Here is a 256,585-nt window from a genome sequence, read left to right as displayed (position 1 = left end):
AGATATTAATAAAAGCAAATATATACATACTGAAGTTTATAATATTTAAAAGTTTAAATATATTTTCCTTTGCTTATTTTTTTACATTTTTGAAAACTTTATTGAATCATAAATTATAAATTAATAATTCAAAATTCATTAATTTTATAACATTAAAAAATTGATAAAAAGAACAAAATAATTTTTTTAATTTTATAAAAATACATGATAAGATATAATAATAAATTAAACAAAAAATAATAATACTTTATGTACGTTTTAATATTAATTAGTTAATATATATAAATTAAGAAGATAGATGTATAATAAACTTATTAATATAATATATTTAAAATATATTAGTTTATTATATCTATGTATACAAATTAGAATCATGGCTATAGAATATATATATATATAAACATGCATTATTCACAAAAAAAATATAACCTATTGTATTAATATGAATCTACAAGTTATATTCTTTAATTGATATAACTTTATAAGTTAATATATATATGTATGTATATGAGATATTAAAATATCTTACATATATATATTAATATGTTTTATATGTAAGCTTATAGTAAATTTTATTTATATGATTACAGTTATTAATTTTATTAGCTATTATCATACTTTTTATAAAATTATATTGATAAGTAATTATACAAATTTTGTAATATATATCAAACTATAACATATAATTTGTGTCATTAATATATATAATAAATTTAATAATATACCATTATGTTTTATATTGAGTAATATAAAAAATTTTAATTTATTAATAAAATTTAAAATATTTAAATTTGTGTTACAAGAAAGACTTGAACTTGTGTTCAAATAAAAAATGAATTAATTTTAACCAAGTCTACCACCCATCCAAATTGAATTTAAAACTCTCCAACTTAATTTCAAAAGAAACAAAAACCATATAACTCAAATACAAATCCCTAACATGTACCTCACTCACTTTTCCCAAATTCTCTACTTTGCTTCCCCTTCTTGTGCCGAGAGTAGAGGCTTGTGGCTGCCAATCTCCGTGCGTCACTCACTTTCCCCAAAACTCTCTACTTTGCTTCCCCTTCTTGTGCTGAGAGCAAAGGTTTGTTGCTGCCAATCTCCGTGCGTCGCTCACTTTCCGCAAATCTCTCTACTTTGCTTCCCCTTCTTATGCCGAGAGCAGAGGCTTGTCGCTGCCAATCTCCGTGCATCGCTCACTTTCCCCAAATCTCTCTACTTTGCTTCCCCTTCTTGTGCCGAGACCAGAGGCTTTTTATTGCGAATCTTGACTTTAGTCTTTGCTGAGTTCTTGCTTCATTTTTTTTGGGATTTTTTGTAGCACTTGAAGCTTGGTAACTGCCTCATTTTGAGTGCTTAAGGCTGCTACTGGTCATTTGTTTTTGTACAGTTTATTGTGAGTTGGTTACGGTGGGATGAGTCTTTTGACTTCTTGTCCTTTTTGTTTCCATTGTGAGTCGTTGTAATGTTTTAGGAGGTTGATCCCATTTGCAACCTGGGGTTTATTGCTCTGGCTTCTTTTGTATATCACAGGTAACAGGCTTTATAGGGGGTTCTTGTCCCCTGTTTTGTGTTTCTTGCTCACTACCACTATAATAGAATAGACATGGCAACAATGATAAGATTACTCATTCAGATATTTATTGGCACCTGATAATCTGTTACCAGACCAAAATTCTCAGCTTGCTTTTTTCCATCAATTTGTTTGCAATTTGGTCCGGTAACTGATATCTGACAACCTGTAGAATTATAGAAGATAGAGTTACTGGCATTTCTCCACATCAATAATGCTACATGCATAACATTAGTTGTTTGCTATCTAGTGAAATTTTATATAACATATCCAGCTTGTAGAGATCAGTGACCAAATACTAAAAATTGAAACCCAAATGAGAGAGCACAGAGTTTTAGCTTGGTGAAGCTTGATGAGTAAACATGCCTTACACCATCGTTAAACATGCTTAAGCATGAGATTTTACTTTGATACCAAGAATACAGCCGGAAGCTCCAGCACAACCACATTAACTTTACCAATCATCATTTGGAGGCATAGTTGGATATAGCCCATAAACAAAACAAAAAAAAAACTTCAGGTTAAATTGATCAACCATACTTGCATTAACTTAGCTTCTGAGTCTGGATGTAGGTACTGACTGGCTTTTTGCTTCTCTCGATTCAAGCACCAGAACACCTTGAAAGTTAAATCGTTAACCAGTTATTTATTGTCCATAACATTTAAATAAATATAAGAAAGTTACTTAATTTGACAACAAAACACCTTGTGAACATATTCAGCCGATGAATCAAACAGAAGCCATTCTAAAGCTAATCGAGAATAGTAACCAGAGATTTCTATAAGCATGATCTGCTCAAAATCTTTATAATAGTTAACTCCGCTACTTCATAGCACATGTTGTTGCTTCCTTTAGCATCTCTTTCCTTCTTTCTTGCCTAAGAGTTATTATTATTGTTATTGTTCCTTCGCTTTCTTGCATTTATTATATTAGTTTTTTTTTAATATCAGTGAATAAAATTTGATAATTTTATTAACTGTACTACAAGAAGAACATGAAATTTAATCTTTTAAATCACTTAATGTATCAGATGAGAGAATTTTGTTTGCCAAAATGTAATGAATCTTGTCTCAAGGTCGAAATTTACCCCTCTACTTGGGGTGATGGATCAAAGTTGCTGTCCAGCTTTGAAGGTTCAATTTATCACTGTGCATTGTAATTTGATTAAAAAATGCTCAACAGTTAGAATATTCCATGGAATGCTTTTTCATATTCTCATATAATATCTTCTTACTGTTAACTTTTCACTTGTTGTGAATCAAATTAAAAAAAAATATAGTGGTAGAATTGCACCCATTCAAAAATAAATGATAAATGATAAATTTGATCTATTACCTAAGTAGAGTGGTAAATATGGATCTTCTACCATGAATCTTTGATTAAAGAAACTAAAAAAAGTCTGAAATGTTTAAAATTAAAATTTGTTAAATTTTTACTTCCATTGTATTGGGTGTGTTAGTTGGTTTGAGTTAAAAGAGCAATGAAGAGCTGAGGACTAGTCCACAGCTTTAAGAAAACTAAAAATGCAAGCAAGAACCCTGAGAAGCAGAATAGTGGAGGTCCTCCTGTTTCTTGGAAACCGAATCAATTTATGTTCTTATGTAGCAATTGGATTTTGTTCCTTTATGTGTTATATTGTTGCAATATGTTCACGTTTGTAACAGATCATAAATTGATTTTTTTTTTCAATTTTGTTTTGTTCAGTTGTTTAGTATATCGTTATATTTCGTAGTTTGGAGTGTATTCTTTCCTCTAGTTCTGGGTTTCAGCTCTTTCAGAGTTTTGGAGTCTAACTCTTATATTCTCTTCTGATAAAATTAACACGATTTATATTGTAGAATCTTCATTTAGTTTGCCTGCATCTACTTATTTTTCTTCTTATTGGAGCTGTTTTTTAATGCAATTTCGGCCCTCAAGTGCCTTTAATTCTCCATTCTGAACTACAAATTTTGGGGCTCCAGTTTATAACAACAACTCATCACTCACTGTCGGGCCAAAAGGTAATCATATAATTCTCAGTTTAGTGCAACTTTGTTATTGAGCAAGGGGAAAGCTTAAAGCATCATAATTTAGAGCAACTTTGCTTTTTCAGCTTTAATTTCTCCAAAATCCATACTAGCATCCAAATTCTCATTTGGCTTTTCTAATCATAACAATATTTTAAAAAAGCAAAACAATGACCTATATTTTGTCTTCTAATATATATTCATTGATATATACATATGAATTGGGAGTTTTCTAGGATTAATTACTATGTAATTAGTCAGCAAGACTGCAATTAATGGATCAAGTTTCTGATTTAGGTAAAATATAAAAACGTTTTTAATAAGAAAAATTTTTGTTGATGCTACAATAAAATAAGCCCATATAGCTAACAATCGCTTAACCCAAAAGCTCTTTTCTTTTTCTTTTCAAGAAGTATCATCCTACTGTAACAAGCTGTCAAGCCCTACTCTATTATATACTTGTCATGTCATTCATGTACTTGATAGCATATCTACATACTGGGATGCCTCGAAAAATCGTTAAAAGTCGGTATAATATCTAGTGGTACAATTAAGTCGATTAAAATCTTGAACTAGTTTGAATAGAGATTTTAGAATGTATTTGAGAGTTATTGAACCTTAGAATGTCTTAATATGGTGATTCGGAGTTCGAGGATTAATTTGGAGTCAAATTAGGAATTTTCATAACGTAGGGGCAAAATGGTCATTTTGCCACCCGATGGCAAAATGGGAATGTTGGATGAAATTTTTGACCAAGTTTGACTAATTGGAGCATGATTTGAATTTGAGAAATGAAAATTTTTAATTTCGATATTTTTTCAAACATAAGGGCAAAACAGTCATTTTACGTGTCCACGAGGACATAATTGAAATTTTTGAAATTTTACACCACCATAACACTTGTCAAGCCCATGAATTTCACCTATTATTATTTTATACTTTGGATAATTAAGAGATTACATGTGGTGGTGAGAAAATACTTAATTGTTAAGTTTTAACCATGGACCAATCACATGGTGACACATGTCAAGCTTTAATATTTTTATAATTTCCTTTATAAACTCAACATAAACTCTCCCATTTCACTCTTCATGGCCGGCCAAAGCAAAGAACAAAGAGAAAAGAATAGAAACAAACCCTAGAGAGGAAAATTCAAGAGAAATTTGTTGAATTTCAAAGAACAAAACAATCAAAGGTAAGATTTTTCAATTTCAGCTTAAGATCTACCTTTCCCATACTTTTTTTTTTCATTTTCTATGGATGAAACACAAGTTTTCATGAGGGAATACTTGCTTGCCGAACATAGGGAGAGAGATTTTGATGATGGATTTTGCTAGATTTCATGATATCTTAGTGTTTTTAGTTGTTTGATGATGTTTGGCATGAAAAACAAGAAAGAAAATCACATGCCTTTCAACAACCTTCTTTGGCTGAATTTTATAGATGACATGTTGATGATGGATTTTGTTGTATTTCATGTTATTTAGCTTGTAATTGATGATTTATGGTATCGGATATCGAAAACAGTTATCGAAAAGTATAGTTCCTTTAGTAAACGACTTGAACAATAATAAGAAAATCATAGTGAATGGACTTGGATTTGATTCTTAATGATATAGATGGATTTATTGGACTTTGTTAACACTGATTAGCACGTTAGTTCGGAATCGGAATGAATTCGGTTATGATGAATTAAGTCACAATCAAGCTCATTGAGGTACTTTGGTGTATTTGGATTATTGAAAGTGTAATGAATATATTTGAAGTTGAATCGGATGTTTTGGTTAATTCAATAGTGTATAGTTCGAGTTAGGTCGAATACAAATTCAGTCCAATCATAATTGAACCCACGTAGAACACCGTCTTTAAGTGATTATTCGAACAATTCTCATTCAATTTCATGCATTCATATAGAGCCTGAAATAGTTTTATAACAGTTTGGCACAAATATATTGAATTACATGTCGTGTATTATGTATAGGTGGTGAGCCCTTTGATAAGGGTAAAGATATCGTACCTGAGGACCAAGAATAGGAGTACTCTAAACTCCCGCTATTTTGAGTAATCAAATGTTCACCTTAACTATCTAAAGTAGTTTATATTCGTTTTTATGATTTTAAAGAATAATGAACTTAAACCGTAGATTTTTTTGTTTTATAGGTTAAGTGTTGGTTAAATGAATGAGATTTATAAATTGTTTTGCAATTCAATGATGATTTTGGAAATTGAGTAGGTGGAGACTATATACTCGTGTTTGATATATGGTTTGAATTGATGGCTTATGACAATGTGATGGCATGAATGGCTGGATTTGTGGTTTGTGAATTATACGAACTGTTTTTTTTTACCTTGACAGGCTGGGTAATATCATATTAGCCACGTCATGCTGTCGAAATTTTTATTGATTTGGTGGGTTATTTGATTAGCTTACTGCAGTGGGTGGGTTTTCGTGGACTAGTCTATTAGAGGGGCACGGTAAATCTCGTTATATTTTACCTTAGTACGAAAGGCGCGAAAGGGTATCTCCTAAGGTAAGTTTGGAGTTCACTTCACGCCGAACCACCACATGAGGATAAAACTCAGCCAACGTCAAGGAATGACTATATTTTAAAAGTAAAAACATGGTTTATGGGTATATGTCATTTTACATCCTTGACGGACTCGGTTGGATGCCCGGGCCAAGGTGTCACTAAGTATGAGTTTTGGCACAAGCCAAGTTTTTAAGAGAATCATAAGCCTTGTTGGTTATTTCAATGAAATGTAATTGTTTTATATGAATTGAAATGAGTTTTAAATGTTATGAATCATATTGTCATGGGATGATTTAACTGTCTCCATTTACTTGGCTTTAGATGTTGTAGATGAACTTTGTTTACTCATTGGGTTTATAAAAGTCACCCCTTCTTTTTACCCATTTCAGGCTCAGGACAGTTTGTAGACAGTCGATTTTGTCGAGGGTTGCTTTTAGATTTGCATCCTTAGAAATCGAAGGTCTACAGTCTTGTATATTTTCGGTTATATTGGGGCCCACATGTCATTGTAGAATATTTTTGTATACCTGGTTTAGTGTGTTATTATATATATTAATTTATTTTGCTCTTACGCTACAAAAATTGTTTATGCAGGATTCTATAAATATTGTTTTATAAGAAAATAGAATATTTTATTTAATATTTTTATTTAGTTTGATTAGTCATAATTTCATTTAAAATGGATGATTTAGATTACTAAAATTATTTTTAGATAAGAGATGTATATTTTTCGATCATATGCTGTATTTTCACCAGGTTTCAAAATTTTTGAAAAAAAATAACCAAAATACCCCTGTGTGGCAGAAATTACTTTTTGTTTATTTTTTATTTTAAAATAGTTTATATTCCCTTAAAACATGATATTTAGTAACTGTTGCTCATAGGGGGAATGTAAAATTGATGCAAGACCCTTGTGAGGTTTCGGTTGACATTCCGGGTAATGATTGTTTATCGAGACATCGCGACAGTTGTCACGGGCTCGAAGGGAGTACTGGATCGTGACACAAGCTATTTTCTTCTTCTTTTCATTTTCCTAAACTGTGAGTACTTTGTTGACTTGATTCCTTATTGTCTAGCTAACTTTTATACATAACAAGATTGTAGTGAAGCAATTAGCAATTTCCATGAAACTATTAAGTCTAAGCTTGAATATTGCTTTCTTTCCTCATGTAAATCTCTTTTAGTAGAAAGCTAGAAAAGTTTGTGGGTTAAATCACTTTTTGGGCTTTTGTTCTTTCATCTCTGCATCTTTTACTGTTATTGTCAACATTTTCCAACACTCTCTGTCATTGTCACTCAGCACAGGTACTTTTTACCCCCCCCCCCCAAAATTATTTTCGATTCCCATAAATAGTAAGAATTGATTGCTTATTTACCTTCTTAATTTGCTGGAGTTTGTTATTATTATTATTATTAATTCTTTTGCTTCTGATTGTGGTGTATATTGAATAATAATACTGTCATTCCTTCTTTATTGCACTTTTCACACATAAGAAAAGAACAGCATTACAGTCAAATCTAAAATCCGTAACCAAACCTAACTGATCACAACCACTTGAATTAACTTTAGCATAATCGGTTTAAGGCTTAATTGGGTTTCATATGAAATTAACTACTTTATATCGTTTCCAACCAATTCATGCTCCTTTTAGCCATGATCGAAGAGATGTAGTAGAGCCAAACGTGTTGTCTCGATGATAAGTAAAGAAGACTTGAGACTTTTAAGTTTCATATTCATTAATTGGTCAAGTCATGACATTAATTGGTCACTTCCAACGGAAAGTTGCTTTATACTGAAGAAGATATAAATCAAATAAAATATAAAAAAATTAAAAATTATATATATAATTTTTAAAAAATTTACTATTTACTTTTGTAACTAAATTTTTTTTTAAGAATAAATAATAAAAACATCAAAAGTCCTTACTTTAAAAAAATAGTAATTCCTTTCCTATGTTGGAATTTAATTTTTTTTATCATAAAAAACTAATCATGACTTGGGGTCCAATTCATAGTACTTAATTTTTATCCAAATGGAAAAGCAAAAGAGTTTTGGCCATTTCTCAGTCACTTGGTTTTATAGGATTTTGTACTCATTAATACATAGAAAAGCTTGTGAATATGAATTTATCTACTCATTTATAAAGTTAGACTTATATAACGTCCTGTTTTTTTTGTTTTTATTCTTGTATGGAATCATTTTTACTATCCCAACATGTTATTATTTTCTAAAATTTATATTTAAAATGTTTAACTTAATTTTTCATATTGGAATATAGTTGTTAACAAATTTTATTTTAAACAACAATGGAAATTACTCTTGACTATTATATTCTACGACACTTAAGATTACAAAATGACGGGTGATCAATCTTGGATGTACCGTTGCTTAACTTCTGATGGATTCATTAGAGACGAATTTGTAAATGGAGTTAATGAATTCATTCATTTTGCACGTTCTAACTCTACATTTATGTGGGAGAACAAAATCAGATGCCCTTGCTCCCGATGTAGTAACAACAAGTTTCTAAATTCCGATAAAGTGACAGAGCACATCCTTAAAAAGGGTTTTACTAGTGCTTACATAATTTAGAGTTTACATAGGGAACATGATGTTGGACAATCATCAAAAAGTAGAGATAGAGTTGAACCATATACTAGTAATGAGGAACATGGGGAATATGGAGAACCTACATATGAAGAGGAAATAGAAAATCCATATACTAGAATGGTTAGTGATGCTATGGGTCCGGAAGTTGCTTTCAATTATAGTCATGATAATGAGTCAAGGTTTGTGGAAGAAGATCCAAATCCAAATGCAGCTAGCTTTTACTCGTTGTTAAGTAATGCAAAGGAATCTTTGTGGTCAAGTTGCACAAAACACACAACGCTTTCAGCTGTGTCGAAACTTTTAAATGTTAAGTCAGAGTTTAATTTGAGTGAATCATATTTTGATCGGCTGTTGGAGATAATAAAGAATATGTTGCCATCAGATGAAACTTTACCTACTGACTTTTATAGAATGAAAAAAAAAGTAATAAAACTTGGACTGGGATATACCAAAATTCATGCTTGCGAAAATAATTACATGTTATTTTATGAGGAAACTGTTAATTTTGAGCATTGTATGATATGTGGGCATCCTCGGTATAAACTGAGAAAATCAAGTGTGAAAAGGCAGAAGAAAATACCTTACAAAATTTTGCGTTACTTGCCACTTATACCAAGGCTTCAAAGGCTTTATATGTCAGGCAAAACTACTAAACATATGACGTGCCATGCGCAAAACCAAAGTGATGATGGAGTCGTCAGACACCCTATTGATGGTGAGGCTTGGCAACACTTCAACCGCATACATGAGTTATTTGCAATAGAACCTCAAAATGTCAAACTAGGGTTATGTGCTTACACTTTCAATCCTTTTGGACCGACTGTGAAACCTTATTCTATTTGACCAGTAATGCTCTGTGTGTACAATTTACCCCCATGGACGTATATGAAATAACAATATATATTTCTTAATATGGTCATTCCGGGGAAGAAAAATCCAAGTCAAAACATAGATGTTTTCTTGAGGCCTTTGATAGATGAGTTGAAAGTATTGTGGACCCAAGGTGTTGTCACGTATGATGCATATAGGAAACAAAATTTTCATATGAGGGTAGCATTATTATGGACAATTAATGATTTTTCTTCTTACAGTATGTTGTTAGGGTGAAGTACTCGTGGACGATTATCATGTCCCTATTGCATGGAACATTCTAAGTCTTTCATATTAGATCATGGTAGGAAACCTTGTTTTTTTTATTGTCATCGGCAATTCTTACGACCTAATCATCCTTTTAAGAGGTAGAGAGACAAATTTATTAAAAAAAGAGTTGAGCATGACTTACCATTTCCTCCATTATCAAGTGAGAAAATATTGTCACGTTTGAATTCGCTTCCTAATATCCCATTCGAAACAAAATGTGGTGAGCAGAAGATTTCGGGTTATGGTGTAAGTCATAATTAGGTGAAAAAGAGTATATTTTGGGATCTGCCTTATTGGCATATGCTTCTTATTTGTCACAATCTAGATGTGATGCATATTGAACGTAATGTCTTTGAGAATATAGTCAACATAATTATGGATGTTAAGGGAAAGATGAAAGACAACTTAAAGGCACGACAAGATTGAAGGTGTATTGCAAGCATCCAGAATTGGAATTGGTGGAAAATAATGGAAAAATTTACAAGCCTAAGGCTTCGTACACCTTAAATAAGGAAGAAATAAAAAATTTTTGTGCTTGGGTAAAACAATTGAGATTACCTAATGGCTTTGTGTCGAACATATCTCGGTGTGTTAATGAGATTAATTGTAAATTTTATGGGATGAAAAGTCATGATTGTTATTTTTTTGCAACGATTGCTCCCAATTGTCTTTCGTGATATGGTGTTTCACTCAATTTGGGATGCAACTACTGAGATATCTCACTTTTTTAAAGATTTACGCGTAACTGAAATACCTGTAGATCATATGGAAGCTTTGCAAGGAAAAATATGTGAAACTATATGCAAACTAGAAAAGATCTTTCCACACAGTTTCTTTGACTTTATGGAGCATTTGCCGATTCATTTACCTTACGAGGCAAAGGTTGGTGCACCCCTGCAATATCAATGGATGTATCCATTTGAGAGGTACTATAATTGTTATTTGTTTTCAAATAGTTTGTTATTTGTTTTCAAATAGTTTATTACAAGAGTTTAAGGTACTTGTTAAGTTTGATGAATATTGTGATTTTTAGGTTTTTGCAACATTTGAAGAAGAAAGTAAAAAATCGAGCCCTTATTGAAGGATCTATATGTGAAGCTTATATTATCAAGGAAATCACCTCATTTTGCTCATGGTATTTTGAACCTACTGTGCGAATAAGATTAAATCGAGTGCCATGTAATGATGATGGGGGAGACATGGACTCTCTTGGTTGTCTTTCAATTGTCACTCATTCTGGGTGAGTTTTTGGTCTATTAGATAAATCTCGATTTTTATATGAAGATAAGTTTTATGCTGCTAAACTATATGTTTTAATGAATTGTGAAGAGATGCTTTCATATATTAAGTAAGTATCATTATAGCATAAACTCAAATGATTGATCATAAGAATGAACTTAATCTGTAAATTAGGGATATGATGATAGGATATTTGATGAAATAATGAAGACAGATATTGTGTATATATCGAAAGATGAATTGGAGAAAGTACGTGATGCAAGCTTCATGAAATAGTTTAAAAATTATGTAAGTTTATGTAAATTAGAAGTGAACTTCTAATAACATTAAGGCATTAATTACGTAATTAATAATTTTTTATCTTGTATGTCATGTTCGCAGGTTGCAAAACATAAGTATGAAATTGACCCATGTATACTTGAAATCTCTCATGGTTCAGGATGTATGATAAGGTGTTACAACGGATACTTTGTAAATGGTTTCAAGTTTCACACCCTAGATTACGAGAAAAATCGTAGGATAATGAATAGTGATGTCTGCATAAAAGCGAGTTTTTACAATGATTATGAGTGTGACTTTTATGGTATTTTAGTGGATATAATCAAGTTGGAGTATTTTGGTATCAGAAACAAAGTTGTGTTATTTAAGTGTCATTGGTTTGACACTGAAAAAGATATTAAGGTAGATCTTTTGCATAGTCTTGTTGAAATTAAATATAACTTAATACTTGCCATTAATGAACCATTTGTTTTAGCTGCACAAGTTTACCAAGTTTATTATAGTAGTTATCCATCAACCAAAAGAGATCGACATGATTAGTAGGCAGTATTTAAAACAAAATTTAGCAATAGATTTCACATTCGTAGTAGTGGAGATAGAGAAAATGAAATTGATTTGAATGAAGAAGTATACCAAGAAGATGTGTCTATTTCAATTAATGGTACTCCATCGGAAGAACTAGATAACTTTACAGTTTTAGCAAGTGGTGATTATGAAGAGCTTAATCTCTTTATTGAGGATGAAGAAGATGACATGCAAAGAGATGAAGATGAAGAAGATGACATGGAATGAGATGACAATGAAAATAAAGATGAAGATGAACTTGAAGACAACTATTGCAAAACTTTTAGTGATGATAATGATAATAATGAAGAACATGAGTCTGCTTATTCTGAAAGTGATTGATGATGGTAGACATATATGATATTGGTTTTATATTTTTTGTTACATAGTTGTTTAATTTTAATTTTATAATATTAAAAGATCTTGACATGTTAAAAAATTATTATAGTTTATATTTATAAATGTTGAAATGAATACTATATAATGACTTCTTTTATTGTACAAATGATTAGGAATTACTTGTGATTGTTGTAAATTGATGATTTTTATACTTTGTTTCAATTTTTTGAAAAAAAAATTGTGTATGAATTTTAACAAACATATATTATAGGAACAGTGGTTAAAGGGAAGCATTTAAAACCAAGACCTAGATCAACAAATGCCTTTGGAAGTATGTCATTGCCTATAAATGCTAGTGCATTTGCTGATCTATCCGTTCAACCACAAATGCAGTAGGTCAATAATGATGTGCCCTTTGAGCCACCTTCTTTGTTAGGTGCATCTGCAGTGCAAGTAGAAAATGAGATATCTATTCATGATTCTCGTAGATCCCAATCTATTGATTTAGGTGCAAGTGTAGATGATACATCCTCAAGGTCAAGGGGTAGGGGGCTTGGTGGAGGATTACAGACTCCTGTAGATCCATCTAACAGATTGCGTATAACTCATATTGGAGAGAGGTATGTTATCATGTATTATAATGAAATTATTATATTTGTTATAAATTTTAATATGTAAAAATTTTCTTTTATATTCGACAAGTACTTTTTTCGAGCGAGGGGTCACAACTATAATAACAAGGATCATAAAAAATCTCTTCCATGGTCCATGGACGACATGGAGGAAAGTCCCTAATGATATAAAACAGTTAATGTTTTAAAAATTCCAGGTACTATGTTTGTTATTCAATTAAATTATAACTTTTTGCTTTCAATTAATTTGTATCAATTTTTTTACTTACTCTATTATTTTGATGTAGGAAAAATGTGTTTGGTTTGCAAATCAAGATGTTTTGGTTCGACGAATATGGGATAAAAATTTTTTCAGTCGGTTAAGAGACATGCTTTCAAAAGAAAGGAATAAAGCAATGACAGAAGCCAGAACAAACAACATTAGGGATTGCAAAGGCATGTCAAGGGAATGGATCACAAATGAAATCTAGGATGCCCTTATCGATACAGCATGGGGTACAGAAGAATGGCAAAACAAATCAATAAAAGCAAGGTAAAATCGTTTAACGCCAAAAGAAGGAAGCATTCCAAAGCACACTAACGATTCAATTCCATTTGTTGTTCATGCAAATGTGATGGTATGAAGTAATTTTACTTCACTTTTATTTGTATGGTTTTCTTTCAAACTAAATTTAAATTGTATATTTAGTAGTTTGACTTTGGTTTTTCCTTACATGTTGTTTATATATATCAATTATGATTGAGTATATATAGTTGTAAATAAATGCAAGCAATTGAGATAAAACAAGATGTTAGCTTCTTGGAAGTGTTCAACCGCACTCATAAGTGTTGAGGGGGACATGGTGATTTTATAGATAACAAGTCTAAGTCCATGAGTGTACGTACAAAATTGATTAATTTTTACTTCAAAGTTAACAATCTAGTTGAATAATAATCTTATTTAATTTTTTGTGTAGAAATGTATAATTCTGTATTATCACAGAAGTATGATGAAGATTCATCTTCTCAGCCAGAATTCGATCCATATGCTTGGACTGGATAAATTAGAGGGATGGAGACTACACGCACTCACGTGTATGGGTTTGGTACTCGGGTGCCTATTACAGCTTTACTTACTAGAACACATAGCAATGTAGCAACATCTGAGTCTGCGTGTGGCCCTATTAACTCAAACGTTACCAGTCCTACAATTGCATTAGAAGAAAAAGTGAAAAATCTTTCAGAAAACTTGGGTAAGATACGTGAGGAAATATGTGGGGAAATACGTGAAGAAATTAAGAATGCAATGGTGGAAAGCATGAGTGAATTTATGGCACATATGAAAACCATGATCATGAGTAATGTGCTTTCAAAACAAGGAAATGCGGGACCTTCAAGCTCAAATCTTGACAAGTAAGAACAATACATTTCATGATGTGATGTCTCTTTTTCACTACTACACTTGGATACTTTTTAGTATAGCTGTTTAATAACACATTTACTTTATATTCATATGTGTTTAACATTTTTAGATATTGTGTGTTTATGACAATTTTTAATTGTATGAATTTGACTTTGAATCTTGGTTTTTAATGTGTGTTTTTTTTTATATATTTGAAAGTCAATTGTGGATGGCAATTGATAATTTATTATCGAAATTTTAATTGGTAATTTTTGTGGAAAAAGCATTACTAACATGATATGCAATTGAAAATTAGTAAAAGAATTTTCGTTGGAAACGCATTTCCAACGAAAAATTCCGCTGGAAATGCATTTTCAACAAAAACTTTGTTGGAAATTTCAAACGGAATTCTCCGTTGGGAATGGTTTTCCAACGAAAAATTCCGTTGCAAATTTTCAATGGAATTGTGAGACCCCAACCTCTATAGGCTTGTAACTAAGCATAGATGTAATAATACGAGCTAGGGGTAGTTTCATCATTTTCTCTAATAAGCTCCCAGAAGAAAGTTTTATGATATTTTAAGGTCTAAATAAGTATAAGATTGCATAAATGATGGGTACTAATGAAAACACGAAGAAAACTAGAAGTTTCAATAATTTTCATAATAGGGGCAAAATGGTCATTTTTTAACTCGGGTTAAAATTTTAAGTTTTTATGAACCCGAGTATGTTTAGACCATTATGGACGTTGTCCCAGTGTTAAAAGAGCAAAAAGATTGCATAAAAGATTGGAGGAGAATATGTAAATTGGTGAAGGGGCAAATTAGTAATTTTAAGAGAATGGATAAATTTGGCCTATAAATATCTTGAATTTCCAGCAGCTTGTTGAAATTTCCAGCAACTGTCTTCTTCTTCCCTTCTCCTCTCTCACGTTTCTTCAATTCTTCCATGGGAGTTTTCTTCAAGCTTCCATAACTTTTTCTCTCTAGCTCCAATTTACATGTTTTTGGTGCACCCTTCCATAAACCCTTGTGCTATTTCATTCTCTCACTTCAAAACCCTTGATAAATCTCATTTCTGTACTTTCTCTCACTAGTTGGATGTTTTAGAGAGAGAAAAAAAATTTTACCATTTATTTGGAAGCAATTGGAAGAGAATTTGACTACAAATGAGCCCTAGGGTAAGTGATGAATTAAGCTTGGTTTTTAGCTGCAGAAAATGGCTAGTAATTGGGATTTATGAGCTGTTTTATTGTTGATTATGTTCATTACTTTTAGTGATTTAGATAGTGAACATAGATGGCCATTTAATGTGGCAATTGAAAGCTAGCTAAAAGATAGCTTTTAGGGTTCATAGTGTGTAAATTGACCTATTGCTTATGCTAATGTGATCCTAGGTTCTAAGGAAGCCCCATCATCTCATTTGGACAATTAGGGGAATTGGAGTCATCTAAAGGCTCTACAATCAATTGGTGAGTGGACTGCCTTCAAAATTCGTTTTGGGAAATATAATGTATTTGCCACCCATTTGAATGAATTATCAAGTTTTTCATAAAGACAAGTGCCTTGGGAACAAGCTTTTGCAAAATGGTTTTATATTGTGATATGTGATTGCTATAGATTCATGCACTATTGTAGTATGATGATATATAAATGTGTGTGTGTTGTGCATGATGAATGATATTGTGTATAATGGTTGTAACCGTGTGTGTGCACGATGTGGGGGGATGCACATACCGGTGATGATGGTGGCGTGAGAGATGGATGATGATAGTACCCGTGTGCACGATGTGGGGGGATGTACACGATGGCACTGATTGTGCACGATGTGGGGGGATGTACATGAGCCGGGTGTGTTTATGATGATGTTTATCTATGTAATTATGCATATCTAGACTTATGAAATGAAAACTTATGAATGTGATATATGATTGACATATATGAGAAATTTGATACATTGTACTTTGGGAATTTTCATGTGCTGTATGTTGATTTTGTTGGTTTAGTAGGATGGCCTTTTTTGTTGAGTGAGGAGAAACTTTTCTCTTGTTGCTCTGTTTTCACTGCAGCGAAATTCATTCTCGCTGCAGCGAGAAACTCTCGGGTTTGAGAACCTTCACCAGAACTGGTTCTCGCTGCAGCGAGAATGTATTTCGCTACAGCGAGATAGTCACCGTAACCTCTCGCTGTAACGAAAAAGAAATCTCGCTGCAGCAAAAAACTCTCTGTTTCATCAGCGAAATTTTGCTGCAGTGAGAAACCTTTTGTTTCTGGGTTACAATTTCACCGCAGCGATAAAGAATCTCGCTGCAGTGAAAAATCTTCTATTTTGGTCTCCTATCTTGTCCAATTGCTGCCCTATCTTTCACTTATTTACTACCATATCAGAGCATGGACTTCCTACATTAAGGATTAAATGAGTTTAGTTTAAAATGAGGAGGTTTAGTGAGAAACCCTCGACCAGTTGAGAAACCCTCGGTCGGCTAATAACCAAATCCCAACGTCGCTACAGCGGAAAGGCATTCTCACTAATAACCAAAGATTCGTTGTCATATTTGACTTGCTTACGTATCATTGAAGCTTTCATTCTTCAACTGGTTCGTTGTGTATGGATTCATGACTTTCAAATGATCAATCAATTAAGGGTTTGGTGAGGGGTTTTTAGTAAGAATCGAAACAAATTACATTGTTTTGAAAAAGAATGCATCATGATTTCATTAAAGATTCCTTATGGTATGCTTGTTCCCTTCCTTGTTCACTCACTGGGTTTATACTCACCATTTTCAACTTCATGTTTCAGATCACGAGGCAGCCGATAACTAGGATAAGGTGTCCTTATAGACTTGTACACATCTTTTGGTAGGTTTCTCGGTATTCAGTAGCTGTACATTCGTCTAAGTCCCTCCGTTGGAAATCGAGTCTTCTTTTTGAGATGTATAGACAAACTTGATGTAAATTATTAAGAAACATGCTATAGACGATGTATGTATATTTTAAATGAGTAATGCCAATACGAGTTGGAAATGTCTATTACTATTTTAATTTAAAGTTATAATTCGTGACTTAGCAATATTTGATGGAATGAGGAGTAGGATAAATTGATAGGCTTGCTTGGACTTAGTGGACTATGTCCATTGGGCCCATGCGCCAGTCATGGCTCGAAATTTGGGTCGTGACAGGAATTTTCCATTGGAAAACCATTTCCAACACGAAATTTCTTTGGAAATTTCCAATGAAATTTCGTTGAAAAATCATTTTCGATGGAATTTTCAGTCAGAATTTATTTTCCAATGAAATTCCGTTTGAAAAGAATTTCCAAAGGAATTTCGTTGGAAATTTCCAAAGGAATTTCGTTGGAAATTTCCAACGGAATCACAATGGGATACCCAACAGATTATGCATTTTTTCCAACGAAATTTTTCGTTGAAAATTTTCAACGGATTTCCAACGAAAAGCATTACCGATGAGGCTTTTATCGACAAAATTTTCAACGTATTTTTTTGTTGAAAATCTGTTGAAAAAGGTATTTCCAATGGAATTTTACCTTTTTTCAACAAAAAATTCCATTGGAAAAAGCCTGTTTTTTGGTAATGTACAACCTTTTCTCGATCAGTTTGTGGTTGTATACTTGGACGACATTGTCATTTACAGCAAAACACTATAGAAGCATATGGTACATCTTAAACAAGTGATGAAGGCATTAAGGGAGAATGAATTGTTCATGAAGAAAGAGAAGTGTACCTTTACCCTTCAAGAGTTACCTTTTCTTAGGACATATTATTATTGGTGGATGGATTTGAATGGACCCAAACAAAGTGAAGGCCATACTTCATTTGGAACCTCCCACTAAGGTAACGAACTTCAATCATTTTTAAGCCTTGCTAATTATTATCAAAGATTTGTTAGAGGCTACTCTTCTATCACTGCACCATTAATTGACATGTTAAGGCAGAGAAAGGCATGAGAGTGGAATACAATGAACCAGCAACCCTTCTAGAAAGTGAAAGAGGCAATGTGTGAGGAGCCAGTGCAACGAGGGCATTACACAATTGGATGAAGTAGAATGTCACAGATCCCATATCAGTAAGAGATAGGATGGATCTTGGATATATAAACATGAGCCTTCCACCACCTATCAAGCATGTTTTTTGAGTTGGGAAATAGGTCCATGATTTATAGGTTATTTAATCTCTATTTCAAAGCTTAAAGTCGCATGGGGTTAGGCTTAAGTTGCTGCCTGTGACAAGTTGTGGCTCCCCAAAATTTTTAAAATTTTTTCTGTATCATATAAAATTTTTAAAATTTTTTATATATATTCTTGATGACCTCCTCAAAATAATTTTTTTTAATAATTAATACAAATAAAGATTAACAAAATATCCCACATGCCTAACTCAACTTTAAAGTTTTTTCTTTCAATTTATATTATTATTTTTATTTATATTTGTTTTTTTTTTCATTTCTATTCTATCTAATTTTTATTTTTATTTGTTTATTTTTTTTCATTTCTATTCTATTTGTTTATATGTTCTAAGTTTCTATTAATTTTCTTCTCTAAATTTCTACGAACTATAAACTATATTATTTTTCTTTCTTTTTTGTTATATCATATATAGGTTCTATCTTTTACTTGTTATGTTCTTTTTTTTATTACATGGATTTTATTTTCTATGATTTTAATCTTTAAAAATTAATAAATTATCATTTAGTTCTCAAATATACGTTGTAACGTTGCACTGTTGTTTAAAATTTTATCAATGTATCATTTTTTTATTAATCCAAATTATGTAAGAGGAAACTATCTTGAGTATATCTTTTTTATATGCTTTACATCTTCTATTTAGTTGAAAGGAAATTATCATAGATATATAGTCTTTAAACAATCCTGATTATATAAGAGAAACTGATTAATCTTGTATATCATATTTAACTATTTATATATTATACATTATAGTTTTATATTTAGTATTATAAGTTAAATAGGAATATTGGATGTTGACTGCATTCATTTTTTTTTTTTTGGGTTTGATTAAGTGTAAGTAAGTTAAAAACAATTGGCAAATTCTTTAAAAACAGTATGCAAATCATCTAAATGATTCTCCTCAATGCTTCAACTCATGAATAAGAGTAATGTAAATCAAAACATCCAAGACTCAATCTTAAAGAAATGGATGTTTTTCAATGCATAATCAATAATTGATGAATTTGAATCCAAGAAGCATGGTCGAGTACAATTTTCCTAGAAGACTATTATAAGTCCTTTTTTTCTTGATTTACATGTTATATAAAATTATTTCTATTATCAATCATTTAATTGTTGGTTAAGTCTAACATATTAATGTTTAAAATTTTTAACCCTTATTCCTTTGTCTTGGCCCCCCCGAACAAAAGTTGGCTAGCTCTGCCCATTTATAAAATTGTTTACAACTCTAAGAATTATGGGATGTAAATTAAGTGAGGTTATGTGAATCATCTAGACGAATACTTGAATTGAACCTATTTTGTATTATCATGCAGTTAAGCTCAATCTCTAATCTTTTCAGTAGCAAGTGTAGCCGAATTAGAGTATTTATGATAAATTTTATGAATAAATAATTTTATACTAATTTAAAATCTAACATAGTAGGAATTTAGAACACAAAGTATACTTGATATCTGATTCATAATTTAACAGCGAAAATAATATTGATCAGATTTACTGTTGATACTTAATGCGCTAGTATCTTTTTCTTTTTTTTCTTATGACTCTCCAATGGTTGAGATCTTTATGTTATTGTAGACAAGAGAGGAGACCTAGCCTTTCCTTTATATAGTGAATCATTAATCCCACCCATCATAGGATTCAAGATTTCCTATATCATGGATCCTACATTAATAAGGGATGGGATGAGTCTTGGGTATATAAACATGGGTCTTTCACCACTTATTAGACATGTCTTTTGGGTTGAAAATATGAGCCCATCACAAATGGTATCAGAGCAAATCTGAATCTTCACTGATGTGGGGCCTCATGAGATATACAAAGATCGAGATAGACTCGAACTAGTGTAAGAGTCCTTATCCTCTATGGGTAAAGAGCTAATGTAACGAGAGCAACGAGGGCGTTGGACAATTGGGTGGGATAAAATGTCATAGATCTCACATTAATAAGAAATGGGGTAGGTCTTAGGTATATAAACATGGGCCTTCCACCACATATCAACATGTCTTTTTGGTTGAAAATGTGGCCTCGTGACATCCTACATAGGCCTACACTTTTAAGCCCACAAATAACATTCGAGTCTAGCCGACTTTATTAAATCATAGTATGGACTATAATATTATCCTTTTTTCAAGATCAAATTATCTTAGCCTTATTTTGATAAAATGAAAAAAATAAATAATGTAAGTCCACACATTGAATTTAATAGAAAATCTAACAATATTCCCACTAGACTACATTATTTAATTTTAAATTTTAAAAAGCAAATTTCTTGAAATTGGCTCATAGGCTAAGACAACCAAAAACTTTATAGGCCCAATTTTACAAAAAAAATTGATCTTGAGATTATTCTAAGTACCATTCTGTCCAATAACATTTTTTGATATAGAAAAATAGCAATAACTACATCTACATAGATATAACACCAACTATAATCACATTACTACTCAATTTTATCAACATGAACTCAATGTGGTAGTATTGTAGACACCATATTTGTTCAGGATTTAACTTAGTTTATTTATTTATTTTTTTTTTTCTTTTTTTCTTTTTATTTTATTTTTGGTCTATTTTTCATTTTTATTTTGATTAATTTTTGGACCTTAGGAATGATGGGTTTATAATCCAAATGGATCAAAATTCAATAAGGAAATGGTATTGGGTTGGTAAGCCCACAAACAATAAAAGTAAGGTAAAAACACATAAACAAAAATCAAAAAAATAAAAAAGGAAAGCAAATCAAAATCAGAAAATTTGACAAAAAAAAAACAACAAAAAAGAAGGGGAAATTAAAAGAAAAAAAGATTAATTAAAAAAAGAAATGATCAATGGAATCCCTAAAATCATCCTACAAATCAGAAGATGTTATACAAAAAAATCCTTGCACGAAATAAAATCAAATCAGGAAAAATAAAATCAAAGATTTACAATTAAATCAAGATTTAAGAAAATAAACATTAATTTAAAAAAAAAAGTAAAAAACGCTCTCAACCTTTTACAATTCCCCTCCCTCCCTCCCTCCCTAACCCTCACGGGATGGCTGCTGGTCAGTCGCCAAATCCGTTGCCAATTGGTTCTTTCCCCTCTTTGCAGTCGAGACCCATGCATCTCACTGCTGAAGCCAAAAGTCATGTGCAGCCAATCAACAATGATGGCCCACAAGCTTTTGACCTTCAGAGCCAGCCGCCAACCTCTCCTAGGTTTCAACGAAAATCCTTTGTGTCTATTGCCAAAGGAGAAAAACCCCCTATGATTCCCTTGGACCGAGATCCCATGGTATATAAGGATCGGCCTGCTAATGCGTTTTTTGAGGATGAAATCAGGACTTTAGCACAGCCTTTTAGTCTTTGTCTGCTGGGTAAGTTCTCAGGTACGTCGAAACTCCAAGATATCAGAACTGCATTCAAAGGATCGACCTTGCTGGTGCCTATGAGATCAAATGGTTGGACTATAAACATGTCATTATTCAATTGTCAAATGACCAAGATTTTAACCGCATCTAGACAAGACAGCATTGGTTCATTGCTAACCAGAAAATGCGGATCTTCAAATGGTCTCTGAAGTTTGAAGCGGAAAAGGAATCCCCTATAGTACCAGTATGGATCTCGTTTTCGAATCTGAAGGCACACCTGTACGAGAAATCGACTCTGCTTTCGATTGCCAAGACAGTTGAGAAGCCTCTATTTGTAGATAAGGCCACAGCAAAAGGGGTCTCGATCGAGTGTGGCTCGTGTATGTGTCGAGAATGATTGTAAGAAGCCTCCAGTGGATCACGTTTGGATCGTAATACATAATAGAAATATAGGCATGGTGACTAGCGGCTATTCGCAAAGGCTGGAATTTTCAACAATGTCGAACTACTATTTACATTGCTGTCATGTGGGACATGAAGAAGCAGAATGTATTGTGTTGAGGAATAAGCCAAGGCAATCGGGATCGAGTAAACCGCAGCCTAAGGGTAATGAAAAGTCTTCTATTGCGCCACCAACAGGATCCGAAGATGTGGAGAAGGTTGCGGGGTTTGAAGGAGGTAATGGAAGAATTCTGGAAAAAGAAGAAAATCAGCGCCGAGAAGAACCAGCGAAATAGTCTCTGCGATGGCAAGTAGTGGGTAAAGTAGGTATAAGTGGAGTTAAGGATCTGCAAGGCAAGGAAATCAGATCAAATCAGGGTTCCAAGGATGCCAATGTTCCTATTTTTAACAGATTTAATACGATCTCGGGGGAGGAAGATGGAGTACAAAATCGGTTTGAAAAACAGGGGCAAACAGAGTATATGAACAATGATTCAGCGGGAAAGAAAACTTGTTTGAATGAGCCGCTTGGTGAAGATTCAGGGTGAAAAGGTGAGGAAGTTGAGATTGATGAGGAGGCAGATGGTCAAGGAATGGGCAATAAGGTCTTCAATGATAATGAAGAGCAACCGGTTGCACTTGACAAGGTGGCTACACTCACCACAATGACTATTGAGCCGGAGAGGGTGCTACAGGAATCTGACCATGTGCATGGGGATCAGAATCTGTCTAAAGGGGTCACAGAAGACAGAGAAACAATGTTTTCTGCGACATTAGGCCCAGAAACTTTTCATGTAAGAGCTGATGACAGTAAGAGGATTGAGGGTGAAACTATGGAAAGAGTGGCGACTGCACGGAATATTGCGGATCAAAAACAGAAGAAAAAAAGGAAGCCGGTGGTGAGGTCATGGAATCGACTATATATGGTGATGATCTTGCTAGATCAGACGGTCAACGTATGGTGATGGTTCCTACATTACCGAGTGATGATTTAATGGAAGAAAGTGGGGAAAATATGTCTCTGGTGGATGACGAAATGAATCAGCTTGGAAGAAGTAAATAAGGGGAGGATGATAAGTTAGAGACTGAGTATTCAGGTGGAAATATAGTAGCTGTTTCAACAACCGCATGCATACGTGAAAACATGCAAGGCAGAGAGGCAAACCGGTCAAACTTGGATCGGGGTATGGGTAAGTATCTGTGTGATAAAGATTTGAGTAATATTCCTTTACATACAGGAATGCGTTATGGTTAGCTGGATGTTCATCTTCGGGTGAGGTACAGGAGAAATTCTAAAGGTGCAGTTCCACTTGGGAGAACGGTCAGCTCAGCCTCGGAGGATGCAGTATGCATGGGGGAAACAGATGGTGATCCGAATAATGATTCCATCTCAGTGTGCTTTCCTGCCAGACCTTATCCATGATCAGTGCACTTGTATGGAAGGTGAGAGGAATCTCAGGTAATGTTATACAACGAAGAATCAAAAAGCTACAGCTCATGCATAAAATTAAATTTCTTGCTATTCTGGAGCCCATGGTTGAGGTGACAAAGGCTGATTATTTTAGAAGAAAAATGGGGTTTGAAAAAGTTTTTACAAATTGTTTTCATAAAATTTGGTTCTTTCACTCTTTTGATGTAAACTGTGAAGTTATGCTAGATCATGTGCAATGTTTACATGTAAAACTCTCTGTGTCGTGGCTAGAACTGCCTTTCTATGCTTCTTTTGTCTATGCAAAATGCATCAGTCCGAACGTGTTTTGCTTTGGAATTGCTTAAGAAGCTTAGCCCAGGGTATCCAACTTCCCTGGATTGTGGGTGGTGACTTTAATGTCATTTTGAATAGAGACTAGAGGTTATTTAGGGCTGAGCCACATGGTGGTGCAATGGAAGACTTTGCAACAGCATTATTGGACTGTGGTTTGATAGATGGTGGCTTTAAAGGCAACCTGTTCACATGGACAAAAAACCTTATGTTTCAACGGTTGGATAGAATGGTTTATATCCATCAATGGGTGAAATTCTTCACCATAACAAGAATTCAGTACTTAAATAAAAATGGTTCGGATCATTGTCCGCTCCCAATATCGTGCTCAAGGACCCAAACCAAAGTGCCTTCTTCCTTTCGATTTTTGCACGCATGGGTGCTTCATCATGACTTTAAAAATTTTATGGAGAAGATCTGGAACCAGCTGAGCAGTGGTTCGGGTATAGTGGCCTTCTGGGTAAGCAACTATGTTTAAAAAAGAATTTGAAATGGTGGAATAAAACAGTCTTTAGAGATATATTCCACAATTTGAAGCAGGCAGAAAAAAGAGCTGAAGGCTGTGAAATGCGGTTCCAACAGGAGCAGACAGTGGAAAACCTAGCATCCATGAACAAAGCTTATGCGTAACTTAATCTTCAACTTAGTGCAGAGGAATCATTATGGAAGTAAAAATCAGGAATTAAATGGTTGGTGGAAGGGGAGCGTAACACTAAATTCTTCTATATGAGAGTTAAAAAGAAGAGAATAAAAAGCCACATATTCAAGATACAAAATTCTGATGGGAGCTGGGCGGACAATCCGGATCTTGTGAAGGCCTCTGCTGTTGAATTTTTTTCTTCTCTTATGAAGAGTGAACCGAATGAAATGGCCAGGTTTAATGATTCCTTAATTCCTTCCCTCATTTCCGAATCTGACAATGCTAATTTATGTTCAGTATCAACTATGACTGAGCTGAAGGAGACAATTTTTAATATTGACAAAGACAGCGTGGCAGGCCTTGATGGCTTTTCTTCATATTTCTACCAACAATGCTGGGATATTGTGGCAAATGATCTCTTGGATGCAGTAGTGGATTTTTTTCAAGGTGCGGCACTTCCACGGGGAATCACATCTACAACAATTGTCCTTTTGCCCAAAAATAATCAAGCCTCAAAATGGAGTGAATATCAGCCAATAAGTCTTTGTAATACGTTGAACAAAATTATTACTAAGATTTTGGCTATCCAGCTTGCAAAAGTACTCCCTTCCATTATCTCAGACAATTAAAGTGGCTTTGTTGGGGGTAGATTGATCAGTGATAATATTTTATTGGCTCAAGAATTAATAGGGAGGATTGACAAGAAGGCTCGTGGAGGTAATGTGGTTCTTAAACTTGATATGATGAAGGCTTGTGATCGACTTGATTGGAATTTTCTCTATTGAATGCTACAGTAATTTGGTTTTAGCTCTCAGTGGATTGATATGATTAAACGATGCATCTCCAATTGTTAGTTTTTTTTATTGATAAATTGCAGCACTATAGGGTATTTTAAATCAGAGAGGGGCTTGGGCAAGGGGATTCCATTTCTCCTTTATTATTCATTTTGGTAGCGGAATATTTATCTCGAGGCTTAAATGCCTTGTTTGCCCAATATCCTTCCATTCAGTATTTTTCGGGATGTTCAATGCAAGTAAGTCACAAGTAAGTCACTTGGCTTTTGTGGATGATGTGATTATATTTACTAATGGTGTGAAATCTACATTGCAGAAAATTTTAACATTTTTACAGGAATATGAGGCAATTTTTGGACAACGAATAAATCATCAAAAAAGTTGCTTCATTACGCACAAGGTTGTGGCTAATTCCAAAAGACAAATCATTACTTAGACTACTGGATTCTCTCACAAATATCTCCCGGTTACATATTTGGGGGCACCTATATATAAAGAGCCGAGAAAGGTAATTCTTTTTTATGATCTTGTGACAAAGATACAGGCACGTATAGCAGGGTGGGAAAATAAAATGCTTTCCCTAGGTGGTAGAATTACTTTGTTAAGAAGTGTTTTATCTTCTTTGCCCATTTATTTGCTTCAGGTCCTAAAGCCCCCTATTTGTGTTATTGAAAAAATTGAACGATTATTTAATAATTTTTTATGGGGGGGTTCGGCAAGCTCCAAGAAAATTCATTGGGCAGCTTGGAATAAGATTACTCTCCCATCCTTTGAAGGTGGGTTAGATATTCAAGGCTTGGGATATGTGTTTAAGGCCTTTAGTATGAAACTGTGGTGGAGATTCTAGACTTGTAACAGCATTTGGTCAAAATTCATGAGGGATAAATACTGTTGTGGTAGAATACTAAGGTACACTTAGTCGAAACGCCATGATTCGCAAAAGTGGAAATGAATGTTAGCTTGCTGTCCGATTATGGAACAACAAATGCAGTGGAAGATTGGGAAAGGTGAGCTATTCTTTTGGCATGATTGTTGGATGGGTGATGAACCATTGATTAACCATTTCCCTGCATTTTCATCATCTATAACACAAGTTTATTATTTCTTTAACAATAATGAATAGGATGTGGATAAGTTGAATACTGTGCTCCTAGAGGAAATGGTTGCCGAAATTCTGAAAATTCCACTTAACACATCTATAACAAATGTGGCATATTGGGTCCCCACTTCAGATGGTGATTTCACTACTAAGTCAGCATGGGAGATAATTCGGCAAAGAGATTCGGTAAACTCTGTATTTAATTTAATTTGGCATAAATGCATTCCTCTTACTACTTTTTGCCTATAGAGATTATTACAGAATTGAATTCCAGTTGATTTGAGGTTGAAAATTAAAGGATTCCAACTCACCTCCAAATGTCAATATTGCAACTCTGAGGAATAGCTTTTACATGTCATGTGGGAATGTCCTATAGCTACACAGGTTTGGAATTTTTTTGCAAAATTCTTCCAGATCTACATTACTCACCTTAATAATGCTTCTCAGATTATATGGGCTTGGTTGTACTCTAGTGATTATGCAAAAAAAGGGCACATTCGCACATTAATACCCCTATTTATTTTTTGGTTTCTATGGGTTGAACGTAATGATGCAAAGCATAAAAACTTAGGCATGTGCTCGAACAGAGTGGTGTGGCAAATTTTGAAACTTATTAACCAATTATTCCAAGGGAGGTAGTTCAAACAATGGCAATGGAGGGGAGATGTACAGATTGCTAAAGCGTGGGACTTTATGGTTCAGCAAACATCCCACCTCTGCCAAAAATATTCTCTTGGCATCAACCATTAACAGGTGAGTTTAAGTTAAATGTTGATGGTAGTTCCAAACATAATTGTCAAAGTGCTGCTGGTAGTGGACTTCTTCGAAATCATACAGGTGCCATGATTTTTAGGTTTTCTGAAAATTTTGGACCTTATAATTCATTACAAGCAGAGTTAATGGCGTAACATAGAAGTTTGCTTTTATGTATTGAGTACAATGTGTCTAGAATTTGGATAAAGATGGATGCGAAAGCAGTAGTACAAATGATACATGCGAAACATAAAGGGTCCTCCCAAACTAGATACTTGTTGGCATCCATCCGTAAATGCTTGAATGCTTTTACTTATCAGATTTTGCACATTCTTAGAGAAGGAAACCAGGCTGCAGATCATCTCTCAAATCAAGGGCATTTGCACCAAAACCTGCATGTAGTGTCACAAGTCGAAGGTAAGCTCAAAGGTATTCTTCAATTAGATAAAATAAATTTACCTTTTGTTCGTTTCAAATAATTATAAAGGAGTAGTACTCCTAATTTATTTTTGCTATTTTTACTTAGTAGATTATTTAGATTCTTGTAATATGGAAGTGTTTCAATATTATGATTGTGCTCATAAATATGCACGTAAAATGAGACACTCCATTTTAGGAAATTCTCTTAATTCTCCTCAAACTCATGTAATTCTGGAAGCTCGGATTATGTCCACCTCCCCTATGTACTTAATTTTTCCCATTATTAATTAAATGATTACAAGGTAGGTGGGCCTTGCGAGAATTTCCAGTATTAAAAAAAGATTTAAGAAAGACCTATAAAAACCCCAAGAAAACACAATAACAGGAGGGAAGAAAAAAAGTGAAAAAAAAATTACAAAAGAAAAATGAGCAAAAAAAGTGTTCTTGTTTTCTTTAGGTTTTGAAATTTTTAGATTTAGATCTAGGAATTTCGGGGAAGTTTTAGAAAAAAACGAGTCCGATTAAAAGATAAATCGGCTTGAAGGGGTTTTGGGGGTGAATTTCAGTGAGATTTTGGCATCGATGAAGGGCGGCCAATGATGTCTTGGTGAAAGAAAAAAAATGTTTGAGAGAAAGGAAGGAAGGAAACTCAAATATTTAGGCTTGGTTTTGGCTGTGGGCTAACTTACTTAGGTTTGCTTTGGTTTTTGGGATGGTTAGTTTATTGTCCAAGCCCGTTTCATTTGGGTCTTTGGATTACTTGATTGTGGATTGCATTGGACAAGGCACAATCCCATTCAAATTTTCTTCCATCAACTAGGTATGGCTTAAACTTTCATCTTACTTTGTTTATGTTTATTTTCTTGTTATTTATTTTGTTATTGGTATTAATAAAAATACATAAAATAATAAAAATAACATTTTGTTTTAGGCCATAATTAGGTTAAAATGAAATTTTCATCACCATAGTTGGTAAAATAAAATTATAAAAGTAAAAACTAGCAACGATTTGTAATTATTTAAAAAAAATCTTGTAAATGGAATTTTTAAGCAAAGTTGTAACGGACAATTTTTCTTAAAATTTTCAAAGTAAAAATAATTATGGAACCTTACCATAAGGGTTGGGGGTAATCCCATATATTTTTACCAAAAAGGGTTATTTATAAATAATTAATAAGAACATAAATAAATAAATACGATAGATTTTGTAAATATAATTTCATAATGAATGTTTAATATAACATAAATGGAAGTCCTCTGATGATGGAATTTTGATAATGTTATAAAGGATAACTTTCTTAAAAAATTTTGGGCGAGAAAATCTTTCTAAATTTTACCGAAAGGGTTTGAGAATTTACGAAGAATTTTCAATATTAAAGCACATTTTCTTTATAAAAGTTAATTGGAGAAATAATTAAAGGAAATAGACTAGGATATCAAAATAAATTAATTTATTAAGGCTAAAAAGAAAATACATAATTAATTAGGTACCATTTTTAATGGGTGTTGTAAGGGCGCTAATCCCTTCCTTACACATAATTGTACTTTTGAACCTAATCAGTTTCGTAGACCGGAACATATTTTTTTAATGAACTTAAGTCAAGCTTAAGACCTCATTAGAAAAAAGATTCAATTAAGTTGTCAATCACACCTAAACAAAAAAGATTGATGGCAACTTCTTTTATGTCAAAAGGTTGAGTTTTAAGACTCATACGTTATGACAAGTATAACAATGAATAACAACACTTTCTTAATGATCTATATTCATGTGTTTATTCATTTGTTAGTCACTTTATGCAGCCCATGCTTACAAGAGAAATACTTTATGGTTTATTTAGTAAACTTTTATGTCTGCCTTACTTATCTCAAGATATACTAAATGTGTTAAAGACATACTCTTAAGGTTGTAAATTTATGTCCCAACGTATGCTTAAGACTGACACATCTTAAGTCTTCATAGATGCAAATATGTATATACGTACATAAAATCTTTATGACTGAATATAATTGAATAATCATTATTCAAAAAAAAACCATACACATCATCAAGGATGTGTTCCAAACAATTATGCACAAAGCACAAAACAATCTCAAATCCTCCCACTAACCAAGTACATCAATAAACTTCACAACCCATGTCAAAATATGTTTCTTAATATTGATAAGGCGCAGTCCTTTAGTCAAAGGATCAACAATCATATCATTAGTATAAATATAGTTTCTTAAAATGTCACATTTTTCTACAAATTCTTTAATTGTCAAATATTTTATCTCTATATGCTTAACTATTGTGATACTTTTATTATTAGTAGTAATAAAACCATTGCAATGTTATCACAAAACAATTGTATGGGTCTAGCAATAGAGTCAACCACCAACAATTCTTTAATGAGATTTCTTAACTTGAAAGCCTATGTAGCTACGCCACAACATGCTAAAAAATTTTGCTTGCACAATGAATGAGGTCACAAGTGTTTCCTTTATACTTTTTTAAGATTATACACCACTTGCCAACATAAAATATATCTTGAGGTGGACTTCTTATTACCTAAATAGTTGGTTAAGTTAGAATTTCTATGACCCTTAAGTTTAAGGTCTTAAACTTTTTATAAACTAATATATAATCCTTAGTTCTATTCCAATATCTCATCACATTCTCTACAACTTCCTAATGATCTCTAATGAGATTCGATAAATATCTTCCCAAAAAAACCCACTGCATGCATGTTGAGAAAGCCCTAACAAGTGATGAGAAATATCTTTATGAATTTCAATCCTAAGGACATAAGATACTTTCCCAAGATCTTTCATGTCAAATTCCTTAAACGTAATTAGCAAGTAAGATATCATTAACATCCAAAATAAGATAAATAAACTTGCTCCCCATTGATCTTAAAATTTATGCCTTAGTCTACCTTGTTCTCAACAAAATCAAAAGAGGTTATTACTTCATCAAATTTAAGATATCACTACCGAGAAACTTGTTTAAACCCATTTATAGACTTTTAGGTCTACACACAAGATGATCTTTATCATTTTCTTTAAATTCTTTAGGTTGCAATATATAGACCTTTTTAATAAGATTCCCAATTAGAAAGGCAATCATAACATTTATATGATGTAGTTCTAAATAATAATGAGCTATTAATGCCATAAATACTCTAAACAATATCTTAGTGGGATACAACAAAAAAAAAGTTTAATTCTAATTAAAATCTTTGGCAACCAGCTTGACTTTAAGCCTCTCAATCTTTCTTTTAAAATCTTTTCTTGGTCTTGTATACTTGTTTACAACTAATGAGTTCACAACCATTACTTAGCTCAACAAGCTTACATAAACCAATGTATAACATAGAATTGTATCTTATCCCACATTGCATCTCACCACAGATCTAATTTAAGACCTAAAACAACTCATAGAAAAGCTACTAGATGTATCACATGGTCAATATCATAATTACCCTCTTAAAGATAAAATTCATAGATGTCTAAGGAAAGAGCATACTTTCTTACCTTTATGGATCTTCTTTGTGGCATCTATTATACAACATTTTAGTGTTAAGGGACCTTATCAAGAACTAGTTGAACTTATATCTTGTTTCCCAATTGGTGTATGTGTCATATTATCCTTTTATATTGGAATAGGGATATATAAATCTTTATAGACACCTTATTTTGTTCGAGCCAATTTAAGGGATTCTTTTTTCATTTTTTAATTATTTATTTTATTTTTATTTTGTTTCATTTATTAGCCTTTATTTATTTAATATTCGGTCATGTTGGATATGGATCTGACTAGTTTGGGTTTTTTTAATCCAAAGACACCTTAAGTTTAATTTCTTATTAGATCTCTAGGCTTTTAAATCTCAAAGCCTGAAGAACCCTAACCCCAAAAAAAAATTAAAATTTTCCAAAAAACAAAAAAAAATAAAGAAAAAAATAAAAATTTCAAAAGCAGCCCTTCAAATAACTACCTCCCTTCTCTGCCTAAAGCTATTCTCGGCTCTTTCTCCAACCCACCTTTAGCCTAAAACGCATGATTAGCTCCTTCCTTATTATCCAAAAGATTGGACAACCAGATTCTATAAGAATCTAAAAAGATCAAAAATAGAAGGAAGAACCTTCTTTGGCTTGAAAAAAAAAATACAATCACTCGCTTCTAAACCATGAAAGAAACCCAAAAAAGGAAAAAAAAAAACCCCTAGTCTATAGCAGTCAACAACCCACACAAACAGACAATCAGAAACCAAAGAAAAAAATGAAAAATCTTGGAAATTTTAATCAGTGAAAAGGAAAAGAAGGTGGAGAGGAAAATGAAAAATAATTTGTTTGGGTGAAAAAGGAACGATAGTTGATAATAGATCTAGACTTTTTTTAGCCTCGTTTTTTTAGATCAAGGAGAAAAGGAAAGGTTTTTTAGGGGAATTTTTCGACATCGATGAGCAACGATTAGTGGTGGTATAGATAGTGGACACTAGTCGAAATTTGAGATGGTGAGAGTGGTTGATTTTTTTTTTTCTTAGAAAGAAGAGAGAAAAAGGAAAGAAAAGATAAAGGAATGAAGAAAAGAAAGAAAAATGGAAAGTGGGCTGCCCAAAGGGTGAAGCCTAAGTAGAAATAAAACCCAAAAAAAAAAAAGGAAAAGAATGACATAGCCCAAAAGGTGAAGCCCAAGTAGAAACAAAACCAAAATAAGAGGAAAAGAATGAGATAGCCTAAAAGGTGAAGCCCAAGTGGAAAGAATATTCAAAAACAAAAAAGGGAAGAAAAGGAAAAGAATGAGATGGTCCAAAAGAAAAAGATCAGTGAAAAAAAAAAGGGAAAAAGAAGAGGATAAGGGCCCAAACTCGTGAAAGCCCAATAGTGGGTTCTTACCTAGTCCACTAAAGGTGAGTCTCTTAGACTCTTTTTTATTTTAAGTCTATTTCATTTTGTAATGCTTCATTAGTGTAGTTAGCATGAAATTATATAATTAAATATGATTAATTTGAATTAAGCCGATGATGGAACTTTTATTTGGAATGTGAAGAATCACAATTTTGAATTAATTTTCCTATGTGAGGAATTTGATTAGGACTCCACCAGAATGATGGGAGAGTCTTAATTTTATGTTCCAATATTTCTTAATTCAAGTACTTGTATTTTAAGTAAATAAAAATTTCTAAAATAAAAAAATGACTATTTAAAATAGGTTAAAAATTGTAGAGTTGTTGAAGGTAAAAGGATAATAATGAATTTTGGAAATAAAATAAATACATAAAATAAACAACTAATAATTATTTTGCTCATTATGTATCAACAATATTCATTCATGAATTGCATTCATTTTGTTTTTTTTTTTAAAAGACGAGGGAAAACCTTGATGATGGGATTTCTTCGAGAAGCTTGAGAAAGAGAGCTTTCTCGAGGAGTTCCCTAGGTGAGAAAATATTCCTAAGCCTCACTAGTATGATGGAAGGATTCAAGAAATGTTTTCAATAAAAAGTTTTCATTTGTTATTTAATGAAGTCGAAATTTATGTCATCCACTCCATGATTGCATCATATGCATAAAAAAAATACTAAAATGATATTTGAATGATAATCCTGATGATGGGAGCTTCTTAAAAATCTTGAAAAGATAAGTTTCTTGAGGAATTCTCTAACTGGGGAAAAACCTCCTAAATTCCACCAGTACGATAGGAGAGTTTAGGAGAGCTTTCCAATATAAGGATTTCATTCATGTGTCAACAAAAATAAAGATAATAATGAAAATAAATATAATAAATGAAACAATAAACAATGATTAAGGGAAATAGGATAAAATCAAGAATTTAGGCTAAGTAAGGATAACACATGATTAATTGGTATTGTTCTTTGAACGGGTGTTATGGGGGTGTTAATATCTTCCTTGTGTGTAACTGTACTCCCAAACTAGAACATTGTTTTGTTAACTAGAGTCTATTTCATTGAAATCAACTCAAGTTAAGCTAAAGACAACATTTTAAAGACATAGACTCAAATAGATGACCAATCACACCTAGACAAAAACTAATTGGTGGTGTCATGAATTACGCTCCTTAGCTTAAGTATGCGATAATCCATGCTGCACTTAAGTGGACGCTTCCATGCAAGCCAACCAATAACTCATTTCTATCTAAACAAATATCAACATTAGCCATAACTTAGATTAAGGCAATGCACATCGAAATCATAGGGCATACCGAATGCCATATACGTGACCATTAGAGCCACATAAAGAAAAATGTTTTATTGATATGACAATGAGTAATCCACACACATTAGTAATTTGACTGTTACTTTGTTCAAAGCCCGGTAATCCATGCACAACCACAAACTCCCATCTTGGTTTTTTTAAAAGAGTACGGAGGCCTCAAAAGGTGCCTTTAATGGTTGGATGAATCCGACTTGAATTAGCTCGTCTAATCGCTTGTTTAGCTTCGCTAACTCTAGGAGAGCCATCTTGTATGGCCTTTTTACAAGAAGCTTGATGCTTAAGAGTAATTCTATCTCATGATCAACAACTCGTCAAGGTGGTAGAACTTTAGGTAGCTATTCCGGCTTCATATCTTGAAATTCTTCCAAAACTAGCTTCACTCCCCTGGGTATTGGATATGTACTATCTCTACCTTTGTAGATGGGCATGGCCACATATGAGAGTTTTTCTTGCTTGAACTGGATAGTTGATATAACCCTCTTCCCACTCTTAGGTAGAATTACAGCCGATACCAGACATAGTTGTTCCCCGAAGAACATTACACAACTCGCAGCAAGGAATGGGATGGCTTGTGCTTTCATCATAAAATCGAAGCCCAGGACAAAATCAAGTCATCTATGGTGGCTAAAGTCATTTTCACCTTCCCTTCCCAAGAACCAATTTTAACCTTTACGTCTTTAGAGTTCCCCACAATAGCTGAAGCTAGCGAATTAACTGTTTTCCTCTGTTCGAAGTCTTTCTCAACCTTGAGACCATATTTCTCTACCTCTCCTAAGGTGATGAAGGTATCGGAGGCCTTTATGTTGAGCATGGCTTTGGTCTTTTTCTCATTAACCAACACATCTACATACATGAGACCTTGTTGAGGTTCTTTCTTCATCTTTTCTAATTGCACTTGTAGTGCACTGAAGAACCGAATATAACCTATACATGCTGACTCTTCTTTGACTACCTCAATTAGGATTTAGGCTCGAGGTGCTTCTACATTAGTAGTACATATCGCATTAAGAGCTGCTCGATGTGGGCATTCAACTATCCGATGAGGTTCATTGTAGAGAAAACAAGATATTAAGGCCTAAGGTTTGAAGCCTCATGACTTAGTTGTTCTTAGTTGTGGTGTGTCTTGAGCAGGTGGTCTCCTTTCTCCTCCACCACTCGAGGGTCTGCTAACTCTTGAAAATTTTGCCCCACTATTGGAGCTTAAGCTACTAGTTCTTACTAAAAGGTCCTTCCATTTATGAAAGTTATCACAATAATCAATAAGTCATTCAACAACCGCCATTGCTAAAGCCACGTCCTATACCTTTTGTCACTATAACTCTATCCACGCCCATGGCTTTAGACCCTCGAGAAAATAAAACAACATATCTTTCTCGATCATGTCCCTAATATCTAACATTAAGGTATAGAAGTTCTGCACAAATTATTGTACTGACTCGGTTTGCTTAAGCTCTCTCAACTTTCACCAAGCCATGTACTCTACATTCTCAAGAAAAAAATTGTTTCTTCAATTCTCACTTCAAGTCTACCCACGTCTATATGTGGCACTCACCATTGATAAATTTAAATTTAGAATGTCACCATAATTTGGCATCCCCTACAAGATACATTTCAGCCATCACCACCTTGTCTTCCTCTAACTCAATACGCACAACTCGAAAGTACTACTCAATATCATAAAGAAAGTTCTCTAACACTTTTGCATCTTTAACCCTTTCATATCGCTTAAGCTCTAGCATTTTAGCCATTTTCCCTCGATCTGCTAGGTTTGTACTGTTATTACCTATAGCAATAATCAAGAGGTTTACTTGAGCTTTTAATTCTCCAAACTCGCCTTGGAGAATGCTCAACCAATCCTTGGTCTCCTCACTCAAGGTATTTATCATTTCAAACAGTTCATGCTAGACTATCTCAATTTTATCTATCCGTTCTCGCGAAACTATTTAAGCTTTTATTGCGACCACTACGGCCTCTAACTCATCAATTCTCTGATGGACCTCTGGTGTACTCTGCATGGTCACCATATTTGTTCTTTCACTTAGACGTCTCTCCAGTGCTCTAATACCAACTATCACTAACTATGCTTCTTCGGTAAAGTATGCGATAATCCGTCAGCGCTTGAATGGACGCTTCCATGCAAGCTAGCCAATAACTTGTTTATATATGAATAAATATCAACAATACCCACAAATTAGATTAAGCCAACAAACTTCAAAATCGTAGCGCATACCAAATGCCATATACACAACCACTAGAGCCACATTAAGAAAAAATTTTTATTAATATGAAAATGAGTACAAAGGGACCAAGACATGCCATCGTCGAGCCATAGAGGCGGCCTTAGATGATTTGCTATAAACATATTTTTACTAGTGAAGTAGCCCAACAGTCTGTCAACTGCTCACCCCTTACAAAGAGTTTACGAAGATTTACAAGTATTTCACCAACAGCCACTACAATGTGTGAAATAGGGATATCCCTTCCTAAAAGGTCTTCCCCCTAAAGACTTAACAAATATTTCTAGAACTATCACCAAATGCAATTACAATGTTTAAAAAAGGGACATTTCCCTCATAGGTACAAAAAACTTAATCACTTATGTAATTCTACCTTGTCATAGCCCTATACAAGGTTGGCTCATGATAAGTGATGACTCTTAAAATTTTCACTTCTAGGCGGACGGGTTCTCAGACCCACACGTAACGACAGTCTCAATATGTTTTCCTTTATCTTTATTGTGAGAACAACTACTATTTAGTCATATGTAACTCTAGAAACTTAGTTGTTTTTTACTTTAACAACTTTACCACCTTTCTTGAGCAACAAAATTTATAATCCTAAGAATGATTTGGGTTCCTAATAAAATAGCAATAAGTGAAATGATATACACACTTTTGAAGGACATCCCTAAACACAAAAGTGAGTAAAACTAGATTTCCATCAAGTCCAAAACTAAAGGGATTTTAGGTATAGATTTGATAGGGATTTTATTTAAGATATGCAAATTTATTTTGACTGCTTCTTCTTACAAAAATTCTAGTGAATAGCCTTACTAATCATACTCCTCATCATATCCTTAAAGGTGTGATTCTGCATTTTAGCCACACTGTTTTGTTTAGGACTACTAGACATAGTGTCCTAATACACTATTCCACAACTGGCAAACTGACCTTTGCTGTCTACTTATGTTATGTCTACCATAATACTCACCACCATTGTCTAACTTGACAGTTTTAATGATTTTTCTTAATTGTTTCTCAACTTTAGTCTTAAAGACCTTAAACTTATCAAGAGTTTCAAACTTTTCTTTAATTAAGAACATATAACCAGAACAAGAAAAAATATTAATAAATGTCACAAAATATCTATGACTATAGATAGTAAGGGTACATGGTCTATTTATGTCAGTGTAGGTGAGTTATAATAAATCAAAACTTTCTATTTGATCTATTTCATTTATCTTGGTCATCTTATCCCTACAACAATCCGTAATTAATGCAATTATACTAAGTTAGATAGTATGATCCGAACTAAGAACACAAATACCTTGGGAGTTTTAAAATAATGCCCAGTGGGGTTAGTGAGCTAAAGTGTTATCGGGCATACAATGAATGATTAAAGTTATGAGTGGCTTTGAAGATAAGCCTTTAATTGATTAAATTCTTAATGGAACCCTATTAAAGAAAGTGGTTAATTGTTTTGGAAGTGTATGAAAAAGCATAAGAAAATATATTAGCTTGACTTGCTATAAGAGGTCGAAATTTGGATGGCCATGTGTGGCTATTGAGTAACCCAACAATATATAGGTAAATGTGCAAGGGAGCTATGATTGATAGATAAAGGTAGAACTTTAATGATGAGACTGTGTTCACTACTTTAGGCATTGAACAGTAAATTACAAACATGTATCCACCTTGTGAACACCTTGGTAAGATAAATTTGAGAGATTTTTCACAACAAGAAAACATTAAAGCTCGAGGAGCTAATAGTTTTATAGTGATGTTGATGTTCGTGACTGATATGTCACGTAGTACCAAGGTACGCTGCAAGTCTAAGAATACTTGGGAATGTTGATTTGAGGTAATGACTACCTTGCCATTATGTAGACCTGATAATAATACGGTCTTGATACGCTTATGGAGGTAGAGCATACAATAGTAAAAAAAGTGCTTCCCTCACATGTTTCAATTCATTTTGAGTAGTTATCAAGATAGCATACCAGATAAAGGTAAGTGAAGATTGAACTGTGCTTTAAATGCTTAGTGAATAATGGCGATATGCTTTAGTTAATCAATATTACCCTTGGTGAGGGAATAAAAGTACTCAATTGGATTCATAGAGATCTACTTGGGAAAAGAGATGATGATTTGAGAATTCAAATACTCATATACAAATAAAGATTTGGTAATGAGACATGACCTAGAGATGGAATACTACAATATAAATTTTGACAAAGAAAATCAACTTATAAAACACGTGGTGTTTGGAGATAGTGCCAATTAGTGGTTAACTCTTGTATGAGAATGGAATACTGGAATCAGCTTTGTGTATTCACCACAAATGAGGAGCATGATCTAACCAACCAAGAGAAGAAATGATTTCTAAACTTAATTGTTGGTTATTTTGGTTTTACAGATGGCTTATTGAGCTTGATATGCCTAAGGCTATTCAAAGTTAAAATTTTTAGAAATATATATGTATGGATATATATGTTGCATATTGGAATAAAAGCCTATGCAGAGTTAGTTATAATTTCATTCAATGATGATATTCTATCAACGGTTATAGTGCTAGACAATGATTAAGATAATTTATCGTTGATTTTGGCAGTGAACAAGTTGATTATGATGCTGTTAACTTAAAAGTAAGTGTTTATACTTTTGGTATAAGTTCATCAAATTCTATTATATTGTGATCAAACTTGGTGTTTTGATATAGCCTGAGAGGCTTGGCATATAAACTAGCTTAACTGTGAGCTAGAAATTGTTAGGTTATTATGAAGTACACAAATAGAGAAGCATGACATGAATTTAATATCCTAAGGGGCAATGGAAAATGATGTATCTGTTTTGGTACAGCTTCAATATATATAGTTTTGATATATAAAGATGTGGGGAAAAGTTTATAGCGTATGCGTGAAGGTGTGCACTTGAATTTGTGCACGTAAAAGTGTGAAATCTACCTTGATTAGCATAAAGCCCATGATTCATAATGAAGGATGATGGATTTAATTTTCTAAGGTAAAAAGGGCTAAATGAAGTTAATTTCAGAAAGATCTTAGTAAATGATTGCTTGATTTTAAACTGTACTTAAGGAAAGATTAATGTCTAATTTCATCTTCAGATTGATAAACTAATGAGGCCATGGATTTGACATTTGGAGTAAATTTGAGAAATATCAAGTTAGATATGTTGTGGGTGATTGATGACGAGCAAATTAGCTAGGACATTGGAAATATAGAAATGATTAGTAACCAAAATGAGAGTTGGAAAGAAACTTTAAAGGGAAGATTTTGAGCAACCTTAATCTTGAAAGGTTGAGTTATTGATTAAAGAGATTGGTTAAGATTATAAAGGAGTATGTGGAAGTCATGATTTATTGAAATGCCTTGTGGTATAAGTTGAGATTTATCTAGTGAGCACTGGATCATGAAAGTATTGGAGTTTGTTTTTGGGAATATGATGACTAATGGTTACTAGATTTGAATCATCTTTGATATTAAAACAGAAATGAAATGAATAAAGAGCATTTGATCCTTATGTAGTGTGAAATGCTTAAATGGAATTTGTATGGGAGAATGAAAAAAAATGAAAAATGAAATAGAGATTGATTGACAAATTAGACCCATAGTCAATGGTGGAATAGATGCTTGAATATTGGAAGGGTTGATAAAGGAGCAAGGTAGAGGAGTTACGAATGGTTAAGTAAACATGCATGATTGATTATTTAAGGATGATTTGATTGAGGTGTGACCAGAGTTAATAGCGTATTTGACTTCCCTTCATAAGATAAAGAATGATATTATTTTGATCCAACAAGAGTAGTATACATAACTATACACTATGACATTGTCGAGTTTTCTATAAGATTAGAAGTCGATATGATGCATAAACCAAGATTCTATGTTAAGAATGCCCGACGAGAGTGATGTGACAGAACTTTAGAACTTTGATTATTCACCCTACGTTGATTTGAATTCGAAGACGAATACATTTTAAGTGGGGAAGAATGTAGTACCTTGTATTTTGATACGATGGCTAATAAAGTTTACATATGCCAATTAAGGTTGATTACTAAGTTAAAAGGGCAATTCAGAAGTGAACCTGTAAAATCTCGACCTCTATAAATACGTAACTAAAAGTAAATGCGATAATGCGGACCAGGGGTAATTTCATAATTTCTCTTGGTAGGCTCCTACGAGTGGGTTTTTTTATGCTATTAAGGTCTAAATAGGCCTATGGAATGAATAAATGATGTTTATGATGGTAAATAAATGAGAAAATTAAAAATAATAATAATTTTCACGATAGGGGCAAAATGGTCATTCTACATCTCGGGTCTAAATTTTTACGTGTTCATGAACTCGAGTATTTCTAGACTATTATGGATTTTGTCTCATTGTCAAAAGAGTAAAAAGATTGCACAAAGGATAAGAAGAAGACAAAATGACCTTGTTAAGGGTATTTTGGTAATTATGTGAGAAAATGGATAAATATACGGTATAAATATCCAAGTTTCTAGCAACTTCTTCAAATTTTCAACAGATTCTTCAAGCTTCCAGCCACTTTTTCTTCTTTCTCACCTATCCAATGCCATTTTTCATTCCACCTCCATGAAAATCAATTTTTTCATGTGATTTTTCCTTGTTTTCTTTTTATTTCTTTTCTTTTCCTAATCCTTCCTTCTCCTAACTTCTTGGGCACTGAATTTGCAATTTCTAACCCCAATTTTCAGCACATCTAAACCCTAAGAGAGAGAGAGAGAAAAATCTCTCCTTGTTTCTTATATTTTCTATTTCTACTTCACTTTCAACAATACAAGGATTTTTGGCTTCAAATCTTCATTTTCAAGGTTGAAAGGTATATATTTCTAACCTTTGGAATTTTTGAATTTATGGTTATATTTTCAGATTTATTCTCTAATTTCTTCAAATTATTTTTCTTGGAAAGATTAGGTTTTTGGTTGATCTTCATGCCTCCAAGCTCATCCAGGTTTTAATGGTATTTCGGGACTACTTGGATTGGGACCTTGTTGGTACTAGTTTTGTCAGGTGAGTGAACTGCATTTCAAAATCATTTTGGGAATGTGACTATTTTGTACAAAGCATTTGAATGATTTTATACAACTTTATCTTAAAACAAGTGTCTTGAGAACAAGCTTTTGCTAAATGGTTTTATGTTGTGATATGTGGTTGTTATTGACTCATGCACCATTTTATTATGATGATATATATATATGTTGTGCATGATAATTGATATTGTGTATGATGACTATAATCGTGTGTGTGCACAATGTGGGGGGATGCACATGCCGGTGATGATGGTGGTGTGGGAGATGGAAGATGATAGTGCCCGTGTGCACAATGTGGGGGATGTACACAATGGCACTGATTGTGCACGATGTGGGGGGATGCACATGATGGCGCCGGCTACGTGCACGATGTGGGGGGATGTACATGAGCCGAGTGTGATTATGCTGATATTGGTGTTATCTATGCATTTATATATATACATCTATGTTTATGAAATCAAAGTTGATGAGTATGGTATATGGTTTTGCATATGTGAATCTTGCATGTTGAACTTTGAAAGTTGCTAAGTATTGTCAAATTGGTGTTCATTGCAACAAGGAATTTGGCTGTAGCGAAATGGATTCTCACTGCCGCTAGAAACTCTATGGTGGTGCAATATTGTCACTTTGACAGCAATTTTGACCACCTTTCGATCAGAACTGGACAAAGTGGTTAAAACTAAAGTCGTAGCCCTGCCTCTTAGCTTTCTAATGACCTAACAAGCATGTCAATTGGACCCATGTAGTGGATCATATGCTTGAAAAACTGAACCGTATGCAAACCAAGAATGCCTTTTGCTTCAGCAAGAAACGTGCTGTCACGTTGCTACCTTGCTCGGGTTCTAATATAATTTCCTTCACTCCCTTATCTTCATGATTGAGCATAGGTCTTTGCAATACTAAGAGTCCATTGATCAATGTCCAAAACAAGGGGGTTTAAGAAAGAAATTAAACCAAATTGCATTGTTTTCAAAACAAGTGCATCATGATTTCCAAATTCTTCCTATTGATTGCTTGTTCCCTTCTTATGTTCACTCACTGAGTTTTATACTCACGTTTTTAAAATTCATGTTTTCAAATTTGGAGGCAGTTGGAACCTAGTTTGAGTCGCACACATATGCTCGTCTTCTTGGTAGGTACTATGGCATCTCAGTAGCTGCACCTTCACTATGGTCACTCCGCTAGAAGTCTAGAGTCCTTTTCGTTGAACATATGTACCTTAATGTAAATTGTTAAGATATATATATCTTAAGCAATAGACGTTTATGTTGATTTATGTTGCCACTACGAGATGGCACGAATGACATTATTTTGAATCATAAATGTGAACATATGGTTTCGATGGAAAAGTATTGAAAAACTTGTTGATAAGAATTATGAAATACGGTTGTAAGAATGAGTGATGAAATCGATGAACGGAGTCACATAAATAAGCTTGCTTGGGTTTAGTGGGCTATGCCTATTGGGCCCATGCGCCAGTCATGGCCCGAAAATTTGGGCTGTGACATAATGAAACTTCTCCCATAATAGGATATTACTTTATATTACCCATATAAACTTAATGGTATGATTTTATTCACTTTATCATTAACTTAATACGTATGGGGCATTATACTCTAAAATCATACCTTCATATGTGACATATCCTTTTGAGATAATTAGTCATTATATCTCTATCCATGTCACTAAACAAACTTATTGCATTGAAAAATAGAAAAATATTACTTTATACATTTTAGTTATCAATTGTACTCTAAAACTTTATCTTGAGAGTATTTAAAATACATAAATATCTAAAAGATGACATGTTACCATTCAACTCAAACATATGCATATTATTTTTTGTTGGTCCCAATAGAGTGCTGAGTGGATGAATAGCACTTAAAAGATACCTTGAAATCAGCTCTTAAGCTTTAAAAATTTCTGAATAATTTGAAATGGAAGGTTTAAAACTTGTTGAAGCTAAAAGACACCAGGTAAAAAAAAGTGGACACAACACAAATATTTATAGTAGTTCAATCCTCTTGACCTACATCCACTATCTTGACCTCTCAATCAAGGTTTTTCGATCCAACTTCATTAAACTAATGGAATTAGCAACTTCCACTAAGTTTTTATAAGGTGAACTTCTAACCCAAGTTTTAGATGCTTACAGCAACCATTAAAGTGCCTCGCACACTCTAATTAATCAAAAAATAAAGAAGAGATGGAGTACAATTAATCACTTAACTAATCTAAGATGTACAAGTTTAAGCTCAAATACTTTACAAAAGGTAAGAGTGAAAAACAACTGTACAAGAGAAGGTTTTTGCTCTTTTTGGCTCTTTCAAACTTTTTGGAACATCTTTATATATTTTCTACCGTTGGAGATGCCTTAAATATTTGGAAGATCACATTTGGCCATTAGAGATATATTCTGCCTGTTGGAAGCGGTTCTGGCCCAATTCTAGCTATTATTTTCTCTTTTAGTGCTTAAATTCAAATGTGTTGGCAGTGTTTTGTTAACCGGTTAAAGACTAGCTTTAACCGATTAAGCCTTTTTTGTCTGTTAAACTGCTTTCCTATGTTAACCAATTAACTGTAGCTCTAACTGATTAAAACATTTTAGTTTCAAGCAGCATTCTCACTAGCCTTCTTTCAACTAATTTGACTTCCCTTTAATTGATGAAGACTTCTCTTTCTTTACCTTAACTGATTGAAAGAAGCTCCAACTGATTAAAAAAGTTTTCAACTTTGAATCTCTTGGTTTGTCGCCTTGGATAGTCATCAATATTTAGAATTTGAATTTTGGCGTTTTTTGGAACTTCAACTTTAACCTTTAACCAGTTAACTCCTTACCCTTAACTGATTAAAAAGCTTCAATTTTGTACTCATGTATAGCCATGAATTGCCTTAACTAATTAATGCCACATGCTAACCAGTTAATAGTTTTCTATTATCGCTTAGTCCTTTGTTCTTTGTTCCTTTAACTAATTAGTCATTCTTATATCATGGTAAGCTTCTTAGCATGCTTTCAAACAACATTTTCATTAAGGAATTCAATCTTAATCTTGCACACATAAATGATGTAGTTAGACATCAAAGAATGCAAAATGCTTTGTTATCATCAAAAACATAAGGAGTCAACATATTTCTATTATATGCATTGTAGAAATATCTCACCAAAAATATCTAGAATAATTAATTAAATACACATAATAATAAATAATTATTAAACATGCATTAAAAATTCATAAATACAACACAACATGCAGAGTTGGGCGAGTGGAGGTGAACTACCAAAAAAAATTTTTGAAAAACATGGGGTTAATGGGCCTCAAGCACCTTACACGCCACATCTAAGAGTAGGCTTTGCTACCCAACTGGTTTTTCTCCTTTTTCTACCATTAGTTGGGTCAAATCCAGCCCAACGGGGTTTCTTACGCCAAGTTTTCTCTGATTCTCAACTTTGCAAGTATTTTTGATGAAATTGACCCTTCCAAATCTTGATTAAGACTTTGTTTAATAATACACATGCATTAGAAGTCATCAAAACATCCTAAATCAAGATAATTAGAGTAAATTTTCGAGTTTCATACCCATTTATAACCCATTTTGATTTTTTTCCTCAATATTTAATCCCATATACCTGATTTTTATGCAATCAAAACTTATCACTACAAAAAACAGGGTATTACCAACAAAATATTCCATTGGTAATACTTTTAATTAAGTCGGTATGTCACATTACCGATGAAATTACTAATAGCAAATTCCATTTGCATAACTGTCGTTGGTAATGGTAAATTCGTCAGTAATGGAATATTCTGTCAATAAAAGTACTGATCAAACATTTTGTCAATGTTTCTATTGGCAAAGTTTAGATCCGTCAATTGATATATTCATCGACAATTGAAAAAATTCGTCAGCAATTTTCGTCGGTAATAATGTCAACAAATGCGAATCTGTCAGTATTTTTCATTGGTAAGCGACAATGGAATAAATCCATCTGCAATTCCATCAGTATTTTAGCAACGACATTACCAATAGATTGCCAACAGAACACTAATGAAGTCGATTTTGAAGCTTAAAAGCCATATCCATCGGTAATGCCTTAGAATCCACCAGTAATTCGTCAGTATTTTTGTCATGAAATCCATCGATAATGGATAAATTCCGTCGATAACTAATGAACTCCGTTGGTAATGAATGAATTAAGTCGATAATTTCATCGATAATAACTATTAAATCAATTTTTTTTCTAAAAATTCAATTTTCTACATATCTTGTTTGTAATATAATTATTATATGATGCTGTTATTGAAAAGGAAACATATATGACATTAAAAAAATATGAAAATCTAATAGAAACCAAAATCAATACAAATGAAAAAAATCAATGTAAACATCCATGAAAAGTGCGAAATACAAAAAAGCATATATAACACTTGATCATTGAAGGGGTTACTGCTCGTCTTGTTGCTGCTATGGTGGAGGCGAAAAAGCCGACTACTATGATAAGGAAGATGCGAAGGCATTTAAAGGTGGTAACCCCTCAACAATGACCTTCAACAAGTCATTAGTATTGCCCGTCGATGTCATTAAGTGATCAACATTAATAACTAATTACTAATAACCCTCAAGCTCAAGCATAGAAGGCAAAGGAGGTCATGCAGCCATAGGACCATAAGCGAACTCAGACATCATTGCCGGACTTAAAATAGTAAAAGCGGGGACTCTGGTGCTAAATCTGTAAACGTGGATTCAAGTAGTCTTCGGCCTTCCAATTGGCTCTTCCCATGCTGCAGGATCAAACTTCAGTTATGACGTTATCACATCATTGTACTTCAATGGTAAAGTCACAATGTATAATTCCTATAAAAAAGTAATTAAAATTGTTATGGTATTTAATTGGTAAGCAACATATATATCAAATATACACACATATATTATCACTTACACTGATAACCATGGACCTGTTATCTATAAATTCTCCGATACCTTTCTACCACTTGTGAGTGTGCTTGAAAAGCTCATAAAATGTCACTTGTCTCTGTACGGACTCGAACTATAATCATGAAAAGACAATAAGAACAAAAAACACATCATTGTAGTATTATAATAAAAACACATACCATTCTTTTATGTTGTAGTGCAAAAGGTAAGGAACTGCCTATATGTTTTGCTACGCTGTCATCTTTCTCTATCAAGCAAATTTGTTAGGCCTTGCATGCACATACCTGCCACTCAGGTGAGGACCATACGTTATCAACTAACTGGTCCCATACCTCTACAGTGATCTAGGGTTGCGACTTACTCTTCCCTAATAAGATGTCACCTTCGAGGTTGTCCCCATCCTTCTTGGCCTTGTCATGTTCATCTCCTAATAAATCCTTGAAACGGTCTTTGGAAATCTTTTCCCATATGTTGCGGGCCTCTGTTGCATTTGCAATAGTCCATGTAAATGATTCCTATATCCAAAAAATATATATATGTACAAAAATGATGATAAATATATAATAATAAAACATCAACACCCCAACAAAGGAAAAGAGAAAGGAAATTAAGCTGCTAATGAACTTTTACAATCTATTTCTTTCTAACCATTACTTTTGATAAGACAACTCAATCAACAATTAAATGAACAAGCCCAAGAAAAGAGTAACCCATGACCTCAAGACAGAGAGCCAACAGGCAAGTGACTCGGAGTTGGAGCACAAAAGTTCAAAAATTGTAGAACTATTGTTCATGCCTTAATTTTAATGAATTTTTGTTTTGAGGGACAAACAAAATCAACTTGTCTTGTAGATTAACTCAACTACAACCTCAAACTACAATTAGCATGCTCATAAGAGAGACAACTAATTAGGATTGGAAATTCACAGACCTTATTTCAGTTGCTTAAGATTTAACAGAAAAAGTTTGAAGTTAATAGCAAGGCAAGTTTCAACTCAACACAAATAAATAAATTGTAATCCAACTCAAGCATAAATAAATTGAAAACTATCAAACATAGATCTCATAAATTATATAAAATTTATTAGCATGATCTTGGAATTTGACAGAATTTAAACAATTGATGGAAGCTTGCCTAGGCTATTGAAAGAGATCGGAGGAGAGATGCTGTCAATAGAGGTGGGTCGAAGGTAGCTGGCGTCGAGGACTCTTCAAGAAGAGGGAATGATGGCCAGTCAACAAGAAATGGGAAAGAAGGGCTTAGAGGTGAGAAGGGAAGAGAAAGTGCAGAGTGAAAAAGAAAGAGGAGGTGGGGAGGGGGGAAAAGGAATCTCAATCGAGAAATAATTTGAAATTACTAACAAAAAAAATAAACCTACTGATGAAATTTCTATTGACAAATTTGTCACTAACTTTTTAACTAAGTGCAATGGCATTACCGACAAAGTTTCCATCGGCAATTTCATATCTTCTTCGACTAGATGTTCCATCAGTAACTTTGGTTGGTAAATTCCGTCAATAATGAAATTACCAATGAAATCTGTTGGTCGGTAATCTTGGTGCACCCTTCATTAATTTTGTCCCATGGTATTGTCAACAAAATACCGATGGATTGAGTTCCATCGGTAATACTCAGGAAATAACTCCATTGGTATTCAGTGGGTAATTACCAATGGATTTTACTGACGAAAAATTTTTGTCGATAAAGGCCAGGTTTTTTGTAATATATGATCCATCTCTATAACTTGTAACAAGTGATTTGTAGAGATAAAATCGAACTTAAACACATAAAAACTTAAGGGATTTAATCAAATGAAGAATTGAGTTTCAACTTTGAATCCAAAACTTTAAACTTTTAATTTCTCTAAATACAAGCCAAATCAAGTTACTGTCTATATACATATTTAATCCTTGTATTAAGAGAGACAAAAACCCTAAATAGATTGATAAAATTAATAACCCAAAATTAAATTTATAAACTCATGAAGATCTTAACTTAACATAATAAATTTATGTCAAATCCAAAGACCCATAACAGTCCTAATTTGATGAAATCAATAAGTTTAATCAAGCTTTATGGCCTCATTAACAATCTTAACTCATCAAGAAACAATAAATCCAAGGTAACTTAACAAAATTACATAAAATCAAGTTGTTCTTGGCTTAAAATTGTTAAAACTCACAATCCTTGAAAAACCCAATTTATCAAATACAATTTCATTCAATTGTATAGATATAATTCAACCAAACAACCATATGGCTAATAATATAATCAATTAAGCATGCTCAAGATCTTATTCCATTATACCAAGATAATTATGTACTTTAATGATATAATTACATAAATTTCAAGTACCACATAAGACCTTAACATGTAGTCATGATTTATGTAATAAATATATAATTTCTTAGGGTTCTAAATCCTAACCATGGTGGCTTTGATACCAATTGATAAACTTTATGTAGAAATAAATTTATACTAATCCAAGATTTAATATAGTAGGAATTTAGAACACAGAGCATACCTAATTTTTGATCCATAGTTTAATAGCAAAAATAATACTGACCAAATTAACTGTTGATAGTTAGTGCATTAGAATCTTCCTTTTTTCTTATAGCTCTCCAATGGGTAAGATCTTTATATCGTTGTAAACAAGAGAGCGGACCTAACCTTTCTTTTATATAGTGAGTCTCTAGTCTTGCTCATCATAAGGTTTAAGGTTTCCTACATAGACTTACTCTTTTAAGCCTACTAATAACATTAAAATCCCATTTTATTAGATCATAATATGAACTATAATATTATCTCTCAAATTATCTTAACCTAATTTTAATAAAATATAAAAATAAATAATGTAATTCCGCACATTAATTTTACTAAAAAATCTAACATCCTTGTGACTTGTGAGATTAATCAATATTGTTTACCAGCTCAGCGCAAACTTGATTACACCTCTAATAAACGTGAAAAATGTTTTCTTAACTTCAATCAATATTGTTGGTTTTCAGACTTGTATTTACAGAATTTCACTTATTTATTATTATTATAATTTCTGTATTTTATGAAATCTTTTTAAATATCACTATACCCTTACCGGCTGACACATGATTCACGAACAATACTCATGCGTGAAAATTTCAGTGGCTGTTACATCCATCCCATCCACATAAGTTCTTGTCATTATCATGCTTGTAAAAAGTAGTACCAGTAATGTATCATATGTTTTGGTTTTGTCCCCATTAATCTATGGGGAATTTCAAATTGGGACAATGGATAAAAATAATGGGAGTCTGGTACCATGCTTATAATTATTTATATACAAAGAAATGTTAGTTTTTCTTAATTATGAAAAAAGAATTTTTTTTTTAATTACCATTTGACTCTTAAATCTTTTATTTAAGAAAAGACAATCTTTTTGTATTTTTTAATTTAACACCTTATAAATATTTTTTTTCTCGATTAACATTTTGTGAAGAATTTTTCTTTCTCATAAAAGGTTAAATTACTAACTTTATATGCTCACTAAAATTATAAAAATATCTTTAAATTATGAAAAAATAGATTAATTTTTAATTTTATTAAAAAAATTAACAATTTAACTCTTGTGAGAATGAAAATTATTTATAAAATACTAATTGAGAAAAAAATATTTACAAAATATTAAATAGAAAAAATTCACAAAGTATCATGTAAAAAAAGTTAAAATTTTAATAAAGAAAGAGCTTGTCAACGGCATCCATCTATAAATATTGTAATGATCAAGCCCCATGTAAGCAATTAAGGAATGGAAATAAACTAAATTGGTTGTATTATTTCAAGAATAATTACAAGCTTGTATATATACATTTGACAGAAAGAAGAAACCATACAAGAATGAGTATTGCTAATCTTACCTTAATTAACAGAAATGGAAAATAGTTTACTTTGACCAAATTGACTAATTAACTCTAAAGGATATGACTATCACATGCTTATACATTTTTTATACTCCCTCTCTCAATATGAGCATGTATATTCAATATGCTCATCTTGCTTAACAGCAAACTAAATTGTCTTGATAACAACGATTAGGTAAACAAGTCAGCTATCTGTAGATTGGTAGAAACATACTTAGGATGAATAACCCAACCAGAATTCTGAATGTGCTTGTCCTTTCATGAAAGGTTGGATTTTTGCATACGCACAAAGCTAGTTAGTTATCACAGTAAAGATCCACAACTACTAAAAGTTTAATACCAAAGTCTTGATGCAAAAATATCAACCACATTACCTCACAACAAGTTATAGCCATAGATCTACTTCAACTTTTATTGAGCTTCTAGAAACAACATTCTATTCTTAGACCTCCAACTAATAATTGAATCTCCAAGAAACACAACGTAACCTACCACTTATCTCCTTGTAGCACAACACCCCACCTAAACACTATCTGCATGGGCCTTTAAATTCAAAGAAAATGCAGCTAAAAACATAACCCCATGTCCTAACGTTGACTTAAGATTTCTTAACACTCTAAAAAAAGCTTGTAAACGATAAAGACTTAGTGTCATGAGCCAACCTTTGTATAGGCCATGACGGCGTAGAACTAACTAGGAAATTAAGTTGCCTTAAGGGGAAATGTCCCCATTTTAAACAATGTAATGCTAATTTGCAGCATACTTATAAGAACTTGTTAAGTCTTGAGGGAGAAGGCCATTGAGGGAAGGAGTATCCCCATTTCACACATTGTAATTGTTCGTGGTGACATAAGTGTAAAAGCTCATTAGCTCGTTAGCTCTTTATAAGGGGTGAGCAATTGACGAATTGTTGGACTACCACATTGATTAAGGTATGTTTGTGGCTAACCATCTAAGGCTGCCCCTATAAGCCGAAAATGGTGCATTTATACTCTTGGTCCTTTTGTACTCCCTTTTTAATATTAATATAACATTTTTCCTTTAGTTGGAACTAGTAGTTCCATATATGGCATTCGTTACCCTATGATTTTACTATGGCTGTTCGTAAGCTAACCTATAGTTATAATTTTTGTTTACTCAAATATAATCGAGTTCTTAGCTAGCTTGTGTGGAAGCGTCCACCTAAGCTTCATATGAGCTTTGCATGAATGATGATAGTGTTTGCATAGCATATGTTATGTCTAGTCTAGGGAAAGTTATGTAGAGTAACTTACCAATCAATTGTTTATACTTGTAGGCCTTTGTCAATTGCTTATCATCAGTGACCATTTGAAAGTTTTTTATTGCATTTTATGGGGGTAAAAGGTGGTTTAGCACCCAACAAACTATACTCACTCAAAAAGTTCAAAATATATTTTCTTTGATAGACAATAATGCCCTTATTTGATCTTGCAATCTTTAAGTCTAGGAAATTCTTAAGTGCCCTTAGGTCTTTAAGTTTAATATGTGTCTGCAACTACTTTCTCATCTTAGTTGCTAATTGAGAAAATGAACTAGCAATGACTATATCATCAATATAGACTATTAATGCAATGAAACCACATTTCTCTATATTTTTGGTGAATAATGAATAGCCAGATTATAACTGATAAAACCTAAACTTAAGCAAACAAGTTATGAACTTAAACTTCCATTGCCTAAAGGCATGCTTAAGGCATATAGTGATTTGTGAAATTGAGTTCATGTAGAAGACAATGGTTACAATTGGCAATGTGATTAATTCCAACATTTAAACCACAATCAACTTGCTACATCTAGATCATTTGAAGCCTTTGGTTCTTGGTTTGTACCATCAAGAAATCCAATCTTGGTTCAAATCAACAGAGCCAATAAGAAGGATTAGCTCTAGAAAGTGTAAATACTTGAGGCAAGTTTTATATTTACAACTACAAATCCATGATGATTTGTATGGTGAAGGAAGAATGGGAATGTGGATTCTCTAAGGATAAAATGATTGATTTTTATGATAGGTTTTTCATTTTTTTTTTTTGAAAATTATAAGAATAATATCATTAAAAAGCTAGGAATTTGGTTTTCCCCTTTACAAGAACCGTGGCTAGCAACCAGGACGAACAACAAGATTATTGGTTGTTACGCTCTTAATCTGTAACGGTATACACTCCCAATACTCCTGTTCAAAAAAACAATAGCTCCTCACATCGCTTTGAACCTTTTTTTTACATATGATTGTAGCAACAAAAATCTTGAATCTTTCAACTTGAACCCACACACCTTGGGGACAAAACAAAACGAAACTCAAAACCACAAGACCAACACAATATTAGTCAACAATTTGAACAACATTCACCCTTTCCAAAGAACCATCAACATAAATCTCAACTGAAATCAACTCTTCGTCCAACATTCAATGCCCAACACATAACTTCTTGACTCATGAAATTCAGAAATACCTTTTAGTGGCACATTCGAAAGAGGACGCTAACTGTAGAAGGGGATCCTTACTGAAAGACTCGTAGGAATCCTGGTTGCATATGGACTTTTTCTTTTGCAAGATTATCTACTTTCTGATTAGCCTCTCTTTTGATATGTCTTATCTCTCAAGGGCCCAGTTTCTCCAAAAATCTCTCAATCTGTAAAAATTGTTTCTTCATTCTCCATGGTGCTTCATTCAGTGCTTTCATCCATTTAACCGTGTTACTCAAGTCACTTTCTATCACCAACTTGTATTCATCTTTCCACTTTGAAGCCAAGAAGATAACAATGGCTTCCCTTATCACCATGACCTCAGCCACATTAAAGTCAACATTGCCTATGGATTTAGTGAACATTGCTTTGACTTCCCCTTTCTCATTTCTCAAAAAACCTTTTATACCTGCTGGCCCGAGGTAACCTTTAGCTGCCCATTCACATTAAATTTTAATTCACCTCCTTTTGGTTCTTCCCATTTAACACCTCTTCATACACTCTTTTATTTTTTCCTACTACTGTGTGCAAGGGGTTTTCTGTAAGAATCGAGCACAGAAAAATATTCCCTTGGCCGTCTCACATTTACCCATGTCGCCAACATGAACTTCACCAATTCCACACATTTGTGACACTCCATTCTTTTCCTTTAAAGGTCACCTCGTTTCTTTCTTTCCAAATTGTCCAGACTACTGTGAAATATGCCATCCTCCAAATCCTCATGTCAACTGATCCTTGGTCACTTTCATTCCATATTTCAAAAAAGGATTTGGTTGTATTTGGTGAAACCCACACATATCCACATTCTTTAAACCATTTATTCCATGCTTTCCAAGTTTCTTTACACTCAGTAAACAAATGATCACTAGTCTCCTTAACCCTATTACACAGTATGCACTTCAGGGAGTTTTCTTGTACCACTCCCTTTTTAGCTAACTCATCTTTAACAGCTAGTTTCCCATGAATTAATTGAAAAACAAAACACTCAACTCTGAAAAGAGCCAAACCTGCCCTACATAATCCCAAATCTTATCAATCTTTTCACTAGGAGCAAGAGTATATTTGCAAAAGGACTTTGTGGTGTAGACACCATTAGTCTCTCTCTTCCAAGTCACTTCATTTTTCATCACTTTACTCAATTGAATGTCCTTGAGCAGGTTTTCCATAAACAGCCATTGCTTTATCTCCCAATTGAATAGCTGTCTCCTACGATCAACTTTTCACACCCAGTTTTTTTGCTCCCATATCCCAAAGTTCGCAATCTTTCCTTTCTTGTTAATGGCCAAACTGAAAATTCTTGGGAACCTTTGAGCTAGTTTTCCCCCCTCCATCCACTCATCACTCCAAAATTTTATGTTTTCACCATTCCCCACTATAAAACCAAAGTTAGAGGACACTTGCAAGAAAAATTTGTAAGCCAGGGATAAGGGATTAATAATTCTTTTCCATATGGTAGACACTCTTCTATTTTTGCTCTGGTTTGGCAAGAGGTTTGTAGGATCACTTTTGGTTTTTTCAGCAATGACCTCCATCCATAAGCTCCCGTTTTCTCACTCATACCTCCATATCCACTTGTTGAGTAAGGCTCTGTTCTTGACTTCCATGTCCGTCATCCCAATACCTTCACACTCTCTATAATTACAAGCTTTTTCCCATTTGATATAGTGAACCTTTTTTTCTGTTCAGTACAACCCCATAAGAACCCTCGTTGCAATTTTTCAAGCTTGTTTTTCACAATACTTGGAATCTGAAAAAAAGGGACATGTAGAAGTTTGGTAAGTTGCTCAAAACTGATTTCAATAAAGTAATTCTACCCTTGAAAGATAGAATTTTGACTTTCCATCCAGCTAATTTAGTCCTAACTCTCTCAATGACTAAATTCCAAAGTTTAGTGGAGTTATAATTACCCCCCAATAGCACTCCCAAATAAGTGGAGGGTAGTTTACCAACCTAGCATGAAATACAATTAGCCCATCCTTCAGTCTCTATCTGGCTAACCTCTACTCTAATTAGTTGACTTTTATAAAAATTAATTTTCAACCCTAATACACCTTGAAAACACCTTAGCAGTCTTTTCATCAACCGAAAAATCTCCAAACTTGGTCCCAAAACAAATCATATCATCTACATACTGCAAGTGTGAGACTGTCAACCCATTACTTCCTATTTTAACCCCTTAACATATTCTCGTTACTTCTGCCTTTCTTATTAAGCAACTAAAGGCTTCCGTTACCATATTGAAAAAAAAAAAGGGATATAGGGCAACCTTGCCTAAGTACCCTCCTCATATCAAATTTCGTAGTCGAAACTCCATTCCTAATACTGAAATCTTTGCTAAGGTGATACATTCTCTAATCCAACTATTCCATCTTTCCCCAAATCCCATCTTACTCATGACAAGATCCAAGAATCTTTAACTAACACTATAATATGCTTTCTCGAAACCAACTTTTAAGATCACCTCACCTTCTGCTCCTTTTCTCAACCAATTCACTATTTTATTTGCAATAAAATAGTAGTCCATTAATTGCCTTCCTTCTATGAAGGCGAATTGGTTTTTCCTGATAACTTCATTAATGACCATTCTTAGACGATTTGTTAATGTCTTTGCCACAATTTTATATAAGCTGCCCACCAAACTAATCAACCTATACTCACTCAAAGTGTTTGGATTTTGAACCTTCAGAATTAGAGTAACGAAAGATAAATTAACCTCGTATCCTAACTGTCCATTTTGGTAGAATTTATTCATGAAGTCCATAATGTCATCTTTCACCACTTCTCATTGACTCTTGAAGAAATTTAAGTTATACCTATCCGATCTCGGGCTTTATTCCCATCGCATCTTTGGAAAGTACCCCACACCTCTTCTTCCTCAAACGGCCTCTCAAGGAAGCTAGTTGATTCAAATTTCAGTTTCTCAAAGTTGCAGTTAAGATTTATCAACTCCAACACTTCTTTTTCACTATACAGCTTTTGGAAATGTCTTTCCACTTCACCTTTGATTGCTTCTAGTGTTTCCTTTATTCCATCCACCCTTTTTATTTTGTCCATTCTGTTTACTCTCGTTCTTGATGAAGCCATTGCATGGAAGTATCTTGTGTTTTGGTCTACTTCGTCCACCTACTAAGTTCTTAATTTTTACATCCATTCTCTTTCTTCTTTTCGGTATAAAGCCCATAGCTCTTTTTTTTTTGTAATTAGCTCATCTCTCAACCCCTCCCCTTCCCCTCTTTCTTAGATCTCCATACACTTAAATTTGATTTCATCCTCCAGTATTTGAATTTTATGTTGGGTACTTCCTAGTTTTTTATTTTTCCATCCTTTAATTACAGCCTTTATATCTCTCATTTTCCTCCAAACCCCTCCCCTGCTCTTTTCAGCCTCTCCCTCTTTTTTCTAATAAGTTGCCACGAGGACCTGAAAGCTCTTTTCTTCAAGCTAGACATTAAACAACTTGAAAGGTTTAGGCCCCCATTCCATTATCCTTTCTCTACAATCACTGGATTATGGTTCGATAAGGAATTTGGTAAGCATTCTTGTACCAAATCTTGCTCCATTTGAAGCCATTCAATATCAAATAAAAACCTGTCCAAACGGCCAAAAGCCCATCCTTCCCTGTATCCACACTAGGTGTACTTATCTCCCCTCAAAGGTAAATCCACCAAGGCCATGCCATTAATAAAATTCGCAAACGCAACAGCTAATCTATCCACACTTCCCCTATCGATTCTTTCATCCTTTTCCTTAATCATGTTGTAATCTCCTCCTAAACACCACACCGTTTCTCTTTCCCTAATCTTCTCCCTCAATTTTTTCTAGAAATTCCTCTTTTTAATCTCTTCATTGGGGGCGTAAACGTTCACAAACCCACACACTTTATCAAATTTTTTAACTTTCCCAACAAGCATCATAAAATATCTTCTCTCAACATACTCAGTGATTTCAAATAAATCCTCCCTCCAAATGTTGATAATGCCTCCAAACCTACCTACTGATGGCACTGCCTTCCCCACCATCTTTTCATCCCCCCATAACCTTTCAAAGACTTTTTTATCCACTTCTTGCAGCTTACTTTCCTGAATAAAAATCATGTATGGCTTGTGCCTCTGCACCACTTTTCTCATTGCCCTTTTTTTCTCATTCTTCCCCAATCCCTTTACATTCCATGTTATAATTATCATATCTAAAATCCAACCTCACTGTAAATAAAGGGAAGACAAACCTGATCAGTTCATCTTCAACATGCAGTCTTCCTTTCCCATTTCAATGAAAATGTCAATCACTTCTTTTCTTCTCTTTACGAACTCCATCAAGATTTTGTTGTTAACTTTCCATGTTTGCTCTGCTTCTTTCTCTAAAATTCCCTTACTCTATCCTCCATCATTGTTCGCTGTTCTAGGTTCCCCTTCTTCTTCCTAAAATAACTATTTTTTTTCTAGCCTCTCTCAAATTTCTTTCCTTATTGACTTTTTATGTCTCGACAATGGTCCCATTTCCCTCTCCAAGTTGTCTCCCCCCACTCTACCACCATTTGTTTGTGTTTTTACCTTATAAAGATATCTCTCAGTCTTAGTCTTCTTCGAATCTTCCTCGTCTGTCTTGTAACTCATCCATTCTCCCTATCAGACTCGTTCGCTCTTTAACTCAACCTCTTCATTAACTTGATAACCATGCCAATTTTCCCACTATCCCCTTCGTCATTTCTTTTTCTCCTGAATCCTCTGCATTGCTCTGAAATTACCTGTTCAGAATCCTTTAATCTACCTATTTCTTCCACAGCATTACTCTCTTCCTCGTACACCTTTGCTTGGAGTCTTCTGCCTTTCAATCGACCCATTTTTTTGGATTTTATCCTCGATTCTATTGTTTGAGCACCTCTATGAAACGAAGTACTCACTACCTTATTGTTTTTATTTGAATCTCGCTCCTTGTGACTAATCTTTTCTTCTACACGCTTCGCCTTCCTAAATACTGGTTCTCTTTTTTTCCCCTCTATTTTTCTCTCATTTTCTACACCATCTTCTGAAGAAGTTTTTATGACCCTTTTCTTCCCATCCAACTCAACCTTTACCCCTTTTGTAAGATGGGCTTCATGTTTCTCTTTAGGTTTCACCTCTAACCCTTTTATCTATTTGGACTCAACTTTTCTCTTTTTGTCATTCTTTGTGTTCTTCTGGATTGGGCTAAATACTCTCTTTTCACTTTCCCCTTGGTTTTCATCTTTAAGCCTTTCTGTTTTCTTTAAAATTTGAAACTCAACAATTAGCCCTTTATTATTGGGCCCACACTCTCATATTCTAACCTTACTCCCCTCTTGCCTGCCCACTCTAACTTCTTTGAGCCTTTCATTACAGTTGTTTTTGCTTTCATAACAATGCTTTGTCTCTTTCTTTTCAACGCTTGCCTTGCCTCTGTTTTCTTTTCTTATCAATTTGAAATTTAAATTTCCTTCCCTACCATCATTTGCATCGGACCTTTGAGCAATTTCTTTATCCCCTGGTTTTTCACCTTTTAGCATTTCCCCCTCTTGGTTCATCCCGTCATTGGATTCATCTACGTTCTAAACACCCAGCCATGCCCCTTCATTCTTGTTTGAAACGTCCTCACCCTCCATCGGATTAAAGCCTTGTTCCCACCTTTGTACCTCACCATCTTCTAGCCACTGCTCACTTAGATCCTCCTCCGATGTGTCTTCTCCTGCATGGTCAATCCTGATTCTAGCCTCACTTCTGACAATGTCCACTATAGAAGCCCTTACGAAGTAATCTTTCCCATTCACCACTAAACATGTGAAGGCCATTATATTTTTCAAAGATTCCACTTCAAACAGGATCATTGCTTGATCGAACGTCCATTTATCCATCGTATCCTTGTCCAATTTGATATATTTTCCCCAAGTACCGGCTATAGCTTTAAACCCATCTTCATGTCAAATATAGAGTGGAACTTCCTTCAATTTGACCCACACTAGGTACCTTCGGTCTTCCTTACCAACGCAATAAGGAGTTAAGCTTTGAAACCATGGCTCAAACAAGTCCATATAGTCATCAAGCAACATTTTCATTTCTTCTTTTTCACCAAAGGTTACAATAACGTATAAGCCCCCTATTGATTGGACTTGTGCTATGATTTTTTTCCCTGAAAAGAGAGCATTCAATAGACTCACAAATAATGGAGCTCCTTAAATAGTCCACTGCACTTCTACCTAACCATTCCAACTCTCCCTCAACAATAACAATTGTTTGCCCACCTCTCTGATTGCCTATGTGGTAACTTTGTTTACCCTCTTACTTTACACCATCAATGATATTCCTGCTATTTTTAAGACTTTCTGTACTCTTCTTTTTTTCCTCTCTAACAGTTTTTTTGTCGACCATTAATGATTCTTTATACGTTTTCCCTCCTCCTTCCCTGAGCTCATTCATCTTTCTTTCACCCTTAAAACCCATCCTGTTAACATATGTAGTCCTCTACTTGTCAGCTTCCATCACCCTAATTCGTCTCCCATTTAATCTCCTCCCATGCCCCATCCATATTGTTCTTGTCATTTCCTTTGCTTCTTTATATCTTACGAAAGCATAGCAGGAGTCATTTCGGCCTTTTTGTCTTAGGATAAACACGTCCATGACCACCTTAAATTCATCAAAAGCGTTCTTCAATGGCCTCCATTCGACCTCTTTATCCAAATTACCAATGAAAATAGTGAATAAGGATTTCCTCCATTTTACCACCACCCATGGGTCATTCTTGTCCCCACCTCCCACTTTCCTGCTCTCTTGCCAATGATAGGCTTTCCATTAATGAAGAAGAATTGATTGAATTGTGATTTCAATCTCAAAAGAAGAATAAGGCTAGAAAAAATTGAGGAAATCATAACAAGAACCGTAATCAAATTGCTCTAATACCATGTAAGCAATTAAGAAATGGAAATAAAATGAATTGGTTGTATTATTTAGTCAAGAATTATTACAAGTTTGTATATATACATTTAAAAGAAAGAAAAAACCAAAAGCTTGATTACAAGAATGATTAGTTACTAATCTTAATTTAATTAACATAAATGGAAAATAGTTGACTTTGATTTAACTAACTCAAAGCACATGACTATCACATGCTTATACATTATTGATACCCTATAATAGCGGAGCAACACTGGCCTTAACAGGTCGAACTTTTAAGCCTTTCCAACCAAACTGCTACAAGATCTAACCTCTTAAGGGCCAGATCCGATTCGGCCTTCCAAGCTCAAAATTCAACCTTCTTGGGGCTAGACCTAACTTGGTCGATGGAAGTCCAGCCACCATTGCTGACAGCAAAAATGCGGCTCATTAATGCTAGAAGAGGGAATTAGAAAAAACTGAAAAAACCATATGTATATATTGTGAATTGTGATTTCCTTGTTTTTTTTTTTTTTTTTTGAGATAGATTTCCTTGTTAATAATTAAAAAAATGTTATTCCTTTCTTGGGTCCAGATCCCATACATTGAAACTTATTTAATAATTTACCATGTGAGATTTTTGCCATCTAGATTAATTTTTTTAGTAATCTAGAATAAAACCTCGATTTCAATAAAAAATTATTTTAATAAATTATATATCACGATATTATGAATTAAACTGTAAGTGTTTTTTTTTTTTTGTTGGAGTAAATGCGACATTTTATGTATACATTAGGGAATTTCATTCTCATTTCTTCACTTATAATATTGTAATTCATTCTCATATACAACCTGTTTTTCATTGATTTCGAATTTAAACATCTTCTATCTTAATCATTCATAAATATTTTCATATGTTTGACATTGGATACTTCATATTTAACTTTATGTATTTGGCATTTGATACGTCATATTTAACTTTAGATGCAAGAGCTAAATAAATTGCACTTACTCCCGCTCCCGATTTGTCACCCTAGACTATTTCTCCTCTTCATGCAATCTCATCTTTGGCGTATTAGCATGACAATTGCAGTATTTAATTACTTTAGTGGAAACTAATTAAAACGATTTGTTGCTCAATTTTAAACTTCACTCTTGATATCTAACGTTTCAAATAACTCTAGTATCATTTTTTTAAAAAGTAAAATTAAATAAATATTGACAATAATTATATAAATATCGATTTGAATCTGTAGTCATTGATGATCTAATTGCAGACTTAGTAAGGTATTATAGTTACAACTCAGCATGGACCTTAAGTTCTAAAACACCCAACTCTGACACCACTTATTAAGAAAAATCACTAAGTTAGACACAAATTATTAAATGCGAATAAGAAAATCAAGAATAAAACTCTAATAAAAAGAATTGAAAAATTAACTAACTATTGAAATTTATAGTTAGACCATGACACTTCTTTAGGTGTTTTAATTAAGGGTTTCTGAAGGCCAATTCTTTAGGTGTTTTTTTTTCTCTTTGTACATACATAAATCTCAATAACAACACATATTTATATCCAAAAAATAATAAATAATTTACCCTGGATTAAAAGCTTCTCTATCTTTTACTACCGTGACATTGATTTATAGCCAAATACAAAGGTCATTTAATTAGTATCAGTATCAGAAGTGGTCCTCTTGTTAGATCAAACCTCCATTTAAGTCAAATTCTCAAGGATCAGGCCGGAGAAAGGTGAAAAATCATTACCATATCTGGGAGTGGACCCTTATTATATCTAGTAGGAGTAAGAAAATAATGTTGACCAGGAAGTCTGTCGTAAGTCCCAAGCCAGCCATGTTCTTCTCAGGAATTACTTAACCCCACTCCCCCTATTCCCAGCTTACATTCCCATTTTCTTACAGCATCTCTACAGTTTCAAAGAGATTGGCATCGTGCCCAAACCTAGGAGGATTTTTCTTAGTTATTACTCCCTTTCCGGACTTTTGTATATAACTGCAATTGTGAGTGGTTTGGTACACATGCTTCGGATCTCAAAATTGCATGGTTCAACATTAAAACACTGCAAGCGATAGGAGAATATAATTGCTAATTAGGCCCACTGAAGTTATTGTCTTGGCTGTCATCTTTCTGACACAAGATAAACGAATCCAAATTTGAATTTCATGAGGACATTGATTTCTCAAATTAGAACACCATTATCACGGGTAGGGATGTTTTTTTACTCTTTTCTTTATTATTATTTTTATCAAACTTCCCCGGAGTTGCTTAAGTCCAACTCCCAAACTTGACTGTATAATCCCCATTTTAGGGGCTGAGAACTGTTGGACCAAATTAAATTGGGTTCTTCACCATGGATATGGATTTGAGTTCAAGGCTTCAAGCAATAAGTAGGCAGATGGCAGATAGCAGAGGCTTATAATAATCAGATCAATGAATTAATAATGTTTTCCGTTTATGTGCAATGCCTTAATTTGTGTTTCTGTTTATTCTTTTAGCGGTCACCAGGAGGGAAAACTGTCACGGAGAGGAAATCATACTGGCATGTCAGTCGAGTAGTTGGCTCTCTAAGCTGTTCTGGCAGGGCAATAAAGGGCTAATTCTGAAGCATATGCTGGTACAACGAGGTGTCAAAGTAACTGATTTTTACGAATGCACAAGCCCCTATCACGTTTTGACTTTAGACTAGTATCCCGAATTCCTAGTTGCGTTATCAAAGTAGTACTATTTATCCATGGCCATGGGAAGAAGTGTATCGCGGGAAGCACCTACTGCATTTGCAATTAGTAATGATTCAAATTTACTGTACTGATTTACCCATCGGAATTAGCATGTACATGTTCTAGCATGTCAATCTGTTACAAACATGGAATCCTTATTATTTTACTATATAGTACTTATTTTTTTGTGCGTTAGTTTTTCTAAACATGCATGAATATTGGGTTTATCAGGGAAACCTGAATGTTGCCATGAAAGGTTTAATGAGAAAAGCTATGAGTAGTTAATAAACCAAAGACCTTCACATATTGAGAGAATAGGGCCACCACTTCTGGTTATAAAATATAAATACATCGTTTAGTCACTACACATGAAGATCCTAACAGCTGCCTACTTTCCAGTTTTAACAACTCTTAGCAAGTTCTGAGACGCACACAGGTATATAAATCTGTCCTGTCACTGAGTACTAAATTAACACGCTTTCCAGTTTCCATTTTGTATCGCCGTTAACAACAGTTCAATATTCTTGGTTTTTGTTTTTTCAAGCTTACTCTGTCAAAGGAAGTTTTTTCAAGAAAATGCATATATGTGCCAGTTTTGGTTCTCATTGTGAAGTCTTCCAGTGCATCTGTTTATGGTTCTTCAGTCGAAAGTGCAAAACCAGCTTGTTTTCTGACGTTAAAAAGCTGTGAGACACATTGAATAAAATACAGAGTTCTTGGTCAACCAGCTGAATTCCGATGCCTCGGATTTTAAAATAGTCCCCATGGACTTTACAGTAATGTTTTTGTTCTGTAATATTTGTTTTGTTTGATAGTGCATTGGTCAATATACAGAGCTGCCGCTTGACATATTTATATTTGAGCTAAGAAAAAGCAGATCTATGAGGGCCTACAGCCCAGCTCGGTTTCCATGGGGTTAGGACACATTCAACTTCAAGTAGTCTTAAATCGTTTTTTTTTTTATTTATTTAGAAAAGAGAGGATTTAAAGTTCAAACTCAGCTTTTGAACAGGAAATTCATACGCCCATTAAATGTTACTCTCTAAATACTTACAAGGAACCCTTAATAATAAATTTACAATAACTTATATATCTCTTGTGAATTCTAGTTAAGAAATGGAAATTAGCTAGCTCCTCGGATTCGCAAGTCTACTTGTCGAGAATTTATAACACCTTTTCAGCAAGCTAATAATTAAAGCAATCTTTTTTTAAAAAAAAAAAAAGTTTAAGCGAAGCTGCAGGTTGGTTTGGAGATGAGTGAAGCTACATGGTAAACAGCCACATCAAATCGATCATTGTCTACCGAACCTTTGATGACAAAGTATAATACTTGGCAACAGAAAGGGAACATTCTCGTCAATAACTTAGATCTTTCATGAAAAAGCTGAGTTAAAAATATCCCTTTGAAAAGAATCATGACAAAAAAAAGATTAATCAACCACCACTGCATGCAAACATCAAGGAGCAGCATGAATGCGACCTACATTGATTAACATTAATTCAAGGTGTTTGGGTGGTTGATATTGTGATAAATTTTTTAGCCATCCAGCTAAGTGTGCAACTTTTGTGGGACCTCCTTTCATTAGCCATGGTTTTCTATATTGGTGATAAAAATTAAAAACGGTGATAGCAATGCAAATAAGATAATTGGGTACCAGAATTTTAGGAAATGGGAAAAACCAAGGCAAGCTAGCAAGAAGAACTAGGGGGGTGGGTGGTAGCAATAAACAAGGGGTTTTATGGAAGTTGACCAAGAGAGAGAAGATGAGGTAGTTGCACTCTCATCAAGCCCTCTTTAACTCATTTAAATGCCCTCTATAATGGCCCCCAAGCAAACATTCATTTCATGGGGAATACTACTTTTTCGTTGCAGAAACTAGTAGCTTGCCTCCATATCTGCTTCTTCGCATACTCCCACAGAATCTTTTGAACTTATCAAAACCTAATACATTATAAGAAAGATCTCTCTTTTATCCAGCCACTTATAATAAGGTTGTTTTGTTTTTTTATGGGTTTAGTTGACAAAACTGATTCCAAGGAAGTTTCTATGGCTTCTTTATAGGTCTCTCCCCTTGAGAGCTTGAACTCTGCTTTGTCCACAGGTGACATATTGAAACAAAGTACTAATATTTAGTATTTAATTATTTTGTTCAGAGAGAGAGAGAGAGAGAGAGAGAGAGAGAGAGAGAGAGAGAGTTTCTTTTAATATATTGACTTGGAGTACCACAAAGGGCAATAAAGACATTCTATTAGTGCACCCCATCCCCAGGACGTGAAAATTGAGGAGCGCTCAAATGACTAGAATGCAAAAGTTTTTTTTGTATTTACTATTAAATTACACCTTATAATTTGTACCAATTAATATATGTTGGAAGGGTGCAGTGTCCTAAGTCTTGAGAAAGCGTGTTGGCCCAGCGAGACAGGCATCCTCATTGAGAAAAATGGACGCATTTAAGTCAATAAGCCAGGTGGCCGGGACTTCTAGGAATAATCAATCAAAAAGAGCCCCTCAGTCTCACTCCCCCCTGCAAACAATTAAGCCCTAGAGGGAGTCCCACTTCTCTCCTGACCTGAGTTTCTCTTACAAGCTACGTGGCCAACCTAGTAGCTGTCGGATCCTCTGGCACTCTCAGCATCATGTTGGAGAATATGCTAATTGATGATCAATAATTCAGAATCATATAAATTATATATACTTAACAAGTTAGATGACGAGGGTGATTTGTAATTAGTAGAATTCAGAATTTAAGATTATATATATGTCAATAAACCCACATGGCACACTTTATTAATTAGTACCATATATCAACTAAGATACAGTTTGGATTATCAAAACTGTAACCTACACCCTAGGCTGAAACCCCTAATTGTAGTATTTCTCAGTGTCAGAATGCCTCAGCTCCAACATGTTTCAACTTTTAGCTTAGCCTTTTTGAGGAATTAATATTGGTTTGCAGAGTGAAAAAAAATGCGTTTCGGTTGTCCCAGTTTTCATATGCACTCTTAAGATTAAATGATCCAATTAAAGCAAAAATTAGCCATTACGCGGAGCATGCATATGTTAGTTCAACTTTGGGGAGGGTTTTGCAAATTGAAGCTCTCCAATCCCATGACAGAAAGGAAGAGAAACAAGTGAAGTCGGAAGGGGGGGAACCTGCGCTATGGGCTGGCAGAACAAGGGCAAAGCAGATGACCGAAAGTAACTGCACCAATTTAATTCAAAAGACAATTGAATCTTCAGCATTAACAGAGCAGTACAGACGAAGAAAACACAACAAAAGAAACAAGAGCATTAACACTAGCCTTTCCCTGTCTTCCTTTTCTCATTCTCATAACCATTGCTAAAGCTACACTCCCCTATAACCTCATTAAACATCACTGAAAAGGCTAAAGCCAATGCTCTCATTCACAGTAATAATTCAAAAGGAAACAAAAATGAGCAACAAAAGCTGGTAACAGAAAAAAAGTTCTTCCAGTCATTTTCTTTCTTGAATTCTAGCATTAAAAACATGTAACTTACACAGTACAAAGGGCAAAAAAAAAGACCAAAAAATATCCTACCACCGGCTCCCTAGTTGTGAAGAGGATTAGGACCTGTATGAACTATCCTCTTATCATCTCCATATAGAGTGTCCGGATCACCTTCATTCCCCACAGAGCTTGATGGAGCATGAAAGGAAGCAGTGTCGAAAAACCGGGCTTTCCTTGGTGGAGACCTGAAATACTGATGGCCGGCTTCTTCATGAACAGCGAAATGCAAACCAAACTGAGAAAAAATAAAGATGATCCACAAGAAGAAAAGTGCAGCTCTAGCTACACTACATCTGCTTCTGCCCCCTCTTGTTTTGACTCCTGTAAAAATTGTCATTGCACCGAGTTCAATTGTGGTGGCGCGCAACTGGAAAAACAGCAGTGCTTTGGAGTTTTAGACTCTGAAAGAAAGGACCATAAAAGGCCAAATGGGATATCCTAACTTGCTCTATATAGTGTAAATGGGAGTGGGTTTTGAGTTAATTCCTGAATCTCAAAGCAGTAGCAGAAACTGGTTAGCTAATTGCTAAGCTAGCTCTCTTTTGAGTACGAGTTCTGTGTGAGAATTGGAGAAATTGAGAGAAAAACTTTTAAACTTTGGGTGCTTCCTTGTCTTATGGGTCTGGTCACATGATCTTGGCCCTTGATTCCTGGAACCTTCTTATATATATCTTACTTCCCTTCTGAATCTTTGGACTTTGGACCTTTTACTCTCTCACCACCACCCCCACTGCTCGCATTTTCTTTGCTATTAGGCATCAGTTTTATAGTTTTTTTTTTCTTTTTTTTTTTCATATATATATATATATATATTAATTCACTCATGCTGCTGGGAGAGGGTGTTGTGGGACTGTCCAGTATTAATAGCCGTTGTCTGCGGAATATATTCAAAATAGGTGTTAGATGAATTTATACAAAAAGCATTGGTAAAACAAAACTCGACGCTCTTGTAGTTGTACCAGTGCCACCGTTGCTTTTGTAACAGCAACTAGTTTTAATGTTCTATGGATTTCTGTTTACTTTCAAAGTTTCCTCTCTTATGATGACTGAAATACCCTTTCTGTTCATGTGCTTCCATTTCTTTATTGAGCTATATGGTTTGACTTGCCTGTGTCACCCAACTTAAGTGGCTTTCTTTTCCAATTTCACTTGCCTACACTGAGCAATGACGGCATGGTCATAGTTAAGCATAAAATCCTAGTATAAGAATTTCGGGTATGTAATTATGTAGATTCATATCTAATATAAGACAACCTAACATTAATGTCAAAGCAATCACGATCAGATAATTGGTAAGATAGATTGGCAGGTATCATTTTAAGATTCAATCATCTCGTTCCTTTTTTGGTGCAGTTGATTTAATTTTTTTTAATGGCATAAACCCCTCGATATTTGTCGGAGCTGGGAGTTACTAACCCCAAGCCCTAAAGGGAGTAGGTGAGCCAAGGGCCAGGTTCATATGCCATCCCACTCTTCTTGACCTAAAAAAATATCTGTTGAGCACAAATTTAATTTCTAAACAAGAGCTAATAAGAGTAAGTGACGTGTGCTAAACAATCACGAATATTTTTGCATGAGAATTGGGTATGGTAAAATTACGAATATATACTCTTATCCATGTTGTCTAAGCTCAGACAATACTTTTTGTTCGAATTTTATGGGATAGCTTAGGAATGGACAGCCTAGACTCATGGAATAAGTAACTGTTTTGACATGCCATAAGCTAGCTAGGTGTCCCCTTCATACAGTTATTACAAAAGCGTGTGATCATCACTCACATTCAATTCTCAAGAAAACGGCGAGATAAGGACTAGTCCCCAGCAACCTATAGCTGCCATGGCGACTGGGGAATGACAGCTAAAATCATTTTTGCTTCATCATCATCCAAAAATTCGACTGTGATGATTGCTTAATGCTGTCAAAGTTGGATCACATTTTTATGTCAACTGCTATTATATTAACATAGATAGAATGATAGATAGATGAATATGAACAGCATTTTTATCGGACTGTTCCTTCCGAGTTGGGAGTTATGACGGAGGATTCACCTTCTAGTATTTAACATCGTGTCCTTTTACTATTTAACTTTTACCCTTTCTTTGACAGTGGAATGAAACTATTTGCATGGGCAAGAATAGATATATGGGACTGTTCTCTGCAAGGTAAGTCTGTAACTATGATTAAGTTTGGTATATTGTTGAAAATGTAATTGTTAGAAATGTGATTACTGGGTATATGTTTGAAGAAAGATTCATTAAACTCGTACTCTAATTTAGGCTATGTATGACTTATAGGTATATGTCTACCCTATATGTAAATCAAATCACCTAATCAACTAAGTGCATTTGATTATACGTTATTCTATTCAAGATCTACCTAAATATCCTTCGTCAAGATTTAACTTAAGTTTTCAATTCAATCCAATTAGTAATCAAGTAATTAGACGCATTAAGAACAAAATAAAATAAACAACTTAAACTCATTAAACATGAGTAAAAGAGAGATAAACAAATCAAACTACATATTGAGTTCAGTCATAATCTTAGATAAATGAATTAGTTTTCCATCAATTTACACATCATCATCAAATTAAAGTTAATCATCAAAACAAAAACCAAGAAAATAAAATAACAACAAAAAAATAAAAGGAACCCAAGAGTTGAATTCTTGATGTCCAAATCTTTTTGAATTCTTCAATTTCTTCTTTAGCACCAATAAGACTTTTCGTTGATAATTTTGCGACTTGATTTTCAACTCTCAATCTGGTGTTTCATTCTCTACTAAAAGTACTTCGAAATGTTGTTTTTATAGGGCTTTAAAGTTAAGCCAAGTTGGGTGAAGAAAGAAATCAATTTCAATCAGGATTTCCTCATCAGATTACGCGGGCTGCGGCCTACTTCCTCCAAAGCCTCGACCTTGACCATTTAAATAGCAGATATCGTAATTGTTCTAAGACACCTGCAGTGCTCTAAATTCGATAAGATTTTTTACCACTTTCTAGGTTGAACTGGGTAAAGTGGTAAACATGAAAGTTGTATCTTTTTCTCTTAACTTTTCAATGATCAAGAATCACTTCATTTAGAACTCTGTAGAGAGAGTTATGGCCAAAATATCAAAACATATGTAGTAAAGGTATACACCTTGAAATTGCTCTTCTACTTCCATTAAAATTCTTCTTTCATCAAACATCTACAAAAGTACAAATAAATCAATAATAACCTATCTTAATCATATTAACACCAAATTAAGCATAAAATTAACTAAGATTAGATTGACTCACCTAAATTAGTTAATTTAAAATAATTAAATAAAACTTACTAATTTCTATGCATCACTACAAGAACTAAGTTAAATTACTATCAAAATTAAATCCAAATAACTTTATATCAGAGAGTTATCAAATACGCAATTATCCAATGCTTGCAATAAGTCCTCAAACTCTTAACGCTCCACGGCATGTATGTGTGCAGGATTTGTAGCGCTCACATTACCTTGAACCAAGGTATTTAAGTGTGATGTGGTCTAGTCACCAATTGATGGTTCCTCTGTCTTTGTTCTTCTTCTTTCTTTCCCAAAATTTGTGGCTTTGATTCAAAATAAATTTCTCTTTTCCTTGTGGCCTTCAAGGTTTAGGGAAACTTACCTTAAAACCTAACTTAACAAAAATTTGGGGCTTCACAATATTGTAGATTCCTTAATGTTTGTTAGCCCTAACCTACCCTTTGGATGTGCGATAGGCTTGAAATTTCCCTAAAACAATGGTAATGTCATTCTTACCTAGCTTTGAAAGGCATTGCTATGATAAGGAATGTCAAAACACAACAGGGTTTTGATTGTAGTACCTAACTTTGGGAAGCATTACTCTGATACCAACTTTTTCTTGAAAAGTTACGCAAATGTATCTAGCTTCAGGAAGCATTACTCTAATATTAACTATCACAGCCCTTAAACTTTAGCCAAGATTCGCACAGCCTTTAAGGCTTAGGGATAGAAAATCTAAGCAAACGTAACTCAAAATGTTACACAAAAATGCGGAAGCAAATATAATTGAACTTGAGGAAAAGAATTTGAGGAAAAGTAATTATATTATTCCCAAGAGAAAACAAATATCTAATATTCTAAGCAAATAACCTATGAATGCTAGAATGCTTGAATTCCTATTACCACTTGAGCAATTGACTCAGATGCCCTAGAACTTATGCTTAAGGGTCCCATTTATAATAGATTTTCCCTAATCCTAAAACAATTCTACTTCTAGTAGTCTAGTACAACTAAATTAGGTGACAAAAGATTAAAGTAAATAAATATTCTATGACTATCTAAAGTCCTAGTGCAAATAAAATAAATAATTACACAAGAACCTTACACAAATTCCCTTATATAATACTCTATTCAACCCTAGGTTCTTCATGCGAACTTCCTGTGCCGTTGGGCCCATAGTCCTGCAAGACTGGGTGGCTTGGTATGTCTATGGTCCATTGATTGTCGGTGGGGCTCCAATCGATGTTGGCCCAAGGTCGACTTCTGATCTTGGGAGGTGTGAGACATTTATTTGTGCTGCTGTCCCTACTAGTCTTGTAGGTTGTGCATGTCATGGTTTTACGGCCCATGATAAGTTGGCTAGGCTACCATGCCAAGCATGGCCGCAAGGTTAAAATTTTCTTCACTTTTTCCTTTTTTCTTTTTTTATTATTTATTGTTATTTTTTTTTTGGATTTTTGAATGGAATTGGGGGCCTTTAGCTTGACGAACTAAGAGGCCCATTTAAAAGAAAGTAAGGCTTCTTTTAGCTTTAACCCAATAAAAAGCCCAAAAGAAAATTGAACCCAATAATAACTTAATAGTGAGATAAACGAAATAAAGATAAGGTCGAACACAAAATGGTGTCTACAATGCTTTCTTTCTGTGTTTTTTCCTTTACTTACATTTCAAGTAGAATTAGAATTCTCTTAGGTTTAGGAAGGGTTATCTCTATATATAGCCCATTTATGTTTCATTGTAAGGTACCAAGTTGCAAACTAAGCTAATTAGAAAGCTATCAAGCAATTTGTTTAGGTCTAAGGAATAATATACTTATTGTTTCTCCTAATTCTTTTCTTCAATTGTCTCGCGCTTTTGTATTATTACGATTGAAGAAAGAAATTGGGAGAAATAGTAAGCATATCATTCTTCAAAGAAAACAAAATAGCTAAGACTTAGGCAAATTGTTTGATAACTTTCTAATTAGCTTGGTTGGTAACTTGATGCCTTACAATGAAATAAAAATGGACTATTTATAGTGATAACTTTTTCTAAACTTAAGAGAATTCTAATCCTACTTGAAGTGTAAGTAAAGTAAATAACAATGAAAGAAAGTATAAATAAGGTAAATGTTCTATGCCTAATAGAACACAACTAGCCAAAAATTCTAGACTAACTTAGCCACAACTTTTGTTGACAACATTGCACAAGAATTCTAACCCTAGTAAATTACTGTCCAACATTGGTGACGTGTAGTGCATTCGAAAACTCCCAATTATCGCTGGTTCAATGATGTCTGTTGTTGGTCCGATATTCCTATCGAGCTAGACAAGTCATGGATTCATGGTCCTTGAAACCAAGGGTTTAGTGGATAAACCGCACTAGGCCTTTTTCCTTTTCAATTGGTTTATTCAATAGCCACACTTTTTGACTTTCTTACCTTATTACGCTTTTTTCCATTTATTTTATAATAACCTTTTATGTTTTCTTTTTCTTTTTTGTAATAATTTTTTTAAATTATTTTATTATATTTCTTTCATATAATAAATATAATAAATTTATCACCACTTTTGACAAGAGTGTTATTATTTAGTCAAAATGCTTAGGAAGTCTTTGTACTAGGGTATTTTCTTCAATTTAGTCTATTTACTTAAAATCGTAACATTTTAGTCTTTTAATTTTAAGAATTGCTTCAATTTAATTTCTCTAACAATTTTCGTTTAAATTTATCGTTACGATGCTGACGTCAACGCTGACGTGGCGTTGACGTAGCTCCTAATGTTGACGTAGCAATGCCACGTTAGCACGTCAGGGTGAAGTGGCACTGCTACGTAACTCTTTTAAGTTCAAATGCTGACGTGGCACTACCACATCAGCATCTGGTCCCAAGGTGCCACATGGCACATCATGATATTGACACGTGGCACTATTATTATTCAAAACAAGCATGTTTTTACTATAGTTCAAACTCAAAACCTCTAGTAAGTATGTTAAAGCCTTTACCACCATACCCAAACCTTAACTTGTAATTATTATTTGCTTGTTTTTTATTTCTTCTTTTCTTTCTTTTTTTTTTCTTTCTTTCCTCAAAACTACATCGTTTTGAAGTATTTTTACACTTTCAAAAACCCTTTGAAGCCTTCTTCTCTAAAAAAGAAGACTCCAAAACGATGTAGTTTTAAGAAAAAAAAAAAGAAAAAATAAGAAAGCAAAAAAAGAAAAGAAAAGAAGAAATAAGAAACAAGCAAGTAGAATTTTGGGTATAGTGGTAAAGGCTTTAGCATACTTGATAAAGGTCATGAGTTCGAGTCACAACAAGAGCATGTTTTGTTTTGAATAATAATAATGCCACGTGTCAACCTCTTAATATGCCACATGGTAACCTTTTGTTGTGCCATGTGGCATCTTGAGGACCAAAATGTTGACGCCACGTTAACATGTCAAGTCAAAGTGTGATGTGGCAATGCCACATCATTTTTGATGATGTGGTAGTGCCACATCACCCTAACACGCTGACATGGCACTACCATGTAAGCATTAGGTGCTATGTTAGTGTTATGTCAGCACTGACGTCAGTATCGTAACGATAAATTGAAACAACAAATGTTAGAGGGACTAAATTGAAGCAATTTTCAAAATTAAAAGACTAAAATGTTACAATTTTGAGTAGAGGGACTAAATTGAAAAAAATACCTTAATTCAAGGACTTCCCAAGTATTTTAACCATTGTTTATATGCAGTTGCAATGTAGTTGATAAAATTTTTTAATTCTTATAATATTAAATTACTTCTAAATTGAAAAAAATTCAATTATTTGTATTTTAGAGTTTATGTTTTGGAAACTTTTATATTTATATATACAAATTTATTATTTAAATACATATTAAAAATAAGGGTAATATACGCTCACCTCCTTAACTTTTGATCATAATTCCAAACAAGTCCATTTGCTCTCGAAGTGAACACTCCGTTTCAAAAATATAAACATCGTTAACAGAAATAATAAAATAACTAAAATACCTTTTCTTCTTTCTCTCATTTTTTTCTCTCAAATAATGTGGCTAACCGACCACCCCACTACAGGTGCTTCCCAAGGATGGGAGTACCGATCAAGTGCTCCCCAAGGGAGGGGAGCACCCCAGAGAAAGGAGCACTGATCAGTGCTCCTTTTGTTAAATATATATATATATATATAATAGTAATTTTTAAAATTAATAAAAGATAAAATTGTCTTTCAATATTGCTACGTCATCAAATAAACGAAAATACTAATAGTTGACTAACGACTGGACGTATATGTCTAGCGAAAGATATTTTTTGGGACAGAGTATTCATTTTAAAAACTAATGAACCTACTTGAAATTATAACTAAAAGTTAGGGGGTATTCATTATGCATCGCACATAACCATAAATGTCATTATATGTAAAAGTAAATATTTCAAACATAATCAAATAAATCTGAAATAATAAATTAATTAATAACTAAACAATAAATAAACCATTCAACATATCGTCGGAGAAAATTCAAAATAAAACTAAAAAAAAACTGAATAAAATGGAACTTGAACCTGGGATCTGTTTGACTCTGTCTCACCCCTGAGGTTATTGTCATTGACAAAAGAAAAGGAAGTATCAATTGTTGGCAATGAATCAAAGGCTGAGGAAATCAGGCCCAATGGTAGGTTAAAAGTGGGCCTCATAGGCCATATATCCAGGCCAAGGAGGGTTCAGACTTTTAGGGTGTCCCCGTTTATTCAAAGCTCCAGTTTAGGCCTACCAACTTTCTTTCTCAGCCCATTTAATTATCACAAGCCCATTGCAAGATATTCTTTCACCCTTAATCTTGATACTATTTAATAAAAAAAAGTTATTCTCAACATTTATCCCTAATTAGAGAATTTGAGTAACTTATCTACTTCCAAATTTTGAAAACTATAAAAGATGATAAACCCTCATTTTTGGAATGATTGTTGAGGTGAAAGAGATAAAATTTTCACCATAATCTCATCAAATAACTATTACTGTACATTAGCATTTTTTAAAATTTCTTAATTTTTAAATTTCTTTTAAAAATTCAGATAAACCTTTCACATAAGTTAAAAAATTTAAAATTAAACACTTTATTTTTGCTTTAATTATTAAAAAAAAAACTCTTTTATAAACTACTTAGACATGTCAAGAGGTAAAATCCAAAAAGCTCTCTCAAAATACTTCAAGATAACACTTTGGTTCCTCCTATTTTAAAATGATATTTTTGATTCCTTGACTGTTAATACATTTAGTCAACAGGTAAAAATAATTAAACCTAATACAACATAAATATTTTAAGATATAAATATCTTTTATATTATTTTTATAATTTAAGGATATTTTCTTTTGAACAAAAATGCTCATTCTCCCTTTAAAAACTTTAATCAGAAAAAAAAACGTAAAACATTTTTATTTGAAGGATTGGAAATTTAAAATCGTATTTACCTTAAAACCACAAACTTTTTTCTTAGGGTAAAGCTTATTGTCATCAAATTCTTTATTTTTCCAACCGTTTAAGATTTTTTTTATTGAAAAAAATATATTACAAAAGTAAATTTTTTATTTAATGATGGATATTTCAAATTTGATGGTGTCAGGTTAAAAAATTAACTTTTTACTTGTAATTACTAATTTTATTGAAATAATTTTGCTCAAAATTGTTTTTTGGAATTAGGGTTTAAGTTGACATAAAAAATTTTGACTTACTAAGTATATAAAAGATTTTAAGTTTTTTTATTCTATATCAAATATTGAATTTTATTAAGTATCAAAATAAAATAAATTACTGTATTTAAAAATCTCGTTTTAAAATTTTGTGAAATTTTACTTTTTTTTTGTTAAATATTAAATTTTATTTATATCAAAATAAATTTTATTAAGTTTTGGAGGAGAACATAACAGTTTTTTTAATAAAGTATTTATATTTTAAAATATTTATATAATATTAATTATAGTTTTTTTTTTTATTAACTAACAATGTTAATAATTAAAAAATAAAAAATATTATTTGAAAATAAGAAGATGAAAGTGTTCTTTTTGAAATGTTTTTAGAGATTTTTTTAATTTTACCCGCACGTCAAGCGCATACAAGTTGCACACGGGAAGCGAGTATAGGTGACGTATATTGACTGGGCAAGGGGAATATGCGGACGGTCAAATGAAGAAGATTCGTGAGTCATGCGCATCTCCCCCTGCCCGATGCTGTTTTTCTTGTTGCCTTGAGGCAACTCCCCTTCTAACTGAAAATCAAACTAAACTCCTCTTCCTTCCTTCCTTCCTGCCTTGCCTCTTCTATAAATATTATTATATCCTCCCTTCACTTCTCTGCTCGCCACATCTTTCCAGGTTTATATTTGTTTATCTATATTTTACATCTATCCATCTCTCTTTCTGAAAAATGCATCTAGTTATTAAGCTTTTTGAAATATGTCTGCTGGAGTCATTGCTTTAGTCTCCAAAATGTTCTGTTAATTTCCGTTTTCTTGATGTGGAGTTGCTATTTTTGCTTGTATTTTCAGAACCCATTTTCGAGTTTGTGTCTTTTATGCTTGAAAATTCTTGGATTAAGGAGAAGATTTTTGAATGATTTGTTTTGGTTTTTAGACTTGAGCTTCCTTTCATGGGACTGTTGATGTCGAATTTGTTGGACAAAAATTTTGCTTAGGTATCTGAGTGGCTTTACTTCAGGCTCTGTGGAGTGTGGTCAATATTGAACATCTTGGGTTAATAAATAAAGATATTTTCTTTGCCATGACCTTTTATATGAGCTCAGCCTTATTTCAGTAGGAGTAATCTGCTACTAGTAATGAGTGTTTTTTTAATCAGAATATGCTTGGGTGTATATTTTAGCCATAGGGAGACATTATCATTCTTTTCTCGCTGTTTAAAAAGAAATTGGGGTAGTTGTCTTGTTTCAGTTGAAATCATTTAACTCAATAAAAGTGTGAAACTAGCCTCTAAGGTGTCATTAGTTCTAGTTGGTCAATTCCAGGACAGCCTTAATCGGTATTCATAAGCTTTCCTTTCCTTTTTTACGCATATACCCTAAAAGTTAGCTCTTGTGACCAGACACAGTTGTATTTTGATTTCTAAAATTTTATAGGTAGATAGAGCACAACCAGTGAGGTGTTCGTATTTGGATTTATGCAATGACTGAGGCTAATCATGCTTCGATTGGTTAAAGACATATATCTTAGGAGTAGATTTCCAAACCATGAAACGCAGTGCAAAATATGCAAATCAATATTTCATTTGTTGTGTTACTTTGGTGTTTTGATTGCTATTCTGGGTGGAATTCTTAATGATGCTCTAATAGGTTCATAGATTGAAGTTGTTGATCGAATGTTTGCTTTTATTTCTGAATGAAGGCCATATGACAAATAGGTGCTGCTTTTTTTTAAGGGCTATTGTATCTGGAGCTGGGATACAATATCTTCGTCATTTGTTTTAGAGGATATTTGTGTAATTAATCTTCCCTTGATGTTCAATGAACTATTTTCCATCCAACTAGATCTCCCAATAATTTATAGGACATTGTAAATTTTCCAAAATAGTGTTTGGTAGAAGCCTTATCCTATGCTTAATTTATTGCCAATGTGATTTCACCAATATTTCTGCTTAATTCTAACATTGCTGCTTTTTCATTCTACATAGATTAAGCATAGAAGTTGCTCCTTGCACTCTTCTTCCAACGGTTGCCAGCAAGTTCTTGCTGGCAGGTAAACCGTTTTGCGCACACTTTTGAAGATTATGTGTTCCCAAAGGGCATTGAAACCTAGTAAAGCCTTAGAGGATGTACATGGGGTGCAAGTAGTTTCTCATTCACCATTTGCATTGGAGGAGATTAACCAACATGGGGACTTCCAGCACACTCATGATAAATCATTTATTACAGCAAATCAACCACTACTGATTCAGTAAGTTAAAAAAAAAACTTATCCATCAAAACTTCTTGTTCAAAATATTGGTTGCTAGTGTTGATCTTTTTAAATACTATCTATCAATTATTTGTGGCTAGTCTCGTGCATATACTATTGTTGCCTGTGACCCGCCATAACATACTGCTTACACATGTTTTTCAGAGTATGGCAGCAGAGACCAGCTTGTTTAAGGCCTGTAAGATGTTGTATGCAAGGTATGGTAATAAGTAATAACGGTCTTCATTTTCTTGTGGTCTCTCTCTTGTTTTGTGTTTCTTTTTGTGTGTCTCAGCTCTCCATTCTGTTATGTAACATTCTTTGTCTATGCTTATCTTTTAAAACTTTCTTAGGGGACCAGAATCTTCTAGAGACAGTTGCCAATGTGTTAACATCACTTCCTTTTATTGCTCTTGGGATCCAGGCCCCAAGGTAACGTTCTCTTTAATTTGCTTAATAAACAAGATATCATTAACCATGTTTTGTTAATTCTTTGTTTACTTGGATGTAGGAAAAATTTGAACACTAAGCTGTATGCTAATTCACTCATTGGAGTTGGAGTTACATCTACTTTGTATCATTCTTCTAGAGGAAAGCTGAGGAAGTATTTAAGGTGGGCTGATTATACAATGATAGCCACAGCAACAGTGGTAAGTTCAAAATGATTTATAACTTTTTTAAAAATAATACTCTGGCAATGTAAATATACCACCTCAACATCTCACATTTTAGTGATGTGGCATATCACACTTACATGTGAACCTCAACAAATCTCTCCCTTTCACTTGTGAGTTGTGATCAGCTTCCCGTGCAAGCTAACCGTGCTATTTTTCTTAATTATCAATGCATTTTTGGATTAGCACTCAACCTCCATTTGCCTCCCTACATTCTGGTTGTCCACAACGCACCACTTTTTGCATTCTTTCCAAGCTGCTCATGCACCTTAGGCCCTGCATTCAACCAAAGGTTGTCCTAGTGCACCGCTTTCTTGCTTTTTTCATAAATACGTCATCACCATATTTTCCTCACCCTAGTCGAGCCTTTGGCTCTGATACAAATTTGTCGGAACAACCAACCCAAACAAGTCTATATTACATCAAGTAAATTCATCAAAAAATTAACCAAACATGCACAAGAATAATATGCTAAAATAACAACCAATGGAAACATCGGGATTTACTTGATACAGCTCAAGCCTGCATCCATGGGCAGAGACGTAAGAAATTTCCCATTGTCTCTGCCCATGAATGTAGGCTTTGTGCCAAATCACTTATATCCCAGTGTTTTTTTATTGTTACTTTTGCATATTATTTCTTGTGCATGTTTGATTATTTTTCTGATGAATTTATTTGCTGTCATATTAATTTGCTTGGGTCAGTTGTTCCTACAATTATCAACAAGCATAAATTTTGAAAATATGGCGAACTTTTATAATCCTCACACAGGTTGTGTTGGTATCTAATAACCTGAATAAGATGCTTCTGTTTAGATACTTGTTTATGTTACTGACTTTATTGATGCTTTACACAAATATATGTTTAAGCATTGTTCATATGCTCTATCTGTAGACTTGATTGAGAACACAATGCTACCTGCTGAAACTTTTCTTCTACAGTTCTACATTTTTAAATTGCTCACTTAGGTTCAAAATTTTAAAACTAAAAATCCTTTGTGCAGTGTCTATCAAGAGCCCTTAGAAATGAGAACCCAAAGTTACTGATGGCAGCATCTGCTTTACTTCTACCTGTCCAGCCTCTGATGGTTTCAGCTGTTCACACTGGAATGATGGAGGTAACTCACTGGTTATTTCCTTGGACTTTAATAAATGAACAGCAACCTAGGATTCCTATTATTTTTTCCATTGTAAACATATTGCAATTGATTAGATGGGGTCAAAAGAGCTATCAAATTTCTAATGTTTATTGCTAACTTCTCCATATTTATTCTCCTTCATGTATAAAATATATATTTGAAAGGGCAATATAAGTTATTCCTTGATGCATTGGAGTTCAAAATGCAACTGGTTGGTTGTTATCAAATAAGCTCTTTGGCATCACATAATTTACTTCCATGATGGAATTAAATTAAGCTTCGAAGTTAATTGTCAAAATTTGAATTAAGCATTTTGGGTTTTCAGTGGAAGCGTACCCAGTGTTAAAACTACATTCATGTGGATAATAATTCCAGGCACTATATGTGTGAACTTCTTGTTGTCTGAATCTTTGATTCCCCAATCATGGTGCCAGCTTGACAATATAATTGATAAAATTACATTCTAGGCTCAAACTGTTTGTATACTGAAACATTTTCCTTGCCATTCATCCATTCCAGGTAGCATTTGCAAAAAGAGCATTAAAAGATCCAGAACTAAGAATGGTTCACAATGTGCACAAGATGTCATCAATGCTGGGAGGTGTTCTTTTCATTGCAGATGATGTGTTTCCTAGTACTCCTTTCCTGCATGCTGCATGGCATCTTGCCGCAGCTGTTGGTGTTGGCACGTGTAATAAGCTTCTTGAGTAGCGTATATATCTCAGGTCAATCCCTATATCTCTGATTCATTCCTTACTATTCATTTATCCTGAGAGCTGGGAGAACAAATTTGCTTTGTTCGATCAGGCATAAAATAAGGTAGAATGTAGAATTTTTGTCTTCGATCAGCATGACATGCTGCATTATTGAACCTTGACCCAAAATGGGTCCTTTTATTTTTCTTTTTTTATTATTATTAATTATTTCCCTAAATCAGATGTAGTATGATGTATATTCATTATGTCAACCAATGTAGTAGATAGGTAAAACCAGGGATGTAATTGACTCTTGCCAAAAATCTTTATCCATTTGGATGTTCATGGACAATTATGAGAGGTATCTCCATTTCTGGTTTTTTCTTCTTTCTTTTCTTTTTTTTTCATTAAAATGAAATTTTGACATCTGGGATGCATGAGGTAATAAAAGTTGGTAAATTCGCAAAATAAATATTTTTATTCTTCTTTATAATAATATTTTAATCTCTTTTTCAATTCTTTTATACTCGCTTACTTATTAATTACTATATTTCTCATATGAACTATAATGTCACGTGGGGATAAAAAGTTTCAAATATATTGGTAACTCTTTTTAAGGCAATATACTCAAAAAGATACTTTATTCATATGCTTCCAATGTAGTAATATTAGACATAGAGAAGATAATTCCAACAAAACAAATACTAATAATCTAATAAATATATTATGTTTGAGTAAGCAACAATGATCTTAAAAGGTTTACTAAATGATATGAACCGAAAGGGAAAAAAAATTTACAAAACAATAGCAGAAAAGATGTGTTAACAAATAAAAAAAATAGGGTAATCAAATACGTAGAAGGATATAATACAAAAAGAAGATAAAGCTAAGATAAAGTTAACAAATAAAAAAACAGGAATTTAAAACCCCATCATCAGTATCTTTAAACATTTTTTTAACAAACAATGAACCTATACTTTGTTTTGATAGAGAGAAAGAGAAAGAATGGTAAATTTTGTTGTGTACATTGATACTATTAAACAATCAAGACTACAATGTTTTATCATATCATAGACAAATACTAAATTCTTTTTTTTTAGGTATAAATATCTAAATTCTTGACTAACGAAACCATTAAATATCATAATTTTTTTTATCTGCGAACTCATTATTGAATATCTTGAATCTACCTTGAAGTTGTTAGACCAATAAGTGTCGAAGAAAAATACGTTTGATGAAGAAAGTTCATACTTTTGAGTAAATTCGTATCTTTAATAATATATGTACACATAAATTTTGCATCAAATATTTAAAAATTTAGAGACATGAATTTACAATTGCTGGATTTTTTTACCAGAAAAAAATCCTCTTTATTAATTTCTTTAATCTTCGCTTCAACGAATGAACAATTTGAAACCTTTCTTCAAAGGCCTTGACTTGACGAACAATTTGGAGATTTCGTTTAAAGAATCTTATGACCTTAACTTGAACGAACAATTTGGAAACCTTTCTTTAAAGGCCTTAACTTAATCTTGAATGAAAAATTTGGATATTTCGTTTCAAGGATCTTATGACTTGAACTTGAACGAACAATTTGGAGACTTCGTTTCAATGGTCTTATGACTTGATCTTGAACGAATGATTTGAAGACTTTGCTTCGAGGATCTTGTGACTTGTTCTTAAACTTCTAACTTTCTTCAAGGGTCTTGTAACTTGTTCTTGAATGAACAATTTGGAGACTTCGATTTAGGGGTCTTGACTTGATCTTGAATGAACAATTTGGAGACTTCGCTTTAAGAGTCTTGCAACTTATTCTTGAACTTACGATTTGGAGACTGAATCGATTTGGAGACTTCACTTTAAGGGTCCTGCGATTTGTTCTTCAACCAACTTGCAACTTGTTCTTAAACGAACGATTTGGTCTTATGACTTAATCTTGAATGAACAGTTTGGAGTCTTATGACTTGATCTTGAATGAACATTTGGAGATTTCACTTCAAGGGTCTTGACTTGATCTTGAACGATTTGGAGACTTCACTTCAACTTACGACTTGTTCTTGAACTTCGAACTTGGCTTCAAGGGTCTTGAACTTTGAACTTTGCTTCAAGAATCTTGCGACTTGTTCTAAAACTTCAAACTTTGCTTCAAGCGTCTTGTGACCTGTTCTTACGAACAATTTGGAGACTCCGCTTCAAAGCTCTTATGACTTGATCTTGAATAAACAAACAATTTGAAAACTTTTCTTCAAAGGTCTTGTCTTAATCTAACAATTTGGAGATTTCATTTCAAAGGTCTTGCGACTTGTTCTTGAACTTCGAACTTTGCTTCAAGGATCTTGCAACTTGTTCTTAAACTCCGAACTTTGCCTCAAGGGTCTTGCGATATGTTCTTGAATCCACTCTGGAGAGGCTTTAATCTTCCTTCTAGAAAGGTCTTGTGATTTGTTCTTGAATCCACTTTGGAAAGGCTTTAATCTTCTTTCTAGAGGCTTTGATTTTTTCTTCCATCTAGAGGCTTTAATCTTCAGAATCTTCTGGGGCCTTGGACTTGTCGATCTTCAAAATCTCTTTCTTTCTTCCTCATTCCTTTCTCCGTGATTCATCAAATGGCTTGAAGGAGCACTGTATTTATAATGCTAGATAAGAGACTTTTATGGTGATTTAGTCTTTTTGAATTATCTCTAAATTATTTTAATTTAATTAGAGACAAATCATGATAATTCACAAATGACCTTTAAATTTGTCAAACTTTGAGTCTTTGAGTTTTGATTGGCTAAATTTGAGTATTATTTTTAACTTATCTTAATTTATTTAGAGATAAATTAGATGACCAAGTTTGGATTTTTCTCTAAATTATCTTAATTTATTTAGAGATAAATTGAATGACCAATAAGTAAATTTTATTTTGTCAAATTTACATATTATCTCTAAATTATCTTGATTTATTTAGAGATAACTTGGTGACCAATAGGTGAATTTTTAATGATCCAATTAATACATTATCTCTATATTGTCTCAAAAGATAAATGCATGACATATAGAAAAATTTTAATTGGTTCAACTATGTGTCTTTAAGAAAATAATCAATAAATTAATTATTTTATAATTAATTGTATGACTATCTTAAATAATGTCTTCAAGTTCACATGGCAGCACATGCATTGTCTTTAAAAATTTTCTTCAATTTACTAATCTTGGAGATGTGGCATTTATAATTGGATAACAATTTTTCTCTTTCTACAAATGTCCCTTAAGACTTGTTCACACATGATTTGAATGTGAGACATGGACAAGTCTTGAAATTTAATTTGCTTTGGCACCAACATTTGCTTAAATTCTTCATCTTCCCTAGTGCAAGATTAGATTAAAGAAAATTTTCAAAACTGTTTTGATTCTGACTAGCTTCTGTCTTTATTTAATTCACCAACTTATCTTGCTTATTTGATTCTCATATTTTTACGCATGATGTATAACCATGTTGGCTAGACTTAGTAAAAATTTGAGACTAATTAAAGTTGCTTTGATTGGCAAACCATGGAGTCGAAATTGAAGAGGTGAGATGAAGAAAATCATTTTTGGCATTCTGGCAAATTCTATTTTGATTTAATTCAAACAACTTATCTTCTTCAACCATGATAGCTTCATCATTGTAAAGAATTAGATCATCTTCAATTCAAGAGACTTTTTTTTTGTTTGACTAAACTTGACAATAAGACCAAATTGCTTAAGTACCTCTTAATATGAAGGATCAAGTCATATCATTGTTTAATATTTTTTTTTAGGCAATTTAAGCTCTAGCTAAGGAGCAAATGATCTTCAAGCATAATAACACTTCAAGAATGTTTCCTTTACGTTGTCTTTTGCATCAGCTTCTTGATGAGTAGCTAAGATCCGTCTTTCAAAATAAAACATCTTTTGGCATCTGATAGGAATCTTAATCTCACAAGTCCACTCTGTTGATTTGGTATTGATGTTAGTTGTTTTTGGTTTGATGGCATCCATGATGTCACTACAATGTACAGACTTCCGGTTTGTTTTGTACGGGCTTGGACCTACTGTGCTAGTCAAGATATGACTCTTGTAAATAGTATGTGAATATACCCTTGATAGATTAAATGCTAAGGGCAGTTTGTTAAAACATATTTGAACCTATGCTATGAAATGAATTAGTTGAGTTGTAAATTCCTACAAATGATTATATTTGTTTATTGGTCTATCCGATCTAATTGAGACTTGTTCGGAACAAGTGGACTTCGTCTACGGGGCTTGTGTGTCGGTCACGGTCCCAGGTTTGAGTCGTGACAGATAGCAAACAAGATAAATCGTCCCAGGCGTGGAATTTGACAACCCTGAACGTCCTGAGTGCAACAATCTTCTTCAGATAATTTCAAGCAAGACACAAGAGGAAGTTGAACAAGGATGCCAAGATATGAACCGGGGCTGATTTAAAACCCTCCTAACAGATGAATTGGTCGATCATCTGCATCCTATCCGGGCTCGGTACGTATGAGGACATTATTTCTGATCCAGCTTATTTGGATGGAGAGTCTTGGCAGAAGGGCCTGAGAAAGCTGCGGCTATAGCTGATGCTACTCTCAATAATGTCTACCAGGCAATGGGATTCTTACGTAGATGAGTGAAATGATTTGTATACAAACCATAACATGACCTTTAGATTATTCATCGTCTCCCCCACAGTTTTTTGGAGTATATACCCATTAAAATGTTCTGAATAAGTGAAAATTTATTTATTTGAAGGTCCACAAATTCTTTGATGGAGTTTGCCTCTACCTCTCCTTTCCAGACAGGTGCCATTTATATTCCTTAATCTTCATTAAAGTTGGTGATTTATTGCCTTTTTCCCTAGACAACTTTTGCTGTTTAAAATACACTGATTGCCTAATAGGAACTTGCTTCACTTTCCAAAAAAAGAAAAACATTGAATCAACCGTCCAAGTGCTAGCAAAAGCATTAAACTTGCAACAAACAAATTTTCGTTTAGCTTCTCAATGCTGTTTTAAATTTTCGTAATAAGGTACTTAAAAAAAATTAAATTCGGTAATTTCTTACTAATCAACAAATATAAATATTTTTGTCAAATTTTTAGTTATAAAAAATATTTATTTTTATCAGTAAGTATCAATACATATATACTTATTCTGAAAAAGAAAATAGGAGTGCATCGGTAAATTTGGACCAATTGAAAGATGAATATCAAAAATTAATATGGACCAAAAGTACATTATTCACTTTGAAAACCAGAATGGAAGTGAAAATGTACAAACGCACTTGGCCAAAAAGAAGGAGAAGTTGGAGATACATATGGGCGTGCAATGGTTGTGCAATAGGAACCTTAATCAGGACTGATGGGCTAAGCTTTTAATTGACTATACGCAATTATATCTTTCCATGGTGAAGTCGTTTTCTGTGCCAAGCTTTCTCATCCCACGCCTCCTCATCTCTTCATAATTTCAAGCCTCCCTTTGCTTTCTACCTGAGGTTTATATGACTTCAATTTGATAAATTGTTTTTCATTTTTAAATTATCGCAATATAACTTGATTAATAGCGGTTTTTACTTATTACAATCTATATTTCAAGATCAATATCCGGTTTACACTTATGTAAATTCGCATGTCAAGCCCACCACTGACATTCATGTTGTTTTAATTAATTATCCAATGTTAAAAGAAAATTTCATTCATAGATACCACGTGTACAAATATTATGCTCTTTATTCTACAGATTATATATTGAATTGACCAATGTTGGATGTTTTATATATTAATATGGTTGCTACTTAATCATCGTTGGAACTTAAACCGCTGCATACATGTTGATCTATTTTGTTGATGTTTAATTTCAATTCCTATGTGTCTGATTTGAGTTTCTAACGTTAATTGGAATTACCCTTTTTTTATTTTAGGAAGTACTTATCCTCTTCCTATTCTTGTTCCTTCATGTATAGCTAGTACTTCAAAGATAAAAAGACTGACTATAAATGGCAAAGACCCACTAGAAAGGAATTTTGTATTTTAGTGTATATTATATTTATATGTTTCAAATGTGACAAATAAAGTAACAAAATTGACAAAATATTTCTATTTTTGTTTTTATCAAGTTCGCGGAAATTAAAGAAGGTAGAGATCTGATCTATCTCGTTGAATAAGAACACAAATTAAGACGAAATATTCAGGCATGCATATATATTTGTGCGTAGATGTTATAGCATATTAGCAACACAGACACAGTCAACATGCCGTTTGTCTTCCTCAGTTTCCTCTCACTCTGCTTTATCTTTTCACTTTGTTGCTGCTGCCCCTTTTGAAAGTAGAAACCATATCTACTTTTTATTCACATTTTTCTTCTTCTCTGATGCGACTATGTGCGCGCGCTAGGGAAGCAAAAGAGATGATATTTGGGAAGTAGCCTTTCTATTTAAACCCAATGCTTGCTTTTTCTCTCCCACCCTTTACCAACTTTGAGTTTTAAACTCCTCTCTTTAATCTTATCGTGTGTGTATGTATATATATCATCGTATATTCTTTGCAAATAGCCTGCTTCGTTGCTTCTTCAACATGGGATATCCCCATAATACTGACCTCAACTTGTCTCATCATTCATTCAACAATGCAAAGCCTTCACCCTTGATTCCAAAGCCTAACCCTGCCTGCCCCAGAAACACTACTATTATCTCTTCTGCACCCTCTCCTTGCCATGGTGATTTGGCTACTTTTTGTTTTTTTTTTTTTTGCACTTTACTCTGCCTTACTCTTCACTCATCTTTCTTCATTTAGTTTAATAACTGATCTCTTTTCAACACTGATATTTTCTTCTTGTCGGTAGCAGCTATAAGAAAGGCAGAACTGAGTGAGCATCCCTTAGGGACTTCACGTTGGAATCCAACGCCAGAGCAGTTACTGGCCCTGGAGGAACTCTATCGACGTGGGACACGAACGCCTTCGGCTGCACAAATCCAACAAATAGCTACGCGGCTTCGGAGGTTTGGTAAGATTGAAGGGAAGAATGTCTTTTACTGGTTCCAAAACCATAAGGCAAGAGAACGTCAAAAACGCCGCCGCGAACTGGAGACTGAACAAGAACTAAAACAATGTGACACTGAGAGGTTTGAAAAGAAGGAACCAGGTAAGCTATATAGAATTTGAGTGTCAACCTCCAACACCATTTTCCTTAAATCCTTCATATTTTGAGTACAGTTACAACTTCTGCCAAGCCATGTTTTAAAAGAGAGTGATGAGAGAGAAGCTTCATTTTCTTTTCCTTTTTTTTTTCTTTGATTGTTTTAGATGCAAGACAAACAAAAAAGAAAGTTGTTTGATTTGTTTTGTCTTCATTGCCAACAGGGTCTGCAACCACGGGCTGTGAAATTGAACAGACAAAGAACAAGGGTCCTCCTTCAAACTTCAGTAAACGTTCAGAGGTCTGTATATCAGCGTTTTTTCTTTGTTCATGGAATAATGCTCTTTAACGGGGATTAGCTAAGCAGAGCCAAAGACTCAGAAGAAAATTAGAAGGCATATATAATAATAGGGGCTAATTATTATTAGATGGAAAAGGTCAAAGGTTCAAAAGAAAGTCAAGAAAAAAAGAAGCAAAAAGACAATTGAGCAAGCTACGAAAAAGCTGTTGTTAATATGTTGGGAAAAGAAGAGGTGCAAAAGCTGCATTGCCTTACTTTCTGTTGGGGCTGTTGTAATGAAAGGGCTCAGAATTTTTTCGGACTTGGTGTGAGCTTGTGTGCTCAGCTTTAATTCATTTCTATTTTACCTCAAACTAATTATAACTCTTGTCTATTTTCGTAGGAGCTCATTTTAACGCATGGAGTAGCAGCAGCAGAGAGTGGACCAAATAAGTGGATGCAAATTCAGGAGAAGGAATTGCAACAGACAAAGAGTACAGCTGGGAGAGTTTCAACGTGGCAAGCTATGGAATTGTCCTGTTCACCAATTTACCTCATAAACAGCATGACCGCAACTTCATTGGCCACTGCGAGGGCTTCCAACACTCAAAATTTATGCTCACTCAAACCCCACCAAGAAAATATTACCACTCTTGAAGATGAAAACAGAGAAGATAAGACCCTTGAGCTGTTTCCCCTTGGAAGCAACGATCGCAACGGCATTAATATCAGCAAGAAAGACACCACCCAAGTGCCCATCACAGCCTTAAATACAACCTTCACCCCAAACCAGTATTTTGAGTTTCTTCCTCTGAAGAACTGAAGAAGAAGGTAGCTTTAGCATGTGGCTACAAATTAATGCTGCAATTAGATACTAGTTTGCTATTTAAGTAAAGATAGATAAGCTGTATTAGTTTGTTTTTTTGTAGGAAACTAGGACTGTTTCATCTGTGTCTGTCACGCATGGAGCAACTGTAAGATAAGGACATGTAGTTATTTTGGGTTGCCTTAAACCGCATTTGGACCATGTTGGCTAAACCAAGGTAGAGCTCCTTCATTTTCTTTAAACGATGCAATTGCAGAATTTTCTTTGTTTTGCCCATTTCCTACAACTCATTGAACGGTACAAAAGGAAAGACAGAAGGGAAGGCAAGGGAGACATAGAACAGGAGAAGGTCGTGAAAGAGTTTGATGTTGAAGTGACCTAAAATTTGGACTGGACATATCTGGGGTTTTCAGGTATATGTCAGTAAAATTTTGTTTTTCTCATGCATGTTCAATTCCATATATTCCTAGGGAAGTAAATTTGTACTACTGGATAACGGTACAGTAGTGCAATATGATTATCTCCTTTCCTCTGGAGACAAAATGCATTGGAACTAATTAATAAAATGAAGAAGATCAAAAGCACATCAAAGGTTCCAAGTGCGAATATATACATTGTGCCAAAACATCCAGCAAATCCTGCTTGGATTCAACGAAATGGTAAATGAGAAACCCAGTACTCCATTTATCGAAAATGCAATGCATGGTACAAACAGAAAAATGCATATATTTAATCATTCGTTTCAGGATTAAAAAGAATAAATAAAAAGAAACATCTTTCAATGACGTTTTGTACTTTGGTTAATAATTCATATGGTTTAAACGTCGAGGAATTCACATGATTTCAGGGAAATCTGGGGCATTTAGGCCTATGTCCATAAAGCATGATTGGATTTCTAGCTGCCAAACTCAAAAGAATACTCTTCCATGAGTGTTTCCTGAATCCCTGTCAAACAACAAGAACCAGATAAACAAAGGGTACAGAAATGTCATAGCTAGGGAACTCGGGGTTGGAAGAAGACTTGCATTCATGTATCAAATTCAAAGGAAAAAACTTAGTACGTTAATTAAATTCGAAGGAAATTCTTGTCAGCTTTTCAACATTAAGCTCTTGAATATTCCCACCAGTTGTTAACTTTAATCAGAAGAAAAGGACATTGCTCGATTGTCAATGGTTGCTCAACAACATTGATAATTTTCACTGAACGACAGAATGATCTATAAGATTGAATAAGTAAATGTTCTTCTCATGTGTGCAATGTTATATCCATTGGATGTTACTAGACGGTAATTATGTTCTCTTCTCAACTATATATATTCTGGCAATGTTACCTTAATGCATACACATATATATTAGAACAATGCTTATTAACTATACGCTTTCCACAAATATTTAGTCTTTCATACATATGGCAGTGTGGTAGAGTTGTAGAGGATTTAATTAACCCTATGGTCTAAGTTTCTTGCATAATCTAACTTGGCAGTGGTTGTACATGTGCAACATCTGTAATTATAGCTCATTACTGTTCTTTTACCCATAAAAGGTCAAAAACAGCTAAAAGCCTTAAACCCCTTTCACCCAGGGTTGACGCCACCTGTTTGAATCTTGTCCTTTCACCTCTTCAAAAAAGCCAGACATCCACCATAAAAAAAGCATTTATAATTAGCGCATGAAAAATGTAAAACATTTGCCTGTGATAATAAATATAATGCATAAAAACCAAAGCCATGCAATATTACCAGAACTTTCACAATGAGGGGAAGAGAGAGAGAGATGAGGAAGATGCCTCTCAGTTGTCACTGAAACTTTTGCAGGGCTTTCATCACTGAATGTCTGGTGCATAATGAAAAAGCAGGCAGCAGAGAGAGAAAGGGCGAGAAACAGTGTTGGAATTAAAAGTGATGAAGAAATGAACAAAATACAAAGAAAGCGCGTATTGCCAAGAAAACCGACCGTGATCTAGTGAAAATCCAACTCCTAGTCTGGAAGCAGCCAGCATTAATTGCCTTTGGCCAAAAATAGAGAGGCTGGGGATTGTCCTTGCTTTCCTTTTACCCTGTATCCTGCTCTGCCTCAATAAAGACAAATATGGTCTCACAGCTGAAACCACAAATAACGTAGTAACAGTTGGTTCCTTCAAATCTCTTTGCTGTACGACATGCGACACTGTAGCCCCATCCTTCAATAAAGAAACACACCTCCCTCCAATGTTTCAAAAATTCAAGCCAATAGCTCAAACCATAGCCTGTGTTCTTTGTTATCGTAAAGTCCATACACTCTTCACAATTATTAGTCTTGTTGCGTCTAACATTCAAAAGAAATTATGCCATGTTCACGTGCAGTTATATTACTTTTCCATAACACTGAAATCAAGTTTCTGTCATATTGCACCTGCACACCACGCTTTCAATTTCACTTCCCTCCCTTTTGCATTCTTCATGGCTCCTTTCCTTCCCTTTCACCTTCCCAACCACACAACAGGGAACAAGAGTCGACTAACAGAAGAAATGATTATTCCCACAAATCTTGGTTGCCGGGTATCTCATCCATATCCACGCGTCATATGGCAGGAAAAAGTCTTAGTAAATTTTCTATGCAGAAGATCACACATCCCATAAGTGAATTCTATCTTTTGATACATGTGAAATGCCATTGATGTTTTATTTTAACTTGGTAACACGATAAGATCGTTTGCTGGAAATGATTTGTAAATGGCCAATCAACTCTTCACAGCAAGAAAAAGCCTTTCATCTAATAAAGAATACATAAGGCCTATAGCATCATGCAAAACCAAACACCAAAAAGCATTCAAGCTAGGCTTCTGGCTATTTAATTTTTGTGAAGTGTATTATTATTTTGTCGAGATGTCAATAAACATCGAAATGTAGCTGAAGGAACATTAAAAGGGCCCGGCCATTTTGGTTTTTCAGTAGCAAGTGTGTGGCGAGCACGATCTTATAATACACAAACTGGAACTTAGTATAAACAATTTTGCTTAGAGACATGCATTAACGCCCCACGCAACAACCAGAGATAAAAACTCTCGAGTCTGATCAAGATGCGTAGAGGGGCTCTGGCTCCACTTTTCTTTTGATCCTGCAAAGGAGGAAATATCAAATTCAAAAATGATCTCTATATAGACCAAAGCCAGATAGAGGGCTCAAAGCCCAGGAATTAAGTCAATCAGAGAAACAATCTACCCGTTGATATCTACAGCAGATTTCTACTGCAACAGTAACAGATCAACTCATGCCTATCTCCTTTCAATAACTGAAGATTACCGATTAGATCTTCACTTAACTATGTTAAAGAATAAATTAAGGGCATTTCCATCATTATGCATCAATGGCATCACAATTATTGCCAATATAACAAAAATAGTGCAAAATTTCAACGATTACTAGAAATTACGGGTTTCTTAACCATTAGACCAAAACATTAATGAATCCTTTCTGCATCTCCCCCATGCATGTCAGATGGTAACAAGTGTATTTTTATAGACTTTTTTGGAAAGGAAAATCATAGATTCTCCACCAACAGGAGGTGACTAATTCAATTTCCATTTGTAAATCGAAATATTGATTCCATGTGAGGTTATAAACTCTATATAAATACCAAGCAAAAGGTCTTTATAGGTTCCCATAGCATGTCAATATGACAAGGGAAATATTGTTGCTGATGGTAGCAGAAGAATTCAGGTAACAATGAGACATTAGAATTGCCTGTTGACCACACATCATACATATAAAATGGGATTCATAAACAAAAAAAAAAAAAGTCCATTATCAACAAGTTCAAGATAATATAGTACTAATATGTTGTCCTATGAAGAATAAAAGAAGGAAATTGTGTAGCACAAAAAGATGTACCATCTCATCATTAAGGAGAAGATACACGTAAATGCTCATGTACTTACCAATTATCTTCTGCCCACTTGCAGCCATCAGTATCTACCACATGCAAGCTGTATGCATGCCTTGATTTTGGAGATTGATTTTCAAAACTACAGTACCAGCATAAGAAATGAAACAAATAAATAGTTGGTTATCAGACCATTGAACTAAATGAGCTCTGAATAAAATTCTTTAAACTAACCTTTGATGAATAAGATCACCATGAATTACAACCAAAGACCCAGCTTTCACTTCAATAGGCACAAAATCCTTCTGGTCATAGGAAGGGGAAGGCTGATCAAAGTACACTCCATCTTCACCCCTAATGAACCTTCTAACAAGGCCATCTGGATAAAAACAGAGCAACATCAAATTAAGCCATCATCTATCTATTTTAAAAGTTCACAGATGGGAAAAAAGTACAAAAGCTACTTTTTTGAGATTCAGGAATGGCCCAAAGGCAGCCGTTTACAATTGTTGCATCTTCTAGAGCAAGCCACAGCCCGGTGCAACTTTTAGGTTCAGTATAAAGAAAAGAGTTATCCTGGTGTGGAGTTACTTCACCTCCTATACCTGGTTGCTGTCAAAATGACTCACATTTTAGCAGAACGAAGAGAAGTTAAATATTCAACAAAATCCAAATCAGCTTCTTTCTAATTTCCTCTTTCCCTCTTCTCTTGTCTAAGGCAATGTGAGGGGGAATACATCTCCCATACCGCACAAATTATCAAAAAGATAGAAAGAAAGAAAGCAAGTCCTTCTAAAGGCAGGACAAAGGATTTGAACTCCACTACAAATTACATTGGGTTCAAATCTTCATTTGTGAACAGGATTCATAATGTGTGTGTTTCTGTTTTGGAGGAGAAACAAAGTGTTTGCTCCCTTTTTAGAGAAAAAACAGAAGTATTGAAACAATTTGCCATCACATCCTATGAAGTAGGGTATAATTCAGACCAACTGTTAATAATTCAGACTAACTATTATAATCCCAGAACCTCATTACTCTAAATTTCAGATAAATAAATCATTCACATGAAATAGAAAATTTTCATACCATCCTAAATGTTACCAAAAGTGCAGCAATAGCAAGGTCTAGTAGGGTACACACTCAGGGTAGCAGGAGAAACGAAAAACCTGAATACTTAAGCATGAACATAGCATGTAACTAGAAACAAATCAAGAGACACTAGAGAAAAAATCAAGAAACTCCAGGGTTATAAAAAGGTGCAATTCAATCAGCATTCATCTCACTCTTAATGCTTTGTATGTACAATCTTCCACACCTTGAAAGGGCCAGTTAGTTGTATGGTGAGATATGAGCTAATATTACAAGCCAAATGAAATTTCCTTTACAAGGAAACATTAATGCAAAATGTCCACAGGCTTAAAAAAAAGATATAACCCAAACACCAAGCAATAACATTGCAAATCTTACACAATCACTCTCACAACACCACAACCAACCCCCCGCTCCCCCCCAAGAAAAAAAAAAAAAGAGTATCAACCTTAGCACATATTACAAAATGCACCATTTCCTTCTACTGTAACATGTTCAAGTTACTGAAATCAGAATCTCTCAAAAACTTGGACTGGAAATTCTCAGAATTTGTAGCAAAGGATGCTGTACTAGAGAAACAAAGCCTACAATATAAGGGGCAAAAAAAAAAGTTTAATACCTTAAAAATATACATTGACTGAATGATCACTGGCCTCTTGTAACCTAAGGAGAATAGCAAACTAGAAACTTTTTGTGAGCAAGAGATTTCTTTGAACACTGGGTCAATCTCATGTAATGCTGCACCAACAAATTCATTGAAGGATTAGCTTCGGTAAATTGTAAACTTAGAAATTTTTATCATAGTATTCACAAACCTATTTCTAACCTATTTACAAGAGCATGTTGAAATAATAAGAAAACAATAAACCATGCAATGCCTTTGAAATTGCATACCATGCCCAACTTTATTAATAGAAAGTTCCTTGGATTGCTTTAAGTTTCCATCATCATCAAATGCTTTTTCTGCCAAAAGAAAAAACAGAAAGAAAGTACCTACATTAGCAAAGAAAACTAACACCATCCTCTAGAAGGCACCTAAGTGATCAAAAGCAAACAGAAAAGTTAAATACAAAAAGAAAATAGTTGACTCTCCTGCGTAATCCGCATTAATAAACATTTTTAGCAAAATGCTAGTTTTTTTTATACAATAGCCAACATATAAAAGCAAGGAAAAAAAATCAAGCTTTAAAATGTAAAAAGGTAGATAAATTTAACTTATTCAACAACTTTAGTAAACAGTTCATTAACATTCAAACCTTTCAATTTCAATCGTAACAAGAAGTTCATATACACAAAAGGCCCAATTCTCGATATTTTCTCAAAGAAAATTAAGGGCAAAGAAAAAAGTAATCGAAGAAACAATGAAAAAGTGAAGAAAAGCAGAAAGCACAAATAATTATAAATATACCTTCAAAGAAAAAGGAAATCTTTTCAGCACTTTCGTAGAAGTATTCACTGGTCAACTTTAGCTGCAAAATAAACAAATTGAGAAATTATCAAAATCTAAGCTTTACAATCAAATAAAGGCAAATTATTTACAATTATGCTAGGAAAGAAAAAAGAACCTGATTTTTGGTGGAGAAAATAGAAGCGGTGGTGGAGGGGTCGAAGTCTTGAAGCAATTCGTCCATTCTCTTTCTCATAGCTCCAATTTCTTCAGGGCTCGCAAATGATTCCATCACAAAAAAACCTGCAAAAAAAAAAAAAAAGACAGTTTTGAACTTGATCTGCTAGAAGAACGGAGTAAAAAAGAACCAGCTCTATTGCTTTTGTAGAAGAAAATAGTTATGGTTAAAGCGGCGGTGGCGGTGACCTTGAGAGTTGAAAGAGTGGAGCTGCTCTGGAGAGAGATTTCCGACGATTCCCATGGCGGTTGCTTTTGGCTATGCTACTGAGACAGAAAGGATTCTAAAATGCCTGTTTTTTTTTTTTTTTTTTTGGAATATTTATGTCTAATAAATAAAATTTAAGAGTCAGTCCAAGAAATCAATCTTGGTCACTGGTGAAAAATGTTTTATTTTCTTCTTATATACTTGCTCAACTTAGAAAGCAGATTGGGTCGATTTCTAAGTGTCAAAAAAAGGAGGAGGTTGGTAAATTATTTAAATATATATCAAAATTATAATATTTAACTATAATATTTAAATAAATTTTTATATTTTTATTAAATTTACCTTTATATTTTTATTTTAAATTAAATAAATTTTTATATTTTTATTTTAAATCAAATAAATTTTTATAACCAATAATTGATTAACTAAAATATCATTTATCGTTTTACATCTAGTGCTAATAAGATTTATTAATACATTATAACTGATGGTGATATGACATATTAATATATTAAAATTAATAATAATATGATATATTAATTTATCATGATAACATAATCATATAATATTTTTTTTTCTTCACTTATATTATTATCATATAAATATAAAATATAATAAATATTTTAATTAATAAAAATTAATTAACTATTAATTAGAACATTTTATTTATTTTAAAATAAAAATAAAAAAATTAATTAAATGTAATAAAAAAATTTAAATTTTTTAAAATAATTTAAAAACATTTTTAAAGATTATTCTTAACTTTTATGAGCATCCCCGTCTGTTTACGTCCCCAATGTGAAATGAGTTCTGGTTGGGGTTTGCTTTGGGTTATCCGTCCTTCATGGTCCTCGTGAGTTGCCACCTATGGAGGATACCCAATATGTCATGTCATGTGTTTGGTCGCTGAGAAGAAAACTTAAACAGGCAAGTGGGTGATTAGATGCCGCATCATTGGCAAACAAGACTAAGCAAAACCCATTCCGAAACAGCCATGAACAAAGAACAGTACCAATCCCCGTAGTTCGGGGCCGCGCTCTCCGACTACCGTCTTGAATTTTATCAAGTCGAAGAGCTGTCACGTCCCAAAGTTTTGTTGCTGCGAAGGAGAAATGCTCCTTGTTTCTGCAATGATATGCATAATGCAAAACAAACAGAGAAACGCAGAGATAGGACAATGTCTGTGTAACTAGCATGCATGCCCAAAACTAAAATGATTAAAAGGAATATACAATCCAGCAAGAGTTGCTAACAAAGAAATTCCTGAAATTGGAAAACGTAAAGAGCGTGAACAAAAATTGTACAGTAAAAATCAATACCCTGATTTCTGCGAAATGTACACCAACTTTCTTCCTGCCTTACAATTCCAACTGCAACTAATTTACAAAAATCATAAAACCAGGGTGCAAAAGAATCCGACGTGTTATATCCACAGCTTGTTAGGTACAGCAGCAGCTGCAGCAATCGTGAAACAATCTCCCGTTAATGTTGGGGTAATCCCTCCAATGGCAAAATTGTCAAATTCCGTGTTCTCTGGCGTCATATACAAAGAGATGCAACTCCTCATCAACTCAATCCCGGTGAAATAATTAGATCAATAGATCAATGTGACCTCTGAAATAATCCTCAAAGCTCCCAAAATTGAGGAGGATAAAAAAAATGAAAGAATTAGACACACAAATAAAACAGGGGTCAGCAGCAAGATTTGCTCCCTACATTACAGGAACAAGAAACACCCATCAAAATCCCTCTCCAAGCAGATCACGTAGCTGATGATGATCTTGAATCTTCTGATTTGTTTGTACGACACATGCAATCGGGGCATGGGAAGGTATATATTGAATCATTTGGCCTTTTCAGTTCAAATCCCTTCGAGTCACTATGAGACCGCATATTCAGCATTTGACGCTTGAAACTTTTCCATCTGGAATAAAAAGGAAGGTAAATTGAATCCAGCAGTTCTTCTTTCCAATTATCACAAACAAGAGCATTCTAAAACAACACACAAAGATATGTGTTTCATTGTAGAACATAGCAACTCTCCCTAGATTTTCCCCAAGGACACTTCCAAAATGAAAAATTGCAAACCACCCCATAAAGTATGTACTTCACAAAAGAAGAAAACTAAAATATAAAATCTGAAGTAAAGTGTTTAGTTTAGCTGTTTCAAGATGTATTTCTTCATGTTTATCACCACCAATGTGTCTTTCTACCTACTACAGCCAATAAACAAGGGGAGGAACCAATCCCTTGTTAGCCTGAATCCTGATAGAAATCACCTAATGTCAATCATTTTGGTCCTCCTTTTTCTTTTTTCGCTTTTGTTAAATCAATCATTTTTTATCCTTCAAGGAAAAACAGGCAACCTAAAGTATAGTTTAGGTTTAGCATAAGATAAATCCATACCCGATATTAGGATTATCAAACAGCAATGCTAACTTTCGCTTGTCTGGTCGAATTGTCTTGGAGTGTCCTCCATACAAGTATCTCCTGTGGCCCATCAGAAAATGAGGAAAATTTCCACCTTGAGTTGTGACAAATACCTCACTATGAAGGCAAACAGTATAGTCTATGGCAGCCATCCTGGAAGAAAAGTTCTGAAACCAGTAATCAAGTCAAAAACATGACACAAAATCAAAAAATCTCGAACAATATTATCGAAGGACTACAAGAAATAACAGAGTTGTGAAATCTTGTATATGCTTCCAACCTTATATGGAGCAAGTTCTTCCTCTGATGCCAGCATCTCTTTTGTTTGCAAGTTTGGAAACATTTCCAATAACGGAGCCATTGTTTTCTCAGCATTGTATATTTTTCCAGATGCCAAAAATATATATGTATTGTTATCAAATCCCATTCCCCTAAGCATCAATCCAACCTAACAGGTGCAAGAAAATATTAAATGAATTATCATTGATACAAATGGTGTATATCTTGTGTACATATATATGAACTACCTTGAGAATACTTAAATTAACAACGAACACCATAGCTATAGCAGTTGCAAACTCACCTATGTTGTGTGAATTTTTGTTTTAATCTATCATTTAAATACCAACTTGCACCGGAGCATTTGGCTCATTGGTTGGTGCATTATCCCCCTGCCTAAAGAGCAGGGTTCGAATCCCCCGTACCCCAATTATATAAAAGAAAAAAATACCAACTTTTGATCAAGGTCAGGTAACAGACATATGAAACTGTCAAATAGCCAAGGAAATTCTATAAGCCAGTACAAGAGCAACAATAAGTTATATTTTTTAAGATTCCACAACTTCAAGCAGCACCACAATTCAATAAAGGAGCAAATTCATCCACTTCATGATCTTTAGTACATAAAGAAGCTATTACGCAAATTCACTCTTAAATGTGGAAAGCTATACCAAGCCACCACATCATGCATTTGACAATTACATCAGTTCAGCATAATACTAGTCCACAATGCTTGACACTGGACAACAAAGTACTAGGATATTATATATTATGAACAGGTAAAGGAAGAAAAGAACAAATAACCACTGAACCAGAAAAACAAAAAAGTTCCATAATTACGACATAATAAATGTTTTTGTCAGGGACACATGCTAGACCCTTAAATGCCTGATTTGAAAATTCTAGTTTTCATTCTATTTTAAATTAGTTAATAAAAAATTGGGAATGTTCTTGGCTTAGAGTAGAAATATAAAATATTCATGCTATGACATTTAAATAATGCAATGGTGACTTCTAATAAATTTTGATATTAATCATTTTTATGCCATATATTTATTATTTTTATTCCATTTCTATTTTATCCTTTTCCATTTTATTAATACCCTTTTTATTAATATTTTAAAAACATTCGACGCCAAATAACAACACATTTAAAATATGAACAGAGAAATTTCATTATGTATTAGAGCAATTTGAGAGCCTCTGACTACCATCAGCAAATAAGACCTTAACTTATCAATGAACTAATCAAGAAAACCTATAAACCCATTCCTGAAGCTGTTCTTTACCAACCCTAATCTACCATGTATCATCCCAATCTAACAATAGTAAAATTATCACCAGGCAGAGATTGCTCAAGTTCAATTTTCAATGAAAGCAAATTTATTAACCAACAAAAGTGCAAACACACCTCTAAAGGAGTGAGTGGGCATTTCCCATTAATCCTGATTGCTCCAGGGCGTATAACTCGGCCAGGTTTTGTAAATTTTCCTTTCCAGCCTCTTTCCCTTGCTTTTTTCATGTCTTCTTTTTCTTGCTGCCCACCATCAAATACACAACAAGAGAAAGCAACCATGTCCTGCACATGAAAGAGTATATTATACACTTCTTACACAAATGGAACTGATAATAATGCTATTAGTTTCTACCAGGGAAATTTTACCACCACTAACCGTCATAACAGTAATTTTTTTATATTAAAAGATATCATCATAATACATTTCTATTTAAAAAATACTAACCTCCTCAAAGCGAAGATGTACAGAAACATACTTGCCGCCACTGTTTGCACTGAGCTCTTTCATTCTTGTGACCAAAGTTTCTCCAAGACTTAGTATTGGACTTGAAAACCGTAAAGCTTCATAATTTGCCAGGCATCTGAGTCTTTGGACAGCTGGAGGAGCATCAAATGATAAGCGGTTTGCAAAAGGAGAAATCCTTATAATCCTGAGTCATTCAATCAGAAACCAATTACCTTAAATTAAGACAACAACAAACAGTGAAGATCTCAACAAAACCAAACAACAAAAAAAAATAAACAGTGCACTTTATGATCCTAAGTGATTCAATTATGCATAGAGTCACCATATGTCACTCAAGTAAACAAGCTAAACTTAAAACGAAACAATTATGCAACTGACAATGTTCAAACTCACCTTTCTTCAAGGAGCTTGGGTAGAACTACATCCCTATAATATTGAATGGATGACCAAGCTTTAATTCTGAAGTTGTAAACATTGGTCAGATTATGGTCAAATCGTTCCATTATATACTCAGGAATCTTATTAACAACCCGTACATCATTCTTCAAGGCATTGATGAAAGAATCTTCATCATAGATGTCTTTGAATTTGCTGGAAAAGTAAAAACTTCAGTCAATATAATAACAAAATGACTTGCAAAACATGATATCACATAATGTTTACAAGGTAAATTTTACCTACAGCCCTTGTGGTTTCAACTTTTCCCACATAGCACCCTCTGATTTTTTTTTTTTTTCTTAAATAGCACCTTGTGGTCAAGTTCCATTCCCATAAGAGGTTATGCCATTAATATTATCTAGTAATATTATGAAAATACCCTTAAAAGTGAACAAACAAGATACTTTTTGAATTGAGGGTATTTTGATAATTTTACTTCATGATATTAACAATGCATCAATCTCTAAGAATAGAACTTAATCACATGGTGCTAATTGAGAAAAATATCACAAGGTGCTATGGTGGCAGTTGGTATTTTACTGAGAATGATTGCTCTGAATGTTCTTGTTAGGAAGATAGCATTGCATCGTGAAATTGTTGATTAAAATCCTAAGAAGATCACATTGCATTGTTTGGTTTGGAAGCACTTTACTGGAAATGTAGTATTAATTTACAGAATTACCCTTGTGTATGGAAAAATAAAGTTGAATAAACTTACATTCTTTTTAATGTAAATTTTTAAGTTTTCAAACTTTATCTCTTAAAATAATAAATAATAACATGATAAAAATAACATAATATTTGAATACTAATTACTTAAATATTAAAATATGTGAAGTTACTAAATTTTTATTTTTTATAATAATGCCTATAACTATTAAAAATAATTATTTTTTGTAATAATGCCTAGAATATTACAAGAATAATAAAAATTGTTATCTAAAGAGTTTTCTAATTTTTTTTTATCATTGAACTTCTTTGGGTAATGATTTTTTGCTTTTATTTATTAAAAGTTAGTAGCAATTGCTTTTAATTATGTGAACTTCTTAGGCAACATGGGCAGCACTAAAGACATTCACGACAACTATACTGACCTCGAACGATTTTCCTTGTATCACCAAAGAAAACAAAGATTTTCCTTTTTCATCTGCTTGTTTTGTTTTCTTGAGTTTTTTCTTTAATTTCTCATGAACCAAACAAAGCCAAAGGATTTAAAATAAAGAATTAAGGAGGGGAAATTTTAGAGGTATAGCAAAAGTTAAAAAAAGGTTCATTGCAGAATATGTGGAAAATCCACTTTGCTCTAATTTTTAGCCATACATGCCACCATAATGGTTTAGAACGTTTAAGGATTGAGCTAGGTTTCCCATAGCAATGGGAAAGTTACACTCCCTCCATGAGCAATGGGAATCACATTCCCATTGGTCATTGGAAGGACATTCCCATGGGTATTTTTTACACCAAGCATCGGAATGTCCTTACACCCTATTAAAATACAAGGAAAGTGCCCCACTTCCACTATACCAAATGACTCCTATGTGGGAAAAGCTGAAGCCATGGGTTATAGGTTGAATTTACCCATGCTTATAAGGAACAAAGAGGTGTAATGCATAAAAGAAAGAAATGATGTGTAAAACTACAAAAATGAGGTAAATGGACCTAAAAATTTGAAATCAGGGCTACGTTTGGTTTTAAATTCTTTAAATGCATATTCTTTTCTTTTCTTTTTTCATTTTAACACTTCCCTTGAAAATTTCCTTTCCCTCATACAGCTAATTTCAGTAATATTTTAATAAAAGAGGCTTCACAGCCTAATGCTGCCAATACAGAAAATTTGTATAAGTAGATAAAATCAAGATATCAGGGCACAAATTAGAAGTAGGTAACGTACCACTCCATACCAGAATCAGGTCATATGATATTTATGAGATTAAGCTTCCCAATAAATATTTATTTGTCAGAGAACTGATTACTAGGACTTTTATCACTTAACCTTAATGGTACACAACCAACATGACACAACATATGATCACAAACCTGGGATCCCGCCATATGCTATGATAATGGAAATTAGGGATTAGAAGTGTTGCATTAAGATAGCCTGCCACAGCAACTGCATTGCATATCTACAAAGTATCCAAAACAGCCATGTAGAGAAAATATAATTAACGAGATCATAAAATAGGCAAGCTATTATAAAAACAAGGTAAATCATAAATATGTAATAGAAACTAATAATGAATAAAACCAACCGATGTCCTCTGCTGATTTAAGCCTCCATTTGCCTCAACATATATGTAACCATTCGATTCAGGTAAGTCTATAGTAGTCAAAAGAAAAACAGCTGAATTAGAAAATTTTGAAGGAAATAGTCAACATCCAAAAACCATACTCAGTGCATATAAACATGAAGCATGCATGTACACATGCACGTAGAGAAGACAAGCATGGCAAATACTTCAAATGTGCAAAGCGCCAGAAATGACACCTACAACTCTAAATGTGTGAACTTTACACTAACATGTTAGTGGGGCTCCTGAGGCCCTCACTCGTATTAGGATTCTGGAAAAATTTTAATGAGTTGCTCTCTCCCATAGCCAGACTTCCACATCTTCTCTCCTCCCTCCCTCTCTCACTCTATTCCTTGAAATAGCACTCTCAAACCCTGTTACTCAGGCTCAACAGTTTAAGCGAAAGAAATCATATCAACCAAACATGACACAGGTGTTGGTATGGAACATGCTTTTAACGCAGCTTTAACAGAAGGATAGTTAGCTTCTAATGCTATAAATTCTCCTAGACATAATGGCAAAATGTTATGGCAAAACTTAACCAAATTGCATGTGACAATAAAAGACATACTCTTTAAACTGTCATTAGAATAAAAACCCAATTGCAATGCTTATCACCCCAAGATCATTGACCTCACCAGCCTGACAACCTAGTCAATCAACTTACTGAGTAGTGTGAATTTTTAAACAAACGATGTCTACATGTAATCTAGAAATATAGAGTTGAATATTTATGATTTGTATGAATGGGGAAGGGCCAGGAAGCTGTGCAAATGATTTTAACTCCCTTCAGATGTAACAACAAAAGATGCAAGTGTCTGATTCCAATTCCTTTGTGGTTAGATTCGAGACCTATGCCTGGCAGCCTACCAGCAATTAATACTCAGTTGTGCGCACATATTGGTTTCCCTTATTATTTACACGCCCAAGTCATCACTTAGAAAATGAATAATCTTCCAATTTTTTTATAGTCAACTATTGATGCTTGCAAAAAGTTACCATCAACAACAAACAGAGTACATACAAAATAAAAAGAAGCAAACTTGTTCTCATTTGCCAAAAGTAATGCTAATATCAATGAAGTAATAGAAGCATTATCATGAACTGCTTAAAATAAAATAAAGGGAATAAATTCCTACCTTCAAAAGACTTGTTTACACATGGTCTCCACTCTCCTCCTTTATAGGAATTTCTCCAAATAGTCGAAATCTACAAGAAATTCATTAAAGTTTAGGGTGGATATAATCACAAATCATAAATCAGCATCAGAGGAGTTAACCATTGGATAAAATAAATTCACATAATATAATCAGATTTTATTATAATTCATATTGCTCTTAACAATCACAATGAGAGAAGCTGGAAAAGAAAAAGAGCATATAAGGCACCTAATCAACTAAACATATTATGAAATGATACCATGGCAACTGCTTACCATCCTAGAATTCTTGTAACAAAGTGATTATGTTAATCTTATACCTATACTGTACAAGACCCTATTATCAAATTATCAAGTTAGTGTGGAGGAAGAAACTCATCAATAAATCACCAGTAATGTACAGCCTTAAGATTTAATCATTCAAAGTAAGCTTCTGATCTCAATTAACTGTACTACCAACGGAACCCAGTACAATTATCTTTATCAAGATATCTTTGAAAAAAAAATAAAGACAGCTGGCTAGACGATGCAATTTCCCATGTTATTCAGATCCAGATACAACCCCAAAGATTGATACAGCTGGAAATGAAGCATGTACAACAAGACACAAGGGTCTACTTCCTCAGGAAACAATAGTGAAAATTAAAAAAAAAAAGAATAATGCTAAAAGTGATTCCTTGATTCAGCATTCTATTTTTCTTCGTTCTTCAAATTTAGATAAAAGATAAAAATCGTTACTTTATTTTAAAATTTCAAGAATTTGGAGAATTATTCAAATTTACTTGAGTCTAATTCAAACAAATAACATAACATAAAATCATCAGCAAAGAAAACAACTAACTACATTGTCCAAATTCCTCAAAATTCTACCAAGATCCAAACCCAGAAGAAAAATATGAAAATTAAACTCAAAATTTGGAATGATTCAACAAACAAATCCGACCCAAAACAGACAACCATAAAAAGTCCGACCCGCATTCATAAAATCCAAGAACCCATCTAAATTGACTAAAAAGGAACAAATCAAAAACCAGTAACTCACCGCATCAGCGGAGGAATTATCGCCACACATATCGATTTTAAGCTTTTCATAAACCTGGGGACTCCGGTAAACAGAGCCGGGTGCGGGTCGATGCTTAACAATGGGAACCACATCAAACGAAACGGTGCCCATGTACAGAAGCATCCCAGAGATGTAAATGAGAGGAGCAAAGAGGAAAATCCCTTGTCGACGAAGAAGAACAGAGAGAAGTAACCATGCAAGTCGATGGGCTATGGTCCGCCCAGGTTGGAACGGACCAAACCGACCCGACTTCCTTCCGTGGCGGTACCTCGGTGACCGTAATGGTGATGCCGGAGGTGATGGGGTGCTGTGGCCGCTACTAGGAATCCTATTTTTCGCGTGCATTTGAAAAAAAAACAAACAAATATTTCTTCGGGGTTTTTTTATTCCGTTGAGTTTCTTTCTTTTTTTTTTTTTCTTGTTGGCTACGTCATAGAGGAAGATGAAAGCTCCGCAAGTGTTTTTCCTTTTTTGTTCTCTTTTCTCTCCTGCGAATGGGGGAGAGAGAAAGGAGATGTTTTTTGTTCGTAGTGATTGAAACAGAGGGGAGAGAAAGAGGAGAGAGCACGTGCACGTGCACGTGCTGTTTGGGAGAGAAGGAGGGAAAGAGAGGAGGGATTAGGAGGTGTGTTTGGAAGGGAAAGTATTTGTCTTGTTGGTTCAACTTATAAATATCACGCGTATGTTTTTCTTCATTTTATTTATGATGGATTGTTCTATTCTTTCTTTTTATTGACCTTTTGAATTAATTGGTCTTTTTGGTCAATATGGTGATTCACGCATCCTTGGATTGCTCTTTTATTTTTTTATTATATATGGGAAAAATTAGTATTACAAATGCTAAGGTAAATATGGTTTAGGATCATCTTGATATTTTTGTTTCATTATATCAACCAGACTAGTAATTGGAGTGAACTTATCTCTACTAAATTTTTCAAGTTATCACCTTACTTCAAACTCAATAATCTTTAGTATATGCGAGTAATATTTCAATTCATGAGAACGATCATACAAATAATCAATGATAAAAATTTTCGTCTGAAGAGATTTGATTAGTTTTGGTAGACAAATTTTGATCATGTCATTAAAAGAGTGGCCTTGGAAAACTAAGAGAAGGCGCAATCACCTCATGAAAAATCCCAAAGAAAATTAATATCAACTATAATTATCATTCTTATCCAAAAAAGTGATGGTGGCGTCATAATAAGAGCAAATAAGACGGTATATTATCCTATATAATTTTTGTAGGATAAAGATGATGAAATAGGAGGTCGCAGTCGCTTTGTAGGTTAGTGATTCTCTTCTCTTCATATTTGCCAATGGGAAAATGTGGGGCCACGTGCGCTGGCGACAGAGAATAAACCCGGCGTGTACCGGTTGGCGCTTTCGTGCCCAGGATTGGGGGCGTGTTTGGCGACGCCATTGAGTTGGGTCGTAACACCTTATTATTGCCCAGCCACGAGTTGGCGACTCGTTGCAACTTGTGCTCGCCGCCTACTTTTATAATATAAATATTTCCACGAGTATCGAGTAAATAAAATTTTATGTATTTTGTTTTTCAGAAAATATTTTAATTTTTTAAAAAAACTTTTAAATTTGATTTTATGATATATATAATAAACATTATAAATCTCATCTACCTACATATCTTAATATTTAGATACGAAACTTTGAATTTAAAATTTAAAATTCTAAATTCTAATCAATATGATTTTTCCTTTCAAACAACTTCTTTTTCCATAAATTATATATGCATATCAAAAAGATGAAAAGAATCACATGTTTTAGAACTCTTGGTTCGGTACTCATCTCTTAAAGGAAGAAGAGTTAGAACCGAAAGTTGATGATATCCTCTGCACTTGCATCTCGCCATCAGAAAATAAAATAAAAAAGGAAAGAGCCAAAGCAGTTGTCTCTCATAATACCATGTGGTGTAGTGCATTTCATTATCTAATCATGGCACTCGTTGGCAAATCATGTGAGACTGAAATCGTGTCGAAATTTTAATTTATTTTTTATATCATCTGTTTAATATAATAATTTAGTGGAGCGCCCAACTTCCACGGGGATACTGAGAAAAGAAGCAGCCCAAAGATATGATTTTAAGAGCATGGACTTCCCTCAAAGCATGTCACCCATCCTTGGCTTCCCACATAAAAAAGCTTCCCTTCCTTGGATTTAACTAGATCCATAACAACAAAACTCAATTAGGAACATTAATAGTATATATACATACATTATTACATTCGTTTAATTTGTTGTGTCTTAGGACATAAAAGCATATATAAAAACCTAGTAAGAATTTCCCTCATTTTGCTATCATGGACAAGTTGAAACTTCATTTGAATGATTTCCAAAACTAAACAAAAACAAAGGATTTTAGAGTGAGAGTTGCCATCAATTGTTTGATATGAAAAGTATGGCCGTTTGCATCTTTGTCATTGCACTGTTCATTTGAAGAATTATGGTCCTAAATTAAATTCGGCACATGATTGGACAAATCATCCCCAATTCCATCCAATTGGCTGCTCTACTTAAATTGACAGCAACTACACACAGCAGAATAACAATAATACTAACAATTGGTAAATCACTTCCTTAATCAACATCCAAATCAAGTTAACATCCACCAGAGAGCAAGCCGATGACTACCAAGTCTTCATCAAAAACAAGGTAGCACCACAGTAACCATCTTATAATTCAATTAAGAAAACGACGTATTATCAATCAAGCAAGAATACAGTGGAGCAGAAAAGGATAGTGTTTCCATTAGCAAATTCCAATTCTAATGATTAATCAGTTCCATCCAATTCAATTAAAACCCCCAGACCCAAAGCTAACCCCCTCCAACACTGACAAAGCTCATAAACTTAAATCATTGAACCAATTATTCATGGAGAGTGCCTAAAATATCCTCATCTCTATACAAGTGAAACCTGCAAACAAAAAACAAAACCCAAAAACAGTTCATTTTATCAAACCAACCAAAAATTTCAACAAGGAAAAAAAAAAAAACCAAAAACAGAGTTTTGTGAGCATACTCTTTCTCGCCAAGCTTGACTTGAGAACCCCCAAACTCAGGCAAAAGAACAGTGTCACCTTCTTTAAAAGGCACTGGGATCGTTTTCCCTTCCCTGTCTCTTGTTCCTGGGCCCACGGCCACCACTCTCCCGGAGTTCAGCTGTTTTGTTATTTTTAATAATCAAATCAATCAAAACCGTTCAATCACAAAAAAATGAAAAGCAAAAATAGAGTAAGAAATTTTGAAGTGAAAAAATTACCTTGGTGGATTTCTCAGGGAGGAGAATGCCAGCGGTGGTTTTGGAAGGAGGAAGGATTTTCTCAACAAGAACTCTGTTAAAGGTTGGAATCAAACGCTTCGCCATTTGAAGCTTAATTTGGGTCTTCTCTTTTCTTTCACTGGTGTAAGTGAAATGAAGATGGGATTGCTAGTATTATAGGAGAAATGAGACGAGGAGGAGGGATCGCTTATTGGCTTGGGGTTCAAGATCTGGAGGATGATAGAACCTTCTAGGCGTTAGGGTTTTAGGAGTCCACTTCTCTCAGGGTTTAAGAAATCGAGGGGAATGGACCGCATCGTGTTTTTCTTCTTGTTATGATATGTAGTCCGGAGCAATTTGAGTTGAGCCCAATCTCATATCCAATTTAAACAACTAAAGCCCACGTTTACAGTTAGGAGACTGGACTCGAGGTTTCAATTAGGCCTTGATCTCAAAGCCCTTATCAATCACCACTACAAGACTTCCAATGTCTCTTTTTAATGGTGGCTTGGTGGGCTACTTCGTGGGGATGACCTTGCGTCATTCCTTCGACCCCCTTGAAACGACGCAAGGTCATCCCCTCTTACCTTATTTGTTTGTTCTTGTTATGGGAGTTCTTTCTTGTATGTTAAATTCCGCTAGAACAAGGCCTCATTGCTTATTATCCATGCTGTAGTAGAATCAAGCTTAATCATCTTTATTTTTGTTGATGATATGATGATTTTATGAAATGATGTAAGCATTCAATGGTACAAGTCTTTAATGTTTTGCAATCTTTCTATCAGTTATTAGTTGGCCTTTAACTGAACCTGCTAAGAGTGAGCTCTTTCATACAAACATGTCTAGTAGTGAGCTGTTGGAAATTCAACAATTGCAAGATATTTGGGTGTGCCCCTTTCTTTTAGATAGCTAAGTGACAAGGATTGCCAGCCTTTGATTTAAATAATCACCGTGTTAGGATCAATTGCTGGGCAGCTCAGAGACTATCCTATAATGGAAGGCTACAGTTGATTTAGTCTCTTGTGTTTAACCTTCATATTACTATTGCGGCATGTTCCTTCTTCCTAAGAAAGTTAGAAAAAGAGTTGTTCAACTATGTTCTTATCTCTTATGGAAGGGTCAAGAAGTAGATGCAAGGGGAGCTAAAGTTAGTTGGACAGCAAGCAATCTATTATCCAAAAAAAAGTGGCCTACACCTAAACATATTTTCATATGGAATGTTGCCCTATGTTTTGGAGCAAATTGGGGCTTTATTTACTCTAGCTGGCTCCCCTTGGGTTGCTAGGATCACAGCCTATCTCTTAAAAACCAGAAGTTTTATTGCAAATTAGCTGTCCTCAACATTGCAGTTGGGTTTCGAGGAAGCTTTGGCACTGAGGGGTACTGCCAGAGCTTTTATTAAGCATAAGGTTGGACATAGTAAAAATATTTTCTTCTAGTTTGATGATTGCCTCTCTTCTGGCGCTTTCCTAACTAAGTTTGGCAGAAGGAACTTCACAACTCATTCCTATTCCTGAAGATGCTACAGTGGCTTTTTGTGTATAAGAATGGTGAGTGGATGTGGCCTCTTACCAATACTCTGGAGTTGCAGCAAATCAAGATGATGTGTTGTCAGAAAATTGAGAATAAATTCTTATTTCTTAAATTGTATTTAAATTTTAATTACCATACAAAAATAAATAAACAGGTGATGCTTTTTCAGATGCGATATCAGCTAAAGAAATCATAAGTATGCACCATAAACTTCAACGTTTAGACATATTGCACCTGTCTTTTGGTTCTCTGGGTACAGTTAATGTATGCCTTTCTATCTGGAACAATAGTCCACCACGTCCATTATCAATATCTTTTATACCTATTTTTTGATGCTTTAAGATATAATGTATGTAGACACACTGAGGATGAGCATCTAAATCATCAATTCCGACCGGCTAAGGGAGGGATCTATATCGTGATTTAATATATTTATACTGGGTGATATGGGCAGGAAAGTGGTAGAATTATTGGCTAAATTAGATGTCCAACCCATACCTCTATCACATCAGGACTGCCATGTTCATTGTGCTGTTGCGGAAATTATTTCTTTTTTCTACTCTTTATCATTACAAAAATATCGAAGTGTTGGACACTCAAAACATTCAGATACTTGTAAGAAATACATATTCATGAATTTATTATTTAATATTCATGCCATTTATAAGAATTTTAGGCTTAGCAATATTATCCTGGTGAAAAGATTTTTGAAGGTAATCCCAAGTATATATATTTCTTTTTCCTCATAAAACGAGGGTGTCAAGTCTAATAACCTATATAATTTTGAATTAAAAAGTGTGTATCTCACCCGAAGGAACCAACTTTTCCCATCATACTAAATCTATACTGATTTTTGTAATATAATTTCAATACAATTCCTTCTCGTCCCTGATTTACAGGCACTTGACTTCTTTTATAAGTAAATTTTGATTTTCCTTTTGCTAATTTCCTCAAAAGAAAAGAAATATGCGTTGAACATATCCAATGCATGTAGATTACCAAAAATAAAGTGGACAGGCACTGAGAGGTTCACCTTAACCAGGCCGACATTATCATGCATGCAGTTTTCTTTGATATAAAGAGAAAATTCCAGACCATGTGTGATGGAACCAACTTGTTGGAACCCAAAGCAAAGCCATGTTGAACATGATCTCTCCCACCAGTTGTTTGTTTTATAGAAGAAAAAGGGGTCGTGTTACAATCCAACTCCAATTACCTTTTGAAGTATGGTTGACATTGCTAGGGCCACATTTACGTGTCAACAATATTCCATCACCAGCACCAGCTTTGCCTTCGCCATCCAAATTGTGGATGGGCTAATGCCTGTCTGTGGTTCAAAATGTTTCCAATAAAACGGAAAAACTGCATTTTCCTTCAGCCTTCAGGATCATCACAAAACTGTTTTTGCAGAACCCTGTTAGTGTTATCTAGAAAAGAAACCTTTTAAAAGTGGGGTGGCGCCTACCTTTTGTAGCGTTTACTTTTGTTGCTAGCTTTTACAAAATTCTCTTTCAAGAATTAGTCCTTCAGGGGAAGTTACATCCAGGACCCAACATTTCTAACACACATATATATCTTTTCTTTAAAAGAAACAGTGAGAACCATAGGCTTTGAATGTTAAATCATGCAGCAAAGTAACCAGTCAGCTTTAGGTGTTGCAAGCAATTCAAGCCAGGAGTTTGCTGAAAGTGGCTGCAGATTCAATCAGAGTGATAAAGCATGGAACAGTGAGTCAGAATCGGTGTCACTGTCTCATTCACATGGCTGATAAAGATGTGTTTATAGCATCAAACACCTTTATGATCACATCAACAGTTTGATATCAGTGTTAATTTAATTGCACTTAACTAACTCAACTGTCTCCAAATGCTGCGTTATTCTCTATAACAGAAACTCAGCTTTGGGCTTAACTCCTAGCATTTTAAGTTATCGCAATGAAAAAGAAACAAAGTTATCCTCATACACAAGGCATATCATCTATACATCTTTCCTATATTCCCTATTTATCCTATTGAAAAATAAAAAAGCTTCTCGTGTCAAATAAGAGACGGTGATATTGATCAGTGGGTCTCCTTGGTAATCATACTGCAATTAACCCAACATCCAACTTAAGGTCTTACTGTAACTAATATTATCAACAAGCAATGTTACATCTCTTGTAGTACTAGTAATTTATCTTTTATCAAGCAATCGACCAAATGTTTTATGGGGGACAGTTAATAACATGTATTGTTTCGTAACAGCATTTCCTGCCTGTCCTGTCTTACCGATTGCTTCCTTCAGCGCGCACATGCCGTAATATTGATAGCATTTACAAATCTATCTTTGTAACAGCTTTACCCACCATAAATCTAAGATATTTGTAACTGTTTTTGCTTTTGGATGCTGCTGCACAAGTTGTTCAATTACGTATTCATCTGTTTTTCTAATTCCTGAGCTCAAATCCTTTAGGATATCAAGCCTAAATCATGCCCATAAGTTTGAGTTTGGGACGGGTATGTTTCAAGTAGGAGTTTTCTTTCTTGTCTAAATATAACGGCGTTTTGTAAGTAACCTTTGCTTTTTAACAAAGCCCTTTAGACTCTTGAGGGTTTTGAGGGGAAATCTCCTAGTCCCAAATGGAAAGTCGCTTTAGTGCTTTTTTGCTTCTTTGTTCATGATGAGTTATGTAAAGTGGGTCCAGTCTGAGATACGAAGGACCTCTTGAAGGTGGTCTCTGGTCCTGTTTCAACTTTTAGGTAATAGCCGTGGATGCTGGAGTGGAGAGCGATAATGAATTGGCATTAGTGCGCTTTTTCACCCAATGCCTTGAATTCTAGTCCCTCCTCCTAACCCATCATGGCAACAACTGCTCTCAGTGCTTGTTTTGGGCAGCTTCTGTACCCCAAAATACAAGCAGGGCTAATCAGTTTCCAGCTTCCATAAACGTTGAGATTGACCTTCTAGCAGCTAAAAGCCGAAGTTTCAGAATTGAGCTTTCGAAAAAAAAAGCTGATATATGGACAAGTTTTATACATTTCCTTGACCAACAACAGTCCTAGTAATTTACAATAATTTCAATTTGACTTCACTACTTTATACAGTTCCAATTGAGGTAATCAATTTCTTATATACAAACAATTCATTTATTTACTCTATATATTAATGGTATGGGATCAATCAGCTCTCTGGTACCTTCTTTTTCCTTTATAGGAAGAGAGGGAAAAAATGATTAATGAAGTCAGAAGTTTTAAATTACGAGGAAGTTACCGCAGGGTGGGCGTGCCGGAGTGGTTATCGGGCATGACTAGAAATCATGTGGGCTCTGCCCGCGCAGGTTCGAATCCTGCCGCCCACGCCTATTTCCTTTTTACCTTCTTGAAAGATCAAGCCTAACACCAACGTTCTTTTTTCTTATTATTTTTAGACCTTTTTGTTTGGTTGGGAATCTTTCTTTTGGTTTTTTTTTTTTTAATTCCCTTTTTACCTTCTGGGAAGATGAAGCCTATCAAAAACGGTTCACCCATTCCCTTTTGCCCAATTGGAAATAATTATTTTCTCAGAGAAAGTAGATAAATATGATTACCGCATAACTTTAGAATCTATGCTTCCTTCCCCTGCAGAAAGAAGAGAAGCGATCACAAAGTTGAACACAACCTACTTACAACATCATCAGCTTTTCAATCAAGCTGCTGTTTAATCAATTTGATTGATTTCGCATGTTAGAAGCCCGTCGACAGATGAGGATTGAATTCATGTTAAACCATCCAAACCTTTTTGCACTTATCAATTTCGGTATGTAAAATATATACTATTTTATTTCGATAGTCAAAAAGTATGATTACTTCAAAAAAGAGTATACTGAGAAAATAATTTAACGTATTCATAAATTTCTTATTTATTTTTAAGTAATCAAATACTTTAAGATTTCTCTAATTATCATAAACTATATAGTAATACCAATCATGACTGTTGGTTGGTATGGTGTTAAAGGCAAAGAATCTTAACCTCCACAACATTTCACATTGACTAATTCCTTTTGTTTTCTTGATCCCTACGTAGTTAAGTCTTACGGGATTCAAAGTACTTGAATTTGACGGACAATGATAGTGATTGCAATCTAACTCAATTTCAAACATACTTTTAATGTGTATATGTCTTGTCTGATTAATTCGGACTATCCATCAAATTTATACGACTATGGGGTTTCAAAGCTGGAGAGCATTTTCACATTGAATTAGCTTTTACCAGATTCCCTGCGTTCCCTTATAAATTTGGGGGAAAACAACATATAAAATGAAAAGGAAAACACCAAACTGTCACGTGGGGGGTTAGTTTAAGTGGTGGAATGAAGCAGAAGACGAGCAACTAGCTTCTTTCACATACTGTAACCTTGTGACCAACCCCATTCATAGAATGCTTGGCCGCAATCATACACAAGGCAACAAAAAGCAACCGACTGCAACCAAAATTTCGCGGTTGCCACTCAAGATTAGAGGGCGGTGGACCAATTAAATAAAGTTTGATGTGTTTGATCTCGAGTAATGAAGATAAGAACCTCCAAAAATTAATCATCACTCCCTTCACACTCTCTTTTTATCTTTTCTTCCTACCTTTGACGATATGGCTTCTTGTCTTTATGTCAAAACATTCCTTTTCTCCTTTACCAAATGATTATCTACCTTTCATTCTTGGACCAATCTCTTTCTCTACACGTATTCTTCCATTCATAAATTCTAAATGCAAAGGAAAATGAAAAGGAAATGGAAAATTGCAACCCTTTGTTTTTTTTTTTTTTTTTTCCTTTGGAGAATCTTGATGAGGGAAAAATTAAAAAGGTATATATATATAGCTTTAAAGATTCTTCAAAATTAGAAGAGCAAATGCCCACTTAGATGATACGAATTAGGCCATTTAAAAGGCTATCATTAGAGTCTTGAAAAAGACACAGTTCTTTGGGGACCGGTTTTGCCTTTTAGTCATATTCTCAACCACTACAATTTTTCAATGCATTGATTAGACCTACTTACACACGTTTGATGCTAATGATTTACGAATGGAATTTGTGTGTGAATGATATTAAAAATATGTTTAAGGAATCAAGATTCCGCAAGGTTTTTTGAGAGGTTGGTATTAGATTGGAATAATACAATTTCACAAAGCCGATTATTGAGTAAGCTTTTTGTCTAGATTTTCGATTGAAATAAATTATCCAACATGGTGATAAAATACTCTAGAAAGTGCTTTAGCACAATTGATGATGAATTATTGGAGTTCAAAAAGTCCGGTGTGGTATAAGGTTAATTTGATTCAACCGCCCTCTGCACAACCGTGAACAAGTAATCTCTAATTGTTTGTAAGTCATCACTGAGAGGGCACGGCACTGATTAACATTTGACCATGCAAGTCATCTAACACTGTATCTGTGGGGTCCAAGAAAGAAAGATTTATCTTGACTAAGTGCAGGAGCAGTTCGAAGGTGGTGGGGTGGTAGTGATTTAATTCATAATTTTATATGATTAACTTTTAATCATTCCTCCTATAAAATCCTGAACAAATATTAGGCAATATGTAAGCAGGAAGAATAAAAAAGGCACCAAAACTAGATATAGGTTTTTGCTTCACCAGCTAGTTATATAATGCTGTGCAAAATTTCCATATACTCCTTTTCCTCAAGAGCTAATAAGACTGCAATTGTAGCCATACTCTACCCATCAGATTCATAAACAAGCAGTTCTGGAAAGTGACTGCAGGCCGCCATGGCCACCATCCCTAGCTCTCTCTATATACAAATATATCAGAAATTAAGAAGTGGAAATGGAGAGATCAGGTGCATGTATAGCTCAGAACATATATTCCATATTCTGCATTCGAAACATGCAATATATGCATGACATTGGCACACCCCTTTATGTAACTAATTAGCTTAATCCAACTGGCAGCTGAAAATATATTAGTTGCCTCATCACTTTTGCACACAAACTATTTGCATGCTTAATTTACTTGACGTACTTGATTAATACTTTCGTAAATAGCCACCTCCTCCCACGCTTCGCTCATGAATTTATTCCATGCCCATTGTCCTATTAAATATTACAACTAGACGTGGAGGGCAAAAAAACAAACTACTTATGTCCGGTCTCTTTTTTATTGCCTCTATTGAACTTTTACCCAAATTATATATTTTCAAAAAGTTTGATTAATTTATTATATTTCATGTTAAAATTTAAAAATTTTATTCTGTAAAATTGGTGTTCATGGTTTTTAGTATAAAAAATAATTTTAGAATATAGGTACTTACGAAAATATGACAATTTAATTGAAACATTCCAAAATAAGATGGACAAAGACTATGAGACAGAGGGAGCAATTAATAGTGCAAAATGCATTATTGCTTACGTCTCTCCTTATTTCGGTCATATATATACATATATATATATATATGTCACTATTTTAATTATTGTAGTTCAAAAAATCTAATGTGCAATTCAAACAAAAAAACTTTTTAAATGTTAGACCTTATAATTAATTAACCCATTAATCAAAATGCAATTGACCTTTTCTCTATAAATCTACTTTACAGCTTACAAGCTCTACTTCATTGAAATGGCATTCCTTTTTTGTTTTTGTTTCTCTAGATGGGTACTCAAGATAGATAATGGTGCTCCTTTTTTGGTGCTGAAAATGAACAAATATTTAATATTCTTCATGTAATTTTAATTTTTAATTACAAGCACTTTCATACTATTTAATATTCTTCATGTCATTTTATCCCTAAAATTTTGTTGATAGTTTGAGCAAAATTGCTAAAATTGTTATTCCTTTTTTATAAGGAGAGATATTAGACTGTGTCTCTCCCACCACTGGCTGCATGTAGATTCATGTGCGCATTTTTGTGCAAGACGCAGAAGAAAAGAGGTAGGTGGGCTCACCAACAATGCCATATTGATAAGGCTCGCCTCTCTCTATCACTCTTCCTCTTTAGGCACTGTTGTTCTCTATTAGACAAGTACTAGTTTGTTTGTTAGCGGTCTCTCTGGAGAAGTTGATTTGATGGGGGAAGGGACGCTCATAAATTAGAGCATTCCTCAACCAAAACAAGCTACACCAAATTCAGTTTATTTTTCCACCACCATGGAGCTTAATGCTACCACCATGCAGCACCCTCAAACCTGCCTAGAAATAACCATGGAGGTTCATCAAGTTGTCCCACCACCCCATAAGAGCACCATTCACAAGCTTAAATCAAGGCTCAAAGAAACTTTCTTCCCTGATGACCCTTTGCGCCAATTCAAAGGACAGCCAACGAGGAAGAAATGGATTCTTGCAGCTCAATACATCTTCCCTATTCTCCAATGGGGTCCGAATTATAGCTTCAAACTCTTCAAATCGGATATTGTTGCCGGACTTACCATTGCCAGCTTAGCCATCCCACAGGTCACTCCAAAAAAAATCTTGTTTTTTTTCCTCTTTATCTGATGGTAATTAGAATGGTTATCCATTCATTTGATCTCAAATTTTTTACCTCAGGGTATCAGTTATGCTAAGCTTGCTAGTCTACAACCAATTGTTGGTCTCTGTGAGTGACTCTGCTCTTTTAGTAAGCTTATTTGCAACTTTGAAATTTCCTGTTTGATTGGATTTTCATTTGGTAAAGCTTGTTTATTCCTTGTTGGTCTAGATTCCAGCTTTGTGCCTCCTCTTGTATATGCTGTACTTGGAAGCTCCAGGGACCTTGCAGTAGGGCCTGTTTCCATAGCTTCACTTATACTTGGATCCATGCTTCGGCAAGAAGTATCCCCTGCCAATGATCCTGTCTTGTTTCTGCAACTAGCCTTTACTACAACTTTCTTTGCTGGTTTTTTCCAAGCTTCTTTGGGATTTTTAAGGTGAACTTGTCCTTTCGTTTTAAACACATCTTTGCTTTTTTTTAAAAAAAAATTAAATAACCTTTCTGATGATTTCTGGTGAAATGTGAGCAGGCTTGGATTTATCATTGATTTTCTCTCAAAGGCTACTCTTATCGGGTTCATGGCTGGGGCTGCTATCATTGTTTCTTTGCAGCAGCTGAAAAGCCTTCTTGGAATCACTCATTTTACTAAACAAATGGGTTTGGTACCTGTTTTGAGCTCCGTTTTCCACAATACAAAGGAGGTATTGTATTTTACTCTGTAGTCTGAACTAATCTTTTCTGTATATGTAAATGTCACTTACATGGTAATTGCCTGTAGCCAACTACTGCTTGCCATAACCTCTGCTTTTTTCGGTAACTTGATAACTCTTACTAAAACTTCTTATCTCTTAGCAGTTAGCAGCCAACTCATTCATGTGTGGCTTGCCATAACCTCTGCTCATATTTGTTCTTATCATAAATTTATGTGTGGTGTTTCTTTTTTCTTGCTTCTCATGCAGTGGTCATGGCAAACAATACTGATGGGGTTCTGCTTTCTAGTGTTCCTGCTAGTGGCAAGACATGTTGTACGTCTTATTACTCCTCCTCTCTTTGTCTTCAAGTCCCATATGGAATCTGCTATCTTTATCGCTCAAAAGGACGCTCTTAACCGCCTAACAATCGAACCTATCACTCACTCAAAAACAAACCCCCCGTTAATTTCATTGTGGACGGTTTCAATCATCTACATTCACTATTTTCTTACATCTGGTCCCCGGTGCTATATTTTACCAACCAGAAAGCCTAATGTTGATGATTTGACTCCTTTCTGGCCTGCATGGATAACATGTGTCATGTATTTCCATGGTCTGGGTGGTCATAGTTTCTCCAAATGATTACTATATTACGTTTTTTTTTTCTTTTTAGTTCTTCTATGTGGACACCCTGCCAATCCTGAGTCCTGAGAGCGATATTAAATGGATTATTGACCATTTGCAACTTGAGGAAAAGAAGCCGAGATTTGAAAAAAACCTTGTCTGGGAGGCTTAAACTTTCAGCTTGGACATATCAGCATAACATGTATGGGCTCTATTAGCCCTTTAGTCCTTTAGCCCTCATAAGATTAATAGCTGGTTTGGATGTGCGGGGCAGTACGGTGGGATCCCTCCCGACTACACTGACCCCCTAAACAGCATTAGACTTGTCGTGATAGCACTGTCCCGCACATCCAAACAGACTCTAAGCGGGTGACTTTTGCACACAAAAGGGCCTTGGTTCTTAATTTGAGCCACAGGCTCATATGATAACGATCCAATCATAGGTTAAATCCTTGATACCCTGCAGAGTTGACTCAGATGCAATGCAAGCCACATCAGATAGTTGGTCCCACATGAAAGTCTAATAGAATACTCTCTGACAACAGTTTGGTTATTGCATTGACTATCAAACTTGGGGTGTGTGCCATGCAGAGCATGAGAAGACCAAATCTGTTTTGGATCTCAGCTGGGGCTCCTCTTGTTTCTGTGATCCTCTCTACACTCGTGGTTTTTGCATTCAAAGCTGAGCATCATGGCATCAGTATAGTAAGTATCCTGGGTCCCTCACTTAGTAACTCCTAGTATATATTGCTCCCCTTTTTTGTTTCTTACAGTTAATTGGTGTGCTCCACTCACTTAGATTGGAAAATTGCAACAAGGATTAAATCCTCCTTCATGGAATATGCTGCAATTTCATGGAAGCCACCTTGGACTGTCAATTAAAGCTGGCCTTGTTACTGGAATTATTTCCCTCACTGTAAGTTGTCTTAATTCCTTTTTATCCGAATCTTTTCAATAATTAACTTGACACCTCATTGAAAAGAAAAAACAAATGAGTCCGCCAATCACAATTAAACTAAATGGAGAAGTTCTTTACAAAATTTCCATGTTACCTTCGTATCAAACGCTATCAGGAGAGGGTTTCGCCCGTGCTTATACCTTGATTTGTATGGAGTTGCACAACAAGTTGTTAAACTGATGCTTTAAGCTTTGCATATCAGTAAGTAGGCACAGCTTTATTAAACCTAAACAGATTTCAAGCCAATTGGCAGATCGAAGACAAACCGTTTAAAGCTTGACGTACAGTGGAAACATGCATACAATAATTAAATGGCCGGTTGGCCACGGCAAATTTATTTTGAAGTCGGAGCTGAAGAAAATTTCGCAGACCACGATACATCCTTACGGTAATATACATTGATGAGCCAATAGCTGGCTTGTCAGATTGTTGAACAAGTTAACAAAGGAGGTAAAGTTAAAAGGACCGACTTCTTCGAGTGAAATGAACACCCCTTGGCGGCCTGGCAACTTTCACAGTGAAGTAAAAGATAAGATACTGGTTCAACCTGCAGATGATGAAAATTTAGTGAAATTTATTGAAGGAAAAGCTAAAGGGGGTAGAATAAGAGCATGGACTTCTTAGCCAAAATGAACCAGTTCATATTTTGAAAACAGATTAAAGATCGTTCCAAAACCTCTAATCAAAATGGTATGCTTTTTTTTTTTTTTTTTTTGCATAAAACTTCATATAATCAAGTTCAGTATTTTTTAAAACAAGACAACACCATGCCTGCATCTATACTTAAAATGAAAGATAAATTACTTGTAAGAATATTTCGGAAAGAACAGAAATCTGTTTAGCCATTGCTTTAATTCAACCTGGTATTAAACAGGAAGGCATTGCAGTAGGAAGGACTTTTGCTGCTCTTAAGAATTACAAAGTGGATGGCAACAAGGAAATGATGGCAATTGGGCTGATGAACATGGTTGGCTCCTCCACTTCCTGCTATGTCACAACAGGTAGACACCTACTCCAGCAGGCTATTAATCTTACAAAAAGCTTCTTCTTAAGCAGCTAATTAACCTCTACATAATTTTCCTATCAGGTGCTTTCTCCCGATCAGCTGTTAATCACAATGCAGGAGCCAAAACTGCGGTCTCTAACATAGTAATGTCAATTACGGTTATGGTGACCCTCCTCTTCCTCATGCCTTTATTCCAGTACACACCAAACGTCGTGCTGGGAGCTATCATTGTGTCAGCAGTAGTTGGCCTTATAGACATTCCAGCAGCCTATCAAATTTGGAAGATTGACAAATTTGATTTCATTGTGATGTTATGTGCGTTCTTTGGTGTTATCTTTATCTCTGTCCAAGATGGTCTTGCCATTGCAGTAAGTTCTCTTCTCACACCTTCAGATGGTCTATATGCAATTCCATAAGTCATGCCTGAATGAATTTCTTTAGTCGTGATTAAGCTAAAGTTATGGGAGTATGAATAATGGCCAGGTTGGAATCTCCATTTTCAAGATCCTCCTGCAAATTACTAGGCCAAAGACAGTGATGCTAGGGAACATTCCTGGGACAGATATTTACCGTAATCTTCACCATTACAAGGAATCCATGAAGATCCCTGGTTTCCTCATTCTAAGCGTCGAAGCTCCAATCAACTTTGCTAATTCAACATATCTGAATGAGAGGTTGGTTATCACTTCACAGACTTCGTTTGTAGAGAATGCCTTACTGTCTTCAGATTGTTTATTCTGTGTACCTCTTTCGCTTTATGATTGGGCTTCCCTTCCAAAGGATTTTGAGATGGGTTGAAGATTATGAAGCAGAAGAAGATCTTAAAAAGCAGTCAAGCCTTCGATTTGTGATTTTAGAGATGTCAGGTAAGTCTTGTCTCAATCTGCTTATTGGTTCCATATTGTTCCCTACTATTCAACATACTCTGTAACCAACATGCTTTTTGTCCGTGTTTTGTCCAGCGGTGAGTGCCATAGACACGAGTGGTGTATCACTCATTAAAGAACTGAAGAAAGCAATGGAAAAGAAGGGCGTTGAGGTAATTAAGTCTCCAATCTGAACAAACATTTTCATCACTAGTTCTTTTGCTGCATGTATGTCTTTATATATTCAAAATTCTAATGCTCTCATTGACATCACAGCTTGTGCTGGTGAATCCTCTGGGTGAGGTGATGGAAAAATTGCAAAAATCGGACGAAGCTGGTGATTTCATGGGACCAGACAGCTTATTCTTGACAGTAGGGGAGGCTGTCACTACGCTTTCATCAACAATAAAAGGCCAATCATCAAATCATGTAGTATGAAGAATGTTACCTGACATATATAGCTATCGGTTCCGGGTTTTACAGTGGGAATATCGAAGTATTTGATAATATTAAAAATCAAGCCAAATCTGATTTTCCACATTCTCCTTGTTGACTATCTTCCTCTGCTTACCATAGTCCATAGCTGCTCTCCTGCTTCAGATACACTGGTTTGTGCTTGCAAAGACATTAAAACTTACTAGTAGTGCTTGCAATGTCCTTGCATTTGGCCATACTCTCCAATAAAACGTTAGTACTATGTTTGGTAAGAGGATAGAAGGAAAATGGATCCATTTGTACTTTGTTTTCTCCTCCAAATCTAATCCTTTCAAAATGAGAGGAACCTGATTATAGGTTAACCTAATCTTACTTAATAGAGTTAAGTAATGCAGAATATTAGATAACAAAGTACCCATTCCATCCCTAAATTGAGCCCCAAGCTCCTTGACTTTTTCCCCTCGTTGTGAAAGGAGAAACAGAAGAGAAAGAAAAGTCACCCAAGAAACCACGGGAAAGAAAGAAACCTTGATTAAAGACCTTGTTATCTTATTTGTGGTAACAAAATGTTTGCAGTGGGGAGTTTACCAATTGGAGCTTCTCGGAAAATGACTGATATGTTGATTCTTAACTGCTTGAGCTCTAAAGAAAACCACAAATCAAATGGAAAAATGCCACAGCACTACATTCCACAAAACTAGTAACTTGTACAGGACTTAAACATTCAACAGATGGTTCATGCTTAAGGATCTAAATGAAAAATATCATTAGACTTGACTTTACACGACTACAAATTCTGTTATTGCAGGTGCTTTTGATTTCAGTTGTAAAGCATGCATTCTTGCCTTCTCTCTTTCTTTAATTGACTCGCACTCCCATATTTGCCCAATCCAACTTGGATGGCAACAATTAATTGTAATCTTCTCAATCATTTTGCCATGCTCAAGTAAGTATGTAACAAAATCCACATCAATTTTAAAACCTCTAAATCCTACCACCTCCACCACTTTAAGACTCAGGATGGGTTTTCCCGTAGCATTACTAGCACTATGAGCATGATTGTATGTAGAGGATCTCCAAATTTTTAACTGCAAAATGTTAAAGATAACACAATAAGATAACCATGAGAAAACAAGAGGGACAACAAGTAGTGCCAAAAATTAAAAAGATAACTGATAAAAACAACAAAGAAAGGAAAAGAAGAACAATTAGTTCATACATCCAGAATTTTCACCAGTTTCATGGAAAATGAAAACCAAACTGTCAATAAATAGAACAAATGATGTGATACTAAAATAACATAACCAGCCTCTTATAAAAGACTGTGCTATGCATGCAAAGGCTGATGAAAATTTCTGTCATCCATACAGTCAATAACAAATATGAAGAAATCAGCAACATTCTTAATCAAGAAGAATATACATAATTAACATTACCTCCAATGAGAGTTTGTTCAAGGAAGGAGATGCATCAATCAAAGAAGTCAAGACAAGAAGATTGTCATCATATCCACCATACACACTTACTACTAAGTGTCTAAGATTTGTCAATTGGGGGAAATTTGGAAACATCATATTATACTGCAAAACAAATTACAATGAGAAACCCAATAGCAAAAAATTTGGAACCTAAGAACATAAAAAATGTAGCAAACACTTACAGCACTCATCTCTAACGTAAGAGTCTCTAGCTGACAAAGATAGCTTGAAAGAGGGTAAAAAGCAAAAGCTGGTTGATCATCTAAGTTCCCACCTATAAGCACATCAGCAAGATGCGGAGCATTTTCAATGTGCAATGCCATCTTTTGTCCATAATACCTAAAGGACCATAAATTTGGTGCAGAAATCTCAAGATTTTCCAAAGCAAGGCAAGAGTGTATTTCCAAGTATCTCAACCGCAAAGCTGATGAATTACTAGCAACTTTAAGTCTCACTAAATTTTTTGACCACTCCACAACTAACTTCTCAAGAAGAGGACAATGTGAAAGGAAGTGCTCCAGAACCTCACCACTTACTTTTACAAATCTCAAACATAAAGAAGTCAACAACGTAATACAGGATAAACCGTGAGGAGTTCTAATGTAGTCATAACAACTTTTTGTTAAAGAATAGGATCTTAAACCTGGTGGCCAAGTTTTTTCTGCCACTTCTTCGAAGTCCAACTCAAGCTTCCGAACCCTCTTTGATATTGCAAAATGAAACCAACTATCAATATCATGCCTACAAGTCCAATCCAAGTCAAAACAAACTCTAAATTCATTTAAAGTAGAACCTTTATGCAACTCCAAGATGTGGTTCACCCAGCTTATGTACCAAGACCTCTTCTTTTTCCTCAAACTGCCATTCCTCCGAAGTTCACATAATGCATATGAAGCATCAAAGTTCAAAGTAACAATGTTTGGCCACAAGCTTTTTAACCTCTTGGAAAGAAAGCATATGCTTGCTACCTCCTTAAGGGTCAAAAAGGAAAGAATTGTAAATAGAATTTCATCAGGTAACTCACTAATCCGATCCCTAGAATACTCTTCCCTTTGATCATCCTCCATCTAGTAAGTCAAAAAAAAAAAAAAAATTAACATACGAATTGCCAAAAGTATCAAAAATGAAGATCAACCATGGTTCAGATTACAAAATATCAAGTTAAAGACTTTTAGGCAAAAGAAAAACAAAAAAAACTGAACTTTGGGTTTCTTTTTTCTTTTTAAATAATCAAAGAAAAGAAAATTAACTTTGAATGGATTTCTAGTCACAGTAATCAAAATGAATCAAGATTTGATCTGACAGAATTTATCAAAGAAGTTAAGATATATGGTTCGAAACCCTTCTCCATTGGACCTTCTCGTATGTACCGAGAAAGTAAATGAAAATGAAACACGAAAATTCTATACTCTGAAAGAAGTGATTTGTTAATTCGAAAAAAAAAAAACAAATTATGGACACACAAAAGAACTACACAAAAATTAATGAAAATTCATTCTCACTCTTTAGCAAGATTTCATAATAAGGAGAACAGAATTTTAATCCTATGGACTAGGCATTCAAGATTCGTAACCAAATTAAAAATATAAAATCATCTCTTTTGAAGATAAAACGCAAATTTTCACAATTAGAAACTTGACATCATAAAACAACAACTATAATATACATGCATATACACGTAATAACAGATAAAAACATTACGGGATTTTACCTAAAATCAGGGATGAGAGAATTGCAGAAGAAGACGGGAATATAGAAAAACACCTCTAAATTTAATTGATTTGAGGTCCCGGCTTCTTTCGATGGGGAAGAGAAATACAGATTAAAAATAGAAAGAATATTAAAAATGGTGAAAATCCTAAATTTACAGGTCCCAGATATTTTGGCAGATAAGTGAAATGTCAAAAATAAAAATGCTGTAATGAACAAGAGCAAAAGGCGGGTATCGAATAACACCATGTTTGGCCCGAGGTCAGCAGGAGTGCAAGGGGATAATAGTAAAAGCGGTAATTAGAAGAATGAGAATAATAATACACTTACAACTCGTTTGGTGCGCCCGCTCTACTACTCCCAATTACCGTTGGCTTTTTTGTTTGATCAAGTTTTATCTATTTTCTCGAAATTACTATTTGCTTTTTTGTATGACATGGAATAACTTTAAGAATTATTAAGATGAAATTATTCTTTATAAATTTAAAAAATTACAATTTTGTTCATATAAAATCATTTTTTTCTCTTTTTCTTCCTCTCCCTCTTCTTCCCATGGCATTGTTTTTTTCTACCGTCTTCCGCTCTGCCTGTGATTAGGTACTTATCTAATGGAAAAGAAAATGAGTTAAACTGAATATGCTCAACTCAAGTATCTTATTTTGTTTGTTCATATGATGTTTTGGGCTTAATTTGTTGTTACTTTTTTTTTTGTTCTTTGTTTAATGTTTTGGGCTTGCAAATCTTTTTATTGAGCTGATCAAAATTATTAAAAGGTGCATAACATTATGTTTGATGGGTAAAAACTTTTGAGTTTTTTTTTATCAAATATTGTATATTAATATTATTTAAAAAAATATTATTTAGATAAATCTCTACAAACCTCAAGAATTTTTTTCCTTTTTATTAATATATACATTATATTATTTTGATGAAAATAATATAATATATTATTTTAATAATAATAAATATTTTTATTTTTTAAAATCTCATTTTTTTTTACTCTAAAGTTATTTTTATGAATCAAACATTACAATAAATAATAATAATAATTTTTACTTTATCCTTTTTATCATATTAAATTAAATAATAATTATTTTATTTTCATAAAATAATTATTTTTTTCTTATTTCACGAACAAAACGTCCTTTACCATCACGCGTAATAAATATAATACTTTTGGAGAGTTGAATTGCATTTTTTAATAAAGTTTTGAGAACAAAATGAATACTATCCAAAGCTTTGTTTTTTCTCTCAACGTGGCACCCAATCACTGGCTTGACATCGTAAGCCTAAGTAAAAATTTGTAAACACGACAGAGTTATATATACCCTATATGACCGAGAGCGAGCAGCACATACGCAAGGCATAAGCGTGACTCGCTGCCTGTTTCGGCTCAGTCACCAGACCAGAAGCACAAATTTCAGAATCATGACAAATAGCAACAGCTCAGACACCTCCTCCGATCTCCAAAAATACGGCGTGCCGTTTTACGGAGCCGGCTGGGTTCCTTACGACCACATCAGATCCAAGCTCGCGTCACAAGAAAAAAATGAAGAAAATGAAGACAAAGAACCAACTCAATCCAAAGATGATGAGATTAGCACCTCCCAAAACTACGTCGTATTTTCTGGCGGTGGTGGTGAAGGCCGTAGCGGCATCCCCAATGCAATCGTCGTCTCGCATGTCGATTTCGCCTCTAATTCTCTATCTGAACAGCCTGTATGTAGATTTCAAGAATTTCAATTTAAAATTTTTTTAATTTTATAGATTCTATGTTGACGATTCTTAAAAGTATGAAATCTAAATCTTTTAGATCAGCGATTTTGAATTAAGGAAATGTTCTCAAATTTGTGATTGTAAGTGCTGTAAGCAACTGCTTTTTTCAAAAATAAAATAAAATTCACATGGAATATGATATGATAATTTATTGTATTTTCTTGTTATCATTAAAGGTGTTTAAGCTGGGAACTGATTCTGATTTGCCTTACCGAATGACTGTTCATCCGCGTGGAGATGGCATTATCTGTGCATTGCAACAGAGTTGCAGGTTTTTTCTTTTTTGTCTCTTTAGTTACTTTTTTTTTTGTTTCTATCATTTGCTTTTCGAATCTGAAATTGGAAAATTTTAATGGCTTAAAGCATTGATATTGACATAATTTAGCACAGGCAACGTAATTTGATAGGTGAAATGTGAATTTGAATATTCCTTGGTGGATTTCTAAGCTGCCTGCTGTTGTTTACTAATTAGATTGATAGAGGCAAGCATGAGTGTATAACCAATGATTCTCTCTATTGACAAAAGATGCTGTTCTTTCTCTATGATGCTTTTGTCTGAATCATCTCAAAGCCATCACTGCTACAAAGCTTTTTGGAAAATGGAGTGTTTGGTAGAAGAGAATGAAAATTTTCTGGTTCTAAATCAGCCAGACAAAATGCGTGATACAGTTTGTTCCTTTCTATATGCCCAAAAGAAAGTGTTTCAAATCAATTTCTTCATCAAATTTTCTTTTCTTGATACGAATTTGTTCATCATAATTTCAACCACTCTATTTATATAAAGAGTGTGCAACTCCTCAATACATTTTTCTATGAATTAGATACGACCTCTCTTGGAGGTAATAAAAATGCCCTGGCTTTAGTGTGAAACTCTAGACACTGAAGGGAAGAGTAATAGCATAGAAGTTGTACCATAATATAAAGGTGTACCTGAAGTTATGCTAGCATATAGTCAAGGAGCTTGTGCAGCTGTTTATTGTGAAATATAATTTTCAAAGATGTAACCACATGTGCACCAAGGATCATGTTTTAATGGTCAGGTATCCTGTATAATTTGTGCGGCAGCACCTTGGTTCTGATTCTGTTTCCCTCCTGTGCTCCTTTTTGACTCACTCAATTCTAATATACATCCAGATTAGTATTATGTTGCACAATTAGTTTTGTCATTGTTTCTAGTTTAAGGAGTACCATATTCCATTGTTTTTCTTCTTCAGGTTGTTTGAGTGGGAAGAACCACAGGATAATGAAGTACAAAACCTGGGTGTCAAGGTGTCAGAGAAAGTTCTGACCCAGTTAGAAGATGTTGGACAACAATTAGCACTGAGATTTAACAGTGAGGGTTCCATACTGGCTGTTGGTGGTGAGGTAGAGCATCCCTTTCATTTTTTCCATTTGTGGAAAAAGTCTGTTGCATGATTCATTACAACACCAGTGGGAAAAACTATTGTCTCACTATGTGCTCAAATTATCTGGAAGTGATGCTCAAGTCAAGCTGTACATGTTCCTGTAAATTTAAGAAGTATATGCTGGTTGTTTTTCACATGATAGATCACTTTATGCAGTGTGGTTGTCTTTTTGGTTCGACTTGGATTTCAGAGATATATTATCATGATGGAATACCAATGTGATTTTCTTGACATAGAGAGGGAGAAAAAAGAAAAAAAAAAAGCCAAAGATATTAAAAGGCACCCATTGTTCAACAATGTACAATGTTATGACCTTTATTTTGTACCCTTTAATACCGTAGATTCTACTCTTGTCTTTGTTGGGTGCCACCGTGGAAGTAATAGTTTCTGCATAGGGGTTTTCAAATTTCAAAAGGCAGATAGTAGCAAGTTATAGGATCTTCCATTGAAGCTCATCTTTGGATTGAAGAGCCAACTTTTCCATTTCTGTATGTTATGTTTCACTTGTTCAATTTCTCCATTTTGTGCCTCATGCATTATACCTTTTTCATTTCAGCAGCAATATGCCATATGATGCTCTGATTTTGTTGCAGTACAGGATGGCAGTTTAAGGGTTTTCAAGTGGCCTAGCATGGAAATAATTCTCAATGAAGCCCAAGCTCATTCTTCTGTTAAGGACTTGGATTTTAGGTCTGTGGCACTGGGATTAACAATAATATCTATTCCTGAACCTGCAAACTTTTTCTCCCCTGCTTATTCTTATACTTTCAAGGGAGGAGGTTGTCAAACAGGAGGAAACTTTATCTCCTTAGTAATCATTTTTGCTGACATCTTTATTGTTTGTATTGCAGCTGTGATGGAAAATTTCTCGTCTCATTGGGAAGTGGCCTTTGTAGGATTTGGGATGTAGAGTCATCAAAAGTTGTAGCTTCTCTGGCAAAGGGAAATGTGAGTGAGTGAATCAAAATTTTTTAACAGAGCCTTTTCTATAGGTTTTACAACTTTTGGTGCTTTTAACGCTAGCTTTTCAAGCTATACCATTGAGGAGAGTTGTCCAGAATCCAGATTATTAGCTTTATGTGTTACCTCCCTCCCTCTCTCTCTCTCTCTCTCTCTCTCTCTTTACATTTATATGATGTCGTCAAACAAATAACAAAGTGTTAACTAAATTTGTGGCCATCAATTAATTTATTGAATTAGTCAGTCTTATTTGCCATTTGTCTGGCAGATATGAAACAATAAGGGAATTGTCAGGTTTTTCTGGTGATTTGAGTTGACCATTCTTCTATGTATTGGGTTTGAGCTGATTTATTTTGCTTATGTACACTCCAGGATGAGGTTTTTGCCTTCTGCAGATTTTCTCAAATTAATGATAAGGATCCAGTTCTGTATATTGCTGCAGTCACAGGTAAATATTTTATATTTAGCATTGGATCCTGAACTTTTCTATGTACTAAAAGAGAAACCCTGATTTAGCTTGTAAATTTACCATCATAACTTCATTTTGACAGACCATGGTGGGAGTGTTTTAACATGGAACACAACCACGTGGAAGAGAATGCGCTCAAATCGAGTAGTCCGGGAAGCTATCTCTGCATTCAATGTCTCAGCTGATGGGAAGTTCCTTGCAGTGTAAGAATTATTACTTTGTTCGCTTCAATTTATTACCTTCACTTAAAAATACTTAAAACTTTAGTATAGGTGTAATTAAGACCCATTGTGAGCTTTTCTCCTAAGACCTCTCTGACACTGACTGTATCAAATGATTATATCTGAATTCTCAAGAGAGTTAGGGCTACAATAAATTTCATTCCTCCAAAGACCTCTCTGTTGCTGACTGTATCATATGATTATCCTGCCTGTTTCCCCTTCTAATTTTTTTACTTTATGGTAGATTGTTTCTTGCCTCTTGGATTATTAGATGGAGTTTCAATGCATTTGCTAGATCCCTTTTGTCAGTAAATAGATCTATTGAAGTCTTGAAACTCCACAAGCCTTTGCATTTAGAAAATGAGTAATCTTTCTTCACCTGGTTGACATGCAGTGGAACGGTTGGAGGAGACCTTTTTATCATAAATTCTTCCAATATGCGAGCTCAAATGATGGTGAAAAAAGCTCACCTTGGTTTGGTTACAGCATTGACATTCTCCCATGATTCAAGGTTTTATGACAATATATCTGCATTGTATCTTGATTTCTGCAAATTGTTTATGCTGCAGTACCCCTTATAAGAATAAGTATGATGTATGATATTAAGGAATGCAATTTTGAATACAGGGCTTTGATCTCTGCATCACTGGACTCAAGTGCTAGGGTGACACTAATCAAGGACAAGACAAAAACTGGTATGTGCCTTTCAGAATTTTCTGTTTTGTTATCTAAAAAGGTGCATATGAACCTTGTTGGATTGAAAATGGCTGGTTCACTGCAGCCTGTGCACTCATGTGTCCTGCTTGTCAGGTGTGGGGTTCGAGCCGCACCAAGGACACTTGGTGGGGCTAAACCTACTGTTCTTTGTATAACTAGTTATTCTTTTGTATGATAAATAAATCTCACTTGATATAGGATTGAACTATGGTTGGTCATGGATGACAAGATAAATAAAACATAATGTTAGTCTGTCTTAGGCATAGCAGGGGAATAACCATTATATAATACATGTAAATAACAGCCAAAGAGAATTCCAAACTCCAAGCTTAAATGCGGCATGATGGCTTTGGCCAAATTTGTTATTTTATAATCTAGACTTTGGATATTCATTTGGTACATAAAAGGTCTTAACTTTTTTTTTTTTCTCTTTAATATTACAGGTGGAATGAGCTGGATGATCATATTTATTGTACTACTACTCGCTATTGCTGTGTATTTTATGAAGGAGAAAGGAATCATACCATAAAGCAGGCTACTAAATTTTGGAATCTAAAATGTGAGACTACTTGTGTCTTAAACTTTTGAAATTGGTAGAGTAACTTAAATAGATTCTTATTAATGTGATATGATATGGAGTTGTGATTCGGATGGTGGCTGGGTCGCACGCAACCCCTGGCCCTGCCTAATGAGTAACCCGTAGCGCATGATACTCACTTTGAATTTGCATTTATAGGCATTTTGTGCATACAAATTGGAAACCAGCGCATATTTTCGTTTCCATTTAATCATTTGTTTCTAGTATAAGTTCTCATTTGACCTTAACCTGCTATGTAAATTTCTGCATTCTCATTTTCCAGTCATCATTCACATGACAAGAACTCGGTAGCACGATCTTACGGACAAGAATATTAAGATCATTTATGCACCCGCCATACACTGCAATTTGCCATGCTAGGGAAAGATTTACAACAAAGTTGTGGATCATTTTAATATATCACTTAAGCGTATGACAGAAATGGATAAGGAAATTGCAATAATCCCAAGTGAAAATAAATATGGGAGAAAGAGAAAGGAAGCTTCAACTCTTCTCCGTATCTTCTGATTTCCTCCAAACGCAAGTATTTACAAAATCAAAATGGGGGAACTAGAACAATAGACTTTCAAGTGTAATTTGTGTAGTAAACCTATGAGTTGATTGCTAGACACGCATTTGACTTTTGTATGAAGTTTTGGTTAGTCAGTTTCTAGCACTTGGCGCTGTAGCAAAAAGGGGGAGAAAATCTGCAGGAAGCCATGTCATGTCATTGGCAATTTCAAGATAATGAAAAAACAAGCCCCCAAATGTCAGTCATGACCAGTAAAAGGCCATGTCATTGGCGCTTTCTTTGGTAAAGGGAATACCCAACAAGGGCAGACATCAGAAACGTCCATAGCACCTGCCACAAAACAAGTACATAAACTAAGGTGCCCAAAACAAGTAATGACATCGTTCAAGTTAAAAAGTAAAAACAACATTTGAGATGTGATATTTGCATGGATTGGAATGGGAGTTCCATCTGCTTATCTAAAAACTCTATTACTATTCCAGAGTAATCCAATTCCACCTTCTAAAAAAATACTAAATTTTCCAAAAGAAGGAAGAAATCAAACCAGCTAAGATTAAAAGGAAACAGTAGGGAAAGTACCGTATTAATGGTATGCCACCGTTCAAGCCTTCTAATCCTGGACTGCATGTCTTCTATTATGCCTTCCATTGGAGAAGCCTCTCTACTCTGTGAAGATTCTGATGGTGTACTGCCACCCTGTTTGGTCCACCAAAACATTATTAAGTGTTAAAAACTGTGTTCTAAACCTTGATTACATCCAATTCTATAGCACAAAAACTAAGAACTTCATTAAAATGTGGACTCTAAATTATCAAGAATATAAAATTGGCATGTCTAGTTTGATTTTTGCATTTCATCCTCCCAATTCTATTTCATAAAAAGGTGAAATTTTTTTAAGATGCAGACTCTTAATCACCATAAATATGCAGACACTAGCACCATGATTATAATCTGATTTTCATCCAACATAGACATTATATTAAACATCTTACATTAAAAGCGACCTAGCATATCAATATGTTCAAAGGTTTATTGCCTAATTTTATTTAACAGTGAACACCTGGGATTGTATATAGTCCACAAGTTCCTGCAACCTTGCAGCTTGATGAGTGTGAATTCCACTGTAACTTCTTTCCACCAGTGGTAGTCTTTCCAAAATTATTTGGAGGTAACTCTACAAGATGAATAGAAGTCACATAAATTTAAATTAACAGACAAAAGTGGCAATGACACTGAATTATCTCACACTATCATAAGCACACAATCGAAGGCCAAACCTTTGTCGTGTATGACCCATCCAGTTTCAATGCTGAACCAGCAGCTGCCACAGCCTCTTTATTGACCCCTTTGATCTGTAGGTAAGGGCTAGAGACATCTTGTAGATGATCTACCTCAATGAGAATCTAACAGACAGCACCAAAATCAATCGTTAATAGCCAAGCAGAAGATCGACAATGCATCAATTCCAAAAGTTTTCACATTCCAATATATTACAGTGCACCCCCCCCCCCCCCCCCCCCCCCCCCCCCCTCCAAGAGTATATGTTTAGGTGATTGACTCAAGTTGAACAGCAGTCTTTATCCAAAACAGTTAATAACAGTTTGGTTACCAATTGAATAATAGTATAGCCGTTAAATCCTTCACTCTTTCCAAGTGAACCAATAAGATCTACTCACAAGAAAGACATACTGAGATTAGTATCTAATGGAACCTTAACTGCCACATCCTTAACTTGGAAACAAATATCAAATCACGTTATTACCCAGCATAAAGTACGTAACAAGTAGCAAAATTAACACCACAGCAACAGGCTTTTGCAGTAAGTTTTACCAAATGATCCACTACTTCCTTGTCTAATCCAGAAATGAAGCACCTAATTTAGAAATATCTCTTGATCAATTTAACACAAGTAGAAGTCAAAGCTCAGAATAACGTCACTTCAATTTAAGAAGCACCTAAACTGTCCTGTCACTGAACTGTAGTGCAATTCTGCTTTAAACTTCTTGCTACAGTATGATGTAGCATCATAAATCTTTGCCTACCCCAAAGCCAACCTTAAAGACAAGAGCTTAACATTCCAAGCCTCTTCTGCACCAAAGATCCAATGGGAGAACCCTAGTCTATCTCAGAACAAAGAAAACCTAACAGAACCACCCCAAATCTAGATCCTTCCAGCAACCCCCCTCTCAAAATCTAATGACCAAAATATACCACTAATTGCCATCCTCAACTCCTGTAGTTCATTCCCACTACCAATCTTCATAAAATCACTTTTCAGAAGCAAACACCCAAAAGCCAGTAGCCTCAAAACAAAAACAAGTATTAAGACCCAAACTAATGTTACCTTGCCATCTTGGTAGATGAGTGCAGATGCTTCAATGTAGGCTACAGCTTGATACCTGACACCATGAAAAGGAATATAAAACTCATGAACGGAATATAAAACTGATACCAATCAGTTGAACATTAACTTATCACTGAGTAACGCATGAAGGGAAAAAATTTAAAACAGCAGAATATGGCCGATAGACTAATTCTTCAAATATGTAGGCTCTCAAAAATCAAGACTACCAACTATATCAGCACAGCTGACATATATGTTTGAGCCCCATAACAAACAAGGCAGAGCTAATGGCAAAGGTCCCTCGAGTTGCATATTTTTATGTGCTTTTTAAGAAGTAATCGCCCATGAAAGGACATGTTAAAACCAGGTTTTGAGTTTTATGAAACTCAGATAAGAATATCATCTTAACTTTCCCTCCCTTAAAACATTCACAAAGCAATTATTTAAATTAATTAACTACATTGATGTCCTGCAGTTTATAACAATTCTTAACAGAAAAAGTTTTTTTTCAACAGTACCTCTCAATCCCTTCGCCCTTTTTCCCACTCCTGTTCTTCTGGACGAAAAAAAGGAGAAAATAAAAAAGGAAAAAAGAAAGAAAACTTGAAGGCTTTTGGATTCATCCTGGAAAATGGCTGCTCAAACCTCGAATGTATACATTTGCAATTGACAATGTGAGGCTTTAACATCACACAAGAGATTAACTAGTGACCCTTTTTTTTTTTTGAAAAAAAAAATGACCATTTTTAATTAAATACCTACAACAAAATGACATTCCACAATAGCAAAACTCTAGTGAACAATATATCAACATTAAATATGTCACTTACCCAAGGTTAAGAAGGCCAGCAACTGTACTAATGCTAATGTCAAAATCCACTTTGGGCTGAATGATGAAATTCCCTTCCCTTATTGGCTAACAGACATAATTGACAAGAAATCAAAATAACAGCTATTTACTACAGTTTCAGAAAAAGCAACAGTATTGCATGGATATAAGATATTTTACATAAATTTCTCTACTAACCTCTCGTATCAGTAGCGCAAATCTGCCCTCACATATTCTGACACGTATGCAGTCACTTTCTGTTAACTGCCCATTTGTAGGAGTTCCAGGAAGCCTTAAATATATATCAATGAAATTCTGAACAGAACTACAGAACTTTGCAGAGTCAAGGATTTTTAAAATATCTTGATAGGCCACCTGATACCAACAACAAATAAGAATGGTTTGTCATAATCAAGACATGGCAGGTAAGTTCTAGGGTAGAAACATTATGATACTTACTTGCTTATTACTCTTCAAAACGAATAGTGAACTCTCAGGAGAAAGAACAGGATCAAAATCATTTCTAATTTTCAGCTGCAATAATATAAGAAAGCATTGAAACACAAAGTTAGCCTTGTGATCAGAGTTACTGCTGAATAATGGTCAGAATATCTCAAAGAACCATACCTAACCTAAATAGGAAATCTACTGTCGTGCATAGGTTAAACACACACAAAAAGTACAATAGGTATCAACACGTGTGCCTACACAAAATCTAAACAGAAAGAGTATCAAAAGTATTCTGATACTTATAAGCACATCCGTGTCCTAAAAGTTTGAGATATTCAAAGACTACTGACATGTGCGTGAACAAGATGCGGTTCAATATGCTGCTGAAATATTGGGAACACTGTCATCATGATCTCATTTTGGGACATAAAACAGCCCACTCTACTTTTGTCTCTTTGAACTCGAGAAATCAGGTGTGAATGAACACCTCCAACCTGGTTTTACAGAAAAGAACCAAAATAAAAGCCTATATTTCTCAAAGAAAACAAGATAATACATATATAATACAAGAAAATCAAGACCCAAAGATAATTTAGAGAATCAACTTACAACAGCAATCCACAAATCAAGGGATTTTCTGATTTCAGGATGCAAAGCATAAACCCCCTCAAAAATTATCTGGTCAGAATAAACAAATTAAATTCTAAAATGTTACAAGTATTTAATCCAAATGAACTAGCACAACTGAGCAAGGATTTCATTGCAGATATATCAGGTGACATTTATGATTGGAAAAAAAAATCCTTCTTTAAAACAACTATCAGGTCAGTTAAATCTAGAAAGAACCAATAGTTCACCTTAGCAATCCAATCCATCTTTCATTTTCTAAACCTTTTGTCTTTAACTCTTTAATTTACCTTGTTGCATTTCAGTGAAGAAAAATATAATAAATAACTTAAAAAAAGCAAGCTTTAACAGCAATGAAATGAATATGTAACAGACCACACCACAATCATCAGACACTTCAAGCTCTTTCAACCCATTACGAGAACCAGTCTCCAAGTCGAATAAAGGTATTTTTGTCCTTCGGCCATTCCTTATGTCACCAATATTCTGCAAAAGAAAAAATTGAAACAGCAAGGCATTATTGATAGGATTAAATTTCCAATCAACATCAAACATAAACTACAAGGTATGAAAATATATAATCTGCATTTCTTTTATATATAACATATAGTACCAAAATTAAATACAATCAAGCTACCCTTAATGAATGAGTTCATTTCTTTTCTTTTATTTTGGTTTTTCTTCTATTTTTAAGATGCAATAAAAACACTTTCCTGGTTTTTGTTTTCAAAAAGGCAAAAGTAAACACAAAGTTTTCACAAATGTTATAAACAAGAAATTATTGCTTCCAGTGATTTTGTAAACAATGTTTCCTCTCCTGTTGATACTTATAAAAGGAATTATATTAATATAACACTATTTATACAATAAAAGTACAATGAATATTTCAAAGTTGTAAAAACTTACAATTACAATTTATAAATATACTACAAGGAATATATATAGTAGAATTAAAATATAGATGACATAAATATAATAAATCAATTTTCTAAATAGAAATATAGGGTGTCATATAAAATTATATAATTTCTACAATTATAACCATTAAATTATTCAATTTAATCTGAAATATCAAATAAAAACCTATCAATATTGAAACTAATATATTTTATAAAACATATAACATAGACTTTTATATTGTTATCTGTTGTTTGTACTACAAAATCCACAATCTACTATAGTAAATAAAGCAATATAACTGAAGTATTCCTCAAAATAAATTTTTAATTACTATTTTAATATGTAAATGTAAGTCTTATTTAATTACATTATTACTTTATTATTCTTACGATTTACTATATTTTTCCATATGGTAAAAGTATATATTTACAAATATTATTTTCTATATAAAACATTTTTTTATTGTCCTAAAATTAAGCAATACATATCCATTATTTACCGAGCAAATTAATATTGTCAAAACAGAAAATTGGTGTTAACAAATGACCCTTAAGCTCTATAAAATATTTTTCAAAACTTACAATGATTAGCCATCATATTCCTCAGGTGGTGAGGCTCAAAACAGTCCTTAGAGAATCCAATAAAATTTCAGAGAACTTGATAAAATTTTAGAGAACTATGAGAGTTGGTTAAAATTGTTCAAGAAACATATGAAAGAACAATATTCAAATAATTGACATTTGAAAAAATGAAAACATGGAATTTGCAGCATTCAGGGAATTTGTTCACCATGTTTCCTGCACTACTATTGTATGAAAATAAAGTGCGGTTGGTAGAGGAATTAAGTTGACCACTTAATCATAACCCTTACAAACCTTTAGTTTCTGCTTAGTTTTCGAGGTGCATTCTTTACCAGCACTATGTTTCAACTAAAGTTAAAATGCCTCATTCAGCCCCAATCCTATCATCAGAGATTAACACATAAAACACCTTTTCTTTTCTTTTCTTTTCTTTTCTTTTTTAAATGCACATAAACCAACTTTATAGATAAAATTGACACTTACCTTTGAAAGCAAAGGCAAATCAAGAGAGTTGAAGTCATCATATTTGAAATCCTTAACTTGCTCAGACTTAAAGTATCTTTCAAGGGAAACTACTTCACAACCAACAATATTTGCCATTTTATGTGCCAAACTAGTCTTTCCAGATCCACTAGGACCACCTGCAAAAGCAGGTGCAACATCAACAGCATATGAGTTTCGCAATCAGAAGGGTGAAATAGTAACAAATTCGATAATAAATTATGAAAAATTACATGAAGTTATTTCTTTCTTGTTTTATAAGACAATGACCTAAGAGTCATTTATGTAACTTCATAATCCACCAGGTAAACCAAGAAAGAGGAAGGAGGGTGGATTAGAAGCTTCAAACTCTGATTAACACATTTGACTTAGCCACTTGAACACAGAAATAGGAAAAAAAAAATTGGACTTCAAAATTGTTTCCTAGACCAATAGAGCAGCGTTCTCAACATGTGACAGAGGCAAGTAGAATTTCACAATCATGGTAAAGGCATATTAATATTGCTTTCCATGTTTTATTTAAAGCTAATAACAATTAAAGAATTTATTGTAATGCAGTACTCCAAAAAAAAGCTAACCAAACTGTTTGACCAGCAACAAATAGACCACACACTTTCACAAGTCAATAGCAGCCAGACATTAAATTTATGCATAAAAGAATATCCTATTAGGGCTAGTTTCAAGCACTCAAAATGATTATTAACAAACTTGAATAGAAGTCCACATTTCCACGTAGTTAAACTTGAGAGACATGGCAAACGAATAACAGACCAACCAAGCAAGAAAGAGAGAGTTGTATGCTTTTGATATTACCAATTCCAACTACAACGGGAACACCTTTATTCTCCAACAAAGCCTGGAAAAAGAGAGAAAAAGCATCAGCTTTGGACATGACTGAATATTCTGATAAACTATTTACCATTACAGGCCTTCTCAGTATAAGAGTTCTTCCTTTCATTACCTGTATTGCTTGAACAGCAAGAAGCAAGCCCCGATCCAAGTCATATGAATCAGGCATTGGGGCAAGTTTCATTGTATCCCTGAAAGCAGAAGAATCTGTTGCTGCTTCATGAGAAAGTCTATGCATGAAATTAATTACAACCTCCATGATATAGTTGAGAAAAGAAGTGCTTGAAAAGTTTATAAGTGTCCAAATAGAGGAGACATACCTATAATGGCATCACCATGTGAAGGATCTGATGAGATAAAATGCCATGTTGCTAATACAGGTTCCATTTGAGATTTTGTCGGAGACCGAGTCCAAGGCTGAGATAAATCCTCAAGTCGAGTTACAAGGTTTGGAGTGGTACGGATAGGCTTTGGTGCTGCAATCACTTTTTCTTGATTACTAGGCACAGACGAAGTAGAAACAAGTGGAGGAGTATTGAGGCGTGGTACACCTGAAAGTGGAATTAACTTAAGCAATAAGAAAAACAACAATAGTTGCTTAGACAGAAATCATGTCAAGTGGACAACCTTTTCTTTCGAGTATCATTTCCAGATATGATTTAGTAAGCCATGGTCCAGTGATACCCATCCGCAACGCTTCTGCTCCAACTGTCTATGCAACAGTATAGCAACCAACATGAACATAAGTTTTTCATCAACTGTTTTTCCATGGAATGGTGAAGACAAGAGTTTAATCTTAGACTCACTAATCCAAATTCTTACCACAAAGAACCAAAAATGATGGATAAAAGATTGAAAATGTGCAAGGAAAAAACAAGAGTTATATATTTGGCTTCGATAACATCAAAATGTTTACAATAAAACAGAAGAGAAATCTAGTTTGTATCAGAACTGAAGCTAAAAGAATTGAAATCAAAGAAACAGAGTTGAAGAACATGAATAAGGGCATACAGCAAAGAATGAGACCCTCATTAGAAGTAATGTACAGTAGTACAAAAATAAACTAGTGGCAAAGCAGAAAGCAAAATTTTAGTTCAAACAAAAAAAGAAACATGTAAGTAAATTATAGATGGATTCACTGATCATATTTCGGCATGTGAAAAAGCATTCAACATCCTTGTCTTGAGAGATGAGATAACAGAATAATGAACCCAAGGTATACATGCAAGTACCCCCAGCTTAGCAGGAACCTTCTAAACTCTACCCCAGCTTACAAGTGGAAAGATTGTTTGATGTTTAATCAAATGTTGTCATTTTTATTTCAAGAAATATCAGTGTCCCAAGTTCAAGCAACCTATATTCCACAATATGCATCATCCAAATAAGTCCATTTAAAAGAGTGCAAGCAAGAAATTTTGAGACCATCTAAATTTCTTCCAGTTTTCTTATTGATCTTGTTTTCTTGATTAATTACACAGGAGATTCAACACACAAGATGAAAACGAATTAAAATAAAGGATGAAAACAGAAAGAAAACTTTTGGGGAAGCAAGGACAATGGCAATAACATATAGTAGAAGACAAGAACAGCTGCAGCAGAAAAAAAAGAAAAAAGTACGTACAAGGCAGCCCAGGCACATGTCAACACTGGTTCCCATTTTAAATTTTCTTTATGATACTTAAGCAATTGCATCTGATTGCTCTCACTAAATGCAGAACCAAACCAGAGCAACAACCTTTTAACCGGTCGCAGCAGGTCCTATAACAATCCTTTCCTTTCACCTATCTTAGTTTATTTTAAACTCAGCTCTCAATGAAAAGCCACTAGGTGATAAGTGATAATTCCACTCATTAAGCTTGCCTAATGGATACAAAATAATCTGAATAGCTCCAAGTTAAACATATTCATTGTCGAAAGATAATTGTATGATTATCTAACATTTGTCAGTGACTTCCCTAAATTAAATGCAAAAATCACATTACTCAATGTTCTGAGACACATATTATTTAGCAATGCAATCTAACAGGTCCCTGTCTCTTTACGCTTCTGATATGAATCAACTTGTTTATCAAGCAAATCATCAAGCTCTTGTTTAGTATCCTTTCTAGGAAGAACCTATCCTAATTCCTAACATATAACGGGAAAGCCTGAGTTGGTCCTTCACCATCTCAGTGTCTCTTTTAATTTTTTTTTCTGAGTTGACATTCTCATTCAACTCGGACATCTCCTCCCCACTCTCTCTACTTTCTCTCAACTTCAAACTTAATCATTAAAAGCTACCATCCTCCTATTTTCTCTCCCTGTCTTCCCATTCTCTTAAATATCAATTTTTTATATGAAATTTCACCTAAAAATTCTCCTATTTTCTCTCCTCTTTATCTTCACAATTATCTCCATGATTATTTTTTGCAGAACTTTTCCTAAAAGCAAATATCAATGACATGAAAACATGCACACATGTGAGTGTTAGTCATAATCTATGAATAACCGACAGATATGCAACATACATCAAGCCAGGCATCTTATACTTGAGTTTCTGCCAATCACTGCAATATATATTAATATTTTCTAATGGTAAACCTGGACAAATGCCTAGTCCTGAATTAGCATCAAACTTTGAAGAAAATATAAGACATTCAAGAAAATCTTAGATCTTTCTTTCAGGAAGAAAAGTGCATACTTTCCTATCAGTGCCCCTCAGCACCAAGAACGTTTCTCCAAGAGTATCAATTGTTTCAAATGACAGGGAAAGACTGCCAACACTAACTGCTGTTGATGCCCTTTTATAACTAACTACAACATTGTATCCCAAAGCCAGCAATCCACCTAGTGTCATCCGTCCAACCTGTTCAAGATTAGGTGACAAAACAGGTAAAGAAAACCATCTTAAGTTATTTCTAATATTTAGAAACAATTTTACTACACATGACATAAATGGCCAGACTTTGTTGAAATAGAGATACCAAAGTGGGGAACTGGGGATAAAAGGCACAGGATAACTACAGTTCGATAAAAAATTGTGGTTTTAACTTTTCCAGAAGCCAATAAACACTTAAAGTGCATTTTTCAACATGTTGAATTCTGGATTAGTCTCAAGCATGTTACATCTGAATGAGGTACTATCACATTATACAAATATGACAGGAGTCCAACCTTCATCATCTATTAAAAAAAGAATCACACAGTTTATTTCCTAAAAAGCTCATAAATAGTTGTATGTAAAAACATTTTGACAGCACACAGGTAAAACTGAGAATGAAAACCCCTATGACACAATCACAGAGTATTAATTTCAGCTTGACAACAATGGCCGCACTAGAATAGTTAACAAGGACAAAAAGACTAACCTCAAATTCAGCTTTTGGTCTGATGATGAAATTTTTGTCCACAATTCTCTGGTCCCCAAGTGAAAGATAATATCTAATACCAGATTGCCGCACTTTAATCCAATCATTTATCCGTGCTTCCTCACTAGCTGATGGGGGCCTAAGGTACATCTCAATAAAACTGAAACCAAGATGAAGATTTTCATTTCAGTTCCAAAAAATTAAAAGGAAAAAGCTCTGAGAGACAGATGTAACTAACACTCTGCACATAGATATATGTAGTAATAGTCAGAACCACTTACTTATCAGTTTGTGCTTCATTTTCTTTAAGGAAAAAGGTAGAATGTCCTTCAGGTGACTGCTTCAACATTACAATGTTCAATGAGATTTTGAAGGTATAGCTGATTGATAATACACAAATAATTAACTGCAAAATTTACGCATAAAAGACAAGGAATATCTAGTGGTTCAAAAAACAACAGGATCTTCACTCAAGGCAGGCCCAGGTACTTAATTAATCATTTTCTTTTTCTTTTTTTTTTTTTTAAAGGGGGGGTGGTGGGGCGCAACATATTTAAGAGTTTTCTACATTTTTGTGTCCACTCTTCCAAATTTCTTTCAGTGTGTGTGTCCGTCATCAACTTAATAAAGCAAGCCAGTTACACCTTTTGCTTCAGTCCTTTCACATTGTCTCATGTTTTTATGACAATTTGTCAAACCAATAGTTATATCACAATGGCTACAAAAGCTTATTGCCATATGCAACTCAATTTTAAAGCTGTATTCCAAGATCAAGAAAACTTTAGCAGGCTCAGATATTCACCACTTAAACTGCACTTGTTACCATTCAAAGTACAAAACTTCACAAAGAGAAGATACCCAAGCTGCATGGCTATATATATATATATATATATAGAGAGAGAGAGAGAGAGAGAGAACTTTAGACACTCTATCAACCTTTATTTGAACTAAAACATACACTTTTAACATAAGATGCCCTTTTCTGGATCTTGGAAAGAGATCATAATTTTGAAAGTAAAACATTAGGTTCAATTGGTCTTCTAATGGGACATTGTTCCAACTTGGAAACAGTGGGCACTAAAAAAACTTTCGATATTTGATAGTTACAGTGTAAACTATTATGCCTGCCAAATTATTTCCACTAGTGGAATGTCATTTAGTATAGTATGAGTTGACAAACAATACGTTCTCCTACAAACGTGACCCAATATTAAGTCCAAGTAACTATACCTAGATGCATCATCATTGTCCTCACCAAGTGAACACAAATAGCAGAGAGAGAGAGAGCAATTTTGGCTACATTTGAGATTAAATGATCAAATAAGTCCAAAGTCAAGTACGCAAAATAATAACAAAAACATATATTATCAAAATAATTTGATAGTATTTATGACAATGAACCATATAATACACTATCTTTGTTGGCTCTAAACAGACCCACAAGCTCTCTATGCATTTTCTATGTATGAAAATATGCCTAGAATTTTATGTGACAATAAGATAAGAAGTAATCACATGCCTCACTTCTGCATTTCAGCTTGTAGATTGCTTCTCTAAATGATGATACAAAGCTGTTATTAATTCTAATCTGCATAATAAACCCAATTAATGAGGAACTGGCAGTTAAATTTCAATAAGTGAGAACATAAAAAAGGAAAAAAAAAACAGAAACCAAAAAACCTGCGCATGATGAAGGTCTGGCTCAATGTGCTTTCTAAACAAAGGGAATATGCTATCAATAAGGTAATCCAGTGAGCAAGAATCTCCTATATCATATCGAACTTTAGAAAGAAGACTAAAATGAACACCACCAACCTGATACACCACAACATATTCAGAAGCACTATGTCAATATCTGATGAAAAGCTGATAACTCCACCAAGCCTTACTCAAACCTAGCTCTTAGGGAAAAAGATATTACCACTGCAACCCGGATATCAAGCAGAGAGCGCAATTTTGCATGCAGAGCATAAGTACCATCAACTATTACCTAAAAATGTATAAGCATATTAACTCCAAAAAGCAGCCATAATTAAAAACATATCCTAGTTTGTACTTGCTTACCACACTGGATGAAGTACTCTTTATAGCTTTGGGACCAACACGTTTCTTCTGTTGAAAATCAAACACTGGTATCATAGTATCTTTACCTTTTGTCAAATCCTGCACTCAACCAAAAAGCAAAGGGCTCATTTATGATGTATACATGTTAGAACAACCCCAAACACATTGAGATGTAGAAACAATTTCCATAAGCAATAATTAAATGAATGTGTCACTCAAACAACAATTTGGTTACATGTTAACTTGAACAAGTTCACAAACACAGACTATTTTCACTGAAAATTGCATTTACCAGAAACTAGCCGACATCAATATTAAAAACCACAATTCTAAAGATATAGACGTTGAGAAAAAACTAATGAAATTTTATTTTTAATTCATAAATAATATATTAGAATTTGGGTTACGAAACAAAAATAAACTGGCTTACTGCTTTTAGAAAACAATCCTAAGACCAATCAAAGTTAATTTTCAATAACACTTGGACACCACTCAAATATGGTACAATGTATAAGTCATTCAATGTTGTTAAAATGAGGAAACACAAATTGACTAATATTAGGAAACATATAATCAAATAAAACGGTTTTTACCAATAGAATCGATGAATAATGATTATAAAATGATAATTTAGGAATTCATGTCAGTGTCTAAAAGTTTTGCCAAAGCCCTACTTTGATATGTATACATCATAGATTATAGAACACTTTCCAAACCACCCTTTTTTTTTTCTACCACATCTTAAAACACCAAAACAATATTGAAGGAACTGTACAATTTCTGAGATGGTTCAATCTAACCTAATAAATAAAGATTGAGCCATAATAAAGAAATGAGTGCCAGATACAAACCTCTAGATTTCGAACTAATGAATCAAAATCTATCGAGTCCAAATCATTCCCTTCATCAAACCCGTCACGGTAGTTCTCCATCGGTATAACAGTGCAGCCAATAACAGATGCTACCTTCTCTGCTAAGCTTTTGGGGTCACCAAATAAATCCAAAAATTTTAGAATGATAAAACAAAGAAAGCATGCAGCACGATTTATCCTAATTCCCACAAAATTTCTTTTGAAACACAAATAGATAGATAGATAGATAGTACAGAGGGAGAGACATCGGAAGACAAAACAAAAATCTTAATAGCATATATACCTTGTTTTTCCTGACCCACAGGGACCACCAATGCCAACTGTGACAATACCCTCCTTTTTCTCTCTGAGTTCTTGTATCGATTTTACAAGCAAATAATATCCATGATCAAATGACTGTATCATTTCAACCCAAACAATCATCAGGCTCAATGTAAAACTTGGAACAGTCATTAGCTTATAAACTCAAAGGATCAACAGAGTGCAACATAGAAATTAAAAACAGGCCAAACATTACTAGCTAGACCATATAGTTTGAAATTGAAACAGAAAAAATTGGTAAACTGGGAAATCAAGCAGCAGAATGGAAAACATAAGCAACCAATAAAACAACTGCATATGCTGACCCAAATTCATTAAGCAAGTTATCAAACTACAAATTTGGCACCAACAATAGAAATGAAGAAAAAGAAAAAGAAGGAAGCTGACAACTTTTAAAACTTGCAATATGAAATTTGAAGAACTATTAGAGGTTAAGAAAAGAAACAAAGGGAGAGTTTGACGCAATTTGGACGAGACCATTTCTTGCTTAAGCCACTTATTCAACCCTAATTACCATAAATTTTGGATAGTATTTATTCAGTATATTTAGAGAGTCCCACAATTAAGTCAGGAGTTGAATTCAGGGAAGACCAGCCCAGTTATTAGCTTAACATATCATTTAGAGATAATAGTCACTTTTAATAACAGAAACAACCATCAATTATATCAATCAGCAAACTTGGGCAAATATCAATGACCAAATGGCAGCATCAAAAACTGCAATGCTAGTTTGACATACCAACAGCTCAAAATGACATCAAGTAATCAAGTAAAATGAGAGAACTGTGAACAATAACAAATTCAACTCACATATAAAACAGAAAAACAGTTAAGAAAAAAATATAACAAATAATAAATGATAAATCACCAAGAATGCAAATATTCATCATGATTCAAGAATATATGTAGCAAAAAAAATTAAAAAGCATTTGTTTCCGAATTTCTTGCTTACCCAAGTTTCAGAATTGTTTTCAGAACCTAATAAACCATGATCATAACAAATGCAATGAAAAAATGGGCAACTTCAAATAAAAAAGTAAAATGGGGGCAAATTTAGACAAATGCAAATCATGCAAGCATAGCCCAATTCGTCTGAGAAGCAAAAATAAACAAAAAAGAAATGTCCATTAATAAAAGAAATTCTTCATAACCCAAATTTCATTAAAGAAATAAAAAGGACCCAATAACCCAGAATCCAGATAATCACAACAAATAAAACCATTTTTTGCTCCCAAAAATTTTTTTTTAAAAAAAGAGGGGAGACTGACCACATGGAGAGGGAGAGATTGGAGAATAGAAGAAGAAGAAGTTGAAGTTGAAGGTTGTTGTTGGAAATAGTCTCTTCCTCCTTCTTGGAATACTCTTTGTACTACTTCATCGTCCATTTCTGTTTCAATTTTTGCTCAAAAATAATCAAAAATGACAGGATTTTCTCTTCCCCCAACACCGGCTTTCCACTTTTGTTCTTTACTTCGCTTGGAGGAATCAATTATCAATCAAAATCTTATTAAAGAAGAGAGAGAACAATAAAAAAAATTATTGAAAAATGAAAATTGTGGGTTGCCCTCTTCTTTTCCCTTTTATGTTTCTTTCTACGTACGCTTTTCTTTGTTCGCCACTATTTGCTCCCGCTATTTTCCTTTCCCCTCCTCTTTTTCTCTTATTGCGGATTTTTTTTTCATTATTACCAGTCTTTAGATGTTTGTCAATAAACTGAATAATTATCCGGCCAAAAAAAAATAGAATGAATGATTATTTTTTAATTATGCATTTTTAGGTGAAAACGATAACTATTTTCAAATCCGGTTGAAAATTGAAGTAAATGAGATAAAACTTTACCATACTCGTAACTTCAACTCACACTAAAATGTACTTTACATAAAAATTGAAGTAAATGAGATAAACTTTACCATACTTGTAACTCAACTCACAGTGAAGTGGAAAGACAGTTGGAGAGAGTGGGTGGTTAATACGACTTTGAGCACTCTGTAACTGTATCTATCAAATCAATTCAACTTGAACACAAATTTCATTTTAGAGAACAGATTATCAACTAATTGCAAAACACTACTTTATTACTCAAATTAAGTAAAAAAATATTTTGTTTATGCTATTTGAGAAAATAAATTATCTCTTCTTAAATTTAGTAAAAAGTTAGAAGATAATATTGGTAAGAAAAAGCGTATAATTACTACGTTATTATCTGTTCTTAAATTTAGTAAAAATAGTATATTAAATAAAAATGATTTTTTAAAAAAAATAGTTATTATTTTAACTAACTTTTTCAGTGCCTATAAATACTTATTAGCTTGATTAAAAAATAAAGTTCATTGACAAAATATTTTTATTAGGATGAATTTATTTTGAGAAATGAGCAATTATTAGTATATATTATAATTTTTTTTTTGGCCAATTACAAAAGCAGTTCCATTAATAAGAAGCAACATGCAAACATACAAACTCAATAAAACTCAGTCTCAAAACAGGCTTCCAACATCCACAAGGGATTCTTGCGAACAATACAAAGAATGAATCTTCTGTCTAGGCATTCGTTTTGCCAAGTAACGATGACGCCATGCAACATTGATACCATTACTGTAATGTTTACTTTACATAAAGGGACTAAGTCCTAACTCAGATCATATATACGCATTAGCTTCATTTCATTTCATTTGAAACTACAATTTCCTATAGTTAAATTAAAAGTCAACACTTTTGACTTTCTTTTTAAAAGAAAAGGGGCAGCATTTATTTTAAGATTATCAAACATCACAGGGTTTAGACTTTATTTTCTAGTCTTATTCAATTGCACTTGTATTCTTTGTTGACAAATATTGCACCTTAAGAAGCGTGGGCATACAAAAGCAAAGACCAAGTGATATTCAACCCAATTCACGAGATGCTTCAAACTTTAAAGGTAAAGTGGTAAATGAGTAGGTAAAAATCCTAGGTTTGTTGAAAATTCATGCCACCAGCCGCCTGAATGGCTAAAGGTCGAAAGTAATTCAATTCTAGTCGTCAATTTTTTCCTTCTTGTCATCAAAAGCCACTATCATCACGACCCACCTCCATTAATTGGATGTAATTCAGTCGAGCCGACTTGACAGATTGGCAGCCTCCACCTCCATCAATAAACTCAATGCTCGAGCTTAGCTCAAGCTCGCTCCAACTTTAGTGAAAATATTTGGGAGATTTCTGTATTTATATATCTTGTTTAATTTAATTCTTCGAATATTTAAGTTAACCGATAAATAAGATAACATCAACACTGATGTGGTATTGAAGTGATACATTTTCGTTAATATAACAACGTGAGTAGATGACATGCTAACATGTTATGTTAAGATGCTATCACGTCATTCTCTTCTTTTTCAAAATATAATGTGTACTTACCATCATGTTCAAATCTTTACTTTTAATAATTTATTATCTTTTTTAAAAAAAAACTATATTATTTTGGAGTTTTTTTACACTCTCAAAAATCTCAACTATAAAAGTATCTTTTTCTCATTTTTTCTTTCCATTCTCTCTCTACCTCCTTTTTTTCTCTCTTTCATATAGCTAGGGTTTTATAACTAGAGTTTTTGAGGGTGTAAGAGTGCTTCAAAATGATGTAGTTTTAAGAAAAAAAATGAGAAAGAAAAAGAGAGAAAAAAAAACAAAAGTAAAAAAATTATTAAAAGCAACAGCTTAAGTGTGATGATAAGAACTGATAACTCTCAAATATAGAGTTATTTGTACTTAATTTAGATAATAATTTAGCGTAATTCTTGTAGTAATACATAAAAATTAATAAGTTTTATTTAATTATTTTAAATTAGATATTTTAGGTGAGTCAATCTAATCTTAGTTAATTTTATACTTAATTTAGTGTTAATGTAGTTAAAATAAATTGTTACTGATTTATTTGTACTTTTGTAAGTGTTTGATGAAAGAAGAATTTTAATGAAAAAATGAGAGCAATTTCAAGATGTAGACTTACACTGCACATATTTCGGTATTTTAGCTATAACTCTCTCTATAGAACTCTAAATGAGATGATTCTTAAACCATTGGAAAGATAAAAGAAAACTCTACAACTTTTATGTTTACCACTTTGCTTAGTTCAGCTTGGAAGGAAATCAAAAATCTTGTTGAATTTGACATACTATATTAGTCTTAAAGCAATTACGATTTTTGTTAATTAATTGGGTAAGACTATGACCTACATAGTCTGATAAGAAAATCTTAATTGGAATTGACTCCTTTCTTCACCCAACTTAACCTAACTTCAAAGTCCTATAAAAATAACCTTTTGAGGACTTTTAAAAGAGAGAAAAAAGAACAAAAATACTATATTAACATCTGAGAGTCAAGCCACAAAGTTATTAAAGCTAAGAAGAATTCGAAGGATCGAAGGAGATTTGGAAATCAAGAATACAATCATTGATTTTTTCTATCTTTTTGTTATTCTCTTATTCTCTTGATTTTGTTTTTAATGTTTACGCTTTATTCAATGATGATGCGTGACTTAATAAGTAACTAATTCATTAATCTAATATTATAATTGAACTCAATATGTAGTTTGAATTATTTATCTCTCTTTTACTTATGTTTGATGGATTTAAGTTGTTTATTTTATTTTTTTTCTTAATGCTTCTAATTGTCTGATCACCAATTAGATTGAATTGGAAACCTAGGTTAAACCTTGACGAATGAGATTTAGATAGACCTTAAATAAAATAGCGTATGATTGAATACACTTAGTTGATTAGGTGATCTAATTTGCATATAGGGTAGATATATACTTATAAGCCATACGTAGCAAAAATTAGAGCATGAACTTAATGAATTTTTCTTTGATTTAATTTGCATAGACATATAGTAAATTAATTGGAAAATGTATTTTTATGAGAAACTCGACAGAGACTTGTAAATAATTTAGGATTTTAGATTAGCAACTTAATCCATTAAACTAAGTTAAGAGAGAGAAAGACAATAATTAGATGAAGTATTGAGGGACATCATAATCTTAGGTCTAATAGTTAAGTGAGTTTTATAAAACAAATTTACTATTTAATTTTAGTTTCAGTTTGTTAGTTTAATTTTTCTTTTTAATAATTTTAAATTTAATTATTTGGATAAGATTAAGGTGTTACAATTTTAGTAGTTAACAGGAAAAAGTAATTCAATTCTCTATGGGATCAACACTCTACCTATTACTATATTTTCTTTGCGATACGTACATTTACGTGGGTAAAAAATTGAACAAGTACCTTGGTATACTTGCTACAGATCTTGGATTCCTAGCAAAAACAAGTCATATTTTGGAGAAAAAGAGACTGACATGATGTGGCAGCATCGTGACATGCCACGTGGCAGCATCATGACATGCCACATGGTAACCTCTTAACATGCCACATCACTCTAACATGCTAGCTTAATACTGTCACATCACTCTTAACATGACGTTAGCATGTCATCTACTCACCACATCAGTGAAAATGTACCACGTCAGCTCCACGTTAACCCTAACATCATCTTATTTAACAATTAAGGAATAAATTGCTTCAAATTGGAATACGGTGACTAAATTAAACAAAATGTATGTACATAAAAAGCTCCAAAGTATTTTGACCCATAAAGTCCATTTCAAAAAATGATGGAATTACTCCAATTTTATTGGATTCTTTCAATTTTTATTAATTTAAGTTAATAGTTCAATCACTTGTTTTGGCACTTGATCGGATTAAAATTCATACATACAAGCAAATGATCAAAATCATACCTTTCGTAGTGATTTCAATAAATCACAAGTCATTTCCCCTTTTTCTTGATTGCATACCAAAGCTCAATTGTCGCAAACCAAAGCTGTCCATGTGTCCAGCCTATAACAGTGATTCACACAAGTGATAGATGAAAGCCTTCTTTAAGGTAGGGATTATGTATATACCGTGAACCGATACTAATGGCCAAGATTTCATAAATCTTACCTTTCAAAGAATCGGTTTTGGTAGAAAAGATGACAAAGAAAAACGATTTTTGGAATCCTCTTAAAATAAAGTTTCTTAGGCTTATGGAGGCTTTTTCATTTTCTGTCAAGTGTTTCTCATCGCTAATTCTTCTCATATGGTGCAGCATCCACATTCAAGTATTTTATAGTTAGGTTAAATTGCTGAGCCAACTTTTGGTTAACTACAATTTAACCGTTGTACTCAATTAAACCATTTAATTAAGTCCATATTGGAAATTTCAAATTTCTAATTGAGTACAAATCCCATTGTAATTTCACATTATCACCTTATTGTGTGTGACCCATTAAAGTAGTGTCTAACAATACATCATGACCACCCAAATGTTAGGAGAGTCACTATAGTTTGACTAGCCTTTTAGTGTACGGTATTTCATTGTAATTTGATCTTTTCATCAAATATATCGGATATGTCATAAAGCATCACACGGTGTTTACTTATGACATCCCATATTAGTCCTAAAGTTTCATATTGACCTATTAAGATCACCTCTGCCAAGGACTTTGTCAATATAAGCTAAGAGCAAGTGAGATATGTCCCCTTCAAATAATTTAGGGTGATGAATCCTCTATGCACTACTCATTCATCTTCACATGCTTTATATCATATCTAAAAGCACATTGTTTAGGCATCTGATCCTCTCTAAACCCGTAGGAATGAAATCAAAATATGACAATTCGCATACAATATGACATGGTATCACAAGTCTAAGGATTACTTACACTATTGACATGTGAGACTATTTTCATACACACTTGAGTGAAATATCAAATGAAACTTTTATAGCGGGTCATATTTAGAGAACTTGGTCCTTAACAAGCACCCACATACTATCCCCAAGTATCTCGCATACTTCAACCTATGAGATTAGTTACTTACTTCCAAAATAAAGAGACTTAGTATGTACAAGTCCTTGAGCTTTGCCGATGTCCTTATTCTTAACAATACAATGATCAGGAACATATTTAAGAACAAGGCTTCGACGCATAAGAATCTCATAATTATAACCTTTATAATATCTTTAAAAAGTCATTATGTTCCAAGGACTTTATCTACATAAATCTCTCATAACTCTTTATAAATAAATTCATGGATAAAGAAATAACTCATACATTACATAAAATATCCATATTGTATTTAACATGAAATATAACTAATTAATATAATATTTTACAAGCACAAAACCTATTGGCTTGCAGAGCTTATACTAACAATATGTATGAAATTTATCAATCAATTTGTAGCATTCATTGGTATTAAGGATTAGGCAAGTATTCATGAGTAGAGCTGTTTTTGATTGATGGGTTGCCTTGGAAGATTTTCTACATGGAAGAAATTGTGCAAGATCAATTTCGCTATTATGTTAAGAAGAAGAGAAAAATTTATGTAACAGTTGGATACATATAGAGGATAGAAAAAAAATGTTCAATTACTAATGAAATCAAAGACCAATGTAAGAACAAAAGTGATTATGCAAAAATCAAAGTATAATACATGTATAATTAAATTTTGTTTGTCAAGTCTTGCGTTTACAGATATGGAAGATTTGTTAACATAAGATTGAAATTCAAATTTAGTGAGTATATGTTTTGTATGACAGCAAGCTGTATTGAAAAGTTTGCCATTTAGAATCTATATTCTAACATATCATAAGCATGTTATAAGAAAAAGAAGGGAAAGTATAATTCAGTTGCCATTTGAAGGCAAGGGCTATTGCTGAAAAGACTAAATGAAACTTGTGACAGTTCAAACAATCAAAACAAAAATGCAACAAATCTTTGAAAAACAACTAATTTCACAATCAACGATATTAGCGTATTGATTTTTGTAGACAAAGCAAATCAAATATTATTTATTTATAAAAAAAGCCTACACAAATAGTAAAAACCCATAATACAGAAGCAATCACAAAACAAATAATGAACATAACAATGAAACAAATGGCAAAAATACCTCAATGTCACAAACAAAAATAGCCAAGACAATAGAGAGAGAGGAAGAAAAAAAAAAAAGAGAACTAATCAAACATTAGAAAAGAGATACTTTGAAGATAATATTTAAATTGAACCAATCAAAATTTAGTTATTGATCATCCAGTTTCTAAATAAATCAAGGTAATTTAGAGATAATATTCATATTTATGACCAATCAAATTTAATTATTAGTCATTTAATTTATCTCTAATAATTATTTTAATTTAGAGATTAAAATCAAATTGGATTGTTTAATTTATCTCTAAATAAATTAAGATAATTTAGAGATAACACTTAACTTTGACCAATCAAAATTCAAGAATTCAAAATCCGACCAATCAAAAGACTTTCAATAAGTCATTATAATTTATCTTTAAATAAATTAAAATAATTTATAGATAATTCAAAGAGACTACATTTTCATCAAAGTCTCCCACCTAACATTATAAATAGGGGACTCCTCCAAGCTATTTTGATTCATTTGGAAGCATTCGAAGTTTAGGAGGCATTCGAAGATTGAGAGCATTTCGGAGATTGAGAAGAGTAAAAGATTTTTGAAGTCAAGATCAAGTGGTAGCAAAGTTCGTGATAAAGATTAAGTCGTGAAGATCCTTGAAGTGAAGATATCAAGTGTTCGTGATTAAGATTAAGTCGTCAAGATACTTCATCAAGATCAAGTCGTCAAAGCCCTTAAAGCAAAGATGTCAAGTGTTCGTGATTAAGATTAAGTCGTTAAGACATCTGAAGCGAAGATCAAGCGAAATTCTTGATCAAGATATCAAGTGTTTGCGATTAAGATCAAGTTGCCAAGACCCTAGAAGCAAAGATCAAGTGAAGTTCGTGATCAAAACTAAGTCCGAATTCGTGACTTTTGAAGACAAAGTGAAGAAATTAATCAGATAAATTTTCAGAGATTATAACTCATATCATGAAATATTTGTATTTGTCTCGTAATTTTCAAGTCAAGAATTTTCGACGAGAAATTTGTGTTTACAATATTGAAACCTTTTGTTTATTTCAAGATGAATGGAAAATCTTGAACCATTTATTTTCTTCCCTCTGCAACCAAAACTTGAAAACCGTTTTCTTCCCTGCAGTTCTTTTTCACTTTCTTTTTCCATCTCTTTTTTCATTTTCTCTTTATTTCAATTTTGCACCAAAATTAAAAAAAATTGAAAGCTTTTGTTTATTTCAAGCTGAATGGAAAATCTTGAATCATTCTTTTGCTTTCTCTTATTTAAATTTTTTTATTATTAAGATTTTTAGAAGGGAAGATGAGTTAACAAAAAACATTGTTCTGATTTTGAATGGTTTAAAGGGCATGAAAAAGCTAGATAGGTAGTGTTATGGATGGCATGAGAGAGAAATTACGAACATCTAATTTGTTTGAAATGGAGGTTTCGATTTTCTATGTTTATTTTTATTACACTATTTAATTTTAATTGTTAATTTTTGAATTTTGTTCTTTTCTCTGAGCATGGTCGAAATCTAGCATTGGTATCAAAGCCACCTTGCATTTGCTTTGGATTGAATGATGTTTAGTTGTTGCCAATATAAAAAAATAAAATTTGCCTTAAAACCTTAATTCAAATCGACATGTATGTTATAATTGTCAAAATTATTTTGATTAATTTTAACATTCAATTCCAGCAAGTTAATCATGATTTGAAACTTGATTTTAAGTATTTAGATCTTGATTTGAATCAAAAGTTGACTTTTGATATTTTCATTATCATCATCCTTACAATTGCTCAAATTCAATAATTAAACTTCTTAATTATCATAAATTAAATATGAGACAAAGCATTGGACATAAATAATTAAATTAAAAGAGGGTAAAGGGTATGTAGGTGCTGAAACAACGTTTTCTCTGGATCTTTATATTTCATTTTGGTAATCAAATCAAAGTAGAGAAGAGAGAAATGATGGGAGATCATGTACACAATTATGCTTTAACATGGACTTGTACAAAACAAATAGTAAAAAGGAAAATAAGAGAAAATTGTGATGAGAAAGCTGAAAAAGGAGGACAGTTGGCAACTCAATCAATCCAAACATCTTTGTAACGATTGACTTTTTCTAACATATTCCGAATCCCTATAGCTACCTCAAACTCGCTATTTCCCTGTTGCCCTTTTTTACTTATACTCAAGAGCTAGGTACAACTTTTACTATGTAATTGCATTGAATCAGAAACCAAGTATTTTTCATGAAAAATAAAGGACATTAAATAAAAATTTGTTTCTTAAAAAGACCAACTACAAAGCAACTGTTAACTGCATCCTAAATTATCATAAAATATTTATTAGCCCTTGTCAAATGTCAAATCATATACTATAACTCCACATGTTGAAGATAACTAAAGCTCCATTAACTTAGCCTTTGAAAAAAAATAAAGGGCTTCATTAGCTTAATGGATAATTCCCTCTATTTTTTTTATTTGATTTTAATGAAATTAAAAAATGATTTCACGTTTTTTACATTAATATTTTATTTTTAAAATTATATATATTCACTTAATATTAAAAAAACATGGAATATCAATTTTTATATATTTTTTACAATGAAAGAGATATAAATAAAATGGGACAAAAAATAATAAGTTATTAAATTGCTTTTGGAATGTCATGATTACCATATTGAAACGTGATTAGTGAGAAGACGACCTATGAATATCAAGTTATAAACATTCAAAACTTATTTGGAATTTCAAAAGTTTTGCGGTGAGGGAATAAAAACTCAAATTATATCATTTATTGGTATATATAATCATATAATTATTGAGATTTATGATATATATATATGTATTTGTATATATATAAGTGATGGCTTTGCTTAATTTATTTTAATTTCTCATGTTAATTTGTCTTATATTTAAAAATGAAAATCTCATAAGTTGTAAGAAGAATTTCTAATTTGGACGAAAAAGAAATTCATACCATATATATATATAAAACAAATTTGTCCAATTGATTGTAACTTTTGCTACTTACAACTAAATTATATTTAAGTTTGAACATAAAAAGGTAATTTAATTTATTTTGAAAAAGTTAAATCTAAAGTTAGAATTTTATGGTATCGTATTCCAACGCATAATGTACTAACACATGGGAATCTTGTACAACGAAAGAATGGTACAAAATTTAGACCTTGTGCATTAAAAAGAATCTTTGACATTCGTCACATAGAATTTATACATTTAAACTTTATGACTTTGACAATTTTAATATTTTGAATGTATGTGTGAACATCGACAAGCTTAGATTAAATCATTCTTCATTTTTTTTTTCTTATGAAGTGATACGTAACAATAGTAATTACAATTATGATTAAAATTCAATTGATTTATAATTAAACAATTTTTTACTTATTAAATAATTAAATTATCACTTTTCAATTTAAATAATTCTTAGTTATTGTATAAATAGTATTAACAATTGTACATAGTAGTATCAAACAATAATTAAAATTCAAATTAAAAAGTAAGCACAATTAGCAATGAGATAAAGTCTAATCTTGTTTCTAAATTACTATTTTAAATATTTTTATTATAAATATTAATAAAATTTATCTAAATTGAAAATAAAGAATTTTAATTACATTGAATTACTTTCATTAAAAATGTTTGTCCTAATTCTAATAAATATTGAACAATCTACAAATTAATATTACAAAATATATATTATTTACACTTCAAACTTTATAGTTAATGTTTTTATTTAAATATAATTATTATTAAAAAAGAAATAAAAAAAAGAATTCACATGTAGGACAACAAGTACTGGTTGATTTAAAATGGAAAAATAATTAAAATATAATACTAACTATAACATAATTTTAGCCTAAATAAATTAATATCATATCTTTCATCATTCAAAAATTTTATTTATTTTTTATATCCAACAACACATTTATTTTCTTAAATAAAAATAAAAAAGACAATAAATTAATACAAAATTGAACAGAATCCACGTTCGGTAAGGGTGAGATTAAACTTGGGTTGGGAAATCGAGCAATAGAGCGTGGACAGGACGCTCCAGAGATTGGCGAGTAGGGGGATCTCATGATGACAAATATTAAAAGGATTTTGTTTCTCCTGAGGGTGGATGATGATCAATGTGCATCATCATAAAAAAGAAAAATAAAAAAAGAAAAAGGAGAAAAAGATGCTTTTATTATCAAAATTATCTCTCTCTCACTCCACGCAAAGTCAACGCCTTTCTCTCGCCCACTACTTTTTGTTTAACTTTTTGTCATTTAGTGCAGTGCTGCTTAGCAATCGTTCTTTCCCCTCCGCGTGTTTGCTCTTTCACTGCTCACCCCTCCGCCTCTCTCTCTCCTCGGCTTCTTATTCTATGTGCTCGTTCTCATTTACTTCTCTCGAGACCCCCACTGCCCCTCACTCTCATCATCGTCCATTCCTACCCTGCTATAATCACCTCCCTTTGTGTGGTGATTGTGATGGGCTCTCTAAGGACATAAGAATACACCGTTCCTTTTTCTTTTGCAATAACTATGGTCGGTTCATCTCTTTCGCCTACTAAAATGCAGGACTATTATCAAAATGGGAGTTGAACTACAATTGTAAATTAAATAAATTTATTAGGCGTGGCACACAAGTTGGCTCATTTTTAGGTTTTGGTACACTAATTACTAATGTTATTGAATGCAAAGTAGTAAAAGTTTGAAGGCAATTCATTGCATTCAATGTTAATTAGCAATGAGCAAGATTTAATGCACTGAATTAGTATCAATTTCAAGACGTGATTTTATTAAAAATCCCAATTATGAACTTAAATGAATTTTGACTGGCACACGTGTCTCAATGCTATAAGTGGAGTTCATGATGGAACGAAATGGAGGGTGACATGATAACATTGCTAGCAGAATCTAAAAAGAATTGATAAAGGGCCAAAAAGCAACCTGGGAACAGGGGGGTGCGCAGGATAAGAGTCAGCAGTCCATGGACTCTTCCCCCTCTATAAAACAGAGTCACCCAATTTCACCATTTTCTGAAGGTCAGCGTCACTCATTCCCATAAACACCCCTCCTTCCAAAATCATAAAATATAAAGAAAAAAACCCACTTCTTTTTTCTTCAGCTTCTTCCGTCTCTGATCTCTCCCTGAATTCCTCAGACTGAATACTGCATTTACTCTCTGAAAAGAAAACTAATTAGAAGTAGAGTAGGAATTAAGAATGGAGGGACTGCCCTCTGGTTATCGCCCCAACGTTGGTGTCTGTCTAATCAACTCTGATAATCAGGTACCCCTTTTACTTTTTTTTTTTGGTTTTCTGTTTTTTTGTTTGTTTGGTTGGTTTTTTTTTTTTTTATCTGAGCTTCTGAAAGCAGAGGGGATTGAGCTGGCTAATGGCCTGAAAAGATCAGACAGTCAGAAAAATTAAAATAATAATAAAAAGAGGAGTTGAAATCAAGTTATCTAATTAACGAAAGTCAAATTTGGATGTCTGTGTGTGGATTTTCTGGATTTTTTCTTTTTTGAGATAAATTATTTGGAGATAATTGATAGAGATGTACTGTTTGTTTATCAAACTGTGTAGAATATGAAAAAAAATGCATCTGGGCCTTGGACTTGGGAGCCTGAGCTTAAATTAATTCAAGTTAAATTTACATTTTGTTATGGAAATTTGTGTTTTTTAATGGTTGTTTGAGGTTTGTTCCTGCAGAATATATGGGTAGAGAAAGCTGAAAATTCTTCATTTTGCTGCTTGCAGGTTTTTGTAGCTTCCAGATTGAATGTTCCAGGAGCCTGGCAGATGCCTCAGGTACTACCCTGTTAGATGTTCTATTTTTTGTTGGACTCATTGCTTGCTGAAAACTTCAATTCTTAGTTAAAACTAGAGCACTTTTCTTTTTCTTTTTTTTTTTCTTGTTGGCTGTTCTGAGTAATTACACAATTTATTTCCATAATATTACTCTTCCTAGACCCTAATGGGTGAACACTATTACTGTATGGCTGACTTCAACTTTTTTGCCTTCCAAGTGGAGCCCTTTTTTCATCATTCTCTGTTTCATAACTGTATGCTTCTATGTGTTTTACGAAAGTGTATTTACAGTTCTTTGTGAGTGTGCATATGACTCTTTAAAAGAAATGCTTTGCCAGTCAGTTGTGTTTATTTTCTTCCAAGTTGAATGTCTTTCAAGATCTTTCATGGTAACAGAATAAACGATTCCTTCCTTATCTTACTGCGCATTTTTTTCTTTTTCTTCTTTGTGACATTCAAAAACTTGATTTTGGTTTAACCTGTGATGACCTTATTTCTAAAAAGTGCATGTATATTTTGGCTAGCTTAATTGATTATAAAGTTTGGTATTTTACAAACTCAGGGGGGTATTGAAGATGGTGAGGAGCCAAAATCTGCAGCAATTAGGGAATTGCGAGAAGAAACTGGAGTAGCGTCTGCTGAATTTATTGCTGAGGTTTGTTAAAAAGATGGTGTTGTTATGCTACAGTTTTTTATGCAGGACTTTTTATACACGGCTATTGGCAGAAGCACATCATGCGTGTCATTCTGGTCTTTGTTAATTTGTCATTTTAAACTTCAGAGGTTTGACCATTGAGTTGAATTATTATTTCCAAAGTCACTGCTTATTCATCCATAGTTTTGCATGGTATATTTAAAGTCTTGGTCATGTTTCAAAAATCAAAGAAGTTTGGATCAAGCTAAAGAAAAGGAGGATAGAACAACATTTTCTCTCTTCATGTATGGTCTACAGAAATAAGAGAACCTGACACATGGTTATTTCAAATTGTACAATCACTGCAATAAAGGTACTAGATATAAAATTTCCTACTAAAAATTCAAAGCAGTATTTGTAATATTCCAAGCAAGACTTTAGTTTATACTATATCCTCCATTCTCTGCTACTTCCTTCTTTCTTTTCCCAATTGCTGCTGTACATCTAATCAACACTCCTGGTTTGGCAGGTTCCTAATTGGTTGACATATGATTTTCCTCCTGCTGTAAAGGCCAAAGTGAATCGACTCTGGGGAGGTGAATGGCATGGGCAGGCACAGAAGTGGTTTGTTCCTCCTTTCTTCCTTTTCCTGTCTTCCTTTGTCCAACCACCCACATCCAATGTAGTTTTATAGTTTAGGCTATTGGCCACAAAATTCTCAGTGCATTCAGTGCATTTAGGGCATGCCTACAGTGCCATACAACTGAAAAACAGAAACTATATGATGAATTATGTGGATACTTGCATGGGTTATCTGGTAATGGTTGACCGTTTCTTGAATTAGCTCGCATGCTTCCTTTAGAACCTTAGAGAAATAATGTTGTTTTGATGGGTACTCTCATGTCTCAATATCCTATTTGAAGCAACATTCTGTTCTATTTCATCTGATGGGAGTGATATCATATGTGTGGGATATGGGTACATATAAAATATATTGAAGTAAAATGTTTTGAATTTCATTCCTGCTAGAGCTGCTAATATAAGAAATGCTTATGGATTCTGTTGTCCGTTTGTGTGTGCGCTAATGGAATGAGTGTGAGATATGATATAACTTTTGTTCTTTTTCTTTCTAGTAAATTTGGTAACTCTGAAAGAGAGCGAGTGAGCCAAGCTTCAAAACACTAATTATTTTCTATCAGGGATGAGTGGCTTCAATTAATATATAAGAGTCGGAAGAACCTCTATAATTGAACTAAGGACTAGTTTATGATTAAATTCTCTTATATTGGATTTTTGTATGGAATTGCAAGGAGCAGTTAATCAGTATCAGCTAAGAAAAGCAGCTTTAGTTATGCTTTTTGTCCTCATATGGAGTTAGTGGCTAGCATATGCATATGCCCTCTAAATTTGGAAACATTTTGGTTAATATTTTTGAAGTATGTTTCATTACTTTGTCAGATAGTTTTGATGCTTGTGTGTGTGTGTGCTATGCTTGCATCTTTCTCCTGAAAGGAAGAGAGACCGACTGCATGAGTTATCAAAGCAGTTGAGAGGCATGAAATGCTTGTTTGTGATTAATGTGGTATTTAAACTATGATCAGCACAATCTACAAATCTCTGGCGATTTTCTTTCTCCCTCTCCTTGTGAAAACGTGTGCATGAAGCCTGTGCTTTAAAATTAGAAACAGCTGTTTGCTTCTTTAATTTAATTATTTAATTTCATTATTATGCTGTTCCCAATTTGATGGCTGTAGTCATTTTTACCTAAGGCCATGAAATGCATAGGAAGAAATAATAAGAGTTTGTCTTGTTTTCATATGACTTATGGTCTCACAATAGATAGGGACAATTGACAGGTTTCTTATGAGATTAACAAAAGATGAGAGTGAGATCAACTTAGCAAATGGAGAGGCAGACCCAGAATTTGCTGAGTGGAAATGGGCAACCCCTGAAGAAGTTGTGGAGCAGGTATTGTGCAGTAGCAGCATTATGAATTACTATCATATTAGTTTTACCAGTGAGTATAAGGCTTACTAAGATGTTTAAACAAAATGGGTTGCAGGCAGTGGACTATAAAAGGCCGACATATGAAGAAGTTATGAAGACCTTCAGGCCTTACTTTAGTGACAATAGCAAAGCCGCAAAATGTAAATCGACAAAATGGTGATATGCTATGGTGTGTTTTTGTAGGTTTCTCTCTATGGGCTTTTTTTCCTTTTTGTTGGTAGTGATTATATTTGGACTCTCTTCATCCATCTTTGCTCTCTGTAAATGGATATGGAAGTTAGAACTTCAAATTTAGATGGTTGTTTCTTTGTAATAAAAAAAAAAAAAGTCATGCTCTTGGTTTTTGATTGGAGTTTTGCAAGTTGAGCCATCTTATGCTTCATCTCTTTCGTTTCTTCTCGTGTAGCATAGCGTGGAAATTTCCTCCAGTGGCTTTCAACATGTTATTTACAAAAGATATTTTAGAAAATACCCATGCATGATACATTTCTCAAAAAGTGAAACAAAATTAGGGTAACATGATGAATTTTATTTTATTTGTTATCTTAAATAAAATAATAAATTTGTACCTTATCTCTTTTTAAAATCAAAACCAATTGAGTCAGTTGGAGGAAATAACCAAAAAGAAAAAAGAAAATTAGTTTGATTTAAAAATTAATGTTAATTATATCAAATTTTTTATTTAACCTTACCCAATATGTTGGTTTTTTTAGGCATATATATATATATATATATATATATATATATATATATATATATAAAATAAAAAGAGGATAATAGAGAAAAAGGAAGAGAGATTATAAGCATTCAAATCTTAAAACAATTTAATTAATGACCTAATAGAGAGATATTTGTTTAATTAATTTAAGTTTAATGACGTAATAATTTTAAACAAGGTTGGTTTCTTATGGTACGCATGCAGTTGTTGAGTCTCACACTAAGGCCTGAAAGTTCACGGCGCTCCTATCTTTTGTCTCTCGGCCAAGAGTGTAGTCTTTGGGAAAGCAAAAACCGCTGGAAATGGCGGAATCAGATGCTGTTGTTGATAATCCCATAAGCCCAGCAGCTGAGGGAATGCTTAGTAATAGAAATAAAGCGGAAATAAGCAGCAAGGTTAAAGACGCAATTCTCGCACAACTTGCTGCTTCAAACCCCTCAATGCCCATTAGCCCCGACCTCATCCAACTCCGCTTGCAGCAATTCTTTCCAACTTTCCACACTCCCATTCACCCTCCTTACTCTTTGGTAATTAACTATCAATTTCACCTCTTTTATTTCTTTTTAGTTCCATTTTTGCTATTTATTCTTTTCTTCTTCAATAGTTGTTATTTACTCATAAAACAAAATTAAATTGATTCAAAATGGATATAGATGCTATGTACAAAGGGAAAATCACGTTTTTCGTTCGATTGCATCTTTCATTCTTATTGGTTTATTTGTATTGAAATGTATTTTTGCCTGCGGAAATAAAAAGTAAGTAGGAAAATTAATAACAAACCGTTACGTTTTGGAAGCGACAAAAGAAGCAAGAAAACGAGTTCCGAAATGCTTGTTTTGGAGCTGTTTTGTGCTGCAAATGGGTGGGTATGACTATGGCATGATTAATTACTCAGAATTAAAGTCCTTTAAACTAACACAACATGTTGCATGATATGATATGGTTAACATGTTTAGATACTATTACTCTACTCAGACACAATAAAGTTAGCTGATTTAGACATGACCAATCTATTTAAACATGAATAATAAAGTATTTTATGTTTTTTTTATAAATATTTATAATTCAATAAATAAGTATGTATAAGTTAGATATGTTGAGTAATGAGAGTTAATGTCTAAATACGATTAATTAAACGTGTGTGAAGGTGTCATATACGGATAAGATGTGTCAATCTGCGTAAGACATGAATATTTTTGTACTGTAAACAAGTTACACAATTATGATACGAATGTAATTATACATTACTCATATCCGCTTAAATTCCTGTTCCTGTTGTGTTAGTAGATCATATCTAAAATTGTCGGGTCTAGCCTGTAGCCAAAAAATGCTAACAAAGCAATTGCATTTGGCAAGAAATGTACGGATATGCTGCCATTTCTTTCTAAAGTAAAATGAAAATCTTGATTGCAGCTTAGCAATGGGAGAAACTGAACATTGTCATTTTTAGATTCTTATTGCTTATTTATCTTCTCACTTTTGCCTTTTTTTGTGTTGGTTGGTTTAGATGATACAACAAGCAATTTTGAAATTAAATAATGAAGGTGGGTCAAGTGAGGAGGCAATATTGAGGTTTATAGAGAAGGAGTATGAGGGTTTGCCATGGGGGCATGCTAGTTTTTTGAGTCATCATTTGGAGAAGGTTTGTAGGAATGGAGATATTTTATGTGTTAATGATGGGCGGTTTATACTCCAAGTGAATGATGGTGATTTGGGGCATGAGGAAGAGAAAATGAGTCATATATTGAACATTACAAATAGAGATGGGAAGGAAGATCAAACCTTTGTCCAAGTCAAGGGGAGAGAAGTTGAAGTTATTGATGGCTGGAGTGGGGTAAACTGTTATCAAGCTGAAGAATCTGAGGATCAATGTGAAGGCAAGAGACAGAGTGTTGAAGGAAATGGGCAAATTAAAGCATGTGAACAGAGAATTCTGGGATTTGAAGAACAAAAGGAAGGCAGACAAGGATTGATTGAAGAGGTTCAAGAAGAAAGTCAAAACTTCAATGGACAAATTGAAGTGGCTGAAGATGTCAATGAAGCAAAAGCAATGCCAGCTGAGGTGGCTCAAGAACAAAGGGCAGAAGAGAGGAAGCAACCAGAGATGACTGAACAACAGATTAAGGTGGTTTTTCTTAACTGTTTATATTATTGCAATTCGCAATAGCTTTTTTCCTCCTAGTTGTGGTAGCAGTAAAAAGAATTTAAACAGCACACATAAATATGACTATTGTCGTTGGGCTTAGTTGGGTGACTAAAGGTTGAATCAGGTTTTCAGTAACTTGAATTGCTGTAATTAGGCTTATAATACTTCTCTAAGAATTCTGCTCAATGGTAATGTTGCGATTCCTTAGTGCGAGAAAGGATTGTATTTAATGGTTACTTCATGTCAGTAAATCACTTCCATTTAAATTCTGACACATAATCATATGTTAAATGCGTCAACTTGTTTTTTTACACATCCTTTGTGGATTCTAATGAAGAATATTCCACCATTTAATATCCCCACAAATGATGTGTAATTTTTCAAGAAGTCTGATTTACTTGTCTGCATTTGAACAGAAGTGATATTTGCTGATTTGCTGTAACTCTTTCCTACAATCCTTGCTCATTTTACTAGTTTCCTCCTGAACGTAGTGTCTACTTAATTATGAAGTCTATTGTTCATTAAGGCTTTCAAGAACACCATTTCAGCAATGATTATACAATTAATGCTCTGGCAATCACCTTATAAAGGTAGCCACCTACATTAAGTGTAAGAATCTTTTTAAAATTAGTGACTTTAACTTGTGCCCTTATAAGAACCCTTTATTAAAAACCTTGGTTTATTCTGGTCTTAACCATGATACCAAAAGCCTATTTTCCTTTTTAAAAGCACACAACTTCTGGTGCCATGTAGTAGTGTTTGTCTTTAAACATCGTATCAAAATCCTCCTTCAATATGTCAAGCACTATATTAATCAACTTTCAAGGACAAGCCAGTGCTCTTTTGTTGGCTGCATGGACCTGAAACTTTTTATATGTGATTCTGCTTAGGTAATAAATTCAGTTCTTCTGCGGGAATGATGCAGTGAGCTAGAATCTTTATGGAATTTATGGCAGAAGCAACAGGAAATATTGAAAAGATAGTTTGGTACTCCTTGTAACAAATTCTATTTATTGATCATACATGGAAGAGCCAGTTCTTCTCGAACACATATAACTGCAGTACATAATCCAAATACCCTGGCTCAAGGGGTATAATGTTTCTATTCTTCTATTTTGGCAGGCAACAAGCATCTCTCCCTCTCTATCTCTCCCTTAATGTAATCCTAATTATGGGTAGAAGAAGATGCTTCTGTTAGGATGAGTTGATTCAACATTATTTGAAAAAGTTTCCTTGTTTTGTTAGTTAAGTTCTAAAATTGCAACTATCGTAATATTTTCCAGAGAATTCATGATGAAAATAAATGAATGATAATTTTGTAGTTCTGACTTTCATGGTCTACTGAGACTCCAGCTGGTGCCTGAAATACACTCCCTAAAACTGCAACCTAACAAAATGATTACTCATATCACATATTGCAACTTTGAACAAATAAGCACTTCTTATTCATACAAATTGAGCATTTTATATTTGTCTCTGGTTTTATAACTTCGTAGTTGTAAACAAAGATAGCTACACTAGCTCATACATTTTTCTGTTGGCACAAGTGTTAAATATATTTGTGACTGAAGTGCAACAAGATTTGACAAACAGCTGATTGAGACTTAATGCTTAAATGGAGTGAAAAGGTATTAAAGGATGATATTCCCCAGCATATGATGAAAGAAGAGAAGAAATATGTTGAGCAACTACATCAAACAAAGGGTGCTGATGGAGTAATGAAATCTAATGTTGTAATGATTGGTGAACAAGAGCAACCACAACGAGGTAAGATGAGTAGTGAACAAGGCCTCCCACAGGACCAGCAAGTTGACATCACAAGCAAGATGGTATTCCTTTGTGATGGAGAAGATGGAGAAAAGTTGAAGACTCCACTTGGGAAATGTTCCATGCATCCATTGGAAGAGGAAAAGATGGAAGCTTTAGAGCATGAAGGGCAGCAGCGAAGGAAGCTTCATCAAGGAGAAAGGGATTTGTTTATTGTCTGTGATCTGCAAGCACAACAGCAGTCACAATTGAGGACACATATTTACCAGAAGGCACATAAGTTGCACACAGACTCAATATCAGCATCTTGTGAATCCAGGGAGTCAGGGCAGATCCTTGTTAAGAAACTTAAGCTTTCTCCTCAAAGGCCTTCAGAACTTCCAGTAACTACATCTGAGGGGTTTACTCAAAGCAAGCAGAAGCCAACTAAGATTTATACTAGGAGAGAGGTACAAAATTCTCAGCTGAAAGTAAAAACTTACCTTGGTATGTCCAAAAATATAGAAGAGCTTGAGAAAAAGCAAGAAGAGGAGTTACAGAAACCAGAAAAGCTTCTAGAATTAGAAAGCAAGACCAAGGAAGCAAAATTTGGTGGTGAGGAGGCAGCTGTATCCCTATCAATCGAAGTGAAAGATTCCATGAATGCACCCTTGGATCTAGAGCAGCATGGAAGGGAACACCAAAAGAGGCAGATAAAGGTTTATGTTCGGAGAAATGTGAGCAAATCCCAGCTAAAAGAACCAGAAATTTCCAATATATTTCCATCAAATTCAGAATAGCTTGAAAAGAAATAGCAATTGGAGGTTGAATCTCTCATTGAACGCAAGCTATCAGGGGCTGCTGAAAACTTAAAATTAACAGTAAAGAAAGGGGCACATCCGTATTAGCCTTCCTAGTGAGAGGGAATTGATGCTGTCTTGCTGGCTAAATCTTTTATAGTCTCAAGGTGAGCCTTTATTTATTTTGTTTTAGAGCTCTATGCTTGCTTGCAGTTTACCTGAGTGTATCTACATTTTTTTTGACAGCATTGATATGTTTGATCATATACTGATTCTTAGTGGAGCAGATAATTTCCATGCTGTATTATTTCACATTTAAGTGTCTTTGGTATCTGCAACAGATTACAAGATTTCTCATTATCTTGCTTCACAGTTTTAGGACATCCAAAATTTGTGTTTTCCTTTCCCCTGTAGTGGTCTTATCTCTAAAGCATGCACTTATATGTTCAGCTAGCTTAACTGCTTACTGTTTTGGGGTTGATAAGCTCAGCTGCGACATTGATGATAGTGAGAAGCCAAAATTCCCAGCCATCAGGGAATTGCAAGAAGAAATTTAGAATAGTGTTTGCAGAAATTATTACCTGAGGTTTCTTTAAAACTGATGTTATATAATGCTACAGGTCTCTGTTCAAGGATCCCATGCACTGGTGCACTTTTATTGGCACTGGCTCTTCACTTGCGTCATTCTCTACTGTCTTAATATTGTCAACCATTCAAACTTAAAGGGAAAAGTTTGTTTTCCTTGTCCCCATATCTTTGGTCTTCTTAATATAACCAAAGGTTTGAATTTATTGATGGAATCTATTGTTAACTAAAGTATCAATAGTTCTTTACTGTTATGCATCTTATTTATCCTCAACACTTGTGTTTCTGTTTCTTCAACATAAAAGTAGGAGTCAAACTTCACTCCTTCCATTTTGATTCATTGGATTGGGTAATTGTCGTCCAAATAGCAGCGTTTGGTGAGAGATTGCAGCACATGTTTATCAGTATCTAGATTAGCCAAGATTCCTTCATCTCGTTGTTTACTGAAAAATGTTTCAGACCTAATTGGGCTGCAGAATTGTTTGGTATGACCTCTATCCTTGTATTTTGTGAATGTTTTCAAGTTTTGAATTTTTTTCTTCTTCTCCAGATAATTATATACACAAGTAAATACTTATTGAGTTTTATTTGTTATGGTTTGTTGATTTATTAACTTCTTTTATTTGATATATTATGTCATCTATATATATATATATGTATTTATTGACAGTTCAAATTTTGTTTTGATACAATTGAAAATGAAAATTATTAAAAAATAACAAGAATTTAAATTTGACTCTATCCCTTTTAAAAACAAGTAGCAAGAGTTGATTTTTATTCCTTCGCTACTAATTTTATTAATAAAATTAAATTAGTATGCGTGTAAACGTTAAATTATTACTTCCATGTCCTAAAGTCAACCCTGATATAATATAGTACTTGCGTTATTTTCACGGAAGAACCGAGAATCCGTACCAAAAGGGTGAGCAATATGTTTATTTTATCAATTTGAGAAATAAAAAATTTTGAGAGAAATTTTTTAGTGAAAAGTGGATTTTTTAATATGAAAATGATTTTTTTCAAAAAAGGAATAATTTCAAGGAATAATACTGTCATAGGTCTACACATTCAATCAAAATATATATTAAGTAAAGAAAAATTTTTTATTTATAATCTTTAAGACCTATATAATTTTTTATTGACAGTTGCTTTTTTGTAAGAATTTTTTTACTCATAGAGAGGAAATCATTTTGATCTGAATTTATCACATTGATTTAAATTATTAGAGTCTGTATTTTCAATGCAAAAAATTGACTTGATATATATGACAATTACATTAATATTTTTAAAATCCATGACAATTCAAGGTATTGAAAACTCAACTTTCATTTGAAGAGAAAAAAAATCTATTTATTTATATATATATTAATTTATAACTTCATTTAATTTGCGAATAATTTCAACAATTATGTTATAACAATGATGTTATAGACTGATATAATCATGATTATAAAATTTTTAATTTCATAACACTTCATGTCCGCAATGTCATGTTTTTGACGAAACCAGCCTTCATTTGCTTAGAGATTGTCCAACTGCAGCGGGTCTTTGGAAGCGTCTGCTGCCTCAAAATCATACACACCAATTCTTTCAAGCAACATTTCCAGAATGGCTCTACGTTAATCTTAGCCAAAAAAATTCCTCCATCTTTGAAGTCCCCTGGAACATCGTATTCGGCACAACTTGTTGGTATGTTCGGAAGTGGACAAACCCATTCATTTTCGAAGGTCGTGAAATATCCATTGGAGGACAGCTGAGTACTATCAAAAGCATGGCGGTGGCAACGTGGAATAACCGGTTAACCTGTCCATTACAAAATGGGAGACCAGCTCGGCAAGAAGGAATATTAGTAGGCTGGGTCTCCCCACCAGTGGATTGGATAGCATTGAACTCAGATGGGGCATACAGGAGTAGAAGGGGGGTTGCTTCAGCTGGAGGAGTACTGCGACTCTTAGATGGTTCATGGATAATGGGATATGCATGTAACTCAGGCACAAGCACAGCATACCGTGCGGAGTTATGGGGAGTTTTTCAAGGACTCAAGCTGGCTTGGGAACACGGTTACCGAAGAATTAACCTGCAGGTAGACAACAAGACAGTAGTTCACGCCCTTAATACTCAGTCTATGCATCCTTGCTCCAATTCAGATGTGATAAGAGCAATCAAAGACTTGCTGAGTAGACAATAGGAGGTTAGCATAAGTCATATTTACAGGGAAGGGAACAAAATCGCTGATTTCATGGCCAAATTAGGCTTTGATTTAGTTTCTGTTTTCGCTACATATGATGCCCCACCTGCAGATGTAGCACATCTTTTGTTAAATGACAAATTGGGAGCTGGTTCCCCACGCATGATTAATCAATAAAGTGCCTTCTTTTCTTAAAAATAAAAAAAAATGTGTAGAAGATTAAATCGAATAATGATTACGTCAAAATTTGGTGATCACGCGTAAAAAAATTGGTGCCCACGAGATCATGTTGTCGCTTAACACCGACAACAAACAGATTCCGGTCCACACCTTCCACGTTGCAATGCAATAAACACTGAACACACGAATATAAGGCTTACGTGGCACGACCTCGTTCGTCCGATGACATGTCACACTGGCGATTGGCCACGGTTAAACTGGAGTTATGGGCCGCGAATAGGCGAATGGCTATGGGAGGAAGGGAGCCTAACAAAGGCAGAGAGCAGCGTTTTGCGTGGTACGCAGCCTCGTCAAAACCCAAATCCTCCTCTTTGCTTTCTCCTTCTGATCAATTTAATATTAATTGCGATCTTATTCCAGTATGATTGAAACGACGTCATCACCTCACCTACCTCCAATCCCCTCTCTCCCTCTTTCTTTATAGCTTCCGCAAATGTGGGGATAAGATAAGGTTTGAATTTCGAGCAGACCCAAAAAACCCTTTTAGATAATGTCTCTCTCTTTTTTTTTTTTTTAAATACTACTAGTAATTGTTTTTCCTTTCCCATTTTTTCCATTTGTTAATATATCTTGATATAAATAGTAACGATGGGTTTCTGACAGCAGTTGAGTTTTGACCTGTTCAAGTTTGGTCAGCTTCCGCTTGATTCGGGATATGTGCGCACATACGTATAAATATACGCTTACGTGGTGTATTTCTACGTATGAGGTGTTGGAGGTGCTATTTGAGCAGTTGATATCTTCCTCTCCGTGATTATTTAAAGCTCGTGTCTCCAATCTTCAAGCTTTTTCAGCTTCTGGCTTGGAGTCGTTCGCCGACAAAAAAAAAAAAGAGTAATCTTTCTTCTTGCTCCTTAATATTTTTATATATATATTTTAATGAGTTTTAGGGTTTTTTTTTTTCCCTGTTTGGTGGAGTTTAAATATCTGCTTGATGGGTGATATTGTTTTGAAGTTTTGCTTATAGAATGGAAATTTTGATGTTTTAGCCTTTAGGATGAAAAGGACTTGAATAATAAAGGTAATACCTACAAGCTTATTGGGTCGATTTTCTTTTCTTGATTTTTAACAAGTAATATGTCTGCTTGGGGATTTTTAAAGTCTCAAAACATTTACCAATCATAGAGTTTATTCTTACATTTCTAAATTTTATAACTAGATAGGAAAAAATCGTTTTTGATGTGTATGTTTTTGTCCTTATCTTGTCTATATGCTAAAGTTTGCATCTAATTTACTAGCTGGTGTTGCTAGAGGTCTGCATGAACACGTATCTTTGAAGAAAATTGATGTTAAAATTTTAGTTCTTTGTTTGGAAACAAGATTTTCGGGTAGTGAATTTGGATTTGATTTTCTCCATAAATTATGAAGATGAGTGTAGTTGCTGTATAAAAATATTAGTAAAACTTCCATACACCTAAACATTTTAAAGAGTGTAATGGGATATATTTGAAATTCACTTTTCCAGTCTCGGTAGTACAAATTCACTACGTAATAGAAATCTAACAAAATCCATGGATTTGAGCATAATCATAAATCTTATACATTCATGGGTATTACCGCACAACTTATGCTATATTTGAAATTCAAATCCACCTTTCATCAAGTTCCCAAATGCAACCCTGAATAACTAATGTTTAGAAGGTTGAGATCTATTCAATGTTAAGGGTTTCGCACTTTCATTGTATTACTTCAAGTACGCTGTGAGCACACTTGTAGTGTAAGTTTTGTGTATTGATTTTGTTTCAGAGGGAATCTAATGGTTATTTTATTTAATCAGAAAATGTTTGACAAAGATTTTTTCACTGAATATGGTGAGGCAAGTCAATATGAAATAAAGGAAGTAGTTGGCAAAGGGAGTTATGGTGTGGTTGCATCTGCAATAGATACTCACACTGGAGAGAAGGTAGCTATTAAGAAGATGACCAATATCTTTGAGCACACCTCTGATGCTACACGCATTCTTAGAGAGATCAAACTCCTACGGCTGCTGCGACACCCAGATATAGTTCAAATAAAACACATAATGCTTCCCCCATGTAGAAGAGAATTTAAAGATATATTTGTTGTTTTTGAGTTGATGGAATCTGATCTTCACCGTGTTATAAAGTTAAATGATGATCTAACCCCTGAACATCATCAATTTTTCTTGTACCAGCTTCTTCGAGGTTTAAAATACATTCACACAGGTTGCTTTCTTTTACATATCAATTGCTGTAGAGTTTTCTCCAATTTGTGCACTTTTTTACCTTTTCCTTTCAATGTTTCAGCACATGTTTTCCATAGAGATATAAAGCCAAAAAATATACTTGCTAATGCGGACTGCAAACTGAAGCTTTGTGACTTTGGACTCGCTCGGGTATCATTTACTGATGTTCCTTCTGCTATTTTTTGGACTGTAAGTGATTCCTTCTTGCCATACGACTTGTCTGCTATTCATTGGCATTGTTTATACCAAGTTAGCTATCCTTCGCATTTGATCATCACATTTACATTTCAAGGATTATGTGGCGACTCGATGGTATCGGGCTCCTGAATTGTGCGGTTCTTTTTTCTCCAAGGTAATAATATCATTTTTTCTCTTACTGCAATTAATGATCTTCACTTAAAAATTGCTAGTCAGTTCTATTGTTTTTTTTTAAACTGTCTTATTTTAGTTTAGTTTAGGGATTTTATGCTACAGGCAAATATATATTTGAGTTCATGTTGTTGTGTAATTGTGGCTGTGGTTGCTTGAGGGGGTAGAATAGCTAGTGCTTGGGTGAGAAGAAGCTTTCTTGCGTATCTAAGTTTTTTGGGTTGATGAATGTGGATGTTGCAGTTTGCTTTCTTTGCAAGAGTTTGTTGATTCAGCATATCTTTGAATTCTAATCCTCTGTTTTCTTTTTTGTTCTCTCATACACACATACACTGCTTTTAGAATTTTACTTTATATTCTATTCAGGTGAACAATTTTGAGCTGAAGTCCTTTAAGTACTTTATTAATTGATTCAAAACCTGTGTTTTCTGCAGTACACCCCTGCTGTTGATATTTGGAGCATCGGATGTATATTTGCTGAGTTGCTTAAGGGAAAGCCATTGTTTCCTGGGAAGAATGTGGTGGATCAATTGGATCTTGTCACTGATTTGCTTGGCACTCCCTCTGCTGAAACAATTGCAAGGGTCTGCTATCTCCTTTGTGATTAGAGAAAATTTTCATCAGCGCTTGTTAGGAACCTCTTTAAGTTACTTCGTAGCTTTATTCTAAATGTCGCCAAGACCTTGTTTTCCAACCATCTTGACTCTTATAATATCTGCAGATTCGGAATGAAAAGGCTAGAAAATATTTGAATAGCATGAGAAAAAAGAAACCAATTCCTTTCTCAGAAAAATTTCCAAATGCTGATCCAATGGCCCTAAATTTGCTTAAGCGTCTGATTGCATTTGATCCTAATGATCGTCCATCTGCTGAAGAGGTAAACTATATGGGTTCTGATAGTTTAAGATTTGGATCTCTTTACTTCATACTCTATGATTTACCAACTTCACTGATTTTTCTTTATGCAGGCATTAGCTGATCCATATTTCCATGGATTGGCAAATTTGGACAATGAACCATCCCTGAAACCCATTTCAAAATTTGAGTTTGAATTTGAAAGAAGGAAATTGACAGAAGATGACGTCAGAGAGCTAATTTACAGAGAGGTATGCATGTACTCAGAGACTAGTTCTTGCCTGAGTGATGTTATTGTCAATTTGATGCTCTCTTTCACTATTGTTTACTGTGTTGCTTCTTATTTTTTAAAACGCAAACAGATATTAGAGTACCATCCACAGATGTTGCAGGAGTACCTTCAAGGCAAAGATCAAATTAGCTTCATGTATCCAAGGTCAGGCATCTATCTATTTTTTCTGATGATGGTTTAGAACAGTTACCGAAAACATAAATCATAAAGATCGAACCCTTGTAATTGTGATGATTGACAGTAAGAATCCAGGTCTCAGCTGTTTGAAATAGAAAGTGATGAATTATTATCTTTGATTATTTCCATCAAAGAGTTCATTTGTTAATTTAGATGCAGAGCTGACAGTGATGCTAAAAATCTTTTTTTCTATAAAAGATAGCACGAACTTACAGGGAGTGCCACCTATGTTGAAAGATGGTCATGATGAGAACACTGTCATCCACCATGAAATGATGTTATTATTAACACTAATTTGCATTTTTCATTGTTCAAAGTATCAGTCTGTGTTCTTGTTACTGCAATATTTGTCATAAGTTCAGGTTAAATCTCTACATTGTTCTCCCAACATAGGAAAGCTTATTCTGGCATATACACCTCCAACTTGTGAGATGGCATTGTTAGTTCAGTCCTAGTAAATTATTATGCGAATTACAATAGTGGGGATTGATTCCACTTTAAGCATGTTGCATCAAAGAATATTCTGAAACCTTCTTGCGTTTCAGCAAGCATCTTTAGTGTTGAGCAAACCTTAGGCACAAGAGAGGAATTATAATACAACTTTAACGTTGATTTAACACAACAATCTTCTGGCCATTCATCTAAATTTTAATAGGATTTATCATCTTCTAGTTATATGATTATATTACCTGAACTTTGCATCTTTACTTACTGTTTGTGTCCCTCTTTATTTTAAATGCATTGAATATTAATTCAATTAAGTGTTTTATGTCAACCCAGCGGAGTTGATCAGTTCAGGCGACAATTTGCCTGTCTTGAGGAATACGGCAAAAATGAAAGAGGCATTCTGCTCCAAAGGAAATATACGTCTTTGCCTAGGTGAATTACTGGAATATTTTCTTATTTGCAATTTCTTGGTATAAATGCATGCTTTTATTATACTGGCTATGACCTTTTGTTTCTCAGAGAGCGAGTTTGCAATGAAGATACTGATGATCAATCAAAAAAGCGTACAGTGGCTTCTGCTAACCGTGCAACACTTCAAAGCCCTGCAAAGTTGCAAGGATCTGGGGAATTGGAATGTGCAAACCCAAATGTTTCAGGGATTCATAAAGCGTCTGCCAAACCTACACGCAGTGCTCGTCGCCTGTTGAGAAGTGATAGCATCAGTGCTTCAAGGTGTGTTGGTGTCATTCGAAAACCTCGTGAGGTATGTATTCCCGAACTATATATTGGATGGCTGTTTATCAATGTTTCACTTCACAAAGGGGTTTAGTATCCTCTCTTATGTCTCTAACCCTTTTTCAGGTGCACAATGAAGTACAGAAAGTGGGGGCTTAACGTGCTTGATAATGTGCGCTTGACAAAGATAATCTGCAGGTGCTTTGTTTTCTTTTGCTAGGTCAACAACTCTCTTTCGAAGGTTCATAATCTGTCTTTTAGGCCATAAAATTGTGGAAAGTTGCTCGAGCTCTTGAATTATTATTGGCTCTTTAATGAACTAGTATGTGGTGACCCTGCTGATGTAGCATGTAGCTGTTATTTATGACTCTTCAGAGGAAGTTACTTACCTGTTTGCCTTTTTAAGTTTAACAAATTATTTACTCATCTCAATGGCAGCAACTTTAGGGAGGCAATTCTTGTGGTCATGAATTGGGCCATTACTGTAAAGATAAAAGCTTATTTGCTGTCAATATTCAATAGTTAACTAGGATTCAGTGACATTTTCACATGATTCAAAATGAAGCATATTCAATTACAGTAACATTTTTAGCATTTTGTTGTATCTGTGAATCCAATATCATTTCTACCTCAATTGGTGGCAGATATGGATATGCATTAAAGAGCCCACTCATGTATCTTGAGCTTCTAGTGATTATATATTTGGTTTTTTTGCATCCATTTATAAACTTCATTCATTGATGTGATGTTTGATAAGGTGAGAAATTATCTGTAGATTGGGTCCTGTGAAAATAACAACAAAATCAACTGCTATCACAAATTATTAGTTTATAATAGCTTGTACCTTATAAAATAATTAAGAATTTATATATGATGTATTGACAGTGTATAATTTTTATTTATTATTTTTTTATAATTTTAACTAAATGTATTTAAAGCTTTCATTTCAAATTAAATGTTCAATTTATTATTTTAGAAATTTTAAAAGAACAATTACTTTTTCAGAATGAAAAATGCTTTTTCAATATTACAATTTTACATGCTCATTTGTAGGTGAATATCTCTAATTTTAACAAATTTTGAAGGTAATAATTATAAATATTAAAATTTTATTTTTTAATAATATTAATATTTAGTGCTTTATAATATTCTTCTCCATTCAAAGTAAATATTGATTTTTTAAATGGTAGAGAGTTTTGGAAAAGTAAAGTATTTTGCTTTGACTTTATGGGTCCGGTTTTGAACAAATAATAAGGTGAACATTGGATAAATCTTTAATGTTCTTATATTTGATCAATCTCTTACCAGATATAACAAACCCATTATCATACTCCATGGTCACGAGGCCCTTAGCCCACATGATTCCTTTATAAAGTTCACTGCAAGGAAATCATTGAACACGTTTCCACCGAAACCTTGTTATTATTATGTTTGTTGTTTGAAGTAATCCTCAATAAATGCTGCAAATTGCAGATAGCGTTAGAATATAGGCTGCTGTTATAGGCATTGACGGCAAAACCTGGAAAGCCAAATTCCCAAATGCTGCAAATTATAGCCTCTAAAGTCTAAACAAAGCCAACCAAAATCCCAAGGAACCAAGATTAAGTGCAATGGCACTTAATTTAAGGTGTCAGCACAAGTTCTTATGTTGAACAGGAAACCACTAGGCATCACAGACAAGATAATTTCTGTTCTCCTCATTGGTATAAGGACCACCATGAGTCCATTTCACGTGTATTGCACATGCGTTTCCATTCGTCTAGCAGTGAATTTTACCGCTTCTAGGTTCTAGCCACTTCCATCAAGTTGACCATCAGAAAGGAGGTGTGCCATGTATTGCTGCAACCAGATAACAAGATATGACTTAGTGAGCAACAGAAGCTCAGAATTTAGCATCCAACATCTTCCAATTTATATAAAGTCAAAACAATTTAAAGTACTTTTGATGTATTGCATGAACATAAAGAAACCAGCAAACTTGTACGGAAAATTTTGGGAGGCACTGGAGCAATTCAAAAAGCACAAGAGAAGGGCGACCTTATGTGGATTTAAGCGTGCAGGTTTTGCTTCACAAACAAAAAAGTCCAAGGATGATGCATTGGTAGATTTTAAGCTGATGGTTCTGAGGCTGTGTAAGAGTTCTCAACTTGCCACTGTTCCCAGCAGCCCAATTTTTTCAGTAATAGCTGAGGATCTTTCTCTCTAGAATGTTTTAGGTCATAAACAAAATAAAACATAGGAGGAAAGAGTTGGAGGCAATATATTAGTGTACGACCAAGGGAGATATGTGAGTGGATTTAAGGCCTAAACAACAGCATAGCAATCACTGATGTCTATCCTTTCAACAAACGAATGTAAACGCAACTTAATATCTATTTGAAAGAGAGATTGAGAAAAGAAACCACCGTGTCTCAAAAACAAGGGAAAGAGTTTTGAGAGGTACAATATAAATAAACCTTAGGCCAGCTGAAACGGAAAATATAAACTGAACCCCTTGGTTGCAATCTGAAATCAATACAGCAACCCATTGTCATCAATGTGGTGTTTCTTCCCCATTCAGTAAGGCAGAACTTGGATGAGTTGAAAATCCAATATCTTATTCATGATCATTTCCCTGTTATCACAGCCAAGTTCTTTCACTCCCAAAGGTGACAATTGACCTGTCCCAAGACAAAGTGCCTTGGTGCCTTGAAGTTGAGCAACTCCTCTTATGAATAAACACAATAGATATTGTGAAATTTAAAAGGGACAGAAGAAGGAGATGAGAAGTATCATGTCGATCTGAAATTACAAAAAAGAAATATTCCTCTGTTCAACCCAATTGACACTGCTGTCTATGGATAGAATTGTAATCAAGCACCCCAAAACTCAACTTTTGACCTTTTTTACTACCATTGAATTGTAATTACAACATGCTTTTATTATCACACAAATTTTTTTTTTTAAGAAGTCAATTAGTTGGGTCTGCTTGAACCTCCATAGGATCAAAAAAGTAATGGCAGATTGTTTTACAAGGCATTTCAGGGCAATATATCATTTTCTAAAGTAGGACCAGCAAGAACTTGGGAAGCATGGCACAATTTATATTGAAAAATAATTGACACAATTTGCTGCAATATCTTTAAATTTCCATAGAGTCAGCAGTCTTGAATTTCTAAAGTAACAACCAAATTGTGCATGAACCATGCACACAAAAATTATCACAATTTAATTAAGGTCTCAACTTTCAAGTAACACCAGAAAACATAACCTTATCTTGCATACCAGCAATGAAAATCTTAAGTGGATTAGTGAAAGAGTGCGAGCACATGCACAAAATGTAACTTACCGCATGATAGGCATATGGTGATTTTCCTTGACGCTCGAAGTGTTTAGCGATGATACAGAACTCAATCGGACCCCACTCTTCGGACTCAAAGCAATTGCCTAATGCTGCTTTATATAACTATCCAAACCAAACAGTAAGCAAATACTAATCAAATATATAAAATTTAAATACTGGGAATGCAACAAAAAAAGAAGAGGGTTACCTTAGCAGTGTCAGTTAAAAGCTCAGTTCCAGCAGGATAAGAAGCATAGAATTGATCAGCCCTTGAATACCCAGCTCTAGTTCTGCAAAATAAACACCAAAAACAAGGAAAACCCATTAAAAGAAAACGGATAAAGATGATGAAAATGCATCCAAACTAAGAATTGAACGTACGTGTTGCTTGTATAAGCGTAGCTCAAAACAGCAACAAAGCAATAGAATCCAGTGTAGGAAACAACTCTACGGAACTTTTGAATCTTGAGAATTTCCTTAAAGCCGTCATAAAGATTGTAGAGCATCATGGTCGTTTCTGAAATTTTCAAGTATATCTAAGATGGAACCTATTTTATTGTTGAGACATTTTATCGAACATGTGGCGTGCGTTCTTTGAAGAAGAGGTGGAAAGGACCCTCAGCTCGGCTGTGGCTGTTGCGTTAGTAAACGAAGATTTTTCCTCTTCCTTTATAACTCTGTTCTATTATTTTTAGTTTGACTTCTTAGGGTCTTTTTTTTTACTTTGACCTTGGTAACTTTAATTAAATTAAAATTTAATAAAAATATATAATATTTATATAAAAATTTAAATTTGAAAACTAATTTATTAAAAGTTTTGAAAGAGTGTTTTTTTAAATTTTAAAAAATAAAATAAAATATTTATATCAAAATAACACATGAAAATAAAATTCTCCCGTATCCGATACTTTGAGAGCAACGGTGTTATAAACAAATTTTGTATAAAAACCAGTGATTAAAATGACAAGGTAAAACTAAGCCTACGTGTTTGTCTATACCAACTAAAGATTCTTTCGTTGCCACTTGCCACAATTAACAACGACCTTTAGATAAAACTAGAATTTCAGCTCAATTTCCTTCAAGTAAAAATAATTTTATCAAATATATTTATTTTAATTTTATATATTATCAAAAAAACCTAAAGTTACAGGTACAATTTTTATGAATAGCATGTTTTTAAGAAAATTAGTTACCAAACTAAATATGACCGGAATTCAAGTTTTGAAGCAAAAAAAATGAAAGGTTTAAATAATAAAAATGCTCTTGAATTATATGCATTTTTATAATTTAATCATTATATTTTATCATACTCAATTAAGTTTTTGTTTTCTTTTACTTATATTCAATTAAGTTTTTATTGTATTCAACTTAAGTCTTATCTCGTTCCGAAAGTATAATGAATGTTTTTTTCAATAATAATTATCATTTTATGTATATGTGAAATTTGACATGAAATATTGATTAGATAAAACAAAAATCGTTAATATGGCACACTACATCATCAATTCTTATTTAAACAACTGATGTGGTACGTCATGTTACAAGAAATTTCATATAATATTTTTTTAATTATTACATCATGTTAGATTTTACATTTCTAACAATTAACAATTAACATTGAAAATAACTTTAATTATGCTTTCATTACAAGACGCGATAAGAATTTCATTAGGTAAAATAAATCAATTGGATACATATAAGAAAAAAAAGATTTAATTGAATATAATAAAACTATATGAGTTGTCATGACCCAAATCTAAAATCGTGGCCAACGCATGAGTCCCAAGCAAGCCTCCAACAAATTACCTTTCAAAAAAAAAAAAAAGCCTCCAACAAATTGGACAAACCAATAAACAAGTGTAATCATTTGTAGAGATTTACAACATAACTAAATCATTTTATAGCATAGGTTCAAATATGTTTTAACAAACTGCCCTTAACATTTAATCCATCAAGAGTACATCCATGTACTATTTACTAGAGCCATATTACAGCCAGCAAACTGGGTTCAAGCCCATGCAAAACAAATCTAAAGTTTGTACATCATAGTGGCAACATAGATGCCAATAAACCAAAAACAACTTACACTAATACCAAACCAGTGGAATGGACTCATCAGGTCAAGGTTCCTACTAGATGCCCAAACAAGTTGATCTACTAGACGAGCGCTAGCCACTCACTTCCCTCAAGAAAACCCCCCATAAAGCTATTTATCTACACAAGGCAACAATTAATTGGGGTGAGTCTCGCAGACTTGGTGAGTGAGAGTGGAAGGAAACAAGCGTAAAATAGAAGAGTTTTTTTTTTTTTAATTTTTAAAAACAACGGTTCTGAAATAAGCAAATTGTACATATATGCGTGAGATACACCAAATTTACAATAAATGTGACATATATAAGTAGAGATGTCAACAAATAGGATACCCGCTAATTATGAGATACCTAAACTTGAATCTAATTAATAAATGAGATACCCAAACTTTACAACTACACAAATAGTTTTAAAATTTACTACTTTAACTCGAACGTTAATATATATCCACTATCCGATAATTATACAAATTTGTTTAAAAACCTGATTATGTAAAAAAATTATTAAAATACTCTTCATAGGTACCTAATTACCTCGAACCCAAATCTGTATCTGTATTCATATACAATAATATTTCTCATCCATATCCTATATAATTCACTAATAATTAAATTTATAAAAGCACACAAAAAATAAAATTTACATTTAAATAATCAAAAACAAATATCTCAAATATCAACGTAAATAACTAAAAATAATTATTGAAACAACAACTTAAACATTACAAGTTTATAACAACAAGGCAACAACATTATAAGTTTAATTAACTACATGGGTTTATCTTTAATTACATATAATTAAAAAAATAGTTAGTTTCTAAAACTATTCTAATTTCACAATTTCACTCTAAGTGTGTGTGTGTATTATATAAGTTTATATAAACAAAGATATATATATTATAATTAATAATTTTATGAGTTGTAATTTTTGTAATGTTAACACATAACAGAAAATAAACAGGTTTATATTTAAAGTGTATATATATAATAGTAATTATATTTTTTATAAATTAACACAATATATAAAATATGTATATTAAAAGACATTACAAGTTAATTAATAATCATAATTTCATGAATTAATTTAATAAACTATATAGGGTTGTCCTTAATTATGTAAAATTAAAAAAAATAATTAGGTTTCAAAATTATTCTAATTTCACAACTTCTCTTTAGGTATATATATTATAAGTTTACATAAACAAATATATATATATATATATATATATATATATATATATATATTATAATTAATAATTTTATAAGTTATAATTTTTGTAATGTTAACACAAAATAGAAAGTAAATATGTTTATATTTAAACTATATATACTAAAAGTATATCTATAATTGTAATTATATTCCTTATAAATTAATACAATATAGATAGTATATATATTAAATGACATTACACATTAATTAATAATCATAGTTTCATGAATTAATTTAAAAAATTATAAAAATTTGTCCTTAATTACATGGAATTAAAAAAAATTGCTAAGTTTCAAATTTATTCTAATCTCATAACTTTTCTTTAGGTGTGTGTGTGTATTATAAGTTTATATAAATAAAGGTATATATATTATAATTAATAATTTTATACGTTATAATTTTTGTAACATTAACACAAAATAGAAATTAAATATGTTTATATCAAAAGTATATATATAACAATAATTATATTCTTTTGTAATATGATACGATATTCATATTATTTAAACATAAATAATAATCTAATAACATTTTAATTTAAATATATTAATGATATCACATTAATAATTTGACTAACGATACTTCCCATATGTCTGTTAATTTCTAACAAAATGAATTGTTTGTAAAGTTTTAAATATTAATTTAATTATTTATTATATATTATATAAATAATAATAAAAATATTTATAAATGGGTATCGAGTTCAGGTTGAGTTTGGGTACTCGAAGAACCCAAATATAAACATAATCGGGTTTGGGTATCAAGTACCCAAAGGATAGTACCCAATCTAATATGAGTAGTGAAATTACTATGTAAACACATCCCAAACTTGATTATAAGATACCTAACTCTATATTTCTAAGTTGGGTATCTATAGGTGTCCTGTAATAGGATACTCATTGGTATCCCTATACGTAATCCAATACAAATACCAAATAATGGTTGACCAGGAGGCCCACCATTAGCTAAAATTTTCCAAGTTGGGTCCAGAACCGACACTTACCAAATGAGGTCATTTACCTTTTTTTTTTTTCTGAAATCATTGAGCCATTATCAACAAGAAGCCTCTCTTGGGCATACAACTCAAAAACTAGTGTATACTTACTACGAGTATCAAATGCTCATGGGCAATTAACAAGATCAATTAATGTGGTCCTCTTGAGTAATGAGACACGTTTGGTGTCGAAGCCACTAGATGGTAAAACAAGACTACAGGGTAAAAACGAATGGTTATATAAGAGGGATCATTTCAAGTAACGAGACATGTTTGATGCCAAAGCCACCCACGATAAAACAAGACTACGGGGCAAAATTGAATGGTTATATAAAAGGGATCCTCTTGAGTAACAAAACACATCTGGCACCAAAGCCATTGATGGTAAAACAAGACTACGAGGCAAAATTGAATGGTTACATAACAAGAAGCCTCTCGAGCAACAAGACATGTTCGATGCCGAAGCCATGGATGGTAAACAAGATTATGGGGTAGGAACTCCCTTTAACATGGCTATAATATCACCCAGAATCTTATCCATCAGAAGGAATCAGATCATTAATCACAATAAACTATTATCTTATGTGCAAGTATTCATTTCAGAAGTTTAGCATCTCTGAATGCATAATTATTAGGCAAATAGCTCAACATCTATCTTAATACAAAGTAATAATTCTCAATGGGTTATCTAGAGGCAAAAGCAATAATGTTCATCCAATATTCCTAGTATAGAACAACAAGCTATTTCGGCTAGTTCAAAACAGAATATTAAGACCGACAGACCATAGCCTCGGTTTCAAAGAAAAGTAAGCCCAATTGCCACTGTGTGGCTTTCATAAAATCATAGCAGGATGCTTTTGAAAACCACTTGATGGTTAAACATTTTTTTTAAGATGCTTGTTTCCATTTTCAAGATATTTCTATACACACACGCACACACACTTATATACATGTAGCTTTCGTACAAAATAGAATTTGTTCTCTAACAGAGTCAAGATCAATCGTCATAACAATATTAAGGCTAGGCATATTACTTCTAACCTAAGGTGCTAGGAAGAATACTTTTCACATACTTAGTTTATATGCAAAAAACAAATTTTAAAACAATGCCCTACTCACTGTAACAAGTGATCTCCACTAGCTAAGCAAATTGAGCTTTGCTTGCTCACTAACAAATCTTGAGCTTGAATTTTCCCCTAAACAGAATACAAAAGTTAAATTATTAACTTCAAATTATTGCCAACATTTAAAACTTAGATCAGATTCCAAATCCAACTAATAGCTTCCAACTTCTTAAACCAAGGGTTCTAGTGTTCAAGGTAGTTAGATTCTTATCTTGATAGTCAAATTGAACCAACTTTAACTTCAGGATTCCATTAACTCAAGGGGAATGCTGCTGAGTTAAAGTATAAACATAATTCCACTTACAACCAATCAAAGCATAGTTTAAGCAACTAGGAAGCTTGTTCTTACCTTAATTACGGATTTCTAAGCTTCTAAATGCTTCAAATGAGGTCCAAGCATAAGTGGAGAGCTTGGGAGTACATTAGCAGAAATACAAAGCTTATTTCCTCTAACTTCTTAAATGGGCAAATTACCCAAAGCTTTATAAATTTTTTTTTCAAATCTCACTGTAGGTCTTGATGCCTATTGTTAAAGTTACAAAACTTTAAGGTTAGAACACCCTTAATTAGAACACATGTAGCCATGTATCGAGACTCCTTCCCCTTGATCTCGAAACTTGCATGCAATTTGCCTATTTCTAGAAGCATAAGCTCCATGTATCGAGACCTCTTCTTAGGGTCTTGAGACATCATGTCCCATGGTCAATTTCCCAGAATGCCATGCCTTATGTATCGAGACCCTCTTGGTTGGTCTCAAGACATGCTCCATTTTCTAGAAATTTCATGGTTCCAAACACTTAAACATTTACTCACTTAGGCTTACTTTATCTTCCTAAGCTTCCAAACTCATTTTTACCTCGTTCAACTTCCAAAAGTCAACAAACATAGCTTAAGCTCCGTTTGTTTTGCAGTAAAATGTTTTCCGAAAAACTTTTTCAGGAGCAAAGGTTGTTTGAAAGATTGAAAACAAAATCAAAATTGAAAACATTTTACGGGTCAATGGGAAAAAGACCCATTTATCCTGTAAATTGTCTCACGTTTTGAAATGGCATAAGACAATTTTCAAAACATAAGCTCCCTCTTTGTATCGACGTTCCATTTCCTTTCCCTTCCCTGTGTCATGACCCTCCCTATCCCAATCCATTTTCTCTCTCACTTGATCTGTTAATTCTCATTCCTCCTTCCACCATTGCTAGTAGCATCGAAAGTTTTCTTGACCAACAACCTTTGCTTTCTTTCCTTCTTTCTTTCTCTTTTTAGTTAGTAAAACGCTTTCTCTCTCTCCTATTGTAGCGGCCATTAGTGACTTGCACCTCCCACTCTCTTTCTTTTCCTCTTTTTTTTCTTTATCTTCCTATTTTTTTCCTTTTTTTCCTTTTTTTTTCTCAAAAGAAAACTTTTTTTTCTTTCAATAACCTTTTCCTCTCAAGATTTGTTGTCGGTTTCAAAAGTTTGGTATAAAAATTCAAAGCCAACCATGAATACTTTAAATTTTTTTTTTGAAAAGCTGATAGTTCATTCAACAAAAAAAGCGTAGCTATAAATCATCAAGGAGGAAGCCCAACCTCCAATCCAACAGGAAAGGCTACAGAGGAATAAAAAACTGATCTACAACATCGACACCACCCCTGCCATCCCCACAAAGGTAGCATAAACATCCCCCATCAAACAAAAGGAGGTTAACACAACCACAAACAAACAGACATATCTCATAACAAAACATCAAAACAATCAAGCTGTTCATAAACAAAATCTGCAAAGGTAAAAACAAAAGTATAGAAACTCCCCTTTACACTTTAATCATCTCTTTTGGTCATTGGTTGACAACACAGAGCTCCACTCTTTCAGCCTTGTGAGACCCATCAGTCCAAAGCACCTCCAATTATCCACCAGCCTAAAGGTACACAATGGGCATAAAGGGGTTGTAGTCCACTTGTTGTAGGGACAGGAGCCAGCAATACGCAACCATTCAGAAAAATCAGCACTTCAGGAAGAAGTCGTAGAAGCTAGCAGAACCAACATCTAGGGGATGAAAACAGGCACTGGAAGTAAAAGGGAAAAGAGTTTTTTACTAAAAAACACAGAGGATATCATGTGAAAGATGGACCCCATTCTTTGCAAGCTTGTCTGCTTTTTGATTGGCATCTCTTTTAGTATGCTCAATACTCCAGTTGCCAATAATCTCTTTAAATCTCTCAATCTGTAAAGCCCACTTCTTAAGTCTCTAAAGTGCTGAAGCAAGGGCTTTTATCCATTTAACCGCATTACATGAGTCGCTTTCAATTAGCAGGCTGTAATCCTCCTTCCATTTAGAAGCAACAAAGATGGCAAAAGCTTCCCTGACAGCTCTATATTCGGCAAGGTTAGAGTCGGCTTCACTTATGTGTTTGGAAAAAATAATTTTGACCTCCCTTTTACAGTTTCGTAACAAGCCACCTATACCAACAGGTCCGGGGCATCCTTGAGTTGCTTCGTCAACATTAAACTTCAGTGTTCTCTCATCAGGGGCAGTCCACAAGATGTTTTTAATATTCTTCCTATTCTTCCTAGGTTGACCGCAAGCTAACGGTTCCTTGTAAGTGTCCAGAACTGAAGAGTAATCAGCTGGCCATTTGGCATTAGACCAAGAAACAACTCTCACTTTAACTAAGTCAAGACATTGGTCAACATTCCATTCCTTGCCACTGAAGATGACTTCATTTCTGCATTTCCAAATAGACCAAATAATAGCAAAAAACACCATTTTCCAAATTCTAACATCAATATTGGCCCAGTTACAATTATTCCACACTTCAAAAAAGGTTCTGATGTCGATGGGAATAACCCATTCACAACCGCACAGCTTCCAGCAACCAACCCAAACTTTCCATGATTCTTTGCATTCAATAAACAAGTGACAACAAGTTTCTCTATAGAGATTACATAGAACACAAAGCAGGGGGTTATTTTGTAACATATCTTTTTTTCCAGCTCATCTTTGACAATAATCTTACCATGCATCAATAACCAGACAAAACGCTTCCACTCTAAAAGGCGCCAGTCTCGTCCAGACATACTTCCATATCTTCTCAATTTTATCTTTGGGAGCCATGATTTGTTTACAAAATGATTTGACAGTATACACACCATCGACCTCATATTTCCAGATTAATTCATCCTTTAACACTTTACTCAACTGAAATTCCTTTAGAACAAATCTTAAAAGCTCCCATTACTCATTTTCCCAATCGAAAAGCCATCTTTGCATCTTCAAACCTAAGAGTCATCCTCCCATTGTCCGAAATTAACTACCTATTAACAGTCACTGCAAAAATTCTCGGGAAAGCTTGACTCAGAATGATCCCGTCGATCCATTCGTCACTCCAAAAGAGCATATTATCACCTTTACCCACTGCAAAACCAAAGTTAGGAACAACCTACAAGTAAAACTTGTTAAAAGGGGAAATGAGACTAATAATGTGCCTCAATAAGGTGGAAACTCTCTTGTTTACACTCGTGTTTGGCAAAAGAATAGAAGGGTTGCTGCTGCCTTTGTCGACTATCACCGTTCTCCAAAGACTGTCAATCTCCATTCCATACCTCCAAATCCATTTGTTAAGCATAGCACGATTTTTAATCTCAATATCTGTAATACCAATACCCCCACAATCCTTGTAGTTACAAACCTTATCCCATTTGACAAGATGGATTTTTCTTTTTTGATCATCCCCTCCCCACAAGAATTTGCGTTGTAGTTTTTTAAGCTCATTCTTTACCTTGTGAGGAACTTGAAATAGGGACATACAGAACACGGGCATGCTAGTCAAGATAGATTTGAGTAAAGTGATCCTGCCTCCAAATGAAAGCATTTTAGTCTTCCAACTAGCAAGCTTTCTCCTCACTTTTTCCAAGACTAGATCCCAAAATCTAGTTGAGTTATGCTTGGCACCTAAGGGGAGCCCGAGATAGGTGGTGGGTAGATATCCTACCTTGCACATGATCTTCTCAGCCCATCTTCCCACCAACATCAGATTAATCCCAATCCCGATAAGATGACTTTTTGTGAAGTTGACTTTAAGGCCAGAAACACTTTAATAACATTTAAGGATCCTCTTCAGAGTTAATAAGCTTTCAAGGTCCGCATCACAGAACAAGATTGTGTCGTCTGCATATTGTAGATGTGTAAGAGACAAGCCATTTCTCCCAATCATGACTCCTTTGCAAATCCCGATACTCTCAGCTTTACATAGCATGGCACTGAGGGCTTCACCTGCAATGTTGAACAAGAGAGGAGAGAAAGGACATCCTTGCCGGAGGCCCCTTTCCATATTGAATTGTCTCGATGGTGAACCATTGACAAGAATAGAAATTTTAACTATGGAAATACAGTCCTTAATCCAGCGCCTCCATTTAACTCCAAACCCTATGAATCCCATCACATGATCAAGAAAGTTCCAACTGATGCTATCAAAGGCAGTACTACCTACCCATAGAGCAGATCTTTGATTTTTAGATTCCAAAATTCAAGTTATCATATTAGTTTGAATTAGTTTGAAGCTTAGAGATTAGTTAACTATACTTAATCCCTCAAAAATAAGTTTTTTTTAACATGTATGTAATTTAAGTAACCTTTCTTTTTTTTTATTATATTTGAATAATATTTGTTGAGTTTAATTTAATTGATAATGTATTATTTTTTTTTCAAAATGAATAGTAAAAAATATTTTTCATAAGAGAACTCAAATAACAAAAAAATATTTTTAATAATTTATTTAAATAATAAAAAATATTAAATTTTTCTATAAAATCTTTTATACGTAAAAAGTTTTCTTTCAACAAGTTATTTTGTTGTTAACAAATGAACTTTTATTCTCATAATGTTGATTTCAATTTAAAATGATAAATCCTTACCAAACTTCAAGAAATTCACATTACCAATCATACCTTAGTGTCTATACATAGTTGACACAATTCCACTTGCTTATTTTCCTATGCATATGCATAGTCATTTATTAACCCTTAAGCATGTCAAATACCAGAATTTCATACACGGTACATAGGCATATTCTCAAATTCATATGTATACAGTCACTAATCCAAGACAAGCCAATAGGGTAGTCCAACCTATTCACACATAGCCTACGAAGCCTTTATTAAAGTAAGGGGAATTACGTGGTTGCAAACAGACATAAATAGTTCTGAGGTTTTTTTTTTTATTATTTAAGCACAAAAAAGGAAAAAGATTCTGCTATAGTATGCATCACAATATTAGAAGCAGAGGCTCCAATTTACAACCACGTGACGATTATGGCAAGGATCAAGTCAACAGCAGCAAACGCTTGCTTCTTCCTCCTCAAGCTCCTCTTTCTTTGCTCCTTGCCTTATCGCAGTTCTTCCACTCCTCTGTTCCCCAAAGAAGCCCTCCCCACCAAATCAGGCTACCTACCGGTCAATCCTGCCACCGGTTCTGCTATTTTCTACTCCTTCTATGAAGCTCAAAGCCCCACTTCCCCTCTCTCCCACACCCCACTTCTCATTTGGCTCCAAGGTGGCCCGGGCTGCTCCTCCATGATCGGCAACTTGTTTGAGCTTGGACCATGGTGGGTCGTTTCTTCTCACAACCAAAACGTTGACCACTTGTCTCTCAAGCGCAATCCAGGTTCTTGGAACCGCTTATTTGGTCTTCTTTTTCTTGATAGTCCTATTGGAACAGGGTTTAGTATAGCTTCAACGCCCCAGGAGATTCCTAGAGACCAAAATTCTGTTGCCAAGCATCTTTTTGCCGCTATCACAAGTTTTACCTCATTAGATCCTTTGTTTAAGTATCGTCCTATTTATATTACTGGTGAGAGTTATGCAGGAAAGTATGTTCCTGCAATTGGGTATTACATTTTGAATAAAAATCCCCAATTGCCAGTGTCACAAAGAGTGAACTTGAGAGGTGTTGCTATAGGTGATGGGTTAACAGATCCGATCACCCAGGTTGCCACTCATGCTGACAGTGCTTACTATTCTGGTTTAATCAACCAGAGGCAAAAGGGAGAACTAGAGGAAGCACAAAGGGAGGCCGTTGAGTTGGTTAAGATAGGAAACTGGAGTGAGGCAACAAATGCTAGGTCCAGGGTCTTGAGGATGCTGCAAAACATGACAGGTTTGGCCACTTTGTATGACTATACAAAGAAAAAGCCTTACCAGACACAGTTTGCAACCAGGTTTCTCAACATAGCTGAGGTAAAGAAAGCATTGCGAGTGAATGAATCGATTGTTTTCGAGGAGTGCAGTGACGTCGTTGGGGCTGCATTGCATGAAGATGTGATGAAGAGCGTGAAGTACATGGTGGAATTCTTGGTGAAGAACAGCAAGGTGCTGTTGTATCAAGGGCTCTATGATTTAAGAGATGGTGTGGTATCAACAGAGGCATGGGTGAAGACAATGAAATGGGAAGGACTTGAGAAATTCTTGATGGCTGACAGAGAGCTTTGGAAAGTGAACGGAGAGCTTGCTGGATATGTGCAAAAGTGGGGGAGCTTAACCCATGTTGTGGTTTTGGGGGCGGGGCATCTTTTGCCTGCCGACCAAGCTTTGAATTCTCAGGATATGATTGAGAACTGGGTTCTGGAGAAGGGCCAGTTTGGTGGACAGAAAAAAGGTTCATCAACATCAAATTTCAGAGGATCACTCTGAATTGTATTGCTCTAAAACATGTTCCTGTTGTTCTGCTTTCTATTGACTGGCAGTCTTAAACTACGTGATCAATTTCATTCAATAAAAAGTTCAATATTTAACAAAACTAAAAATTTAAGCGGTTTGGAATATCTCAAAATCAAATGGGAAATTTTAATTTGAAATGAAGGAGTTCTTTGTCTTAGATACATCCATGACCTTTTCTGGCTACTTAATCAATTATGATGACTGTTTCATTTTGAGCTATATAGCAAAGAGAATTGTTTGTTACCTCGTTTTTATTTTATGGAATGATTAAATTGTTGATTCAACTGCTGATGAAAGAGGAAAAGAAAAAAATGGAAAATAAAATTAAATGACAAGCGTTTGACAATATTAAAAATGAAATGATTTAGGCACAGTTTAGAAGATAAAGAAATCAAAAGTAACTCAAATTGAAAATGACGATTTCAATTTACCCAGACTAACAAAAAACTCCAGCGGTGCTCAATTCTGAAGTGTCCACCACTGCTTTTAAAGTTCTCAACTTCTCTTTTGTTGCACTACCAGGGCAGGACGTGTACATGAAAGAAGCCAAGGAGTCTTCCGGTGTTGCCACACTCTTAAGCAACTAGCTCTTATGTGTATCAGAACATTACGAACCATCACTAAAAGTTAAGGAGCACTTAACAAATATGGGAAGGGAGTCAACAAATGCTTTCTTCTTCTTCCTCCTCTCCATGCTTCATCACAGTACTTCAACTCCTCTCTTTCCCAAAGGAGCCGTCCCACTAAATCGGGTTACCTCCCAGTCAATCCTACTGCTAGTTCTGCTATTTTCTACACCTATGAAGCTAGAAATCCCAGCTCACCCCTAGCAAAAGCACGATTTCTCATTTGACTGCACCTTGGAAACTTCTTCGAGCTTGGGCCATGGCATTTTGTTTCTTCTAACGGGCAAAATGCGGAGCACTTGTCTGTTGAGCTATTTCAGGCTTAGAATCGCTTATTTGGTTTCTTTTTCTTGATAATCCTATTGGAACAGGGTTTAGAGTTTAGCATAACTTCAACGGCATGAGAACATCCTCAGGACCAAGATTATGTTGCTAAGAATCTTTTTGCTGTAATTACAAGTTTTATCTCATTAGATCCTTCGTTTAAGCATCGTCTTATTTATGTTACCGGTGAGAGTTATGCAGGATATTATGTTCCTGCAATTGGGTATATTACATTTTCAACAAAAATCTGCATCTGCCAGTTTCAAAACGAGTGAACCTGAGAGGTCTTGTTATAGGTGATGGGTTAACGGACCCGATCACCCAATTTGCAAATTATGCTGACAATGCTTGCTATTTAGTGATGGTTAATGAGAGGCAGAAAGGAGAACTAGAGGAAGCACAATGGGAGGGAGCTAAATTGGTTAAGATGGGGAACTGGAGTGAGGCAACAGATGCTAGAAGCCTAGAACCAAGGGGTTGAATCTGTTGTAAAAAATGACAGGTTTGGCCACTTTTGCATGACTTTAAACAGAGAAAGCCCTACCACAGAAGTTTACCAGACGAGTTTCGAAACAAAGCTAAGGTAAAGAAAGCATTACGAGTGAACTAGTCAATGGTTGTCGACAGTGCAGTGATGTTCTTAGGGCTGCATTGCATGAAGATGTGATGAAGAGCGTGAAGTACATAATGGAATCCTTGGTGAAGAAGAGTAAGGTGTTGTTGTATCAAGGGCTCTATGATTACAGGATGGTGTGGTGTCAACAGAAGCATGGGTGAAGACAATGAAAATGAGAAGGAATTGAGAAGTTCTTGATGGCTGACAGAAAAGTTTCGAAAGTAAATGGGACGCTTGCTTGCTATGTGCTTTAGGCTATGATTGAGGATTGGGTTTTGGAGAAGGGCCAGTTTGGTTTGGAAAAAGGTTCAACAGAAGCATGGGTGAAAACAATGAAAATGAGCAGGAATTGAGTAGTTCTTGATGGGATAGAAAAATTTGGAAAGTAAATGGGGAGCTTGCTTGCTATGTGCTTTAGGCTATGATTGAGATTGGGTTATTGAGAAGGGCCAGTTTGGTTTGGAAAAAGTTTCAACAGAAGCATGGGTGAAGACAATGAAAATGAGAAGGAATTGAGAAGTTCTTGATGGCTCACAGCAAAGTTTGGAAAGTAAATGGGGAGCTTGCTTGCTATGTGCTTAGGCTATGATTGAGGATTGGGTTTTGGAGAAGGGCCAGTTTGGTTTGGAAAAAGGTTCAACAGACGCATGTTGTAGCATGGTGCGGTGTCCACAGAAGCATGGGTGAAGACATTGAAAATGAGAAGGAATTGAGAAGTTCTTGATGGCTGACAGAAAAGTTTGGAAAGTAAATGGGGAGCTTGCTTGCTATGTGCTTTAGGCTATGATTGAGGATTGGGCTTTGGAGAAGGGCAAGTTTGGTTGGGAGCAAAAAGGTTCATAATCAAATGTCATGGGGGAACTCTGAATTTTATTCCTCGGAAACTGGTTCTCGTTTTTGTGCTTTGTAGTGACTAGCAGACTCAAGCTACGTAACCTTATAGGCTTATACTGATTTTATACTATACTGAACCAATTCAAATGTATTACCTATTATTGAACCAACAGTTTAACGATTTTTAGCATCAACCATTTACTTAATCCAAGGGCATGATCATTTTATTCAGAACTAAAAATAGAGCTCCAGAGCAAGTAACAGCCGCCCTAGCCACGAATTCTCAGTAGCTAGAACTTTAAATAAAATTATGATATTTGTTATCAAGCAAATCTAGAAAAGCCCTTGAAATTTGCCATAACCATTTTCATATATAACCAATTCAAACCCATTTTTCGTTTTCAAATTCTGAAAAAGGAGAATCAAAAGAGGTTTTAAAGCAGTGGTATTCATGTAGATGTAATGGCGTTTGGAGGCGGGATTGTGGTGAAAGAAACTGATGGGTAGGTCAAAGAAGGGAAATTGGTAAAGAAAACCAAAGATCCCATTCTGACGACCAAAACCCAACAGCAAAAGAAAGCACAAAACCCGTACTATGATGCCATTGAAAAAGTTTGATGTGCAGGGCCGATGGAAAGGCAGGGCAGCCTGTAGAGAACCCACAGGTATTTTAAGAGCCACTGATGAAAATGCTGCTCTCCCCTATTCGCCTCAGCCCCTTTCTCTCTATTAGAACTTTTGGAAATGGGAAAACAATGAAAACTTTATGATTGAACATTGAAGGCCTGACCTAGGTTATTGCTGCAGTTTCTCCTGAGTACTGCTTGGCAATGGCATCGCGGCTGAAATTGAATAAACCCTAGTGATAAAACTCGGTCTATTTATTGAGCAAACGAGGGCAATCGGTCACGTGATGCTCACGTGGTGATATATGTTACTGTTTTCATGGTTGATTTTTTTTTTTTTTTTAATTTCGTTATTGTTGTTTGGAGTTAGAAAGAAAAGGGTAAGACGGAGAGTAGTAGCAGAAGGAACAGAACATCTCTATCCGTCAAGCAGTAGCAGTTTCCAACCGAGCATAAAAATGATATTCAGACACGGAAGCTTTGTTTGAGTCTTTCTTATATATATTCTCAAGTCTCTTGGTATATTCTTTTTCCAATTTTCTTGATATATTCCTTTTCTCGCCTTTCCTGAGCAAATTTCGTTGAGAACTTATTATATACTCTTAGCCATTGGAAGCATTGACATCCACATACACAAGAAATCTTGTTGCAAAATCCAGTTACATCGTAATTTCATAATCTCCATCCATATTTTATCTTTCAATTTGCTTTGCGTGCATTTCTTACATTTTCCATGTTTGGTTGCCGAGAAACTGCATGCAAACAAACTCCCCTTGCATAAACTTCGTTGGTTCAATTGTCACAGCTTCAAATTCCTTCCAGAATTGAAGCAGGAGAGCGAGAACTTGTATTTTTCTTTGATTTGAATGAAACCCAAGTCTTCTAAATCCCATTGTTTATGTTTTCATTTTGTATGGGCTGCGGCAGTTGATTTGATTCTCTAGATTCTATCTCATATGCTGTGTTGCAGGATTATACATGCTTTGGTGGGCTAGGCATGTTCTTTTGGTGCAGTAAGTTTGTTTCACATGGCACTGACGGTCTCAATCGTGCATTCATGTGGCATGGTATGAATCAAATTTATGTTTAGTAAATTTAGTTGTCTTTACAGTGCCACCAATCTCATTTTTTTAAACGAATAATTAGAACATGCATTTATATGTCAATTTAGATTGTTATTGTTTTAGGTTCTGCTAAGGTTCTGCCATGAAGTTGTGAGACTTAGAGTAGAACGATGAACGGTAATGCATGTGTCTTTGTGTGTATGAAAAATTTGAGAGGCTACTGTAAAGTAAAAATATAAATACAGGTGAAAAACCAAGTAGGATAAATGACTAGTGGAAACACTGCCAAAGACAGCAATGTTGGGCAAATCCATTTCATTAGTTGTAATACCTGGTTAAACTCATAGGTTGAAAGGTAACTGCTGAGTTTAAATCCTGAAATCTTTTGCTTTGAAAGTGAAATATCTGATTCAGATTCAACCATATTCTCTTAATATGAAAATCTTAAATTCTTCCAGGTCTATAGATCCTAACAATCTTAAATATAGGATGCAAATTTGAAGGGTTTAGTGAGACTGGCCATTATAGAATAGAGAAATATTGGACTATTCAGTTTTATTTATTCACACTGTATATTTAAATGGTCGAGTTGCATTTATAGATCTAGTTTCAATGTGAGATAATGTTTTGAACTTAGAAGGAGTAACATAAATGGAGTGGTTTCAAGGTGACCATCAACAATTGCTTCACGGTATAGTGTCTGCAAATGGGATGCCAATGAGGCCCTAGAAGATGAGGGAGACTGCTTTATCAAGCCATTCCCGTATCTATATCTGTTATTAGTGTTGGATAATAAAAGATGATGCGATTATTAAAATACTGAGCAGTTACTGCTAGTGCATGGTTTATTCTAGTTTCTACTCTCTACTGTCCTTTCTTTCTCCTTTTCTCCCCACATCGTTTTGGAGACAAAACCATCCACCAAGTACTGAGTGGGAAAGGAAGGACCTGAGTTGGCTAATTTTCCCCACTCCCTGTTGAATAATGTTTTAGATTGCATGATCCCAATCAGCAGTGCATTTGCAATCTGGATCATGAAAGATAATGTTTCAGAGATGCAACACAAGCATCCCTTTCTTTTAGTTGCTGGCTTACGGAAAGGAGACAATCTTAAACTATGTGGTTGCTCTGATGGCAGACACATTATTAGAATTATGAATTAGATAACAAGCATCAGGAATTCTTACCTGCCAGCTTATTGCATGCTTTCAAATTCTCATTATTGGCTTTTTTGGAGAGGACATTAGTAAAGGTTCTTGTGATGATGACTCTGCGTTGGCTTTTTACAGACAATGATCTTTTCAAATTTTCTAAGCTTCTTTGCTTGCCTGGTTTGCTGAAATAATTGTGTTCGGTACTTTTATTTTGTTCTTATCAAAATCTCAATATGAATTTTGAAGAGCATGAAATTTGATTTTTTCTCATCCACGTTCCCAAATTTTATGGGAGATCCAACACATTTGCATCAATGACCTTATTTATGTAATCTCTTGATCTAAAGTTACCTGGAACATAGATGGTTCGTGGAATGGGAACCAAAATGTAATCTATTATCTATATGGAATGCAGTACAATAGGGGTAGTCTTCTTGTTTATTTATTAATTTAATTAGAAATATTTTTAATGAGATAATTAAATTAATTTAAAAATTAAAATTAAAATTTGTCAAAACTAATAACAATATCTAGTAGTGTTTCTTGAAAAATAAAAAAGCGATAAATACATATGTGTTTGTTAGTAATTTTGTTGTTATTGTAGCTGCCTCTGCTAGTTCAGCTTTAAGCTATAAAATAATAATACAGAAACTACTAAATTGGATCGCAAATTATCCAGGATTAGGATCCTGCGATCCAATTCCAAATTTGTAAGGGTTTGAGCGAATTATGGAAACTAGGCTCCCGATGGTTATTAGTTTTAAGAAGGTTTGTGCTCTTTTTTTTATTTCAAATCATGCATAACAACTATCCATTCTCTAGGATCTTTAAGTTAGGCTTTCTGATTAGCCCCATTCGTTTCTTATGTTAAATAACTTCTATAACTTATGATTAAAGTTTCACTGCATATATGAAGTTTTTTTCTTCTTCCCTTGATTTTAGACACAAATATTACGTGTTTGTTTGATAAAGTGAGTTAAAGACATGGTTTCTCCTCAATTTGAATTTTCACTTGGCTGATTGTGGAATATGTTTATTATTACTATTATTTAAGATTTTTTTGTTTTAAATAAATTATACATCTGGAAAGTTTTATCGAGCTCTCTTTCTTTGTCTTATTAAAGAAACTGTTTGTTCAACACCTTTATATTTTGCTCATTGGTTAAGGTTCTCTCTCTCTCTCTCTCTCTTTTGCTCCCTCCCACTCCTTTTTTTGCTTTTCTTTTAAATTGTTTTCTCCTCTCTGTACAATGTCTTGGCAAAGTAGAGAGCTTTTTTTCTTGTCTTTCTATCTACTGTGTCTATATTTGCTTGCATTTCTTTTCTCGAAAGTTTTTAAATCAAATTTATGTTATGGAAATTTGAGTATATTTTAAACATTCTTGTGGTCATCGATACCATTGTTCATTAATTTTCCTCCTATTAAGAACCAGATATGCTTCTGATGGGCCAAATTAGAAATTTTGTTTCTCTCTCTCACTAACTCATAGCACTTTTCATTGACATAAATTGATTCTTCTCTTCCGCCATTTTCTGCCAATGTCAAGGTACTTGCATGCATGTTGCTCAGACCCCTTTATTTGCCTTAACTTATTTCGTAGTTGTTTTATTTATCCAACCAAGCATGTTGCCTGGTCCTTAGATATGCTTCTGAGAACTTTGCAAGTTTTATTTATTCCATTATAGAATTTTTATTTATGCCTTTTTAGCATCTTATGCATCAAATGAGGCAGTTGATACTGAATTTTTGTCACATGTAAATTTTTTTAAAGAAATTTCTTCCTTTTCTTTCAGTGTTTTAGTGGGCAAGGGTTGAGAAGTGCTATAGTTTTTGAAGCAGAGAGAGGATATAGGAATGCTTTAGGAAGAAAAATGAGGTAATGCACTACATTCAGCTTTCTGGTTGCTTAAAGCATGATGATTGAGGAGTGTGTTACTTTGAGTTGCCTTCAAATTTATTTCAGGTTTAATAATTTTCTCCTCGATAAAGTTTCAAAAATTTGTTCTCGATCCAAGCACAAGTTTCCAGAAAAGTTATTGGAGGAAGTACATAATTATGATACAGCCAGTATCGTAGATCGCTCAAAGCTGCTAAATAAGGTAGATGCCTATGTACAAGTTTTCGCTATTGGATGTTGCTTGTAATTCTCAAAGAGTTTTCTTTGTATCTCTGTTTGAAATAAATGTTTCCTTCAGTTTCTATGCTTACATTATGTTTTACATCTGTTGCATTGTGTAGAATATATATATATATATATATATTTTTTTTTTTTGTTTTGTGGTCATTTTTTTGTTCATATTTTATTTTACTTGTTGAAAGCAAGCTGCATTTTATGGGTTGAGATTAACCCTCGTTATTTTTTGACCAATACTTTCCAATACATTCATTGTTACCAACCATATTGTATAATACCCTAACATGAATTGTGGATCTTATGCAGTGGATAATATTGGTTAAAAATAAATAATGGAGGGGTGCGAAACGAACATTCCGTAGCCAAGTAACTTGACTTGTACATGTTTTGCTGTTGAATGGGCATATATGTAATGTCGCTTCATTATGCTGAGATGCTACAAAATCAAATACAATCTATTATCAGTTTGCCAGTTCAGCTTTTTTCCTAGGCCTGATGGAATCTTCACAATATGTGTCTGCTTTTGTAAAAATCCAAATATCATATTGATTATTAAACTAGGCAGATTCCTGGCTTGCCATACTTGACTTTATTAATTTACACAGTGTATCTAGTGAATTTATTGGGTTTACAAGTGATATTTTTCAGCAGGGTAATTATAACTTTGGGAAATCTATCAACTGTGATTTCTAAAATGTTAATGAGTTGCTAGTGAATTGGAGATGTTCCTCAGGAAGAGGTAATAGATTATTGCATAAAGACTGGATAAAGAAGCTATGAAGCCTTTGAGTGAGTGATTCCAAGGATTATAAAACTTCTGGTTCTTTGTTGGACTGCTTGGATGTTTAAAGCTTTCACTCATAAGAAATTATGCATTCATCTATAAGGGGTTATATCTTGTGTTTCATCTCTGTAGCATCTACACTCTTTGAACCTGGACAGGAGTTATCTTTATTGAGTCTCCATTTAATCACATACTATATAATAACTATCAAAGTTAACAAGAAGTTATAGGAGTTTAATATGTTAAAATGTTATTCCAATGTACTGTTTGTTGCAGATTAATTGGGTGGGTGACTAGATTTTGTTATCCATAACTCTCAACATTCAAATTTATATACCCTAAAAGAACATTCTAATTAGCTCCTTGGTAAGATCTCATATTTTCATACACGGCTAATTAGAATTTCAATCCTTGTGGTTTGAGATAAAATAACTTTAAACCTTGTGGTAGTTTTATCATGTGATATCTTGTGGTTTGCACTGTCCAATAGTAGGAGTCTATGCTGTTAATTTAAAATAAAATAATGACAATGCCACTCTATAAAAATTTTCCACCTTTTCTCTTTCATAATTTCTCCCTCTCTCCTCTCTTATGCTCTCTCTATTTTCTTCTTCAAATCCATACTGATGCCCTGATGATTGAGTTAAGAGGACTCTTAGACTATTAATGCTTATATCATTGTAACATGCAGTACTTTATATTACTCCTTACCATGCAGAAGCAGATCTCTAAAGTCTTTTTTCTTTCTCTGTTTTTTTCCCTGCCATTTCTTCATGAGAAATTATTTATTTTATTATATATTATAGTATTTAATCCTGACTAATATTACATTTTCTTTATTTCTTTCTTTTTGGTAGTTCAAAAGGCCAGTGAGGGCTTGAATCGTACAATAATAATATTTGATATAAGCGAATGTGTTGAGAATCAAAATTTAATACTTCTATATCTCACATTTTTCCATATTAATGGTTGATATCAAGTTTGTTGAAAACTTGTGCGGTTAAATTAAGAATGAACAAATTTATAAAATGGAGAATACATGTTATAGTTGGAGAGTGGGTGTTAATGTAAATTTATTTACAAATTAAGAGCTTAACTCCCTGATGTTAAATGCTGCAAAATAAAGTGCCAAGTCAGAAAGTTGAAGCCACCAAGTTGAAAGTGCTTTTTTCTTAAACCACAACAGATGGAAAGTGTAGACTGTGTAGTATTCAACGATCTGTTTGAAATTATGAAAACAGCCCACAGGCTGGGTCACCTATTCCTTGTTCTGCCAAATGGGGCTGTTCTGATTTATCGATTGTTTCTGCAATCTCAAAATGTGTAAGAAATTATCGTTTTTCAGTTTTGGATAAAAATCCATTCATATATTTCCAATCTCAGCTTGTTCTTTGTACTAGTTTGCCGTTTCTCTGGGCAAGTTTTTTAGGTTGTTGCTTACAAGCAGCTGTCTGCAGCTAGGTTCTTCTGACCTATCACAGGGTGTCTTTAATGGAAATCAGGTTTGGGTAAAATCTACTTCTTTGGTTCTTGCAGTTGGTCAAGGCTTGGAAATTAAGGGTTTACAGGTTGATTTTGTATAGAAAAGGGAGTTGGGTTCCTAGATTGATGTTGTGCTAGAAGTAATCACACTAGAAGGAGTACATAAGAGAAGAACAGCCAAAGATATCAAATCTAAAAGTCTGGCTTTTTATCAACTGAATAAATCTTAATATATGGCAAAACACTGTTAACAAGGCATTACAAGATTATTTATATGGCAGCCCAATAATCTCAGCCCTTGATATCCTCGCAATCTAAGTTAATAGCCATCCAAGTTCATTAAGTTTGTGCTACATGACTCTTAAACAAATCATGAACAATAAAAAATCAGGAAATGAAAATAAACAAATAAAAATTACAAAAACGTATGAAAATAGGGTGTTAGGCTAATGGGCTCCTGTATCATAGATGGAAATGGGAGTTTATGTTCAGATCAGATGGCAAGATAGGGGCCGCAAGCAAGAATGCAGTTTGCTGGAATTTGCTGCACAGAAAGTTCAGTTTTGGCTTTTGCAATATCTTAAGATTATGGTTAATATTATGAACTTGAATTTTATGTCTGTTACTTGATGCTGATATACTAATTTATGATATATCTTCTGAGTCATTCCCTGGGATAAGTTATGTTTTTGCACTCAAGAATTTCTTGGCAGCTTGCAGTAATGTATTTAAAATGTTTCTTTTCAGTTTGTAATGAGGCATTTGAAAGTTTTGTAAACGAATCTGATGGTGTTTGCTTATGGACTTTGAAATGATCCTCTGCTCTGCCCTTGTATACATCTGGAGTTTTTCCATTCAAAACTTCCAAATTTCATTGCTTACAGGTATCAGTTTTGATGGGTTATAATGGTCTTCATGATTTAATTGAGAATGAAAGACCTGATGAGCAACCTGATGGAAATCTCAAAGATGCCACAGATGATTTTGAACTTTCCTTGGCATGTAAAAGATTTCCTTCCATCACTTTGGGTAGTTCCCCTCCAGTAGAACTGTATGATGAGACAACTAGTAGCTCACGAATCAGGGGCCTGTTAGCTGCTCAAAGATTTTTCTCTAACTCTATGGATGAAAAGTGGGTTAATCCAAATGGTCTGTGTGAAACATGGCCCTCTCTATATCAACCCCTTTCAGAGGCTGGTTCTTCTATAGTAGTAGAAGAAAGTACAGACAATTTGCATCAGTCTTCTTGGTCCACAACTTTGGAATCTGAAGATAAGACAGGTCATCTAGTTACTGTGGAAAAAAGTACTGGCAATTTGCATCAATCTTCTTGGTCCATGACTTCAGAATTTGAAGGAAAGTCAGATCGTCTTACTGAGGAGGAATCCTCTAGCAAAGTGGGGATTGAACCACAGTCAGATACTGCAACTTTTGTTTTATTTCTTGATAGATCCATCAGTTGCATTCCTGGTTTAAGTAAAAGGCACTCTCACCAGCTAGAAGAATGTGGCTTTTACACTGTAGGTTCTCTTGAAATTATGTTAAAACCACAGTTGATGGAGGTTCTTGTGTTTATACAAGCTTGGTTCACCTTATTTACATTTTCTTTACCCTCCTGCCATGCAGTTGCGGAAACTGTTACATCATTTTCCTCGGACTTATGCAGATTTACAGAATGCGCAAATTGAGATCAATGATGGGCAGTACTTGATTTTTGTTGGCAAAATTTTGTCTTCAAGGTGACTAACGACTTGCTCACGAAATTCTAATCATTTTCTTGACTGGGGCACTAATTGTTAGGCCTATGTTTGGTCTACTAGGTATCTTCATTACTATTTCTATAGCTGCTCTTGATGCTAACCTTACATTAAGGATGAGATGAGGTTCAAGCCTCAATTGAAGTGCCTCGATATACCTAGGGTGCCAACTCTTCTATGGTTCTAATATTCGTCTACTTGGTAAATCAAAACCAGAACATATAAAGTATTTGGAATTATGATGTTTCAGAATGCAATTGTTTGGATCAAGCATTGAAGTGAAGTTGTTTACTGATGACAAGATATGCTTGCATATTATTTGATGAGAAGCCCACTTGGCATATAACATCACAGCATTTAACTAAACCTGACCTTGTAGTCTTTATTTATCCCAAAAACCTGAAAATGTTCTCATGCATACATAAATACATATTAAAAATTGTCGTACATACAAAAATGCATATTGAAATGAAATTGGCCTTATCTTTTGAAAGTTCTAAAAATATGTTTGTACAATTTAGTTTAGCAAATGATAAATATAAACCATGAGATTGGGAAAAATCATGTACCATAGCTTGTAAATTTCTTAGTAGAACACAGATTAACATTTATAGCAAATAAATATTGAAATACTCAATTGTGAATGATATGCTGATGCTTCTAGGTTGTTCATGTTTATCATTTTTCCTGCAGGGGAATTCGAGCCAGTTATTCTTTTTCATTTCTTGAGGTGGTTGTGGGTTGTGAAGTTGCAAATAATGAACCAACTTTGGGGCACATATATGATGATGATAGAGACACTGAGGAGAAGACTATTTATTTGCATTTGAAGAAGTTTTTCCGTGGTGCTCGTTTTGCTTCTCAACCTTTTCTTAGAAGTCTTGAAGGAAAGCATAAATTGGGAGAATTTGTATGTGTTAGTGGTAAGGTGAGTTTCTTTTTCTTTCATACCCTTCAAAATGTTTTGGCTAATATCCTTGCCAACACGTTGTTTCTTTCAAAGAGTAATAGCATGCATAAAGGTTGACATATATAGGCTAAATTCTGGCTTCTGAAACTGCTTTATTGTCATCTATATGGCCATCAGTACTGATGGATTTGTTTTTTGTTAATTAATTGTTTGCTTCAGTTACCTTAACTCTTTTGGCAAACATGTTTTTGATCATTTTGGTGGGGTGTTGCGAAGCAAATGCTGTAACAGGAGTGTGAACATAAAACATTTACTTAGGGGGATTCTGGATTACTGAGCTTATTGTTTCAGGTTTCACTTGTAATTTTCATGATTTGAAGGAGTCTCTATTGTATTGACTGGCTTTCTTATCAGCATAGTAAAATAGACACTGATTCATATAGATTTTTCATCTATATAAAAAGAACGAAAACTTCTACGAATGCCATTTCTAAGATGTTTTCGTTCATCCTTAACTATTGCTTTGTACTTCTTACAGAATGTTTCATCCAAAAATTGTTTTCAAATAGTTTGTTTTCAATCTAGGTGAGGGCTATGGGTACTAAAGATCACTATGAAATGAGGGAATACAGTATTGACGTGCTAAAAGATGAAAATGATTCATCCGTTCTCACAAAAGGGAGGCCTTATCCTATCTATCCTTCAAAAGGTGGCTTAAAGCCTAATTTTCTCAGAGACATCATTGCAAGGTTTGTCCCTCTTAATGTTTTTTTTCATTATTCTATCAGTGGATTTCAACAAAGAGTTATTAGATCAGTGCTCGAGTGCTTATGTCTGCATGATTTTATTTTCTAACACTAATTCTTTTCCACTTTATATGTTTTTATGTTATGTATATATATATATGTATACATATATATGTATGTATGTACGTATAATTAATTAATTAACAATTTTCTTAATATCTAGGTATGTCTATGAACTGTAAAGCTGTCTCAATCCATAAAGGTTCTGTTTCTGTGTTGAAAAATTTCTATTCTGTGGTAATTTGAGTTGAACTATTGTAATAGTGTTTATTGCTGCTATGAATATTATCTACCTGACTGAGTATGGAAACAAAATTGTTTTTGGAGCCAGTTTATACTTGAATACCTAGTTATTGGAAAGTTTGCTTTTCTGGTGGGTTTTTGATAGATGTGCACGTATATGTGTTTCATCTTGGGTGGATCCTTTGATTCAGTTCAATGTTTCAGAGGGGAAAGAGTGGGACAAGGTGTTTTACTTTTGCTTAGATGAGATGTATGCCTTGAAGCATTTGGGAATATGGCTCTTAGGTTGTATCTTTTATTTAAAAAATTGATGTAATTAGTTAAACATTGTGAATTGAAAAACACCATGACTAACAATTCAAAATCATTGAGTTAATTTTTAAAATTTTTTAATCAGCCTCCACTGCTTTATTCTTTTTCTTTTTATAATATAACTCTAGCACTGTGCTTCACTTTTCTTTTTTTTTTTTTTTATTCTAAAACAAATCAGAGGTGCTCTCACTGTTTCAAAACACAGGAAAAGGAAGAATTGTATTCAGTCTTTGTGCTTTTTGTTAGAGGCTTAATCAAGCAATCTTGTGCCTCAATGCAATTGGAGAATGCCTAACCCTGGAGCATATCCAGTGCACTCTCCTCTAATGCCTTTGATCATGGCCAAAAAGATTATTGGGAGAAATTTTTGTTTTGTTAATCTTTGAGTCAACAATTGCATCATAATTTAGTTGAATCATGATTGCTTTTAATGTCCTAACATCTTGACCAGAATGGTGCAGTGTAGCATTAACTCATCTGTGTTACTTTGTCCTGGGAGTTATGTTGTTGTACCGGTTGACTGATGCCTCATTGAGGTAGAAATGAGGGTTGGTGGTGAGGGCACTAAAACTTTAAGTCCTCATGTGCCTCTTTGATGAATGCAGCAGGACTGTAAGTGATTTAGGTTTGTAGTCCACGTTAACTAATACATTTTCTGAAGACATTATAGCTTATGGTCTAAACTGCTACCATCATGACAATCATGTGACTTGAGCTTATTCTAGATAGATCTTTCAGCTCATTAACTGGATTGCTGCTGTTTGGTTGTAGTTGTTTCCCATATCAAGCGTCTCACTTCCTTTATGTTTAACAACTCAAGTACAAATAGACAACATAATTAAAGTATGTTCACCATAAAATGCTACTGATCAGGAAGAAAGATGTACAGCGGGTACAATGGTTCTTGTTTTTGGACAAAAGCCAACTGTTTAGACTCTAATTATTTAATAAGATTTTCAATGTACAATGTGTCAATGATGAGAATCCTATGAGATGCTTTCCTTCATGGCATAATTATAAATTCTATTATGCAGTAAAATTTGATTTTTACTCATCGCATTTGCTTTAATTTACTTAACTAATCTGCAATCGTTTGTCTTAACTTTAGTTTTGCCCCTTAACTTATTGTTATTATTATTTTTTTGAATAGTCCTCTTAACTTATAATAGAGCTATTCCTTTAAATCTTTTAGGGCTTTACAAGCCTTGCCGGTCAATATTGATCCAATACCTGAAGAAATCATCCAAGAATTTGGACTTTTATGTCTCCATGATGTAAGTGACTTTTTCTTCACTCATGACGCTTCATGTTTTTTTATTTAATGAAACTATTGCTTCCCACAAGTTTGGTCTGGTGCAATACAAAGCATCTGTTGGTGGTTGCATTGTAATCTTACTTCTCAAAATACTGGAACAACTTTGGCTAACGTATCAGATTATTAATATTGAACTTTTTCCCAAGATGGGCATTATTTGAAGCCCAGAGGCAAGAGTTTTTACTTGATTTCCCATAAAACTTAGCTCAGCCCTACTCACCTCGACTGTTTCCTCAAAATTCAACTAAGCCTATTGTCAAACTAGTTTGGACAGTTACATTAGTTTTTTCCTTCCTCTCCTTTATCTTAATCCGTACTCCTTCAGAAATGGTTAGATGTCAAATCTTTCTAGATGACATCTACCCCTCTTTGTTCTTTCAACCATTACACATGCACCTGTAAGCCTATCTTGTAATTTAACCTGTAACCATCTAATTTGCCATTTTTTATGTGTTCCTCAATAAATGTTGGTGTTCACGTTTTCTCAGTTGGCTTTATTTCTTTTTTTTTTTTATCTTACTAGAGGGAAATGTTATCCATGCCAATAAGCACTGGTTAAGGGGATACTCATAGAAAGTATTTTTTTTAATTAATGTATTGATTCTTTTGAATTTGGTGAGTAAAGTGCATTAAGTGAAAAACTATTTTCTAAAATAAAAATTTAACTGATCTTATAAATTCCTATAGGCACCTGTTAATCAGACCCTTACTCCAAATATCAAACATTCACCGCAATATTCTCATTTGGAATTATTTTATGAATTTTATGTTTTGCTTATGTCCTCTATCCCTGGAAATCATATATTCTGTGACTCTGATAAGTAATAAATATGCTTTAATAACAGGACCGGCTTGACAGCAAAAGCTATTGATATCCTGATTACTGAAATTTGAAGCTATATTTATAAAAAATTTTAACGCACAATGTTTTCAAGTTAAAATCTTTACCTGAATGGGATAAATGACCATCATGACTGACTATTGGTTCAATGGCTTTGACCCAAAATAATCTTTCTATTGATGTCGACCAGTCTTGGGGGACACTGGTCATACTTATAGGTTTGGTTGGCACTTGGCAAGCCTGGCTTGTAAAACAAAATTTGTGTTCAAGTGGGAGCTTGTGTGCGGATTACGGTATCTGCTACAAATTCAATGATTTGCTGAATTATCTGCAGTTTTTTGGAATAATTTATTTAAGGTTCCATTAATCGTCACAGATTGTGTCAAAAATAATTTGGTCCAAGAAGTACGAAACATCTTAAATCATTTATTAATAAAAAAGAAAAGAGATTGTCATTCTAAAGAGTGACTACAAATTGATTAAGTTGTAGAGATGTATGTAACTTGGTTAATTTTTATTTTTCAAAAAGATTTATAAAACTTTGGAACTATGATGCTGTTTGATGAATAAATGCTAAAAAATTAAGTGCTAAGTATTCAGTCTTGAAATTTTTAAGCACTGAATTTATACTCTAAAACTGTTTAGTATGTTGCTGACAATCAAATACTAAATGGAATTTTTTATGCTTATTTTACAAAAAGAGAGATGATTTAATACAAGATTCCACATCTAATAAAAGTTAAAAGAAAAGAGAGTATATAAAGTTAAGAAGGAAAGAATATGAAACTTATATGGTCAAATGATTAAAAAAATTAAAATACCGTTGAATGTATTAAGTAACCTTTCAAGAACTTTTTCCACTGAAAATATTCTATTCTTTGGTTTTAAAATGGGTAACCAAATGCATTGAAAGATTAAGTCATTAAAATTAAGAATTTTCAAAGAAATGAAAATCATCACAATGGTCTATCAAAAGAAAAATAAAATTTAATGGTCTATCTAACAACACCTAAGTTAATTGCAAATAAATTCCCAAGAAAAAGCAAACATGAATCAAACCATTTAAGAAGATATGCTATAGAAACCAGCCACAACCCTAGCATGTCTATGAAACTTTACCCAAATTTCAAAAACCCCAAGTACAAGGCCCAAAGCAAATCTTTTGATGAATTACACTGAGGACTTGTGACTTGTGCAGGTACTGAAACTACTAAAGGTAAAAAGAATTTTTAAATAGGAGTGAAATTGAATGAGTTTGTCATGGTTTCAGCTTTGTCAAGCAAGGTTGTTAGTATTGTAGTGGACGGGGTTTCAGTGTTTCTAAATATGGTTCATATGCAGTGGTATCAGTTGTTTCATATATGATTTTAGCTTTTTCAGCACTATACAACATAGCATGTTATAGACACGTGTATGTATGTATCAAGGTTTGTGTCTATAGATATGTGTATATTTGTTGTAGGTTGTGTGTGTATTTATGAATCTCTATAAAGTATTGCCTTTAGCAATATATAAAAAGAACATATAAAGTATTTAATAGTCCAAATGGTTTCAAGTATCGATTTTTATGAGATTAAATCTAAAGTATAAAATATGAGTTTCAAGTCATCATTAAACTAGAGATTGAAAGCCACTTGAAACCATTTACACTCTAGATAATTTGATAGTTTTAGGATTTAAAAAAGAAAAAATAATAAAAAAGAGTGGTTTATATAGTTTTTGAGGAGTTAGAATAGAAAAAAATAATAAAAAAGAGGATTTTGGTATTAGTACAAAATTAACAAAATTTCTTTCAAGGGAAGGGAAAGATAAATGGTCAGGCGATCTCTTACCTTTTGATGTTCCATTGTTTAGCAGTATTTCTGTGGTTTGTTCTCATTGGTTGTTTCTTTTTCTATGGCAAGCTAAGTATGTGTTGCTAACATTGTAGGCATACAGTGGGATTCACCAGCCAAAGAATTTAGAGGAGGCTGATTTAGCTCGCAAAAGGCTCATATTTGATGAGTTTTTCTATCTACAGGTAATCTTCATTTGTGATTTAGTACTTGCTAGATGTTAGTATTATACTATTTATTAATTTATTGCTACCATTATGATTTTTTTTTTCTTTAGCATCTGTTTCTATTGGATGACATCTCTTTCAATTAATTAGATTTACTTCCATCATAGTTAAAAACCTCCACATTCCACAAAATACCACCGTACCAGCATTGTGGTATCTTAGTGCTGTATTGGAAAATGGAACTGCTGAGGCACTTCTTGCTATCACCTCATGTCAGTTTGGCCCTTCTATTGATTCACTTTACATTTTAAGAATAGGAAGCTAAATTGTTTTGTAGATTTCTGCTATAAAGTTGGGCTTGACTTTTGACAGAGTCTTGGCAGTTTAAAGTAGCTATTCTTTTAAAATTGTCTTGTGGTAGAAAGCATGTTGAGGGGCAATTAATATAATTTTTCGTGGAAACTTAGTGTGGATCTTTTGTTTAGGTTTTTAGTTGTCGTTAATTACTTCTTTTTGTATTGTATTGGTAGACATGTATTGTTATTAGGAGATGTGTACATGATTGTTATAGTACTTTTGTGGTATTATGTTAATAATAACAAAGAATCAAGCCTTTTTCCACTTTGTGGGCTGTCTAGTTGAATCATACTAAGTTCACTGTGCCCTATTTCGTATCATATTTTTTGTGAGATCATGAAAAAACATTGTTTTTTTATCATTTTTCCTTCAAATAATTTTCACCCATCTTCTTTAGTCTTTCCCTTTCTGCTTTGACATACACATCCTCCACCAGGGAGCATTGCTTACAGGACCGTACATAAGCCTTTATCTCACATGTAGTCTAATTTATGCATTTCTTCCTCATTTTATTCTCAACTGACTCTACGATGCACCTTCTGCCTTAGCAGTCATTTTCTTGTATACTCACACATCTGTTGTAGCAGCCTAATCTCGGCTACGTTTCTTTTTTTGTACATGTTGATATTTAACTGCCTAATATATAGTGCCATAAAATATTGCTAGTGTTAGATGTCCTTAAAGCTTTTTTCTTAAGTGGTACTTTGCAGTCATACTAGACTCCAGATGCACTTCGCCAATTCATACCTCCTACATATATTTTTATGCTTGCCATTTTCATTAGTTGTGCCATCCTTTGAAAGGGTGAGCCAATGTTTGATCTCCGATACTTACTACCACATTTATCTTCAGTTCTCACTACTACTCTATTACCCCTTCTGGCTTTGTCTGTTTGTTTTATTGGCCAATTCTTCTGTCGTTGTTGAAATTCCTTTCCATGTACTCCATTTTATAAGATGATTGCCTTAATACTTAAGGGTGTGTTGGATTTGGGGGATTCAGATATTATTCCTGAGAATTATATGGGAACCATGAAATATCTCAAAGTCCAGAACTACTCACATGCTAACTGAAGGGGTCATCAATGATTGTTGAGTGGGCCAGACCACCAAGTCTTGTGGGAATTCAATTCCCCTCAAAACAGGTGTCTTTTAGAGATTGCACAACTTGAGAATCCTAAGCAAAATTTTTTGAACCATTTTGCCCTCATCCCTCAGTTGTCAGACCATTTTCTTCCTTTTGTTCTTTTTGTTTCATTTCCTTTTTCTCTTGTCTCTTGTCCATAGCTGCAACCACCTTCCCGCGCTGTGATCATTTCCTTTTTTTATTGTCTATTGCCAGCACTATTGCTTTTTGATTGTTGTGATGTAATCAACCTTAGGTGTGATTCTTGAGGAACCCTTCGGGTGAAGCTTAGGATCTTCTTTCTTTATCTAACATTCCTATTTTCCTCAAGCATTTGGATTACAAAACAGCTATAAACCTCAACCTCCTGGCTGTTACACATCAGATTTTAAACTAGGAGTTTGGATAGCTCATTTTCTTCATTGTCTCTTCCCAAGTTTGATTTTGAGGACTTCTCTGAATTTCAAGATATTTTGAATTCTTGAAATGTTGTCTTATTTCTTATTTTTAGTGGTGAATCTGCACTATCACGGCATCTACTTGTATCGTCATACGTAAAGTAAGGAAAATGTTTCTTTACATGAAATGTTGGAGATGTGGTTTTTGGCACTTGAATGCTGATATGTAATACAACTCTGTCTGAAGCTTATTCCTTATAATGGGCTATACTTGAGTCAGGTGATATCAGGCTGGGTTGAACTCAGGGAAAGATTACTTGCAAATGAGTGAGCTTAGGCATACATTGGCTACTCAGCGTTGCATGATTTACAGATTTCATTGACCATGAGTGTGCTCTTCAACTGTAGCACTGTGTGATGCTGCCATTGTGTTTAGACATGCTTTCTTTTGTTTCTTTTTTGGCTGCAGTTTTGGTTGATTATCTTGTATTTCTTTCCAAGTTTATCAAGTGATTCAACTAAGATAAAAGCTGCGATTCTGTGCTTTTATATGTAATAGTTTATCTTTATTTTATGTCTTCATAGTTTACTTTAATCAAACCCTATATGGGGCCCGCATGGGCAAAAAGAGATATCCCTTTTTTATGACATTGTTATTAGGTGTGCTTTGTGCACCTTGAAAATACAGTTGTGATATCTTTGCATTAGTAGAATGTCCTGTCTGAGATTCTTGTTAATGAACATTGTTTTAGATGAGAATGCAATTGTGTCATTGATGGATAATTTGTTGGAAGGGTTATTGGCTATTTGTGATTAAGTAGATAAATTAGAAATTTATGATGTCTTCATTCCTGGTATCATATCTGAATATCATACTGTTTTCTTGCTTGTAATGCCTTGGTCTTTAATATTTTGCATGAGTTGCACAAATACTCAACAGAAAAATAATCCTATCTGCAGTTAGGACGCTTATTTCAAATGCTTGAAGGTCTTGGCACAAAAATTGAAAAAGATGGATTGCTGGACAAGTACAGAAAACCTGAAGTGAATGCTGCTTACATGGAAGAATGGTCTAGTCTGACCAAGAAATTTTTGAAAGCTCTTCCATATTCCCTTACCTCTGGTCAACTTAGTGCTATTTCAGAAATTATATGGGATCTAAAGAGGCCAGTCCCCATGAATCGACTCTTACAGGTTCTGGATTTTGCATGAATGCTACTGTTCTTTCATTATTCAACTGTCTACAATCTGTTTCTAGTTGTATTGAGGCTTGCATATTTCTTTTGAAATTATATTTAAAGCTGTTGTTCCTGAAGCTAATATTTGTAATCTTGATTGCGAATTTGCTCTCACTGCAAAAGTATAGATGAGCTGTTTATGAGTCAACAATTATAATGTGCTGTTTGGTTTGCATGTGCCTCCCCCCTCACCTTCTACCCTAACTCCCTTTAAAGAAATACATCCAATAATTTGAATTTCCAAATCAGCCCTCCAAAACAAAATGATATATGTGCACCTCCCTTCTAAGACTATGATACTCTGCCACAATTACTAGCAAATTCTTGGTAATTTTAAAATCTCTTTGATCTTGCATTTCATCTGCTTCACTTATCATTCTATGATTATTGAAGAGGAAAGGATTGGTAAATCTCCTTTTTGCTTTAGGTTGCAGACTTCTTGATACTTTCTGCGAGGTTTTGCAAATCTAATGGAATGTAGAAAAGCTTACTGGTTTGACTAGTTCCTGATAAAAATAAAAAGATTAGTTTGAACTTGCTTGTGTCTTTCCTGATTATTTTCCGCCCAAAATTTTAGTTTAGGACAATGCTTAAGGCTAGCCTCTAGTGGTTTAGGTTTTGGGTTCTTCTACCTGCTGGAGATATTTCATTTTTATTCCTTGATATTCTGGTTGTCCCATTATGTTTATGTGTATTTGATAAAATTTCTAAAAGAGACAATAGCTATAGCAAATAAGAGCTAAGAACTAAGAATGTCAATTTTAATTGAAACAACAGGAAGCAGTAGAGGAAGGATATCTAGGGCTGATATAAATATGAATAATAAATATATATTCAACAAGTTACTATTGTGTGCAAATGGGATTTAGTTTACTATGAGATGTAGATATGGATTCAGATTTTGAGGTGTCACATTATGAGAACCTGGATTTTTTCTAGAACCTTGAATTTGTTGACGGTATGACAATCTGTACCACCCAGAATGAGATAATGGGGCACTAACTACATTGGAAAATTCAATCTCAACAACTTGCTCATGCCTGAAATATTTTTACTAATGATCCTTGACACAATAAATATAAAAATACTAAATCCAATGGCAACATATAATCTTCATAGAAACCCTGAACTTTTATATGTGCTTGTTTTTGTATTTAAGAGCAAGATATATATTTGTAGTGGTGACTTTACCTTATAAGGAATAGCTTCATCTTGAATAGACAAAGAACAATTTTTTACCTGAAAGGAAGAGGAACACAATCTATATAAAGAGAGTTGAGATTAGATTTTTATCTGATCTTTGTTGTATATGTAACTGTTATTCTTAGAAACTGATAAACTTCCTTGATATATGTGGATGCTCTTTCTAGGGAGATGTTGGATGTGGGAAAACTGTGGTAGCTTTTTTGGCATGCATGGAGGTTATTGCCTCTGGTTATCAGGTTGGTAAATTTAAGCTACTTCCACGCTCAAACCTCTTTTATAAAACTTTTGAAAATTGATCAATACATGCTGCTAAGCATATATATGGTGTTGGTAACTTCACTAATTATGGTAGTGTATGAGGTAATCTTGTTTGTGTTATTATTAGTGTTCCCTGGTGTGCTATTCTTGACTGGTTTTAATAGCATATAATTATTGATTTGAGTTGACTTTATCTGATTTATAGGCAGCTTTCATGGTTCCTACTGAGTTGCTTGCAATCCAGCATTATGAGCACTTCATCAATCTGCTAGAGATTATGGAGGAGGTTGAGTGTAAACCTTCTGTTGCTTTACTAACAGGATCAACCCCACTGAAGCAATCACGTCTGATTCATAAGGCATGTATCATCATCTGCTGCCTTTACATTGTGTGTAACCATCTTGAATTTCATTAACCTTTTAGGCTACAGGATCTCCAAACTGGGAATATCTCTCTTGTCATTGGAACCCATAGTTTAATAGCCGAAAAAGTGGAGTTTTCTTCTTTACGTATTGCTGTGGTGGATGAGCAGCATCGTTTTGGTGTTATCCAGAGAGGAAAGTTTAACAGTAAGGTTGTCCACTTTTATTGGGCTAGAAAATCATACATAATATGCAATTATCTAAGGAGCTATATGTGCTGATGATGAATTCTTATTGAATGTGATATCTTGAGATTGTGTTTTAGTCATCAATAAAATGGTGGATAATAATAGTTTGGACGTGATTCTTTTCTTGTTTTCCATCTTCTCCTCTAACAGAAGTGATCACATTGTATGTTGTCCCTGTGTGATCCTGGGTCTTGTAAAATATACGTTGACTTCTCACTATCACAAAGCTGAAAAGTTGATTATGCCCTTTTAATGATTACAAATTTTGACAAAAGAGCTCTGTGCAATCAAGTTTCAATTTTTGCTTCATGTTTTCTTTTATTGTCTTCTTACCCAAATTTTGTGTGGGTGTTTGTGTTTTTGAGTCTGTGGAGTTGTAGTATCATTTTGAAGAGATAAAAATATATCACAACAGTTATATAAGTTTTATCTTCTAATCATTGAATTACATTTGGAATATATTAACCCCTTTTGCTTTGTTGGTGGTGAGGTACCTTGTTCACCTAAAATCTTGTGTTTCATTGCATTGTCAACATTCTCATGATTTGTTTTTTGGCTCAATTTTCATGAAATGTTTGATACATGGAAAGTGTAGCTATATTTATGTTGGTGTTTTCCATCTTCTCCTCTAACAGAAGTGATCACATTGTATGTTGTCCCTGTGTGATCCTGGGTCTTGTAAAATATACGTTGACTTCTCACTATCACAAAGCTGAAAAGTTGATTATGCCCTCTTAATGATTACAAAGTTTGACAAAAGAGCTCTGTGCAATCAAGTTTCAATTTTTGCTTCATGTTTTTTTTTATTGTCTTCTTACCCAAATTTTGTGTGGGTGTTTGTGTTTTTTAGTCTGTGGAGTTGTAGTATCATTTTGAAGAGATAAAAATATATCACAACAGTTATATAAGTTTTATCTTCTAATCATTGAATTACATTTGGAATATATTAACCCCTTTTGCTTTGTTAGTGGTGAGGTACCTTGTTCACCTAAAATCTTGTGTTTCATTGCATTGTCAACATTCTCATGATTTGTTTTTTGGCTCAATTTTCATGAAATGTTTGATACATGGAAAGTGTAGCTATATTTATGTTGGATTGATATTATTGTCAACTAACAAATTGACATCTTATTCAGCTGTCACTTTTAACCTTAACATACAACATGTTTGTCAATACATTTACATATCAATCAACTTCTTGAAGTCCTGAATTTTGATTGTTATCTACAAGTTAAATACCAATTGACATTAGAATGCTGGCAATCACGAAAGAAACACTGCTTGACTCCTGAATTATGATTGTTATCTACAAGTTAACTACCATTTGATACCAGAATGCTGGTCATCAGAAAGAAACACTGCTAGGTGCCCCTGCCCCAAACACAATGCAGGAAAAGGGAAGTTTTTATCCCGGAGTCTGATTAATGAAATATGTTGATTAACCCTGAATGTTTGTGAAGGTGTCATTTGTCTTATTTGGCTTTGCTAGACATGATTATTCCATCTTTATAGCTTAGCAGGAATTACTCTTTTTGTTATGTGCAAATGTTGTTATATCATGAGTTAATGGAAAAACTTAACCGTACAGCTATATTATACTTCTACAAGCTCGAGAATGCAAGTGGCTGACTTGGATGTTTCCTCTAAACATGACACACATATGGCTCCTCATGTTCTTGCCATGTCAGCTACTCCTATCCCAAGGACCCTTGCTCTGGCTTTGTATGGGGATATGTCCTTGACACATGTATGTACAATTTGCTATACTTCCAGTTGCTTGAATTCTCTGTAGTTGCATTTAAATTAGATGAAATCCTTCAAATGCTTTGTATTGAACAACCTGTCAGAATCTAGAATACATTCTCAAATTCTGTTAATTTCTTTATTGAAAACTTTGTCATGATTCTGCTCAATTTGTTCTTGAATATATCTTTTAGTGATGCAAAAATTTATACAATAAAAAGAAAAAAAAAAGAATAGAAGCATGATACATGGAAGTATACAAGGTGACTAGGAAAGAAAGGAGTGTCTAAGTTTACAGCATCTAATATTCAACAAAAAATCCCTGAAAATTAGAAGAAAAATTTAAATGATAGATTGAGGTGGGTTACAGAATCAGACCCTTAGGATAATTTGGACAACTTAATAGTGCACTTGAGGGACTTATTTACAGTTATATTGCTCATTTCTTGCTAATGATTATTCTCTCATTCCTGTAATGACAGATTACAGACTTACCTCCTGGAAGAATACCTGTTGAAACACATGTCATTGAAGGAACTGACAAGGGCTTTGAGAATATTTATGCAGTAAAGCATTTCCTTGTTTGAATCTATTGATATACTTTTGGCCAAAAAAAAAATCTGTTGAAACTCTTCATGTGTCTGCTTCTGTCTTACTTAAAGGGAAAAAGAATGATGATTTCTGGGTAACTGAAATGTGATACAGTATACTCTTAGTTGTATAATGTGTTTGGCATCATTTTGGTTGCCTTCACAAGCATGTTTTATTTGTGCTTTTGGAGTCAAAAAAACTACCGCTGTAGTAGTTACTGCTTGGGAATGCTAACAACGCATTTCATATTGGAGAAGTCAATTGAAGAGAGAAAAACTAGAACAGTAGAATAAAAATTCTCTCTTATTCGCGTGGGTTATTATTATATTTTGTAGAAAATCCTTATGAGCCTGCCTTGCATTATTATAATGAATGCTTGATTTGTGTATAATTACGAAATTATTTATTATAGTTCTCAGAGCAATAAAAAGAGACAGGGCCAAGACCAAGAAATATATATAATATTCCTTCAACAAAATGCAGATTGTTAAGTTGTGCATGAATTTCAGTTTGGCTTTTTATTTCAACTGGTGAAGATTCCAATAATTTATTTTGAACTTTTTTTTTTCCTAACAGATGATGCTAGAGGAGTTGGAAGCAGGAGGAAGAGTGTATCTTGTATATCCAGTCATTGAACAATCTGAGCAATTGCCTCAGCTTCGGGCTGCTTCTGCAGATCTTGAGACCATATCAGATCGGTTTCAGGATTATAACTGTGGGTTGTTACATGGAAGAATGAAGGGTGATGAAAAAGAAGAAGCCTTGAGAAGGTTTAGGTCTGGAGAAACAGATATACTGCTTTCCACTCAAGTAATTGAGATTGGTGTTGATGTTCCAGATGCATCTATGATGGTTGTTATGAATGCGGAGAGATTTGGAATAGCTCAGTTACACCAACTTAGAGGACGAGTTGGTCGTGGGACAAGAAAGTCTAAATGTATATTTGTAGCATCTACTGCTGGTAGCCTAAATCGCCTGAACGTGCTTGAGAAGTCATCAGATGGCTTCCACTTAGCAAGTGTGGATCTTCTTCTACGTGGACCTGGTGATTTACTTGGCAAAAAACAGTCTGGACACCTTCCTGAGTTTCCTATTGCCAGATTGGAAATGGATGGCAATATTTTGCAAGAGGCACATGTTGCTGCATTGGTAAATGTCATCCCTCTTTGTTATTTAAATGCTTTTTGTTTTTGTTTAATTTCTTTTGAGTTATGCATGTCTTCCTATAGCATATAGTTTTCCTTGTTAATAGTTATCCATTGCAGGGAATATGTGTATCCTTGTTGTTGATTAAGATGCTAGTTTTCTTTAAACAATTGATCACTGCATGTCCTAGGATTTCTGCATTTCTATGGAGGGATGTCTCATATATAGGTGTTTGCTTTACGTCCTTCACTGTTTGCATGAAATAATTATTCAAACATGCACTCCTAGCAGTATAATCACTATTAATAAAATCTAAAACTATGCAAGTAACCATAGTCTCTTGATAATAGTGCTATCGAGCTGTTTCTCGACTATTGACAATGCCATGTCTTTGTTCTGGAATTCCGATGTTAGGCTTTAAGCTTTACCATATTGCATTGATTTGCCCCTCAGAATGAGTTCTACTGTTAATTCTGGTGCACTTTTTGTGCATCTATAACACACACTGGTTTCTCTATATGCAGAAAATCTTGAGTGATTCTCATGACTTAGATCGTTTTCCAGCACTCAAAGCAGAACTTAGCATGCGACAGCCACTTTGTCTTCTGGGTGATTGAGCTATGGCATGGTAAATTCAAGTTATCATAATTTATGTTGAACATAGGCTGCAGTCTTTGCATGGAACTTAGACCTTCCTCTTATAGCATTCTGTTTAGGGGGATTACTTGCTATTTTGGCTGTATGCTCGTTCGATGTGCTGTAAATCCACAATCGTTTAGTTAAAGCTGTATAGTTTTCAATGTTGTATATTCTGCTGTGAATAAATGAAGTTGAATTTTTCCATTTAAAAGAAAAAGGATGAAATACAATTCTACAAGTTCATACTACTGGCATGTCACAGCATCTAGCCACTTTGAGTAAGAGTTGGATTCGGGCATTCTTTAAAATTGCAGCAGGGTTGATTCTTTTGCTTTCGAGTATTCAAACGGATTGTTGGGTTAGTTTTGACTAATTTGATTGTCAATTCTACCAAATATTTTGTTGTTTCGTGCTATCTGAGACAGCTTGACTTGTTTGTGGCTGAAAAGTAGCATGGTGTGAGAATGGTAAAGATGGGAAAATTAAACTAGTACTGCTTGGTACAAGGGGAAAAAGTTATAGGAAATGTTTATAGGTAGTTAAGAGTCATTTTGTCACCTGCACCTGTAAACAATCAATTTAGAAGAGAAAATTCAGGTGACACGGTCAAATTGTGTAAGTTGTTTATTTCTTCCAACAGTAGTACGGCTCATGATTTTATTTTATATTCTTCTCTCTTCGCTTTCCTACCAGGCCAAGGAAATTTACATTTTTTTTACTATATGTGTTTATAACTTTTCTTTGTTTAATTACACTAATACAAGGAAGAATTTTCTTCCTTTCCTTTGACTTTTCTATTCTTGTTTATTTTATTTTATACTTTTTCCTTCCTTTCCAGTCCCCATTACTGTATATCTGAAGCTCAACCTTAAAACTTTAAACTTTGTGAATACATTACAACATCGTTGGCTCTGTTTCACTGTATTTAAAAAATAAAACAGAAAAGAAGAAGAAGCACCTTGGATTCACATGGAACAAGTCAAAGAAAAGGAACTAGTCTTTTGTTATTCACATCCCATACTATATACATTGTTTTTAGAAAGTGTCAAATGATATTGTTCTATTCTAGAATTGTATTATTGTTTTCGAGTTGTTAGTTCTTAGTTGGTTTTCGTGAAAATTAATTTATTAATTTTTTATAATATTATATTTCTATAATTTTTAATGTCAAAAAAATTTAAAAAAATCATGAAATGTATTTCAGTATCAAAAGAGGAAATCTAGTCTACATTCTTACCACTAATCACAATCATATAAAGGAAATGAGTTGCCTTTCAGCTTGACCCAAAACCTGTAAACCCAAAACCCTAATAATATGAATAAAAAGGGTGATAAGATATTAGGATGACATGTACCAAACATGAATTCAGATTATTTTTGGTTGTCTTTGAGCTGAAAACATGCATGTGTGGATTGTTTGTTGGAACAATATCCTATATAATTCATCCATTCATTCATATGTTGTTATAACACGGCTTGTGTTACATCACAGTGTGCCCTCCCCTCACTTCATCTTGGTTGTGGTACACAAACGACAAACCCCTTTGACTATAGCAATAATGCCTCTCAATCAAAGCATAATTAATTTCAGAAGTTTCGGGGTCCCTGACTCTAAAAATAAATTAAAAAGTAACGTAAATTGCTTTCTTGTTTGTACTGGTTTTCACCGCAATGATAATCCTCACACATGTGGCCATTGAAACAGTTATTCGGCCGGGAGGCAGTGAAGAGGGGTCCCACATGTTATCCACTGAGATTACAAAACATGGGATGTGGATGACGAGCCAATGAGGGATCCCCGGGAGGGTGAGGACAAGCAGACAAGTGGAGCCCACACTTGGTTCCCTACCCAATCATCAAGGCTGGGACCCACTAGGTTCCCATGTTCCATGTGTTGTCCCTAAACCTAATCATCATCCGTCGTGGGCCCCAGCCTGGACCCTCGACTCCCACAGCCCACGCTTTTGCCATACATTTGCTCAACTCTTCCGCTCCAAGGATCTCCTTTCTCCTTATCAGTAGCATCCCATTCCCATCCCTCCCCATGCCCCCTCCCCGTGGAAAAGTTGAGTCCGGGCGTGCATGACATTTTACGGCACACTGGGTAGAAAAACCCAAAAAAAAGGGTGGGCTTGCTGTGTTTGCCCTTTGCTTTTTGCCTGGGAGTATTAAACAACACTTTACAGAAAAGCAAACCAGGTTCAAAATCAATGCATCATTTGCTTTATAAAATAATCGATTAGCTAGCTAGTATGCATAGTACTATATGCTATGATTGTCATTGTCACACTCCCCCACTTCCATATGGTGAATACAAATATCAAGTGCTTTTTTTCTGTTTATTTATGTTTTGATGGAATGAATGCCTATCCCCCTCCGTCAATTGAACCAAGCATCACCCGTGATTGATAGGGATGTCCTTTGCTCATCTCCTGTTTTTGTGTTTAATCAATCAAAGTTTATTAATTGGTACGATGTTAATGCTAAGGGGTTCAAACCTCAAGCCCACAACTCCCTCTACCCACTATCATTCTTATATTGGTAATTTGTCAAATAGTTACAATTATTCCCACTATAAGTGTTCAATTTTTTTGTACCAACTTTTAATTGGGAAAAAGATGCTGATCAGAGGTTATAAAGTAATTCAAAATAAGATTTCACCTTTCAATTTTTCAAGAGGGCAAATATAGAAAAAAGAAGGCTAGATGTTTTTTTTCTTTTTCTAATTGGTCCAATATTTTGATCAATTATTAAAATATATATAATAATGATAATCATTGTTCATTCAGTAGAAACAAAAGCTTTGCATACATTAAATTCACTGTGGATTTTGTTTCATGTACGAGACAAGTTCAAAGCATAATGAAAGAATGGATTGACTTTTTTTTTTTTTTTACTTTAGTGACCAAAGTGTCGGCATTGTACTCATCAAACATTTACCTGCCTACACTAGTCTTTTTAAGAGGGCATGCAAGGACATGACATTCAACAAAAGGTTTTCCACCACATAAATCGTGCTGGTATAAGTTAATATTCCAATGAAAAAGTGCAGACTCTGTTTCTTCAGAATTCAAACCAATTATTGGGGCATAACCAACTGTTACGAGGTATTCAGCTACAATTCCCTCATTTTGACCAAAAATAGACCTTAGACCATATCTTAGGGTTAATTAGACTCAACTTAGTGAATACTCTAAACAAGTCCATTATACATATAATCGGAGTTTCCTTTATTCAAAAAACAGAAAAGAAAAGGAAAGATAGTTAACTTAGGCATGAGATATATACAGAGAGGCCAGGGGTATGTAAACCCAGGCAAGGGGCTGGGTGGTGGTGTTGTTGTCAAGCCAAATGTTTGCCTGCATCATTGGAACTTCATCAATGGCACTATGCTTTCCATCACATTCGTGGTGGGTGCATTATTTATGAGTTTGCATGTCATAAGGGATTCAATACTACCTTAGCTATGGCCCAAAAAGTGGGAAAAAGCTTCTACGATGCACATCTTTTAACCTTTTACCTCCTTAATTTGGCTGCTAGTTTTGATTCGGAATTATACAAAAACAAACATTATTATTTTTAAAAAGTTATGTTTTTTTATGTAACAAAACATATATATGATCTACTCTTATATGACTTAATCATATGATAATTGTTATAAGATTATAATTAAAAGGTGTCCAAGAGCTAAGCTGCTCATCTAAGTGTAGTACAACTTAGATTAAGTTGAGACATAAATATATATTATTTAAGGTCCTAACTTGATTAGATCGATTCAAAGATTATTTATTGATGAATAATATATATTTTTATTTAATTTTGACTTAAAATATATTAAATGTATTAAATGGTTAATATAAAATCATTTAAAATATTTTAATATAATAAAATATTATGTAAATACCTGCATTGGGCCAAGTTTAAATTTGATTGAGGCTAAGCCCAAACCTAACTCATAAACTTCTAATTTATGATCTTGCATTTTACCTTTTGCTTTTGCTTTATAATAAATTTTTTAAATAAAAAATATTAACTAAATGAGACATAAATCTTCGGCTAAATACTTAACCATTCCATGAAATTTTATTCTTACATTGGATAACAAATGAGAAACTGAAGCTTTTTGTTGGCTGTGTACAAGAAAATAAGTATATACAGTTTAGTGCAATATATAGTGCTGATCACACCTTTCATCCAAAAAAAAAAATTTTAAATTAAAATATCTAATTTCTTCCAATTTTTGTTTTGTATATCAGAAAAGAAATACAAATAATATAGGTTACCATCTGTATCCGAGTATTTGACTCATTGGTTGATGTATTATCCCCTACTTAAAAAGTAAAATTTGAATCCCCTCCCTCAATTATAAAAAAAAAAAAAAAAAAAACAGGTTACCAGATTCTGCAAAAGCTATCAATGCAAAATCAGGATTTTTGTACAGTTTTCTGATAGGGGAAACAAGGGGTGGTTAGGAATAACTATGCCTGCATATGTGATATTTTTCAAAAGTTTTGAGCTGTGTAAATCAGTGGCAGTTGGAAAGAAAGAGTCAGCATGGCTCTGTAAATCACCCGGAAAGCACTGACATATATAAATATATAAATATATATTTATAAAGTTGTTATTTTGCATTAATCTTATGGAGTTTTTCAGGAGATTTTGCATCAAGTTGTTCTAAGTAGGGATGTTCAAAAAGTCATGATGAGTAATTAGTTTAATTGGAAATAAATGTTCCTGCCCAAATTATTAAATGCCTGATTTATTGACATATAAATAATTCTCCAACCCCATATTCTTACCACTTGACCTCGTATTGGAATCTATAAATTAAAATATTTAAACATTATGTGACATTAATTATCGAAGAATTTATAGTATAATTAGAAGAAAAGAAAAACAGTGTAGGGGTTTGAGTCAGAAGGGGGGGTGTCCTTGTTGCCTTTCTTTGACCCTTGATTTAAACAAAGGTTTTCCTTTGTGTGGGATTATAACTAATAGCAATGGAAATGGGGGTGAAAACTGAAGGAAACTGCCGCTTGGCGATATGCATACAAACGTGGCAGTCAAGGTCCCAACCGAAAACCAACCCCTGGAATGTGCAATGGACTCAATCTTGACTTGTGATTGGCGGTGGGAGTTCGGGTCAAATTTGGCCACATCAAGGTTCATCCCCATTTCTTGTGGACCAAAATTTCCTTTCAATATTCGTAAGTCAAACCATAAGATTAATTTTTATCGCTAACAAAACCTCCTTTACTTGTTTTAATTAAAATGGTGGGAAACACCTATTCAGACTTTACACATGCAAGTCGTCATTAAATTTTATAAATACGTTGAATAGGAGCATCAAAATACTAATTGAAGTCTCTTACCGTGAAATTGTTATAGGTTTAATGCGACGCTATCATTAGAACATATGTTTGAATTAGAATAAAGTTAATAATAAATTAGTATATTTTTTAGAAAAAAGAAAAAAAAAGGGATACGTTAAATTTTCCTTGTTTATTATTATTGTTATGCATCAAACTTTGGCAAATAAATTGTAAGGTGGAGAGAAATAAACGACGAGATATTGTTGTAGCCTTAAATATGGTCCAAAAGGTTAAATAAAAGAAGAGTGGGATCCCAAAAACATAAAGAAAAAAGGTTGAAGACAGGCATAGCCTTCTTCCTCCATTAAATGTCCATTGTCCAAACTCCACATCCCTGAATTATGACTTCCATCCCTTTGCATTAATGTGAGATGGGGGGCGTTACAATTCCTGTGTACCCGTCAACAGGTAAAACAGCATTAAATTCCTCAGCATCCCCACGCAATAACTATTCATGGACGCTTTTTCTGTGCTTTTAACTCTCTCATAATAATGGTAATACCTAGTATATCCTAACCCAACATTTTCCCCATGCAACCCCACCACTCTGACACCATTCACATTATTTCTCCACCAAAAGTCAGAAAAGTGAACGACCCAGATGCCCCAAGCACCATCACAAGCAATGTGATTGAGCTGTAGGATGTAAAAACCCCCCCTGCCCTTGAACTTGAAGCCGAAGCCTCAAGGTCAAGGGTCACGCATTAAAGAAAGGAGAAAAATGAAAAAGGGCGCTATTAATACAGTAGCTGTAGGTATGTATGGGAATGGGATGGTTGCCTGCCCTGCGCTGCCCAAAGCCTCCCCGAGCCCAAGCTCCCAATCATTTCATCAGCTGACCTTTGAACCGACAATCAGACTCACCACTTATAAACAGAAAACCTGCCGGTTATTCTCCTACACCACCAAGATTTTTCAATCTTCTGACACGTGTCCCAGATCAGATGGGTCAGACCCTTTGACTTGATGACCACAGTCAAAAACCCTAGCTATTTAGCACTTCCTCTCAAGATCTTCAATTCTTATTTTGCTTCCTTGCTTCTGTTTTTTCCTAATTAAAAATTATTTATTTATTTATTATATCTATTAATTACTTTGACCTTAAAATCCATCACACCCCCACACCTCTTTTTTCTCCTTCCTTCCTTCGTTTCATTTCATATCATATTCCTCCGTGTCTCTCATTTGTCTCCTTTTGTTTCCTCTCTTTTTTTATTTATCTTTTGTAAAACTTTACCTTTTCTCTCCTTAAAATCAATCGTTATCTTTCTCTTCTTTCTGCTTCTGCAACTTACATGGCGGTTTTACCCACCGGCTCTTCTAACTTGGAGTTGACAATATCTGTTCCCGGCTTCTCTTCTTCCCCTTCTCTTCCTTCTTCTGGTAAGCAACAGAAACATCCCTTTCCTTCTCTTTCTCTTCACTTTTTTTTGTCCTACCCTTTTTCTTCTTTATTGCTTCTTAATTTAAATAAGATATATATCAAACCTTTTTTTTTTTCTTTTTGAAATCCCATGTTTTAGAAGTTTCAGCCTTTGATCTTCTATACCCCGATTCCATGCATGGTTTCCAAAAGGGTCTTCTTTTTTTTGCTTTTCGTTTTCCTTTTCATATGATCATCCTCATGTTTGACGAATATTGATTGATTTCGATTCAAATTTGATATATTTTTCTTTGTTTCTGTTTTTGTGAATGAAAATACTACACCGAAGGTGATCAAGGGGGTTGTACGGTGAGAGATTTAGATATAAACCAAGTACCATCGGGAGGAGCAGAAGATGAATGGATCACAGCAAGCATGGAGGATGAAGAAGAAAGCTGCAATGGAGCCCCTCCTCGCAAAAAACTTCGTCTTACAAAAGAACAGTCTCGCCTTCTTGAAGAAAGTTTCAGACAAAACCATACCCTAAACCCTGTATGTAATTCAAAACCCCCATCCACTACTACCTATGCAATTAACTAACACCAAACACCAACATTTTTTTTTTGGACATAAAATAGCCAATAAATTTATCAGATGATCTCTTTATTTAATGCCTTTTGGAGTTTTGTGCTTGCAGAAGCAGAAAGAAGCATTGGCTATGCAGCTGAAGCTGAGGCCAAGGCAGGTTGAAGTTTGGTTCCAGAACCGTAGGGCCAGGTACTACTTACTCTACCCTACCCTATCTATACATATACATATATATATATATATATATATATATATATATATTCATTTAAAAGAATTCCCAGTTTTCTCCATAGATTTTTTCTTTTCATTTTTCTGGGTCCTTATTATTTTGTTGGTTGTTGGGATTAAAAGTAGCTTAGAGTAATATCGAAACGTTGACAGAATATCACAAAGTGTATAATCTGAATCAGATTCTACCCGTATATTTTTCGTACACTAATAATGTAAAGTAGAAAGTGAAACAATAGATTTTTTTAAAAAACAAATTACTTTCTATGTTTTAGTTACATGGATATAATATTTTATGATGCTACCATAACTTGATTCATTTTTATGGGCTTCTCTAGTCATTTCCCGGACAAAACGGTTGCCTTCGGACGTTGATATATCACTATCATTCATAATTTATATTTTAGAGTAAAAGCAAGTCAAATACCACGTTTTGCACTGTAAAATTCTATCAAACCAGTTGTTCAGGGCCTTGAGGCACCTTAAGAACAAGGAATAACAGGCTAGAGGGAAACTACTTCGTTTTTTTCCTTTTTTTCCTACCTATTCTTTTTGGTCGTGTATGCAGGACCTAATAATATAGGAAAAATATCTTGCCATTTGTTAGCTTTACGGGCATGCTTTTCTTGTAGAACTTATCATTCAGAGAATACTTCATAGGATTTGATATATATGCTGCCACATCAAGTTGCAGTGCCATATGATATAATACTATGTGCATTAATGTCAATTAAAGAGAGAGTTTATAATTTTCCTCTCAGACTCTCGAAATAATTTTCTCATTATTAAACTTAGCGCGGATTTTAGATGAATATCAAGGAAGGATATATGGAGAGATAGAACACTTTATTAAATCCTTTTCTTAATATTTCATAGACAGAAAAACAGTCACGAACAATAAACAAAACCTATAACAGGTTGCAGAAAACGGACACATGACCGACAAGTAGCTGAACAGATTTATGAAGAATTAATGATGTGGTTCTATTTCATGAGCTGAGGTTGGAGGATCAAAATAATGATGGTTTGTCTAACAACATCAATATAACAATGATAGCAGCAATTGAGATTGCATGTCTGTTTCTGGCCTCGTGTGCTAGTCAGATCATCACCCTCTATAATAAAGTGCTGCTTTGACCCATCATTCTTTGGACTTAGCCATGCATTTATGAATTATTACATTCGTGTATTACATTATTGAATGAAATCAATAAAGGGGAAGGACACACCTAAACTAATTTTTTACAATTGTAATCATGTTCTTGTTTTCTTTTTTATCAATGCATGAGCAGTGAGAACAGATTAAAGCATTATGACTGTAATAGAAATTGCTGTTTCTTTGGGTTATAGATCATTGGCTAGCTAGTATGTAATGGTTAGCATTTAATATGATAATAAATGCACTCATGTTTAGATATGAATAAAATCCAAGTTTGAATTTATTACTCTTCATTAACCAGTTTAGGGAAAGGAAAGGGACGAGGGAGGAAAAGATAATTACAGAAAGATTTCACTTATTTAAGAAAGAGCTTTATGAATTTGATACTTAAATGCAATATCTGTTCTCAAGTTCTTAAGCGAGGTTGGTCACGCCACATGAAAGTGTAAAGACCTTGCACGTCAGTGTTTATCATGTTTCTGTAAGCATGAAATTTCTTTGAGTCATCCCCTTGGAATCAAACAATGACTTGAAAAAGGGAATAAGAACAAAAAGAAAAAGTTATAGCAAGGCTTCCCTGATCGTGCTGAAATTAGTACCAATTCTTTTGTGCAAAGGCATATCGTACCGGATTGGGAAAGTTTTAAAATTCTGTGGTATGAGTTTCTCATTTGTACATCGTGCATAGCTAAAGGAAAAAACCGTATCATAAAACAAAGAGCCAGATAAGAGTTTAGTTTAGTTTTGATACAACTTAGATTCGGATATTATATGTATATATTTTATGTTGATCAAATAAACAATAACATGGTATAGGAGCAAGTTGAAGCAGACAGAGATGGAGTGTGAGTACCTGAAAAGATGGTTTGGATCACTGACTGAACAGAACAGGAGGCTGCAAAGAGAGGTGGAGGAGCTAAGGGCCATGAAAGTAGGGCCACCAACCGTGATTTCGCCTCACAGCTGTGAGCCTCTCCCAGCATCAACCCTTACAATGTGCCCTCGGTGCGAGCGAGTCACCACCACTGCCCTTGACAAGGGCCCCACCAAAATGACCGCCGCCACCGCCACTGCCACCACATTGTCGTCTAAAGTTGGGACATCGGCCCTCCAATCAAGGCCATCTTCGGCGGCTTGTTAGTCAGGCTTAATGACCCACTTTAAGAGTTTTTAAAAGGAAATGATTTTAGGGAATGTTCATATTAGTCTACACAAAAAAAATGTAAGGGATAGATACAATATGTTGGTATCTAATCTATATAGGGATTTTACTTTGCTTTTGCTTTGTCTTTATTTTATCGATCAATCTTTAATTATTATTGCCTGCCCCTATACTATATATCTCTTTTTTCTTTCCAACCGCAAAAGTTGTTGGAAATCCGCAATTTTTTCTTGTGGTTGTTTGTCCTGAAAAAGCAAAGAAAAAGAACGGGAGGAAGATCTAAGAAAAGAGAAATTAAATTGGTTTAAGTTATGAAAATTAAAAAAAAAAAAAGTAAAAGATTGGTTTTTCTTTTAAGTTACAACTTACAAGTAAATTATTACATCTTGTTATAAGAAATCAATGAAATAGCCAAACAAATCAACATGTAATTAGACATATCTATTATTACAAAATTAAACCAACACATACATGATGAGACTTTAAGGCTCCAAGGTCAATATATAGCTAAAAAGGTAGTTTAAATTGTGGAAATTATACGAGTCAAAATCCTGTTATTAGCTGCGAATGAAGATGAATTTGTGCCGCCTTTAGCCAATATTCAACAAAGGTTGAAGCTACAATTAAGCATCCTAATTAAGTCAAAAACTGCTAGCTAGCTCAAGTGAACAATGTCTGGTTAGCGAATACCTTCTGATTGCGGTACGTAGGTAGCAACCACGAGCTGGATTGCTAAGGCAGGAGCATTTGAGCAATTACCAATGGGTATCCAAAAAAGGTTCAGTTGTAAGTGTTTGAAAGAAGGGGTGGGGTTCGTTGGCATCACCATAATGACTTGTGGCAAAAAGTTCACCAAGGTCACTTTCAAATGATTTTGCCAGAAGAAACAAAACACACTAATGTGCGCGAACTTGGTAGACACACCTCTCGCATCGTGGTCTATGTATGCTAAAAGCGTGGTAGGTTTAACCCTAATATCAAATGCTTATATTAGATCATGATACCTCCCCACAGTTTTAACCCTTCAACTTTGTCGGCTAATTATCTTGGTTGGTCAATTCTACTCAAAACTTGGTTTTGAATCATGCCTTCCTTCCACCAAAGCATGAGAGCTTCATGACCAGAACCGCCACCCTATGAAAATTGTATTAACAACTTAGGTGTCTGTTCATGGTCTAAGACCTGAACCGCAGGTGGCACTTCCTAGACCGGTATCCAAGTGCAAACATATATATTGATCTAGAAGTAGAAGTTATAGACTAGGTAGAGATCCCAGTAATAGGGCACGAATACTCATCAATATCTACCGGAGGAGCAGCAATAATGAAGGTATACGGTAAGTCATACAAAGGTTCCAATGAACGTGTTTCCTCATGTTAGCTTAGCAAAATGCAATGCAGTGAAATCAAGCGACAAAATACATAAATATTTATGTAGTTTGGTTATTTATCTATGTCTATCAAGTAAAGTAATTCTTTATTATAAAAAAATTAGAAGTACATGTAAATCACTATATTTGATAATTCGAATCAAAATCAAAACCCTTTATACATTTATTTTCAATAATCTTACAGTCCACTTTAACTCTATCGAAAATTATAAATAGAATCCACAAAGGATTCTTCACTGTCATTGCATTTTAAAACCAAACTCCCAAAACTCATTCAAAAATATAAGAATGAGCTCTCTTAAATATCTCATTTCATATGTCAACTTTTGTCACTACCCAAAATACTCATAATGTGCTTCAACCAAAAACAAAAGAATGGCGGTAAAAGAATCAAACAAAATTAACAAGGAAACAAAGAAAAAGTGGATGACACCTGATGGCTTTAGTACTTTTCATAATCACTGGCTCCATACTTCAAAGTTACCTAACTGTTGGAAAGTATGTTCCGTATGGGAAAAGCCATGCCATCATATTGTTTAAGTGATGGAAATTCCAAACTTTTTTTTTCAATCAAGATCATCCTTTGGGTTCGTTCAAAATAAAACAGTAATTAAGGGGCAAAAAATGGTATACTTTTGGACCCTTGATGTCGAAATCAAGAAACCAAAATCTCCAACCCACTAAATTTTGCTTGTTCTAAACCACAAGCTGCCCACTTGTTCAGCCTCTAAGAGTTGTCACACGAATTGCTTGTGAGGAAAACTCCAAGGAGGAAAGAGTTGCTTGTGCTGATCGAACCTCTTATGCTACCAATGTCAAGGGACTATTAGTTTACACTCTTCCAAAAGGAAAACCCGAAATCTCAAAGCAAGGAGGATGAAGAGAGAAATCGACTTCATTGTTGAATAAAATGGGTAACTGCACTTGAGCATTTAATTCATTAATTGATGTATAATTCTCTTGTTTTGAAGAGTAGTGTTCGAATTCTCGTTCCCTCAATTATATAAAAAAAGATAAACAGCCGATTTCTATCCTCTAGGGCTCCCGACTTGTGTTTTTCACTCTTTTCTTTTCTGCCTTTACCTTTCAATTTTTGGCCTTAGTCACTTGTTTTTCTTGTGTTATTAGGTTTCCCTTAAGCATAGTATTTATATGAGCAATTTAAGGTTAACTTAACTCTTAAGTTATTGCAAAATTGTCTCAATGATTTTTTTTTCTCAGTCAAAGAGATAGATATTTATTGACAAGAAAAGATAAATATATGAAAGTAAGCAATTATCGCTCATGGCAGAAGAGCTCTGAGAAAAGCCAAGGGGTCATGGCTTGAAAGCAGTGTTACATGAGAGACCAGCAGAAAACAGCAAAACAAGAGACGAAAAAAACAAGGAGAATGAAGTCTAAATGACGTGGAGACGTTTGATGGGGCAGAATCAAAGCTGCGGGCAACTGGGAGCAGAACAAATCCGTTGATGTAGCACTTCAGAGAGAAACAGCAGTGGCATTAACCATAACAGGACCACATGAGGCAGAGTCGAATAAGGGGAGAGGATTGTGCCAATGTTAGGGCCCTCATAGAACACTAGGGGAGAAACAACATCATCTCCATTTTACTTAAATGATTTAATGAGCATTTCACTTAAATCCTTCAAGTTCATAACTCCCATGCAATTAAGTCCAACTTAATTTCTCCATTTTACTTTCTCACCATGCAATTATGTGTATGACCGATTAAGTTCTTAACATGTTAACAATAAACATATCGAGGAGCTTGGATATTTGAATGACATGTGACCTCAATCTCCAGGGAACTTCAAACGGGTTTTGGACCCAACTATCCACGTTGCAGGAATCACATTCAAGGAAGAAAGGATGAGATGCACTCCACACTAGCAAGAGATGGGGTGTAGAGGTCTCAAAGTTTGCTGTGAATTAACAATGGTTTGAATGCTGTAAGTAGATGTTGGAATGTGTGATTCTCAAAGTTTATAGCATTGTTGTATATCTGACTTTGTACAGTGTCAAATTTTGGAGCTGTTGCTTATCTAGAAAGGGTGGTCGCGCTAAGCTCCCTCCGTTTTGCGGATTTTTTAGGTATTGGCAATGGCCTTTTTTATTTGTTAGCCACTATCTGATTTTGTCAAGATATATCAATGATAATTCATAAGTTTTTCAACAAAAATATATATAGGATTAGATGAATCAAACTCTTTTGATTTCAACATTAATTTTGAGGTTATTAATTTATATTTATAAGTTACAATTGGTATCTAGCAATGCATTATAACTATCCAAATATTAAAAAGAGTCATAATAGTTTGACTCAATCCTTCCGTGTACAACTTACCGTTTAATTAATATTCTTTCATCAATCTAATATCTCAGCAAGACATAAAGCATCGCTTGTTATCTACTTAATTTATATTACCTTTATCATTTTTAGCTTTTGATATTTGTAATCAATTCTATTAATATGATTCAAAAAACTCTTTTTTTCGAATCCTTATTTTCCTTGGTCAAAGACTCCCTTGATTTATTACATATCAAGACGTAATGGGACATTCCATTTTATATCACTTAGAGCAATCAATCCTCTATTAATCATTTATTGACCTCCATATGTTTCATACTATACTTGAATTTAGGGGTGAGCAATGAGCGGTTGAAATTGCCTAATCGACAAGTGTAGATGATTTTTAACCGAAAATGGTCCAGTTGAGGAGCTAGTTAAGGCTACTGATTGCGACAGTTTCTTGGCTCGATCATCGATGGGAAATCCTTCCCCCAGCACTGATCAAATAACCAATTAATGTACATATTATTTTCAATAGGGGGGAGGGGAGGGGAATTACAACCCTAACCGCCTCCACCACCTCCCCGAGTCCCCTCAAAGCTCCTGATAAGTTGAAACCCTATAAAAATCCTTAACCCTTCTTCATTTCTTCCTACAACCGCCAACCGCAGACAACAATCACCCTTCTTCAAAATTAAGATTTAGGCAGTTTCTCTCTTGGCTTGGTCGATTTCGGTCGATTATGGCCTCCCTCATGACCAAAACTAATCGATACTTTGTCCTACTTAAGTTCCATCTTGTTGTGAATGATAATATCAAAATATGCCAATCCTCACAAAAATCAACCAAATGATCTTAAATTTAAAGATCATTTACACAACTGTCATATGAAAATTTATATGTTAGCTCACTTATAATGAATAATCCAAGAGGAGATTGAATTGTATTTTTAAAAATCTCCTTGAAAAAATAAACTTTCAAACGAAATATATCAAATATTAAAATGATAACAATTTGATAAAAATTTAATCAAAAATTAATGCAAAAAAAAATACAAAGTAAACGATAAAGAGAATTGCAAACAAGAATTATAGAGGTTTCGATCTTTTCCCTTTGTGCCTACGTCCTCTCCTGTAGCTTGCTAAGGAGTTCAGTCTACTATTGAATTCAACCAATACAAATACATTTTGAAGGCTAAGTATAACCTCCCTATCTATCAAGCTTTTGAGTATTTGATAACCTATACAAGCAAGAAATCCTTTAATAGTTAGATATTGCTTAGTGAATATAAGCTATATAATATCAAAAATGATTATAATAGAATATGAATGAAGGTTCAAATGCTTTGAAATACTTAGAAGAATGTGAAAAATGTTTGCTCATAATATGTGTCTTGTTTCTCCTCTAATTCTTATGCAAAAATGATCCAAAGATGGCGTGTTTATGCTTGCAAATCCTATCGGAATCCTTGTATACCATTGAATAAGAAACAAGCCGTTGCTATGCTAAATTTCCACCTTTGTTACAGCCAATAGATACCTTTGGGATCGATCTTTGCACCTGAAATTCAAAAATTTCTGAAAAGGGCATCGATCCCTCAAATGGTGAGATCTATCCTAATAAACAACAAGAGATCCTTTAGCTCTTTTTTTTTTTTAAAAAAAAAAAAGCCAAGATGATTTTATTACTATAACATTTACTACCCTATTAGGTTCCACACCACCAATGAACCTTATAACAAGTGTCTTTCGATAACTAGAACCTAAAAACCCAATAAACAGGGCATCAAGGTCTGCCAATAGACCAAACTAGTAAAAAACAAGCTGCTTAATTACCCCAGACCCACCACATCGTCAACAAGTGAAAACCAATCAGTAGTCATTGGCATGTACAAAAAAGAGACGCAACAGAATGAACATAACACACTATAAAACTAGCATAGCAACAACCCACATAAACATATACATAAGGGACTACAAAATTAGTGTCCCTATCACAGCAGCTACTACCCCAGTAGTTTTCATTTACTCCAAATCAACAGTAGATCTTGAGGACGTTATACCCCAAGCTTAGCCAGTTGATCAGCTAGCCCATTTGGTTCCAAATAAATGTGATAAATTCCCTAAGATCTGATTTGCAGATTACATGTCTCCATGTGCAGCATACAACTCCTCATCTTATATGGAGTGGTGTGGAGATTACAAGTGCCAAACTAACCGCGCTCATGGAGTCATTCTAATAACACCATTAATTCCTACCAAGAATTGTTTTCTCACGAGCCGTAGTCATTCGCTCTCCTGTTTTTGTCCACAACCAGGGGAACATTCTTGAGAAAGTCTCTTTAAGTATACAACCGTCAAACCTTAAATAAGAAATTTGAGGTTGAGCGTTTTAAGATGAAAAGAGTTATGTGGTTACCTCATTGCACAACTCAAGATCCAATCAATCCCCTAACATACAAAAGAAAAACAAAATGGAAGTTTCACTCTGGGGAAGTCATTTCCTATTCAAAATTAAAAGCCTTGAGTAAAACCTTTTTATATCGGGGGGATGTAAAAGAACAAAACCAAGTCCCAACGCCAAATGTAAATATTTCAAGTATGTGAGTAAGTACTATTTTAAACAGAATATAAGTAGAAAATAAACTTCGTATTACGAGAAGGTTTTTAACTTTCACATTATATAATAACGAAGTTTCACATGGAAATGAGGGAGTGGCTTGGTTTTAAAAATGGGTGCGTAAAGAGATCTGTTTATAAGTTGGACCAAAGCCTTCCTTTGAATCAAGGCCTACTTTGGAGCTTCGCCTTTATATTCACCCAAACGCTTGGATAAAAGTAGCATTGGGCCAAAGCCTGATTTTGTCTCAGAAAAAAGAATAGTGCTAGAGATTTTCTTATGGGGGTTGCATGGGAGGTGTGCAAAGACCTTGTTGAATTTACTGCAAGTCTTTGAAATTTCTTAATTTGAAAATTGCTGATGGATGCTGAACATGGAACGGACAAATCTTGATGAACAGAAGCCAATTGGGCAACAGCTAGGAAAACAGGAGGGGTTCTCCCCCTTTCACATAAACCCAAGGAGACACGCTATGACCCTGTCTGAGACAAAGACCTAACCCCTACAACTCAGATCTTATTTTTGTGGGGCATGTAGCCTAAAATCAAAGCTCTGCTTGATTTTCATGGCATATGGAGTCTGATCCTTGTTCTGGGCTTGTTTTCGATTGGTTCGATAGGTATATGCATCCCTTAAGGAGTGAGATTTGGATTTTGTTTCTCCAAAATATTATCATAATAATAATAACAAAAAAAAGGGTAAAGAAAAGTAGGGTTGGTGTTTTTTCTTTTTCTTTTGAGGATAGATGAATATGATTAAGCATTAACGTGGACTCCCTCCCAACCGAACATTTGTGAGGTAAGTTGATCCATTCCAAGTGCTAAACCAAATCACATGGGCCTCAAACTCAACCGCAAATGGTTGCTCACGGGTACGCCTGCGGCAGCGGTGACACATTGCTCAGAGAACTTGTCACCAAATTTCCTTCCCAACCCAGAATCTGTCAGAAGCATGAACTCAACATGTTCCCAACTCCCATCAAATATGCTCCCTTATTTTCTCAATAAATCCAAGCGGTTAGTCCAAACTCCAAAGGGGAATTGAGATCGCTCAATGCAAGCCTTAGCTGTCTTTTGGAAATTGCTCCTCCTTTTGGAGAAACAAAGAGAGATTAATTATGACAAAATGCTTATGGGAGTATGGAAAGCATTAGCCATTGGGGGGGATTTTGTTGTGATCGAGTGACACTATCTTAAAAAGAATGTTCTTTCACATGGAAGGCTTTGGACTCAATAAACAATCATTATAATCAAGCATTGCTCCACCACCACGAAACCTTCCAAACCTCACTAATTGTACAAAACTCTTCATTGGTGCTAATCAAGTTTATTAATCTCATCATTCCTTCATCTTTAATTATTTCTAGTGATGATTAAACCTTATCTTAAGCATGATCATGGCTCGAGATTGAGATCCATTATAATGGAGTCAACTCCACGTATCACGTGTCCAACGGCTAATGCTGGCTTAACTGTCCACGTAACGATGCATGTGAAAATGTTGAGGTTTGGTCCAAAACATAGCGTTGCCTAAACATGACAACAATCTTTGTGTTGCTTTAATTGTGAAGTGTATAATTAAGTTAGAGTTGTCGTATTCGGACGGAGCGGCTTCCTTGCTTTTGTTTTCAGTCTGCTACATAACTCCAATTTATGGTACCATTTTATCTGGGAATCCTCAAAATTGGGCCACTTCGTCGTTGGTCCAAACAAAAATATGTACAAGGCCCAATGATGGAAGGATCCGTTCCTTGACGGGTGGGCCGATGGTGTTTGCAGTTTGCACGTGCATTTGTTGGATGAAATTGGTCTTCGTTGAGGATTGGATCAGACAGAGAGAAAGAAAGTGTTGGTTGGCATTGCAATGGCTGGTTCGGTTGCTAAAATGGCACATTGATTTGGAACAGTACGAGTAGTCAATGCTGAGAATAATTGAGAAGAAACATTCATATCATCATAGTTCTTGAGAAAAAGAAGCCTTGCCTAGTCTATTATAACTAGGAGCACTAACTATATAATTATATTTCTGGTTAAGTTAGAAGTTAAAAAGGAAAATTGTAGTAATAATTAGACAATAATCATGTCATGTCTCAATAACAAAAATGAAAGTTTGTTGATATTTTCCTTGAGAATCTTAGTAATGTTCTTCTGAGCCCAATCTAAGTTACCTTTTTAGGTGTTATGAATAGATCAACCAAGCATCATCAAATATAATTGCATCAAGGGCACACTTTTTGACTAAGGTGTTGCTTATGTTGGTTCACGCGTCCAGGGTCTCAAACCCTACCACATTGTTTGGTAAGCCTCTTTAACAGCCAATCCATCCCCACCACCAAGTTGAACTATGGTCCTAGATTCTTGTTCTTGATTAAGGTTTTGTGAACCTTTTAGCACCAAAACCTTGTGTGGGGTTTAAAGATTGGTACCTTGTCCTCCCCAAAGAAAGATGAAAATTAAAAATAAATAAATAAAGTAGCGAAAGAGAAAAGGTACTTTAAGGAGACAAATGAATGGAGTGTGATATTAAAATGCTACATCGACCATAAGATTTAATAAGAATCATTTGATTTAAAGCTAAAGATATACACAAAGTTAGTCCCCTTGGACAGTTTTATCACATACTACGAAGAATGTAAAGAATGTGGTTCATGTGACCAATTTGGGGCATGTGGTTCAGTGTTGAGTTTGGCAGTGTGCAGAATGGCCTTTTGGAAGGAACTTTTTCAATCACAAACTCTTGCCAGTTGTACAGGTTTCTATCATTATCGCCGAGAAACAAAAGAAAAGGAACTGGGCATGTGTGTGGGAGAGCATCGAGCTTAATTTTTCAGGCGCATTGGGGGGGGAGATATGGGGTTGGGGGCTCCAGCACGCGTGGTTAGATGGGGACGAGCACGAGGGTGCGACGGGGCGTGGTGGGGGACAAGCCCAATGGGCCGACAGCCTCGCATCTTTAGACTATATACTGTTGTGTTCCCGAACTTAACCTTCTACCTACTATGACTATCTACGCAAAATGATAGTGTCATCTTTTGAACCATTCAACCATTGGACCCTTAATATAACCCCTTTCTCTTTTTCCCTTGCTTTTTCCACTCACATCTCAATCATTCTCTTCCACTTTCAAATCGATTATCGATTATTATGGAGATCTAAGCCTAACATTTTGATCAATGCATAATAAGAAAATTAGCAAACGACCGAATATGTAATTATAAGTAAGAAGATGCATGCACTCTCATCCCACGAAATTGAACTATATAAATAGCTTGAAATTTGGAAATCAAACATTCCAAGTGATCAATAATTCTTTTCTTTAAAGAAAATAAAAGAAATTACCGAGTAAAATAAGTCTCAAATTAAGGGCCAGCACACAACATTTAGGCTCTTTCAAGAAGATTAGCTATGGATCGACTAGCTAGCTAGGGGACCTACCGTTGGTATTGGTTAGCACATGAATATCGCTATAGCCTATAAATGCTGTTTGTCCTATGCACTCTTTAAATCGTTTTGTGTTTGGGGTAGCAAATGGAGGAAGTGGGCGGCATGCCACGGCTAAATACTCAAAACCAACAAAAAATATACGAACTCCAAGTCCAAGAGAAGTGGTGAGTTCCCAACGAGAAAGGAGAAAGAAGATAGGGTTGGGAGGGCTGCTTTAGTTTGAGAGATGTGCACGTGTGTGGTGACCCTCGGAAAGAATGCATCTGCATGTGGATTGTCACGTGCTATTATGATAGAAACTTTACATTGCTAGAAAGTCAGTGTGACCAGTGTTTTTCTCCCTTCAAATTTTATTAGGCTTCTTGGGGTCCTTTTACGCCTTTTTTTTTTCTTTTTCCTGATCAAGTACACATGGACCCCCAGCATTTGATTCAAACCTTTCCATCGGCATATGGCCAGCGCAGTCTTGAGTCCTGGCACTCATTTCTGCCATTCATGCGCCTCTAACCAGGCTTTACAACCACTGCTCAATTCCTGCATATTTTGGTTCAGAATTGCGGCTGAGCTATTGGATAGGTGGTTGACGTTGAATTCCATCTGCAGCACAGTTTTAACTCTGATTTATTCAGATGCTAGCAACCCTATATATGTAGATGGAACCCACTTTTTATTTGAAAGAGAAAGGTTCATTTAATTTAGAAGATTCTCTATTATTGATCTTTAGGAAATCTTCAAAGGTTTTTTCCATTTAGTCTTAACAACAACAGATGCATGCCATAAATAGCTAATGCTCCATTTTAGAGTTAATGTTTCTTAAGCTTTTATCTCATAAGTTAACTTATATATTATTTTGTTCAAATTAGGATGCAATTTTCGAAATTTTATTCATGATAAAATAAAACGATGATAAAAGGTGGCCAAGGGAGTTAATAGGATTAATGGTAAACATAATTCTTAACAAATATAAACTTGAAATCGCTTAATTCTGTTAATGGTAATTTTATCAACTTTTATTATCAGTATTTGTTAAATGGATAAAATTGAAAAGGTTACATCTAGATTTCAACAAAATAATAGGTTGAATCATAAAATATAAATTTGGCAAACCTTAAATTCTAAAATAAGCATTTAACCCACAAATAACAACGTTTCTCTTCTTCTTCTCCTTTTTTGACATATGAAAACCTATACGATTTAGAACAACACAATGCATAGAAGGTAACTATTTTCGCCCCAGAAAATCCTACTATTTTTTAGTTTTAACCTAGTTAATATTTTTGGGTTCTAATAAATAGGTTATAGGTTGGGGATTTTAAAAAAAAAAAAATCTACAAAGAAAAAGAATTTTATGGTGGGTAAGCCTCACTGCCAAAAGTCGCTACTTTTGTGTGATAATGTATTCAATCATGCTGGGGCAAAAGCAGACTGATATTTTAGGTATGTGAATGTGATTGATGTTTATAACTCAAGAACTTCCATATCCCTTTATTCCCCTTTGGTATGGATTAATCCCAGTCACTAGTTCATGGGATTTCTCTTTACTTTAGCCCTTTCAAGCTTTAATCTTAATTTGATTAATTAGTATTAATACAATCACGTTGCTTAATTATATATATACATATAAATACTGCCTCACTTATTTAGTCCAAACTTTATGTAGAAAGGAAGATTATCAAAAGGATCAAAAAATGTTCCTCCAAAAGGAAAAAAGAAAGAAAGAAAACTTTTTCACAAAGAAATTATATGGCTTTCATCTGTCCTTAGCTCATAAATTCATTCTTCTAGCTAATCTTTGTAAATCCTTAGTTGACTAAATCGTACTTAACTAAAGACTTGGAATTTGTCTGTTTAATTCCATGCATGCATGCATGGACGGTTAGATAGACAACTATCACACTCAAATTGCCGTCTCGCTAAAGCAAATTGATTTTTCAGAAATTTGTTCATAATCTTCTCAATGAGCCAAAGACAGGGAAATTTTGAAGCTAATATAAGCAGTCTGAAATGTGGGTGGTAGACAGAGGTAAGCTTTTCTTCCACGTAACCATGACTAATCATTTTCTAATGGGTCAAAGTGAATAAGACTCAAAAAATGGGTTTTCAACACACACCTTTTGCTGAATAATTAAAAGTTCGAAATCTAATTAAGTTAGAATATAAGAATTTCATAGAGGAAGACAGATGGATGAATTTTCGTTTTATTTGATTCCCTCATGCAACTTTTCTTTGGTACCTCACTTTGACTCTTTTTTCCTCTTATGTCTCTGTCATGGGAAGGAATTAATTTCCAATCAAACAACTACATGATTGTTGAAATTAGATACATAGTATCTGAACAGGAAACTCCAATGCATACTTGAAGAATAAGATGATGCTAAGGAAAAATAAAGATAAAAAGGAAAAGTGAAAGAGCCATTAATTAAGATTGGGTGCAAATTGAAGCTAATTACTTATTTAGCCTAAGTCCTTTTTTTTTCATGTAAATCCATAGTGTTGTTTTAAGAAAAAACAATTAATAAACATAATAAAATAAATATAAAATAATTATATTCCGGAAAAAAGGTTGTATTCATCATGGATGGAGTTTCAAGTGTCATCACTAATTTTTATTTTTAGCTAAATGCTAATTGTTCCATACCATGCAACAGAGAAAATTAAAAAAAAAATTGTTTTGCCAATTGGAAGCCAAATTAAGCCAAAGAGAATGTTGTTATAGAATTTTTACTATAAATCTTATTTATGGAGAAAGAATAAATTATTGTTGTCTGATTAATCTAGGAAAAAAAACTCCTATTGCATCATTCAATAATAAACTTCTAACCCTCTCTAGAGGACTAGAAAAAATTAAGAAGTTTTCAATAATAGAGAATCCCTCATTAGCCATAAAGTTTGCCACTATATTTCCTTCTCAAAACGCATGACCAATCTGAACCTTCCAATGTCTTTGAATAACTTGAATCAAATTTGAATTTGCATATGGATGATCTATTTGAGAAGAAAGTACTAGAACAACTAGCTTACTACCAACTTGTAAGTCTATTTTTTGAGAGCCAAGGTCCCATGCATATTTAAGCCCTCTGTATACTCCCCAAAGTTCAGCTCTGTAAGCCGAACATTTACGAAGTCTCGTTGCATATCCACCATTCCATTGACCAACTGAATCTCTCAAAACACCACCAGTTGCTGCTTGTTCTGTCAACTACTATAGGTACTGTCCTAATTTAATGAAATCCAACTAATGGAAAGAGCTTTCCAACCGTTCAAAATTTCTTCTTGAGAACTAGATGAGCATCCCCCATTTGCAATGTTTGCCACCTCAACATTTTGCAAAGCAGAGACCATACTATATATCATTGACAATCGTCGTTCAATAGGAATTTCTGTGTTCTCGAAAACGAATGTGTTCCTCTATTTTCAAAGGAACCAACAAGTAGTCCCAAATATAATATTCCATTGAATGCCATTATCATTCACGTTAGCTTTGTCCAAATTAGCCAAAAACCACTTTGCAGCAAAAAGATTGAAGAACATGGGATACGCAACTGGTGGTAATAATCGCAATTGTGTCACACTAGCTTTAGCGAAATCCCTAAGTACATGAATAATGGTCTCCTCTTCGACCTCGCATTGCAAACATAAAGAAATAATAGTAAGATATCTATGACACCTTTCTTCATTTGTCAAAAGTCGATTATGTAAGCATTGAAGAATAAACATCTGAATTCTCTCAGGCCCCTCCCACTTCCATGCTAATTACCACCTTCCTAAGCTATAGCTTGAATTTAGAGTACTTTTCATAAATGAGCCTCAAGCATAAGGCGTTTTTTAGAATGACCTTCCTTATAATTTTAACTATTGTTAGCCAAGAGAAAAAAAAATTGAACAAAATTGTCCTTAATGAAACCGACCCATTCGTTAGGCTCCGTGCCTCAACCCGAAACATATTAACGGGTCAAGTATGTCTTTTATATGGACCACAACTCTTCGGTTTTCATCGAGAGACCGTACATATCCTCAGAAACAAGTCTGCAAAAGCATTCATCAACAGTTCAACTTCCAAGCATTTTGGCAATGGTAGGAGCCTTTTGGAGTGGTTATTATTCGCACAAAGGTTGTTCACATATTGAGCAGTGTGAGGAAGTTGACATTACGTTGAGAAAGGTATAATATTTTTTATGAATTATTTTATTTTATTTTGAACCATGTGGAGGTTTTTGACAGAATGGTTATTGTTCATGTTTAGGGTTAAGGTTTTTGAGCATAAACCTATACATATTGCATGTTCATATTGATATTTTGTTGTTTGGAATTTTTGAATATAAACATGAAGGTGGTATTATTGGTGTTGTTGGGGTGAAAAGGTGACCGGTCATGCGTGACTGGTTGATATGTATGTGTTAGGAATTCGGTTGAGGGTTTAGATATTGCGTGAGTGAGGGCGTGCTTAAGTGGTTGGCACCTTTTGCGTGAGTGGATTTTGGCATGGGGTCACGTTGGGGTTGCGTGATTGAAAAAGGGCTTAACTTAGCGTGACTGATTGACAAGTCATTGCGTGACTGGTTTTTATGTTATTGCAAGAATATTGTTCAGGCATGGCGTCAGTTAGTGTGTGCGTGATTCGATTAGTTGTTCTTAGAATTGCATGACTTGTTTATAAATCGTTGCGTGACTAATTGATTAGGCATTGCGTGACTATTGTTGTAGGAAATTGCACGAGTGTCATAACTGCATGAAATTTATCTGCATGGGTTCATTCTGTATTATTTTGGGTCAACTGTAATGCTTCAATGTGTATATGTTGATTTACTTAATAATCCATGCTCCACACTCGGATTAATTACTCTGTTTCAGGGATGTCTAAAAACAGTTAAAAATATTGTTAGGGTTATTTTTTGAGTGAGCTTATGAGGAGGGCTATTTCTCAAAAATTCCTCTAGTTTTTTTGTTAATCTACAATGATGGTATTGACATGACTAAAATGGGAATGTTATCTGTTTTATGTTGCACATGGCCAGCATAGGAACAGAGCAGGAAAATGTGGAGTCCTTGCTTTGTGTGCCAAGGCACCGGTAGGGGTTCAATGCAGGCATTAGCATCCACTGTAAGTGGTCGCATCTGCATGTCATACATGAGATGCTGTGTCAAGTGAACGAGCTGGAAAACTTTAAGAGAATATGCTTTGGGCACATGATGGATGTCGAAGCAAACAAGAGTTTATTCTGCGCCAGTCTAGTGCACAATCTAATATTGCGCAAAATCAACGATCCTGACACCATGGAGGCAGAGTTATGGTTCACAATAGGAAAAATGAAGTCCCGCTTTTCTAAGAGGGAGTTTTGTCTGGTGATAGGATTGAAGTTTGGTCCCCTACCGACCCTCATTGTCAATCGGTACAAGGCCTTTCTTGGAGGAATTCACTTAAGATATTGGGGACCGGGGAAGGAGGTAAAGATCCAACAGGTTTTAGATACGTTCAAGGGAGGGCAATTTCAGCAGGAGGGATACGCGAGCAAGATGGCCCTTGTCTTGATAGCGACCAATGTTTTATTCGATCAAGACTACAGACGATCTGTGGTTCCATGGTTGTTGTCGCTGGTTGAGAACATCGACGAGTGGAATGCATTCCATGGGGCACATATGTGTGGAGTCTGACCGTGGATTACTTGCGGAGGGGTTTCGAACCTCTTGTTACGGACAAAGCAGAGAAGAAGCGCTACCACATCTACGGATTCATATGGGTGTTTCAAGTAGTCTGCCATAGCCTAATGTTTATCATTATCATTATTCTTTTCCCATAAGAATTTATGAGGTGAGTAAAAATGTTACACAATTGATGTGCAGTTTTGGGCGTTAGAAGCAATACCTGAAATCAGAAGCTTGTTCGAAAGGCAGTGACAGTTCGGACAGGTTTGGCCAAGAATGCTGAAATGGCAATGTGACGAGAAGCCTTCAAGCTTCCACGCCAATATTGCAAGTTTGGAGAGATAGGGAAAGGTGAGTAAAGAAACCATATTTTTTTATTTTATTAATTTTTATTTTTATTGTCATAGGGTAACAAGGGTTATACCCAATGGCAATGTATGTTTTGGTGCAATTATGGGCAGTAAGGATGTTGGAGCCAACGACAGAAGAGATGTTGACCACATACTGGGTGGACATTGAGGTCAATATCTCCGAGGGGCAACAATACATTCCATTATGGAAGTTGGAGGGTTGCCTAGAATTTGGTCCCCAACAAAGGAGGAAAATAATGGACCGTAAAGGGAAAAGTCCAATATGAAGAGCCGTTAAGCGAAGACGCACCACTGACGAAGAGGTCCATTCCGAGTTCGGTGCTACTGAGGCACCTCATTCTCCTCCTACAGCTCTTCATGGTGCATCTTCTACTGGTCATCATGCTGCTACTTCTGCTGCACCTCCTCTTGCTTCTGCTGCTGCCCCTCATTCTACTTCAGGTGCTGCCCCTCATGTTGAGCATCGCAACCGAACGCTGCATCCGCAAATGACTACGAGCATTAAGAGAGAGCTGCAAAAGATGCTAACACAATGGAAGAAAAACCTCCAGTCATTGCAGACAAATATGCAGATGCAGATACAGTCAATGCAGTTGGAGATCCAGGGGGCGATGCAGATGCAGACGCAGACGCAGTCACTACATGAGCATATCCAACACTCACTGCAAGGGCTGAAGGATCGGATTGTCGGTCGACTGATCGATCGTTTTGAGGTATGAGGTTTTAGGTTATTCATCGCGTGAGTTATAACATGTACGATGTATACACTATTTTAATGTGTTTGATTTTTTTGATCGTTTAAGTTCGAAGCTCACCTCCTAGTAGCCCGATTAAACATCATCCTGCACCTATCCCATCTCCAATAGAGGCAGCCCAACATTCTCAGCCCACACCTTCTCCCGAGGCTCCACCTCTTCTGTTTGAGGTCGAAGAGGTACCTCATCCTACGAGTAGTGGAGCTACAACTTTTGCGCATCCTGCTCCTATCCCAACTTCAACAGAGCCCCCCCCCCCCCCCCCCCACATGGTGAGATCAGACCTTCTGCTGAGGCTCCACCTCCACCTGAGCCCGAAGATGCACGTGTGATCTTGGCCAGTAAATACCTTCGAAGCTCGTACGTTAACCCGCTATTAGTCTAGCGCAAAGCGAAGGACGATTTGAAGGACAGATATAAGTCCTTCTTGAAAAACAACCAAGCTAGGTAAAATGAAAACAGTAGACCATATTAGGGTTAACGGTTTTAGGATATTTATTAAACAATCCGTAATACTATAATTTTAATATAACACTATTTTAAATTTGCAGGGTTAACATTCTGGGCATCGAAAGGTAGGAGGGCCTTGATTTTTTTCGATGATTAAAGATGCCGACAGAATTGATGGACACCCAACAAATTGATGCATGCATCAGTGTGTTGTGTAAGTAGGCGCGCGAGCACCATCCACAACACTATAAGTAGAGAATATTGATCGTTGACACCACATTCTATGTAAGTATATTATATTTTACTAAGTTGTAATTATTCAAATGTATAGGGTTTAGGGTTACTTAATTGCATCTAACTATTGTGCATAACGTAATTGACAGCTTATTTTGCTACAATTGAGTGAAGAAATGCAACCTTCCCCCACCGAGAAGACATTTAAGTCGAGTGAGGAGGTTACGTCAGACGATCTGCTTGAGTATGCAAAGGGTTAGAGACCTTCGTGGGGTTTGCCATGGCATGAGGTTGAGCAATTCTCGTACCGTGCTTTTTCAACGGCCATTGGGTGGTAGTGCACCTTAACTTATTGAAATGGACTATGATGTTAGTGGACTCATCGTACGATAAAAAAGAAGCACTGAATTTTAGCTTGCATGATAAACAGATGAGTCCACTAACATCATTGTTTCCCATTATATGCCATCGGACGGGGTACTTTGTCAGCTCGTGCCGTCAAAAGCGAGGTTTAACGAGGATGAAATATAGGTTAAATGAATATAGGATAAACAAATGGGCTAAGTACTCTAATTGGAATTTTATGATCCAACTATGCAATGACATTTTTGTACATTAAGAGAACTGTAGTCAACTATAAGATAAATATCTAATTTTTTCCAGCACTTTCTCCTCACTTTTAGCAATTTTTCTTCGTCTTCTTCCCATCCTTCTGTTTCAATAAACGTTTAGTTGTTCTAGACCTACTTGAGTATCAATAGCTTATGAATATATAGATAGCTGCTTTGAAAGTGGATGGAACTTGTATGAAATAGCAAACTGAACTGTCTGGTTAGGGAATGAAAAGAAGATACACAAGATGTTTATATGGAAGAGAAAACCTTCAAGTCCTATGTTCAGTTGTTTTGGACCTCTATTGTTCTCCAACTAGTTTCAACGGCCCCACTATTGGACTTAAAGGCTTTCTCTTCCATATGGACATCTTGTGTATCTTACTTTTCATTCTCAACCAGACAATTCAGTTTGCTCTTTCATACAAGTTCCATCCACTTTCAGAGACACATCTTGTGTTTTAGATTTGCTTTTCTGCTGGAATATGTGCAACTAGTCCCTCAAACTCAAAAGCACCTCCTCCTCTTCGGAGGCTACCTCTTTCCCCTTCTCGACTTTTGGATCTCTAGAGGTCATTTTTCAATTATCTGAGATTGATTAAGATAATTGAATTTGATTCAAATGGTTAATGGTTCCTTTTATTTATAGGCATGAATGCTGACTCTTTGTTTTTTACAGCCATATCAGTGCAATGAATGAGAGCTGAATTGGTTATTAAGTACCTATTCGGCTTGCCCTTTCATCTTATCTACCTCTTAATAGCTAAAGCCAGGCCAAACATCATTCGTTTGCATATGCTAACCCCTCTTTGCTTCTTTACTTTATAGCCTATATGACATGTTGAATTGCATTGCGTGACATAGGGTTGTAAGAAGTTGCTATTGAATGGCGTGAATGGTGTGGATGGAATCACATCACCAATTGATATTGATTTGCGAGAGTATTTGTTATGAAGTCACGCGAGTACTAAATTTTGAATCACGTCAATTGTTAATATGGAATCGCGTTATTAATCCACTTAGAATCGTGTGAGTAGTAAATATGGATCGCGTGAACCGTTAAGATTTAGAATCACTAAATATTTGATATTGACTCTCGTTAGTAGTAACTATGGATCACGTGAACCGTTAAGATTTAGAATCGCGTGAATATTTGATATTGACTCCCGTTAGTAGTAAATATGGATCGCATTACTAGTTAAGATTTAGAATCGCATGAGTATTTGATATTGACTCCCATTAGTAGTAAATATCGATCGCGTTATTAGTTAATATGGAAGCGCGTGAGATGACTTTTTTGTAGAATCACGTTACTAGTTGATATTGACTCGCATGAGTAATATATATGGAGTCGTGTTACTAATTATTATGGAATGGCGTGAGTATTTATTCTAAAATTGCTTGAGTAGAAAAATGGAATCGCATGACTGGATATTATGGAATTACGTTACTAGTTGATATGGAGTCGCGTGAGTAGTATATATGGAGTGGTGTTACAAATTCTTATTGAATCGCGTGACTAGATGATATGGGATCGCGTGACTAGTTGATCTTGCACGCGTGACTCACCTATTTTGTGTCATGTTCTTCGAATAAGGGTAAGCCAATTATCATCGACAATAACAAACCATAACTCAACCCCAAGTACCATCATAACAAAATATCGAGTGAAAGAAAACAAAATACCACAAGTGAATTATGAAATACAAACTACAGTATCCATAATCTAGTTAACCCACAACTCTCAAATATGAATGTTCATCTCGTATGGTTGACTCAGCCAGACCAATGACAGCTGACTTCCTTTTTCTTTGAGGTTAATGTAAAAGAAACTCATATGAGGACAGTCAATTCTGTCTCGCTTCTACTACCAGAACAGCTGTATCTATTCTTTGCATTAGAAGATTCTCAACATTTTATATCCTCAATTCCAATGCCTGCATTGTAGTAGTTTGATTACTGAGTTTCTCATCAATCCTTAGAAGCATATTATACATCACATCATTGCAAACAGGAACTCTAGACGGTTGTCTGGATGGAGTATCATGGGCAGGATGAACTGGGTTTCCTTCGACAGAGTTCAATGGCTCATCAAGACTCAAGTCATATCCCCTTTTCACGAGCTATCGAAACGAGAGATTACGAGGCCTGCGACTGGTCCAATCAACTAGATACATATTGCTTCATATCCATTTCCTCTTAACTAGAGTTGATATGATGTTCCCGTATGGAAAGGTCGTCTCTTCCCTCATGGTAACTTATCTCATTCTCATGATCATATATTCTGCAATATTCACGCCAAACTCGCTTCCAATTATTTCCATCATCCACAGATCCTCAGCGCTAACATATCTTAAACGACTGATCCTTCCCTGTAATGTGAACGCCAGAAAATTATGTACCAGCCTATCTGGTGCAGAATTCAAATGACGAGCAGAACATGACTCTGTGGTGTATGGTTCTCTTCTACCTGTCACTTGAGCCCACATGCAAGACAGGTCATATGATGGTGGAGGTCTGCATTGTTCATGTCTATACTCCGTTTTTAGGAGCTTCCCAATATCAAAGGGAGTCACTGTAAACTCTATTCCTCCTAAAAACACGTTCAAAACAAATGGGTCAAAATCTCTAGGATTTTCAAATTCATTTTCACTCCAACGAATGCTTGAGTAAAATTCCTTAACAAGAGTCAGGCTATAATCAAAATATGGAAAGGTACTTAGACCCCTAAGTTTACAAATATCGAAAAATGAAGATATGTCACCCTCAAGGTATATGTTTTCCTTTAAGCTTTCCCAATCTACCACTTTCCCGCACGATATCATGACATTCTCTACTATCCAATACCTACTACCATGTGATATGTCTCTAAACCGTAAAGGAGAGCACAGATCATTACCTGGTTCAATTGAAAAACCAATTGATGCGGTAGGCAATTGAAGATCTAGTTTCCATTTCTTCCTTGATCGTAGGCTAGAGTATTCATCATCACCCATACTTTGGTCACTATTGTCATGGACATTGGGTCTGCTCGAAAATGCGGCCATTACTTAAGACAGTGCAGGACCATTCATCTTTAGTGGTTCAACTTTCCTTCACCTTTAAACTAAGTTTGGAATGGTTGAAAGATGAAACGGCAACTATCGATAGATACTGGGAAGACTAGAATATGAAAGAAACGGTTGGAAGCTATCTTATGCCCTTTATGTTTTTTGATTACAATGGTCGACATTAAGAACAACTATTACTATTATTATATATCATTTTCTTGGCAAAAATATGAAGCAGGATGCCTAATCAATCACGTAAATATTATTAAATTAAATATTTTGTGCTTTATTTAATGGTTTACGAAGAAATATAAATTATTAAGGAGTACAATGAATTTGATGATACAACAAATGGGCTAAGTACTATAATTGGAATTTGATGATCCAACTATGCAATGGTAGTTTCGTAAATAATGAGAACTGTAGTCAACTACAGGATAAATATCTAATTTTTTTCAGCATTTTCTCCTCACTTCCAAAAGCTTTTTCTTTTTTTTCCCATCCTTCTTCCTCAATAAACGTTTTTCATGTTGCATGGAAGCCATCCCTTAAAACATCCATAACTTTCTCAAAGTAACTTCAATTCTCATGTTTTGGTACACTTTTTCAAACCTCCATAACTAGCATAAGATCTTTCTCTTCCATATGGACATCTTGTGTATCTTACTTTTCATTCAAACTCTGTCAAACTCAAGTTGAAATAGTATTATTCAATGCAAATATCAATGGCCACTTCAAAACAATCCCTAACAACTGACGTCTGAAGGGCCATTATCTTCAAGTACGACACCTAAAATGTTATCAGAGTTTGTAGTCCGCATTAGACAGCGGTTTCGTGTGTGCCCGGGTTGTTTGCAAATTGCACATGCCTTGGGTCGACGTCGTTGAGCTATCGGCTAAGCAAATGATGTTTCCCCATTTGTCAGTGGAGCTGTAAACGGAGTCCGATAATTTTGTCTATTATGACCATAGATCTTGCATTGTGAACATCTACGTCGTCCGCTGCCTTCCCCAACTGATGGAATCCTTTTCCTCCTAAGTCTTCCCGCTTGACCTCGCCAACTTAGTGGCAAAACGATAATTTGTTGAACGTCATCGAGGATGTCCCACTCATTAGGTTGCCCAACCGGGCAAATGGGAATTGCATATCCCTCCGCCTAAGATCGAGTCTTGTAATAGTTCGAGCAAAATTTAATGGCTGCACGTTTGCACTTACTGCCAAGGCAATGAAATCACAATTGACGAACAATGTAAAAATTCAATTCATCATGCAGAATATAACAGAACATGATTGCTCATACCTTATTGCTGCCATGGCATGCGTGTAGGGGAGTAGATCGGATTAGAACTCACCGCATGAACACTCATTGGTGGAGAGGTTCACCACTCTGTCCTTACTCCCGCCTATAGCTTGAAACTCCACCTGATCGATTGCTTTGTATGAAAAAGTGACATGCTTCATTGAACCGTCTGTTCAATAGATCGGTAGCCCAAGGGCTAAAGGGGGTGGTCAAATTCAATGCCTCATGGTGCCGGTCATGGAACCAACGTTGAAACATGCCTTTGATGCACTCGATCAACACCGTTATTGACATTTTTCTTGCATGCCTCAAGCAAGAGTTAATACACTCCGCAGTGTTGGATGTCATTAACTTGTATCACCTTACTGATGACCGTGCACCTGCCCATCTCTTAGGACCTAATCTCATAAAGCTGTCATAAGCAGGTTTGCAAAGCTGTTTCAGCTTATTCATATGTCTGTCAAAATCGGTGACCTTATAGCAGTTGGCAGCCATGGTGAAAATCGCTACAACATCTTCGCACTTGAACCTATTTTTAACGTTTTTCCCTAAGTGGTAATTGCATAGACCGTGATGAGCGTCCTTGTACACTTTCTCAATTGCATTCTTAATGCCAAGATGTTGATCAGAAATGAACATTGCATTTTCAGGACAACCAATCGCACGATGCAATTGGTTAAGAAACTACAACCAAGACTCTTCGTCTTCGAAATGGCCAATGCCAAATGCAAGTGGATATATCTGCTCATTCGCATCTTTGCATACCGCCACAAACAGAATACCCTTAAATCTGCCTTTCAGATGTGTGGCATCGATAGCGACTACAGGCTGCATTACAACACTGAACCCCCGAATATATGACTCGAACACTTAGAAACAATATTTGAATCATTGTTCCCCATCAGTAACGACACATGTGACAGTATCAGGATTTTCACGTTCCAACATATGGAAATAGGAGGGGAGGAGTTGGATTGACTCTTTCGACGGACCGAACACAAGACTCTCGACGTACTCCTTCGCTTACCAGTCCTTACCATATAGGCATTGTAATCCTTACTTGTGATTCATCTTTTCCATTATTTCTTTTGGTCTCAATGAGGTTACACAATTTTCTTGCACCTTGCTGGAGATAAGCTCACCAATTACCCTAGCGTTAGCAGTTCGGTACCCACATTACAAACCATCAACAGCACACGTGTGTACCTTCTGTAACGTCTAAAGTTGCCAATATTCTCCCTCAGGCAACTTCGTTGCACTCAAAGCAAACTTACATGCCTTATCCTTACAACCAACCTCAAAACAAGCGTGACATGAATTTTTAACTCTAAACTCAAAATGCTCTTTTAGTGCCAACATGCTCAAAGCTCGTTTCAATTCAGCCTTCGATACAAACACTTTTTCGCAATATAAGTGGTCATCCATTGATCTGGATTCCTCACTCCCAACTATTTGGAAGGATATCATATCTAGCCCGAGAATAATCCATTGACGAGATACCTTTATATTTACCCTCTCTTGATCACTGTCATCAAGCGAACGAATGTCGTTATCAAGTGCGATGGCGTTCTCGTAAATAGGGTCTGCACCCTTAACATCTTCTAATTCAACGGTTCTGCCATGGTCGTCCAACTCAACCTCTTCTAACACAACAGTTGTGGTATGACCTATACCACCATCTGCATGATTACAATCAAGAATGTCGGTCTGCTCAACCCTGTCGTCCTCTGAACGATCTTCATGCCGCAAAAGTAATCATCTTCACAGTCATAACGTAACTCATTGTTTCAATCTGCCGTGTCGTCCTCTTCAACATCATCTTCAATCTGATCAGATGCATCATCATCACTCACAATCATCACAATGCCGTTTGCTAATGACAATGGACCCAATGCATTTTCGAGTGACAGTTGTGTTTGTTGCAAAGTACTGAGTACTTCGTTCAATGCACATTTTGATCAAAATTGTGCAGACATCATTTGTAGACACCTCATGTGTGCGCCGGGCTGCTAAAACTCATAAGGATACATCAAACGTGATTGCCATGATTGTTTGTTAGGAAATGCATGGTGTGGTATGTAAGAATAGTTAACATTTTATTATTGGTGATTACTATATTGGATACCGTGGTCATGTGGAATATAGTTTACATCTCCTGCCTTAACTGTCACAAACAAAACAATTGCCCTCTCATCTCGCAGAATACTCGCTACATCTTCATCATCCTTGATAACTACGCGCGAAACCTCTACGGCATGGCTGAGCGATGCATGTAGTTCGATTTCATTATTATGTGAGTTGACCAAAACAACCTCTTCAACCAGCTTCACTAGTCCCAAAAATGACAAATCACTCCCAACACCCCTCACTCGTGTCTCACCACCCTTGTAAGTGTCATCGACCCAATGACCACCGTATGTAATCATAAGCTTCACATTTGGCAGACCGCTAAAATTTAACAAAAAATAAGTGTCACGATCAGTCAATTTATCAAAAATAGCCCCTCAATGCATAGAAACCACTTATGCAATGCCCAAGTCACATTTGGCTGGCCGCAGAAATTTTACAGAAATTAAGTGTCGCAATGTCTAATACACATTAATGCAATGCCTAATAACTAGTGAACAAACGCCCCTAAACAAGAGGCGAATTGCACAAGTCACGTGCCACCGCTCTCACAATATATAATAACAAGTCACGTAATATATAAAAACCAGTAACGCAATCCTAAAAAACTACTGAACAAAAGCCTCAAAACAACACATGAATTGTACAAGTCACGTGCCACCAATCTCGCAATACATAACAACAGGTCATGCAATATATAAAAATCAGTCACGTAAGCCTAAAAAACTACTAAACAAAAGCCTCTAAAGAACACACAAATTGCACAAGTCACGCAGCACCACTCACGCTACAACAGGTAACGCAATATATAAAAACCAGTCACGCAAGCCTAAAAAACTACTGAACAAAAGCCTCAAAACAACACATGAATTGCACAAGTCACGCGCCACCACTCTCGCTACAACAGGTAACACAATATATAAAAACCAATCACGCAAGCTTAAAAAACTATTGAACAAAAACTTCAAAACAACACACGAATTGCACAAGTCACGCACCACCACTCTCGCTACAACAGGTAACACAATATATAAAAACCAATCACGCAAGCTTAAAAAACTATTGAACAAAAACTTCAAAACAACACACGAATTGCACAAGTCACGCACCACCACTCTCGCTACAATAGGTAACGCAATATATAAAAACCAGTCACGCATTGCCTAAAAAATTACTGAACAAAAGCCTCAAAACAATACATGAATTGCACAAGTCACGTGCCACCACTCTCGCTATAACAGGTAACACAATATATAAAAACAAGTCACGCATTGCCTAAAAAACTGCTGAACAAAAGCCTCAAAATAACACGAGAATTGCACAAGTCAGTCACGCACCGTCAGGCTCACAACACCTAAGAATAAGTCACTCAATGAATAATAAGCCTCTAAACAAGAGGTGAATTGCACAAGTCACGCACCATCAGTCTCGCAATACCTAATAATAAGTCAATCAATGCCTAATATCCACTCACGTTATACCAACTTAAACAGTCACGTACTGGCCCAACGTCACGCAATACATAACAACACGTCACCATAGGTACTCTATTCCATATATATACAAACCACTCACGCAATGTCTCAACAGAAGATATGCATTGCACAATTCACGCACCAAGTATAACCCACTTTCCCAATACCTAATAATAGGTCACCTAATGCCTAACATCCACTCACAAAGTTATTCAGCATAATATAACTTAAATGAAGAAAATAACTCAACATAATATGTGCTTAATGAAAATAAAAATTACTATAAATTTTATTCAAATTTTATTAAAAAGACCCCCTCAAAAATACAAGGAGATGATACAAAAAAAATGAACCGTAGTTCATTTCTTCATAAGTTCATCTACGTTGAACTCTATCTCAACGAGAATCTTTTCGTTGCTCAGGATGGCAGCCTCAAGGTCAAAAGTCCTTTGCGTCGGGTTGTCAATGAGGACTTGCATATCCTGCTGAAATATGTGCAACTGGTCCCTCACACTCAAGAATATGTGCAACTAGTCCCTCAAACTCAAAGGCACCTCCTCCTCTTCGGAGGTTGCCTCTTTCCCCTTCTCGACTATTGGATCTCTAGAGGTCATTTTTCAATTATTTGAGATTGATTAAGATAATTGAATTTGATTCAAATGGTTAATGGTTCTCTTTATTTATAGGCATGAAAGCTGACTCTTCGTTTTCTACAGCCATATCAGTGCAATGAAGGGGCGCTGAATTGGTTATTAAGTACCTGTTCGGCCTGCCTTTTCATCTTATCTACTTCTTAAAAGCAAAAGTTAAACCAAACATCATTTTCTAAGAAATTCTTAATAAAAAGTAGCTTAAAGGTTTTCTCTCTTTTTCACTAATCAAAAAGGATTTTAATGTTACCTTTTTTCTCTTTTCCAAGAAATTCGTTATCATTTCCTCTTTTCTCTTCTTCTTTTTTTTTTTTTAATTTAGGCATCATGGTAGACCAACCAAAATCTAATACTATTGCTACTATACAAGTATGAAATTATATATAAACTTCAAGAATTACATTAGAGCTTATTAGGCTATTGAAGATAATCAATAGAGAATCACCTTCAGCATTAGGTAGCTAAAGTCACCCAATGCCTACAAATAAGTCACGCAATGCTCAACAAATATTCAGTCACGTAATATTCAGTCATGTAACCCTTGTCACGCAACGCTAACAAATATTCAGCCACGTAAGGCCTATAAAGAACTCACGTAATGCTCAACAAATATTTAGTCTGGTAATATTCAATCACGTATTACCTGTCACGCAACACTCAACATATATTCAGTCACGTAATGCTTATAAAGAACTCACACACTGCTAAACAAATATTCAGGCACCTAATGCCAAATAAACAAGTAATGATTCCTAATATCCAGTCACACACCCTAATATCTAGTGACTCAATACCTAACAAATATTCACGCATCGCCTATAAACTGATTGATTTCGCTACCCCAATCAAGATTTAAGTTTCCAAACTCATATAATTTACCCATCAACTTTTTCCTTCTATGAATAACCCTAAATAAACGTAAGAACCCATAACAAATACCTTGATGTCATCTCTGCACTTTGGGATCATGAGAAAGTTGGCTGCCGATATAGACCTCGATGGCGTTGGAGAGCTGGACCGAGGGATAGCTAAATCTAAATAGAGATTTAATTTTGAAATTTTAAGCTGAATGGCGGGAGAGCAGAAAGAAAGAAATTGAGACGCGCCTTCATTTGGATTAATTGGATTAAAGAGTATTCTTATCAAGTCGTGCCAAAAATTGGTTAAAAATAGTTAAAATTATAGAGACGGTCATTTTTTAAGTCACCTTACTATGAAGGTCATTTCTCATAATTTCCTCATGAATAAATATTCTGCCAAAACTACAAACTGCTACTGTTTCATTTCTTATCCTTTAACATTTTTCCCTGCTCGACAAACTACAATTGACATTTTTATTTTATTTTATTTTTTTGAATATTGAGAAGAAGAATAAATGGGACAAAGAAAGTAGAAAGGAGACAAAATAATGCTCGCTTTAAGGCCAATTATTTGGCTAGCCAAGCTTATCATACATAATAGAGTAGTGCATTACTCTCTTTTTTTAATTCATTTTTGTTTCATTTTCACCCTGAGACACTAGATTTAGGGAAGAAACTAAAAGGGGTTATTTAGTGACTGAGGCCAAACCCAAAATGGAGTTAGGACAAATGAAACCATCTTTCTATTTAGAGTTTGGACCAAACGGCAAGCATATTTGTCATTATTGTCCTTATATAATAATTAACGTAATTAATAGATTAGATTATTGGAAGTCATAATTGTTTTCCAAGAAATTAATTAAAGATAAGCCCACAGAATTAATCAATAATGCCCAACATGTACAACATGGTAGGCTAGTGATTATGTTTTTACACATGATGTTAACTCGGTTTTCAATCTTTAATTAAGCTCATAAGGTGCTTTAATTAAAGGATTATTCAAGCATTGAGGCTGATAGTAGCTCAAGCTAATAGTATATTAATCCATACAAATGGTGATAGTTTTTGGTGCTTGAAAGAAGAGATAAATCTTTCATTTGGATGCACCCATTTAATCATTTCCCTTTAAAAATGTTTAGGAATTAATAGAACTTAGATGAGGAGTATAGATTTTACAATGCCCCCTGTAGAGATAAGAATTCTTTACATGAACGATATGTTGGGAATTAATTTCTCTCATTTAATTAGAATTTAATAAAGTTCGCTTCAAAAAAAAAAAGAAAATTGAGTAAATATATAAGTAAGATTGAGATTAGCATGGACTAACTACATGTATTTAGTAGTGCCAGTCAAAGATAGAGACAACAACCAAGGATTCACTCGTGACTCTTCTCTGTTCTAATCATACAATCATGAAATGTTGATTATGCAATGAATACTCACAATTTATACAAGTGATAGATACATGAAAAATAATTTTCTAATAATTTTTTTATGATGATTTTATAGAGTAAGAGATATGTAACATTCAATTATTTTTCCCTTCATGCACTCAACCTATTCCATCCCATTTTTGGTCCTTGATTGGACCAGCTACAGCTCAAAACCACACCTTTTTTTTTTTTTCTGAATCTGAAGAATAAGATATATACCATTATTACTTTACAAAGTTATCTGGAAACGACCGTGAGAGAAGTATGTTGCTTGGACTGCTGCATGTAAGTACATAACCGCTCCATTTAATTTTCATTTAATAAGCACTTTTTTCTGCTGCTATATACTCTTTTAATCACTTCGAGTTCTAAATTTATTGCTTAATATCTTAACTAATCAAGCATAGAAATGGACATATGTGAGAAGAACATTATAGGACAAGCATTTTTGAAAAAAAAAAATTAAGAAAATATAATTTTTTATGGCCTACTTCTCTTAAGAAAATAAAATTACTTAATTAAAAATATATATATTAAGTATATTTGAAGTAATCTTAGGACAGAAACCAAATAGGAGGCTAAATTAATAATCTATATATAATATTCTTTCAAAAAAATTAATCATCTATATATATATATTTGAACAGATAAAGCCTTTCAAAAAAAATATTTGACAGATAAACATTAATCGGTGTGAGTTTTAATTATTTTTTTTCTCAACAAATATTATATATATCTATATATATTTCAAATCAAATCCTCCCTGATTATCTGGAAGCAATTCCCTTTGATAGTTGAATATTGAGGACATAATATATGCCTAATGAGCCAAAGTTTGTTATAAGTCACAAGGAGGAGAAGGAGGAGAAGAAGAAGTATAAAATCCTCACAACTTCTCAAGGATTCCAAGGTTTGACAGATAGGGCTGGCAGGTATATACAGAGACTTTTCAAAAGGCGTGGGTCAAAATCGAAACCCGAGATGCTTAAATTTCCAACTCTCAGCTCTTAGCCACACCAAACTCAAGTCCAAAAAATAAACATGATGGCTGTTAGAAACAGGTTTCCATGTCGATACACAGAACTTAACATGTAACTATGTAAACGACATGATGATTTCTCCCCCCAAAACATGTACGGAGGAAATTGGGAATAATTAATAAGTTTAAATGATAATAATATTTTTATTATTCATAAATAGTAATCCAAGGTAATAGATGATACATGCATTATATTTATTTCTTGTTGGTAAGTTAATTGTGTCAATCTTAAATACCGTGATACAATTAAAA

General features: G+C 34.3%; 17 protein-coding genes, 1 long non-coding RNA gene and 1 other non-coding gene across 32 annotated transcripts; 12 read left to right on the top strand and 7 right to left on the bottom strand.

The window, feature by feature from the left end:
- Positions 1-45,781: 45,781 nt before the first annotated feature.
- LOC148764324 (uncharacterized) lies at positions 45,782-46,688 on the bottom strand. Its single transcript, XR_016024781.1, has 2 exons — positions 46,205-46,688; positions 45,782-46,119 (listed from the first exon to the last, which is right to left on the bottom strand). It is a non-coding gene; the product is annotated as an uncharacterized LOC148764324 (long non-coding RNA).
- Positions 46,689-75,162: 28,474 nt separating this feature from the next.
- Positions 75,163-79,777, top strand: LOC18609789 (fold protein). Its single transcript, XM_007045097.3, has 7 exons — positions 75,163-75,347; positions 76,656-76,918; positions 77,084-77,136; positions 77,272-77,350; positions 77,430-77,568; positions 78,596-78,709; positions 79,250-79,777. The coding sequence occupies exons 2-7, from the start codon at positions 76,752-76,754 to the stop codon at positions 79,439-79,441; spliced, it is 744 nt and encodes a 247-aa protein (XP_007045159.2). The 5' UTR covers positions 75,163-75,347; positions 76,656-76,751; the 3' UTR covers positions 79,442-79,777.
- Positions 79,778-85,980: 6,203 nt separating this feature from the next.
- PFS2 (Homeodomain-like superfamily protein) lies at positions 85,981-87,945 on the top strand. Its single transcript, XM_088803400.1, has 5 exons — positions 85,981-86,144; positions 86,274-86,570; positions 86,789-86,865; positions 87,248-87,675; positions 87,759-87,945. Exons 1-4 carry the CDS (start codon positions 86,003-86,005, stop codon positions 87,665-87,667), a joined length of 936 nt encoding a protein of 311 aa, XP_088659526.1. The 5' UTR covers positions 85,981-86,002; the 3' UTR covers positions 87,668-87,675; positions 87,759-87,945.
- Positions 87,946-90,496: 2,551 nt separating this feature from the next.
- PAHX (phytanoyl-CoA dioxygenase (PhyH) family protein) lies at positions 90,497-94,611 on the bottom strand. Its single transcript, XM_007045091.3, has 9 exons — positions 94,434-94,611; positions 94,186-94,310; positions 94,029-94,089; positions 93,515-93,583; positions 93,240-93,358; positions 91,996-92,143; positions 91,766-91,910; positions 91,587-91,673; positions 90,497-90,766 (listed from the first exon to the last, which is right to left on the bottom strand). Exons 1-9 carry the CDS (start codon positions 94,486-94,488, stop codon positions 90,724-90,726), a joined length of 852 nt encoding a protein of 283 aa, XP_007045153.2. The 5' UTR covers positions 94,489-94,611; the 3' UTR covers positions 90,497-90,723.
- Positions 93,052-174,742, top strand: MPK17 (MAP kinase 17). Of its 4 annotated transcripts, XM_088803397.1 has the most exons (13): positions 169,326-169,344; positions 169,428-169,518; positions 169,674-169,901; positions 170,845-171,253; positions 171,335-171,462; positions 171,566-171,625; positions 172,077-172,226; positions 172,364-172,519; positions 172,611-172,748; positions 172,860-172,933; positions 173,747-173,845; positions 173,933-174,176; positions 174,275-174,742. In XM_088803397.1, the coding sequence occupies exons 4-13, from the start codon at positions 170,848-170,850 to the stop codon at positions 174,305-174,307; spliced, it is 1,488 nt and encodes a 495-aa protein (XP_088659523.1). In that variant the 5' UTR covers positions 169,326-169,344; positions 169,428-169,518; positions 169,674-169,901; positions 170,845-170,847; the 3' UTR covers positions 174,308-174,742. The 4 variants fall into 4 exon arrangements, with proteins under 4 accessions (XP_088659524.1, XP_007045138.2, XP_088659523.1 ...); XM_007045076.3 differs by having other exon boundaries at positions 169,251-169,518; positions 169,671-169,901; XM_088803398.1 differs by lacking the exons at positions 169,326-169,344; positions 169,428-169,518; positions 169,674-169,901 and adding an exon at positions 93,052-93,060.
- Positions 95,633-104,536, bottom strand: LOC18609785 (O-fucosyltransferase family protein). The gene is made up of 10 exons (XM_007045090.3): positions 103,855-104,536; positions 102,793-102,862; positions 101,615-101,682; positions 101,400-101,488; positions 99,318-99,515; positions 98,904-99,108; positions 98,573-98,740; positions 97,163-97,330; positions 96,859-97,049; positions 95,633-96,376 (listed from the first exon to the last, which is right to left on the bottom strand). The coding sequence occupies exons 1-10, from the start codon at positions 104,218-104,220 to the stop codon at positions 96,214-96,216; spliced, it is 1,686 nt and encodes a 561-aa protein (XP_007045152.1). The 5' UTR covers positions 104,221-104,536; the 3' UTR covers positions 95,633-96,213.
- On the bottom strand, positions 106,619-107,455 carry LOC18609784 (GroES-like family protein). Its single transcript, XM_007045089.3, has 3 exons — positions 107,157-107,455; positions 106,917-107,056; positions 106,619-106,811 (listed from the first exon to the last, which is right to left on the bottom strand). Exons 1-3 carry the CDS (start codon positions 107,259-107,261, stop codon positions 106,763-106,765), a joined length of 294 nt encoding a protein of 97 aa, XP_007045151.2. The 5' UTR covers positions 107,262-107,455; the 3' UTR covers positions 106,619-106,762.
- Positions 111,945-112,026, top strand: TRNAS-AGA (transfer RNA serine (anticodon AGA)). The gene has a single exon. It is a non-coding gene; the product is annotated as a tRNA-Ser (tRNA).
- On the top strand, positions 115,586-120,805 carry AST91 (sulfate transporter 91). Of its 2 annotated transcripts, XM_007045088.3 has the most exons (13): positions 115,590-116,105; positions 116,199-116,247; positions 116,350-116,557; positions 116,651-116,822; positions 117,081-117,146; positions 118,029-118,142; positions 118,237-118,353; positions 119,270-119,396; positions 119,483-119,769; positions 119,885-120,075; positions 120,182-120,267; positions 120,364-120,440; positions 120,544-120,805. In XM_007045088.3, exons 1-13 carry the CDS (start codon positions 115,803-115,805, stop codon positions 120,703-120,705), a joined length of 1,959 nt encoding a protein of 652 aa, XP_007045150.1. In that variant the 5' UTR covers positions 115,590-115,802; the 3' UTR covers positions 120,706-120,805. The 2 variants fall into 2 exon arrangements, with proteins under 2 accessions (XP_088659569.1, XP_007045150.1); XM_088803443.1 differs by lacking the exon at positions 117,081-117,146 and having other exon boundaries at positions 115,586-116,105.
- LOC18609782 (F-box/LRR-repeat protein At3g26922-like) lies at positions 121,231-124,165 on the bottom strand. Of its 2 annotated transcripts, none has more exons than XM_018115321.2 (4): positions 123,945-124,165; positions 122,363-123,247; positions 122,139-122,282; positions 121,231-121,790 (listed from the first exon to the last, which is right to left on the bottom strand). In XM_018115321.2, exons 1-4 carry the CDS (start codon positions 124,137-124,139, stop codon positions 121,482-121,484), a joined length of 1,533 nt encoding a protein of 510 aa, XP_017970810.1. In that variant the 5' UTR covers positions 124,140-124,165; the 3' UTR covers positions 121,231-121,481. The 2 variants fall into 2 exon arrangements, with proteins under 2 accessions (XP_017970810.1, XP_007045149.2); XM_007045087.3 differs by having other exon boundaries at positions 123,892-124,078.
- On the top strand, positions 125,244-130,155 carry STL2P (SEC12P-like 2 protein). The gene is made up of 10 exons (XM_007045086.3): positions 125,244-125,609; positions 125,843-125,937; positions 126,881-127,031; positions 127,671-127,762; positions 127,924-128,020; positions 128,405-128,480; positions 128,584-128,704; positions 129,117-129,233; positions 129,350-129,417; positions 129,883-130,155. The coding sequence occupies exons 1-10, from the start codon at positions 125,319-125,321 to the stop codon at positions 129,966-129,968; spliced, it is 1,194 nt and encodes a 397-aa protein (XP_007045148.2). The 5' UTR covers positions 125,244-125,318; the 3' UTR covers positions 129,969-130,155.
- LOC18609780 (P-loop containing nucleoside triphosphate hydrolases superfamily protein) lies at positions 130,487-145,912 on the bottom strand. Of its 4 annotated transcripts, none has more exons than XM_018115319.2 (26): positions 145,502-145,903; positions 144,196-144,308; positions 143,892-144,018; positions 143,041-143,139; positions 142,898-142,966; positions 142,657-142,791; positions 142,496-142,564; positions 141,258-141,313; positions 140,977-141,136; positions 140,310-140,474; positions 138,257-138,341; positions 137,950-138,180; positions 137,742-137,842; positions 137,594-137,636; positions 136,763-136,920; positions 135,174-135,284; positions 134,781-134,849; positions 134,522-134,665; positions 134,181-134,255; positions 133,920-134,096; positions 133,723-133,808; positions 132,893-132,947; positions 131,826-131,951; positions 131,609-131,722; positions 131,128-131,244; positions 130,487-130,878 (listed from the first exon to the last, which is right to left on the bottom strand). In XM_018115319.2, the coding sequence occupies exons 1-26, from the start codon at positions 145,616-145,618 to the stop codon at positions 130,813-130,815; spliced, it is 2,868 nt and encodes a 955-aa protein (XP_017970808.1). In that variant the 5' UTR covers positions 145,619-145,903; the 3' UTR covers positions 130,487-130,812. The 4 variants fall into 4 exon arrangements, with proteins under 4 accessions (XP_017970808.1, XP_088659606.1, XP_017970809.1 ...); XM_088803480.1 differs by having other exon boundaries at positions 142,901-142,966; XM_018115320.2 differs by having other exon boundaries at positions 137,742-137,836; positions 145,502-145,902.
- NUDX25 (nudix hydrolase homolog 25) lies at positions 157,239-160,988 on the top strand. The gene is made up of 6 exons (XM_007045083.3): positions 157,239-157,481; positions 157,953-158,003; positions 158,566-158,658; positions 159,167-159,261; positions 160,494-160,605; positions 160,700-160,988. Exons 1-6 carry the CDS (start codon positions 157,416-157,418, stop codon positions 160,802-160,804), a joined length of 522 nt encoding a protein of 173 aa, XP_007045145.2. The 5' UTR covers positions 157,239-157,415; the 3' UTR covers positions 160,805-160,988.
- Positions 161,554-167,246, top strand: LOC18609778 (uncharacterized). Of its 5 annotated transcripts, none has more exons than XR_001926666.2 (5): positions 161,554-161,889; positions 162,870-163,487; positions 165,137-166,221; positions 166,675-166,834; positions 166,948-167,246. XR_001926666.2 is itself a non-coding variant. In XM_007045082.3 (3 exons), exons 1-3 carry the CDS (start codon positions 161,665-161,667, stop codon positions 166,052-166,054), a joined length of 1,761 nt encoding a protein of 586 aa, XP_007045144.3. In that variant the 5' UTR covers positions 161,554-161,664; the 3' UTR covers positions 166,055-166,606. The 5 variants fall into 5 exon arrangements, 1 of the variants encoding a protein (XP_007045144.3); XR_016024556.1 differs by having other exon boundaries at positions 166,505-166,834; XR_016024557.1 differs by lacking the exon at positions 166,675-166,834.
- Positions 174,743-175,550: 808 nt separating the features above from the next.
- LOC18609775 (uncharacterized) lies at positions 175,551-178,163 on the bottom strand. Of its 2 annotated transcripts, none has more exons than XM_018114677.2 (4): positions 177,852-178,150; positions 177,679-177,760; positions 177,477-177,593; positions 175,551-175,987 (listed from the first exon to the last, which is right to left on the bottom strand). In XM_018114677.2, exons 1-4 carry the CDS (start codon positions 177,977-177,979, stop codon positions 175,937-175,939), a joined length of 378 nt encoding a protein of 125 aa, XP_017970166.1. In that variant the 5' UTR covers positions 177,980-178,150; the 3' UTR covers positions 175,551-175,936. The 2 variants fall into 2 exon arrangements, with proteins under 2 accessions (XP_017970166.1, XP_088659527.1); XM_088803401.1 differs by lacking the exon at positions 175,551-175,987 and adding an exon at positions 176,504-176,929 and having other exon boundaries at positions 177,852-178,163.
- Positions 178,164-188,103: 9,940 nt separating this feature from the next.
- On the top strand, positions 188,104-189,735 carry LOC18609774 (serine carboxypeptidase-like 50). The gene has a single exon (XM_018115520.2). The coding sequence runs from the start codon at positions 188,175-188,177 to the stop codon at positions 189,549-189,551; it is 1,377 nt and encodes a 458-aa protein (XP_017971009.1). The 5' UTR covers positions 188,104-188,174; the 3' UTR covers positions 189,552-189,735.
- A 289-nt stretch (positions 189,736-190,024) lies between these two features.
- LOC108660936 (serine carboxypeptidase-like 50) lies at positions 190,025-193,063 on the top strand. The gene is given in 8 exon segments (XM_018115521.2): positions 190,025-190,313; positions 190,316-190,752; positions 190,755-190,997; positions 191,000-191,041; positions 191,043-191,151; positions 191,154-191,267; positions 191,270-192,643; positions 192,786-193,063. Coding segments are annotated over 7 exon segments (1,095 nt in total). The 5' UTR covers positions 190,025-190,225; the 3' UTR covers positions 191,332-192,643; positions 192,786-193,063.
- A 70-nt stretch (positions 193,064-193,133) lies between these two features.
- LOC18609773 (DEAD/DEAH box RNA helicase family protein) lies at positions 193,134-217,207 on the top strand. Its single transcript, XM_018115518.2, has 18 exons — positions 193,134-193,270; positions 193,575-193,671; positions 196,617-196,699; positions 196,787-196,922; positions 200,108-200,743; positions 200,850-200,962; positions 201,674-201,908; positions 202,476-202,639; positions 204,444-204,525; positions 207,338-207,427; positions 210,250-210,483; positions 211,898-211,969; positions 212,197-212,349; positions 212,422-212,565; positions 214,190-214,348; positions 214,827-214,910; positions 215,512-216,084; positions 216,606-217,207. Exons 2-18 carry the CDS (start codon positions 193,633-193,635, stop codon positions 216,696-216,698), a joined length of 3,090 nt encoding a protein of 1,029 aa, XP_017971007.1. The 5' UTR covers positions 193,134-193,270; positions 193,575-193,632; the 3' UTR covers positions 216,699-217,207.
- Positions 217,208-223,231: 6,024 nt separating this feature from the next.
- Positions 223,232-226,760, top strand: HB17 (homeobox-leucine zipper protein 17). Its single transcript, XM_007045070.3, has 4 exons — positions 223,232-223,475; positions 223,805-224,007; positions 224,153-224,232; positions 226,247-226,760. Exons 1-4 carry the CDS (start codon positions 223,388-223,390, stop codon positions 226,569-226,571), a joined length of 696 nt encoding a protein of 231 aa, XP_007045132.1. The 5' UTR covers positions 223,232-223,387; the 3' UTR covers positions 226,572-226,760.
- Positions 226,761-256,585: the final 29,825 nt, after the last annotated feature.

The sequence above is a fragment of the Theobroma cacao genome, chromosome 2, assembly GCF_053813885.1.
Source record: "Theobroma cacao isolate CCN51 chromosome 2, ASM5381388v1, whole genome shotgun sequence".
Classification (NCBI taxonomy): domain Eukaryota; kingdom Viridiplantae; phylum Streptophyta; class Magnoliopsida; order Malvales; family Malvaceae; genus Theobroma; species Theobroma cacao.
This window is presented reverse-complemented; position numbering and strand designations above follow the sequence as displayed.

Coding starts and splice junctions, on each gene's coding strand:
- LOC18609789 (XM_007045097.3), top strand. CDS start 76,752: ATGTGTTCCCAAAGGGCATTGAAACCTAGTAAAGCCTTAGAGGATGTA. Junction 77,137..77,271: donor TGTAAGATGTTGTATGCAAG/GTATGGTAATAA, acceptor AAACTTTCTTAG/GGGACCAGAATCTTCTAGAG. Junction 77,351..77,429: donor CTTGGGATCCAGGCCCCAAG/GTAACGTTCTCT, acceptor ACTTGGATGTAG/GAAAAATTTGAACACTAAGC.
- PFS2 (XM_088803400.1), top strand. CDS start 86,003: ATGGGATATCCCCATAATACTGACCTCAACTTGTCTCATCATTCATTC. Junction 86,145..86,273: donor TGCACCCTCTCCTTGCCATG/GTGATTTGGCTA, acceptor TGTCGGTAGCAG/CTATAAGAAAGGCAGAACTG. Junction 86,571..86,788: donor GTTTGAAAAGAAGGAACCAG/GTAAGCTATATA, acceptor CATTGCCAACAG/GGTCTGCAACCACGGGCTGT.
- PAHX (XM_007045091.3), bottom strand. CDS start 94,488: ATGGGAATCGTCGGAAATCTCTCTCCAGAGCAGCTCCACTCTTTCAAC. Junction 94,311..94,433: donor CCACTCTTTCAACTCTCAAG/GTCACCGCCACC, acceptor TTTTTTTTGCAG/GTTTTTTTGTGATGGAATCA. Junction 92,144..93,239: donor AGTCAATGTATATTTTTAAG/GTATTAAACTTT, acceptor TCATTTTGACAG/CAACCAGGTATAGGAGGTGA.
- LOC18609785 (XM_007045090.3), bottom strand. CDS start 104,220: ATGCACGCGAAAAATAGGATTCCTAGTAGCGGCCACAGCACCCCATCA. Junction 99,109..99,317: donor CCCAAGCTCCTTGAAGAAAG/GTGAGTTTGAAC, acceptor TGAATGACTCAG/GATTATAAGGATTTCTCCTT. Junction 97,331..98,572: donor GCCCACTCACTCCTTTAGAG/GTGTGTTTGCAC, acceptor TGCACCTGTTAG/GTTGGATTGATGCTTAGGGG.
- LOC18609784 (XM_007045089.3), bottom strand. CDS start 107,261: ATGGCGAAGCGTTTGATTCCAACCTTTAACAGAGTTCTTGTTGAGAAA. Junction 107,057..107,156: donor TCCCTGAGAAATCCACCAAG/GTAATTTTTTCA, acceptor ATAACAAAACAG/CTGAACTCCGGGAGAGTGGT. Junction 106,812..106,916: donor GTCAAGCTTGGCGAGAAAGA/GTATGCTCACAA, acceptor TTTTGTTTGCAG/GTTTCACTTGTATAGAGATG.
- AST91 (XM_007045088.3), top strand. CDS start 115,803: ATGGAGCTTAATGCTACCACCATGCAGCACCCTCAAACCTGCCTAGAA. Junction 118,143..118,236: donor AGCATCATGGCATCAGTATA/GTAAGTATCCTG, acceptor CCACTCACTTAG/ATTGGAAAATTGCAACAAGG. Junction 120,076..120,181: donor TCAACATATCTGAATGAGAG/GTTGGTTATCAC, acceptor TCCCTTCCAAAG/GATTTTGAGATGGGTTGAAG.
- LOC18609782 (XM_018115321.2), bottom strand. CDS start 124,139: ATGGTGTTATTCGATACCCGCCTTTTGCTCTTGTTCATTACAGCATTT. Junction 122,283..122,362: donor TTACGTTAGAGATGAGTGCT/GTAAGTGTTTGC, acceptor TTTGTTTTGCAG/TATAATATGATGTTTCCAAA. Junction 121,791..122,138: donor TGAACAAACTCTCATTGGAG/GTAATGTTAATT, acceptor AACATTTTGCAG/TTAAAAATTTGGAGATCCTC.
- STL2P (XM_007045086.3), top strand. CDS start 125,319: ATGACAAATAGCAACAGCTCAGACACCTCCTCCGATCTCCAAAAATAC. Junction 128,705..129,116: donor GATGGGAAGTTCCTTGCAGT/GTAAGAATTATT, acceptor GTTGACATGCAG/TGGAACGGTTGGAGGAGACC. Junction 129,418..129,882: donor CAAGGACAAGACAAAAACTG/GTATGTGCCTTT, acceptor TTAATATTACAG/GTGGAATGAGCTGGATGATC.
- LOC18609780 (XM_018115319.2), bottom strand. CDS start 145,618: ATGGACGATGAAGTAGTACAAAGAGTATTCCAAGAAGGAGGAAGAGAC. Junction 141,314..142,495: donor AGCTGAAATGCAGAAGTGAG/GCATGTGATTAC, acceptor ATGTTGAAGCAG/TCACCTGAAGGACATTCTAC. Junction 137,843..137,949: donor ACATGGTGATGCCATTATAG/GTATGTCTCCTC, acceptor CTCATGAAGCAG/CAACAGATTCTTCTGCTTTC.
- NUDX25 (XM_007045083.3), top strand. CDS start 157,416: ATGGAGGGACTGCCCTCTGGTTATCGCCCCAACGTTGGTGTCTGTCTA. Junction 158,004..158,565: donor GAGCCTGGCAGATGCCTCAG/GTACTACCCTGT, acceptor TTACAAACTCAG/GGGGGTATTGAAGATGGTGA. Junction 159,262..160,493: donor CATGGGCAGGCACAGAAGTG/GTTTGTTCCTCC, acceptor GACAATTGACAG/GTTTCTTATGAGATTAACAA.
- LOC18609778 (XM_007045082.3), top strand. CDS start 161,665: ATGGCGGAATCAGATGCTGTTGTTGATAATCCCATAAGCCCAGCAGCT. Junction 161,890..162,869: donor TTCACCCTCCTTACTCTTTG/GTAATTAACTAT, acceptor TGGTTGGTTTAG/ATGATACAACAAGCAATTTT. Junction 163,488..165,136: donor TGACTGAACAACAGATTAAG/GTGGTTTTTCTT, acceptor TGGAGTGAAAAG/GTATTAAAGGATGATATTCC.
- MPK17 (XM_088803398.1), top strand. CDS start 170,848: ATGTTTGACAAAGATTTTTTCACTGAATATGGTGAGGCAAGTCAATAT. Junction 172,934..173,746: donor ATTAGCTTCATGTATCCAAG/GTCAGGCATCTA, acceptor ATGTCAACCCAG/CGGAGTTGATCAGTTCAGGC. Junction 173,846..173,932: donor AAATATACGTCTTTGCCTAG/GTGAATTACTGG, acceptor TTTGTTTCTCAG/AGAGCGAGTTTGCAATGAAG.
- LOC18609775 (XM_018114677.2), bottom strand. CDS start 177,979: ATGATGCTCTACAATCTTTATGACGGCTTTAAGGAAATTCTCAAGATT. Junction 177,761..177,851: donor TACGCTTATACAAGCAACAC/GTACGTTCAATT, acceptor TTTATTTTGCAG/AACTAGAGCTGGGTATTCAA. Junction 175,988..177,476: donor CACCATATGCCTATCATGCG/GTAAGTTACATT, acceptor ATCTGGTTGCAG/CAATACATGGCACACCTCCT.
- LOC18609774 (XM_018115520.2), top strand. CDS start 188,175: ATGGCAAGGATCAAGTCAACAGCAGCAAACGCTTGCTTCTTCCTCCTC.
- LOC18609773 (XM_018115518.2), top strand. CDS start 193,633: ATGGCACTGACGGTCTCAATCGTGCATTCATGTGGCATG. Junction 210,484..211,897: donor CCATGAATCGACTCTTACAG/GTTCTGGATTTT, acceptor TGCTCTTTCTAG/GGAGATGTTGGATGTGGGAA. Junction 212,350..212,421: donor AATCACGTCTGATTCATAAG/GCATGTATCATC, acceptor TTTAGGCTACAG/GATCTCCAAACTGGGAATAT.
- HB17 (XM_007045070.3), top strand. CDS start 223,388: ATGGCGGTTTTACCCACCGGCTCTTCTAACTTGGAGTTGACAATATCT. Junction 223,476..223,804: donor CCCTTCTCTTCCTTCTTCTG/GTAAGCAACAGA, acceptor ACTACACCGAAG/GTGATCAAGGGGGTTGTACG. Junction 224,233..226,246: donor TTCCAGAACCGTAGGGCCAG/GTACTACTTACT, acceptor AACATGGTATAG/GAGCAAGTTGAAGCAGACAG.